At 35.3% G+C, this 264229-nt stretch overlaps 1 protein-coding gene across 1 annotated transcript; it reads left to right on the top strand.

Moving 5' to 3' along the window:
* The first annotated feature begins 28069 nt into the window (after positions 1-28069).
* Positions 28070-263055, top strand: LOC145682840 (uncharacterized). Its single transcript, XM_081754205.1, has 6 exons — positions 28070-28138; positions 28413-28428; positions 81657-81678; positions 171699-171720; positions 252411-252632; positions 263014-263055. Exons 1-6 carry the CDS (start codon positions 28070-28072, stop codon positions 263053-263055), a joined length of 393 nt encoding a protein of 130 aa, XP_081610331.1.
* Positions 263056-264229: the final 1174 nt, after the last annotated feature.

Raw genomic sequence — 264229 nt, 5'->3', positions numbered from 1 at the left:
ATACTTGGTACTTCCACTACAGCTTGTGGGTTGAAGTACGATCTGAGACAAATCATCCGATGTCTCGTAATACGAACTGAAAAACTCGTGCTCGATTAGTAGCAGTGGAATCTCTAATACGAAGTTTTGAATCATAAACATAGGACGTAACGAAATGATTTCGAAGTGATTATCCCTGAATTTAGATGTTAGTTATGCACTACCCTACCGATACTAGTACACCGGTAGTCTTGGGTTCGACCCCCGACTGGGTCCTCCTCTTATGCCTAAAGTCCAAGTTTAACTTTCACAATCGAGCAAGATAATTGTTAATTCTTTCTGTTCACGCAAAGTATTATTATTTTACGAAATCATTCGCACTGATTACAAACATCCATTACTAAGGATCGGTGAATGTTGTTTCCGGAGGTGCCTCCTTCGAGGCCTGAACAGACTACAATACGGTCGACCGTACACTCTGATAGTTGAAGTATGGCATCTTTATAAACACTGTTTCATTTCACTTCATGAAGGTTCTTAATTATGACGCCAAGGTGCCGTGAAGTCCGTCCTTCAGTGTGGGAAGAAGGAATCTACTGGTGTTCGAACCATGGTACCATTAGTTATGATTGATAATAATCACCCTCTTCCCTTCTTACAGAAGGCAAACCTAAACTACATCCACTGCATCTACAAACCGTACATTCTCTTCTTTTCTGGGTACTCACTAGAATGCAACCATTAGAATGCAAACCTTGAGTGGACTTTTTAGCACTCATACTGAGCCTTGTTAGTTTTCAACTGCATACAGACTTATAAGGGCATACAGACTTCTTCCGGTCGAATTTATTCGAAATAATTGGTGTAAACCACCACTCAATGAACATTACAATAAATACAAATAGTTCAACTACTTTGACATAAGGATAGGTGCACAACACCAATCACTTCCCGCCAGTACTACTAGTCCCTTCTTCGACTCCGGCCATAGGCCTAGATGAATTTTAGAAAAGTAATCATTCCGCACTTTATTTCTTTTCTTTGCCACATCATAGGGCACACACAAAAAACACCACAGTATCACGATTCACTGGTGAAATTGAAATTCAATTCACACGCCACTAGAAAACTTTGCCATGCCACGGCTCTGCACGACACAAAAGAATCATGGCCACGATAAAGAAAAATAGTAATACTCACCTCAACGCTTCTTCAGGTCTCCCCGCGCAGTAATGTAATACTTATAATTTCATAAAGAACTCAAAGAGACAATCTGGATATATCAATCGTCTCCAGCCAGTCGAACTCCGCCGAGAATTGAACCCAGCTCCCGCTGGGGAATCTGAAAAATATAATCACAGAGAATCAACGTCTAATATTGATAACACATCATGCAATCATTATGTCTTAATTTTCTAATCTGGTTAAGCCAGAAGACACTCAGTTATTTTTCACTAGCTCCTAACTAAATTGGTAATAAAGTAACTTTTCGATTGCTCTAACAAAATTGGCAATTTACAGTCATGAAACTTATAGGAACAAGAGTATGCAGAGCAAATCAAGAATCCAATAACAAACTCTAGTAGAATTCTACAACTCCTTTTAAAAACAAAAAAAAGGGTGACATTTTATAATGCTAATTGCACCTAATAATAATAATAAGATTAATAGCGCCTCGGTACCAAAGTATTCGGAACCTCAGATTCATACTATTTTAAATACTAATCATAGTACTTTAGGAATTGAATTAAATTAATCACCCCTAACAGATTTCGTAACGAGACAGATATAAAAACAGAGAAGTAAAGAAAACAAAAACTGGTTGCGATGGTAAGTATTCATCGATACTTTTGTACTAGACGTTATATGCAATTGCCTAGGAGTAAGTGTCTTTGCAGATTACCTACTTCACAGCAAGGACAGCGAGGTGAACCATATCGGAATAGGTTCTATAGATCTCAGATAAGGAAGCTCACCTAACTAATTACCGGAATTATGTAATAAGTATAACCTATTTATTTTCTTTTTCTCTATATAAATTAAGAAGAGAAAGGTACATGGATTATTAAAAATTAAATATTATTTTGTGGTAGAGATCAGGATTGCTAGATTGATAAATGATAGATTGATAAATGATAGAATGCCATGAATAAGGTACAACTTAATGTAGTTTGTTCTGCCTCTCCGGGCAACTTTTGCTCTACAACTATTAAGAAAAGTAATTTTTTTTGTATTTGACGTATAGTATGCTCATAAGATTATCTTAAATTACTGCTAGTTCATTTCTGTAATAGTAAATGTTCCTTCACAAGTACGATTGGTTTCATGCAGAAGTATATGTTCAGTATTGTGTTTCATTAAAAAAATAAATAAATAAAAAAGGATTAGAAACTTCAATAACCTAAAAGAAATTAGTCTAAGATCTAAGCATTAATAATAATAAAAAAAAGAGTAGTACTTAAATGATATTAATGTCACTGTAGCCCCGCGTTGACATGCAAATGAGGACGCTTACTTGCGAACCTTTGTTTTAACAAGCAGAAGGAACCGCCCCAGGAAGTTCCTAGACATTACCCCGTACCCCTCTGTGAAACCCAAACTAATCTTTCCACCACAGGAAATGTTAATGAGTAAAGGTGTTGTTACACACACAGACCAGATAAGCTCGCTGCTAGCTGCGTAAATCATTATTTTGCCATCCTTACGGAAGTAATACTTCTCAACTCGAGTTTGGAATTGTCTCTCAAACTGGGCCTCGCGATCTCAGTTAAATTAGCCGTGGAGAGTAATACTGGCTCACCTAAGTGAAGTAGGCTACATGAACAACTAATGCAATCATTATTCCATTTTCGTCACTTAATAAATGGGTTGCACATTTCGCCCCTCTCCCTCTTTGTGTTGTCCGACTCGATTTAAAGAATAAATAACCAAATACTTACCCTATCCGTTTCTTTATGGGAACAGCCAGCCTACATGGAAACTAGGCCGACCACCTAATTGAAACCATTTCCTTGACTGCCATGAACATCAAGTGAAGACAAAACGGTTTCCTCCCACATACCCATTTCATTGATCGAGAATTCCCATAGCTAGATGACTGAGAACTTACCGTTCTTCGTCTTCTCCTCTTCCTAAGATGAAGTTCGAAAGGAAAACACACAATAATCAGATCCTCACTAAACAGTGAGTGGTCAGCGCATCTTTTACCGGTAGGAATATAGAAAGTGATGCACTCCTTTCCTTCACATTTCTTAAAAGAGAACTAAAGTAACTCAAAATTTCATAAATTCGGTGCGGACAGCACACTTCTTTGAAATCGAACCAACCGAAAGCGGAAATTTTGCGTAGTAGGCCTTACTGTTCAAGATAGGTAAAATTGACATCCGTAAGACGATGTGTGGTTAGAACACCTTCCATCTGTCATTCCCGCCTCTTGCTAACATCGTTACGATTCAACATAAATGACTTCATTAAGAACCTCGCATTAATGTGTGGTATGCACACCTCTCTCTCGTACAATATTTAAGTCTCGGAAGCAGTTCTCGATTATATTTCCATTGATCAAACATACTGCACCTTTGATTACACATAATACTTCAATACTCGAAAAACACAGGCCTGCGGTGATACTATTCACACCGATGATGGTTAACTAAACCAAAACTTTTACACTGGGTATACTTCTACCCTAATAACCCTATAAGTTTTCACGCAAAGAAACCCAAGAATCATCCGATATAATATTGGTGGTAATAACCACAGTCATTAAAAAAAAGAGGAATTTAAAAAAATCAACCTAGTAAAAAAAATTGTGACCATCCCACGGGTCTTTTCATCTCTTCTCTACTGTACTCATTGTTGATGTCATATTAAAGTGCAATGACAGTACGCATGTTACAAGTTGCCTCGTTCCAGGAGACCATTTCATTGAGCTGTCCTGATTTCTTCCGTGTGACCCAAAAGGTACCAGGACCCGAGATGACCCGTTTAGCCTAAAGTCAAAGTCTAAGAAGCCGAGTGAGTTTCTACAACTGTTCCAGTGTAGCAGAGTAGAAAGGTTTATCACCGTCCAGCCTAGTCACATACCTGATTAGTGCACGCCAAATGCCTAACCATGGATGCAGATCCTTATTCATAAGAGACTATGACCATTCAACATGACGCTCCCACACTCAAACGTTAAACGGCATGAAATGTTAAGAAGTTTACCAGATGTTAGCTGAATCAGCGGCGATGAACTTTCATAAAGTTTACACAACTAATAACCCGTGACTCTAATCACTGTGTATCTTCGGTTAATAACTAAGGAACTCATAATAAAGGCAACAAGTAGCAGTGTCAACTCATCCCCGTGAAAAGTGAATAACATAATAGGACCCATAGTAACCAATCTCTGGAAATGAACATTTTCATTATCTTCAATCATATCATCTCTCTAAAAGAACTAGACAAGGACTATTTCTCTTCATCAGTGTTCTGCCATACGTAAAGGAACTGATATCTAGGAACTTTCAATAAAATCGTCCAATGCCCAAGTTGTTTAACAAAATATCACAGTTGTCTTTACTTCTACGGACTGTCAAACCCAGGAGAGAAACCCATCAGTGGAATCCTAAATGGTTGGACGGAAACTTATAACTACCTTTCCGCATCTTGTATAGCCTCGATGCTGAAGCAGAAGGACAATGAACTAAACCGAATATACATCAATATATTGTGCGCGCTTCATTAATCATGTAACTAAGTGAATTGTATATGTGTCATTACGTTTATATTGACTCGTTATCTACTGATATTATCGTATTTCTTTATAACCGTAAAACCATGTTAGACTATGAGGCTAACGTTTTAGAAATATTATAATGTATTTGTCTTTTTGTTTACATCACTGAGGCCTCATGCTATGTTCGTTGGGATTGAACCCGAAACTTCCTATATATGCATCACTAACCACTATATTACTATGCATAGAAATCAGGGATGATAACCGATGATTGTAGGTATCCGTTTTTGTTTCAAGCTAGTATTCTAAGAGATAAAAGAAGTAAATTTTAAATTATGATGTATATTGTATTTTTTAATATTACAATGTTAAAAAATAAGTATCTTAAAAAGGGCTATTTTGTCCACTTGTTGTGTAGCAGTCAGACAATGAAGCGGAAACACTACATCCTGTTTGTAACCACAATAACTTGTGTGCTAAGAACTGTTTCCGCAGAACAAAGATAGGTATTCCTTTAATAAAGCAACTTTCCTGCTAGCTTGCTTAAGCCACAAGAACAGAAATCTAGTCTTGTTTTAGATTCTTTTTTTTCTTCTTTTGATATACGAGAGAATCACCTTGGAACTGAACCCCGGACTTACAGGCGAACCCCTTCCCACAGTGCTGACCGATGAAAAACATAGTATATCAGTAATAATAGACACTAATCATAGACTGTGGCCGCCTAGTTATCAACAGTCTCGGGTACGGGTTCGATGCTGATTCACTCGTATGCACCATTTAGTATTACTCGGCCTTCATAAAAATAACAATACAGTGAGAACCTAATCATGCAGGTTGCTAAATAAATCCTAATCATCCTCATCTTGTTGGGTTCAGAGGAGGAATCCATTAACTCGTTAATCGATTCCATCTCACTACACCTATAAAGTGTTGATACATAAATTATTTCCACATAAAAATAACTAATAGATAAATGTAATCTTTAACCATTTCTCTCAAACATCGAACTCTTGTACAGCAACTTGAACTCAGTGTCGTTCAGGGTACTAACGAGGTTCGAAGTCGAACAATAAGATAAGTAAGGTTATATGATTATCTATGCGACTAGTGATTCAAAGCATGGAAATTTCCTGTGCGGCCACTGATCGCATGACTCACATAGCCTTGCTTGTGAAGGGCGTATCACAATATGGTACTTAATCCTATTCAACCTATGTAATACTTCAAAGTTAACTGTAAAGCGGATCACTCGCCTAATAGTATCATTCCTACCATGATTCATATATGACTCAGTTCCACAAGGTAGTATTGTGAAGTAAGATTATACCGCCCTTCACCAGTATGATGTACTGTAATTATCTTAAAATGCTTAACTAACTGTAAGCAGGTAATCCATAATCAAGCAGTGGCATTTCGATCCTTTAGGTTTGGTTCTTATGTATTACGACCTAATTATTAGCATGTAAGATTTTGTAAGTACAGAACCAAAAGAGGGTACATAAGTGCAAGGTCTATTATAACGATACTGATCATTAGATATTCTTGATGTGGAAATTGATCATACCTTCAATTGAGTACTTAAGTTTTATTTTTAAAAAAATGGACATAAGGGTATTGAAATGTCAACTGCTTGACGGGTTCAAATGGGTGATGAAAGGTCAACTAAAGGTAATTATAAGATAGAATAATGAGCAAGGAAATACATATCGATGTAGTTAGTTTCAAGCTATCCTCTCATGTTCAATTCTTATCACAAGGGTCATAGTATCACTTATTATCTCAGCCTAAATTATTGTATCACAAAGGTAACTAACCTTTTCTAATTGTCATTCTAAAGCCTTTGATTGTAACTAACGATGATGCACTTGGTTATGTTTCCAAGGTTTTATATAGGCTAGCGGCCACAATTTGAGTCAAAGAAAATTATGATGCAATAATGTACGACTTTCAATACATGTCCTACAGGTAATAAGTTTGTGTGTCTCGTTTCAAAAGTACATATTGTGTTTGATCTTTCATCGCCACGACTGCTCCGAGGTAGGAAACAAACGTGTACAAACCTCATAAGACAAACAGAAGTTGATATGTTCTAGTCTGGTGTCAAGTATAATTGCTTACCAAGTATTGATGTACTACATCAAAGAATTATGTAATTTCCTGAAGTAACACCAATTGTTAATTATTAACAACAATCATTCTCTTTGTAAAAGGTTTGGCACGTCGCTAATTAGAAATCCCGTTCATTTTCACTCATTCATTACTTTTCACTAAGTTGTTTTAGGAATTTTTATTTTGATTGAAGCTTGCCAACTAATTTAACTCTTTGACGCCGGATGGGCATGTTTTTTTTTTTTAAAAAAAACACAAAAATCTTTTAAACATACAACGTTAGACTTTTTTTCTTCTTTTTTTTTTGGAAGGCTGGGGCAGATGTTACCATCTAAAGTCGACGATAACCCTGATGGCCGGGTTTCGATTCTGTGGTTTGGAGTGGGAGCTAGTGGCGGTGACATAGTGACAGGAGACAGGGGAGAAAAATATTCTTCCGGGAATGATTTATTTAAATCTCTGCCTGGCTAAGCTGTGTTCCTGGCCCCTGTTGGCTGTAAGACCGCAGAGCAGCGAACAGAAATATAAAAGACAAAGCAAAGAAGGTCTTGTGCCATTCATGATGGCAGAACGAAATCCAGTTGTAAAGAAAGAACAAGGAAATCCTAAATATATAGATAGTAAAATAATAAATCTCAACAGAAATATGGTTTCGCCGCGAGGTGTATAGCCTAGCATGGGTTAGTACCATAGTTGGCCGCTAGGGCAACGGCAATGTTAGTTGTACTCTGCTTCCTGCCACGTGTCGACTCCTGCCCACGCGCTCCTCGAAAGGTGCTGAATTAACCTTGGCTATCGGCCTACACACTCCTTCAAGGTGAGATAGAGGTCGTAAAGACAATAGAAATAAGCTAGATTGGCCTTGACTATCCGCCCACATATGGTGCAATATGGTGCAATAAGGTGAAATACGGGAAGTGGTGCAATCGGATGAAACACGGTGAAATCTGATGCAATAGCCACCGCCCCGAGAGTATAAAAGAGGTGAGTTCGACCTTGCCGAGATCCTGTTTTAGACCGGCACTCAACCTGGGCTGGTCTCGTCTCCAATTTGCAGCAGTTGCGCTACTACTTCAGACTCAGGTATGCTGCCGAACCTAGAAATAATTTCTAAGTTCGCCATCAATATGATTTAACTTGAAATTTCTTAAGAAGCGATAACATACCAAGAAAAGCTAAAGGGTTACGCGAGTATTAACACCTTACTTACTGCTCGAGTAATGGTATTTCTTAAATCTCTTTTCTTTTTTTTTTCTTCTCTTCACATTTTTACAATATGTGGAAGTTTCGCCAACTGAGGAGCAGTCTGTAGGCTAGTAACATATATGTAAGATGGAGTAATGTCAGTTAAACTATAAATAGTCTGGTCACGCTTTATGTAACTCAATTGTACTTCTCCTCTTTTTGTGATTTCTTTTCTCCTCCTGTGATTTCTTTCGTAATAAATACTTTATTATGGAATTCTTATTTATTTATTTATTGGACTCACTTAATGACTTAGTTACAAGCCAAGAATCCTCACATTTGTACTGGGCGATTCAGGTACAGTCTTAAAATTAAGCCTCTGAGCTACGAACTTCGATGCTACTTCTCTTCCATTAAGGTACCAGTTACTTGATTCCAGACTAGCGACCGAAGAAAACGCTCAGTTCGAGGTTAATCGCGGATTAATACAAGATCCGTCAGCTAGGAGGAAGAATACGAGAGAGAGAACTATAGGTTCATTCCATCGAACCTGTCCTGTGCGTATGTTGCAGAGGTGGTGGAGCCCCCAAACCAAACTCACACACCAACTTACTAACAAATAATGTAACAATATATATACATATATATAAATGAAAAATATATATAAATGAAACTTACAATGTTTGTAACTTACTAGGTATTAACCACCAGACCGACCGACGAATTTTCAACCTAAATGAAATTCTGATCTGGGATGTTTTTTTTAATCATTTCACTTGGAGGGTGCAACTTGGGGAAGGGATATATATATATATATATATATATATATATATATATATATATATATATATATATATATATATATATATGTATATATATATATATATATATATATATATATATATATATATATATATATATATATATATATAATGATTGAAAATGGCCGATGTTAGTGTACACTTTCGATGCAGATTAAATTAAAATTTAGCCATGCAACTTCGGGTGGTTGCGATATATAGAAATGGTTGAAAGTGACCGATATTTGTGTCGAATCCATAGATTTTGGAGTCCGTAAGTTGATGGTGACAGTTTTGGTGCCCTTTATATCCAAAATGAAACGTATTCTCCCCGTATAAAATACGGGAATTCTAGCTAATTTATAAAAAAGAAAAGAACTGAATAAAATTATTTGTTTAAAAGATTGTGTATATATATGAGAATAAAAGTAAAAATACAGCAAAAAGTAATACGTAATGAAGACCTAAAGCACCTCCTCTCCCCTTGTCACGCTTCATAACGAGAGGCCGAACTCCTTCTTCCTTTTGCCGCGTTACGTAGTATGTGGATGGCACCTAAATGTGTGTTAATCACATAGAACAAATATAGACACAGAACGAATATAGACACTTTAGTTGTTGTCAGACAGTCAGTACACACCGTGGTTTTACTTGAATGACCCTTGTACGCATTTCGGTTGCACATAGAACAAATCCAAGGAAGTTTGCTGTCATCAATTCGAGGCACATCTCTTTCTTTTATCTGGAGAATCTGTTTGCGGATGGTCTTCATTGATGTTACCACTAGTTAATCGAAAAAATTACTGACGAAGCCTACGAGAAAGTGTCCCGCATTCGTCCCTTACTTTTAGGTGATCTTGGATGAGAGTCATCCCAATACTTCTCATGAAGTCTCGTCTCTGAAGAATTCTTGGTTCTTTGGAAACATGATAAAAAGACAAGGCTATTTAAGCATGAAACATCCAATATTCTGTAGAAAATTGCAAGAATCTCCGACACTCTGTAAGAAAACCACAGAAACAAATGTAATGCAGAAAACGTATAGTACGAGCACTATCCTGGGGAAAATTTCGTCCCCAGGGGTCCGAAACAATCGAAACAACTAAGCGCATGAGGACGAACACATAGTCGTTACGAGATCTCAAGATCAACTAAAAAATGCAATCATTAAGTTGTACGTCCCAGTAATATGCCGGCTAGGCTAAAGGAGAACGCTATTCGGATAAATGAATAAAATTGTGGAATAAAGAAAGTGGGAGGAAACGGGACAACCCCGGGAAAACCCAAGAAAACATTGTTTATCCAGCACAAAGTTTACTTTGCACGGGCTCGGATCAGACCGAGGAACCCATGCACAACAGTTTAACGCTGTACCACTGAGCCACCGCGGCCCCTAGCAAGGTAAAATGAGAATACACGACTGAAGCCTCAGTGAAATAATATATATATATATATATATATATATATATATATATATATATATATATATCGTCCACAGCTAGAAATGTGTTTGCTGAGGTCAAATTTGACTCCACGATAGTAGTTACGAGTTAAGTATGTAGTGGTAAATTAGGAAAAAGATAAGTTAAACCTTAGATTTCTTAATAAAATTAACTTTGTATACTGTTTATATATATATATATATATATATATATATATATATATATATATATATATATATATACCGTAAATACGCCCGTAATTTTCGCCCTCGCATAATTTTCTCATCCCAATTTTGAAGGGCATTTTCTGTATATTTTATTTTCGTAATTTGCGCACGCGGAAACTTTTTGTGAAACAGCATTTCTCCAGGAATCAATTACGGTAGCTAATGAACAATTGGCAACGCAGCAAAGCCATTGTTGTAAGGTAAGAAATCACACGATTTCTTAATCAATTTTTTAATGTTATTTTTCTAAAAATTTCGAATTAGTTGTTTGTTATCAATTCTTGCTACAAAGAAAATGTGTACCGGTATTTCCGTGTTATTTTGACTGACGAAATATATTGGATGATGTTCACTGATGTGGCTAATTATTTCCCCGCATAATTTACGCACCCTTGTTTCAAAACAACTTTTCTCGTCTAAAAAATTGCGAAAATTACTTGAGTAAATACGATATATATATATATATAACGCAGCAGCTGAAATGCGTAGAGCAAGGGGGTATGAACAAATCGATGCTCAATCGAATGAATCGATCCAAGGTACAGTAAAACTAGTTAGGCCACTGGGCATATGTTTTTCTTTCTCTTCTCTCTACATCATGCCTGGAGATGAATGTTCTGACAAATAGGCTACATCGGCGATTTTAAAAAGTAAGATAATATACATTATCAATGATAAATGTTATGACTATTAACTTAATATATATTCAGGCCAATAAATCAAGAATATCTATATCAATCCCCCCCCCCCTCGTTAGAAAGAATCATGCATTATATCGTGTATAGAAGGAATAAATAGTCCTGTGTTTTATACAATAATAAGAACATTGTTTATATTTATTATGGCCCTTGCGATACGACAGCGAATCATAATCATGTTCAGCGTATTCAGTTTCCATTCTCAAATAAGGTCGGTGAAACCAATGAAATGATTCACGCACACATTTCGGACTTAGAAAAGTTTCCTGCAAACAGGTCCTGAGGAGCGAAAAGCGCTAGTAGCACTTACTGGCTCAGTAGGTAGAGCCCTGATTTTCAAATTCAAAGTTTGTGAGTTCGAGTCTGTCAGGTAGAATAGAATTTTTTTCTGATTTAATTTTTAAAACGGAAATGTTTCTCTCTTCTTTTTATCTCGTAATCCTATATGGAGATGTTTGGATACTGACATAAATATACTAGAATATAAGGAAAGAAAGATAAATTACATGATTCTCTTTCCAATTTTTAACTACATTTCCACTTCTGTAGGACATTAATGAAAGTTCAGATTCCTAGATCTCACTGTCACTGTTGCGTGTGTTCAACTCAGATGTTCTAATTCCCATAGTCCGTTAGTGAATCATATAAATCTTATAGATGTGGCATCTCTTTGTTTCTCTTCTATCTTCATCATGGCTGGATATGAATGTTTTGACAAATAGGCTACAGAGGCAATTTTAAATAATAAGACGATGTACGCTATCAGTGATAAATTTTGTGGTGTTTAACTTAACATATAAGACATTAAGTCGAAAAACTGAGAACGCGAATCTTTTCAGAGATGATATTGCATTGATTCTTCAAATCTGCCCCTTTATTCCCTACACTTATGTTCCCTAGTCTAAACAAAAACTCTTCAAATGTAATTGCAAATTCATTTGCAAACATCAGACATTAATATGCTGGGATATGTATATGAACACCTTTCATATTAGCATATTTCACACTACGATTTAACAGAGGTTTCCAGGTCATTTCCTCAATACGTACGTAGTCAACAGTAGTGAACTAAATTGCATCGATTGCTTCACTGAGTCAGTAACTATTTCTTAATCATTGAAAAGCATTGGATACATTAGCACAGGAACTAACTTAAGCATTCTCAACATTGACGATGCCAGTTTTAAATAATTAGGTAGGAGTAAGGAGAAGAACAGGAAAAATAGAGAGACTGCAAAATTTTAATAAGAAAAAGGTAATTTTAAATTATTTCACCTATTTCATAATACAATTTATCTCCAAGGGGCAGGCATCGTCACATGGGACGGACGGTCGTCCTGGTATTCGCCTCTGGTGTTGTCACTGATTCTTAACTTTCACATAATGCGGGGTACAGCAACATGTTAGGACCTGAAAAGTGGAACTCCATCGCGAGCGAAACGTGTATAAAACTTCTACTAGGAGAACTTATAAGAGTGAGACTTAAAAGAAAGACAGGTAACGTAGTCTATATAATTAAGTTAGAAGTTCGTTTGATAGTAAGTTCAATAGTGAAATACAAAGTGTAAGTTTTGAATATATATAAACATAATACACATTAATTTCTCCATAATTTCTTACGAGAAGTTAAACCCCAAAACTTAACTAGCATAACTCCACAGTGTAAAGACAAAAAAGGTTGATTATAATGTGACAACTTTGTATATATAATTGCACATTATGTAATAATTACGAACATTCTTGTATGTGGATACTCTCAGGGTATTCCAATGCAAAGATATTTTCAGTCCTACACACAATTCGATTATGATGATTGGGCGCTGTTGAGTGTTGGTTACATAATTTACTTTTTATTGAGTTAAGCCACATTCTTACTAAAGCCTGCGATAATCACTGAATAAGTTTTTATCTTAACAATAACTGTTGGTCTAATTACGCGCACGAGCCTTTTCTGTATAAGAGCTCAGGTTCGAATTGCACTTTAAACTGTAGATCTACATCTCATTTAATAAGGGTTTTCAAGAAGAAAGCCAAAATTCCCATTTTGTTTGATTTGGTTTCTTCTATCTCCCAATCCCATAGGGATGATCTCAATTACCTTCAAGCAACATAAAAGTTAGCAGATTACTTCTTCTGAATCGAGACCAGAAACTCCTTTACAATACAAGAGGAAACGGGAAAAACCTTTTAGAAAATCGGGAGGAATCAGGAATAATCCTTCCAAAAACCAATACGAAACGAGAATTCTATAAAAAATGAAGACACTAAAATTTTTATTTCTCGTCTTTCTAGTGGGGAACACTGAATATTTGGAACTGAATTATGGTCCTCACATCAAACGAGAAGGCTGTCCTATTGAGCCTTCAAACTTCTCCCTGTTTAATGATACGGAAAACTTGATTTAGTTACCAGTATGTTTGCATAGTGTTGCTGACGAGACAAGACGAGAAATAAAGTTTTCTCCTGTCGTCTCTTAAGTGAATTGTCGGATTCTTGTCTCGTTTTGGTTCTCAAATAATTTTTAGTCTTCTCGTATTAAAAATTTATGCGTTGGCTTTCTTAATTCTATCTAGAAATTATGAGCATGCTTCCGAGTCATGGGAGGTCCACCAAGTTTGTAATATCCACATTTAAATCATATTTATTATTAATGTACATTATGTAATAACTTACGTATCTTAAATTGTTGATAAATGCTTATCATTGTCGTTGGTCTGGGTTTTCTCGGAGTTCTTCCCTTTCCTCTTCTTCTTAATTCCACCATTTCATTCAGTTCTCATCATCACCGTCTCCTGTAGCATAACCGGCATAAGCGTGACACATACAACTGAAAGATTTCAGTTTATTCTCCATTGTGTTCGTGCAACCACTGTAATAATATATGAACTTTTACTATGAATCATATAATACTAAAACTCTGGTGTTTAAGACTTCAGTGAATTGATGACTATGAGACTTGATAATTATCTTAACTCAAGAATTTTCGTTTTCCATCTCGTTTCTAACTTGGATATACATTTCTCATCATACTTCTTATTAGATCATACACTTTTCGTCTCTTCCAAAACGACACGAGAGAATTATGTATCCTGCGCATTACTTTTTCGCTTCTCCAAATACTAAACTTCCCAATCACATTTCATGCTACTTGTTTCCATTTCCTTGAGCTATGTTAAAGGTTAAGCTGAATTTAAATATTTCTATTTGAAGTATAATTTCTTACTAATTTGATAAAATGAAACGAAAGTTTTAAACGAAAAATTCCCTATGGTATCTAGCATGATACAAAAATTTTAGAAGAACCTGTAGTTTTAAATGCTACTTAACTATTATTCTCTTGAAATTTCTGTCAAAAATATAATTTTTAAGATGTTTTTGTACAATACATATGTTTATTGATATTATTCTCCAAACAATAACAGTTTTAATGTGATAGGATTTAGGTTCATTGTCCCTCTCCCTTCTTAGCACCCAGTGTGGATTGTTCGAGATTATGAAATTATGATATATATTTAAAAAATCATTTCTGTAATCATCTTATTTTTTCATCACCGACTACGGCTCAGCATACTGTGCTACTGCCTGTTACTACTGTGTGTGACATCACTCGCTGCGGAAGAAGACCTCTTCAGACAACCGTGCCTACCCGATGAAAGCAAACAATACTTTTGCAATCACAGCCAGGCCAGGGTAAGTCAGGGAGTGACACAGAACGCACACAGCTCGCTGTATAGCTCCAAGTATTTAGAGCTACGAGACCCAGTGTGGACACTGCTGGTACTCTTATACTGGACCTAGTAAATCTTTAGTGTTATAGTACGTTTACCAACAAATCTACTGTTTTTCCCTTCTGTTCTTTTCATTTCATTTGGGAAAGAAAAAGGAATCTCATCAACAGTTGGCAATGTACAAATTCACTGATAAGTGTGTTGGGAGGAAACAGATCCATTTCAATAGATTTTGTACTGTATCTTATAGTTCACTCTATATCTATCTTCTTGTGGATCCTTGTTTCCACTCTTGCTTTGATCTTAGGGTTTTTACCCACGGAAACTCGCTTAACAGGCCCTTTTGACTCAGGCCGTTTTGACTTCGGTCTTTTTGACGCAGTACTCTTTGAGGTATGCTCCTTTTAACACGGGGTCCTTTTGACTCGTCCCTTTATATTGCGGGGCTCTTTTAAAGCGTAGCCGTTATAACCTGTTTCATTTTGTGGTAGAAACATTTTGACCCGGGCTGCCTTCACGCAAGGTCGTTATAACTCGGGCCCTTTTTTCACAGGGCCTTTTGACGCTGGGCCATTTTCACTCGGGTTATTTTCTGGCGCAGAACTTTCGACTCGTTTTTTTTCTAGAAAAGCCGTTTTCACCCGTGCTCTTTTAACGCTGGGTTCTTTTGACCCGGACTCTTTTCACACAACGCTCTTTGGATGTGGAGAACTTTTGACCTTAGCAGTTTTGACATGCAATCGCTTTGACTGGGGACCTTTTGCCGCGGGGTCCTTTTCTCGTGGGGCCATTTTGACGCAGGACACTTTTGACTCAGACACTTTTGTCACGTTGACTTTATGACACGAATCCTTTTGTATCGGGGCTGTTGCGGCTCGGGATCTTTAGACGCGGACCGTTTTGACTTGGGTCATTTTGACGCAGGGAACTTTTATCGCGAAATCTTTTAACTCGGGCACATTTGAGACAGGTGTTTTCTTCCTCGGGCCCTTTGACTCGGACCTTTTTGTTGCGGGAGACAATTGTCCCTGGTCCTTTTAACACGAGGGCTTTGGAGGCAGTGCTCTTCAGCCGGCAATTTCGTCGCAAATGAAGTTTGGCCGCGGGTCTTTTTTATTCGAGCACTTTGTTTTGAAGCCCCTTTCAACCCGGGCCCTTTTGACGCGGAACATTTTGACGATGGCCCTTTTGGTGCCGTTTCGTTTCGGACCTTTTGGTGCAGTAACCTTTTGTCGTGGATACTTTTAGAATCGGAGTTTTTGAGTTGAGCACTTTGTTTCGGGGCCCCATTTGAATAGGGCCCATTAAACGCAGGTCCTTTTGACGCCGGATCTTTTGACGCTGTACCGTTTTGACTCAAACCATTTTGTCGCGGAAACTTTTCGAATCGGGCCCTTTTGACGCAAGTCCCTTTTCACGTTCTATCATTTGGAGCTGGCCCTTTTAACGCTATGCCCTTTTTACTTAGGCCCTCTTGTCCCGGGCACTTTCGACTGGAGTGCTTTTGATGCAGTGCTCTTTTGACTCGGGCACTTTTGTCGAAAAGACCTTTAACCGCGGGGCTTTTTGACTTTCTTTTGACTTACTTTCTTTTCGAGGCCTTTTCCCGTTGTAACGAGGGCCCTCTGTTACGGTTCCGTTTTGACTCTGGGTTTTGTGTCCCAGAGAACATTTTTCGCGGAGACCATTTTGACGAGAGCACTTTTCATGCGGGGCCGTTTGCAGTGGAGCCCTTTTAACGTAGCACTCTGTTGATTCCGACCCTTTTGTCACGGACGTCTTTCATCTGAATGAGGCCCTTTGTTTGTGGTACCATTTATCCCATGCCTATTACACGCATGACACAGGGACCTTTTCACCCGGAACGTTTTTTCGCAGTGACTTTATGACCCAAATCCTATTGAAACGGGGTTGTTGTGACTCGGGACAATTAGAAGCGAGGATGATTTGACTTGCGCCAATTTGACACAGGGACTTTTTCCGTTCAGGTCCTTTCAGTCCCAATCGTTTGAAGCGAGGCCCTTTTGCGACTGGTATATTCTTCTTATGACCCTTTTGAGCCGGGATTTTTTATTGCACTTTTGTCCAGGTCTGTTTTGTCTCGAGCGCCTTTGACGCAGTGCTTCTTTGAGTCCGTTTGGCGCACGGAACTTTCGACTCACGCACTTTTGTCGCAGTGATTTTATGACCCGAATCCTTTTGAAGCGGGGTTGTAGTGACTCGGGCTTTTTAGACGCGAGAAAAGTTTTGATTTGGGCCATTTTGACACATTGTTTTTTTTGAGTCGGAGCTTTGTCGAAAAGAACTTCGGCCGCGGGGCATTTTGACTCGAGCACATTGTTTTGGGGCCCCATTTAAGCCGTGCCGAATAGACCCGGACCTTTTATTGCGGGACCTTTTGACGTTTGCCCTTTTTACGCGGTGCCGTTTTGACTCAAGCCCTTTTGACGCAGGAATTTTGTCGAAAACCGTTTGGTCGTGAGGATTTTTGACTCGGTCACTGTTTCGAGGCACAATTTGACCCAGTACTATTTGACGCAGGGCCATTTAAATGCGGGACATTTTGTTGCTGGCTTTTTTGACACTATGCCTTTTTGAGTCTGGCCTTCTTGTCCCGGGTCCTTTTGACTCTAGTCATTTTAATGCAGTGCTCTTTTCATTTGGGCGCCATCATACAGTAGACCTTTGAACGCTGGGCAGTTTTACTCTAGCACTTTGTTTCGGGGGTCTCATTTAACCCGGGCACATTTAAGGCAAGCCCCATTTTGCGCTGGTCCTTTCTACGCTGTGCGGTTGTAACTCGGGCCCGTCTGACCCGGCACCGTTTTGATTGAGGCACTTTTTTCGCGGGGCCTTTTACTCGTCCTTTTTTGTTGCGGTTCTATTTAAAACGTGGCCTTAATGACCCGTGCCATTTTGAGGCAGGATTCTTTCGACCTGGTTCTCTTCGCACGGGGTCATTTGGTCTCGAGTCCTTTTTTCGCAGAGACCTTTTAACTCGAACCTTATCTAGCGGAGTGGCTTTGACCCGTGCTCTCTTGGGGCGGGATACTTCAAACCTAGCTCTTTTCACACATGACTCTTTTCTTATGGAGAATTTGCTGACTTTGGAACTTTTGACAATTAGTCTTTTTTACTCTGCCTCTTTTGTCGGGGTGACTTTATGACGCGAGTACTTTTGAAGCGGGGCTGTTGTGACTCGGGTCATTTAGACGCGGGGCAGTTTTGACGCAGGGACCTTTTGCCGCGGAGATCTTATCACTCGGTCCCTTTTGACGTGAGGCCGTTTTGAGTAGGGAATTGTTTCCTCTAGGGGTCCTTTTAACTTGCGACTTTTTGTTGCGGGACACTTTGCCCCCGGTCCTTTTCACTCGAGCACTTTGGACGCAGTGCTGTTTTGAGTCCGGGCTTTTGCCGAAAAGAAGTTTGGCCGAGGAGCTTTTTTACTCGAGTACTTTCTTTGGACCTCCATTATTCCGGGCCCATTAGACGCTGACCCTTTTGAAGTGGCACATTTTTTGACTCGGGACCTATTGAACCTTTAGTCGCTGAGAGCATTGACTCGGTTTTTTTGACTAGAGCACTGTTTTTAGGGCCCAAATTTGAATCGAGCTGATTTGACGCGGGATCTTTTGACGCTGGCCCTTTGTTTCGGGCCCCTTTTCACCCCGGGTTCATTTGACGCATAGCTCTTTTGACGCAGTCATTTTAACGCAGTTCCCTTTTGACTTTTGTCGTTTTGTCGCGTAGAACATTTTCAGCGCGTCTTTTGACGAGGGGCCGTTTTGGCTCGGACCTTTTTGTCGCGGGACTTTTCGACCGGAGGCGTTATGACCTCGCCTTTTTGTCCTTTCCTTCTGACATGGAACCAGCTATATATAACGCTGCGGCTGGAATGCCTGGGGCACGGGCGTGTATAAGGAAATCGATGATCCAGGTCACAGTAAAATTAGTTACACCCCTTTTCATATCTCAAGCTTGTTGAAAAATACTAAAATTTTAACTTTCAAAAATTCAATTTTTAATTATAAAAATAAAGTAATTATCGGATACTTGCGGAAATAGTCCGGTCAAAAACTAGAAGCCCGTGCACTGTTAAAGGGTACCTTTTTTATTGCTGAAATTGAAACGTGAGGTCCTTATTCGAGAATTTAGGCTAGGAGTACTTTTATTTTGGGGGCTTTTGGACGCCATCTTGGAACGGCAGCTACTTAAAAATGATATTATATAGTCCTGTTAGAAACAAGAGAGCGGTGAATAAGTAAAAGAGACCGTACCGTAGGTACCCTAGATGCGGGCTATTTGGACCCAATTTTGCAATAAATTCGTTCAGTCGGCCTGTTTTCATCCACGAAAACTCGAAAGTTATTGAGTGAAACTACAGGCTTTATTGTACATATCGAGGGCAGTTTTAGTTACATATATTGAAAACAAAGCACAGGCGATTATTGTAAAAAAATGGGTTCAAGTAAGACTCGCGCTCGGGCTACTTAAACCCACCCCCATATTTTCCTACAGAAAACCATTGAAATCTGCTCTGAGAGTAAGTAGGACGTAAGTGTTCCAAGAACAACACTTTTTATTTACTGCAAACCACAAAGAGAACATGTTAAGAGCTACTATCAAATATAATGACTGTAATATCTGATTACGTTTTCTTGTACAGCTGCACGAGCCCTATCTATATTACAGCGAATTTAGTCGTTGGCTGGAGGTGCAGTTTCTAAAATAACTTGTCATAATCTCGACTGGCAAGATTATCTTAGAAAGCAATGACACTTCTCCCATGCATGGCTAAATAGGACTTTACAATAAATCTGAAATCAAGTTAATTAACAAGGAATCCGAAATCACAAACTTTATCAAGATGACTAGCGAAGGCTAATTCTTCTTCTTCAGTGAACACTTTCAGATGGCCCGGATTCTGCCTTGACCTGTTCTTTAATCTTCTTTCTAAGGTGGAACGACTTATCTTGAAATGAATTTCTGTTTCTTTTGGCGACATTTTCTTCGACTGAATTGCTGGTAAACATTCTTCAAGCTGTTATGAAAAATCAGCATATTCTCGACCTGCAGGCAATCTTTTATATTGATGTACCATTTTGTACCGGTATCCTTAAGGAAACAATGAAAAGTTTTTACTTATGTGACACGTGACAACAAACCTTTATTTTTCACATATAAAGATAATAAAAGATGGGGTGGGATAAAGATAACAAAATATGTGATAGGACAAAATATCCATGTTTTCCAGGTCATATGTACACACTTCATAAATAATGCAATTACGCTCACAACTTATTGTATATGGGAAAGTTTACCATGTCAATTTCATTAACCTATATGTAACTACTTATGTGGTTACTTAGCATTGGTTCCACTTCCTTGCAAAAAGTGTCCACACATAAAAGTTTGGCGGTCAATAAATACACTGTTTTCGTCAACGACATTTCTCACCAATGCTGCTCAATCGTAGCCTACCACAGAACTAGTTTCAATGCGTGTACGCCTGCATTTTGATCCTATCTAACAGATCTAACTGTGAACTCACTTATTTCTGCACTGCATACGGGACTTTAAACGAGTTTTTGGTATTGGTCCAAGTAGCCCCTTATGGGTCTAAGTAGCCCGCAATTACGGTACTGAAATTGAATGTTTAGGTACTTATTAGAATATTCAGCTCGAAATTAATCTTATTATTGTTGAAATCTAACCACCATCTTGGAAAAATGGCGGCTACGTGGAAATTCTACTATTAGTCCATTCAAAAGCTATGGACCTGTACGTAATTCGGAGAGAGATTTCTTCACTTTATTACTAAAACGAAAAACTTAATTAGTTCAGTTTATTACTATAATGTTTCTCGATAAAATAACCTAGAAATTTTCGTTTCCGGAATTTTATATGCCATCTTGAAAAAATGGCTACTCTTTTATATTTTTTCTTTTAATTAAAATATCACACATATTATCCTGTCAACCTCCAGTATTTTCTTTAAATTTTCCTCATTTTTGTCGATATTTTCTATGAAATGATAGCAGTGAATTTGGAATTTACCAATGCATACACTTCTACTACTAAATCATTTTCATGTAGCAAATAACTCGATTTAATGATTTATTATACTTCTTAAACATTCCCTTTTCTCGATTTCAGTTTCTCTGGATACTTACTTTGGTGGATAACCTTTCCTGTTGTCCTTAATGTTTTGTTCTTAAGTTTTATTAGATGTTAATGGAATAATATAAACATCTAACATAATTTATTACGTAAATACAAGGTAAAAATAATAATTCTACCAGAAACAGCTTTTAAGAAAATTACAATTAAAGTCATCATCTGTCTCTTGTTTATCGGTTTCGTTTTTTTTTCTTCTGAGTTGCCATCAACTTGTACCTCTTCTGACTCATCTTTGTCATTCTCTTCGGGAACCTGAAACGGCACATTGGGTAATCCTTCTCTCCTGTGAGTGATTAGGACAAGCATGCTTTCTTCAAATTTCCAGTTTCTTTTAATTTTCTCCCTTTTCTTGCAGTTTTAGACTCAAATGTTTGTAAGTAAGCTCTTAAGCAAGGTGTTTTGAATGAGTCAGCAACTGGTGGTAATCTCACAGAATCACAGCAGTAATGTTCCGCAGTCTTTTGTATACTTCCTGGATCTATGATACCGGATGCTACAGCCAGTTCTTCAATCCCACATCCTGCATACCTTTTTCCCCATGCATACAAATATGACATTTAAGTATGAAAACCTTATATCACGGCAACAACTCTTCGAGCATCTGTATATTGGTTGGTCTGAAACTAACTGGATAAATGCCATATCCTTCACATCTGCAACTTTTTGACACCCATCTAGCATACCATTTACAACTTCTTCCGTGGGTGGTTGAGGATAACACGTGACGTTAAAAGTCTCCCATTTATCAATATTGTTATCAAGGAGCCATGTAGACCGATATGATTTTGATTTCTTATTGTTTATTTTTTCAGGCTGTGGTTGATTTGGTGTTGAGGTCTTCTTCCAGTTTCTCTTACAGATACACGTGTTGAATCTTTTCTTCTCATCCTTGTTTGGAATGTTCAGACGTCCACCTCCTGATGTTCCGTTCGAAGACTGGAGTGCTATAGGTTGAGCCATTAAAACGTTTGTGAAATGATTTGTTTCTGAGCCTGTTAAACCAACTTCTGTAAAATCGTCATTGTCAACAACCACAGTAGCTAGTACTCCTGATACGATTTAGAATGGACACAGTAATCCGTCATCATCAGATAATTCTTTCGATTTATCTGCTCGCTTATATTCTTCAAATGCCAAGACTGATGATTCATCTAATACTTCGTTGTATGAAATTCCAATTCGAAGTTTTTAAGGGTTTGGAGGATTTCTTTGCTTCCAGTAACATCGTGGGCAGCCATGGGTGACATTACTTGCCTTGGCTGTCGTTTGTTAGTTACGAGGTACTTAATTACTTGGCTCAGAAAACGAAGCTCAGGATCAAGTTTATCATAAACCACAGCTTTGCTTTCTCTAATTACTGGTTGTGAATTAGCTATCAATGTTAGAATGTTGCAAGCTTGATCAGGTATGCATTCACGCTTCAAGGACAACTCTTTGCAGTGTGGCTCTTTTCGTTGATGATTTTCGCAGTACTTAGAATCAAATCTAGGCTGTCGGTACCCTAGATATTCATGACACTTTCTACATACTATCCTCCATTCTTTTTAAGGAATACTATTGATGACTCATGTCTTCGGTATCATCTCTGAAAACCAATTTCCTCTCCAACGTGCTTGCTAAGATTGACACGTAAAATATGAAGGGCAGATCTGTCATCTCACGTGTCTCATATTTCAACATGAGTAAGCACTAACTTCTCGCTGTAACTGTTCATTGTAAGACAGTTGATCTCTCAGAGTATAAAATGTATCTTTATATCCGTGTACTCAGTAACAAAGTTGAGAGAAGGCCTCCATGTTCATTTCTTAAACCCATTTCTGCCTTTCTCTAATTCATTCTGATTTTCTGTCGATTGCTCGAACATTGTACACAGGCCGACAATATACTTTGTAGCAATATTTGTAATATCTAATGTCTAATGCAGCTATTTTAGATATTCCCCTTTCGTTGTTACAAACTGTCACTAATGCTTGCAGACGGTCCTTTGTGTTTTGGTCTTCAACAAAAGGTATTCCATGTACTCTCAGTCCCTATTCTGTTGTACGGAACTATCAGTGAACAGAAACCATTTAAATTTCTTTATTTAAACAATTATTTCTTTGAAAATATTTTCATGCCCCTTTTGGTTTTAACTATAACTTTAATATGGAGGCAATTTTTTTAAAATGTAATGTTGGCAACACTGGTTATTAAGGAGGTGTGTAAAATGTCAGTTAGGATAGAAAAAATAATTTTAGTTACCTTTCCAAACATCTTTTATTTGAAAATATTTCTCTGCCTATGTTCGTTTTCAAGTTAGATCTATTATTTCAATAAGGCAGCTATTTTTCAGAATGGCGTCCAAAAAACCACAATAAAAAAGGACTTCACCACTAAATTTCTTCTAAAGGGCATACCGATTAAGTTTCAATAATAAAAGAAGGTCCCGCATTACCTATTTACGGGTGTCAAGTTTCTGACTGGACTAACAATGTAAACTTTAAAATAGTTGATAGTAGTAGTAAAATTTTTCAAGACCACCAAACTTTTAAATAATTCAAAGTTGTATTAGTGAAAACACCCACCAAATATAAAACTTGTAGAAAGGAAGAAATGAAATAATGTAACATAAGTTCAAGAATATATAAAGTTTTACCTTGTAAAATACCAATGTTATATTTTTATTCAGGAAAAGTTTTTATTATTAAACAAAAATCAGAAATAAAGTTTCTTTATATATTTATTTGCATATAATAAAGAAAACAAGTATACAAAATATAAAATATATACAAGTATAGAAAATAATAATCAACGTAATATATACATATAAAGATAAAAATTGAAAAAAAAACATGATACTATTTACAGAAAAAATACACATTACAACTGTGACTTCGGTGTTTCTCCAGCAGTAAATTAATTAAATCTTTAACATATTCAGGATTTTCTAATAACTGTTCGTATTGTTTATCATACAACTGTTTACTTATTTCACTATAAAAATGTGATTTCACATAGATACCATACACTTCATTTCTTACATTGCTAATTGTCATAATGCACCAGGCTTCGGCCACAAGTGTTAATGTGCTCACGAAAAGTCAGATATGCACGAATTGATTAAAATAATCTAAGCTGCACCCTTGGCTAAGTAAAACACTCTTTGCTTTCCAGTTTAAAACACTGTCTTTAACGCACTTTCCATCTACAAAGTCACACTTACATTTGCACTTGCACTTTTTGCCTCTGCAACGCGCAGCGAAATCCAATGGACATATTTCGGGTGAAGTTAAAAAACCCAAAGGTGAAACAGCTGCTGGTGATTTGTTAGGTCTGCAATCATCTAGTTCATTGAAAAATTACGAATTTCTTGCTCAACTTCTTTATTAAATAAATTGGGGGAAGGTGATCTTTCTTCTTCAGCTAGGGTTCACTTTGTCGCTTCAACTTGAAAACTTTGTTGTGATGTTCCTGCTGCTGCTGCTGCAACTGCTGAATATGGTCGTGGTACTCTTGGGGATGTTATTGAACCAACAGGTGATGTTGGGAATAATACTGGTTCATCTTGTAAATCTATGATTTCGGTATCTATAATAACATCTGGTGATGCTAGTGAAAATCGTAAATTCTCCTTTAATAAAGTCTGGATAATCCCATGAAGCTCTAAATATTTCTTTGGAGATTCAACAAAATCAAACGGATAATCACAGTCGATTTCAGCGAAAAATGCGATCTCACTTTGTGTTTCATTGAAAGGGTTTGGGTACAAAACCTCGCGGCGACAACCTCGCGGAGTAAAACCTCGCCTGGCCAAAACCTCGCCCCCCAAACCTCGCGGCCCAAAATCTCGCCGGGTCGAAACATCGCCTGGCCAAAATCTCGCCTCACCAAAACCTCGTTGTAATGATCTCGCGACAAAGAATCACGTCTGGTCTAAATTAAGCGAGTCGTAGTGTCGCCTGGGAAGAAGTGTCGTCAGGATAAAACCTCTTCACGTCAATTTCCTCAATGTAGAATGTTCTATATATTACTAGATGTATATATTTAGTAATAACACATACTTACGTTAAAATAATGACAAGAAAAATTCAAATACATGTTTTGCAAATCTATATATACATATATATAAAATAAATGACTATGTTTGTTACATTATACCTCTTGAGCCATCCTACCAATCTCAATCAAATTTTGAACATAGATGAGGTTCGAGCCTAGGATGTCTTTTATAATTTTACTTTGTCGGCACAACAAAAGATAGGGGGAGTGGGATATACATACATACATACATACATATATATATATATATATATATATATATATATATATATATATATATATATATATATAGAGAGAGAGAGAGAGAGAGAGAGAGAGAGAGAGAGAGACGTAGCTGGACATTTCGGCGCCCCTACTCTCACCACACCAAGCTCTTCCTTCCTTTTTTCTTTTTTACTTATAAGAAAAGCAGCAGATATTGTTATACTACATTGAATGTTTATTAAGCTGCAGCCGAGATTTTGTCCCTCGAGGTTTTGGGCGGCGAGGTTTTGGTCTGGCGTAATTTTGGTCGGCGAGGTTTTTGACAAGCGAGGATTGGGCCGGCGAGATTTTGGGTGGCGATGTTTCGGCCGCGAGATTTTGTGCGTATCCTACTGAAAAACTCCATGATGATTCTATGCTCATCTTCTCTTCAAACCCCATATGTAAAGAAAATTTTACCAACAAGGTCACAGCAGGAGATACTTTGAAAATACATTTTTTTTTCAAATGGTTACCTATTCCTACATTTAAAACACATTTTCAAAAACAACTTTCACTTTCCCAATTCTCTATACAATTTTCATAACTATAGTTTATAAGTAAAATCATATTTCATGTCATCATATGTCATTCGTATCATATGATCATATGATCAATGACATTCACTTATTTTCTAAAAACATCAGCATAGCAAAGAAAGGATATTCAATTACCGCCATAGCTAAGCACTTACTGTGCCGGGATTTCACATAGGCGTCCTGGGAGAGCAGGGGCCATTTTCTTCCTGTTCTTCTACAGGGGGCTATTTTTACATTTGGAGACTCAGAAGGATCCTAAAAGCTGTGGGGGACAATTTCCGAAGACACGGACTCATTTTGTCCTTCTGTGGAGGCACAGAGGTTCCTAACACCATTGGAGGGAGCTCCAGGAGTATCATTCTTTATAGGGGATACAGTAATCAAGTTTTTATCAGTAGTTTTTATACACTACCTGGTGTCGAACCTGTAAACTCAGGGAACTAGTATGCTTTCGCATACGTTGCTTCAAAAGCTTCTGGGGGCCATTTTAAGAGGCCAGGGACTATAGGAACTTCGTGGGGACCGATGGGGGCATTCTCAAGCCAGTAACCATAGTCCTGCTTGGCAAGAGCTAGCATCAATGGTCAATAACATCCCAATGCCATTCACACCTTTTAGAAATCAAGACCTACTTTCTTCTCATGTACCACTTAACGTTACAGCATATTCCATAGATTGTTGACTCAAATTTACAAGAGGCGGTTTTGTTTGATGTTGACAAAGTAACATCTATCTTCTTCTCTGAGGCATGGAACTTAATTGACAAGTTGAAGTATGGTACCGGCAGTCAGGACATCAAATGTATTAGAAGGTGTCGCAGAGATTTTCACCGCAAGAAAGTATGAACTGATATCTTTTTTCAATCAGCAATTGTCTCACTATCAACCGAGAACTTCTACTAGTTCCTCTCATATTTCTTGGCAAAGTTATTTCTGAAGGTATCACATTCTACGCTCCTGGAGCCTACCACCGTGCACGATAGATGACGGAATTCGATTATTGCCTGAAGATCACAGTTTCACCTTATATCTCGTTAGCTCAATAGGCTTCGTGACTTCACCATATTAGTCATTGCAGTGTATTTGAAATTATGGTATCACTCTCCTCTTGCGCTCTCAGCTCCAGGGAATGACCTGAATTTCTTAAGAATGTTAATGCAAAAATTGCAGATACAGTAATGCACTGTTTCTCACAGCAATTGCAGTATTAGAGCTAACAACTTATTGATCTCAGTTTTTTTTGATTCTGAAGTCCCCGCAGCAGTGGCGATAGACGTTTTACAGCATTATTTAGAGATGGACATGAATAATCGTACGCTTAATATATGGGGATACCACTAAGGATAAAACCTTCAGTTACTTTGTTTCCAGGAACACCAGAAAGCTGTTTGAAGCACTGGAGACCTCCAATGATTTTTTTATTAGAACCCTGGACTATGGGAAACGAGCGATAGTTTCCTTCAGACGCGAGAGCGCGGAAAAGCTCTACAGGTTGTAAATGATATGTGAAAACGAGGAATTGCATTGTTTTAAAATTTCAATGGAAAACACCAATCACGGTGATCAGACCCGATTTCCTCTAAAAGTTGTTGACCAGCACAGAAACAAATTTCCTTACTCGAAGTAAATTAATATTCAACCAAAGCTTTTTTTTTGTTTTTTGTGTTGAATATACTTTTGCAAAGTTAAATACGGAAAATAGAGACCCATAAAACATAAAAATTGCTAGAAGATGTTACCAAATATATTTTTGAATTTCATAGTATTTATGTGAATTTTCACATTTTAGTGGTTTAGGTAAATTTAAAGAAGCGTTTAGGGACCATTAAATATTGAGTACCTGTTGCCAAATTTTTATGGTAATCATAGAACCATATTATCAATTATTAGAACAAAAATTAAATGAAATAAGATGTAAAAAATAAGCTTGCTTCCAAAAGAACTACTATTACGTTTCCACGTTACGTACCTTTTCGAAGTAACAAATGCTGTTATTAATTTGGAAGCAGATAGCTGTTTCTCATTGATTAGTTTGACCGAAATAATTTCTAAAAGAGTACCCAAAGAGTTTCCGGTTATTCGAGTCGAGTCTTCATTTTACAAACACTCTAGTCTAGATTCTAAAAGTTGAATCGACAAAGACTTTTGTCTAGACTTGCTTATAATTTAACAAATCATGCCCCGACTGGGGTCTCGTATCGTTTCCGAGTTGCATAGATTGCAGTTTCGAGACATATCTCAACTCGTGTGCATCAGTATTATTTTTATATAGAGCACGTGTTATTCTTCTAATTGTTTATAATTAATTATGCTCATTTTGTAAGATAAAAGATGTTCAATAAGCATATTATACATACGTAAACATTAATATTATTTGTATCATAATTGCATTTTGAACACATAAGGTGAAGTTCATAAAATAGATTATCACAGTTAATACATTGAGAAATTATACTTGTTTCCAGTAAAAATGATCAATCATTCAATCATTTTTAAATTCATATCCATATTTGTTGCAGCTAATCAATGTAAGAAGTGAGTATATCTTCTCGTTATTCATTTCAAAATAATATGATAAAAATAAAAGCACTTCAGAAATGACAACCTTGTTTACTAGTATGTCTAATACTGCTAATTTTACAAACAAAATACTATTTAGTTAGCAAGTGTTGGCATCAGTGACACATTTTTTTGTTTTTCCTTGAGCCGTTACAGTGTTAAATTGAATTAAAGTATGTAAAAGCTTAGCTCAAACAATAGTACATTTTATTTGAAAACTATCCACATGTAAAATGAAATTCGTGTATTTGTGTAAAGAAAGAAGTGATACTTTTAGTTGTCTGAAACTTGAACCTCGATTTTTAATTCACAAAATAAACTGAAATAATTTTCATTTTTTCTGTTCGACACATTAACAGTTATTAGTTTTTTAATATCGGAGTTCCGAAGAGAAAGTTAAGTTGAATTAATTGACAGCTCCTATACCGACAACTACCAGTCAGGACTTCTGTTCAGTTCAAAAGAAGAGAAGACTGAGATAGGGATATATGAAAATCAAGAAAGAGGTAGAAGAGGGAGAAATAGAAAAAGAAATGGGTACAGAAGGAAGAAAGAGGGTTAGAGAGGCCTTTGAAAAGAAATATAGTATATTGGAGGTAGGAAAAGAACACAAGTAAACCTTGCAGAAAAACGTCGTTGGAAAGTCTATTGTTAATACAAACGAAAGTAAAGAGGAAGAAAATAGAAATAAAGAAATACTGAATAATTGTAAAAATGTAGGAGGAAAGCTTAAATGGCTGCTAAATATTCTAATTTTATTGTTCGAGAATCAAATCTGAACTGTTACCGAGAAGACATATCTTCCCTCACACTGCTCTGACCAGGATCCATGTAAATGCACAAGTTGGAGCTACCCCGATCCAGTCCAGATGATAATTAGTACGAATTTAATCATTTATCTGCTATTTCTGAGTATTGAATACCTTTCATCGAGTAACTGATTTTACATACTTAAGGTCGAACACAATGTGAGTCAAGCTGACCCGCACAAATTGCAAATTCGAATGAAAACGGTATCAAAAATTTGTACCCAATATGTACCAATTTGTACCATCAAAATTAGAATTTGTACCCCTACCACTTTCGGAAAATTAATAGTTTTGATAGCGGGCCTGGAGGACCTTCAAAAATTATTTTCTTCCCATTCGAACAAAAACCCTACCAAAAATTTGTACTCAATATGTACCAATTTTTACCACCAAAATTAAAGTGTGTACCAATACTAATTTCGATAAATTTGAATGTTAATTTGCGGGTAAAGCTGGCCCGCACAACTTATTTTTCATTCCAATTCTAATCAAAATATTACGAAAATTTGTACCCAATATGCACCAATTTGTACAACGAAAATTAGAATGTGCACCTCCACCAATTTCCAGAAGTTTGATTTTGATTTTTTGTTGGTGGGTCAAGCTTGCCCGTCCATTTTTTTTCAAATTCGAATCAAAACGGTTTCTAAAATTTTTCTCAATATGTACTAATATGAACAACCAGAATTATAATTTGTACTCCACTGATTTGGACAAATTTGATTTTTTCGTGGTGGGTCAAGCTATCCCGCACAACTTATTTTTCATTCCAATTAGAATCAAAACATTACTAAAACTTTATACCCAATATGCACCAATTTTTTAAAGTCAAAATTAGAATTTGTACCTCCACTAATTTGGAGAAATTTGAATTTTTGATGGCGGGTCAAGCTTCCCTGTCCGTCGTATTTTTCTTTCCAATTCGAATCAAAATGTCATCATAATTTGTAACAAATATGTACCAATTTGTACCACCAAAATTAGAATTTGTAACGCAACCAGTGTCGAGAAATTTGAACATTTTATGGTGGATCAAGCTGGCTGACGATAGTATTCTTTCGAGAGTACTAGAAAGAATAAAGGAAACCATTATCACAAAACAATTAGTAGGGGAGGCGGTAGATTAAATAGATAGCCCGAGTTGGCCCGAGCAATAAAAACTCAAATTTCGCTAAATTGTTGTGGAGTATAAATTTCATTTTTGTGCTACAATTTGCTACATATCAGGTACAAATTTTTGGTAATTTTTTGATTCAAATTGAAAAGAAAAATAACGTGTGCTAACTAATTGACGACAAGCTAGCCCGCCATTAAAACTTCAGATTTCTCGAAATTTGTGGGGGCACAAATTAAACTTTCGTGGTATAAATTGGTATATAATGGGTACAAATTATTAGTAGTGCTTTGCCTCGAATTGGAAAGAATAATAAGTTGTGGGGGCCAGCTTAACGTCAATTTGGCCCCCTTCAAAAATTCAAATTTCTAGAAAATGGAGTGGCTCCAAATTCTAATTTTGCTGGTACAAATTGGTACATATTCAGTACTAATTGTTGATACCATTTTGATTCGAATTGGAAAGAATAATTTGTGCAGGTCAGCTTGATCCGACTTCAAATATTCAAATTTCTCGAAATTTGTGGGGTAGAAATTCTAATCTTATGGGAAAAATTGGTACATACTGGGTGCAAATTTTTGGTAGCCTTTGATTCGTAACGGAAATAAGAATAAGTTGCAGGGACCACCTTTACGTCGATTTGACCTAACATCAAAAATTCAAATTCCTGGAAACTGGTGGGGGGTAAAAATTCTAATTTTGATGGTACAAATTGGTACATTTTAGGTACAAATTTTTGATACCGTTTTTGTTTGACGGAACAGATGACGGATAGGGATATATACGCAACACTAATTTTCCTGGTAGATTATAGAGGTAAATGAAAAAGCAGGTCAAGGGTGAAATGACAGAATGTCTCTTAGGTCGAAATTTCCTCAACATCGACCAATACGATGATAGATTTTTCGAAACACGTAATTAGTTTCTCTAACGAGAAAGAAGTGGTTGTCGTTCCTATGCTCATTGAAAAATCAGGTAGTATAGAAAATAGTGGGTACCAATCTAAGAAGATTCTAAAATATGTTGATCGAATAAATAAACCTGTTAACACTGAATCTGGTATTTTTACCGAATGTAATAGCTTTTCAGATGAAAGTTCAGAGTTCGAATAAAAGCATGAGTATACATCTTTAGTGTGTCCCATAATTAACAGTTTGGTTTTAGAAAAAAATTAATTAGAACAAGAGTGGATCCGTATGAAGGACACCAACCATATTCCCAATTTATTAAATGCTCTAAAAATTTTAGAATGAAAGACTTAATTATAAATCAAGCTGTAGTTGAATATTTTTACTCGAGTATTACGGTTTAAAAATATCTGAAATTCATAATGAAATTCAAAATGATCATGATAATATCCAAAATAAACAGGAAGGTTGTGGGGATAAGGTATTAAAGAATGACATTGTTTTTGAAAATGTGTGTGCCATAGCAACAATAGATGAAATTATTGAAGAGGTGCATGAATGCGACCAATTAAGCAAGGAAGAGAAACAACACTTATTTGATTTCTGGTAAACCATCGTAATATACTTACTGATTATCCAGGTAGATGTTACCAATACGAATATTGTATAAATGTTGATATTACTGACCCTATTGTGAAAAGTCAATATACTTTATCCTACAATTTCAAAGAAAGTATTGATAAGCAGATTCACGAATGGTTAAAAGTAGGTGTTATTTAACCGGCAGTTTCGATACATAGTCATCCTATTTTCTGTGAACCAAAGAAAAATACAACTAAACCTAGGGTAGTAGTTGATTTGATTGGGTTAAATAGACATGTTAAATTAAAACAACATAAGGTAAATAGGATTAATGTTTTACTTTTAAAATTTCAAGATCCTTCTTACGTAGAAGTTATTCGTCAGTTACCTCGTCCTACCAATATGAAACATTTGCAAAAGCTATTAGGTCTTTTGAGTGGTGTTTGAAATTTGTGCATTGTTAAAAGTGGCATTAAATAAGATACTTTGTTGAATGAAACATTTGGTTGAATACGTTATGTCACTTAGCGTGTATTACTGTATTATCGCATGTTTAGTTGTTTATTAACATTATTCCCTTACAAATCAGTTTATGTGAGTTCTTTTCAATTCCAATTATTGGAACACTCTTATCAGTTTCTACAGGAACTGTATGTTAAACTTTCATGTTTACTGAATAATGTGTTCACCTTAAAAGATAATTAAAGAAGGTACAAACCAACAATAATAACAAAATGAGACTAAATGACAGTTACAAAAGGCCCACGCATACTCGTAAATGGCTACTCCTTCCATTGGTTATTATCTCGTGTGTTCAGGTGAATTTGTGAACTGTCGCCTTTAATGTGTTTATACGGCAAAAACCGTGCGACCAGCTCAAAGGTATTCAGATTCACCAAGATTTCAATTGACTGAACAATGTTAACTCTTAATGAACTGTTGTAGTGCTGTGATCGTGCTATTATGCTGTAGTGTAATCAGAAAGACTTAGATTCCAGGGTTCTTGCCCACTAATGTAATCCTCTTACTGGACATTCCGTTCTGCACCACTTATAACAAGATCATTATAACATGTTTTAAATCAACCCTCGTATTTCCCAACGTTAGTCCTTGGAAGCAATACGTAGACCCTTGACCTGCTTTTTCCGTTTACCTGAATAATCTACCAGGAAAATATGTGGTGCGGGTTTTAATTGCGGATGGAATATTATGGAAGAAATACGTTTCCACGACTCAAAACTAAGAAGGGATGCTGATGCACCTGTATCGCACAATGCTTTCAATTGAGTATTTAATATTTTAAAATCAATTTCGGCAGTACTAGTGTTATTACCCTTGTCTAAATTTTTAGCTATTTCAATTTCATCCTCAGAAACATCTAAGTCCCAATTAATAACGCTATTAATGTTTTTACTTAACGTTACATATTCTACAGGAAAAATTGGGGTGAGTGCGTCTTCATTAATAAAATTTTCAAGATTACTTAAATTTTCATTAGCTCTACCAGAAGCACTCTCTCGGCAGAGCATTTCTAGTTTAACGGCGTTTCCTTTTTATTACGATTTCCTGGTGAAGTAGGAGGAGGAAACGTACGAGGTTGACTAAAATTTTGAGTGAAAGGTATTTGGTTACCAGGAGGAAGAGTTGGAAATGGTTGGGTCGTGTGCCTACCACTAGCAACCTGCCTTTCATAAGTATACTGTATATCTTCCTGATTATCATACGTATTATGAATGCCTTCATTTTCAGAGTTTCGCTGAGAATATACATTTCTTGGTTTACCCTTATTCTTGGAATGTTGATTTTTACCTTTACCCTGTAATTGCCTTTTACCTTTGTTTTTAATTTGACATTGTGGTTCTTTAATCTTTTGTTCATTACCTTCATTCTTCTGAATATTAACTTGATTTACTCGCATTTGTTTCTTATAAAATGCATTATTCGTTTTAAATTGTCGTTATATTTTGACAGTGTTTCAAGGTTTTGAACACCATTTAACATAGTTTCTAAGTTCAAAGATGGTAAGAAAACTAATTGTTTCTGAACATAATTAGGTAGCAGCTATTGAATTTTGCTCAATATAAAAGCTTCGCTGGCATTTTCATTCAACTCTCAAATTCTATGATACCGATAAGTTGCAATTTGGTAAACTGTACCGTCAACTTTGGGATCATACCTTTTAGATTGCAATACGGACATTTCACCTGCTACGACTTCTGGAGATTCAAACTGTTGTTTGAAAACAGTAAAAACGTTATATGATCTAAAATCAGATTTACGAGTAACGAACCAAGATTTAGAGGATCCTTGCATCAAAACTATAAAATGGCTAAATATTGTGCTTCCGGAATTTGCTTTAATTTAACATTTTTCTCGAATAATTCCAAAAAGTTAGATGCAGTGATTTCACTTTCATGACCTAAAAACCTTTCGAAAGATTCGATGTCATTGCGCTTAATAGGCCTACCATTTTTAACCTGGACCGATTCTCTACAATGAGTACAACTACGGTCTTTACTTTTAGACTTTAATTTATTGTTAGTCTCATAACTTCTGTTAGTACTTTCACTACTACTATGACTTATAGAACCGCAAGTTAAGGAACTGTTAACTACACTATCGTATAATGAATTAGTCACGCTACGAGTGTTACTGACCCTACTAGGTCTGGATTCAACATGCAGATTCAAAATTTGCTTTTTTGTTAATGTTAGTTGAACCTGTAACATTTGTAATTCTTGCTTGAGGTTACCAATTTCATTTTTAACCTCCAAAATAGTAGTCTGAATGTGAATATATTGTTTCGATCCTTTTTATCTGTCATTTGCTAACTCTACAACAGTGCTATTAAAACGACCTACTGTGATTTTGAGAAAAGGCAAATCATTGATTAATACGGTCGATTTCCGTACCACAACTGTTTACTCTACTTTCGTTGAGATTTACATTTTGCATACACTAAAGTACCAGTTCTTGATGCGCTTGAATTCTACTTTTGATATGTAGTAGAAAGTTTTGATTGTAACGTACTTTCTCTTCCAGATCCAAGATTTTACGATCAAGCGTGTTAGAAATTTGTTGAAAATCGTGCTTTGAGTTAGAGAATTACTGCTTTGGGCTTGAACCTGCTGAATCGCTAGTGATAACTCATTTCGTGCTTCAATCAACTGATTGTTTGTTTGAATTTTCATTTCACTGAATCGATCATTTACTTCTATTTTGAATTCCCTAAATTCTCGTCTCAGACTTTCAATATCAACTTTAATTTCTGATTTAAAAAAGTTACACTCAGTTCGTAAGTTCTTGAATTGAAAGATCGTGCTTTTCACGTAATTCAGCTACTTCCGTTTTTAAACTGTCAACCTGTTTAATTAACTCATTGTGGTTACATTTTATCACTTAGTTAGTTTCGGCTAAGTCTGCGGACAACTTATTCACCCATTAGAGCAGTGTTTCCATTTCACAAGAGGGAGACATGATAAAATATTACACTACAAGACAATATATATATATATATATATATATATATATATATATATATATATATATATATATATATAAGGGAATGGCATTCAATACAAAGTAGTGCAGTTCAAACTCTTATCTTCTCCCTACTAAAGAATCTGTCGTTGTTCGGGCTGCCAATTTACAAGAACATTTGGTTAGAACCTTATTTGTCCCTGTAAAGGACAAGCCAATTTATAACGTTATTGTAGTTTTAAGACCGTATGTTTTGTTCGGGAACAGCCAATTTATGTTGGCACGGGGTTCGATCGTTACCTGTTCCAGTTCAGAAACCACATATAATATTATCGAGATGCGAACCTTGTATGCTACTGGAAGAGAAAACTAATTTATAACATTATTTAGTTCGAAAAGGTAGTAAAATTATTTACTGAAAGTCGATGGACTGAAATAATAGTAACAACGAAAGAAATCCACTCCTATGGTCTTTAGGTTCGGGCGTTAAAAAAGACTGGAAGTATACGCTGTGTACCCACCGTCACTGTCGTGTCATGCCTAGTGCAATCTTATCAACACCTGCAAAAGAGGACTCAAAGTGGGAACCATACGAATTATTAACGCCAGATCGTTGTTGAGGGATACAAATAAATATTTGTACTGCTCTACTTCTAACATACCTTACTTCGATTTAATCCTAAATTAAATTACGCACATATTTAAAATGGTACTTTTCCTTCACTGATAAAGAGACACAGTGAAGTTCAATTTAGGAGCACTTCATTTCTCTTGTAATGCGAAGAAGACTTTGTTTAGTATTTTCCAGTATCAGTATTCTAGTAACATAAATTTTGATTATACTTCTCATTTTAAACTTCAGTTGGTTGGATGATAAAGTTTGTTGAGAGTGCGTAGTCCTCACATGTTGACACGACCAGATTTTTAGAAGCACTCTGACGCTCCGTTTGTTAGCGTCACTTAATTTGCACTTCACTGTTTCACTACTAAGGAATAATGAATTAATTATCTTTCAATTGAAAACGCACTGAAAATATCGATGTACACATTAATGTAAAAATAAATGATAATTTTGGACAAAAGTCTATTCTGCGTGAGTGTCAGTGAGAAGACAAACAAATTCCTAGCCAAATAAGGCCTGACGGAAGACGCAGAGCTGTCTTGAAGAATGAGGCACCTTTTGGGTAAAAAATTCCAGTGCTTCGCTTCTCTACGAATTTTGGCTGGCTACGTATTGCTTCCAAGAACTGACGTTGTGAAATACGAGGGTTGACCTAAAACGTGTTATAACGATCTCGTTATACTACCCAAACGCAATAGCTCCTCCCTTTACAAGGATTGCTAATAAATTATATCTTAAATTTTCTTCCCTGTACCGTGTCACAAACATAAGATTTTTCTATTACAGAAGCTAGATTGTAATTGTCTGAGATTTAAATTTAAGCCCATCTCCCGCAGAAAACGAGCGCATGAACAAACTGTATAGCACAAAACACAAAAGGATAAAGGACAGCAAATTTTAATCGCTTACATTTAGCATGATTGAATTTCATTTAAATTTAATCATAATTTCACAGATAAGTAACGTGTTGAGCATCAGTTGTATCCAAATTTTTCTGTTCATATAATAAGTATTTTGAGCTACGACTTGTGGCACAGCACCGGCACAATACTCCAATTTATGAAAGAATCTTCTTTTTCTTGATCTTCGTAGAAAATCAAATAAGGTTATTACGAATGCAAACTCAGAAATGTATGCTAAAATATGTAGCCGCTATTTTCTAACAGACACGTTTTAATAGAGTGGGTTTCTCATAAGAAAAAATCAAAATGCTGCGTTTAATAAAACAATTAAATCTTTTCACATATAAGTAGGTATCCAAAAATGTCAGTCAAAAATTAAAATAAAGACACTAGAATTTATTTCTAAAAATCCAAAATGGCCACTATTTTCAAAATAACCTTCTTGAGACTTCCTTCACAGATTTTTTCATATAACCTAATTTACGTCAGAATTCTATAACGTTTCTATCTAAGTATTGGCAAAGAATAAAAAAAGGCTTTCCAACGACTTGAAACCTACGAATGTATAGCCGGCATTTCCTTATCTGAAGATTTAATATAGCGGCATTCTCAAATGAGAATGTTAAAATACAATACTTAATGAAGCAAATAAATCCTTTTGCACATAAGTAGGTATGCACATGCAGGTAAAAAAAAACTGATATGAAACCACTCCAATTTCTAAATAGAACTTAAATATTATCGCCATTTGCAAAATGGCCCTCGGAATAGGGTTTCTTTTTATTCTGCTTGAATTGGTTAAGAATAAAATAACGTTTCAAACGTAAACAAACCCCTATATATAAATACACATATCGTTAACAAATATGAGCACGATTTCTTAAAATGGCCGTTGTTGAAGTTCTTCTTTGCATAGGTTTCAGATTTTAATAATTCAATGTATATGGGAATTTTGTAGAATTTTATTTTCATCATTTATAAATTATCAAATAAACTTTTTAGCCAATCGAAGCGCTCAATAGTTCTGTTAATTTTACCTATATGGCCGTCATGTATTAAAATTGAGTCTTCATACAGCGCTTATCATTTTGTAAGACAATATATTATGTACTTCCACCCGCTTTACATTAATATAGGTCATTTCAGATTATTTTTACATGTCTCAGCATCCTTCTTGGTAACCGCGTCCTGCAGCCGAATGAGGTGAATTTAGAACTTTTGAGATCGAAAATAAACTAAATCTTTAAGTTATACGTCTCACAGATATGCCGGTAAGGTTTAAAAGAGACGGTGATGATGAGAGATGAAAATGTTGGAATGAAGAAAGTTGGAGAAAACGGGAGAACTCCGAGAAAACCCACTAGCATGGTGTTTGTCCACCATAGTCCACACGGCGCGAGGTGGGATCGAATCAGTTAACACAAACACCAGAGGTAAACGCTCTACCACTGAGCCACCGCGCCCCTTTTAATGCGATCGGAATATCTACATTGATCTCCGCGACAGCAAAAATTATGAGCTTGACACTAATACCGGTCATTCTTTAAAATTATTTCCACATATCTTATGATCCCTATATTATGACCCTTTTTCTTATCAGATGAGTGTTAAATATCAAAGTACACGAGATCTCAAGTTTCGCCATTCAGCTCAGCAACCACGAAAACTTTGTCTATTTTAGCGCGGAAGATGTCTTTCGTTAGCCTCCATTCTTCACGGTATGACGTCACGAATACCTATCAACCAACTACTTCCTATGGAATGAAGTCACACACACAGGCTAAGGCAGATGAAGAGAGAGAGAGTATCATAGATCATGTGTACCTGGGCAAGCTTTTTAATTAGCTCTTGATATTCCTTGCTATGAAATAATTAAAAGCTGTTTCAAGCAGCCGGGTAAGAGTACCAACAGTTGCATTGCATTGGTACCAACAGTACCGCTTCTACGATTCGCTGTCTGCCATATACGTATACAGTTTCCGATCGAAACACTACAGGAGGAATGTACTCGAAGTAAATGTTTATAGGTTATCATATTTCGTATGTTTTATTTTTACTTGTGCAATTTTTTCAACTGCTTTTTTGATAACTTGGCACACGAGGAGCATCAGGAACAGTATTTAAACTGACGGCCGTATAAGATCACTAGACAAGCGGTGGTTGCAGTCTAAAGGGTGAAGTGTAGGGAAAGCAATCATACATATTCCATATATATTCACCTAAATTTTGGAACATATGTCGTGAATTAAAAGAATAATATATTTATATTTTGCAAGATCATAACTCAATGAAAGAAAAGAAGAAACATCTTTAAATGATGATTTAAATTTTTCATATTTGAGGATTTTAAGTAAATTAACGAGTACTTTCTCGTAGTTAGCGATAAGCGTTAATATGACACTAAATATCAAAGCACCCATTTCTGGTGTCCAAACATTTCACACTTCTTTATTCCTCGTATACACACATAAAATTAGGTTACTAATCGAAACCGATACATATTGTGCATGTAGATATACTTAGGAGTACATTTTCCCACTTTTGTATAACAAGGACTCTACTGTCATAGCGACTATTTTACTTTTCTGATCTTTCCGTTTGATTAACTAGTTCCTTGACCAGGTTTACATCACTATCGCCTTATATCATTAAATAAGCACACTTGGTAAATTTGCACATCTCAAGGAAAGAAAGAAAAACTAGTAAATGAGAATTTCTCAAATACAGAAGGATCTTCGTCAGTAAGAGCACGATTTTAAAGGTAAAAACACTACTTGAGTTTTAGGATTTGTACAGGAGCGATGAAATCAAATGTAATATGAACAGTAGAATTTCAGTTTTCTGGCCTGATGATAGATTTAGTACTAATTAAAGTTACGCTGACCGGCCTTAAACCCATGCTACATGCGGTTCGTTTAGTAATAATAGTGTTCGCTCTTACATATGTTATTAGAGAATATCACATAAATTGTAAAGAATATACAACATGTGGCGGTATTTTTAACGTTTTCACTTCTGATTTATAGGATAGTTTGTGACCGTGGCAAGCAGGAATTATTCGGGATAAGGTACCAAGACCCCTTACACTTATATTCATTTACTCAATTCAATATTATACATTTTACTTCAATATTATATTCATATTCCACACATATTCATATCTCAACATATATCTATATGCATTAGTTATTAAATCTTTCAAACTATTAACGCCATCAAAGTGAATTTTGTCGTTGGAACACTTTACATCTAAATCCGATATAACCTATATATATACTGTGTATATACTGTATACATATATATATTCAACTAATTTCCCGCGCACAAAAATAAAATTCGTATTTCCAAATATTTTATTTAAATAGTAGACCTCCAATGTGCAAGGCAGGAACGTAAACACAAAACTATATTGATATAGATGAAGCTAAATATATCGATCTCTCTCTTAGGTGCAAACAACTACAACAACCTTCAAATTCAGAGTTCCCAGTGGAAACAATCGTAGGAATAGGTAATAACTTGACGAAAGATTCTAAGCGGATAATGATGGAAGGAAAGTAAAATTTAATCGTAGACCGGACTGTCGCTCGCTATCGCTGTTTGTCGATATTGTGGAAAACATTTACTTTATACTTCGCATCGATGAATTCCTCTACGAATCGTGTCCCGTAATGTCTCAGTTGATAATTCAGGTTCAAATGCTATATATTAAATGGTCGATAGTATTTGTAAAATTTAAAAGTTGGGGGACGATTAAAATTTAAAAAAAAACATCAAAACGAGAGTAGAAGAATATATAAGGAAGATATAGGGAAAAAGCAAAAGTGGCGCCAAAGGAATAAGCTAGGACACAAAAACTACAAAGGCAATTCGTCGAATATCAACAAACAAAAATCCACAGCCAAATATACTTTTATATGCCAAAAATGGTTTGCCTACTAAAATGAGTAGCATAAAAAATGTGTCTCAAAACCAACAGCAAATCCGTGTCCAAAGTGAGATTTCAATAAAATTACTGGCTTTATGGAAATCTCATTTTGCGCTGTATCCGGTTGAGACCATGGATAGTCCGGCACTACCGGGATTTCAATGTGATTTCTTAATTTTTTATTTCTAAATTAACAAAAATATCCGACCCCTCAGAAACTGAGGAGACTTTCGAGGAAAGTATGGGAAACTAAAGTAAAGTAGAGGAAACCCTAACAGCAACTTTACAAATAAAAAAATAAATAAAAATAGCTTTCCTAGTAGTAAGTTGTCTACCAAATCTTATTAGTGGCTACCAGTCCGCAAGATTACCAACTTTGAGGCGTCAACTAATTTCAAACACTATATACTAAAAATGAAAGAAGTGAAAATTCATGGACTATAGGGGTTTGGACGCCCTGACACTTTATTACTAGAATCTACTGTAATTTGATCCTCTCTACTTCGACAGCCCTACAAACAAAAAAAAATTTGTCTTAGTCCGGTGACATGAAAGAAAATACTGTCCTAGATGCAAGTCAAAAGCGTATATCTAAACGGTTCCAATTCTGCAGACGGTTATCCTGACATGCAGTTTTGAATTATTCTGGTGTCAAAGCAGTCATTTTGTACACCAAAATGGACTGTAATTACTGCACAACCAGGAAGCAAGTAATACTACGAATAAAAACTTATCCAAAATGAACTTAAACAATGTTGCCAATACAAGGTATCTGAAAAAATCTAAACAATTTTGCCAGTACAGTATACTGAGAGAAACTAAATTATATTCGGACAGTACAATAACTAATAATAATAATAATAATAATAATAATAATAATAATAATAATAATTTTCGCATTGTTTTGTGGATGTATTTTCATCATAAGTGCATTCAATATTGATTTTTCATTGAACTAATGGGCCTAAAGTGCTCCGAGGAACTTATGTGCTAGTTTTCCTATTGGGACGTAACAGGACGAAGATTTAAATCGAAATTTTTTACAAAACACATATTTGGTAAAATAACTAAAAGTCACGAAGCATGATGATCACAGCTCACATAGTGTCTGAGATAATCAAGTTGAAAAATCGCTTTGGGTCAAAATGGAACCAAGGGAAGTAAGAAGGTTAACAAAAGCACTGACAATCGAAGTCAAAGTTGAAATATTAAAACCCTTATAACTTGTAAACAAAGCAACGTATCAAGCTGGTGTCTCCACATTTCAGCTAATAGGTCATATACCACTACACATGCCGAAAGAACTGACCATCGAGTCAATGGTCAAAAATTTTAACCCCAACGACTTTTGAACTTAGCAAGGTATTAAGGTGCGGCTTGCACATTTAGTAATAGGTCATGAAGTACTACATGTCCCAAAAGCATTCATCATAGATTTCAAGATAAGAAATTTTAATAACTGGGAAACATAGCAACATATTAAGTTGGAGTTTCTACATTTAGTAATAGGTCATAAAGTATTACATGTCCTAAAAGAACTGACAATCTACGTCAAAGGTCAAATATTTAAAACCAATTGACTTGTGAACACAGAAACACATTGATGTGCTGCTTAAACATTTAGTAATAGCTCATCAAGTACTACATGTGTCATAAGAACTGATTGTGATTACTAAGGTAAAATATTTAATCGTTAATAACTAGCAAAAGCAAAACTGTATTGAGCTGTCGTTTCTCCTTATAGTAATGAGTCATCAAGTACCACATGTCACAAAACAATTTACCTTGGAAGTCAAGGTTCAAATGATTAAAACCAATTTGCTTGTAAACGTAGAAACGTATCGAGGTGATGTTTCAATATTTAGTAATGTCTTCGGGTACTACATGTACATAAAGAACTGACCATGGAGGACAAAGTTAAATATTATAACCATATTAAATTTTAAACGGAGCAACGTATTGATGTGATCCTTTTACATTAAGTAATAGGGAATCATTTAGTACATGCTAAAAATACTCACCATCGAGGTCAAAGGTAAAATATTAAAACTTTATTAACTTGTAAACGGAGGAACGTATTCAGGTTTCCCTTTCACGTTTAGTAATATCCTATCAAGTGCAACATGTCTTAAAAGTACCGATCATAGAGGTCAAAGGCCAAATATTTAAATGGAAAAATACTTGTAAACTGAGCAACATATTGAGGTGTTATTTCCGCATTTAGTAACATAACATCAAGTACTACATTTCCCAAGAGTACTGATCATCAACATCATTGGTCAAATATTTAAACCCTAATAATTTTTAAACGGAGCAAATCATTGAGGTGGTGCTTCGACATTTAGCAATAGGTTATCAAAAGCTATATGCGCAAAACGTACTGACCATCGAGGTCTAAGTTTAAATATTTAGACCCTAAAACTTGTAAAGGGAGCCACGTATTAAGGTGCAGTTTCCACGTTTAGTAATTGGTCATGAGGTACTACATATTTCAAAAGTATTGACCATCGAGGAGAAAGTGCAGTGATTTATACCAAAATAATTTGCAAATAGAGAAAAGTATTGAGGTGATGCTTTTACGTTTAATAATACGTCAGCAAGTCCTACGGTCATAGCAGATCTGACTATCGAGTTCAAAAGTCATATATCGAATTTTCGTAACTTGTAAATGGAGCAATGCACGAGGTGCTGCTTCAAACTTTAGTAATAGTTCATCAAGTATTACAAGTCAAAAATGGACTGATCCATAGACGTAAAATATTTAATATTTAAACCCGAATGAATTATGGAGCGAGGAACGTATCGAGGTGCCATTTCCACATTTAGTAATAGGTAATCAAATTATAAGTCTCAAACAGTCCATCGAGGTTAAAGTTTAAAGTTTTAAACCTTTATAACTTGTTAATAGAGCGACGTATTAAATTGCTGTTTCCACATTAAAAATAGGTCGTCAAGTACTACATGTCTCAAAGAATTGACCATGGATGTAAATGCTCAAATATTTTAACCCCAATGACTTCTGAGCGCAGCTTGGTTTGAGGTGTTGTTTTAACATTTAGTTATAGGTTATCAAGTACTAGATATCCATTAGGAACTGACCAGCGAGGTCAAAGGTCAAATATTTGAACCCTAATAATTAGTTGGCGGATCAGCATATTGAGATGCTCCTTCCACAGTTAGTAATACTTCGTCAAGTACTACATTTTTAAAGAGAATTGACCGTCGACGTTAAAGGTCAAATATTAATACCATATTAAGATGTAAATGGAGCAACGTATTAAGGCGGTGTTCCCACATTTAGTAATAGGTCATAAAATTCTACATGAGAAAAAAGAACTGACCATCGAGGTCAAGGGCCAAATATTTATACCGGAAAAGCATGTAAACAGAGCCACGTATTAAGGTGGCGTTTCCACATTTATCAAGAAGTTATCAAATACTATATGAAACAAAATACTGACCAACGAGTCAAAGTTCAAACATTTAAATCCAAATTAATTTTGAACTTATCAGCGTACAGATGTGCTGCCTCTAAAAAAAGTAATAGGTCTCAAGTACTAGATATCCCAGAACAACTGACCATCGAAGTCGAAGTACAAATATTTACTACTAAATTACTTGTTAGCTAAATATAGTACTAAGGTCTTCTTTCCACATTTAGTAATAGGTGATGAAGTACTACATGTCCTAAAAGAACTGACCATCGAGGTCAAAGGTGAAATTTTTAAATTTTAATAACTTGCAAACGGAGAAAAGAATTGAGATATTGTTTCTACACTTGCTAACAAGTCATCAAATACTGTACACATCAATACTACTCACGATTGAGTTCAAAGTTCAAATATATAATCTTAAAATAATTTGTGAAAGGAGAAACGTGTCGAGGAACTATTTACATATTTAGTAATACGAACCCAAAAGAAATTAACAGGGAGCTCAAAGGTAAAATATTTAACATTTAATAACTTGTAAACGGTTCAACATATTGTGGAGCTGTTACAACATTCAGTAATAGGTCCCCAAGTACTTCGTGCGACATAAGAATCAACCATCGAGTTCAAAGGTCAAATATTTAAAACCTAAAATCTTGTAAACACATCAAAGTATTGAGTTGCTGTTCCCACATTGAGTAATATCTGATCAAGCGCTACATGTCCTAAGAGAACTGACTTTCAGGTCCAAGGTCACATATTTAAAATTTAATAAGTTGTAAACAAAGCAACGTATTGAGGTATTGTTTCAACATTTAGTATTTATTCATCAAATTATACATGTCTCAAATAAACTGAACATGGAGTTCAAAGGTCAAATATTTAACTTTTGATAACTTGAAAACGGTGCAACATATTCTAGTGCCCTTACCACATCCAATAATAGGTAATCAAGTACTACGTGCCCCAATAAGAACTGAGTATCAAGGTAAAAGTTCAAATTTTAAACCATTATAACTTGTTAACAGAGCAACGTATTGAGCTGACGTTTGCACATTCACTAATAGGTCGTCCAGTACTACATGAACACTTAACAACTTACTGTCGAGTTCAAAGTTCAAATATTTAAACCATAAACATTTGTAAACGGAGCACGTATTTAGGTGCTGTTTCCACATTTAATAACTGTTAATCAAGTACTACAAGTCTCAAATGTACTTAGCATGGAGGTCAAAGGCCAAACATTTAAACAATATAAACTTGTAAAGGGAGCAATCTAGTAAGTTTGCTTCTTCCACATTTAGTAATAGGTCATGAAATAATACATGTCTCAATAGAAATATCAAGATAAAAGATCGAATATTTAAACCCAAATCACTTTGAAACGAAGCAACGTATTAAAGTGATTTTTCCACTTTCAGTAGAAGATAGTAAAGTACTACAGTCAGAAAAGTAATGACCATCGAGGTCAAAGGTCAAATATGTAAACAAAAGAATTTGCGAACAGAGCAAACTTTCGAGGTCCTCTTTGAATATTTAGTGATAGGTCATCAAGTTGTACATGTCCAAGAAAATTGACCATCAAGATCAAGGGTCAAATATTTAAACCCGGAGCAAAAACGGAGCAACTGGAAATGTTGTTTCCACGTTTAGTTATAAGTCATAAGGTACTACATGTGATAAAAGGACTAACAACGCTATCAAAGGTCAAATATTTAGACAGGAATATCTTGTGAACGAAGCAACGTTTTTCCACATTTAGTAACACGTCATCAAGTACTACATGTGCAAAAAAATAAAAATCGAGATCAATGTTAAATATATAAACCCAAACAACTTTTAAACGGAGTAACGTACTGAGGTCCTGTCTCTACATTTTTAATAGACCGTAAGTACTACATTGAAGTTGGCAAACCGCCCCTTACCACTAAACTATGGTACCCTTACCACTAAAAATTACATTCGTATTTTGAATATACCATAATAGCGTCCTAGTGTAACTCACTTAAATTTTAAATTTGTCACTACTTGGAAAAAATTTCTAGAAGAAAGCTTGTAGGAATTACGTTCAAGAAATGGGGGAAAATCTTTTTTCGATGTACTAATGTACATTGGACAAGGATGGAATACCTACATGGAAGAAAGAGAATGTGGTACTTTTGCGTACTCGTAGCTGCACGTACGTAGCTCATAATACTTTTACTAAGGGCATGATGCTTTGGTCGCACAGTACGGAAAAATACCGTCCCTTGTGTGCCAATTGCGAGTGGCTCGCAAAAGACTGTCTTGCAGTTTTGTTGTGGAATAGCATCAATTAGTGTGACTATGTTGTAGTAATCATCTACGCAACTTGCGGGTGATATACAGAGTCCGATGCTCTGGTGTTACGAATGGAAGTGCTGTATAACAGGATAAGAAGAGTAGCGTTGAACGGTAGAGGATTGTGTCGGTCACGTTTGTGTGAAAGTGTGGGCATCGGAGTTTAAGCTAAATTGATTCTGTTAATATGTATATGCCTGCGCAATGGCAGATTACCCTGCCCACGAGCTGGTCAATATGCACTTTATTTATGGAGAGACAAATGAAAATTGCCCATAGGCGACGCGTTTCTATCGTGACAGTAGCCCCCAAAGGAGAGTAACTTTCCCTGTATTTTTTCACGTCTCCAAAGGTATAGGATATTTTCAATTTCCCCTATGTTAAATCGGAGGAAATCGCACCATTTGGGCAGTTGATTTTGAATACAGGGTAATGGGAATGGTTACAGATGGGCCTGAAACTAGCAGTAGCTATGTGTTGGGCGTAAAAATCCACATGCCACTTTAATGAATGATCAGCAGCAGAGATTTAGTGTGATTTAGTGCACTTGCACATTTTGACAGGAATATGCAGACCTATCTAAAAGAAACAATCCTAGATCGTTGCTTTGGAAGAGAAGGACCTGTGTTATCTCCACTTCGTTCACCCTATCTCATGCCCCTCGTTTTCTGGGGGGATATGAAACACTTTTTCAGCTACGACAGCCAAAGAACTTGTTGCTCAAGTTAATATAGATGCGGCAGTCATTTGCGAAATTTCAGGTGTGCTTCTCCGCACGGGGAAAAATTTCCTTCCGCGATGTCATCTTTGCAAAGCGGTTAACGTCGACAGTATCAGACTGAGAACTGTTATTCTTTACAGCTGTCTCGTGTACATATACTATATAGCATAAATACTACAAGGTACTCAAAGGTACAATTGCACAAATGCTAGAAAATAAACCGGTAGTTTGAAACTGCATTTCTTTGCACCATTGTGCAACATGCGCAACAGCTGGTGTTTCGTCAAAGTTTCATTGCTTCTCTGCTCGAAAATATCTTCCACGGAATTACGTATTACTAGGGAGAAATCTTTTAATGCAGGTTAGTTTCGCCCAAACTGTATTCTCATAAATTTTGGGACTCAGTGTTGACACGTGAAGAATCCTTTGTACTCTCGTTCATCACTCATGGTATTTGCCGCCTGACTGTCTTACGCACAGTCGTTATAAACCTAATCTGGATCAAAGTTATTTTTTTCATTTTCACATTCTCCTAACTTGGAGAGGAAGCTGTTCATTTATCATCCGTTACTATTAGCCTAGAAGATATAACTGTGATGTGTTAAATACTTCATCACATTTAAATTCTTCTTCCGAGAGTTTATTCTCTGCTGAGACAAAATAGATTAATCACACATCAGTATCTTTCTTTCCTTTGAATTCTAAGTGTTCTAGGTTGAACGATGTACTATTATTTTTGATTTCTGAAATATTGTTTTTAATTATTGTTCATTTTCCTCATTCATCGTTTCATAAAATACTTGAAGAAATACTCCACTTTCTTTGGGAGTCATCCTTCCACCGCCTCCGTACTACATCCGGTTGTACAGGAATTCAGTATGCGACTAAAACTAAAGGACATTCATTTTGGCACGATTTCGATCCGACATTTTATTCTTTCTGTTTTTGCTTTCTCTTATTGTTTCATTCCGCTGTTTTTGCAACTTTTTCGAAAATTTTCTGATAGTCGTAGCTCTGAGGCATGACTAATATATTCTTGAACGTTATTCCTACAAGCTTTCTTCTTGAAAATTTCTCCAAGTAGTTACAAAATCAAAATTTAAGTGAGATACACTAGGACGCTATTATGGTATATTCAAAATAGGAATGTAATTGGTGCCTCTTGCCAACTACAAGGGAAGGGGAAAGCTCCTGGAAACTATTCCAGTATGAAGATTCACCTAACGGACAAATCAAGTACACTGTCCGAGCGCATTTCTTTGTATCATTATGCAATGCCTCAACATGAGTTTTGTCCATTTTGTTGTTTCTATGCAGAGAAGTACCATATTCCACGGAATTACATATTACAGGGAGAAAACCCTTTATTGCAGTTTGCTTTTGCCCAATATGTATTCACGCAATGTTTGGGAATCCCTGTGTCATATGGAGAATCCCTTGTAAATTCGTTCATCACATACGATTTTTGCATTCTTGCATACTGCATGTTATGTTTCTTTACTTGCCTCCTGACTGTCCAATGCACAGTCGTTTTGAACCTAATCTGGATCAGAGTTATTTTCGAATTTCCATACACTCGTAACTTGGACAGGAAATCGTTTCGTTTATCATCCATCATCCTTAGCCTGAAGATATAATTGTGATACGTTAAACTCTTCGTTACATTTAAATTCTTTCGAGGAGAGTTTATTCTGTACTGAGACAAAATAGATCACTGATACACGTGAATCTCCCTTTCGAATTATAAGTGGTTTTGTAACTTGAAAGATGTACTATTATCTTTGTTGAAATTTTACACTTGACTGTTGTTCATTTCCCTCATTCAAAGTTTGGTAAAATACTCAAAGGAATATTCCACTTTCTTTGGAAGTCATTCTTGCGCCACCCCTTCACTATATCCGATTGTGTACTTGTGGAATCTATGACTAAAAATTATGGATATTCTCTTTTACCAGACTTAGTTCCATGTTTCTTCTCAAGTTATGAATGTTTTTACATTTTCCCGATAATTTTTGTGTGGTCAAGGCACCGGATGGAGGCCTTTTGCAACCAGGTTGGTGTATGCTTTTCGTCTTTTCTCGGTGTCACGACGTTTGTTATATTAATTAAGTTACCCCCTGTATATACACGGGACCTATGTTATGTATTAAATAGCTGAACTGTGAAAACGTCTTTACTAGAGAAACATTATCTAGTTCGTGTAATATTTTTTTTTAAAAAAATGAAACTAAATATATACCAATAAATCAATATAGCTATATTTTAGAAATACAAAAGGCAATGATTATTTGACCAATACTTTTAAACACGCAGGAATAGTTAATTTGTAAATTAAATTTTTATATAAAAAAACTTGAATTGTTTAAACTACACTATATGGATTGCGCTTAAATCTGAACGTTTTTGGGCAATAAATAAGTAGCAACAGGAAAAAAACTCCTACATTGTCTTACCAAGTAGACCTACATGTTAATTGCTTTACTGGCTTGATACATATTTTTCAAAGAGTGATTGTATTCTTTACCTTTTCTTTTCCAATAGCTACTGCATGAATGTATAATACAAAACAGATATTCAGATGACTTTTTATAAATATTTATAATGTGATATTTCGCAGTCCGTCTTTCATAAGGGCGCACTTTAACCTTCACAGGTTCTTTAGCAATAGCCACTATACGAGTTTACTATACAAACCTAGTATATAGAACAACAAAAACTACTTATCAATAATGAAATTTTTGCAGGGCGCTCTAAGCGCAAGGGCACACTGTATTATGGTTTCTTTATCAACAGTAACAGTATTTATTTATTGAACAGAAGTGTGCTGTACAGAAGAATAAATAAAACCGTTTTTCTTTGATGTGGTTTTGCAAGGGCGCTTTACGTAAAGGGCGTACTGTACCCTTCACGGTTTCTTTACCAACACTAATACACTGTAGTACGTATTCACTGTATAGAAATGTGCTATATAGAAGAATAAATAAAACCGTTTATCTTTGATGTCGCTTTGCAAGGACCACTTACGTAAAAGGTGCACTGTACCCTCCACGGGTTCTTTAACAACAGAAATACGCTGTAGTATGAATTCATTATACAGAAAAACGTGCTATGACGAAGAATAAATAAAATCGTTTATCTTTGATGTGGTTTCGCAAGAGTGTCTTACGTAAACAGCGAACTGTACTTATCAACGGTTCTTTACCAGTAGCATTATTACATTTAGAAAATAGACTTGTATCATGTTGTTTAATAATGTGATGATTCGCAGAGTGTACCGGGACATTTCCCGGTGTCCCAGTAGACCAGCACGGGACTGACTATGTAGCACTTTATAACCTGTTACTAATGTGCAAACAGCACCTCAATACGTTGCTCCTTTCACGAGTTTTTCTCTCTATATATTTGAACTTAGACCTCGATTGTAACTACTTTTTGGACATGCAGTACTTGACGATCTATTATTAAAAGTGGAAACAACGCTTTAATATATTGCCCGTTTACAGAGGTCTAGGGTTTACATATTTGACGTTTGACCTTGGGCAGTTCTTTCGGGACATGTTGCACTTGATTACTTATTACTAAATATGGAAACTGGACCTCAAACCGTTCTGTATTCACAAGCCATTCGGGGTTTAATATTTGACCTTTGACATCGATAGTCAGTTCTTTTGAGATATTTAGAATTTGACCTCAATCTTATAACCTTGCTGTGTTACAAGTTTTCGTATTTAAATAAGCGTCCTTTGACCTAGATTGTCACTACTTTTGGTATTTGTAGCACTTATTAAAAGAATTGGAAACAACATCTTAATACATTGCTCCGTTTACAAGTTATTTGGGTCCAAGTATTTGACTTTTGACCTCCATAATCAGTTGATTTGGGACACGTATTATTTGATGACATTTTACTAAATATGGAAACAGGAATTCAATACTTTGTTCTCTTTACAAGATATTAAACATTATATATTTGAACTTTGATCTGATGGTCAGTTCTTATTGGGCGTGTAGTACTTGATGAACTATAACCAAAAGTTTAAACAGGACCTCAAACCTTCCTGTGTTCACAAATCATTTTTTTTTATATTTGATCTTTGACATGGATGGTTAGTTCTTTGAGTCAAGCAATACTTGACGACCTGTTACTAAATGTGGAAAAAGCATCTTAATTCGTCGCTTTGTTTAAAATTTATTACGGTTTAAATATATGACCTTTCAACCCGATGGTCAATACCTTGATATATGTAGTACTTGATGACTATTACTAAATGTGGGAAAAACACCTTAGTAAGTTGCCACGTTTAAAAGCAAGGATGATTAAAAACATTTCACCTTTGACCTCGATGATCAGTTCTTTTCAGACATTTATTATTTGATGACCTATTGCTGAATGTGGAAATGACACCTTAATAAATTGCTCCCTTCACAATTCATTCGAGTTTAATATTAGAAGTTTGACCTTGGTGGTCAATACTTTTGGGACTTGTACTTGATTACCTCTTACTATATTTGAAAACAGCACCTCATACGTTGCTGCGGTTACAAGCTATGAAAGTTAGATATTTAACTTTTGACATCGATAGTCAGATTTTCTATTTGGTGTAGGGCTTGGTAACGTATTACCATACGTAGAAGTAGCTCCTCAATACGTTTCTACATTTACAAATTATATTCGCTAAATTATTTGTTCTTGCTGCTCGATGATCAATACTTTTGAAACATGTAGTACCTCATGACCTATTACCAAATGTGAAGATAGCACCTCAATATGTTGCTCCGTTCTCAAGCCATTCGGGCTTAAATATTTGACGTTTGACGTCGATGGTCATTTTTTCGTTGCCTCTGCAACTTTATGACCTATTACAAAATGTGGAAACAGCAGCTCAATGTGTTCCTCCGTTCACAAACTATTCGGGTATAAATATTTTACAATTGATCTCGATGGTCAGCAGCTTTGAAACATGTACTATTTGATGACCTATTACTAAAGCTTGAAGTAGCACCTTAATATCCTTTCTCCGATTACAACTTGTTCGGATTTATACTTTTAACCTTTGACCTCGACGGTCAGCTTTCTGTAACTTGTAGTACTTGATGACGTATTACTAAATGTGGAAACGGCATTTGAATAAGTAGCTCCGTTTTCAAGTCTTAGGAGTTGATATATTTTACCTTTAAACTTCATGGTCAGTTCTCTTCAGGGATGTAGGACCTAATGACCTATTACTAAGTGTGGAAACAGCTCCTACATGTGTTGCTTGTTCACAGGCTATTTGGGTTAAAATATATCACCATTGACCATTATGATCAGTGCTTTTCTTGCATAAAGTATTGACGATCTCTCATTAAATGTGGAAACATTTTAGATGTCTTTCTGTTCCCCGAGGAGATGTTCTATGGTGATGTCATGTGTAAGGTGTTCGTGTCCTTATGGTATATAATATAGTTCGGATGTTCTGTTTGAGGTAGGAATTTGGCTGGAACTGTTTTTCCAGAGGGTCAGAGAGAATATCCGCTTGCGGCTGAGGATCTTGTATCAGTCCTTGAGGTCCTTGCTAGACTCCGGCTTTGGAGTGATTTGTGTAACTTTGAATCAATAATTTGCTTTAAGTCCACATTTTTCGGTGTTTTACTATGACATTTCGAAAAATGCCTTTCCTAGTAGTGTGATTTTGTTGCGTAGTCAGCATCTTAAGCAATGCACGCAGTTTTATGCACAGTCTATTTTGCGGGAATGTAAGCCCTTGAGGAATGGAAGAATAGATTTTATGTCCTGGCCCTCTTGTTGTTGAAGAGAAGCTGTTTTATTGATGGAAGAACTAGGAACTTAAGCGTCTTGACCATCCGTAGCCGCAGGTTGGATATTGACAATAGTGTAAATGGAAATTGTCTCTTCTGATGGATTGTGGAAAATTTTGTTGTTTTGTCTGGGCGTTTCTTCGGGTGCTGTATCGGCAATTTTAGAGCCTCGGAGTAAGACATAAATAATAGTCAACAACACTAGTGTCCGGGTGATCTCCCTGACAATTTGTATAAGTGGTGGGTGTGGATGTATCTGTTTTACTGCAAGACTATGTAAAATGCAGTTCCTCTGACTGACAGTTCGCTTGACAGGTATCTTTCTAATGCCGCAAGTGTTTGCATCTGTAACATTGCAGCAGTAAGAGAGGCTTGTAGGGTTCAAAGTCGACCTTGTAATGTAGCATGTTATTAATTGCATAAATTTCTTTAACAGCTACAGTTCTCTTCAAAGAAACAAGGACAGAGGGATCAGTATTTTCTTGTGTTACGTCTTATTTTTGATGGATGCTTTTCGGTTTGTAGGCCAGTCTTATAAGTTCTTCTTTCAGGTCATTAAATTCGATGGCAATAGGCAGTTAGACAACTACCTTAATGGGCCTTTCAGGCTTTTCCTACTGCTGTGGCATATTCAGTATTCGTTTGTTCACTATAAATCTTGCTAGAGATTTGATCGTTTTTCTTAGCCACTTGAAATAGAATATGTTCTCTGTTGGGTTGTGCTAAGGGAGGCTCCTTCAATGCTAATAAAAGGAACTTTATAAAGATATATGTTGGTAATTCCGTATATGAAAATTAGAGGCGGCTTCAAACTAGAGGGCTTGTTAGTCGGTGCAGGGTTATTGCTGGCGCTAGCATTATCTGTTTGTTCGGGTGAAAAACATCGGACTTCTTACTGGTGTTGAGCGGTGGATATTCTTGGGCGCTTTAATTTCTTTTATTTGCTTTCTTGAGCTTTCTCAAAGAAGAACTACGTTACTTTATTATTCCTACTACTGTGAAATCCGTATCTTCAGTGTTATTCGACGTTGATATCTGCCCACCACCTATCTGTTTAAGTGTAGGTGATTTCAATTTTAACTTCGCTGGAGCGGTCGTTTGCTAGTTTTCACCTACAGGCAGAAGAATGTCTTCTAGTTTATAGTGTGCTCTTATTATTTTGCTCCTAATACTAGGATTCTTGGATTATTTTTTATTTTTCTCAGATTTGACTGGTATCTTCTGAGTCATCTTTATGGTTAAAGTAGGAGATTTTGGCAGCTTAACACAAAGGATGGTAGGGACGGTCTCTGTATATGGTGTGTTCTTAGAGAGGAGTGTTGTTAATGTGGATACACCTTCAAAGAGGAAGCGCTGCTAATACTTAGCCGGTAGAGGTGCCAACGTCGTCAACTAGTTTTAGTTATCTCTGCCTCCGAAGATAAGATTATCAAAATAAATGGTTAAACCAAGAGAAATAGCATTTTCGTCAAGAGTTAAGATCAATTTGGTGTGTCAAACTCCGTGGAGTTTTAAAGACAACTCGAAGATTGTTTCTTTGAACCTCAAAGAATCCAGTAATCCGACCCAGTATAACATGTTTGCGGTTCAATTCAACCAACAGGCATGGAAATATAAGTAACTCCTGGCGCATATTTTTCTCCGCCAGCTACGGATACCCTGTTTTGAACCTAGTTAGATAGCCAGGTGAGAAGTTCGAACAAACGTGCGGTACTTCTTAGAAATGTCCAATATCCTCCTATATTAACTGAGAGAACTTGAAAATTTTACTTTTTATATAAAACACAGAAGAATCATTAAGCTTTAAACACAGCATTCAGATAAAGTTTAAACTGTAAGATAAACATTAAGTTCATATTATTTTATTCTGTAGCCTTTCGCGAAATAAGTAGTCGCAAATCTGAATTATCTAAGTTCACATTTATGCTGTATGCACGAAAACCACGATTTGTTATGCCTGATGGTTACCGAACTATGAGGAAATAAACAGTGACATTATAGGTACGTGGGACTAGAGTACTAGACGGCACAATTTCTTAAAAAGAAATATTGTTTCTTTTATTCAAGATTAATACCAAGAAAATGCTAAATACGCGAACACTACCTTGGCGCAGTAAGTTAAGAAAGAGGCGATTTTCGAGAACAACCGAAAACCGAACGCGCGCTAGCATTTTATTTCAATTTAAAGAAAAACGTCTCACAAATGAAGCTTGGATTCCCTGCACTACAGTTTGCTCTAAACAAAAATAAGGTCTTATGTATATTCGAAAGCAAAATAGAACAAAATTAAAGCGATAGGCAAGCATGACATAAGCACGCATGCTGACTGGGTAGTGCATTTTGAATCTGTGCACAAGTATATATGCTGCTCTTTCAAACGAAATATTTTTTTTCATATTTGGCAACACTGCTTCACCTGCGGCAACACTGTTTGTAGTTTTCGATAGGGCAATTAGTTTTCATTATACTGTGCAAATTTGAATTGATTCCTTTGTCTGTTTTCTAAGAGTTACTTTGAACGTACATAATTCCATGATATCATTTTTGGTTACTCGAAATTTGAAGTCCCATAGCTTGTATCGTTCTGTTCCATAGCACCTGAAAATTTGCTCATTTTCATTTTTCATTATGCTCCATCAGATCAGATGAAGCATTATTTTCAGAGGAAGAGTAGGTGCATTTTTCGACAAACATTTTTCCTCTACTGAAAAATGTTACATTCAGGTGTACTTTAGTATAATTTTGTCTGAAGAAAAGTGATTATGTACAATAAGTTTCTGTTTCTATTACATTGTTTAACTTTGATTAGCACCTACACAAGTTGAAACTCATTTTGTTGATATATATTAACTTCGTGTGAACATAGATATCAATAAATTTCAACATACTCTTCCAAATGTAATATGTCTTAATTCTGTCGAAGATCTTTAAAGCTTACAGCTAAAGTGTTGGGATTCACACTGTAAACTCACGATACTCGATTCTATCGAGTAAGATTTAATTAGGGGAATAGGTAAAATAATCACAGTCAAAATTTCCACTCGAAGAAAATGTCAAAATGCCCAAGCAATCAAAACTTAGTAAACAATATGTACCACTAACTGTAATTTGTTCGCTTTGTTTTCTTGAACACATTTTCCTCGGATGAACTTTGACACATTATATTATTATATGCTTAGGAGAGTGATCTATTTCATCTTATTTTCTCTAAAAATGGATCTTTGCCATTTGGTAGTACCTTCTTGAAATGTGGACCTTATACAGAAGAGGAAACGATGATTTGATCGTAAATCATTAGGATATTTTTAAATACTGATGGTATCATTCTCACATAAGAAAGAAATGTATTTTGATGACATGAGAACACCAAAACAATTCCATTAAACACGAATATCGATTTTAAATTGGAAAAGTTGATCTTGTCCAACGAAACCTTTTTATAGTGTATTTTGATTCAGCGTTTAAGAAAAGTAGTTGTTCTTGTCTTGAACGATTTCATTTTATCAGGTGTGATTACAACAATTTCATTATATCACGTGTGTTTAAAATGTAGATAAGTAGCCGTTATGATGTTGTAATGAATACTATCTCGAACGATCTTAAATATGAGTACGATATAAGCTGATGTCTTGCAATTCTGCAAAGCTAGAACCAACTTTTTCTGACATATACTATTGAATCGTGATAAAGCAATGTCGTCTGATCTTTCTGTTCTAAACAGTTCGTAATTTTTTTCGAAACGTTTTTATCAGTGAGTGTATACATTTTCATATTAAAATTTTTAAAACAAACATTGTAAAACTACAAAGTGAAAATTATATTTGTTTCAAACAAATATTCTAAACTAAACTTAAAATAAAATTTTTGAAGTAAAAAAACTAGATTTATAATTAGTTTCTAATTCTAATCATACATTTCACACTAGAGACTTACAAAATAAGAAAAAACAACTTAGAAAAGGCAAGGGACAAAGCTCCAACTATATAAATGGAAGAAAATTTTCAAACTTAAATGTATTTCAGTCAAAATTTTCAAAATAAAGTTTCAAGTACTTAAGAAGAGATCAAACATTTTAGAGCTTTTATACTAAAATTACAAATGGCCTTTATATATAAAATAATAAATGAAAGAAATTTCCTCTACTTACAGAACATGTTGGTTTCATCAGAAAGTGGCACAAGGGCATTACTATTCATCTCAACTACCCAGAAACTATGGATAACAGAATAAAACAAATTCTTTTACAATATTTTTACATGTCATTTCTCACAACATGCTTTAGAGTATTTAGTACACCTGTCGGTACAAGTTGTCAACAAGAGCCCAGCAGTTATTTTGTATTTCTATTAAATTGGTACTTAATCACTTTCATGCCAGGTGTGCTAGGACACGTCATTAGAAAGTGAAAGACTTATTACCCTGACCGTTAAGTGTTCAAACAAGTTCCTGGAAAAGGTTCACCGTTAGGAGGGATGGTGTGTACTTTCTAGAAATGTTGAATGACCTGTTTCAGGTGATTTTTTAAATATTTTTGGATCCTAGGCTATACATAATCTATAGAATATATATTAATTGTGATCATATTAAATATTTTAATTGGTTCGCATGCTAAAGCATACTCTGGAGAACAGCTATGATGTGATCAAGTTAATTATTTTATTTAATTGTATAATACTATTTTTCCCAAGTCGTATGTTATACATACTTCATAGAACAGCCATGACCTGATCGTATTAATTATTTTAGTTGGTTGGTTTTCATTAAAATCTTAGGAATTTTCTTCGGAGATATTAAAAAAAGTCGTCGAACAATCTTGATTGAGAACATATTAAAAATCGGGAGGGAATGAACTTTATTCATGCGGGACATATTTTTATTTTTAATTCGATAATTTGCTTAGCAAATTCAGAACACTCTTTGAGCGAGAGCGTACAAAAAGCTCGTGCGCGGAGTACGTATACAGAGCGTGCTTCTCGCATATATTTGCTGGTGACACAAGATAGAAAATGAACTTTTCCCGCGCTTTTTGGAAACTGGTTGGGCGGGATTGAAAGATGGCGTTTTCGGGTAAAGACGTTAAAGATATGCATTAAAACATGAAGAAAAATATATATGAAAAGCGACGCCGCGTCGGGTAGACATCGCTGAATGTCGACAGAGTAATAAAAACAAGTTTGGTGCTGCGGTATGTGAACACAAGACATTTTCGGCGGAGAATACAAAGAAGATAAAGGTTGCGATAGATAAACATCAGAGAATGCCAACAGAGTAATAAAAACACATGGTAGAATAAAAACAAGTAATATAAGGTGATAAAAATTTATTTCCAAATTACCGATATTGTATATTTTTACTTACAAATACGTTTGGGATTTTAAAATGTTAACGTTCCTTGAAATGTTGTGTAAAACAATCAATAAATATATCAGTACTTGTACAATTACATCTTATCAAATTTAGTGCTAAAAATCTTGTATCATTTGTTTTTGTTAATATACAAACTTTGCTTTTATTATTTTGTAATTGATTAAGAGAAGAGTTTTATTTTCCATTATTACTAGTTTACAAGTTTATAATGCTGAAAGTCTTTTATCATTTGTTGTTTTTAATATACACACTTTGTTTATATTATTTTGTAATTGAATAACAGAAGGGTTTTGTTTTCCATTATTACTAGTTTACAAGTTTAAAATTGCATATTGTGAATCTTTCTGTAAGAAAAACTTTGTATTTAACTGAATAGTGCTTTTGTTTAACAATACGAAATTTAATGAATATGTAAATGTCCAATCATCAATATTATTATGTGCTGACAAATTCTTCATAAAGTCATCAAAAGTTTGCACATTAACCATAGCATGCCATGTATTATAGGATATCATGTCATAGTCTAAAGTAATACACTCATGTTCATCTAACATACTGCCATTTTCAAAACAGTCGTAACACAAAAGTTTATGGTACGATCTCCATCGTGCAATACACAGTATTACAAATTGTTCATTCACGAAAAAAACATGATATTCGCAATGGTCACACATTTAGGGATACACATTGATAATTGTTGATACACATACTTATACCTTTCAAGATATGCTTCTCTTAAATCAGAAATATGATAATCATTAAATGAATCTCTTGATATGTATAGTTAAATTTTGTTTAAAAGATATGAAATAATGTTTGCATCTAAATATCTCACATGAATTATTAGATATTATTTTAATATTTCTTCACATGTTGATTTCATAATTAGGAAATTCCACACAATAGTATTTAATTCATCATCACTTTCACTTATACATTATTCCACAGTTACTTTCTCATTACAAGGTGCACAACTTTCACAAAGCAATAGTTCGTAAAGTTCATATTTGTGTAGTTTTTTATTAATTGTTTTATAAAAATGTCAATTACTTCATTAGGAGTACAAGCACACATCACATCATATAATGTCAGAATGTCATTCGAAATTGTATTTTTATCTACTACTACTTTCTCTTAAAAGGGTATTTCATTTGGGTTTCTGAAATCTCATATAACAAATTCATCACGTATTATATCCTGCGTAGGAAAAGTAAGCTTATGTGCTTCAGGAATGTCAGTATAATTTTGATGTACAATAGTAATTTTCTTTTATTTTTCAAGTTCAAAACGTTTTTCACGCAGTGAAATATATTTACAATTTACGTGTTAACTTGGCGATAAGGAAAGATTTGTTTCAATTTCACCTTTCCTTTTCTTGTTATGAAAAGAAGAATGATCTTACTTGTTTAACATTATGCAAGTTTTTATTTATTTTTCGCCTTGCAACCGCTGAAACATCTTTTGACTGTATATCTTAATACCGTATCACTCACTTTATTTGTGTTAGTACAAATACACGAATGCGCAGAATTTATATTCAAGGCTAGTACAGAGTTAGGGGCTGCTCTAAAACAAATGCGCAGAGAATAAGTATGAATATATTAAAAGTTCTTCCATTCAAACACTTGTTTATGGATTGAATTACATTTCATGTATTTTAAATAACAAAAATTTTTAATTCGATGCGTCAGAATAACTTCACTTTTATTTTTTATTCTGATTGAATATAATAATCTAAGAATCACATTAATTATATATATTATCATAAGTAAATATACTGTAGGAAAACATGATTTATTAGTACAATTGTAATTGGGTGACAAATCAGTATATGGACATTACAGCGCTATATCCATGAGTAATGTTTCATAACATAGTACATATACCCAAAGTAAAGAAAAGTACATATAACAGTAGAGATGTACGTGTTATGTTGTGCATGAAAGTAATGTTAACAAATACAGCCATTGTGATACCATCACTAACACTTACTGTATGCTAAAGCTTTATCGCATTCCCACATTAAACGATATATTAATAAATAATTTGAGTTATCAAAGAAAACGAAAATTTTAAAGATGGGAATTCGAGCTTGTAGGTTCGGAGAATTGTAATGCGTGCAGTTTGTTCCGTGACTACATGGATTCTTTTCTTCGAATGAAGCAGAAATCTTTAGAAGTTTCTGCATGGTGCAAAACTAAAGTCAAACAAATATTCATTAGAGTTCATACACATGAAGACATAAAATTGAATTACAATAACATTAAAACGAACCCACGGATAAAACATGTTGCAAAAATGATTCTAGAATTTAATGATATTAGGACGAAGCCTTGCGTGAAACATATTGCAAAAGACATTCTGCAATTTAATGTAGGGACAATGGACACAACATCGACAAGAAAAATAAGGCGATACGGTTTAAAAGGAAATGGTAAAGACATTGCTAATATTATATTTGTGCACGCACCATATTATATTTGTATAAGTGTAACTTATAATTGTGTTTTACTTGGGGGATCTAGCTAACTTGTGAAGTTGAGGTAGAGTGAAATGTTATCGTTTCACTACAAAGATATAATTTTGTTATTACCAGCGTTATGCATAGAATTGATCAAAGAACCTGATGAGCTTATTGGTTTGCTTCATCGACTTATCTATGATTCTCCAGATGTGGTATATTATACCTGGAGATACCCTGTGGATATTTATCATTCCAAGGGGATACGTGTATCTAACGAAAAATATCAACATTTGTTGATCGAAATATGGACACATTTTAAATGTGGACAGGATATTCCTATTATTGTTATTATTATAGCAGAATGGAAATTAGTATTTGATATCACTGATCTTCATTGTGATATTGGTAATCTTGTAAAAAGAAAAAGTTCAATCAATTGATTTGCTATGTAACATCTATGAACCTAACAATATCAGAACACATCAAATACAGTGTGCGGTATCATAATTTGAAATAGTAGAAGACAACATTTTGTATTCATACGTACACTGTGCTATAGGGAAAAGAAAAAGTATTTAGTATACAAGCGAACATGAAATGAAAAACCCTGAATCATATATCCAGACACTATTGGATTTTTGTAATATGATATTCGTTCATATCATTGATAAGAACACTGCTCTAGTAATAACAATTGAGAGATCAACTTCATACCTGAAAAACCCTCTATATGTTTCATGAAAGCGTAAAAAAGGAAATGAACTCCGTTGTATTGTTCCTTATCATCGAAAATGTCATAAAAACTAATGAACGTTTTCCTTTTGGTAAGAAGGTGGATTTTAAGATCCACATTGATAATACACTTAAGGGAAAGAATCCTACCCATTGATTGCTCAAGTATGAGGATGATGTTTCTCATTTGAAAAAGTATTCAAACCAAATGGAAAGAAATATCTATTCTCTCCCGAAGGTTATCATCTTCGATAAAGGTATGCCCGGTAAAAATTATAGAGAAGTATATAAGTTGAAAAATCACCCTGAGTGGTTGTGAAGCAGACCAAGGATTTGTGTGGTGATGCTAATGTTACATTGAACATCAAAATGGTTGTGCTATTGCTGATGCGAAAAAGGTACCAAAACTAACTAACCCCTGAGTATTAATTGTTAATTATCAGTAGAACAAAATGAGTCGGAAATATAATACATCGAGGAATTAAAGCTGGCAAACAAAATTTACATCTTGTATGAGGACAACTATCACCAATTGATAGCTAGTGTCCCTAAACTTTTGGGAACCGATGGTTTATTTGATCACTGTTTGTAGGAGAACAATAAATCTGAAATGTATTATTATTATTATCATTATTATTGGTGAACATCTAACTATCGCTCATTTAGTAAAATTGTTCTTTCATTCTTACATTATGAATCTTTTAAGACACGCTAACATCCCCTCAAGACTTATAAACACTTATTTGCTATAATAATAATAATTGTACCAATGTAGTATCTTTCAATATTTTAAATTGTTTTGTACGTAGCTTTAATTTTGTAATTGTGTTAATTAGTTCTTCTTTTGCAACATTTATCAATTCCTTCGCCTCATTATCAAAATATGTTTAAATTTTGTGCACTGCACTGCACTACACAGTGACTATTTTCAACTTTCTTAGACAATTACAATAGTAAGCTTCATTTGTTATCAGTTTTTACGTCCAGAGAAGAAACAATCAACTGATACCATCCCTTTTTTACACCTTGAAGTGTAATACACCTAAAGAACACTGACAAGGGTATTCAATGAAACATAGTTCTATCATTCACAAATAGAATTCAAAGTTTGTCTATTCACAAACAATGTTCTTATCTTAACATGTTTTTGCCAGAATATTTCTATCAATTGTTTAAGAAATGTTTCATTATGAATTGCTTCATCATATATATAAAGAAATGTTTTAATTTATGAAAAGTTCGATCATGCATCGTCTGAAACTGATGCACAATTACATATTGTATGTTTATATCCGTAATTATACTTATTACATTTGTCTTCAATATATTTTTATCTAACAGAATGCAGTCATGTTTTTTTTGCCCCCTTGTACATCCGCTGGAAAGATGCAAACTTCTTTTAGATTCCTTCATCTGAAACGTGTTTATTAAACACTGAATGCTTATGTGAATGTTATTGCAGTAACAGACGCACACGTCGTAACTACTGATTTCATTAGACATTTTGACTACTAATATATAACAGTGACAAAAAAGACTAAATAGAAGACCTCTTTATTCAAACACTTTTTGAAAATATTGTCTTTTTTGTAATACAGTACGAAAAGAGATGACAACATTGTGTGAAATACAGTCACACATCGATTTACTGACCTCATTGTAGAACTTTCATCGTATTCTTTATTGTTTTATTTGGAAGACCTGTTTAAAACAGGTTTGAACAAGTATGCCCCTGAAACTCCCAGTTCTTATTTTGTATTACTAATAGAATACACGGTATCGTGATTATATTTAGATTAAAACTACTATTCTGATTTCAATGAAACATTTTTGGAACACATGACTCCCAGTTTTGCTTTGACAGGTTTCAAAACTAATCACCATATTCACGTAATAATTTTTCAATTTTTATGTGCTCACAGGACGAATTTGCATTACATGGTGAACCAGTAATATACTTTAATTTGTTTTAGTTTGTTAAAGATTATCCCACATATAGTGTAATATAAAACATTTAAATGTTAAAGGAGATGTTTTAACATTGTCTGTCTACTAGATTCTTCTATATTTACTTCTTTCAATTTGTCATTTTCCCACTTTGATTATCCTAAGCTGCACCATTCATCATTTTCTTACTTTTCACCATCATTTGGTCTCTCTAATGCTGAGTTTCCTACTTTGTCCACAGTCATCCCATCCTAATAGTCATTTTTTCTACTTTGATCATCTTACATTTAAGCCTTAGACGTTCACTCCCTTTTCTGTTTGCGTTTGGCATTGCTTGCAATACAATATATATTCACACACTATTTCCTGCGTAAAATTCAGTAGAGTTGTCACCAGGAGGCAATAGCTTTTCTACTATCGCAGAAAAGTATGTACACAAATAACAAGAAACAATACCTGAAAATAATACTGTTCAAACGCAATAGGCACGAACAAATGGTAACAATAACTTGTTAAACGGTTAAAGAAAACGACAATGTTTTTCGACATTACATGGTGTAGTTTGAAAATATATGTTGCAGTTGTTGCCCAAACTAACAATTTCAAATTTGCTACAAACATGTACAAATTCTCATGTTCACATGATAAATCTCCGAATGCTAATACTGATTACAGAACATTATATTTTTATTGATAGATAAATACTGAGACCTTCATAGCTAACATGTCCTTAAATGCTGATAAGCTCAAATAAAAAAATCTAATTCCTAACAATATTTATAGCAAACTGCGCAAATTATAAAGGTTTCCAACATCACCCTCTATCCTCTTCCTTCTCACGTCCGAATATTTGTTTCATGAAATTGGAATTTATTGGAAAAAGTGTGGTATATCTCCTATAAATTGTGATATTTCTCAAACATATATGTTGTATATTTAAAGAACTTGTACTTATTCAATTCTGAATAAGGTACAAATCTCTGATGTTGTGGTGTCTGATTCGATCTCCAACACTGAAGTCTTCCTTCATTTTATTCAACCCACTTGTCTTAAGATGAGCTCTTTATACTTGTTAGAAACAAAGATTTCAGATCAAGTATGCTTTCTGAATTTAGGTTCTTGATACTATTTACCGTCTTGTTTTTTATACCTTTAGCTTATCTATGTACAATGTGTATCATGTGTAGCTTTTGGAGTGCTTACTTACCACTTATTTAGTGTTCAAAACAGAAAAGATTTGGAATTGATCCCAACAAAAATTTGGAATTGTTCCTAATAGTTTTCCAAAGAATTGTTGACAAATCTATCACCATGTTGGCCATATCCCCGTATTACTTTTGATGAATTCAATTCCAATTGAATCTCAAGACCAACATGTAGAGAAATACATAAATGATGTGAACTATTAAAATGTTGTAGAGAATGATAGGAACATATTTCGCAAAAAACTATGGAGTTTACTGAATTTAAACTTTTGTAGACTGCAATGTCTCAGTGGTAAAGTGTACAGCTCATGTGCATTTTGTTTTGTTTTCAATGGCATTCTTTGTCAGCATTACCCATTTGTCTTAACTTAAAAGAACATAAGGACTAGAACGTAAAACTGAATGACCAATGTAAGTTAAATGGTTAAGCAGTCAGGATATTTCCAAACACTGCCATATCCTGAATAAGGGTTTTCTCGATTTCACCGGTGAGATACCTTGGTTGGTACCTAACTTCTGGATCACAGACCGTTTCACTCTTCCGCGGATAGTGTGCTCACCAAGGACGTCATCCCACAAAACGTAATGGGTTCAATGCCCCAAAGTATAAAATAATAAATGTTATTCGCTCACAGAAACGTTCACAAAAACTCTTGCAGTTGTAAAAATTCTATATATCAATCTTAGTGAAAACTCTTACGATTCCCCCAATAACAAATAAATTTTTAATGGTATAAAAAAGAGGTCATACATTTTTTATTTAAAATGGTATAGTGTTCACTTTATATGTCTGGGGATCCGTAGTTCAATCCCGAGTCATGCCAACTCAATAAACACTATGTTTATGATTTCCTTACACTTTTATACTGTTACTGAATATATGAATTCCAAGCAAATTTTCAGGTAATGTTACTTAAAGTTATGATATGTTAGGTTACTTGAGTTTTGTTAGGGTAAGTCAATTTGGAAATACGAAAATTTTTTGTGTATTATAGGTTTGAGTTAATATTATTACGTGTCTTATACTTTGAGCTTTCTTACCCTTCGCTACTTTATAAATGAGACTAATTATTCATAGCTAAGTTATGCATATTTTCAATAGCTTTCGGAAAATGTAATGCAGTATATTTTACATCTTATTTTTACAGTACTTCCAATCACCTTCATATCATCACACTCACTGTACTCTACAATAAAACAATGCCTTATTGCACTCTATATATTAGAATCTGGACTTCGTCTTTCTTCCCTTTACACATGCTACTTTGTATACAGATATACATTTAACATATTTCCTTGTGTTTAAAATACTTTACCCAAATATACTTGATACAGGTGCTGCACATTTCTGTTATTTTCCTGTTCTTTTTGGTTATATTGAAACTCTTCCCATCTTCTAACACATCCAAATTTCTTTCGGTTAAATTCATGGTTTGGAAAAAGTTAACTTCATACAGTTTACTATTATGATATAGGGCGAGGTTTAAGTCTAATTGACCGACTACTCTCACTCTAGCCCCACGCCTAAGCGGGCCCTGCGTTCCGTGTAATTTACGTTCCAGTATAATATAAGCTCCAGTGCCTTTTTGTTTGATTCTTATGATTACATTTCGAACCTAATACATGTAATTGAGGAGTTTGGTGTAATAAAGGCGTAATGATGCTTTATGGCCTTTTTGCATCAAACTCATAAGTGGCTTTAACCGTGCCTGTTAAGCCTCATGTCAAAAGTGCATCTCAATATCGGAATAAAATGCTGCTTATTACGTTGTTTTATGTAAAAATACACTACTTAAATTTTCAACATCGTTTTTCTCCAAATGCATATTTGAAACTTTCGCCCTTATTGCATCAAATTCCTCAATTAATACATGCAATTCTGCTCACGAGGCCCCGCCAAGTGGCTATTTTACCGTTAAGGTAGCTCCGCTACTCTCGGTTGTCGAGTACACACAGCAAAATATTACAAAACAGGTACATGCATAGACTCCACAAGGAGGGTATGGTCTCGCCCAAACATGAAAATAAATAGATTGTGTCAAGTTACCAGTCATGAGCAAATATTTTCTGAATTTAATTCTGCAATAATTTCTTTATTTGTTTAAGTTTACATCTTTTGTTGTAAAGATAATATTTAGTCTGGCGAGTATCATGCACACCCCAGCACCCCTCCAAATTTCCTTGCACACACCCATGGTTCTAAAATGTTATTCCTTGAGTTCGTGTAAAAGTGTATATCGTTATTCTTTGTGTACATACTCTGTTATTTTGTAAACTCTAGTAAATAAAAGTTCTTGTCGTTCTTACAGATTATGCCATGTGATACTATCGTGAATACTGAGATAGTATCAAATAAGTCAGCCTCAGTGCGACTTCTTTCCATATTCTTTCTCTTATTACAGCTATGTTAATAATAAAAAATATACATAGGATAAAATTTGCCATGTCCTGCGAAAAATTCCGTGGATGTATTTCTTTAAATCAAGTTAGGAAAACAGAATCTATAATTGTCCATACTGAATAGGTGTCTGCGTACGAATGTTGCTTTGCTAACTCGAATAATCCAATGTCGTCGATATTCCATCAGTTCGTAAGGTTTTGATCTCATCACCATTTCATTTTGTTTGCAGTAGATAACGATTTCATTCTGATTATACCTTTCATAAGTAGCTATCTAAAATGTTCTCACTATCGTACATTAGGTTTTCTTGAATTGAATTAACAAAGAGATGGAGCCGTTGAGAAATCTTTCGATCAATGAATTATATCAATGTGCATTTCATTATGTCTTACAAATATAAATTTATTTAAGCACAGGCTTCACCATTGACCTTCGTGTATAATTCTAGCCGAATGTGATATTTTACATGACCCCCTTCCTATTTAAAAAAGTCGAGCGAGGTACAAGATGGCCGACTTCAAGATGGCAGCCATGATAAGCAAACCCAGAAATAGATGTGCACTTTCTCAAGGTATCGGTTAATGTGTTTTTGTTTTTCGTCCCTTCACCCGTTTTACAAATAAAATTAAATTTTAAAACTTTAATCACATTGTTAAGGTTTGTTCTGATCATTCAGGTTTTTGATCACTCCAACCGTCTTTATGGACGAAAGCACTTTAAATTTTGATTACCCTCGATTCTTGATATTCCACATCTCCCTGCCAAGTTTGATCAAGAAACTAGAATTCGACATCGATAGCTTTACTTGTAAGAAAAGAAAACTATGAAATACAGGTACATAAACTTCTTGAAAATTTGTAAAGGCTCAAGGGCAAAATATGTTTTGTAAAATTCATTCGCTATCTGCATTTCCATTTGAGTTATTTCTCTGAAAAATTAGCTGCTATAAGCAACGAAAAGGCTGAACTTTTTCAGCAGATGATTTCAGCTGAAGATGGAAAAGCGTTATAAATGGAAAATGGACTCGTGCATGATGATATATGACTGTGGTTCCTCCTGAAAGACAATTTCACAATATAAAAACGGGAAAATGTTACGAAGGTGTCTGACGTTAATCATTTTTCTTAATCAAGCTTATAAGTAAACGTGCAGAGTGTTCTAGGGAATTAAGTTACAGAAAAACTGATGATGTTAAAACAAGAAGAGATGCTGTATCGTTAATCAGTCAAATGAGAGATTACGAATTTCTGGTCTCACTCGTTTTCTGGTACACCTTACTATTTCAAGTAAACTAGGTAAGAAACTTCAGAGGGATACCATGGACGTTACTAATGTACTTCCATCATTCTAAAAGGTTTGTGACTGGCGAAAGAGAAATAGGAAGAAAGGCTTCGACGAAGCCTTGATTGTGATGGGAATCTGGCTCGAGACTATGTAAATCACAGAGCACGAGCTAGTCACTAGACCATCAAGGAGAGCACAACACATATATTGTTTCTGTAGATCTTCGTGCAAGTTAGTTATAAAACCTGTGGAACCGCACAATTGGACCCCGCACCACATAAGGCCGGCCCTGCTTTAATATGAAGATCAAAGACATTAGATACCTTTCTTACAACGTGGTTTTTAACGAGTTCTTTACGCATGTCTAAAATAAATATTTTTCATCGTTCACAGGATTAGTTGTTAATAAACAAGACATTTTAGCATCAGACATCATAAATATTAACCCTTAGAAGCCGGATCTCCTTTTGTGTCGCGAAAGCCGAGTGACGTAAATTTTGTTCCCCAACTAATTTTTACCATATTATTAGGGGAAAATAGTAAAATTATTATTTTGTTTACTTGCAGAGCTTTTATTGATAATAGTAATAAATTTAAACAATACGATTCCATATTTTGAAATGCAATAACAAGTACACTGCACGAAACAGAATTCGATTAGCATCTCACACACTTGTATGTGACATGCTTGGTAGAATGCTGTTTACATTATTAACGACCACATGTATCGCTTATTAAATCAGTTTTCTTCTCCATTATTCTTTCGCACAAGTAGCAACGTCCGCGCTTACTGCATCTATGTTTCTATCTTGGGCGTATATTATTTCCCTCAGAAATGAGGAAAAATTCATAGCCTTCTGCATTAGGAGAGAAAGTTGCGTATTACCAGCGTATCTTCTTTTTATGTATGGCTGCACTAATCTCATAGACAACTGGAGCAAAAATTCACTTCTCCTGTTTCGATATTCCGGTTTGACATGTGACCACAAGACGTGGGCACTAAGGGCAGCTGTATCTAGTATGTTGAAAAATAAGCGTAATGGCAATATCCCAGTCGACCTGCTGCACGTATATTTTCGGATCATTTGATCGATGACATCTACACCAGTTTTGTTTATTATAGTGATCAATAATTTCAGGTATTTTTTCTTGTAGTCCTTAAGAATAGTGGAATCGAGATGCTATGTACAAAGTAAAACAACACACGTTTTTGTCTTTGGCACGGAAGATGAAGGGGTCATGTCTTTTGTAAACGGAAATGTTGACGACTTCTCTTCTTTCTGTGGATCCACTAATTCTGCTTTAATAATTTTTTGTCTTGCCTTACAGTTCCAGTCAAAGTGAGATTATTTGACAAAAGATATTTGGCTAATTCAACGCTTGTGAAAAAGTTATCTTTGGTGATACCCCTACCAGTACCATTCAATGGCTCCAACAGTTGCTTCACTACACGACAACCTTGTCCTTTCTCAGGTTGGTGACCTACTTTCCCTTGGTAAACTTCGAAGTGGTATGTATAATGGTTAGTCACGTCTGCTGCTACCCAAACTTTGATGGCGTATTTTAACTGGTTTACTTTTCATATACCTTCTGAAGGGACAATCACCCCGAAAGGAAACCAACTGTTCGTCCACTGTGACGTAAGGACCCGGCTCAAAACACTTACGACAATTCCGGGCAAAATATTAGCAAATATTGTCAATTGCTGCAAGTTTGATATGTTTTCTTCGTTCGTCTCTTGTTCCTTTGTGATCGAAACGGATGATCGCGAGTAGTAGCCGAAATCTATCCCTAGACATTGTTGCAGGGTATGTTGCGTCTGCAACCTTCAACTGTTGCTCAAAGAGCACGTAAGTCTTCTGAATTTTCATGGTAAACCCCACATGAAAGTAGCAGTCCAAAGAATGCCTTTATCTCAACTGGGTCTGTAGAGCGGTAGGTCTTCTTTATATCCGGGTGATCACTATTCCACTTCTCAAAAACCCTTGTACCTTCTTCGTTAGTATGAAGGACTACTAGATGTATAATGTCATCGGACATCATAATGTTGAAACTGTCCTCAATAGTGGTTACGGATTGAGAGATTTGTGTCAAACCAGGTTTCCTGACTAAAACATTTTACTTAGAACGTCTCGATGGATGTGGAGTATTCCTGTGCCATACTGTATCACCTCTAGATTAAAAAGTATCAGCTGTATGACCTGTATCACTGTCACTTATACAAAACTCGTTCGGAACTTCATCTTCACTATATATATTGTTCGTTTCTTCCGCACTCTCAATAATCGCCTGTTTCTTTTAATGCCGCTTATCTCGTCCTATTTAAGGTATCTGCTGCCATTTTTATCACCACAGTTATAAATAAAACAGGCACCTAAATTCTTGATTTCAAATTGAACGCCAAATAACCAGAGAAGGGATATGAACGATAAGAAGAGGTTTTGTTGACTAAAAGCATGGACCTAGAAAAGTAAACTTTAAGAAGCGAAAAAGGCACTTACATTAAAATTTTATAGTTCTCAAATGTTTGCACTACTGATGAATAACATCTTACTTACTAATATCACAAAAATGAGAACCATCTGTTGTAAACATAAATAAACAAATTACAGGAATAATTACGTGGAAGCCCAGAGGAGAACATTTTGGATCCCAGCAATACAAGTTTCCAACTATTGCAAAACTGAAACACTTCCACAAGAGATTTCATGAGACAAATAGAGAAAGGACAAAAATATTCAGCTAGAAAATGAATGGCTAAAATCGCGGCAAAATACAGAAAGGGAAAGTAAAATTCAAAGTGTTGGGTACAAAATGTACGCCATTTGGCTTCCGAGGATTAATGGCGCCTATATTTAGTACATCGTGTAAGATAATTATGAGCAAACGTATAGTAATTCGTCGCATCATAATATCATTATTATTATATCAAGTATGTCTACTGCTCTGTTAGTTGCGTTGTAATTTAAAATAGCATATACACTTTTTCGCTTATAACCTGCAGAAATGCTATAATTGCGATGTACAGTAGAAAATAATATTACACAGTTTCCTATGCAGGATCGTAGGATATTGAATTAGTATCCTAACAAAACATGAATATATTAGACAATGCCTTCCTAGCCTTATTTGCTAAACATGAAGGTGTCATTTCTAACATAATTTTAAGCAAAGTATAGTATATTTCTGTAATATTGAAATGGCTAATAATAGTCTAATATAAATATCAACAGTTATGTCATAATCTTTTGATGGATATTCTATAACTGTGACAACAACATTACATCGTCAGTTTTTTTGAAGTTTCCTTTGTAAGTACTTTAGATTCATTTTCATATTGTGTACATACACAATATGATTACATTTGTCACGAAGCATACGTATTATGACACCAACTTATCGAGGTTTGCTATATATGTAAACCCTTAAGATACATTGGCCACAAAGCCTTCAGGCTCTTTGTCTACTGTTAAATAGAGCCTCTACTAGTATTGCCGTCAGTTTATGAATTTTACGTCTTTCAAATGGAGACGCACAATCACAAAACATCTCACAAATAAAAGTCTCATTTATATTGTTCTCAATCGTAATAATACATTCTTTTCCTAGTGTAAAAGTTGCTGGATTAGCCAGATTTAGTAGGTTTAGAACCCTATAGTTATTTTATGAAAATAATGTCCACCGCATTCGTATAATGTCCTCCAAGTGATTTCATGTCCTGAGTATGCAAGAACTTGCTTAGTGTATGAGTTAATTCTTTTAATTCTGGTGTTCTCTTAAGAATTGTTATTGGCGTATTGGGTAAGTTCATATTTTGCTTTAACGTATAATTAAAATTGAAGAATTAGAAAATCTGAATGGTAACGCTCTGAGCAAAAGATTTCTAGGCAAATTTCTCTTTTCTATTGGGTTGTAATGCTTATGAGATAAAGAAAACCCGACGACATCACATACTAGCTGAGCATAATCCAATATAATTTGTTTGTTTTCGAGATTTAAAATATTTAAAGTATTTTCGTACATTTTTTGAGTAGATGGTTGGGTATAATTTATGATTTATCAACGAATCATTCAACGTCAGGCAATATGGTTCAAATATTTAAAACGAATGAAGAAATATACTTTTACTGTATTAAAAGCTAAAAATGAGTCTTCATAAATTGAACGGTTGTTTATTTCAGATATATGTATTTTTTATTTATGCGAATGCAATAATGAAGATCTGCTCCTTTATAATAGGAGACAAATCTGTTGTCAAAGTTACTGAAGAATTAATTTTCTTCTGATATAATATCCCTACAAATAGTAGTAGGGTTCCGCGTATATTGCGTCGAGTCAGCAAAAATTTTTGTGACTCATAGGTCAAAGGTCAATGGCCTCGGGCCGAGGTCAATGCCCTAGGGGTACTTAGGACCACACCCTCTAAATTTCGGCAGGGGTACCTTGGCCCACCCCCTAAATTTTGGCAGGGGTACATAGGAAAACCCACCTTAAATTTTGGAAATTGCTAAATCTAAAAATTGGGTGTTGTAGCTTAGGACCATAGTATGTACCTCAATTAGTATTAGGGTCCATCTCGTTCCCTTTCATAGGTAAAAAATTGCAAAAAATTAAATTTCGGGGGAGTTTTGTACCTAATTTATCCCTCTTGATGAGGTGTTATTACCCGATATAGTTATATGGGCGTATACCATACCATTCCCCCGATTTCATTCCCTTTTATAAGATATGGGTATATTGATGCACCCCTTTGAATGTTTGAGAGGGGTACATTGGCCCACTCCTTAAGTTTTGGAAAATGTCAAATGTATACATTCGGTATTATAGTTCTGGGCCCTAATATATATTATGAGAAATTTTGGGTGGTCCACCTCGTTCCCTTTTAGGGGTTCAAAACTGCCAAAAATATAAACGTATGCAACACGTTGTGCAACGTGTTTTTTGCACATTTTATCCCCATTGGATGAGGTCCTATTGCCTTATATGGTTAGGACCCTAATATATATTACTCTAAATTTGGGTGGTCCATCTCGTTCCCTTTTAGGGGTACAAATTTGCCAAAATATAAACGTAAGCTATACGTAGTACCACGTGTTTGGTTTTGACCTAAATTATCCCCTTTCATGAGGTCCTATTACCGTATATGGTCATGTATAGGGGTCCATTTCCTATTATAAGAAATGGGTTTATTGGATTTGGCAGGAGCCTATCCATTCAATTTTGGAAATTTACGAATTTAATCATTTTACAGGACCTCAATGTGTATCATGATACATTTTGGTGGTCCTATTGCCAAATTTTTAGTACAACTACGTGTTCGGTTATTGACTCAATTTATCCTCTTTGATATGGTTATAAGTTACGAACGGGTATCTCAATTTGAGAGGACTCTAATGGTGTCAAATGCAAGTACGGTCACGTGATCGATGATTTGGTTTTGATGGGCGACGGGTCCCTGGTTAATGTTCTCTGGGAATTTGGTAGAGACTTTGAACAAGATTAATGGTATTTAGAACTTTCTTCAACTTTCAAACTAAAAAAATCAAACCAAAATTTTCAAACCAAAAAATTGAAACGAAAACTCTCAAACAAAAATTTTCAAAGGATTTTTGTTCAAAAATTTTGAAACGAAAAATTTTGAAAAAATACTAACAAAAATTTCAAACGAAAAATTTTCAAACAAAAATTTTGAAAGGAAAAATTTTCAAACAAGAATTTTCAAAGCAAAATTTTGAAGCAATATTTTTGAAACAAAAGAAATCAAACTAAAAATTTGAACAAATTTTCAAATGAAAAAATGTAACCAAAATTTTGAAACAAAAGATTTTCATCAAAAATTTCAAAACAAACACCAAACGAAAAATTTTTAAAGTTGAATTTAAAATCAAACAGTGATCAACTTTCACGGTTAACCTTCAAGTTAAACTTTATCCGGTTTTTAACTATTCGATTAACAAATAAACGGTTTTCAACTATTCGATAAACAGATAAAGGGTTTTCCGTTTCTCATGAATATTTGCCAGTGAGTGCAAGAATTTACGAACTAAAAGAAAAAAATTTGAAGTAACTTTAAATACGTATCATATCTGAAACAAAGTGTTAGTATTCATCATGGATACACAGTGTAAACATCCATTTACCTGTATTCTCGCAGGACCTGGTGGGTGTGGAAAAACGTACTCTTACTGTCACATCTCCCAACCATGATCAATGCGAAATTTGGTAAGATATACTGGTATTATGCAGAATGGCAAGACGTGTCTGCAATAATGCCGGTTCCAGTAGAATTTCAGGAAGGACTTCCACGAATGAAAGATTTTAAGCCCCAAGATGGACCACTTTTGATTATTATTGATGACCATATGCTAGAGGTGAATAGTGATATTGTTGATATGTTCACGAAAGGATCGCATCATCGAAATATTAGTGTGATTTTTATAACACAAAATGTATTTCAACAAAGTAAAGAAAATAGAAATATGAGTTTAAATTTTTTCGTATTTGGTGCTGTTTAAAAATCCGCGTGACAAGCCACAAATCAAGCATATGAGTTATCAAATCATGCCTGAGCATCCACTGTTTCTACAAGAAAGTTTTGCAGACGCAACAAGAAATCCACATGGCTATTTACTGATGGATCTTAAACAAGATACACCAGATGAAATGTGATTTCGTGCAAATATTTTTCCGACGATTTGCATCTTTACGTTTACGTACCAACAAGACATGTTTATATAATTGTGCATGTGAAAAGGATATCTTAGTTTGTGAGGATCTCTCCTACAGTGAAACACACTGATCTGCTACGTGCTCTGCACAAAGCTAAACCAAGATTGGGTGTAGCTATTATTGCCAATGCAGACGCTTCATTAATTCATAGAATTTCTAAATGTTGTTATAATGTCTTAAAAGGGAATGTTACACTGACAAGTTCGCAGAAGGCAAGATTAAAACGTTTCAAGAACACGCTCCGCTATCTCGTGGACAATACAAAATCCTCGAATAAAGAGAAGAAACATTTAGCCGTACAACAAGGAGAATTCTTACCTGCATTACTTGCACCTATTGTATAGGGTGTGTTACCCAGTATTTTGTTTAAACAACAAACATCATGGAACATAGCAAGAACATGGTTTTAGTGACACCAGAAATGCTTCAACGAATGCATGCATCATCAGCCTGTGTGAATGAAAATCGAGAATCTAATCTCGATCCTGAAGGGCAATCTATATTGAATATATCGTATCCAACTGATGAAGAAAAATGGAATCAGTACAATAGATTATTACAGAAATATCTTTACGTGATACGTAAACAAGAAGAACCAATACCACTTACAATTACATCAATGAAACCTGATAGTGACGTTCCGAATGTTGACGATAGCACGAAGCAAGAAATTTTAACCGCAATACCACAAATGTATTGTAAGAAAGCCGAACTACTATTCCGTCATTTAAAACAAGATGACGTCAATTACGTGGTATCATAAAGGAACAGTGTACATAAACGATAACAAACTACATGTATCTAATATTGTAGTTTTAATGTGCGATGTAACTCGACCGAGGAAACATTCTGATCCCCAAGGCTGGGAATTGTTTTGCAACTACCTTGCATCGTCAAACACACCTCAAGAATTGATTGGTAATCCACGAAGATTATATTGTCAAGCATAATAGTACAACAGCATCTGAAGGATCTGCACCGCCAACACCTGCACCTGAATTATTTTCTTCCGGAGAAGAAGAAGATGATGATGATGGTTTAGAAGTCCGATCAAAACGAGAACGTGCCATTCCACAATGGTCAACGTACAAAAAATGAGCAAAAAGTTGAAATCCATTTATTACAATCCAGCACATCCTGCATCGTTTTCTACTGCAAAGAAATTATGCCAAGGCACAGGAAAATCTATACCTCTAGCCAAAATATAACTTTGGTTAAACAAACAACCTACCTACACGTTACATCGTCCTGTACGTTGTCGTCTCCGTAGAGATTTTTATCTTGTCAACAATATTGATGATGAATGGGAATGTGATTTATATGATTTACAATCACTTCAAAACTATAATGACAATTACATTCTTCCACTGATTGATCTGTTTAGACGGTACGGGTGGAAATTTTTCGAACTAAAAAAATTAGGAAACTAAAATGTTTTTGAACTAAAAAAAATAAACAAAAAGTTTCAAACAAAAATTTTCAAACCAAAAAATTTAAACAGTTCTTCGAGCTAAAAATTTTGAAACTAAAAAAAATTCAAAAAAACCAAAACTTTTTCGAACGAAAAAATTGAAATAATCGAACAAAATTTTCAAATAAAAAAAATTTTGAACTACACTTAAAATTTTAGAACTAGAAAATTAAACCAAATTTTGAAATTTTAAACCAAGTTTTAGAAAACTAAAAGAAAAATCCTAGGAAATGTTTCTCCACGAATCGAAGTCAGGTCTTTCAAACCAAAGATGTGTATCCTAACCGCTTAGCTATGAATGATTTCGTTTGTAATCGTTCTTGGTGGGTTTCGTCCCAGAAATATTTTACGATGTGTAAAAGAAAATAATGTTTTCATTCGTGGATTAAAATTAAATGCTGATAGACTTCTGTGTGTTGACATAGAAGCACATATGATTGAAATGCAAAGTGGATATAATATCGTATTACTTTTGTTTTACTACAAATGTATCAGCATAATTCATGAAAAAGCAAACATTGACATTCTCTTATGGAATATGAAGAAATTGAAATGTCGTCACAGGTAGTGACATGATCCAAGCAGAAAGCATTTGGGATGATGTCGTGATCGGAATTGCGATACTAGATGTTGTAACTATTGAGAAACGTGAATGACGTCACGATCGATTGTCACACATCGTTTGGGTTCGTGATTCATGACGCAAGTTGCGTTTTTATTGGTTCATTGTGATGTTATTTTATAAATTTCCTCGTTTCTGATTGGTTGATGATGACATCGTTTTCATAGCGATCTAAATAAATATCTAAATTTCAGTTTTAAAATATTACACCGCTCTTAACTGTCAAGTGAAGAAGGTCTGCTTTTTAAAAGTGTATTCATTTTAAGCTTTACTGCACCGAATTTTTGTTCATCGAATTTGAAGTAAGTTCAGTGAGATTTTATTTTCACACAAGATTCGAAAATAATTTTTATTTAATATTTGTGGGAAATACACATGAACTACACATGAACATGAATACATTACGCTGTTTTACTTTTAGCACGAAATATGTAGACTATGAAGGAATTACTGGAATGGGAAAGTAATAGTACCCCGAATAAACTCACTAGATCAAATCAGAATACCCCCACACATTAAAATTAAGCACGAGAAATGATATGGTTTGTTAATTTTGGTTTAGAGTTTCTTCCGCTTCATGCTGAATCTGAGCGCCCATCGGGAATTGAATCATAGCCAGAAATGTGTATGCTTGGTTTTCAAAATAGAATGCATTACAAAATTTCAAAAACTACGCCTGAAAATAATATGGTTGTATTCCTTTTGAAAGCATTATTTTAGTTTAGCGCCCCTTCAGCTTAACGTGATATTCGAGCGACCACCCGGGATTGAACAAGGGCCAGAGGTGTGTACGTCAACCATTTAGCGTAGTTTTGAGAAAAAAGTATGATAACGCATGAGAATAATATTAAATTTCAGTAAAGGCTTGACAGCGATCCGACGTGGAAAGCAAACCCACCGAGGATTGAACCGGGGCCTTCCACGGTAGAAGCATGTACGCTAACTGAATAGCCACGATGATAGAAAGAGTGCATGAATATTTGGTTAACAGTTTTAAGGGTATACAGATTTTGTTTTGACAATTAATATATGTGTAGCGTTAATGTTTAATGGTTCTCTTCAACTTGTAAATGCATCATTTTAAAGTCGAGGAAAACAATGCGTACTTTTTCACATCTCAGCACTGTTGAGATTCATTCAATTCATGAATTCTTTTTATCACTACAGAACCTAGGTCAATTACATGCTGATGTAATGGTCTCGAGTTTGATTTCCGGTATGACAGCAATAAAACACACATTTCAGTAACATAATTATTTTTTTGAAAAAAACTTTGATTTCTAGTACTTGTGCTTTAATAATGGGATTCTGAACGACCCCTACAGGAATCAAACTCAGGACCTTTACATGAATTACTTAGTTAAGAATTTATCATAAACGTTATGATTTCCTGTTTATCAGGATTTGTCTTTCTCTTTTTTTGTAGTAAATTCACGCTGCTCAATTCCTTTTTTCTTCTTACATATTTTATCGTAATTGTACCTGTTTGTTTGTTTTCTCCTACTGTGAAGCAACCAAGTTCTACTGTGAAGCGTGCCATAAAAATACAGTGACCTTAACAGACATGTAAACAATTGTCCTGTAACGTGCTCCAAATGTTTACAGAGACCTCTATGCGACAAGAATCAAACGCTGGTGCTGTGCAACGACTGCAACCGTCAATTTTACGGCGAACAATGTTTTAACAATCATCGTAATATTGTATATCATCATGGGGAACCTGTATGTAAAATAGTGAAGCAATGTACTAAATGTTACAGAGCATATTCTTTTGTGCATACCGGACAACGCATTCATGGCTGTAACATTTAGTACATTGATCTTTTGTAATATATGTAAGAAGATTGTTCTGGGATCGCATCAATGTTTCATGCTTCCTGATCGACAATGCTTGAAACCTGGTGTTCCTTTCTTCATGCACGCAAAGAAAGCCTTATTGATTTTCTACGATATAGAATACATGCTTGACAAGAATATTGACGAAACTACACGTTTATACACGTTCCGAATTTATTGGTTGCACAACCCATAAAAGGGAACGAAAAGTAAAAAGCATTCGTAAACCTGTACTATTTCATAACGTAATAAATCATCAAGAGCATATTTTTAGTAAATTTAAAGAAACACCATAACATCTGATCCAAAACTTCAATTCGATGAAGTCATAGCCGGTCCAAGGTACCTCTGACTCATTCTTACCACCGCGCATGGCCCCTGAATAAGCATAAGCAAAATTTCAATAGGTGACGCAATCCCGGGCCAAAGCATCCCTGATTCATTCCCTATAGACCATGAGGCCCCAAATTGGATAATGAAAAGTTAGATCAAGTGCTGCGAGTACTACTACTCAAATACTATAGGATATCCTATATTTGTATATCCTCACTTTTCAAGAATATATATGCACATGCTCTTCTTCTTATTTGTGCCGATGAAAGACAATAAACCATCTAAAGCAGAATCATAACGTTAATAATAATAATAATAATAATAATAATGATAATAATGCATATTTTCTATTTGATTATTTGAATTCCTACCCTAGCAGGGTAGCTAAAATTGAATATAAAAATATCGTAATGTACAACAACATATAGTCATTGTAAAGGGAAAATTAATTACTTAATATGCTTTATTCGTAAAACTTATTTCGTCATCTGCTGCTTCAGAGCTGTTTACATCTTATCTCATTAGTATGAGTTGGTTTGTAATTTTTATTGTTCCTATTATACTCATAGGATTCCATTATAATTTCTGATACTAACAGAATGTGTTATATGAAATTTCATAGACCCCACATATTTGGTTAGTCATTTAAAATAGGTCATTTTGCATTGCCATAGTTTATTTCCTTAATTTCAAATCAATCTGCAGTGATAAATTATCTGCAATGCTCAATATTGTTCCGTACTCTACTCAGACAATTAGATAGCACCCCAATTTTAATGCATTCCTATTCTGCTTCAGCAGCTTTAATATAATTACGGGAGTTGTTTAATCAAATTAATTAATAGCAAACTTAAAATAACTTTCATTTGTAATTTATTTCTTTGCTCAAATCAATATTTGCAAGCAGATTTCTCAGACGGTATGTATATTCCTCAGACACATGTTTAAACTATACTATACGAATACTACCGATTGTTCTCATAACTTTTGTTTGTGTACAGAGAACATGATTTTCAGTTATGTTGATCGTTTTTCTTTAAATTGATTTATACTTGTTTCTATTTTAAATTGATTATTACAACCTATAAGCGTTTCTATGTAGTCGGTTACCAACCTGACAAACAATGAATTATTAAAATATGACACAATGTAGATTTGTATAGGATAACTTCTATATCATTATTAGCAATTAGCGATAAAATCAAGTACATATATTTCTGAACATATTAGAATATCGCTATGTAAACTGCTGCCCTCAATAAAACAGATTAGAGTGTTATTTTGAAATGATAGAATATTCGAATTAATATTTTTAAATTTAAATGTTATATTATTTTAAATCTAAATGTGCATAAATGCTACTAAATACATATGAATAAATTGAAAAAAAATAAATCAACAATAAATATTGTTGCTTTCTGAATTATCCCTACTTGTTTGATGCTCTATAAACACAGGTTTAACCCTCAGTCTCCCACGATATATTTTAACTTGGTTTTCCCAATAGGGGTACAAGTGTACCCCATTACAATTTTTTGCAATTAGAAACATTCTTATCAGTGCCATCGATAATATCGATATGCTAATTTATCTTGGGTTGTACTTTGTTACGTGTTGCTGTGTTACTTAGTATACGTAAACTTAATTTACGATAAGTTAGCGAAACAGAAATGTGTATATGTGTTATAAAACATTATTAATTTCGTAATTTTTTTCTGGGAGAGAAGGTTGTAATATCGGAATATGAGTGCAATATTGCACCGATATATTTCAGTAGGCTGACCTTTATTCCTGATCTTTATTCTATAATCCGTTGATCAAAAATCAAGCAATAAAATACTTGAAATATATATTGTAACATACATACCCAAGGGTGATACATATATACCCAAGTGTAGTTTTGGTAACATACGCAACCAGATAACATTACAATATAATGGTTTTTGAATAAATAAGTTCCCTTCCAGTCCACCCACAATGAAAATAACGCTAGTTATCGTCCGGTGTCAGTGACATAAAATATACAGTAAAACATATGCATGGGATATATTGGTAGCCCCTTGGATATCCGAATGTTAAACAGAGGATATTATATAATGACATTTTTAGAGTAAATAATATACTGTTAACAAAACAAACGATTTATGTTTTGAATAAGAATAATCAATTATATCCAAATTCTTGTTCTCACGTTGCAGGGGAATTGAAAAATGAAAATGAGTAAGTATATGACACTCTTTTCCATCAGTTACAATACTAACATAGGAACTTTTGAAAGGCTCACTTAGTTTAGTTGTGTATACAATAGTGCTATATAAACTGCATATAGATTATTACGAACAAAGTTCACATAATATTTCTTGTGTGTCAAATTCAAATTACGAAGGTCACTTCTCATGCTAGCAATCTAAGGTCGTCAATTTGTATGCAAACTATCTCTCCAGACTGTTTCAGAAACTAACAATACTCAATTAGTAGATAGATGCAGTATGATACAAGTGAACACTATTTCTCCCAACTTTCCAGCCGACAGTTGTAATAAAATATTTGCAGTCCATGCTGATTTATTGTCCAAAGCTGATTACCCGCAATAGTATGACATTACTTAGCAGAATTTACTTTTAAACTTTATTATAGTTGCTGAGCTAAATTTGTTTTGAATATATTGACTTGTCTATGTTCTTTTCTGAATTGAGTATTTCTATACTTGTTTAAAATAAAATGCGAAGCAGTGTTGGTGGATTTGAATGATAATAGTATCAAAATAAATTTCGTAAAAATATATTAATTTTGAAAGGAGATGCATAAGTGAAAAGTCTGATATCTTCCTGATTCAAACTGTAATAATCCAATCTAATACACGAGTGTATAGGTTTGTCAGCTTTATCTTTACAGTTGATTAGATTTTGAATGGTTGAAATTCATCATTGTTCTTATCGTTCTTGTCTCTGAATGACGAACATATGTATTGATCATTATATAACATAATCATATCAGAAATGTTTACTTCAACATATTGTCAGGGTTAACACAAAACTTAATTGTTGAGTTAATATGCTTTGTGAGACTACGGGAACATAAGAAACGCTATCTTATGTTTTTTTCTTAGACTTGTAGCTAGCACATTAAAAATAATGTCATAAAGTACAAATTGTTTTACCCCTACATCTGGTACGGGTAGAAGGGAAGGCTAAGGAAAACTTTGTCTCGAGCATTTGGATACCTTGAACCATCATGGGCCAAAATGTACGTCATAATAAACGAGAAAAAAACTTAATCGGCTTTGGTAAGGAAGGACGCACAAAAGTAAAAATTTGTTCGTAATACATTTTCAAGGGCTTGCACCAGGTAAGACAACACACCAATTTCTAAAGAGGCCAAAAAGTACGTCATAACGTACAACGAAACTTGTTTTGCAGTTTTGTTCCTTTCCGTGTACTAAATCATCAAAACACTTCCTAAGTTAAAATATTGGAGCAATTAAGAAAAATGTTTTAATGAGCTAAAATTAAGTCACAACGTACCAGCAAAAAATTAACGGTGTTTGGAAGACTAAGAACTGGTTTGCAAAACAAGATTTTCTCCCCGTGAGACAATACTCAACATTCGTGAAAGGTCTAAAATTTACGTCAGCAAGTAAAAAAAAATATTTCTTTCACCGTCTTGTTGATTTCCATGTGCCAATCACCAAAACACTTCGTAAGAGAGAACTATTGTTGGCCGAATTTCCTTAATACGATTAAAATACATGCTAAACATCACTTCATGAGGTACAAGAAAGAGCTTAAGGGGATTTGGTGTGTGTGTGTGGGGGGGGGTACGCTACATTAAAATTAGTCTCAAAGACAAACATTAAGTCATAAGACATATCAAAAAATTCAAAGGTGGTTTCTGTATACGAATCATGCCCACAACCATCAGAAAAAGTTTGGCATGCAAAGAAAATTCGGGGGTTCGTAAAACCCTAAATGCATGACTCAGAAGAATGGGTAGACCTATCATTGTTCTTAAACCTAGAACTAACAGATTAAAAATTGGTTGAGGGGTTTAATAAAGTCACCTGCATAAATTTATATTTTCTTAAGCTTTTTTTATATGTTCCAAGTTCCCTAATTGCTATTTAAGTTAGTGAAACAAGCTACTAATATTGGTTATAGCGCGAGGCACAACGTCGATGAAAGTGACTATATTTCGCAGGTACAAAAACGAGATGTACTGAGGTAAGTTAAGGTAGTTGTGGAACAAAGTATACTGCCTCTAGAAAGCAGGAAGCATTAAGACTATAGTACGATATTGAATTATTGGGTCGAAGTAGAATTCCGAACGATTCTTATATTTTATATTTTATTTTTGTGCTATTGTTCCGTTAATTCAAATACAAATACAGCTTCCAGGACATCTTCCTTCTCTCCAGCTATATCTCCATCGTCGAGATACCAAATGATTAACTCACTATTGATATTGCTGACAATAGATTGTAGTGTCAACGCAAATAAAACATGTCTTCGGGGGTCGCCTCGTTGAGCACCTCGCTGGGAGAGGATGATGTCTTCACCAAAGAATAGGTGACCAAGCTGTAAATACCATTGATGGATGAAAGCGTATATATAAGGGAAGTGCGTTTTTGCAGCTATAAGCGTAGAGTCTCTGTTGATTTCGTTGAATGCAATCCGGATATCAAGTTTCAAGATTTTTTTTTCTTGGTTGTGAGGATGACAATAATATAGTCGTGCTACATGGGCCGACCACTTCTGAGCAAAGTGGAATGAACACTCCCAACTGATGTGGTTATCAAAATGTAGATAACGGTTCCCTAATTCTTTGGTATAGGGAATCCAAACGTAGTAATCGTTCTAATTTTGTAAGAGACTCCCAACGGGAATCGAACGTGGGACACCGTGCACGAAAGATGCCCGTGCTAGCTACTAGAACAACAGAAAGGTGTCATCATTTTCGAGCCTCTTCAAAAGTAAGTTGTTTATATCCTACAAGTTGTGTGTACTTGCTATATAAGAAAAAAATTAAATTATAGGAAAATTTTAACAAAATCCTTATAAACGTTTAAGAACATGCTGAAAAGGCCAGAAATCTCTCCCTCTCTCTCCCTCCTATGTCGTGGTGCTATTTAAAAAATATACTTTAAAAATACTTTTAAAAACTCTAGAGTCGCACCTACAATTTTTGTTCTTAATGCATAAGTTTGCATTAATTAAACTCAAAAGTTGTATTCTAATACTTTTTTAAATTTTATCAAAAAAGACACTATCGTCTTAACATTAATGAAAACTATGGATTAACCTTTAGTATCCGTCATTTTCGATTACTTTTAAAATGTCACCCTTCTCCTATTCTTCATGGATGAACTTGAACGGCATGGAAACGGTCATTATCCATATCAGCGACTGACCCGAAAACTATGGATTCAACACGAATATCGATCATTCCAATTATTTTTAAAATGCCAGCTCCCCCATCCCCACTTCTTGGGATGCTAGGGGTTCCTTACCCTTCCGAGTATTTCTTCCCAGATTGTAAGACATATATGTATCAAGTTTAGTTGGAATTAAACCAGTGTTACTTAATTATGTAGCAAAAAAGTTTTAAAATTAATTTAGGTGAATCTTGAACTAGAAGTAGCAGAAATCAACGACTTACGATTTAAGATTGATCACTGTAGAGCAAGAGACGTTAGTAGAAAGCTAGAAGCGGTCTTTGAAAGTTGAATAAGCGTCTTGAGAATGCATATAATCTCTTTTCTTAACTTACATCTAAAACAGCAAATGGTAGCGATTAACTATTTCTGTTTTAACGTTGATTGCTGTGGGAGAAAAACTGTAATATATAACAAAACGCTGATTTCCGTAACCAATTAACCGTCCGAAGAATCCATGTTATCTCCATCCTTAGCCCTATACTAAAACCGGAAGTGGTAGACATCAACCATTTCCGGTTTTAACGTTGATCACTTCAGAGCAGAAACCGTAACTCGGTTTTCTACAATCAAGTAAGAATACATTTCATATTCAACCTTACCCTCTACTAAAACTGGAACTGGTAGACATCAACCTCTGTACGGAAATAGATAGCAAGACGCAGTTTTTTGCAATCCACTAAGCATCCCAAGAATATAATTGTGTCACTAATACCGGAAGTGGTATAAATCTACTATCACTTCCTATTTCATTATTAATTAAGAAAATATTGTGTGAGCCTCTTTAGTGTTTTTATCAGAGTTTATTTAATACACATCTTCGTCTGGCTAGAGGCTTTGCCCTCAGCCCTGCAATTTTTTTCGGTCTAACGCTTTTCTTCTGAAACCTGCAATCATCAGTGTTTGCTCGGCTTACGGGCTCGCACCTGACAAACCTGCAAGAATAATGAAATTTAGTTCAAATACCTCTGGGTTTTCCTCTCAGGTATTTGTTCGACCTATGGTCTTGCACTTTATATATTCGGAAACATACCAGTTTCAGTTCAAATACCACGTTTCATATCTTTAACTTTACGGGATCCAGAGATATAATAATCTCAGTATAATAATAATTGTAATATCCACGTCTATTCTCTTCCAAACCTTTTCTTTCCTTCTAGATCACAATCAAAAACGCTGAAATATGTATATAATTATTAGGATTACACAGTAAGATTTATGATAATATTGTACAGTTAGTATGTTGGTCCATTACTCCGCACGAAACTCTTGAACGAAACTGAATTTGACTTCTGTTTTTTGCAATTGATAGCTAGAATAATTATAACGAAAGATGTCGCTAATAGAGGTGGATGATAAAATAGAATTGGTAGAATTCAACCATTTTTGCTTTTAACGTTGATCCTGTAAACCAAAAAGGGTAATAGATGGCAAGAAAGATTTTCGGCTCTCGATTTAGCATCCCAAGAATACCTTTCATCACCATCCTCAATACTGTATTGAAATAGAAAGTGCTAGAAATAAACTAGTTCCCGCTTTAACATTGGACGGAAAAAAACGGTAATATATAGCGAGAAGCAGTTTTAGGAGACCGATTAATCATCCCAAAAACATCTTTCATTTCTATCCTGAACACATTGATAAAACTAGAAGCGGTAGAAATCAATCACTTTTGGTTAATTTTTCATTACTGTTGGGCAAAAGCTGTAATAGATATCGATAAGCTGTTTTCGACAATCGCCTGAGCATCTCAAGAATACATTTTGTCTATCCACTACACTATAATGAAATCAAAAATGACAGGGTTTCAACTAAAATTCCAAAACAAAATTTATGACCTTTTCTTTAGCAATCCATTAAATTTAGTAACATTCTCAAGAGCCAATTTGAGTGCGACTTGTGCCAAATTTTCATTCAGGCGATAAAAGCGTGCTTTTCTTGCGATTTCGTAGCGTCTAAAGACAACCATTAGTGGTGAATTTAGCCGAAACTTTGGTGGTGAATTTTGAAGTTTTATAGAACAACATTTTCTAGTCTGTACTTATATTTGTACAGATAAAATGAATCGTGACCCAAACGCAAAATTTCGTGCCTTTTTCTTGCTTCCATGTCCGTTTTCTGATTTCGTGACTTTTTCATCACTTTCGTGATTTTTGTGATCGATAGACACCCTGGTAATCCAGTATGACTTCCGATTACAATTTAATATACATAGAACATGACCTATAAGAGACAGCGAGAAGAGGTTTCTTTTAAAAAGGTGAGTTAGCGTTCTTAAAATAGGTACCATCTTTTTTTTACCCTGTAATCAAACGAAATTATTAGAAATCAACTCCTTTCGGGTTTAACGTTCATCGTTGTACAGTCTTGTTCAAGAAATCTTTACCACTCACCCTGCTATGAAAAATGATATTCTTACATCCACAATGGGAAATTACAATGCTGTGGCTCTAGATAAACGTCTTAATCGACGAAAGAAAATTCACATTTATTTGATTCAATTCTAACTGTAGGTAAGATTACATTCTTTTCAAAAAGAGGTGAGAGTCAAAGTTTTCTTGTGCAACACTGTATATGACAAACGGCATTAGACAGCGCGACACGGTTTCTGTATTCCATTAATCGTCCCTAGAATATATTCCATCTCCACTCTAATCGGACTATAACACTAAGTGATAGATATAGACTTTAGTTTCTGGTTTCAATTTTAGTTGAAAAATTGGGTGGTCATATTTACCTTCTTTAAGAGATTTTTTTTTCAATCCGAACTCCTTAAGCAAAACTTCATGTTTGTAACTTTCAGACATTCAGAGATACCGACATATTATTATATGATTAATAATTGATGTTTTCACCTTTTTCCTTCCCCTTTATTACTCTAATATAAAAAGAGAGCTCCTCCGTGGCTAAGCGGTTAGCGTACGCGCCTTTGGCGCGGGAGACCCGGGTTCGATTCCCGGCGGGAACTCATGTGGTTCGGATTCCACGTTAATCAGTAGGTCCACGTCTCATATAGCCTCGCTGCTGAACGGGACGATAAACTCAAAATCACCTCACCTCTAATATAAAAAGAATGCTGAAACACGTGTTAAATTATTTTAAATTGGAAATCCAAATACCAAATTTCATGTTCTCAGTTCTATACGTTTCAGAGATAATGGTATCTTATTAAAATAACTACCTCACTTCCTCCTCTTTTCGTGAATTATCTAAAAAAAAAACTTAGTGGTACCCGACATCACAAATCCTACGTAGGTGTAAATTCCAAGGTTCTAGCTAGTCCTAAGAGCAGTGGTTCCTAATCTCGGGGTGAGAGTATCTGACAGAACTAAATTCAAATTAACAAATATTACGAATGTTGTAACAAACATTAAATTAAATATCATTTAAACACGAAATAGCTATTGTGAAAGAACTATGGTTTCATTAAGGACAAAACTGGTAAAATATAATATTTTTCTGCTCTGCAATGCTATGCAGAAGTCTTGCTGGAAATAAATATAAATTTGTGAGAATATGGCTATTATTATTTACTATTATTATATGCAAGTCCGTTCTTCGTACGGGTAGAATAGATTTATGGGAAATATTTGAAAGATATATTTGATCACCATTTCCCCGCTATACAACTTATTTATTTATTTATTTATTTAACAATCATCAGATACAGCTCAGAGGCCATTTTACACTGGATATGCAACAACAACAATAATAATGGAAAGGATTTGGGCAGGTATCGGCCAGGGCCTGTTTTAGTAGGTACCATCCCGGCATTTGCCTGGTAGGACTGAGGGAAACCCTGGAAAACCTCAGTCAGGATGGTCGGCAGCGGGATTCGAACCCACGACCTCCCGAAAGCAAAGCCAACGCTCTACCACTTGAGCTACTTCGCTCGGTATTTGAACAAAAGTGAAATAAAACCCCTACCTCGACCACGTTCAAAAATGTATTTCATACGATGCAGTATTTATTCTTTCCAAGAAATCTAAATTCTCTTTTGTTTTTACGATCTTTTTTTTTTAAAGTGAGTTGATAAAATAGAAATGTCCCATGTGCTAAATATGTTTAAAAATTCATTTCAGACATTTCAAACAGTTTGTCATGTTGGTCATTTTATGAATACAAAACGGCAAGTTAAAAATTTTAGAAATGGCTCTGTAACCCCTTTTGGAAGCAGAATTTTTGAAAACGATGTGGCATGTCCACATGGCGATTGCGTTACGTAAAAAGTTTATATACTTTTTTCATCTCCTTGGTTTGGTTGATATTTAATTTCCGATATATATATTAATTTTTCCACCCTAGGATACGAATTTTAAATGAACCTGACATAGTTTAAATCCGAATTCAGCCAAGTGCTAACTATGAAATGAGACAGAAGTGGAATTTTCGAGAACACTGGGTGGCGTATATACTTGGACGCTGGGTGGCGTTCCCCTCTCTCTTAGGACACGCATTTCAGTTTAAATGACATGATGAAACCATGCTCTAGAATAGTTCTAAATATGTTCAGTAAATCTCCTCGAACAGATCAGACCTCGAACATTCTATGATAACGAGACATTGAACTCCGATTTGAACGTCGAGACATATGTAAATTAATCCCTCCCTTCTTCTACTTAAAAGGTGAATTTCGAAAACTCTGAAATGCGTATTCCTTTCTTTTTGTTCAGAGTTTGTATACCAAATTTCACATTTCGAATTTCAGCGAATTTCACACTTCATGACATTTTCTGAATAAATAGTGCTAAATTTTAATACTATAGAAATTGTCTCTTTTCTCCATCTTTAAGAGGGCAATTTCCGGAAACGTACGTTCAATTATTTTTACCTGAGAAATAAAAGCCAAATTTCACAACCCTAACGTAAGGAAATACAGAAATTTTAATACGTAGACACTATCACCCATCCTCCTCTTAAGACAGAACTGTCGGAAAAGCTGAACATGTATTAGTTTGTATTTAATTTAGTTTAATTTTGATATTTCACGTCTCCAATATGAAGAATTAATAATTTATTATTTCATTTATAATTTTCTAAAAATAAATAAAATAAAATACAGTTGAAAAATTAATGTTTTACGATTCACTCCTTTCTTGTTTAGGTACAGAATTTTCAGAAACTGTGAGAAACATGTTCAGTTAAATTTGATGGTTAGATTATATGCCTAGTTTCATCTTCCTTACTTCAGGGATTAGCTAGATACTCTATCCTTTAAAAACGCTATTTACCCCCCTAAATATACATATTTCCAAAATTCCTTCCTTATCTCTTGCTTTCGTCAAAAAGAGATTCTTGCTATTTATAGTATTACAGCTAGGTCGATAATGAGTAACTCACTTCTACTGTATAGATTATTAATATTATTGTTATTATTTTGTTAGTATTACTGATGATTTGAGAATAAAATGCTGCAACTAAAATTGGAAAATGGGCCAGACAGAGACACGCGCGAATGATGTCGGCGTGAAGTATGTATTGTTTAAGAATGGGGGCACTTGTAAAGAAGATTGGAACCATTGACCTCTAGAGGATCCGAAAACTTTAATAGAGAAAGCACACCATCTTGTATCATTTCCTACTTCATAACAATAGAACGCTTAATCTATAAGAGCATTGATTGTACTTCTGGTAAATTACCTCGCAGAAGGTAGTGAGTAATCACCGAAGGATATGAAATGGAGGCTCCACACAACTAGATACGTTTCTTCTTTAGTTAACTAAACATTAAACATAGTACCGAAGTACCATTATAGATAAAGTGAGACTGTAGAAAAATGAACCTTTCCTCTAGCTAAAAGAATAACTGATCCTGGGCGCAATACTACTTCTTCTACTACTACTACTACTACTACTACTACTACTACTACTACTACTACTACTACTACTACTAATAATAATAATAATAATAATAATAATAACAATAATAATAATAACAATAATAATAATTCAATTTCTTAAAATTAGTTTTCAAAAATAGATAGAGGAAACTGCAATCTGGTAATAATTATGAGAAACGAGATTAAAATGTATTAGTCACTTCACAACCCACTGAGGAAGAAAAAACTTGAAAGTGAGAGATGAAATGTAAGAGAGGAATAGTAAGAAGAAAAATGCAGTTGGTCAATGTTTTGAAAAATGGAATCAAATATTGGTAATTGAAAGAGGAAGCTGAAGGTCGAAGACGGTGAAAGAAGCAGTTTTAAACCAGAACCTAAGAAAATACACACTCACATGCATATCTCCCATTAGTCCCAGTGCCAGCCAACAAGTAGAATACTTAATAATAATAATAATAATAATAATAATAATAATAATAATAATAATAATAATAATAATAATAATAATAATAATAATAATAATAATAATATACCACGATAGCTGCTGCGACTAAGTTACTGCGCACGATAGCTCTTGAAACAAATCAATTTTTTAAATTCATTTATTTTGCAAGCTATGGGTAGAGTAATTATTTCGGAGGAGCTAGTTAATTGAAGTGATCCATAAACCGGAAGTAGTAGAAATCAACCATTTCGAAGTTTTAACGTTGACCACTATAAAACAAAGACGGTTTTCGGCAATCGATTAAGCATTCCAAGAATACCTTTCATCTCCTTTTGTTGCCAACCGAAAGTGGTAGAAATAAACCAATTCCGGTTTTACGCTGAACACTATACAGCAAAATCGATAATAGGAACGAGCGATTTTCTGTATTCGTAAATCCTTTAGATTCGATCTGGCAAGAGATTAGCCAGAAATGCGCACCACACGCAAATATATCACAAAACTTGGACGAGCTCGGCCAGCAAATGTAGCGATGTTAATTAGGTAGAGGGCTGCCGACCACCGAATTTTGTTCCGCTTCGGCCAATAGTTATATAGAAAATATTAAAATACAAGCCTAGCTCTCCCATCAAAGATAAAAATCATTATTTTTTTAAATGATGTGATACTCGATCACCAAATTTGGTTTAGATAACGCAGATAGTTGCCTACAAATAAAGTACCACATACAAGCCGAGCTGAGCCAAGCTGAGCCAGTAACTCTCCGTAGTGACCCACCAAGTTCAGCGATCCTTTTCGTTATGCTGCTGGCAAATTAAGTAGTTATCGGGAAAAAAGGTATGAATTGAAACCCGTATCCAGCCTGTTTTTGGCCGAGTTTGATCACAAAATATACCAGGACTTATTCCATTCTTAATGGGCTATTAGCTCACAAAATTGTATAATGATCCGACAAGTATTTAATTTAAAAATAAACTCTAGTAAAATCTGTAAAGGGGATGTTCTCAATTAATGCGGGAACCGGAATTTGTATCATATTTCTTTTATTTCTCGTTTGAACAGAGAGATTACTATCGAGATGGAATACACTCTTCGGGTACTTAATAAATTACGTAAAATCCCTTCCATCTCTCCAATCTATATCACTAAATTTATAACCGGAAGTGATTGATATCTGCCACTTCTGGTTTTACTATAAACGTTAGAGTTGAGATAGAACATATTCTTGGGACAATAAATGAGCATAGAAAACCGCTTCTCGCTATCTATTATCTTTTCTAATTTATTGCGAACCCGAAAGTGGTTGGGTTTTGCTACTTCCGTTTGGAGTTTAAAAGAGATAATAACTCACCTTTTCCCACAACGTTAAATTGATTCCATAAAACTGCTTCCCCCTATATCTTTATGCTCTACCTAAATGAAATTGAAACCGGAAGTTATAGGTAATTTCTATACTTCCTTTTCACTAAAGTTTAAGCATGAAAATGAAAGTTACTGATCTGAAAGGCTTTATCGATTGCCAAAAACTGCTTCTTACTATCTATTATCGTTTTCGCTCCATAGTGATCAACGTTAAAACCAGAAGTTGTTCATTTTTTACTACTTCTAGTTTTACAAGAGTGTTAGGTTGAAGATGAAGGTTGTCCTTGAACGCTATGAAAACTGCTTCTTACTACCAATTACCGTTTTTTCTGTATTGTGATCAACGTTGAAACCGAAATTTGCTAGCTTGTTAAAAGTCAAGAAGATTATCTTTGAAAACTTTAATTGATTGCCAAATACATCTTCTCGTTATCTATTTTCGTTTTTGCTCTATAATAATAAATGCTAAAACTGGAAATGACTCATTTCTCTCATTTTTAGTTCTACTAGAATGTTAAGAATAAGATGAGAGATTCCCTTGAAACGTATAATCGATTGCCGAGAACAGCCTTTCGCTATCTATTACTTTTTTCTTATATTGGTCAACATTAAACCTGAAATTACTCATTTGTATCATTTTGTTTGTCGAATCACGTCTATTAATGAACTCTCTCGAGAAAATCATACTATTGCAAAAAACGATTAGAAAATTCGCATCCTTTCAAATGTTATCGTTCGAAGTAACGGACGTATGTATGTACACCTTGTCTCAAAAAGGTTGAGCGCATTCTTTATTGGTGTTTTGAGGCAAAAATTTTCAAAGTCCAACTTCGGGTATCTTCGGGAAATAGTAAACCAGGTTCGAACCTCCAAGCCAGCCTTTGCAATCGGGAAAAAGTTTGCAGATGTGTTTTTCTTCTTTTAAATATAATAAGACTTGTTATGAAGTGTAGAAAAAAAGCAACATTGATTGAAATATTTAATGATACAATATTTCGAAACTTTGTATTAATGTCACCACATGTTTGTTTGTCATACGTAATGGAACATTTAGATACGTAAACGAATCTTTTCATATGCAAAAGAATGCTCAAAGTTAAGACAGAGAATATAATTATCACCTGAGTACTAAATTCAAAGTCAAAGTAGAACAGAAACAGCGTTTGTAGTGGATATGAATGTCATAATTATATTGAGAATATTTATACATCGCTAAAAAGACCTTAGCAGAAGTCCTTGTGGTAGCTCACTCGTAAGGTGTCGGACCTTAAATCATAAGGTTATGAGTTCGAATCCCATCTAGGTCAATGCTTCTTTAAAAATTATATTTTCCGCAATGCATGAAAAATTATATAAAATAATAATTAAAATACATCAGTTGTATATATATATATATATAACATAATCGTTGCAGAACATATTATTTCATATGTTTAAAATATAAAATCTGAGATAATTTTCACAGTAGGTCGGTATTATATATGAGAATGTTAAATGCAAGTTAGAAAAATCGTTTAATAGCAATAAATAAATTAGGTAGTGTATTTATTTGTAGCTATTTGTCATTCAGATGTATCTTCTCAATATTCTCAATACAGCATGTCATTTACATTCGTGAAATACAGTATATTCTTACGGATATAGAAAGTGTGTAAACAAAGTCGGATCCTGCTTCAAGACACATAACTTTTCCCGATCCCCTTAACGTCACGGGAAGAAACACAAATTCTCTTTAGAACGGAATATCGTTACTTAGAGTCTCATTCGAATACGTTGTATATGCTTTTGTATATTCATTTCTCTCTCTCTCTCTCTCTCTCTCTCTCTCTCTTTCGCTTTGTTTATGTGTTGCGGAAAATCCCAAGTTGAATACAACATTTGCAAAGTATATGACCATCAGTGTCATGGAATACCCGAAATTGAAAGTCGTGTTTCTTCTGGTTGGATTTGCGTGTTCATGTTAGCTCACTGGTAGAGTACGGGCTTGTTAATGAGGTCGTCTTGAGTTCAAAGCCTGCAGAGAATTATTATTATTATTATTATTATTATTATTATTTTGTAGAATTGCACAGAAATCGGATTCAAGGAGTGGTTTACTTCTAGAAATATTTTCAGAAGCGTTTAGGTAGCCCTGACAAGGACTGTTTTCGGGAGTTAAGGCGGGGACATTAATATTGTGTCCAATACCCTTCTGAATTTATTACACGCTCCATTCTTCTGGGCATGGAATCTATTAAATGGGTGACAAATTTATCTCCTTCCCCTACCTCCAGCTATGCTTCGGAAACAAGATGCCACAGGTCATCCTGGGTTCTTGGTGGATCTGCCTCAGGCCACAGTCCCTTAGAGTGCCCACACATTTCACTTCTGCCTTCACTTCTGCCCACATATTTTCCATGAGATTGAGGTCTGCTCCACGAGGCGGCCAGTCAATTAAATCAATCTCAGGCTGCCCTGCGAACCATTCCTGAACCACACGGGAAGTATGTATTGGCGACTGGTCTTGCTGGAACTGAATTACACCATCAGGCTGAAATACTCGTACAGATGGCACCATGATATTACTCATAATATCTAAGTACTGAGCACTGTCCAGGTGTCCCTCTATTCTGTGAAGCTGTTCTGCTCCGCGCCTGAAAATCCAACCCCAACATGAAATAGATACATGGCCACTGCGATTTCAAGCAGCAACACATCCAGGGTCATATCGGGTGCCTCTCGGGCGATACACAAAACGGCGTCCCTCATTTGATGTTGTGAATATGGATTCATCTGAGAAAACTACGTTTTCCCAATTGCGACCCACATTCGCCTGTGCAAACGCGAGACGGTAAATTTTGTGGTCGTCTGAGAGTTTTTCCTTCACGGCAGCAACACAGCCACGTAACTCAGCATGACGAAGCCTTCCCAGAGCTGTATGCTTACTACCAGGAAGAAGAGAAGCTTCCCTTAGCTGTCTAGACGTCCTTAGTGGGTCTAACCGGGCTTCGTTTACTAATCTCGCATCTTCGGCTTCGGTTGACACATGCGGACAACCAGAAGATCGTAAATTACCAGTTTGACGTGTAGGACCATATTTCCGAATCCATCGCCTTCCTGTAGAGGCCGGGACACCTACTCGCCTGCTAGCTGCAGTTGCATAATAGCCTTCCAACTCCCATAAAGTAATTACTGCTGTACATCTATCCATAGTTACCAATGTTCTGAGCTGTGAGCAGGAAGCAATAGGTAAAAGCTAGTACCTGACGTGTGGTTGGTCAATTGCACGACACGCCTATGGTGGGGAACGACTTGGTCAACGACTCGCGAAAGAAATCTGAAAATGGTGCGCCGTAATAATAATATTAAAAACAGTTTTTATAAAGGAGTATTAATACATACGAAAAGCTGTTTAAAGAATGAATTGTTATACTGACTTTACACGTATAAAAACATATACCATATACCAAACAGATTGAGCGATATGATGATAGCTGTATTGAGACGAACACTTTCGAAGTCCAACTTCGGGTATCTTCTGAAAACAGTAAACTAAAGCTGCTGGTTCGAACCTCCAAGCCAACCTTAGCAATCGGGAAAAAATGTACAGATATGTTTTTCCTTCTGTTAAATATAATAAGACATGTTGAAATGGTATTAAGTGTAGAAAAAAAGTAAACTTGATTGAAATAGTTAATGATACAATATTTCGAAACTATATATTCACACTCTCGTTTCGTCATTTTGATTTCCACACGAAAAAAATAATTTACGTATGAGCTGAGTTATATTTCAGAAGCAGCTTCCGAAAAGCGGTCATGTTAGCTCAGTAGTACACCCCCGAGCGTTTAAATCGTGAGTTCGATACCCGTTCAGGTGAGATTCTTTTATGATATTCTACTTTCCTCAATGCATGAAAATTATGTAAAATAGTTACATTACAATTCATCAGCTGTATATATCAGTTGAATATATATATTCATATCATCAGTTGTATATATCAGTTGAATATATATATTCATATCATTTCACGACGTAAGTAATTCTTATCTTTAAAATATAACATTTGAGGTATTGACAGAACGTCGGTATGTTATATGTGAATATTAAATACAAATTAAGAAAATCGTGTAATAGCAATAAATATTTTTTCTAAGTTATGTAATGTATTTATTTGCAGCTATTTTCATACGCAGGTAATTTCTCAATATTCGCATTACAGCATTTAGGTAGAGCATATCGAAAATCGGATCGTGGTTCAAGACAAAAAACTAGCTAGCCCCAAACTGTCACGTAAGAAATTCACGAATCGCAAAAGTAAAGAGAAGAGATTGAGAGCGGTAATACCTTAATCGTTCTCTCTCAACTCTCTCTTATCTGCATTTATACATATAAAAGTGTATGTATGTATGTTCCAACATAACTCATGTATGCCTAGAGCAGGGTTTCTCAACCTAGGAGTCGTGGCCCCTAGGGGGTCGCGAAGATAAGCGGAAGTGATAAATATAGTTAGAATCTAATACCGGAAATTATTTTGAATTTTGTTCTGAAAGGCATACTTTTATTTTTTATACATACTGTAAAGAACAATAAAAAATAAGTCTACTGAACATTTTCAAAGGGTGCAGAGTTGTTTAAAAATGAATTTAAATGAAAGACTTATGATATGATTGTAATGAGAATTGTATATAGGAATACTAGAAAAATACACATGGAACAAAACCTGCACATTGAAATACAATTAAAATTGAAACCTAATGAGATACCTAAGCATGGTGTAATTTCACTAGTGCAGCAATGCCCGGTTCAATCTTCGTGACGAACATTATGAAGCCATTTTCAACTGATAAGCGATTTCTTGTCTTTGTTTTAATGTTTACCATGAAAAAAAAAAACTTTCGCACAAGTACGATGTAGCAAATGGAATTATTACTTTTAAAGCAGCAGATACCAGACCAGGATATTCTTCTCTCCTCATCAGGCAGAACTTGTCCAAGTCTTCGTTACAGAAAACCAGTTGCAAAGACTTGTAGCATGATCATTCTATTATTTGGTCAAGAAGTTGTGGGCTTAGATCAGATACGTTAATGGCCTCTTCAATGAAGGAGTTTAACATCCATCTTGAACCAGCACCTTCGTCGTTGGGAATATAGATAGTACAGTTACTGTATCCACTGTCAATGCCGGGCGCCGAAAAAAGGGGGCACAAATTTCGGAGGAAGTGTGTTACTCATGTTAGGAAAGTAGAGATGCATGCGAGACAAGACGAGACGAGAAATAGAAAAGTCTCGTCTCGTCTCGCAACCTCAAACGTTGGTCTCGTCTCGTGTAAGGTCTCGTCTCGCAAATGTGAAGTATCGTCTCGCGTCTCGCATAAAATTTTGAGTCTCATCTCGCGTCTCGCGCGAGACTTTCTCGCATGGTCTCGCAGTCTCGCATATATTCTAGGTCAAAATTTTGCAATGTGTTATTCTATGGCTGTTAATGAATGATGATGTGATATTCTGTCCGAAGGCAGGTATTTGACCTAAAAGTCCCTTGGCAAGGTGAGTGGAGGTTTGCAATTGCTTTCCATGGGATGAATGTTCATAACATCCTAAGGAAACGGAACCTAGAGTTCAACATGGTATCCGAACTTGTGTCCCCTCCGCTCCAAATTAAAAGAAATGTTGTGCTGAAATTTGATCGCTGGACCATTAATTTTCGTCAAATTAATAGCATAATTTACAGCAAAATTAGCATAAATTGTTGCTGTATCCAACATTGTTTTCCAACTTAGAGGTGTCCAGCAATATTTGGCTCTTCTAAAATATCGTCGCCACTATCAACATTTACACGTTTTGGTCGTTTCCTTGAAGGGTGATTTTCCAGTATAAAGATGTTTTTATACCACCAAAAGCGCTTGTACGCAACAAAAGAACTCCTCACAACACAATACGACGCAATTCTTTTGGTTCGTTCGCGCTTGTAGCAATGTTGGATTATCGCATTTGATCAACTTTCGCTTTCAACTTATACTGCCAGATCTAGAAAATAAAATTACTGACAGATATAGGGCCATTCCTACCATCTCCCACGAAACCTATAGGGACATCCTGTCAAACCAGTATTTGAATTAAACTTCCGAACTAGAGTGGGATGTTTTTGATAAATATATAGAAAGAAAATACTTATTCCATGTAAAAATATCATGTTATTTCTGAGAGCCGGGCCGGGGATAAACTTTGGCGAGAGGGGATTTCCCCGCCATCCCCCAATATTAATCGTTAGTAGTAATGTGAAAAAGACAGAAACAACAGAAATATCATATTTCGCAGCAATAGGGAGTCTCATTCGCTTTTCAGACCAAAAATAGAAGTTCATGTATTCATGCGCGCCCGCGTGTATTTGTTTGTGTCGCAAAATAAAGTCCTAAGTCGATGCTGTAATAAATTTCAAATTTACAAAGCTTTTCTTTTTTAGAAACTAAAGAAGGCTTTAATTCTGAAAATTAACCTTGATTAATACTAAATCTCATAAAATGTCTATTGCCCCAATCACTTTTTTTGTTCCTGGAGGCATTAACGCTCAACTTAGAAAACTCAATAAATGTAAAATTACTAAATATACAATTAAATGTAATTCATAAATGTTGCGAGACTGCGAGAAGTCTCGCGATACTTCTCGTGTGAAACTTAACCGAGTCTCGTCTAGCGTCTCGTCTCGCATGGTTTACTCTCGTCTCGCGTCTTGCATAAAATTTTCACTATCGTCTCGTGTCTCGTATCACAAATGCGAAACGAGACGAGACTTCTCGCGTCTCGCGTGCATCCCTATAGGAAAGTGCATGTGCACATGTATAAAATAGAAGGAAAAACGTAATAAAATGTGCTCAAAATCAAGGAAAGGCAGGGTTTACTTTTGAAAATTTTATTGAGCTTCGTGCCAACCATGGTGGCGCTTCGCAGCTAGTCTGTCGACCTCACTCATATGTACGGAGACATCGACGTATACTTTCGCCCCGAGCGCAGATTTTCTATGCCACGGCACTGTTCACTATAAACAAGAAATGGATTCTACTATTATAGAAATAGGTATGTTAGAAATCCCACACAAGCTTATTATAAAACACAAATTATAAAAGGGTCACTGGCAAGAGGTTGTGATAAAAAGGGATTGTGATAGGAATTAGATTGAGAACCACTGGCCTAGAGTAATTTTAACCAAATTTCTTATAGTCTGAGAAAGAGTGCTGTCGGGTTAGCTATGGTGAATGAGAGGGGATATATATAAAAGATTGATAGAAAATGATCGGTATTAGTGTCGAATTCATAGTTTTCGGGGTCGCTTAGATAAATAGTGTAACTTTCGATTTCGCTTAACTCCGATTAAGCTCTCATTAGTAGGGATGGGCACGAGCGACTTTTGTTTGAAACTCGACTCGACTCGAAACAGACATCTTTGAGGTCTACTCTAGGACTCGACGCGAAAAATATCCTCCAACGCGACTCGGATGAGAGTCGAGTCAAACTAAAACGAGCCAAATCCTGTGTGTAGTCCTACCTAGACAATACATAGACAATATAATTATTCTATTATCAATTATACTACTATTACTACAAATAATAATAATAATAATAATAATAATAATAATAATAATAATAATAATTATTATTATTATTATTATTATTATTATTATTACAACACCGTGTATAAACATGAACGATAGATGATTAGTAAAGGAATACTAAAAGCTAGTTGACTGCCGACGTCGGTAGTCATGACGTCTACAAGGCAAAGACATCGTTCATTACCCTAAGCTGTAAGCGTCGGTGGACTACAGATGGTCAACTATTGACCTCTCGCCAAAAATTGGTGGCCTCGCAACGACAATCCGCGGTGGCCCCAGTTCCATTTTGAAAACTTTACTACCAGCGGCAGAGACGCGATGAAACGACAACGAACCACAAAATTACTCTCCCAAAATATGTTAAAATGTCTATATGTGTGATTTGTTTATATTTAGGTGAGTCAAAAAAAAACACAAAACAAATACCCCGGGGTGGACGCGAACTATCAATATTACGATTACTAGGCATGTGTTCTGACTTCCCCCACGGAAACGATCACAAAAAGCTTGCTTGTTGATGGATAAATCATTGACGTCTTAATTTAGCCAATCAGACAAATCCCTACATCTCGAGCTCTAGGAGGTGTTACCGTGAAGCGTTTCAGATTTATTGCTTTCTGGTGGGGTACTATCTATGTGCAAAATTTGAGCATAATAGCCGACATGCATCTTCGGTGCCTCTTATCTTTAGTACAATTTTAACCAGAGATGGTGTAGGTCAATGAAAATTTGATCCACGACCCACCATGATCCAGTATCACCCACCACCCAAAAGACCCATTGGCCCACTCTGACCCATCATCCATCGTGATCCACTCTGACCCACCACCAACTATGAACCACTCTGAACCATTGCGACCAACTCCGACCCACCAACACCCATCGACATCAACTCTGACCCATGATCCACGCCCTCTTCTCCGTTGACTAAAGAGGTTACACTTGTAATAAAACAAGACTGTGAAATTATCACTTATCGGAGTTTGAATTTCTACCGTCAATGGCCCAAGCACCTCTCTGTTACAATACTGGTGGATCTGACCTTTACGATATATAATGGCAGTGTTTCTCAACTTCCGAATTAAAATGGATTTAAATGTATCATATATAATTATTTCTTTGTTGCCTTACAGACACATTTCAGTAGAAAATAGAATGAAATTTGAAAGTCTCAAATCAAGGAAAAGTAAACCAACGTAAAAAAAGAAAGAAAAACTAATTTTCTATATCATTAAGCACCTGGAGTGCCACTCTTTATCTAATCCACCTCGAAAATTATGGATTCGACACTAATGTCGGTCTTTTACATATATATAATTTTGATGTCAGCCCCTTTCATTTCTCCTAGGAGAGCAAATGGATACTGCCACCGTTAGGACTAAATTTGGTCTTAAATGACATTAACATTTCTACCAATTAATTTAGCGACCAGTGTTGCATTTAAAAGCTCGGCGCCCCTACGCACTTTTGCTCTCGAAGCCCCCAATAACTACATATTTCTCCGCCCCTTCATCCCTAACTTAAAAATAAAACTTAATTTGAATATGCATTATTTTTTATTACATTTAAATACCACTCACTACATGCTACAGCTAGAACTACGTAACAAAAAATAACCAATGTGAAACGTGTTCTGAATTATTTTTAGATTTCTTACGCTATTATTATACATATTAGAACAGTAAAAGAGGATTGTTGATGAAATAGTATACTTGCTCTTGATTTTTAACTTTTTCATACGGAAAAAATTAAAATATTATTCAAGTTTTAAACTTTGCACTCTGCAAATATATTGCCCTCTAGGCAATGGGACTAATGTGAAATGTGGACTAATGTTGACTAATGTGAAATGCGGCACTGTTAGCGGCGCTGAAAACTTACGATTCGATTCTAATATCGGTTGATTTCGATATTTTTATGTCGCTACGTAACCACCCTGGGTGCTAATTGGAGCTTAATTGGACTTGAATTGGAAGTAGAACTATTCACCTAAGCGACCACGAAGCTATGGATTCGATACTAATATCGACCCGTTTCTAGCATTTTTGATATGTATCCCGACAGTACTCTTTTCCAGACTGTAAGAAATATAGTTATAATTGCGCTAGATATATCAGAATTATGTTGAAACACACACATACATCCACTTTTATATTCTGTATAAATAGAGAGTGAGCGAGCGAGCAAGAGAGAGCGACTAAAGGCATCAGCACTTCTACATTGCAAAAGCATATATCAGGAATTGAATTTAAAATCTATGTAAAAACTTTCTGCTGTGGCGTGCTTCATAAGGACAATTCCAGTCTGCTCACGTGACCTTTGGGGTTCATGAATTTCTTGCGAGCGTTGCGACTTTGGATTCTCTGTTTAAACCCTCGGTTTATGCATCGAATAAGTTTTCAAGAACATAAATGACATGCTGTATTATGAATGTTGAGAATTACCCTCTATAGGACAAATAGCTGCAAATAAATACACTACATGATTTATTTATTGCTAGTTTCTTAACTTGTATTTAACATTCTCATATATATAATACAGACCTACTGTGAACACCTACCTATTTCAGATGTTATATTTTAAACATAATAATTACTACATTCTGCAATGATTATGTTATATATATACAACTGATGTATTTAATGTCATTATTTTATATAGTTTTTCATGCATTGCGGAAAATATAATTTTTAAAAGAGCATTGACCCAGATGGATTCGAACTCACAACCTTATGATTTGAAATCCGACAGCTTACCAGTGAGCTAACACAAGAATTTCTGCTAAGGTACTTTTAGCGATGGATAACGGTTCTCAAGAAAATTATGACATTCATACCCACTAGAAACGCTGTTTTTGTTCTACTTTGACTATTATTTTAGTACTCAGGCGATAATTATGTTCTATGTCTTAACTTTGAGCACTCTTTTACATATGGAAAGATTCGTTTACATATCTAAATGTTCCATTACGTATGGAGAGCTAAATGACAAACAAACATGTGGTGACATTAATACAAAGTTTCGAAATATTGTGTCATTAAGTATTTCAATCAATGTTGCTTTTTTTCAACACTTCATAACAAGTCTTATTATATTTAAAAGAAGAAAAACACCTCTGCAAACTTTTTCCCGATTGCAAAGGCTGGCTTGGAGGTTCGAACCTGGTTTACTATTCCCGAAGATACCCGAAGTTGTACTTTGAAAATTTTTGCCTCAAAACACCAATAAAGAATGCGCTCAACCTTTTTGAGACAAGGTGTACGTACGTATTAACATTACGATATTACAAGTTCCACTACGAGATCCTAATAATAAAAGAAATATTGAAGAGTATCATGTTATATTTTCTGAAGTGGTTTGGGAACCAGAAGTTCTAGTATATTTATTTCAATTCCGATTTGAGTAGAGGGATTACTGCAGAGGTGGAATATACGCTTGGAGCACTTAATAAATTACCTAAAAATCCTTCTCGCTATCCATTCTATAACGATGAATGTTATACCGGAAGCGATTGATTTCTGCCACTTCAAGTTTAGTAGAAAGGTTATAGTCGAGATAAAACATATTCTTGGGACATTTAAAAGATTTCAGAAAATTTCTTCTCGTTATTTAGTATCGTTTTAATCTGTTGTGATCAACACTAAAATCAGAAGTAGTTGAGTTTTGCTACTTTCGATTTGATTAGAAGTTTAAGAGAGAAGACTATGTTTATTCCCACAATGACACATTCATTCCCAAAAGAAGCATATTCCTATTTCACTATGTAGATTAATTTGAAGCAAGAAGTCATAGTCAATTTCTATCTGTTGCGGTTTTACCGAAAGTTAGGGATGAAGTTGTTAAGATGTTAAGGATGAAGCTAAAAGTTATTCTTGACACCCTTTATCGATTGCCGAAAACTGCTTCTTATTGTATATTAGCATTTCCGCTCTATAGTGTTCAAGGTTAAAATCGGAAATGATTTATTTCTACCACTTCCAGTTGGCGAATCACCTCCATTAACGAACTCCTTCGCGATCCCAATAAATACTTCATACCCCCTGCCACACACACACACACACACACACTAGCACGTGAATACGTGGAAGTGTACCTGGTAGTATCCACACGCTTACGGCGGAAGCTAGAAACAAACACACAGACACACACACACACAGAGAGAGAGAGAGAGAGAGAGAGAGAGAGAGAGAGAGAGAAAGAGAATCTTATTGTGCTTGTATACTAAATGCACCATTACTCACAAAAGAAAAGAGAAAAAGTTGTAAATAAAACTTTCAAAGATTGGTACCACTGCTGCGTCTAATACAAGACTTGTTCCATAATGATTGATTTGTAATATGACGTATATGGGTTTCTTAATAGTAGTATAACGAAATGCCTTCAAATTGACCACAAAATAAAAAGGTGAAATTTATATCTCAAATTTTGTAAAATCAAAGTTGTTAGGCATTATGGGAACAGTCTACAATAAAAATATATGCAAATAAATATTAATATACTTCCCGCTTTCCAGTGTGTACAAGAACGTTTAGGTTAGTGTTTGGTTTAAAAATCATAAAACTATGTAAATATACATATATACTATTACAATTAATAAAATTTAATATAAGTTGAAATTAATATAAGTTATTATTAATTTTAACTGTTCCATTTCAATTATATAAACAAGCCTTATGCATTATTCGTGGTAATTCATTAATTATATAATACAAGTAAGTGAAAAATTTCTCGTACCGTCTGAAAATGAGACTTCGGTCACGATACTTCACTGTGACGAGGCATAATCTCGTGTAAGATATTCTTCTTTACGATGTTATTCTTTATAAATAAGTAAATTATTTCCTTATTTTATATATTTGTCTTGTCATTTCTAACTGGATATAAATCTTGTTCATGCATAATATAGCTTTTTCCAACTTTCAACCGACCAATGCAATTACATACAACAGAATTGACCTACATTATAATAGTCCGATTGTTCTGATCTGAGTATGTCAAAATACAATCTATTTAAAATTTTATTATTTTTCAATTTCTTATTGAATTATGAATATTTTTAGTGTACAATCAACCAAACAGTGTATGATTGACTTTTGGCTAATATTAGAAAAGCTGTTTGAACGCTATACGCTATTAATACTATATTTTACACAAGTATAAAGAAAAAGGTTTTTATACAAGAGAATATACAAGAGAATAATGAGAATATTATAAGAATTTTGAATTGCAATAAAATCATTTATTCTTTCTAAACTAATAATTGATAATTTATTGATACATATAGGTAACCACCAGAACATAGAAAATATCATCATGATGGTTGTGTTCATGCGTCTCAAACTACTTCTAACATATTGTGTTGGTAAAATATTTTAAGGGCTTTAAATTTTAGTGTTTTACTTTAGCCTTTTTATGACACTTTCAATTATTTTAAATTATTCTATTTAAAAACGTAAAATACATTATTCCTGGACACTTTATGATAATGATTCTAAAAATTAATTTACGGATAACAATGTACTAATCTTTGTGATTATCGTGCTTGCTTACTTTAGATAAATTGGGTCTTGCAAATAAAACTTCATCACACTCAGTCGCATCATCTCCCGCAAGAGACATTCCGTCTTTGTATCTCTCATGCTAGTGACTATATTTGAAATAGCAGTTCATACACAAATATGTTACTGTTTTAGGTAAATATCGGTTAAAAAATGAAAACAAAGTGCAACACTAAATAGGAAGAAATACTTTTTACCTCTTAACGAAATTCATTTCCTTGGTAACTGAACAGCCGGCATTTTCCGAAAGATGTAACTACTGCCAATTTAATCTGCAAAGCAAAACTAGTTGCCTGAGATATGCTTACATCTATATGTAGTAAAGAAAAGTAGGTTTCAGTATTGTCAACCACGTATAAAAAATCATGAAATAATATTTTAAAAATTCTTTGTCTTCTCCTGGAGATGTAAAAACTGAATAGGAAGAGTGTACATGTAGCATTTACGGAAAAGAAACGTGAATGAATATAAACAAAAAAGTATCAATTCTTAGTCAAATGTTCCAAACCAAACAATGTCTTTAAATCTTTCTCGGGTATCAAAAAATTTCATCCTGCGTTTCTACCGCCACCAAAGTCAGTTCTAAGCAATAAAGTACTGAGATAAAAACAACATTTACACAGTTTGGAAGAATGCACGTCATTGAAATTCTCTCAAATCAGTATACAGCGGGTGGAGCTCACTAAAAATCACTAATACACAAATGCAACGAAAAATGTATCTTCCTCAAAACCTAGAAAATATCAAGAGGAGATATTGGAGGACTCTTACAAGTCAGATGAAGAAGTAGTGTTCAGTTCAGATTCTGAGAAGGAATCAGAGGGAGAATAGATATAAACAAGAAGAGCAGTGAAGTGAAGCGAGCTTTTAGTTAACGCTCTTGATAATAAGATGGACTACCTTATCTTTGTTCAATGACAAAGAAAAGGACTAGGCTATTGTAACATTTACCATCTCCAATTTGAACAATATTTTTGAAATTATTATTTCCTTTCACTACTGCTTTTAAATAGTCGTACAGTAAAATACATTTAGTCCATCAAATATTAACTCTTAAATATCTTTCTCTACCAATTTTAATATTTAACTTTTCGGAAGGTAAAAGCAACATATTGATATATATATATATTAGGGTGGTCCAAACCAAGTGCAAAAAACTCAACTTGTTCAAAATAATCTCTCTCGAGCTATAAGCTACATAACCGCAAAATTTCAGCCCTATTGCTCAATATTTTCAGGTGGCTCCCTTTTAAACCTTTTTGTTCTTGTATTATTACCAATGATCTAATCCTAGAATTTTATGGAGGTATACACTGGACCGTTTTAAAAATATTGCTATTGTCTAGCTTAGTATATACTCATTCATTTGTAAATATAAAGCAAATATCTTCACTATAAAAATATAAGGTGGGTAATGGTTATACACCCCGTTACATTCCTGTATACTACATTATAAGTGTTAAGACTACAATGTAATTTAAAACAGTAGTTATGATAATAGCCGGATAGATATAAGTTCGTAGCTTTCGTTATGATCACTAGATGGCAATATAATACTTTTTCCACGAAGTTTTTGAATTATTAAACAAATTTTGTGGTGAATGATGCAGCTAAAGTGGTGTAAGTTTCATCCAAAAGTATAATTATGAATAGACAAAGGACGAGGAACAGAAGCAGTTTAGTTTTTCAGTGGAAGAATACCATGGTAAAAATGTTCCCGTTGCACTGAAGAAAGCGTTTTTGTAACTTGACGAAACTAATACTAACATTTTGTTCTGAAAGTTTTACAACAACTAACAAGAAAAGGCGAAATGGAGCGACCTGTAAATATGACTTAATTGTACTGAAATTTTGTTAGTTATTTTTAAACATCAATAGGAATAAAATAACCTTGTGGACACCCAACTACTGTTAGTTTGCTTTTTGGACTACCCTAATACCCAAATTTCCGTACAAAATTGTAACTGTATTTCTTTTGCTTGAGTAATTTGGATAATGTAAACGGATCTGAATTTACTCCTTCGACTGGAAGATAGTTTATGATTTACGAGGCAAGAACAAAACTCTATAAATGTACTTTCTGTATGAAATAACAAAAGATTTTTTTTCTAATTGTGAGTATTAGTTTGTTACTTTAATTTTCTGTGTAGTGAATTTTGCCAAAAAAAAATATGTATTGTTTTTAGATAGTCATATTACTTTATTGCAATATGCTTTGTCCTTACAAACATACAGTAAATACAATCATGGCAACGTTCTCTCTACACACACTATTTGTGCAATATCAGGGATTACTTACTGATCAGGTGGTAGTTTTAGAAGGACATCGTTTGCTAGGGAAAAATAAATTTACTTTGTTTAACATAGGGCCATATGATCACGCGAAATACGGAAGAAGATATGATGAATATGACTTCGCAACTAGTTATCAATTTGTGAGAAATGAATAAGATGAGAGTCTGACTGGTCTTGCACGCGTCCGCGTTTTCACTTTTCAAGAAAGTGTTGAGCCAGTAACATATGCAAGTACTTATCAAATATATTGCTAAACGGTAACTTAGGAATTGATTCATTATCAATTGTTGGATCCTTACACATTACCCTTCGTCGGCATTCTCGTCGGGAATAGGACAATCATCTTGTGTTTCCCATTCATTTGAGGTTTCCGAAAATTCAGAAAAGGAGATGGAGTAACCGGACTTGGTAATCTATACTCTGTGTTGGCGCTTCTTCTCTTGGCGATTCTGACATTGGAGCATGATTTACGTCTGACAAAATTAACTTGGGTATTTTCTTTTGAGCTTCATCTTGAGTACCACTAGATGGACTGGAGTTTGAAAGCTGAGAAGAAGCAGGAAGTTGCCCATCCTCACTTTATTGATCTCTTGTAGGATTCTTACCAGGAAATTGGTCTAATCTACCGTGAAGCAAACCTCCATGTTAATATTCTTCAGTTAAGAAAGACCCGAAGTCTATGAGATGGATAGAAACTTGTCTACTAGGGATGGTTATTGTTAGTTGGAGAAATTTACACTAATACCAGCTCTGATCCCGCGGGAGGATGTTTTATTCTATTTCCAGCGGGTTTCTTTGGAAATAGTTCAGGTATGTATAGTATAGTCAGTACCAACGGCCGCTGTAGGTCTGACACATGTGTGTCATCGGTGCCATCCTTGGCCAACCTGTTATGTTAGCAAGTTAGAACAAGGGAGTTGGGAAGGACAAGAGATAAACTACTATAGGAAAAGTGATACTTAGAGTTTTCTACATGACTCTACCAACTTCTAAGCCAGTGAGATCGTTAAGAGCTCCGCTCGAAGTTTGATCAACTCGGGAAAACTTGTTTCTGCACATAAGGTGACAAAGAAATGTAGGTAAGATATATTTACAATGTAAGGGATGTTGTAGGAGAGAGAAGTATGGTTTCAAATTTTTGGATTCTTACATACAGCGCACCAGGTGGAAGAGACGCTATATTTTGCGTAATAGGAGTATATAATTATGATTCTTTAGCAGCTGAAGTGTCTTCTGTTTCGGAAGGACAACTCGTAACGTCAGCGGTAGTACGACTAACTCATGGAAAACAAGCTCATTTCTTGTTGTTTGCATTGCGCCGTTTTCCTCTTAGACTTAATTTCGTAATATTTTCATTAATCAATAGAACGCAATTTTTAACAAATCTACCGGAATCTCTAGAAGCAAATAATTTTTTGTGTATGCTCACTGGGAACGTGAACACTTCGATTGAGAATTTCGGCATTTTCACCACTCAAACTCTCATGCCAGATATGGCTTCGCGAAAATCGGTCTAAATAGTAAGCAATTACTGTCTTTTCCTGTGATAATGTTTTGTAACTTATTAATTAATTTGATAGGTAAAACTTTGGTATAATCTAACACGATCTCGTAAAATTGCCAGTATATATAAACGTAAGAAATCGGTTACAACCATAACGTTGTAAGCACAATATCCTGACGAAGCTGCAGCAAAATCTATATTATGTTTTGTATTATTACCAAGAAGGTATCTGAAATAACAAGAAACTTTTACAATCCTTGTTGATTTACTTATCGACGTTGCAACTAAATTCTAACACATTCTTTAACAAATGAGGGTGGCAATTATTGTTATTCACATATTTTGAAATCAAGAGGTATACTGGAGGTCTGAAATCACATACAGTTGAGGTTCTGTGCAGTCCTACTCACACCTTAACACTATATAGAGGTTACATATATGTAACATTGGGATTTTACTTCTTTATATTGAATACAATGGTCTTTTGCTGCTAATACCCACTGTAATACACCTGTAACAGTACGCTCAACACTATCTAGTGGATTATTGCTGAACTTCTTGTCATTTTTTTTCTCCCAGAAGTACTTGAAGCAACGTGTTTGTACAAGACGGACGCCATGGCCGCAAAGGTATGTTGAATTGAGGTTTTAGACTGTAATTTGGAAGTAAGGTCACAATTTAGAATATTTTATTATTTTCAAGTATCAGGGAGAGTTTGTTGGCAGTAGAAATATAGAGTGGAGATGATTCAGTTATTGTGGGGGACTCTGAAATATGTGTTACACATGTGTAACATTGAGCTTTTAAGCTTACACAGAAATCTACACTCTGAAGAAATCCATAATAAGAAGTGTAGCAGTATCATTAATTATAAAAAGACTTTTTGTAGAGAAATTTCTCTATTATTGTTGAGAGTTTTGTGTATATTTATTATTAAAGCATTTGTAGTTAATTTGCGCCTAATTATTTGTTGCTATCCTTCATTTTTATGTACAATTTCTTTATACATTTCGTTTGATTTTGATACACACAAAAAGAGAGATACATACATACACACACATGTAAAACGCACAAGCAGATGCATTTATGTATGTGCATTAACTGAAAATTACTATTTAGTACTTATATGCGTTCTTTTCTGATTTCAGGTTAATGTACTGGATATCTTGGATGTGTTGGATGATCCCAATCTGTGCGATTTGTCTCTTCTAGGGGAAGATGAGAATAACGAGGAAACTCTGCTTTTTTGCAGCCCAGTTGATGTTGAGTCAGCTGCTTCTATTCCTGTCGACATAGATGTGAATGAACAAGTTCTTCGGCTTCAGTGGAAGAAAGGAAATTTCAGTCCACATATTCATACATTTATAGAAATCTCAGAAACGTCCCCAAGTGCGCCTTCTACCCGTTTGCAATATTTTAAGTGTTTTGTCACAAATCAAATGATGGAATTTATTGTTGACGAATTAAACATTTATAGTGAGCAAAAAGATGGTGTTTCTTTGAATACAAACATATCAGAACTGGAACAGGTAATAGGTATGTATCTAAGAATGGAACTTTGGCGAATGCCCAGCGTTCGCAGTTATTGGGAAGTGAACATGGCATACAGTCTGGTATCTGATGTTAAGGATCGCTACAGGTCTCAAAAGATTATTTCTTGCCTCCACTTCACCAGTAATTTGATGGCAACAGATAAGGACAAAGAGGACGAACTCTGGAAAATTAGGCCTTAGATGAATAAATTCCAGAAACAGTGCCTGGCTAATATTTCAGAAGAAAATCATGCCATAGATGAAATGATGATATCTTTCAAAGGTAGAAGCCATTTAGGGCAATATATGCAAAACAAGCCTACACGTTAGGGGTTCAAGATGTGGGGAAGAGCTGGAGCATCTGGGTTCTTGTACGATTTTGATATATATATCAGGGTGAATCAGCTGGTTCCACAAAACACAGGGGGGAAGTAGGAAAGGGGTTGGGTTATCAAGTGGTAAGGCAACTAACAGAAACTTTACTAGAAACCCACTACAAAGTTTTTGCAGACAATTTCTTCACTACTGATATTCTTGTTCAGTCCTTAATGAGCAGAGGATTTTATTTCATAGGCACCATTCGCCCAAATAGACTAATAAATTGTCCACTTCCAGATATGAACAAACAATCAAAAAAGAAGGAGGGAGTTCAGTGGCCAGTCTTGTTGATTCCGCTGATCAGTTTGTTCCGGTCAGTTGGTTCGACAATAAGGCAGTTAGTTTGTTGTCATCATTTGTAGGTGTTGAACTGCAAGACACAGTTCGTCGATGGGATAAGGCCAAAATGGAACATGTTGAAATTGGCCGACCAGCTATAATACATTCCTACAACAAGTTCATGGGAGGAATTGACCTATTAGATATGTTGTCAACACTCTACAAGTACCACATAAAATCTTGTCGTTGGTACCTTTATATATTTTGGCATCTGATCACAGTTGGAGTTATCAACGCCTGGATCAAGTACAGTACGGAATGTCACATGCTTGAACAGGAATCCATTCCACTACGGAAATTTTATGCTGAGGTTGCCAGCGGACTGGTTCTCGCAGACAAAGGAAAATCGAAAAGAGGACGACCAAGCAAAGGTTATATGTCAAAAACAAAGAAACGCGCAGCTGCTACTGTCATTCCTGTGCCAGATTGCCAGAAAGACAAATTTGATCACTGGCCAGTGTGGAAAGAAACACGAGGACGGTCTAAAATATGCATAAAGTTGAATTCATTTGTATGGTGTGAGAAGTGCCAGGTTATCTCTGTTTTAATAAGAATAAACTGCTTGCGATGATTCCATACATAACGTTACTTGAGTGAACGTTCAAAAACGATCCACAAATTCATGTTTTCTGTGTTGTTTTAGCAATTCCACACTTCTATTTTTATATATTCTGATTTTGCACATTAATACCCAATGTTACATATATGTAACACCCCATAAATTATGGGGAAAATGTAAGTTTGCAGAAAATTGTTATATAACAGATATAAAACATGCAAATAAACCAGTTTTTATGAAAAAAATATTTTTGCCTCTATGATATCACACTCTGGGTATTATAGGGTTAAACGCACAGAGGGTTTCAGCCCCTCTGCTGATTCCGCATACGTTAGTATATATTCTTGTAAGACATCTCCTCAGGCTTATTAGCTACTTAGTAAGAAGAGAGATGAAAGATACCGAAATAAGAGGAATGGTTAGCAACTTTAAGCGCTGGCCAGTCTAGCCTTTTGTGTTTCCACGTTACTCTCGGATTCTCTCTTACATAGATTCTTCGTTTAAAGGATTCATATATTTTAGGAAATTCCATACAATATCCTAAATAGCTAATATCATATACTTAGAGCATCATTTTATGTACTATGTTTGGTAAAGAACCAATTTTACCTTTAGTCAACAATTCAGTTTCATCAATGTGTCCACGTACATATTTTAATTCCTTTTTTTATGCTGTACTTCTTTAATTGGTTGGTTATAACCCGTTTTACAAATCTCACTCCAAGGTCGTGCGATATGTATTATTAGTTATTATTTTATGTAATGTATATTTTTACTCAGAATAATTAATTTAGACATATTAGCAACATCGATCAAGTACCTGTCGAATGTTTCACACTTTAGACAAATGAGTAGAAATTTTGCTAATTCTCTTTCAGATCAGTCGTAAATTCTACCTTCACGTAGGATTGCAAGACATTTTCCTCAGACTACTGTGTATTTCAGATGTAAAGCATCACGGGCAATAGCCAATGGTGCGCGATATTCCGCGCGGTGTTGCCGGATCATGGACTCCCCTTTCCCTTCTCGCTCTTCCTCCAGCTGAGATTATGACACATACATTTGCAACATTATTCGCAATGTAAATATACTATTCCAGCCAACTCAAGAATTTTGACTGTGCATCCTAGAAGTATAGATAGCAATGAAATTACTTACCTATTAACTTTTCCAGTGGATATGCTAAACACTCGTCTTCAACACTACTTTCACTATGTCAGTTAATATTTCGTCATTGTCTGAATCTGAGTCTTGTAAATTTATTATCATGGGCTAAAAAAATGTAAACACAAAAAAAATTCTTCGAGACTGATTTCGTAGCACTTTATTTTTTATTTTTAGTTATTTATTTTTTTTAAAGAAGGCTCAGCACTTGTACTCGGTTTGCTTAAAGACATTGTCAACTATAATTTTGGAGAAAAAACGAACTACAACGAAAGAAAGTAACCCAGACACTGCTGAATTCTGTTTATGCTAGAAGAGAACTTACGTTCCAACACAACTAACACCATTGTTTCCTTCTCAGTTTTCATAACAAATAACTTTCTTGGGCTAGGTCTAAGTCACACAAAAACAATCCGTCTGATTCCTTAATGATCGAGTTTGTTTTGGGTTACGATAATTTACGAGACCATTCAGACGCCTGGTGCTTTTGAATCCCTGCTGGAGGAGGAAAGAGGGAATAAGTGGTCGCATATATGTAAGGTAGTGAAACGTGAAGAAAAAAAACACACTGCGTTTTTTCTGTCGAGTAAGGAAAAATTTGTCCCGAAGTAAATTTCAAAACAATATTACGAACTTCCCATACTTTGTTCTTACGATGTTAGGCATATTATATATATATAAATGAATCAGATTCCAAAGGCGTGTAGCCACGGGGGAAAAGGGGGCTTTGTCTTTCCAAACTATTTCCAACTCCAAAATGAGGTTCGTGGTATGTGTTTAATAAACTTATTTAATAATTAATGCAAATGAGGGACGTTTATAATAAAATATGATTTTTAAAAAAAATCAAACATCATCAATGCGGTTTCTGTACCTAATTAAAACAACTAAAATTAACCATATGCTTTATATTCTCATTTCCCTAACTGAGAGCACACCGTATGAACTCTATTAGATTATTGCATAATAATATCTGAGTTGATATTTTTTCGAGTTTTTTTTTCCTTTACTGTTTTAACCCATATAAATACAAAGTCAGATAAACAGACTGCTATAAACAGCATTTGTTTTCTTATGAATAGGTTATTGATTCATCTACAATCTGGTTTTCAACTCAGTACTGTCAATATCCGTCTTTTGATAAGGTAGCATCGTGAAAATATAACATGTGTATAGTATGTATGGTGAGTTAAAATGCTTTCATATTCTGAAAGAGATTATTTTTTCTCTTTTAAATGTGTAAAAAGCTTTCCTCCCCCTCAAAGTAACGTTCCCCTAGAACAACCTGCTGGTTGCACCCATGATTATTCTGTAATAAAAGTTGAGTTCTATTTCCAAATTGAAAAAAATCCACTGGAAATTAGACGCGGGACTCATCGCTCGTTTTACTAATTGTTTTATATGGAAACCTTTAAAAGCGTGTATCATAACAACCAGTTGACATAAAAAGATGTAGTTTTCACGTATGTGTTCGTAATTCTTTTCTCTACTTCGTAAAGTGAGCAGTTGATGTGCTAATACAATATTTCGAATAAGCGCCGCTGGTATTGTCAAGATTCGCAGTAGCGCGAGAAGTCAGCGTGCGGACTACTTGTCGCGAATTGTCAACACCGTTCAAAGCCAATTGGACGCCGCGTGAAGCCAACTCAAGGCCATGCCGCTTATCATCTGAAATCTGTTATAATATATACCAGCTGAAAATGAAACAATCTTAACAGTTGGAAAAATAAAATTCCCTCGTTTGGGTAGTAATAACACTAATTTTATTGTCGCCCTCAGACGGAGGGATACGTTGATGACAAGTCATTTCTAAATTCGAAATTGAGGCGTTTTCTAGGATTAATTGCTTTATCGGATCAGTATAAAAACTAGGTTTAAATACCTGTTCAGATTTCACAATCAAACTAGAACAATGTTTATGAGCAGTTTCTCCTGGTGCTGAAACTGGTTCTTGTACACCGTAACTTCCACCTCTACTACGTGCATGTGCAAAGAGTTCATTTCTCATTACCATTGACTTGTCTGCAGACACCCGGGGTTTAACATGCGTTGGGGTAGACGTGTATATGACACTATTCATTTCTTCATGTTCTAGCTCCGTACACAGTTTTTGTCTAAGCTCAGAATCCTCTATCATGTCTCCTCCAGCATCAGTGGAGGAACCCACACTACTGAGTGGGGATAAAAGTTATTTCCGGTAGACCTTGCCTTCCCACATCTGGATACATTTTTCCTTAGTAGCTGGATAGTCAACATTGCTAGGTTTAGAACGAGTACTAACTTGTGAAGTAGAACTTCTAGAACCCATCTGTAAAGAAGATGGTACTGGTAAAGGTTCTTATTTCTCTCTCTATTAAAACCAGGATAGAAGCGTTGTACTCTACATTTCAAAAGTCTTCGAATAGTTTCATGATATCTTCTTTCGGGAACGAATTTCTATAATTTTCTTCTTCGTGTCCTTGCTCCTTACTTTCAGACTGATAGCAGGGTGGACAGAAGTGACCGTATTATCTTTCTTATCTTTGTGTAAAGATGGTCTCTTAGCTGAAACAGAGGTAATAGAATCATCATCTTTATTAGTATCTTGAAGTGGGAGGTGCTTGTCAGTTCGTCGGAAGGTAGACGCAATAGCAGGTTTCCAATGGAAGTAGCAGGTTTAAAATCTTTCCCTTTTGCTAAAAGATGGCGTAGAATTTAAGTCCAATTTGCTTCCATATAGACGTTTTATTTCGGGGAAGGTAACTTTTTCAGTTTGCTCTAGTTGTAATCTAAACAATCTAAACTATCCTACTAACCTCAGAATTTGACAACTACAAACTACTTAATTACGGTAATTATATTTTAAGTCTCATCCCGCCGTGTTAATTTTTGTACCGAAGTAATTATTTTATCGAACATAATAGGATTTGTCTTTGTACAAAACGTTGCCTTAAACTTTAATATCAATGTCACTTTCGATACACATCGTCTGTGGGAATCTATAAACGGTGTAGTCTTTGATTAGTAATTCATGAGTTTGTATGTCATTATAAAAGTTTCTTATGACATCACCGTACGAAATAGAGACTTTTGCGTGAAAAAATGTATGAATAATTTATCGGTTCCTTCATGCTGTCAACTGTAACTTGAGTTTTCTTATTTTTTAATTTGTATAACTAACAGTAGAACTAAGGTGTTTATTTCTGGTGTCAGATGAATTTGTAACGATTTCCTAATCTGGTCTATTTTATCATCCTTACTCTGCCTCGGGGAAGGCGAGTTATTTTGTTTACATTGAACCGACCTTCTATTTTTGAAATCTAGGTTTGATGTAGATGTTATAGTAAATAGGCCCAGCGCCTACGGTAGCGACTATGGACTCATCATTGATATCTTCATAAAGAGATTCTTTTTCGTACTGCTTTAACTCCGGCTGAAAGGGAACTCATACTTGATAGATAACTCATACTTAATAAAAAAATATATTGCTATTTGGCTTTCAGGTTCTTGTAAAGACTTAATTTCCTTTTCAACGCTACTCAGTTCTGTTCATATGACTTATTTTCTAAAACTTATAATTCTGTTTTACTTTTGGAGTCGTTACAGTATAGGGAACAACTTTCTAAGATGATTGTAACTAACAGATGCAGAAAGGAGTACCTGACCATCATTTATCTCACATTACCTTTGTTATTTCTAGTTCATAACGTAACTAAATGTCTTCCACGAAATATATTTTATCCAATCCTTATAGTTCTTCGCCCATTTTTGAATCAGCATAGTTTTGCGCAATGAGATAGGTTTTTTACTTTCACCAGCATTCTTCGTCGAAAAATTTAACACACATTGCATTTGGCGGGGCGAGGATAATGCTGTTGAATTTCAAATCGTCGCAGCGGGTGTTGGACTATAGACTTATGCCTCGAGGTTTCCAGGTAGTGTCTCTTATCCCTAAATCAATAAATTTGGGCACGGGATTGCATTTTCAGCGCCTGGGGATATATAGCCTTATAATCGCTGCCAGGTTATAGAAACATTTTTGTGGACGCCCTGTATATTTCGTAAAGACAGTGATCTTTATTTTCAATTTATACTTAATTCTGTAACGCACATAGGTTCTTTCTTTGGTGGGAATTGCTTCTTTCCCACACAATTGGACAAAGAAGTCTTTCATCGTTTTTTCATATATATATTTAAAACGTTGCTTTTAGTGAGAACATTTCAGCGAATGACTAACCATTTCAGTGTTTCTCCCTGACTCATTATATACACAGTATATATTCTATAGTTATTAGGAACGGAATTAAGTGCTTTCTTTAATCGCTTATGGAAACATTATAATAGATTAGAGAAATACGGGCTGACCAGATGTTCAGCAAGCAAAGTGGCGCCAACTGCGTTGTTTCGTAGTTCGTTATCTGTACTTTCTCACGACAAAGTTATCGCCGTGTCTAGTGCATTATAGGCAGTCGACTAAAAATTAACAAAAATTATTTTCCATATTCTGCTTGTATGTGCATACAGGTGAGTTAAGTGAGTGATTTTTGAAATGAACTGCCAACACTTTTCAGTTGATCATTGCAACCCGTAGCTTGAGCTTGGATGCTCAAAGAGTTTGACTCCAGGTCTGGAAGCCGTAACCACGCATCTCGCGTCGAGCTTCAAATGTGACTTTTTCTTAAGGGGCACAAGCTATTTAGCCGGTGAAGGACGTTTTCTTACGGCTAGCCCCAACTAGTAGTCCCAGGTCCGCAGACCTTGTGCGCTAAAAAGTTATATACGCGCCCTCCTACATCAGCATTCTACTTTGGAGAATTTCTTGTTTGATTTGCTGAAGATTCATCTTTATGCCGCAGGATTGTCGGCACAGCAATTGGATTCATCGTGGGACAATCCAGACAACTTTTCCCCAGTGCTAATCCCCCAAGTGTGTCAATGGCGTGAGAGAAGCATTTGTAGTGATATCTGAATTATAATCATATATATATATATATATATAATCGTTAAAATCGCAAGTAGGAAGTACCTGCTAGCTCACTGTTTCATGGTCATTCAGATTTGTAAGAATTTATGAAGAGTTGAGGTGGAAATTCACCATCCCTGGCAGGAAAGTGTCGACCTTGATAATGGTCGCTTCAGACACAGTTTAAACTATAGGCATGGGTAAGTCCTATGCCTATAGCCACTCCAGCCAGTCAGACAAATTATATTTGCTAAAAGTCCTGCCTCACAAGCTACAAAAATGGTCTCAGTATTTCACGAATATGAAACCAGGTTATATTTTGCTGCTATTACATTTAGTATCCACGAATTACTAAAGTACGCATTTCACTAAACCGCAAGGCAGATCAATAACACTCGGATGTGAAGTCATTGTGAAAAATATGTTTACCGAATGTACAGCTAAATGATATATATTGACACGTATGAAAGTCGTTACTTCAAGTATCTCCTCATACGGCCAAGGATTATTAAAAACGAAAATAATAGGCGGCTTTTACAAAAATCGATTGTGGTAAACATAAAAGCAAGTTAAGTTCCAGCTCCGTTTTAGAACAGAAAAATAGTAGTAAAAACTAATCAAAAGAAGGGAAGGAGGTTGCCGACAGTTATGTACTATCTCAGAGAGAAGTACAGGAGAGAAGAGGATCAAGGTTAGGTACCCAGGTATTATGTGACTGATCGTTCTGGGAATTAACTTGTAGCTAATTGAATATTGTGTTCTCCTCAAAACCGATCCAGAATAAGAGAAAATGAAAATGTAATCTTTGAGTTTTACGTCCAAGGATTATGCCGGTTAGGCTATATGTGACGGTGGTGATGAGGAATCAATGAAATGATGAAATGAAGAAGGTGGAAGTAAACGGGAGAAAACATACGAACACGGTGTTTGTTCAACACAAAGCTCAATTGGCGGGGCTAGGATCGGTCCCATTACCCCATGTATAGTGGAACGTTCTACCACTGAGCCACCGCATCCCCAGAAAAAACAGAGAATTGTGTCCATCACATTCTCATCATCGCTCCTGATTCAGTCACCGAGAGCGATGTTAGTTGATAACGTGGTTCGCGTCTCTCTCAAACCCTATCTGTGGAGTTTAACTTCCTACCACACGTTACGAATGAGCCAAAGAAAAGTAGGCGAAATACGTACTAACGAAAATGACGTAAGTGACGATAAACCTGTAGCGAAAAAATACCTGTACGTTACGGATAAAGACCAATGAATGAGTGAATGTGGTTGTATTTTTCGTATGTTTGTCTTTCTACATAATTATGGATATTTTTCAAATTCTTCATTGATTTGTTTCCTACTGTTTGGACCATTTCTATGAAAACTCATTGGTTATTTAATCGTTTGAGTAGTTGGCATTCCGGACACTAATGCTATATACGAGGTAGTGAGAAATGAGACATTTCCCTATGGGTGTCAAAGGTGTGATTCAGTGAAATTTGATAAACTAAAAAAGTCTTCGTTAGAACTTCATAGCAAGGTATATAATGGGGAACCTCTTAGTTTAAATCGAAATTAATCTCCGATGTCTTCATTCCCAAATGTAGAGGTGAATTCTCCACTCGTAGTTTAACCAGTTTCTACTTTTACTTTTATGTCTAAGGTAGAACAGGATACTAATGGGTATGAACCAGAATATAGAAATAGGTATGAACAACGTGAAGTAAAACTCACTCGGTTAGAGAATGATGTACAGCAAGTTTCTCGAAATCTTCTTGAAGTGAATCATTTGCAGGAAGAGTTGCAAATTAGACAAACAAATCTAGACACGCGAGTCGAAAAATGTCCATCTCAGGCGGTTGGTATTGAGAAAAGAGTTGATAATTTAGAGAAAAGGGGAATGTTTCTTCTGAAAAGTTATAACAACAAGTATAGACATTACAGAAAAATGCAGATGAAGGTCGCGAATCTGCGAACTCTGTTAGGACGAGTGTTGAACCTGAGCCCTTGGTGAAGGAGACGTTTACAAATGTTTATGAGTTTTTTAAGGATAACAAATATTCTCACTTATCCTCACACGATAACTGTATCCCTAATGAGTGGGATGATTACTCAAAAAGGCAGAAGTGAAATCGCCTGAGAATTTTCGAGATTGGTAGAGACCAAACGGTCCTAGTGTCAGTTAAATTTACTTTTACTCAATTGGAGACATTTCCTGTGTGGGGTAATACCTTCATGCGAAACGAGTGGAATATTTCCACTATTCCTAACGACTTTTCGGTTACTCTGAATGCATCAAATTGGCAAGCGTACCATCTTAAGTATAACAATTCTGGTATTCCTTCAGCCTTTCAAACCACTTTGAGACGTCCTGTCTTGTCTTACATGAATCCCATTAATAATGTTCCTAATTCTCTTGGTGATAGATGGATTCCGTTTAGCCGGAATACTGCATTGCTTGATCATGTACCTGTGACTTCGTCAGCTATGTATCAAAATCAGGGATATTTTCCTCAAAGGTGAACACATTAGATCCGTATTCTCCTGGTAGGAAACACAATCTTTTTCCATATAAAAATCTCAAACGTATCATTACCCCCAGTGATCTTAAAGGCTTACCAGCCTTTGATGGTGTTGGTCAAATAGACACTGCTCGAGGTTTTCTAAATGAACTTGACAATTGTTTTGACATGATGCTAGCATCTGATGTACATAAATTAATGACAGTTAGGCATTTATTAACTCACTCAGCAGCTGCATGATTGATTTAAGTCTCGAATGATATATTGCTACGAAAATTTTGTCCGATTACACTAGTTAACAAAGGTTTTGTTACATAAAAGGAAATACCTGTTCTTAAAGGAACTTTTTGCGCTGAATTCGAATATGCACTCGGTTTTTCTCCATCACGTACGATTTTCCCGTAACAGAGGAATTTTCGGAAAAATCCCTTAAAAATTTCCCTTATCGTTTATTTTACACCCCAAGATCTTGTTCCCCTGCATATACTAACATAAAAACTATACCTAAGTATACTTTGATTCATATTTAACAAACCCTCCAAGTTTCGTTATAATCGCTTTATTCTTTCTAGAGAAATAAATGTTTGTATGTATACTGTGTGTACTGTTTATTGCACCTTATAGTAATGCTTTCAGATCTCTTAAGTTGAGGTAAAACGTTTTGCTTTATTACCACAAACACATATATAAAATATAATACAATATAATTTACAAGTGTGACAATTTACAATAAACAATAATACAAATGTACCAAAATGTCATGAAAAGACAATCAAAACTATCACAATATATGAAACTTCCATTGGGTTACAAAAACGTACACTACTTCCTTGTTTTGTAAGAAATGTTGCATTCTCTAACAAGATCCCAACAATAGTCCCCCATCATTGAAGGATCCCATCGTCCCTGATACCTTTTCTCCATTGCCATTATATCTTGGTGGAATCTTTCCCCCTGTTCGTCGCTGAGAGCACCTAGGTTAGCAGGAAACAAGCTGAGATGGGAGTGCAAAAAGTGGATTTTTAAAGACATCCTACAACCCAACTCTTTGTATTTCTGTATCATGTCCTGTACGATTTCTGTGTAACTCTCAGCTTTGTTATTGCCCAGAAAGTTGCGCACAACACACTTAAATGCTGTCCAGGCAGCTAGCTCAGCACTGTTTAACTTGCTGTCAAAGCTATCATCAAGCATTAATTTCCTAATTTGGGGACCAATAAACACTCCCGCTGAAATCTTAGCATCACTCAGGTTAGGGAACTTATCTCGCAAATACTTGAAACCTTCACCAGATGTGTCCATGGCTTTGACAAAGTTTTTCATAAGTCCTAACTTGATATGAAGTGGCGGTAGTAATATCTTATTAGGATCTACCAAAGGAGCGTATTTGACGTTGCATTCTCCAGGTACGTAATTCACTCTAGGTTCCCATTCCTTCACTTCATAATGTTTGTCATCAGCTCGGCTATCCCATAAACATAAAAAACATTGGTACTTCGTGTAACCGCACTGCATTCCTAATAAAATACCAACTACCTTGAGATCACAACATATTTGCCAACAATGGTCCTTGTAATTTATAAGATTTAGCAAAGTTGACATGGTGTCATAGGATTCCTTAATCTTCACTGAGTGCGCAAGTGGTATAGAAGGTTTTTTATTTCCATTATGTAAAAGGACAGCTTTAAGGCTGACCTTTGACGCGTCGATAAATAACTCCATTCTTCTGGAACGTAAGGAATTCCTAGCTTCGCCATCAACCCAATTATATCCGTACATACGCACACATGATCTTGCATTGAGAAATAGCTTGAAAGTTGAACATGCCTTTTCCTGTACACTGATATGTTCGTTTCTGCATCCAATAAGTTCCACTGCTGGAGCCTTGATCCCAGAAATTCCGCCTCTTGTTTTGTCAGGTGCAAATCACGGACTAGGTCATTAAGTTCACATTGCCGGATGAAATGTGGCTCGCGAACACAGTCAGGGATGAACGTTGGATCCTTGGATGGACATGTTGATGTCGATGGTTCATCAAGGTCATGATCATCATCAGAGTCTTTTGCCATATCTCTTCCCAGTTGGTAGGGGGCTCGGGAAGTGGAAGTTCATCCCCGTGCGGAATAGGTCTAATTGCGGATTTAACGTTGGGATAACTTATTGTGTATTTGCTTTTTTTAGAATGTCCCTTAACAACTGTGAGACAAAAATAACAATCATTTAGATGGTTGGTGGGTTCTCTCCACACCATTGGTACAGCAAATTTCAGGAACCTCCGTTTCCCTTTGGCCCATGCGAGTAAAGTAACGCAGCACGACGCACAAATTATGTTGGGTGCCTAAGTTTTGTCCTGATCTCCCACACGACATCCGAAATATTTATAATATGCTAGTTTTATCGATGGCGTAATGGATCTACACTGTCCTTTAACTACAAACTGGCCACACACATAACAAAAACTATTTGGTGAGTTAACACACGAACGCCGTCCTCTTGACGCCATTGTACTGATCACAAACTAAACTTCTGGTCTTAGTTGGGTATAATGCCATTAAGATCAAACATGAAAGCACTCTTAGCAGCAAAGACAACTTTGAAAGTGAAGGAGTGTTAAACCACACGTCAATATAAAAATGTACAAAAAGTTCCCTCACCAGGTGTCAAGAACACAAGAAAGAAAGAAATAAGCGGGGTGAGGGGGGAAACGATACTGTAGTGGAAAATTCAGACTGCATTAGTTCATTGTTGTCAACAATGAGTCTGTATTCCATTCTTTCTTTCTTTTGCATTCCATTACATTTGATAACAAATATTGATAACCATTTCATGAACAAAACGAAAAAACTTGGAGAATTGTATATATATGTATTAAGATATACCTATACTGTACGTTTAAAAAAATATACGTTGGAAGTATTTACAGAGAGCAATACAAGTGTGTTGTTGACTATTGTAAATATTCATTTTTATGTCTGTGTTTGTAGTAATAAAGCAAATCGTTTTTACCCCAACTCAGGAGATCTGAAAGCATTACTATCAGGTGCAATAAACAGTGCACACAGTATACATACAAATATATTTATTTCTCTAGAAAGAACAAAGCGATTTTTACGAAACTTTTAGGGGTTATTAAATATAAATCAAGGTATACTTAGGTATAATTTCTATGTTACTATATGTAAGAGGACAGGAGCTAGGGGAATAAAATATCTGAAAAAGGGAAATTTTTGAGGGAATTTCCCGAACATCCCTCTGTTACGGGAAAACTGTAAGTGATGGAGAGAAACCGAGTGCATATTCTAATTCAGCGCTAAAAGTTCCTTTAAGATCAGGTGATTTTTCTCATGTAACAAACAAAAAGTTTAAATTTGTTAACTAGTGTTATTCAAACAGCATTATTGTTCTCTTCATTCTGAGAGAATTCAGAAACGTCACTTACAAAACTGGAAATATAATCGTAAAAAATTCTCTTATTGTTGAGTTTCATTTCGAAACTAGTTAATAATTATTTTAACATTGTAGAATATCCACACGAATAACTTATGGACTTAATTCTAGGCTCAATGCCTATTGAAGAAACAAAACTTCTCTTATTGAATTTTCCGAATGATCTTACTGACATTTTAAATAACGTACCTGCACTTTATGGTTGTATATCTTCCTCTTCGACAGAAGTACATTTTAATACTCGTCGAGGACAAAAACATCCTTCTGCTCGTCAAGCGAAGGTTATTAAGATACCAAATGTACAAGTGGAAAGTAGTTGTCAAACAGATTCTTGTGGTAATCAGCTTAACACGTATCATAATCGTATTTCCCAAAATAATAAGAATTATAGTCAAAACTATAATTCTAATAATCACCTTTGGAATAACCGAAATGTGAATTATTGTCTTAGACGTTTTCTAAGACAACGAGGAAGAGGCAACCAAAATAATGGTTATTCTCAAGATCGTTCTCGTCGAGAGAATGATAATACTGATCAGGATGATCGAAATAAATGCAATGAGAATAGTACTCGACAAGAATAAGATTATCGTCTAATACCGCAGTCAAGAAGAAGTGATGGTCATTCTAATTCCCAGACTGGAAACCCCATCAGCTGTCGCCTTTAGAAATGGGAGAAGGTTGCTGTGAAATGGTTAAAACCCCATTTTGTCAAATTCAAGGTTAGTTAATTCTAGTACAATATGTCCACAGACTTAATCTGTTTAACATGTTAGTTTTATTGTGGAGGATGAACCAAAGTCTACGACTTTAAAATTATTTTTCATGGGCTCCAGTGATCAAAGGCAATATCGCTGGGATTTAACTTCAATGTATAATTGATTCTGGAAGTGACGTAAACCTGATGTCTTGAGAGATTTAGAAGAAATTAAAAGAGAAATTTCTTGCAGCTAAACTTCATCCTAGTTCTAAGTTAAATCTCGGTGCATTCAGGGGGAAGGAATGCTCTCCAGTTCGAGGCTACAAAGTATTTAATCTTGGTGTACAGAATCATATTTTCGAAGTTCTTTGTTTGTACTCAAGTATCTATCATCTGACCTAATATTAGGATGCCCATTTCTTGACAATTATCAAGGAATTTTTGATCGAAGAAATCAGATAGTTCATCTTCTGGGTAATCATGGAAATCTAGTAATTTTTTCCACAGCTCAACCTCTAACTTCGTCGGTTTCTGTTTCTTCTCAGTTAATTGAGATCATTGGATATGAATCGTCATTCTATGTCGCCATTCCATTTCAAATAGTCAGTGTTATGCTTCACCTACTGATTCTAAATGTGTGTCAAAATAAGAAGTGTAGTCTCTAAAGGAACCTTGTTTAGAGGCACAACCTTCTGTTGATCCTGAACCGAACATTACGAAAAAAGATATAGAGACGTACATTCTTTCACATATTCATCGCGACTCTGCTACTGAAGTTCGACTTCCAACTCTTCTCATCAAATATCGATTTTTATTTTCAAACTATCCCCGTAGGGTACACACTCCTTTGTACAATATACAGCTTACATATGATATTCCAGTCGTTGGTCCTTATTATTCTATACCTCAAGCGATGCAAAGTGCTTTTGATTATGAAAACCAGACTTGGGTTAAATTAGATCTACCTCGTGAACAGTCCTCACCTTACAGGAACCCGATTAATTCCGTGAAGAATTCGTCAGGGGGTGTACGCCCTGTGTTGTACCAGAGATTGTTTAACCTTAAAATTATCTCACCTAAAATTCAAGTAGAGCCTGTAAATGATATTTTAAATCGAGTATCTCAAGCAGAATACTTTAGTACTTTCGACTGTTCAGCTGGATATTATCGTGTCGGCTTGGATATCTACTTATCCATGTACTAGCATTTTATACATGGAACAGTTTGTTATGTGTGTTCTTCCAATGGAAATCAAATTTGCTCCTGCAGTCTTCCAGAGTGTTATGTTAAGCTTCTTCGCCGAGTCTAGCAAGTCTTTTGTTACAGTGTATTTAGACGATGTATTAACATCATCGTGTAACTTTGAATAACATTTCCGACATCTTGAAATTATTTTTAGTATCTTTAGTAGTATTTTTAGTAGCCAAGGCAAACTTTTCTCTAAATTTACATAAATTGTATTTTATCCGGAAGGAAATACATTTCCTCGGCCATATTATTAGTGGTACGCAAGTTAAACCAGATCCTCGCCATAACCAAATCATTAGGAATTTTACTATACCACAGAAAAATACATCTTCCAGCCTAACTAGCTCTAGTAAATTGGCGTAGCCGGTTTATACCAAATTTTTCTTTTCTCACTTCTCCCTTGTAACCTTCTCAAAAAGGTTCGAAAATTTAAGATGACTACTGAAGCTTTGGAAATTTTTTATATCCTTCGTGAAATTTTGAGCCAACTTCCGCCTCGAAGTCAGCCCGATGCGGCAGCAGGGAACATTGCTGAATATCTTGCAAAAACACCCTAATGAGGAAGACATTTCTGTCATCTTGTATGCTAGTCGACCTGTAAAGCCTCCTGAATTGAAGCTAACTAGCTTTCCGCTAGAATTGCTAGCGATTTTATTTCTCTGTAAGCATTTTTCTAAGTACGTTTTCCGTCTGTCTACCAAAGTCAGCTGTGACAATGTTGCTGCTACCCACGTTTTAGACTATGTAACTTGGATGCTAGGAAGCAATATTGGTGAGCTGAAGCAATATTTTGTAAACTACTTGTTAGTAGATGACTCGTCTCATTTTGAATTTCAAGAATTCCAAGAAGCCAAGAAACGTGATCCATTGTTTAATCAAATACCTACAAGGTTGTTGAATACGTCAGAATCTTCAAAGTTCTTAGAACATCAAGGTCTTCTGTGTACGCAAAATTCTCGACCTAAAACCACGTTGCTCGTCATTCTTCAAGCATTAATTTTGAAGGTTGTTGAATTTATTCATTCTAAATATGACTTTGGTATTAGGACATGTTTGGCGATGTGTAAATCTTTATTTTGTTGGCGAAGGAGACATTTATAAAGAGTATTCAATGATTTCCCCGATGTGCCGAAAAAAGTACTCGAATTGACTTATAGCAATTAAGGCTCACATTGAGGCTCAAGCTAACGATAAAAAGTTTTTCATAGAACTTGTTAGAAAGCTACTGTATAGTAAGGGTTATTATTATGTTATAGATATTTTGTCACGAATCCTCAGTTATTTTCCCCTTCAGACGGCTCATGTCCAGGAAACTGTAACTGTTCTACAACACAGGTATTTATTCTCAATATATCCTCAATTTATCATCTCCGATCGTGGGCCATAGTTTCTGTCTAACGTCTGTAAGGAGTATTGTTAAGCATGGTATTCAACATTATTTTACGGCTAGCTATTCTCCTAATTCAAATGAGATAAAAGAGAGATCTCGGATGGAGATAAATTCTTTTGTTTTTCTCAAGAGCACTCACCAACAATCCAATTGGAGTCAGGTAATTAAAAATGAACAAGTTGTTCTAAACTATTTATATTGTTCAAGTATACAGGAAACGCTCTTCTCGTATTCATCTATAGAAGCTCTTAAATGATGTTTTCCTTGGTTCTCTAGCCTTAATTCCTTGGACATCCATTACGTCTTATCTATCTGAATTTACATCATCTTCCCCGAAGAGACAATAAGAAGGGTAAACCTCTAATAGGAATTAGCTTATAATTCCACTTTGTAATGTCCATGTCTCAAAATTCATCCTCAGCTTTCCGTAAGGAAACTGCGAAATATTTTATGTGTTATTTGGGTTCTTCCCTAATTGTTCGTCTCCTAAGAAATAGTGCTGTCCTACATAATTTAGAAATAAAGGAGATTGCAATATACAATTTTCAAAAGTTAAAAATTTTCAATTCCTTTTAGGAAAAGGAAAAGGACCTTAGAGTGCGTCATCTTCAATCATAAACTCTTTATAATTTACTCATTATAATTAATGAATTCTTTCTTGTTGTTTTACATTACCTAGTTACAATTGCTCTACTCCAAACAAACTAGCAAAAGATAATTAACGTATTGTCGTGGAGTGCGAATTGAGACAGGCTTAGCTGCCCCTTAAATTATTTAGCTCTTCTTAATAAACTTTCAATATTTAGTTGTATTTTCTTTATAAATATTCTTTATAAATTATTTTTTATATTTGCAATTTTGTCTAAAATCATAGTAGTGTATGCGATTTTGTACAAACATGTTTTACGTTTCGTTATCCCAAAGGTATCGTTCCTCTTCCTTTTATGTAAACTTTTTATGATTTGTTTGAAATAGTCTTTGAATTAGTAGAAATTCAACAAGCGGGGTACAAGAAGTACTATAACCCAAATAAGGTTTTAGATTGTCCTACTTTTAAGTAATTTATGTTCTCCTATTAAGATTTTTAATATGAAAAACATTTAGTTATTGGAATTATTGCTAATATAGTTATTAATAACTTTATATATATATATATATATATATATATATATATATATATCGTTTTGCTACTATTCTGCGTCCATACATTAAAAATAATGCATCAAATGTGGCGTCCACCTACATTCGCCGTCCGTATACCCGACGCCAAATGAGAATTCTCAACATTTTTCTTCCTGTGTGTGTTTCATAGAACGTGATGGTTTTTCAGAATATTATTTGGAATAAATATATTTTATTTACCGAAAATGTTCACCCACGAGTGATAATTTCCATATTTAAAGTTCGTAGGACGTTTAATGGATAGCGTATTGGAAACCTATATTCCGCTTATTTCGGGCGTACACCGCCTTGGCACTCGAGTAACAAAGCCTGTATATTTTGTTTGTATACTTACTTTGGAATTTCTGACTATATGGTGTCTGAAGTGTGTCAACAGCCCTTACGCTTGTATCTCCTGCGTTTACATGCATTCCTTAGTAACGCTTTGGGGGCTTGGGAGTGGAAGTGACGATTTAAAAGTCGGTTAGCAGTGTGGACAGCTGTATTGAGTAGGTATTTATATTCTTTCTTTGAATTGCACTAAAAAAAACTTAATTTTTTTCATAAATAGATAGTGCTTTGACAATTTCTGATATAAAAAATGTAACAAGATTATGATTTCACAGTACATGACTCGTGTTTGTTATTTGGTCCCCCACGTTTTTCCCTTATACTTTTAAAGCGATTTTGGTATGTCAGGTCAGATAGATAGATAGATATAGGCTTGCTTCTCGTTTTGTATTTTTTAATTTTCAGTTTCTGAATTCAAAGTGACGACCTCAAAATTTACTAACACACAGATTCCTTTCTCTTCGAGTAAAGTCTTTGCATCTCACTCCACTTTATCGAACTTGCACGATAGACGGATATATTAAAATCCTTTTGTGGGAATGTGATCCCATTAACATGATTTTGAAACAGAATCCCAAATGTCCTGCAGAAACTAATATCCCTACAGGACTAATCTCGTACTAAAACAAACCTTTCATATTATATGTAAATCTATACTTCTCATAAATTCTCAACGTTTGTTTGAAATTTAAATGGCAGTCGTGTTGTTCACTATTTTGGTTCAAAATCGTGAGTAGCATTTTCTGTCATAATTCAGGTCTACTGTGCGAATTGAATGAAATTTTCCGAATATGTACATAACTTTAGAAAATAACGTAATATGCACAGATACATAACGAAAGTTTCACTAGGCTGGGGCAACCGGGGTAGTGTCCCGGGGATCACTGGTTGAATACCGGATAAACGCAAATCATAATTATATAATCTACAGTTTAATTAGTTTTGCGGCAAAGTTCAACTTCTGCTCGGTTCGTTGCTTTTCCCAGTTATGCCATTGTGACAATTATCATTCCCTATGGGTTCTTAAACCAAAATGGTGGGCATCATAATGTCATAAATATTCATTGTTATATATCCCGTAACTCGGATAATAATTTATATATGAAAAGCAAATTGGAAAATATATACAGGTAGATAAAATAATCTATTGTAATATCAGTGCTGTTCGTCATTTTGATAAAAAATGGTAAACATTATTTTCTGTCATAATTGACTAGTAATTACGATCCAATTGAAATAAACTTTTTAGAACATCTGCCTCATGTCATTTTAAGTTTTATATGTATTGATACGCAGAAGTCGAGACATGTCTTGAATCTCGACTCAACTTGACTCGTATTCGAGTCGAGATTAGAGTCGAGCCACACTTTGTCAAATTCGAGACGAGTCGATATAAATTTATTTCTCGACTCGAATTTCGAGTAGAGACTGATCGTAAAAATCTTGACTCGACTGAATGTCTCGAAAATCTTTCTATGTTTTTATATGATCTTAAAGAAAGTATATACATGCAATTAAATCTTCTTAAATAAATGCAACTATATAGTATCTGAAACGGCTTTAGTTGAATTGAATGAAAAAGTGAACATGTATTCGAACTGGGCCATGTATTGTTAATATTATCGTGAATTGGAAAGAAAATAGAAAAGGAAATGGAAGCGTGACTGAATACCACCAAACAAGGCATGAAATATTTGTTCACGCCTAAGCCACACATCTCAGAAACCTTGCCTCAACAACTTTTCTTCTCTTGTCCAAGTCAGTTGCTTGTTCCCATAACTTGTAAAATTTCCTTCAAGTTAGTCAGGATGCTGATAATTTATTATATTTTAAATTTATTTTTTATACACCAGCCGGAAAATCATGACCAACTAACTACTATCGATATAAACACGTCCATGCAATAGCTGCGTCACCTGTCAAGGAATACCTGCTAGTCAGACACACGTACGGTTCATGCAATATCAATGAGAATGCTAGCCGTGTGTAGAGTGGGAAAGGCGCGCAATCCGAGACTAGGTTATAGTGGCCCGTAGACTCGCCACGAGTATATTAGTATTATTCAGGATTTGTCGGGTGTGCGAGGAGTGCCGTGGTGAGTGCTTTCAGCAAGTGGCGATACAAAGGGGAAACAACGCCCAAACGTCGAGGAGTTGGTAGATTCCACATCAATACAGATGTCTCACGTCGTAGGTTGTGCAGTCTGGTAAAAACAGACAGGCAGCGAGCTGTGGAGGAACTAACATCAGAGTTTAATGCTGGCCAAAGTAAAAGTGTGTCTGAACACACAGTGCACCGAACACTCCTAATGATGGGCCTCCGCAGCTGAAGACACATCATGTGCAAATGTCAACACCACGCATTGGCAATTACGTCTGAAATGAACAAGCTACCATCGCGATCGGATCTTTGCGCAGGGGCGTATATTCTGATGACCCCGATACCTTCTTCATCATGAAGATGGAAAGATGAGAATCCACCGTGTTTCAAGGGAACTATGTCAGAAGGCTAGGAGTATGACGGAGTGGCTCGCGGACCACCAGAACACCGGTGAACCACTGCCAAAGACTTTTCAATTTTATAGGCATCCTTACGAAAGAGGGGTCAGGAACAATTACAGCATAAGTAACATAAGTTTGACAATCCAAATGTCTTTCCTGTGTTTCAGGTGGAATAATTGATAGGCACTCTTCCTATTTCAATCAGTATAAAGACAAAAAAGTGAATGGACAAACTCCGTGGAAAGAAAAAATAGCACATTAAATAGCGCGTGGAGCGAAAACAGCCCATTAAAAAAAAACAGATGAACATTTTGTACTAGGCTCGGTCGCGCTCGAGCTCACTTTTTTCAACTGGGCTCACACTTACATGGGGTCGAGATCACGTACCTCAATTGGGCTCGCGCTTTCCTTTAGTGTTTTCACAGTCGCTCGTGCTCGCGGTTAATGCGGCTCGTGCTCACCTCTCTTGACTGAGCTCGTACTTACTCGGACTTGCACTCACACGAGCGAGTCAAGATAATAATTAGGTTTAGAACCACTGCTACAGACTGTTTACAATTTTTATAGACATTATTAGCAAGAAAAGTCAGGAACAATTACAGCAGAAAAAGAAATACAGGACCGCGGTTGGCTCATCGGCTCACCTCTAGTGCTTCGGGTCCCTGGTTCGACACCAGCTCAGGCAAAATTAACTTTGTGATGGACAGAAACCGTGTGCGTGGAATTTCTCTTTTTCTCTCGTTTCTTCGCACTTTCTTCATTCCACCATTTCATTCATTTCTCCCTATCACTTCTCCTTTAGCCTAGCCGACATAACCTGGGACGTAAAACTTACTATTTTCATTTCCAGAGGTTTCATAATTCTTTGAAAAGTTCAATCAGTGCTAAGTTCTGATTTTGTACCTTTCAAAATATAAATAAAACAATCTCCTTTTTGAAATAAATGTTTAAAAATATGTATGCGTTCACTGAACATGTTTTTAGGGATGAAAAAATACATGGGATAGATAGGGATAATTCTGATTCCATCTGTTTATACAGGCTCTCACGTTTCACACAGCTTCAGATTGTACTAGCACTCTTTAAATAGTGTATGTTTTATACTTGGACATCTATCACTGATTAGAATTACATGGCACTTTATTGTTACAAAAACAAAATCATTTCTGATAACATCGGACGTACGTTTGATTGATTGACAAGAGTAACAAATAGAATGTTGAATAGTAAGAACAGTAGCAACTTGTGGGGACACCTTATCACCAAATTAACACACAGGTTACCAATTACAAGATTTATGAGGTTACAATAAACGCATAGAAATCAAACTTTACGTGTCCTTCAAGGAGTGTTGAAAGATAAACATGCATGTCCTTTGAGGTTATATTTTCAAATCAATGCAACTGGAGTGGCTTTAGACATTAAAAGGACCAACTAAAGTGGCTACACTAAAGGACGAACCCTGGCTTTAGATAACGAAAGGACCGTCGCTGGCCACAGCTTTATGTTCAGCACATCGGCTCACTTCATACTATTTATTGTGCTCTGTTGATCAGAGTTGCAAAGTATTTGTAGAACAATGTTCAATAATAATTATACTAACAACAACAATTCTGATTTTCCTTTCAAGAAGAAACATTAAGGTCCCGCTGGTAATAGCTAGCACCACAGGTAAGCTTACAGTATGACCTATTTCAGTAAATTATCTGACATTGACACGGGTGCTTTTCCAGGAGGTCAGAAATAAACATTTTTTACTTTTCCACCCTTCAACCTTACTCAAATATCTCCTGTTCAAATATCTCCTGAGAAGCGAGATGTTTAATAAAATGTTTAAATTTAAATAAAAGTTTGTTCTAAGTTGGGCTAGCCAAAATTAGTCATTTCATCTACCTTCGTAACCATTCGAGAGGATGTAGATGAGGGAAAGTTATAACTGCCAGAGATGAAAATATTCTTCTGCAGGGAGATATATTTCCTAAAGGGGGTAATTTCTAGCATCTCAATAAAATTGCACAGTGAGGGTGACTTTGAAAAGTCAGAATTAAGTCGATGCCTTATTATCAAAACTATTCTCAGGAACGAGGAAAACGCATTTGCTAATGACTATCTTTAGACGTTTATTGAAAATAAATAAAAACAGCGATTCGTGTTTATTAACAGTGCATATATCGAAGTAACACTTAGAGTAAAAGTGGGTCCATAGCCTAAACGCTACGGATAACTTGTGTTCATGTTATTCATAGTGTATTAGTGTAGAAACGATATTATTATGAAATACGATTTTCATTAATGTGCCACGCAGAAACTGAAACATCTGAGATGCTTCGAACAATTAGCTCAGATTTTTTTTCGATTTTTAAGAAACTGCAAATTGATTATGACATTAATCTGTAATTCTAACAGCGAATGTAAACAGTTGCTGCCGGTGAAAGAAAAAAGCGTCTGGAACCGTCATGAAAGGAAAGAAAAAATAGCAGAACAGTCAAGTTAGCACTATAAATCCGATTAAACACACGAATTCTTTTAAAACCAGAGGAATTTCGTTCCCAGAATAGCGGCACCTCTGAAATCATCACTGAGCCGAAGAAAAGGGGTAAATTCAACCTCAGGTTTGTTAATTTACGCATATAAGGTGGGAACAGGTCATTATTCTAATCACTTTGTTATTTTTTAAACTTTTATGTAACATATTCTTTGAGGTTTACCTACCATCTTCATTGCTTCAAGCTGATTAATGATGAGCGGGATAATTTTCCATGTTTATTTTAACCCTTATCATACCAAGGTGGAGTCCCTTAAGGACCCCAGACTGTTTTTTAAGTGGCAAATGAAAAGTATGGCAGAAAAATCCCTCGTTATTTTTCTGTGTTCATTTTTCAGAGTAAGACATAAAAACGTAAAAAGAAACTAAATCGTTAAGCAGTTGGATTTTAAAAATATGAATAACTGATCTGGGGTTCTCCGAGTACCCCTCATGGTATTTTATGTTCTTTTTCAATATGGTGATAATTCAAATGTCTCCGCTAGATGACACCACGTTCTGTTTGTCCTATGTGATTTTGGACAATAGAATATGTTTTATATACACACCTAACTAGTTCTCAGATTTTTCTGTTAATTTGTTAACAACTAAGACAGGTAATTTGCATAAAATGTGTTGGTTGTGGCATAAGTGCGTTCTCAAAAACGTGCAGGCATTCGGAAGCAAAAGCGGTCTAAATTTGATATACTCTAATTACTACAGTTTGTGGATAAACGTTCGACAGCTGTGTAAGGGCAATATGGCAAAGAGAACATTTGTGAAAGATGATGAAATCTCTGTGTTGTTAGATAACCTTGAAATTAGTGGTGCAGAGGATACTTTGAGTGATTCAGATGATGAGTTTATACCTTGTGGACAGAATGACTGAGAACCTAAGGACAATTTAGAAGTACATACAGAAGAAGATATTGATATGGGTGGTGACAAAACAATTCCAGATATTGATGAGAAATTTGTAGCAAAATCTGGGAGAGGTTGGGAAACTTCAGCTCCACATGTGACCCGTCGTCGAAGATGTAATATAGTGAAAGGGGCCCCAGGGCCTACAAGAGTCATTTAGAATACAAATAACATTCTTGATGTGTTTAATCTCTTCGTTGATGATGAAATGATAGATATCATTTGTAAGTACACGAATGAGGAAGCCGTCCGAACAATCAACGAATTTAACAAAACGTGTATTCTAGGGAATGCTAAGGTTTGGAAAAATGTAGATCCAGTTGAACTTCGAGCTTCCTTTGGTGTTTTACTGACAACAGGAGCTCTGCGCTGCAGAGAAGAAGACATTTCCCATTGTGGAGCACAGACGAAAGCATTCGACATGAAGTTTTCACAGCAACCATGTCAAGTGCTAGATTTGCTCATATCAGTCAATTCATATGATTTGATGATAGAACTACATGTTCTCATCGAAAAATGAATGACAAGCTTAAAGCTATCAGGGGGGTATTTTACCACTTCGTTGAAAATTGCAAGAAATGCTATGAACCGTTCGATACGTTGAAAGTAGATGATCAACTTGTGGCGTTTCGTGGACGTTGTCCCTTCAAACAGTACATGAAGTCAAAGCCAGCGAAGTATGGCATCAAAATCTGGGCTGCAGCTGATGTAAAGACATCGTAAAGTTTTAAGCAGCAGGTGTGTTTTTTGAGATAGGTTTTAACACACCCTGTATATACGTACTTATTCACTTTTTACGTATCATAAAAGTAACAGGCTAAACTAAGTGTTGATGTAGAAAAATTTACAAATGGTGATCGATATTGATACAATACTATAGACGTTCTTGTTTAATTATTAGGGATGCACCTTTTTGACACACACTGTATATATACATTTTTTATAAAATTATAAAAGTGAAGATATTACGAAGCCTAAGATTGAGAAATGTTTAAAACAGCATCAAAATAACACCAATGAAACAAATGTAGAGTAAAAAAATCATGGGGTCCCTTGGTTAAGAACGTTGATCAACTTACCTTGGTATGAGAAGGGTTAAATATTCTTTGTCATACAGTATTGCATTTCGCAGACAAGTTCACAGTATACTCAGACCTATATGTTACAAATCGTGTCCTTATAATTGTGCATTTTTTAAACTTATGTCGACAAATCTTGCTGAAATTAAATTTATTAACATATCATCAACCTGTATCTGTGTATGGGAGAAGATCGTAAAAATCTATCTCAAAATACTCTTTCAGTTTTAGGTCCCAATTTCAGTTTATGTCCTGTAAGTTAAAGGAGATGGATGAAACGAATGATTGCGTAAGAATTAATGGAATTGCGATATTGGAGAAAGAGCAAGATCCGTGATAAAATCCACAAAAACTTTTGTCCTCCATAAATTCACATAAACTGAGATCCAACTAGGAGGGACCCTCATATGAACACCCTATCTCTGAGCCACCGTATCCTCAATACTCAGTCATTCCTACAACCAACTGTTGCTAATAGAGGAGTTCAATGCAAAGCTCCCTCATGGGTATATGGTTAGCATTGAGACCAGGGTTCGATTTTCGCTGATTGTACATGTAATTCGGATCACATCGTAAGCTGCAGGTCTAAATCTTATATAGCTCCGGTGCTGAAAGGAACACTCAAGTCCAAAGAAACGAATGCCAATCTTAGCTTGACATTACACACGAAACTATATGAGATTTGATTCTAAATATAGATGTGAAATCATGATCTTATTACCTCTAACGAAAGACAAGAATACATGTCAGTTAACCACAATGGAAAGAAAATTAAATGAAATCTTTGAGTTTTACGTCCCACGTTTATGTCGGTTACACTAAAGGAGACGGTGATTAAGGGAAATGAATGAAATGGTAAAATGAAGTGAGTGGGAGGAAACGGGAGAAGAACGAGAAAATAAACGCACACGGAGTTTGTCCACCACAAAGTTCACTTGGCGGGAACAGGGTTTGAACCCAGAACCCCAAGCACCAGAGGTGAACGCTCTACCACTGAGCCACTAGTTTTATTGTTCATATGCTTGTCTTTATACAAAAAGTGTACAAGAACCAGACTGACTCCTAGGGTACTACAATACAATATGTCTTACATACAAGAAAAGGAAAATGTAAGTATAACAATAACCACGAAAAAAAATAGAAACGAAAAGATAAACCTACATCCTGAGTTGTAGCTTTTTTTTTTACGAGAAGGAAGGAGATTACTGCAACACCACTTCTAAAAACCTACTAAAATACTGCCTGTCCAACTCGGGGGAAAAGAGCTTTCGGCGAGTGCGTTTTAAAAAATCCAAGTAGGTGCGAGCATCCAGCAAAGGCACATGGCGATGGATATACACAATTGTACAAGCCAGTATAAAAAGCACAGCGTGGTGTTTGGTCTGTGGAAAATAACGAAAATCCGGAAACAAAACATAGGATACTGTGAACTGGTGTGGAGGTCGACGACAAATTCGTCCTAAGAAGGACGTGAGACAGTTCCAGATAGCTGGAGCACCCACACACTGATCGTACCGGTGGGATAGAGTATCTTCTTTGGCGCATCGAGAACACAGTGGGTCAGGAACACGTTTCAGCTCAAATAAACGAGAGCGCGTAGGCACCAAGTGATGCACCACTTGAAACCATTCAACCTGTAGGTATGAAGGTAATACCGGGGCAAAGATATTAGCCCATACCTGTGACCACGTAGTCTGAGGATATCGGTGAGGAATTCGGAGAATAATCTGATCGTTAGGCAACGAGAGAAGGAAGTTATACAAAGTGCGAGAATTGTATCCTGTAGGGCAGAGAACCACACCACTGTATGTCCAATAACGTATTAGTGAAGTAATGTACGTCGGACAACAATCAGCAAAGTTAATAAACGGGGGGCTCACAGGGTATTCATAACTAGGCCAAAAACATCGTATCCATTGCTGTGTGAAGGATTCGTTAATAGCAACTGCCGCGTAGAAATCGAGCATAAACAGAGTTTGACATTTCAATCTGAGATGTACTAGACCCAACCCTCCCTGTGAACGGGGAAGATAGAGTCCTGCACGTGGAATACGAAAATAGAAGCCACGCCATATATTCCATAGGAATAAGGAGTCAAACCGCTTAGCGAACAATTCCGGTAAGGGGAAAATTCGAGCCCGGTACCACAGCTTGGGTGCAATGTAAATATTGATAAAGTGAATACGATGAATTAAATGAAGGCGACGGAAACGCTGTGAAAACAAAAGCTGCCGAATTTTTAACAACAACGGGGACCAAAACTCCTCGAAAAGGGGAGTAGGTTGTGACGTAAACGGGATACCTAAGATCTTCAAGGAAGTGACGTGAGGTACACACGGCACCCCGGGCTCGTTAGCAGGTAAATGGAAACCATTGAACTGTAATAGGTTAGTTTTCTGTACATTATACCGTAATCCGGAACAAAGTGCAAAACGTTGCAACACTGCAAAAACCCGCGCCATAAGAACAGGATCCACTCCGGTGATGGTGACGTCATCCGCATACCCGAATATATTTTGACTCAAAAAACGGGAGGGTCCAGGGGGGTGCAGGGTGGCCAACTGTCGAAGTAAAGGATCTAATGCAAGTGCAAAAAGTATCGTTGACAAAGAACATCCTTGCCTTAATCCACGTTTCAGCGGAATAAGAGGGGACAGGTGTCCGTTAATCTGTATACGGAAATTGGCCGTGGTATATAAATTATTAATGACTGTGCGGAAGGCTAAAGGAAACCTCCAGGCTTCCAGCACCTGCAACAAAAAACTGTGATCCAAACTGTCGTAGGCTTTTTCTAAATCTACAGCTAATGCACCCGCAGGCACCTGCCGAAAATGAAAATAAGCAAAAATATCGCGCAAAGAACGAAGAGTATATGACAGGTTATGCGTACCATGGAGTGCTGCCTGATAAGGACTAATGTAGTGACGGATGATTGGTCGAAGTCTGGCTGTAAGCACTTTAGTGAACAACTTAAGATCGACGGGGAATAAAGAAATAGGTCGATAGTCCTGAACATAATGCGCTGTGCGGGATTTCGGAATGAGGACTAAGATAGCGGTATTACGACCCACTGCTTCGCCTTGTAACCAAGCATTGAATAAAGCGGTAATAGAGGGACTGAGGTGAGACCAATACTGTTTATAAAACTGGATATTTAATCCGTCTTCTCCGGGGGCACTACTGCCCTTTGTCCGCCTGAGGACTGCGAAAATTTCCTCCGCACTAATGGGATTGATCAATGTCTGACACTCGTCATCCGTGAGATGGTGAGATAACGTGGACAAAAACTCCGGGGCATATGAGTAGTCTATGGGACGCGCACGTGCAAAGTCTGTATAGTAGCGCGTGAACTCGTGTAAAATCTGCGAACAATTAGTAGTAGTAGTGCCATCTCCCAGAATGAGAGAATGAATGGCGGTGGAACGCCGTTGTCGCAAAATCCTATCAACATGATAAATAGTTATAGTCTCCTCCGGAAAGCGATGATAAAAGTCTTCCGACAAATACGCACTAATCGACGTGTGGGAGTAAATAGTTTTCAATCGGTGTTTGATACCGTTAATACAAGCCAGGTTCTCCAGAGAAGGCGGAGCATTCCAAAATTCACAGAGAGCTTGATATAAAAATTCATGTAAATGGTGGTCGTCTTCCCTCGCGACCCGCCCTTGCCATTGAAAAAAACTGCGTAATTTAGGTTTACAATATAAATTCCACCAAGAAATAACAGAGGGGTAGTACTGCTGCATGCTGCACCAATAAGGTAAGCGACGCGAGAATTCCTCTACAACCTGCGGGCGAGACATGATGTCATTATTAATCTTCCAATAGAAAGGGCCCCGGGCCGGTGGTAGCAAGAAAGGCATTTTAAAGGCTACTTCAATCGAGGCATGATCGGACAGCGCCACAGGAATTGTATTTTGTTGTATCACCGCAGTGCATAAACTCTCTGAAATGTAAGCGCGGTCGATTCTACTCTTCGTCGTAGTAGTGCAGTGGGTGAATACATGCTTAGAGTTTGACACAACTAAAGCGTCTTTTAACTTTAGGACACGAATAAGCTCTGACAAAGTAGGACAAGGCGTGGTAGGCGTCAGAGAATCTCGGGGATCTACAATTGCATTGAAATCTCCGGCAATTATACAATGAGGAATTCCCGGAGGAAGTAAAGAAGGAATGGTAGTTGCATAAAACTCGTTCCTCTCTTTTGTACGTGTAAAGCCAGAATGACCATATAATTCTATAAAACAAATGTTCTGAATATAACAACGTATAGCCCTTCCATCGGGGGCTAACACAAAACGATCATAACTCAGACCCTTTCGCACCAAAATTGCAACCCCAGTCTCTTGGTCGCGGTTAATAATAACTTGATAATTGGTAAGAAAATCCAAAGATGTAAGCAGAGAACTTATTTCTTGTAGAAAACACACGTCTGGTCGGCGGCTTTCGATGAACTGTTTTAGAAGGGCCTTATTATGATCGGAACTGATTCTATGAATATTGAGTGATATTAACTTAAATGAATTTACTGGTAACATTATAAAAGCACTCAAAAAGAAAACTTTAACAAAAAGAAAAAAGTACTTACAAAGGTGAAAGGAATTCTTTCCCATGAACACTAGTAAAGTGACGCATTTTGAGACGAATAGAAAACAAACCGAGTGAACTTTTTTGTACGAACACAAAAACTAACACTGCCATATACCTCATAACAGACAATGCGGACGAAGCCCTGGAAAGCAGGTGTGAAGGTCAATAGCGAAGAGTAAACACACCACGCCTCAGGGCAATTCTGAGTCAGATATTGCCCGATGTTGTGATCGTAATTCGCGTGGCTCAGCTTGGTCTATCCCTCGTGTAACATCAAGGGCACACTGTTCCTTCTTTCGTGTAGACGTTCGAGTAACTTTCCTTCTTTTTTGTTGTGAAGAAAAATCAGCTTGCACAGAAGTAACAGTATGTTCAGCTGAAGACGGGACATTATTGTCTTGCACTTCAGACGAAGAACCAGACTGAACTGTTAACACTTCCTGCTCCGACGGACGAGTCGAGTCAAGTTCCATGACATCCACAGGCGTATTCTGTAAAGGCGGGGGTCGCAGTTTCACTTCAGAATCTTCCATAACTAGAACATTATTTGTTAGAGATGAATTCACTTCGGTGGTTCGTACTAACACTGGAAACTCGGTGGTATCAGTCAATGAAGGCAAGCCTGAGGAACTCTGAGCAGGGTCCCGGGGGCAGGGACAGAGAGCGAAGGCGGGCCAGAAGAGGGAAAAGAGCGATGCACTTTGCCAATCACCGTCATGTGTAAAGACGTCTGTTCAGGGGCGGCCGTAGTTGGTTTTGCGTTCTTCAAATGGCACGTGGCTATCGTATGAAAATTGCTCTGACATCTGAAACAAGTAATAGGCTGCCCTTCATAAGACACACTCACCTTACAACCGTGCACTATGATACGGGATGGTATATGCTTATGTATTTCCATATGAACAATACGTACGCCACTGTCTATGCCAGGGGGAAAAGGGGCACTCCATAATTGTGGTTCCACTTTGCGCACTTTACCATAACTTTTGAAATGATCTTCTAGGAATGATAACGGTAATTCAAGAGGAAAGTCATATATACGCACCAACCGAATGGGGTCATCAGCGGGGACTATCCTTACTGTGCTTGTTTCCCCAGACACATGCGTGAATTCTACAGACGAAGAAGCTGTTGCTGCGAAATGTTCATAGGCTTGTAAAACTTTAAACTTAATATATATGCAATATGATTCCGCATGTAACTGGAGCGCACAAATGTTGTCGAAGATACGAGGAAACTTATTTTCCAACCACTGATATACTTGACTAGCATTAGGTTTTACATTTCTATATCTTCGGTCAAATATTAATTGAAATTGTAAGTCCTTCCTATATTCCATACTACTACAAGCTATTACACTGCAAAACACTGTACACACAGGGTGAGAATTCACCGAGCACACTAAAGCACAAACTTGTGGAAAAAGCACGAGTCTTTTCAACTAACGTATGAGTAGCGATATCAGGCACTCTAATGGGACCAACACTACTCACGATGTGAACAGCTCGAGGGAGCCACCGCGGTCCTAACCACAATGCACGTCTAGTTAGTATTTCTTAGTATTGGTTTTAGTATTCTATTTATTCTATCTTAGAAAATTTCATGTATTTTTTAAATGTAATAATAATAATAATAATATGTTTCATTACAGATAATTGTAGATTTCCAAACTTGAAAATTTCATTTTATGCAATTTAATATCAACTTGAAGTAGCACATCTACTGGTTGTTTACTTATACATTATTTATACATATTTCTGGGTATTTCCGGTATCTATGGCCTTATAATCGTCACTTAGGAGGAATGACGATCATCGGCGAGCACATTATCGGGGAAAGCACAAAAATGTCCTGGGATCTGTATATTAGGTACTATCTCGCTATTTGCTTGGTAGGAATGAGGAAAGCCCAGGGAAAACCTCACTTAGGATGGCTAGTGAGAAACCATTTCGACCGAAATCTCCGGTATGAAACAAACTCGAGACCGCTCGCCCCAAAATACCAATATTAAGTTGACTGCTACCCTACGCAAGGCAATGTGCTTCTGATTGTAATAGGGGAATGCGTTCAAAAGTAGAATTTGTTCTTCGAACTCTGAATCTATATGGGAAGGCTATTACCCGGTATCTCTTAGTATTTTTGCTCTTTGAAAATCAACATTACAACCAGAAGTGTTCATTGATGTTTAACGCTTTCGGTGTGTGAGATATGTATATGCAATCAGAAACAATATTAAGTATAGGTTGGAGGTATAAGAAATGATAGCTCCAATCTATGCCTAATATTATTTTTGATTTTACAACGTAAGTCATGAAAATAAGTGCTATAGGAGCAAAGTTTTTATAAAAATGGTTAAAAAGAACAAATCGTGTTTAGACTCCAGAGCCGTAAGGTTTAAACACTCCTGGACAGGGGCGTCATTTCGGTGGAAGAGAGGCATTTGCATTCTTCTGAGTTTCAAAAAAAAACATATATTTTAATCAATCCGACAAGGATGTCGCGTGAATTTTAAAATTTACCGGGTTTACGTGCTATAGCCACCTGGGCATAATGTTAGTGTTTTAATGGCTGTGTAGTTCCAAGGAAACTATTTTATTTAATTTATTCAGCTCATTTACAATTTTATGGGCTTGTTTTATTTAGTTGATAAACCTTAAATTATATTTTCTTATCATGTAATGTTTAATTATATTTCTTCCTTAAAGACCTATACACGTAGCTGTGTTTTGTTTGTTATATACTGCATATTGCATGGGCGCATACGGAATTATTTTTAGGAAAAGTCCAGTTTTCTCTGGGGTTCCAATACGTTTATGTAATATTAAACCTGTGTTTTTCTGCACTCGAAAAAATGATAAGTAATTGTTATTTTTGCAATCCATATTTACAGAAAATCTGATAGGTTAAAATAATTTTAGGAGGAAAGGAAGAGTGCTGATGAGGAGAATAACCAAGTAATGTCTCTGTTAATATATATATCCTCACGGCATTGTCAAGGCTCTATATTTGTCTTTTACATTTATTACTGCAACCGGGTGTTCCTGGCTGCCGTATACGGTCGCCCGATCATCAAACTTGTTCTTCGCGACCACAGTCATGGGAAGACGTAAAATCGTACTCTGTAAACAATCGGTTTATACTTCTGCTACTTCTGCTTGTCAAGGTCAAAAAGTGGGAGAAAAAGCATGTGTAGAATGTAAAGAGGGTGCAACAGTGACTGATACTTGTAAGAAACATATTCATTTGTAATTCGTTTACATTCCGCCTGTAGAGCTACTATGGCACAACGTATATTGTAACTGTATAACTCTTGTTCAACACTTTAGGTCTATCGGCGTAAGTGACTACCGAAACTATGTTGTCAGCACTGACTGCGATAAGGCACTGCTGAGCTGCTTTTGCTTTTCTTTTTCTCCTTTGTTGTTCCTTTCTTGTTTCTCCTTTTTTTTCTCTATTTTGTTCCCCTTTATTGAGCAACTCAGTGAAGAAGATAAAGCCTTCCTCATCGAAAGAATTCGCCTTCTGTGCATCGCACTACTGTATAACAGGAGAGTCGCCGCAGAAACGCCACAGTAGCCAACATCCCGGGACTGACCATTAACATGCCTCCCCAGCCCTTTCGTTCCACCACGACGTCCAAACCATCGTTGAAGAGAAAGGCATCTGCTCCAGCCAAGTTCTAGAAGTGACCCGGATTACACCACAGTTGACTCCTCTTCAAGCGGAAGGTGCCCCTTTGAACCCTTTAGATGATTCTCCGGACCAAGAATGGCAACTAGACGATCCCCTAGCTCAACTTATTGTGGACTTGGATCTTCAGCCTGAAGATGTTCTTTGGCCCCCAGAAGATCCCAGAGTGCTTTTTCTCCACATAGCCAGGGAGAGAAACACTGACGCTGTCAACCAAATTGCTATTAGAAAACCATAGTTTTATCTTCCGGAAGATTGGGATTTCTGTCGGGATCTCATTGAGCAATTCAGCGGCATGCCTCGTCAGGAGACCCCTTTCTCATCTGATGACGAAGATGACGAGGATGGCACCGCAGAAGACCAGGATGACCCACAAGAATATCAAGAAGAAGATGCTAGTGATAAAGTGCCTGATTCAGAATCCAATATCGCTTTTTTGCCCCGTCTCGTGTGTTTTCTTCTACAGTGCAATTTTCACCACTGGTACATTCTGTTTTGTGCCGGAAGTGACACACATACCTCCGAGTGAAGCTCCGTGTACTATTCGCCGCACCAAATTCAAATACCTCCCTGTGTTACAACAAATGGAAAGTGCCTCAATTATTGAAGAATCTTATAGTGAATACATTCCCAATTTTTTGTATCCCAAAAAGTGACACAGTGCGCGTCATATATGAATGATCCAAATGGACCTCATTTTATAAGTCTGTTTCTCACGTTACATTACCAACTGTTTATGACATTGTCAAGTTGGCTTCCCCAACTTCCTAATGGTTAAGCTAGATCTCACTCAAGGGTTTTACCACGTGTGTCTCAGTATGTATACACAACATTTTTTTGGAATTAAGTGTGGCGAACATACATATCGTTTTACACGCTTACCAATAGGTTGGGCTTTAAGCCCATTAATTATGCAGCATTTCGTGATTATGGAATTGCAACATCATGTTGCGCACTTGGTTACTTCCTCGGCTATTATGATGATATTTTGTTTTTTGGCCTTCTTCCATAGTAGACTAGCACCAACAGTAGAAATTGGATCCTTCTGGCTTCCGGCACTAATCGTACCATTTAATCGAATGCACATCCCCTTTCTCAGTACTATAATTTTACTAGCCTCAGGAGTCAATGTAACATGAGCTCATCACAGATTAATAGAAGGTAACCACACTCAAGCCTCACAGGCCTACTACTCAAAATCTTCCTACGTCTATACTTCACTGCCCTACAAGCATATGAATATTATGAAACCCCATTCACCATCGCAGATGCCATTTATGGTTCAACAGTTTTTATAGCAACAGGCTTTCGTGGTCTTCACGTTATTATTGGTTAAAAATTTCTAGCCACTTGTTTATTACGTCATCTTGTATCACATTTTTCTCCTACTCGCCACTTTGGATTTGAGGCCGCCGCCTGATATTGACACTTTGTAGATGTAGTATGATTATTCCTTTATATTTCTATTTATTGGTGAGGATGCTAGCCTTTTTAATATATATAGTATATTTGACTTCCAATCAAAAAGATCACTTAAATGAAATGGGCAATTAATACAATTTTAACAACTGGTCCCTTAACTATTATTATTTGCTTAATCGTTATAGCTATTTCAACTCTTCTTTCCAAGAAAGTTATTAATGATTGAGAAAAGAATTCCCTCTTTGAGTGTGGGTTCGATCCTAAATCATCAGCCCGAATTCCATTTTCCCTACGATTCTTCCTCATTGCAGTAATTTTCCTCATCTTCGATGTAGAAATTGCCCTTCTACTCCCGATAACAATCACAATTAACAACACTAATACACTATCCTGATCTCTCGTCAGACTAACATCTTAGTAATCCTCCTAATGGGTCTTTATCATGAATGAAATCAAGGATCTCTAACAAGAGCCGACTAAACAATGAAATGGTATAATAGTTAAATATAATATTTGGGTTGCATCCAAAAGGTGTTGTGGCAACTTATCCCACAAGTAGGAAGCAAACAATTGCACTCAGTTTCGACCTGAACTTCTGGTCCTTCTTGACCCCTGGTTGCTTAGGTGAAGCCAAAAAGAGGCATTTCACTGTTAATGATACTATTGAGATTCTATGCCCCAAGTAAGGAGTAAATAATCAAAAAGAAGCTGCTAACTTTTATCTTTAGCGGATTAGATCGTTAACATCTCTTAATATAAAATGATTAAAACTCCTTTAGTATAACTATTACATTACCTTTTCGAGGTAAAAAAGAGAGTGCTCTTCTCAGTGAGTATTATTTAGGGAGTATAACCTCTTTTTAGTATCTTCAATACTATGCTTTCAATATAAGCTACCTAAATACGCAAATATAAAGAAACAAAGGAAAATTGTAAAAATTTAAAAAAAAATAAGTACATTTTAAATAAATTGTCCTGTGATTGCTGGATTAATATTGAACCATCCTTAAAACTATTATACATGCCCTAGGCACCAAGACATTCTTTCACCCTTGATCAATATTATTATAATATACTCCTCCTACATATAAAGGTAATTTAATAATATAATTTGTTGATAAATAAGGGAAAAATAATATACTTACTATTATTGTAGAGCTGAGGTAAAACTTCACACACATTAAACACTGTCCAATAATATAACTTGATAATAAAATACCAACTCACAAACCTGCCGCACTTACAAACAGAGCACCTATTTTTAAGTATAAAGGTGAAACAACACAATTAACAGTAGGAAAAATCAATCAACTCAATGTTGCACCTCCTAAAATTGCCATCACTACTACTTCTAATATTTCCTTACATATGGTCCAACCTTCATTATCACTAATAGAATGAATATTAGTACCCCCAAAGCCTTTGCGTGTTAAATAAAATCTTAATCGTACCGAATAACATACAGTTAGGCCTGTAGAAAAAAAAAAACAATAAGAAAAGCTAACTACATTAATTAAAGATAAGGAAGAAATTTCCAAAATTAAGTCCTTAGAATAAAACCCAGCTAAAAACGGTATTCCACATAAAGCCAAGTTAGCTACATTTTAACAAGACAAAGTAAGAGGTATTTGACTTACAAGCGTCCCTATTCTACGAATATCTTGTGTGCATCCCACACCGTGAATAATTGCTCCCGCACATAAAAAAAAGTAGTGCTTTAAATAAAGCATGTGTCAATAGGTGAAAAAAGCCAATACGGGGAATCCTATAGACAAAAGTATTATTATAAGACCAAGCTGAACTTAATGTATATAGAACAATAATCTTCTTTAAATCATATTCATAATTAGCACCAATACCCGCCATAAATATTGTCAAACCTGACAATGAAAGTAACACATCTCGCGCATAAACACTTAATAAAACGTCTCTAAAACGAATTAACAAGTAAACTTCGGAAGTCACAAGTGTAGAAGAATGAACTAATGCTGATACTGGTGTAGGAATCAGCTATTGCTGCTGGCAATCATGCAGAAAAAGGAATTTATGCACTTTTTGTTATTACCACCAAATAATCAAACTAGAAATAATTGCTATCTCATCATTATTTTAAATTCTATGCAAATAAAAGACATAATTTCAACCTCCATAATTCAATGTTCAATGGCCAACAAAATTGCTACGTCTGCAATACGATTAGAAAGGGCAGTTAACATGCCAGCATTATAAGACCGCACATTTTCATAGTAAATAACTAAACAATATGACACTAATCCTAATCCGTCCAACCCAAGAAGTATTCTAATTAAATTAGGGAAACAATCAACAAATTATTGAAAGAACAAATATTAATACAAGTATAATAAACCGATTAAAATATCGTTCAGATCCTCTATATTGTTCACTGTAATAAATTAGTATTCTAGAAATATAAAGCACAAATCTTACAAATATAAACGATATTCAATCAAATAGAAGAATATTCAATCTATTAAAAGAAATAACTTCTCACTCAATAAATACACTATATCTATTAATTAAAAAACTCAAGCCTATTATAAATAAAAAACACTCATTCTATTTAAAAAGACAAATCTAGTCACACAAATTGAAAAGGTCAAACCATGGCCTGAGGGCAATTAAACCTTCCTTATTTCCGCAAACTAAAATTTTATTCTAAACTACTCAAACAACTACAATCACAGAAATCTCGGCCCCGCAAAAAAGATTAATAAATTTAAGGGCAATCAGTGTAATGTTAATAATAAATATTCTCGCACACTTCCTTCTCAACAAGAATATAAATTAGATTAAGGTATTCCATGTTGGTTATATGAATATAAATATAAGCAGCTCTAAAAAAAGAAAGCAAAGCTAAACCTAATATACTCAACCAAGATCAACCAACAATTCTATTTAACAGACTAATTTCTCCTAATAAATTTAATGTTGGTGGTGCAGCTATATTGGCAATTCTTAGTAAAAGTCATCACAGCTCGGCATAAAAGATAATATTCCTCGATTAATTAACAATCTTCTACTTCCTAAACGTTCATAAGAAATATTTGCAAGGCAAAATAATCCCGAACAACATAGACCGTGGGCAATTATTAATGTAAGAGCACCTCTAAATCCTAATAATCCCATCGTTATTAGTCCTATCAACACTAAACCTATATGAGCAACACAAGAGTAAGCAATTAAATACTTCACATCAACCTGTCGTACGCATACTAATCTAACCGATCAAATACCTACAACTCTAATACCAAATCAAATTACATTTATATTTATAGCTACATTTTCTATAATATATATAATACGTAGTAGTCCATACTCTCCTAATATCAATAAAACTCCCGCCAAAATTATTGAACCACTTACGGGCGTGTCAACGTGTGCCTCAGGTAGCCAAAGATGAACTAAAAACATAGGCATTTCAATTAAAAAAGCAACAACTAAAGCAAAATATCATATATAATATGTAATTCCCAAATCTATTACACTTCTCATATTAACCATCAATAAGCTGCCCTTAATATATTCCAAATAAAAAATACCAATCAAAAGTGGTAATGAAGCAAACAAAGTATAAAACAATAAGTATATCCCTGCCTGCACTCGTTCGGGCTGATACCCTCAACCCAAAATTAAAAATAGTGTAGGAATTAATGAACCCTCAAAGAAATATAAACAATCTAGAAGAAGAAAATCTCAAGTAAAGTAATACAAGTAATAATAAAACTAAAATAATAAAACTCGTACTATAAAATGAACTTATCAACACACCTTCTCTGGCCATAATTATAAGAATAACAATTCAAATACTCAACAAAATCAATGAATATCTCAACCTATCTCTACATAAATAATAGTTCACCTCCCAAGGAATTAGTCCTATACTATTACCTATTATAAATAAATAAAAAACTCTAATAAGACAAAACTGAACAACTCACCATAATTTAAAGTTAAAACCTAAAGGTATTAAAAGCAATATAAATATTAAATATTTAAGCACCGTAATACAACTAAAGAATTCAAGTAATCACTTCCGTGGGTTCGAACAATAAACACTAAAATTGACAAGCCTAAGCTACCCTCACAAACACTAAAAGTTAAAAATAAAAAACAAAAATAATTTTCAACATACAAACTACCTAAGGAATAAGATTATCAACAAAATAAATTCAAGTCTTAATAAAACCACCAGTAAATGCTTACGTTGAATAACAAAACAAGCTATTCCTAAAATAACTAGAAAACAAGAAAACAAAACAAATAATATTTTCATAAGCTTTTTTAGTTTAATTAAAACGTTGGTCTTGTAAACCATTAATGAATAATATTCTAAAAGCATCAAGAGAAAGTATGAACTTATCTTTAGTCCCCAAAACTAGTATTTTAATAAACTACCTCTTGAAATTAAAATAACCTGAATATTACTTATAATTTTAGTAGTTTTAAGATTCATTCTAATTCAAATATCCCACCTCCAATCAATAGGACTAATACTTATTGTCAAAACTATTACTACCTGTTTAACTATTTCAACTATAAGAGAATCGCCGTGATTTTCTTATATTCTCTTTTTAGTTTTCCTAGGAGGTATATTAGTTTTATTTACTAGCATCAAATGAAATATTTATTTAACTTTTAACCTTTTCTTACTAACTTTCCTCGTTCCACTGCTATTAATTATCATAATAATTATTGACCCCCTTCTACTCCCAAACGCAATTTCACAACCAGATCCTCATCAGTATATAACAATCTACCAAGAAATCCCCGGTATAAAATTTTATATAACATCAATCTTAATAAATACTATTATATTAGCGACATACTTATTTATTACATTAATTGCAGTAGTAAAAATTACCTCATTATACCAAGGCCCTCTTCGGCCTTCCAAGACATATGTCAACACCAATTCGCCTACATCATCCCCTTTCTAAAATTGCTAATAATGCCTTGGGAAATGTCATAGGTAAATTTACCAAAAAGGAAAAAAGAGAATTTTTCGATGAAACGTGAAAAATTCAGAGGAATTCTCTAGTTGACTGATTAACGAATATCACTACTTAAATTGTTCTTTGTTATTCAGAAATAAACCAATACAATTGCAATAGTTTGTGTGTGCTGCAAATAGCATAATTTGCACCCATTGTTAGCTGGTGGGGTACACGGTGGCTCAGTGAGGAGCGATTACCTTAGGTGCATGGTTTCCTTGATACGATTTTCACCCAAGCAACCTTGTGATAAACAACATTGTGTATCATGGATTTTCTCGAGGCTCCCGTTTCCTCCTACTTTCTCATTCTTCCATCATCATTCACTTGCTTTAATCATCGTCTCCCTTAACCTAAAGGCATAAGCATGGGATGTTAAACTGAAAGATTTCACTATATTTCATTTTGTTGGCTGAGTATATACTTTTGTAAAAACAAAAAAAAGTAAACGTAAGAATAGAAGGAAAAAGCAAATGAATAAAACAAATGTGGTTGGTAGCAGAAGCGTCATTTCAGATTTTGCTTGTGGGAGGGCAACACCCCTTGATTTAAGTCAAATTTTGCGTTTTTCACTGACTAGTATTCTTTTCAAAAAATCTATATAAATCTCAATCTCAGGGGGTGCAATTGCCCCTTCCTGCCCTCTAAATGACGCCACTGGTGGTAGTTCAATTAATATAGCTAAATTAAAAATATTACATAAATTCTGTCATAGGTATTGGACACTCAACAAAGAACGGAAAATTTGATAAAGTGAAAAGTTTGTGTCAGTCGAGGGAAATTTTCTTAAAGAAACCTACGAACAGTGCCACCAGGTTCGTCCTCCACTGACTCGGTTAGATAGCATTCATGCTTTTATTGCCACATAGCACAAGTTCGTTCGTGTTTATGCCATACGTTCACACTGTATTTACATTGAGCCCGTCTGAAGTTGATCTGTACTGGAGCTTCTGATTTAGTGCTGCTAAAAAAACTTTAACCCAACCTGAGACTGTAAGAAATGTGTCAAAACTTGATAGAACAGTCTGCTCGAGTAATGCCTGTGTTTTTTACATTGTAACTTTTATGCAACAGATACGGAATCCGTATTTATATGCCAAGCGTAAAGGAATTGTAATTTTTCAACTAATACTTCTGATGGTCCCTTGGAATTTTATCTGTGCAAGTGAGCAGGCCGGTAGCCAGCCCAAAAATGTAGGGGGGGGGGAATCCAACCATATTATAGTTCATTTGCAAGACTACCCTGAACATTTTAGGCAGACAGTAAAAATTTAGGAGCCCGACCCTCTAGACACCCCACCGCGTTTATACGGGCCTGCAAGTGAGTTATTTTCATGTCACCCACCACAACGCTCTTAGGGGACAATATGAAGGAAATTCTTAAAAGAATTGTATTTTTCCAGCAGTTATTTAGAGTGCTGCGCTAAAAGTAAACCTTAAAAAAAAACAATTTACTGAATATATTGGAAAGTCGCATATCATTAAAACAACAACTTTGTCAAAGATATAGAATGCCCAGAAGCATAGAGTGAGGCTTCTGGGTATTCTATCTGGGAACCATGCCTAGAAGCATTACTCATGATTTTCGAAGGAAAATAATGCATTGTCGTGATTAACCGTCAATCGATTACAATGATCGCACACAAGCAATGTTGCATTCACACTTAAACCTAAATTCATGTTGCTAGCAGTACTTACCTGCGAAATCCTCTATGATGTTAGTAAACAACACTTGTCGACCATGTTGCCTTCTAACTTTCTCTTTATCCATCCGCTAAGTAGTTCCCCTATCAGCCAGAATGAGAACATATAGTTCAGGATTATAAAGGAATTTTGTGCTCTTATGTTAGCTTGTTCGTACTTGTTTTCCGTAGTCTTGCATTTGCAAACTGTATTTTATATCTCACAATATTCAATGATATATCTATGTCATAAAACAATATTTTTTAAGACTACATTACTACTCGTTTTTGAGAACCAGTCTCTGACTCAAATATGCAACTAAATTTCCTCATTCTCATTTTTTGAGTTATTTTCTCCTCAAAATTGAGACAAATTTACTCAATTTTTTTAGTAGTAAAATGTATTCATTTTTGAATAAATCATTTTTAACAGTGAAGTGAGTGTTAGTGTTTCCGGTTTCAAACTGATAACAGTAACGTGAGCGAACAAAGGATCAATTTGAATATTTGTTTTAAAGTTGGCAAGACACTGAAAGATGGCCATGATATGCTTTTACAGGTTGCGGAAGGCCGTCAAACTTTGCACAGGCAAAATTATTGAAAAGGTGAGGACATTAATCACGAACGATCGCCGATTAACAGTGCAAATGTTAGCTGAGAAATTGAACATTACCAGTGAATCTACTAGACATCCTCACCAACGACTTACGGAAAACGAAAACGTCTTCCTGACTAGTGCCACATGATGAAAAGAAGCACGCAAGTGTTCTTGCCTCACAAGATTTTTATTGCAATGGCAAATGAAAATCCAAATTTCTTAAACTATATTGATGCTGAGGATGGATCCTGATGTGTGAGGTACGATCTAAAGCAAAACGCCAAAGCACAGAATGGATCAAACTGACCCTAATCAACTTTCTTGACAGCAATGGCATAATTTACAAGGAATTTCTACCTGAGGGAACATCATTGAATGCTGATACGTACATTGAAAGTTTGAGACATTTTATGAAACGTGTACAAAGGGTACGACCCCAGTACTAAAAACAAGGTTCATGGTTGCTGGTTTACGACAATGCTCGTTTTCACAGAGCCAATATCGTCAGGCAATTCATGGTCAATGAGGGTGTGATGCAACTTGACCATCCACCATTCTTACCAGATGTGAATCCTTCCGAATTCTTCCTGTTCCCATGGCTGAAACTTATGTTGAAAGGAAAGATATTTGACAATATTCCTCGATTATTCCTCGATGGTACATCGGATTTTTAATTTCGACCTATGTTGTCACTCAGCACGACATACTCTATCAGCGTGCTAAGTTTGGTTGAGATCGGCCAAACGGTCCAGGAGGAAGCGTTTTTCGGTGATTATTCCTCGATGGTACATCGGATTTTTGATTTCGACCTATGTTGTCACTCAGCACGACACACTCTATCAGCGTGCTAAGTTTGGTTGAGATCGGCCAAACGGTCTAGGAGGAGTTCGCGGACAACCAAACGGCTAACCCGAGTATAAGAGCTTTGCTTCGCTCAGCTCAATGATGTGTATTTAACTTAACCCTCATTCGACTCCCTCAAACGCACACTAACTTTCCATCATCCTCAATCGACTCCTTCACACTCACTCGCTCTCGCACACAATCAACTCCCTAACGCTCACACACACATACGCCCTCACACTGAAATTATTGTTGATGCCCTCACCCACACTCACTGCCAATCAACTCCGTCGCACTTACTCTCACTTGCCCTCACTTTCGCTACCAAAATTACAGGGAGTGAAGGTGAGTATGGCCCCTTGAGAACAAAAATAAGTTTTCAATCTGTAGTTAGGAGTGCTAAGTATTTATATTTTCACTCGATCTCAAAATCATATATTAGCTTTAGATAGAAGAGTATTGTGTAAAGTGTAATGATAATAACTTATATGCTCGCTTTTACATTAGTTGTGCCGAACTTAATTCCCAATAGAAGCTTATTGTCCAGGATATCAAAGCCTACATAAGAAAACAAAATTTTTCTCTAAACACTATATTTCCTCTGTTATTATCTCTTTTGAATAGGCTTCATAGTTCACCTGTACTTAGCTGACTTATTAATTGAAGTATAAAATATTTCAGTTTCATAGTCATTTGGAGGACTCATGGTATCATGTGCGCAGTGGCGTATTGAAGGGAACTTCCAAACTTGAGTTACCCCGAAATCTTACTATAGTAAAGTAAATGGAAAAGGCAAAATTTTCTTATTTCAAGGCAAAGCCCCTCGAAATTTAACAAAGCCACCCGAAACAAAATCGTATATACGCCAGTACATGTGCGTATAATTGCATTACTTCTGAGATCTGAAATGCAGGATATTTTCTCCAATATTCTAGATGCAACTATTATTCATTATTAAAATCGTATCTCCCGTTTCAAACTCTGTACACGCTTTCTTATTATATTGTGCCAAAAAACAATTTCTGTGTTAAACGAAGATTTCCATTAGCAGTTCGGCTATAGTAGCTTCGTTGACAGATATAATGGCAGATATGTATGTAACTCTCACTGCGATTATTATGTATGTAACTCCTCCTTGCATTTTCTATCAACCGTCATTTATTCTCTTTCTTTACTTAACTACATTTTTCTTTGGGAGCGTTCGGCAAAATTGAGGGCCCGCATGAGATCTTTTGAACTTGATTTTATATAGTTTAAAGACGGTTTGAGTTTAACATCAATATACTAATGACATTAAAGTAACTTTCAGCAACTTTTGTGATCATTCCACTGGCTATAGATGCAGTAATTCATGTGTAGAACAAGAGAAAGTCTTAGTGTTCCTGCTTCTCATAGTGAAGAAGAATCAGGTGAATAAGAAAATGCTGAACCATCATATCGCTGTCACAAAATTGAGTAAAGCACAGAACTTTTACTTTCAAATTGCAGTTTCAATTAAGATATTAAGTACTTTTTAAGGAATTGAAGATTTGATAGTTTCTTTAATTTTCAAGTGTCCTTTTCTATTATAGATGTGAATATTCATTGATTATTTTCAGAATAAATAGAACGGTAAATATAATTTCTTAGATGGTTTCCGATCTACATATAATAATAAATGTTGTTGTTTATTGTTGACACCGGTGTGCAATCCAAAAGTGATCTCTGTGTGGTTTCTGTCCTAAAATGAGGAAATATTTTCGATTGACGAGTTTGAGTCGTATATGAATGTGCATGATGTCTCCGAGGTGACAGTGGCGAAATCCGTATTAAAATTGGTTTTGTGGTTATTTTATTATAAAGAAACAAAAAATAGGCATAATGGACGTTAAAATTCCGTAATCTTTAACAATGAAATCTAGTGCAACGGAAAAACGAAAAGTGCATTTTTATTAGTTACTATTCGTTAAAAGTGTATGTTTGAAATTTTTTTCAACAATAACAATGAGTGAAACAAAACAATTTTAATAACGTATAACCATAATATGGATACATCAAAGATTTCAAACGATGTGCAATGTGCTCATTGTAATAACATTTTCTTAGCCAAAGAGGCTTATCCATTCACACAGGGAAATGTCATCACGGGACACGCAAGAGTAAGGGCAGTAACGTGAAAATTCAACAGCCTACCAACTATATTTCGGATTTATTACCCTTAGATTTCAATGACAATTCTTCTGAACTTTTAACCAAAATGAATGATCTTATGTCTCATTTGAAGGCTAATGTTCCGGTTCATCGTCGTGTCCCGCGCGGTGGTCGTTCATCGGTAGCTGATTCCCTATGTGATATTATTCGTAATATCAACAACACCAATAATGTTGATTCTTGGATCGACCTTTTAGTTTTCCCTTACGCAGTGCTTTCAATTCCACCGCGTTCTGAGAAAGTAAGTAATCTCACCACTTGGATGAAGCTAAGAGTCAGAAACTGGAGGGAACATCAGCGTGAAGTATTAACGAAGCAGCATCGAGGGACCAACGAACCTCGCCAATCACAAAAATCCGGTTCAATCAATACCAAGAGCATCGAACAAAAACTAGCAGATGGTGATATACGATATCCGATGACACTGTGGCTACGCCAGATACGTCAGAACTACATGCTCTCAGAGAAAAAAATCCAGCCCACGTTCATCAATCCCGAACCACCTGAGGACTCGACTACAGTAACTAAAGTCTCTTCCATCGAATTATTAAAGGCTATAAAATCCTTCCCCTCTGGTTCGGCAGGCGGAATGGATAATCTCCGTCCCTCAATCTTAAAAGATCTATTTATAAATCAAGACTTTGATTCAAGGGAACGGTTAACCACATCCATTTGTGAATTTATGCACTTAATTATATCTGGGAAAGTGCCGAACATTTTACGACCAATTTTTTTTTTTTTTTGGTGCTTCACTTATAGCACTGAAGAAGAAAAGCGGTGGAATCCGCCCAATAGCTGTTGTTAATGTTTGGAGACGCTTATCAGCAAAAATTAACTGCTTCCGGATACGAGATTCATTAATTAATATACTGTCACCACACCAACTAGGGGTCTGTATACCATTCGGAGCAGAATCAGCCGTACATGCTGCAAGAATGTACTACTCATATTCCCATACTGAAGTGAAAGCATTTTTGAAAATTGACTTCCGCAACGCCTTTAATGAACTCAACCGCGACTCAATGTTACAATCTGTTAAAACTAACTTTCCAACTTACTATCCATACATCTACCAATGCTACTCCGAACCAAGCAATTTTTTTAAGGGATAACTTCATTCACTCACAACGTGGAGTACAGCAAGGCGACCCACTTGGACCAGCACTGTTCGCCCTAACAATCCATCACATTATTAAGGATATTAACACAGATTTAAATATCTGGTACTTAGATGACGGTACCATAGCTGGAAATATCGACGTAGTACTACGCGCTTTTAATAAAATTCGTCTAGAAGCCTCATCTATTGGATTGTTTCTTAACTCTGCCAAATGTGAAGTGAGTTTTCTGAGCGCCAGAGTTGATGAAGTCCATGACCTTTATGAAAAGTTTAACGAAGTAGCACCTGGTATCAATCTCTTATCACCTAGGAATGCGGAACTTTTAGGGACTGCCATCTCTACCGAATCAAGGAGCAAAATTTTATTGGACAATATATCAAAATTAGAATTCTTCTTTTCTCAATTATCAAAACTTTCTGCACACTCCGCTTATTATTTACTACGAGCTTCACTCTCACTTCCAAGATTACTGTATTTCCTCCGTTGCTCCCCTTCTTGGCAGGATGATAAATTACTTGTCAAAATCGACCACACTCTTAGAACAGGACTGGATTCCATTCTAAACGGTTCTTTGAAAGACAGTTCATGGTTACAAGCTTCCTTACCAGTTGAGAATGGAGGCCTTGGGATTCGTCGAGCCATGGATATCGCCATACCTTCTTTCCTTGCATCATTCTATGGCTCACGAGAACTAATTGGATCTCTTCTTCAACAGGAGGTTGACTTAGACTCGATTCGAGATGTACAAGAATGCACCGATAACTGGACTAGTCTGGTTGGAATGGATCCCCCACCTATCGACAAAAGACATGTTCAGTCTGTTTGGGATGAACCTATAGTCAAGCTTCGTTTCTCTTCACTCCTATCATCAACTAATAACCCAGATGACAAAGCCAGGCTGTTAGCTGTCTCCTACTCCAAAAACGGAGCATGGCTTCAAGCCCTACATTCTCACACACTCGGCCTATACCGTTCTAATGAGAGCTTTCGTATTGCTACAGCTCTGCTCTTAGGTGCTAATATTTGTGAGCCTCACTTTTGTCCTGCTTGCAACGCGTAAGTTGATAATAAAGGATTACATGGTCTTTCATGTAAAAAAAAGTGCGGGAAGACAATCTCGACATCATATTGTAAACGACATTATTTGTAGAGCCCTCGTTTCAGCGGGAGTTCCTTCAATAAAAGAACCAAATGGTTGTTGCCGCTCTGATGGTAAAAGGCCTGATGGCATGACCTTGGTACCGTGGAAAAATGGAAAAGCACTAGCCTGGGATTTCACATGTTCCGATACGTTTGGTCCTTCCAACTTACCCCATTCTTCAATTCAGGCAGGTCTCGTCGCCGCTCACAGAGAATCAGACAAAAGGCTAAAATACTCAAAGCTATTGGACAAATATTGGTTTGTAACAGTAGCAATAGAAACCAGTGGGTCTTGGGGTCACGAAGGATCTAATTTCATTAATGAAGTTGGTCATCGAATAGCAATCAAAACTGGTGACCCCCGAGCTATTGCATTCCTTGTCCAACGTATCAGCATCGCCATCCAGCGCGGGAATGTGTCATCGATCTTAGGCACATTACCTCCTGGTAAAGAACTGGACGAGATTATTCTTCTATAACACACAATAAGACGGAAGGAGACAGACAACCACTTTGACTATGTTCATGAAGAATGTTTTGAATCCAGTTTGGATAAATATAAATTCTTGGAAGTCATGGCTAATACCGGTAAATTTGGGAGTGGTAGCAACATTATCTACAGAGTTTACTTTGTTACTCAAAATCGTTAAAGACCCGAATGATATTGTTGTCAAGCTGTCCGATGTTTATTTTGGAACAAATATGATAGCTACAGATAATCTATGTATTCTTAGATGTGCTTATAAGGAAGAAATCAAAATTTTAATGTTTATATTTCATTTTGTATAGAAATTTTGTTTAGTTTTCATAACTTCCTGATTGTACAGTACAATATTTACTAGTGCTGTTCACATACATATGTAGATCTAAAATAAATATAAGTAAGTGGTAAATATGTTAGAAAACAGTGTCACCTGTGCTGTTCTATGGCATTAATAATAAATATCAGATTATATGTTGAGGAATAATCATATATCATGTAAGACACTTACCTATTAACACTTCATAATCGGTGAATCATCAGTTTTAATATTTCATAAGAATAAAGAGGAGCCTCATGAAGCCTTAATTTTCACTGTGGATAATTTAATAGATTTAATGATATGAACTAGTTTGATATTGTTGCTAAGTCACACTTTGTAACAATCTTGGTGAAAAGAATAAATTTCTTACTGATGTGAAAATGTTTAAAAGAAACGCCTACCCGAAAAGATGGACGTTTTCATTAATGTATTCTTACTGTAACAGAACTACAGATATCTCATGTATAGTAGAACTGACTATCCAGTACATTGCTGTAAAATTCCTTGTAATTTCTAAATTACTAAAGGGATTACTCTATCATTAACGATATCAAAAATATGCATCATATCTACCATTACATAACATCTATTATCTAAATAAGTTGAAAAGACACATGTCTAATACATTCTTCATTAGAAAGTTTTTAAGTATCCAACAATGATTGTTTGGAATTGTTGGTATTCATAACGCTTACGAAGATATTTAACCTTAAGCATGAAAAATATACTTGGAAATCACCTATTTTCTCATTTCCTTGCACAGTAAAAATGATGGCAACATATATAACCAGTTTATCCTAGAAAGTAATTTCTAATATGTTCATTTAAAAGCGACACAAGATTATAGTCGTCATTTTAAAATATATTATACTTATAACAATTTCAAATTTAAGAAAGGAGTTCCTCTGGCAGCCATATTGATGCGGCATATCTGTTTCGCCAAGTGGGATTCCTTGTGACTTTTATTATGATTTTTCAGAAGTATATTGGAATTGTTAATGCAAACTTCAGTTTTTTATTCCAAATTTCCACATTTAATCAAGTGTGATCTAATTCTACTGGACTAATACATGGATAATACCACTGGCTGCTCAAGTATTCTCGGCCAGGAAACACATAATTCATGATTGTGCACCCCGCCCTAAATCATCATCTCCTTTGTTGCCGTAATCTATGTTGTACAGCTTGGGGTCTTTGCGAAATACTACAATTTATATAAAAAATAATAAAATAACAGACAACTTCTGACCAAAGCATATATTAACTAATAAATAATAGCGTTACTGTTTCGGCAAATTAACATTGCCTTCATCAGACACATTATGAAATACAATTCCTAAGATTACAGCTTATATACTTCTTAAAATGAGAGGAGGTATCCCATGAACAAATCATATTCGTCCTTTCCTTTAACAATTTTTAATTAATACAAACGCAACTTTTAACGATCAACTTTCACTTAAGAGCTAAACTTTTAATTGGCACACCTGTGTATGAATAACTTTAACTTTTGAAAAACATTAACTTTTAATTAACTATCCGTTGTTCAATACACCTGTTTTTACCTCTTCTTTCTACTCTGTTTTATCCAATATCTTTCTCCATACATCATGTATATTTAGTCCGCTATTCCAATTCATAAGTTTCTCGCCTCCTTCCCTTTTTATCCATTCCGCCTCTTTCCATTTTCTTATAATGCTTCTTTTCTCCTTTTCCAGCCCCTCTACGCCTTCCCAGTCTATTTCATGTCCTGTCTCCCTTACATGTTTATATATAGCGTTACTATCTCTCTTCAATCGAACGTCGTCCCTATGCTGTTTAATCCTTTCTTGTAACCTCTTTCCTGTTTCCCCTATATAACTCATATCACATTGTTTGCATTTAATTCTATATACAACCCCTTCATCACTTATTTGAATCTCTGTTACCTTCCTTTTCCTCGTTCGCAACGCATCTAACATTCTTCTGCTACCTTTTCTGTACGTTCTTACTCCTCCTCTTCTCAATAAGTTTTTTAACACTTCCGTTTTTTCTCCTATGCTCTCTATCCCGAACCATCTTTTCTTTTATTCTTCTCTATCTTCTCTCACTTCCTTCTGCCTTCTGCCCTCTTCTTTCTTGCTATTCTTCATCAATCTATCTTCACTATATCCATTCTGCATTAATAAGCTGTTAAATTTATCTATGTCTTCTTTTCTCTTCTCGTCATCACTGTCTATCATTCTTATCCTTCTCTCCATGTTTCTAATGAAGTGCCTTTTAGTTCCTTCATCTACATCACTTCTTCTATGGCAATAAACACCTGCTGAACATTGTTTTCTATACCATGTTGTTTCGAATTTCCCTCCTACTTTCCTTATTGTCATATCTAAAAAGTTTATTTTCCCCTCTTCCTCTAATTCTACCTCCAGGCTTATTCCTTTTCCTTTATCTTCTATCCTTCCCACAAATTGCTCGAATTGTCTCTTCGTTCCTTTCCAAATACCTAAGCAATCATCCACATACCTGCAAAACATAATCAGCCTTTCGCCTCCTTCCTCCTTAACTTTCTGTTCCCATTTATTCATCACAATTTCTGATAACACTGGGCTTAGTTTCGATCCTATACTTAGTCCTTCCTTTATTTTCACTAATTTTTCTCCTATCGTACACACACTGTTCTCCCATATCAGTTTCAATGCTTTAATCACTTTCTCTTTCTTCCATTTCCTTATTGTTCTATTCTCCATTTCTTCTTCCAATACCTACAAAATATAATCCCTCCTTAAGCTGGGAAACATTGCTTTGACATCTACGCTAAATATCAGTGTTCTCTAATTTCTTCTTCCTACTTTCTCTATCATCCTCTTGACTTCTTCTGTATTCTTAACTCTGATATAAACAGTTCTTAAGATATAAACAGTTAGTGAAGAAAGCAGAGGAGCAACTTGTATGGGATTTAATTAGAGAGAAGACAAGGGGAGTTCAAAAGAGTGAAATAGTGACAAAGAAGATAAAGGAGGAAATTGAAGATGCATTGTTACTGTTTGTGAGAGAAGAAGTATTGAAAAGCCTAAGTGAATGGGAAATTAGGTTTGAAGAGAAAGAGTGGCAAAGATTGGAAAAAAAGGGAAGAATTTAGGATGGAGAGAAAGAGAAAAGGGAAAAGCAAATAGAGTGGGAAGATAGGAAACGTAATACTAAAGGAAGAAGAAGAAAAGTGCCTTGATTTGGGATACAAGTTCAAAGTGAAGGAAGAAAAGACGAATACAAGACAATTAGTTTTTTCAGTGGAACAAGCAATTATGGACATAAAAGAAGAGGAAGAAAGGAACCCGATAAGAAGAAAAGCTGCTGCTATAGTGAGGCAGAATATGAACAAGCAAATAGGGAATCTTAAAAAAGAAGAGAAAGAAGGATTGAAGAGCTTGAGACGAAGGAAAGACATTGTTATACAACAAGCCGATAAAGGAGGAGCAGTAGTGGTAATGGAAGAAAAATGGTACAAAGAGAAACTAGATGGATTATGCGACGAGACATATGAGGTAATAGGTGAGAGAAAGATGAAAGAAGAAGTAAAAGAGGAGATAATAAAGAATGCGAAGAAGGCAGGCTTTACAAAGTTATTAGACGAAAAAGGAAGAATTCCGGATATGAAAGGATTCCCGAAGATACACAAAAAAGAGGTAAAGTTGAGACCAGTAATGGATTGCAGAAAGAATATCTTTCAACCATTAGAAGAGGAAATAAAATAATAGCAGAGGAAATAAGGGGGGAACAAGTAAGTAATAGAGTTAAGAATACAGAAGAAGTCAAGAGGATGATAGAGAAAGTAGGAAGAAGAAATTAGAGAACACTGATGTTTAGCGTAGATGTCAAAGCAATGTTTCCCAGCTTAAGAAGAGATTATATTTTGAAGGTATTGGAAGAAGAAATGGAGAATAGAACAATAAGGAAATGGAAGAAAGAGAAAGTGATTAAAGCATTGAAACTGATATGGGAGAACAGTGTGTGTACGATAGGAGAAAAATTAGTGAAAATAAAGGAAGGACTAAGTATAGGATCGAAACTAAGCCCAGTGTTATCAGAAATTGTGATGAATAAATGGGAACAGAAAGTTAAGGAGGAAGGAGGCGAAAGGCTGATTATGTTTTGCAGGTATGTGGATGATTGCTTAGGTATTTGGAAAGGAACGAAGAGACAATTCGAGCAATTTGTGGGAAGGATAGAAGATAAAGAAAAAGGAATAAGCCTGGAGGTAGAATTAGAGGAAGAGGGGGAAATAAACTTTTTAGATATGACAATAAGGAAAGTAGGAGGGAAATTCGAAACAACATGGTATAGAAAACAATGTTCAGCAGGTGTTTATTGCCATAGAAGAAGGTGATGTAGATGAAGGAACTAAAAGGAACTTCATTAGAAACTTGGAGAGAAGGATAAGAATGATAGACAGTGATGAGGAGAAGAGAAAAGAAGACATAGATAAATTTCACAGTTTATTAATGCAGAATGGATATAGTGAGGATAGATTGAAGAAGAATAGCAAGAAAGAAGAGGGCAGAAGGCAAAACGAAGTGAGAGAAGATAGAGAAGAAGAAAAGAAAAGATGAAATGAAATGAAATCTTTAAGTTTTACGTCCTACGGTTATGCCGGTTAGGCTAAAGGAGACGGTGATGATGAGTGATGAATGAAATGGTGGAATGAAGAAAGTGGGAGGAAACGGGAGAACCCCGAGAAAACCCACGCACACGGTGTTTGTCCACCACAAAGTTCACTTGGCGGGGGCTGGGATCGAACCCGGGACCCCAAGCACCAGAGGTGAACGCTCTACCACTGAGCCACCGCGGCCCAAAAGAAAAGATGGTTCGGGATAGAGAGCATAGGAGAAAAAACGGAAGTGTTAAAAAACTTATTGAGAAAAGGAGGAGTAAGAACGTACAGAAAAGGTAGCAGAAGAATGTTAGATGCGTTGCGAACGAGGAAAAGGAAGGTAACAGAGATTCAAATAAGTGATGAAGGGGTTGTATATGGAATTAAATGCAAAGAATGTGATATGAGTTATATAGGGGAAACAGGAAAGAGGTTACAAGAAAGGATTAAACAGCATAGGGACGACGTTCGATTGAAGAGAGATAGTAACGCTATATATAAACATGTAAGGGAGACAGGACATGAAATAGACTGGGAAGGCGTAGAGGGGCTGGAAAAGGAGAAAAGAAGCATTATAAGAAAATGGAAAGAGGCAGAATGGATAAAAAAAGGAAGGAAGCGAGAAACTTATGAATTGGAATAGCGGACTAAATATACATGATGTATGGAGAAAGATATTGGATAAAACAGAGTAGAAAGAAGAGGTAAAAACAGGTGTATTGAACAACGGATAGTTAATTAAAAGTTAATGTTTTTCAAAAGTTAAGTTATTCATACACAGGTGTGCCAATTAAAAGTTTAGCTCTTAAGTGAAAGTTGATCATTAAAAGTTGCGTTTGTATTAATTAAAAATTGTTAAAGGAAAGGACGAATATGATTGGTTCATGGGATACCTCCTCTCATTTTAAGAAGTATATAAGCTGTAATCATAGGAATTGTATTTCATAATGTGTCTGATGAAGGCAAAGTTAATTAGCCAAACCTGTAACGCTATTATTTATTAGTTAATATATGCTTTGGTCAGAAGTTGTCTGTTATTTTATACAAGAAGTTCCAAGGGTAGAATGAGTGGTATTCAGAAAAAATAATAATATGTAAATTTTAAGAGATAGAACAAGCCTACAAACAAAAATTTGAATATTGTTCTTAGCTCTACAATTAAAATTATATTTCCCTACTTGATCAAGATAAAAAATTTTGCTATACTTAGATATTTATTTTATTTAGTCCCTCAAATTTCGAACATTTTTACGATTTCTGGTTATAATTGGAAAGCAAATTCTGAATGTAATTTAATTACTTGGCAAATGAACGAACAAACACTCGTTAGTATTTAGTGTAAAGGGCAGGCCACCTCTAAGCTTCGGTAACATCCACAGTCACCTGCGACTAGGAAATTCTTTTAGTGATGTGAACAAAGGCCATAACATTTATATATATTTTTCACAACAAATCCAAAAAACAAAACATAATGACAAATGTAGTACCTGAGACAGAAAGATATATCTCTTCTCCCTCCTATAAATGCTCCAAGTGTTCAGTAGGTATGGACAAATATGGAGGAAATACACTCAGTTCACTGTCACTTATAAACGGACGTAAACAAAAACATTTGTAGCCTTCCGTTACAAATAAACCTGATTTGTTCCAATATAATCACGTTCAGGGAGTCTGGACAATAACATGTGCTTTATTGACTTGAAATGTATTCCACGCTCAGACACGTTATGCCCATGCTCTACGTGCGTTAAAATAACAATAATTATCCAATTAAACTATTATTAGGCATCATATTAGTATTCGAGATATGTAGCTGTGATCATTGGATGTTTTTCCTTTAGAGAATTATTCGCTAATTACTGAAATTAATATTTCTAGCAAGGAATTACTTTACAGAAGCCCATAGAACGAAGTAGACTAAGAAGCAATGGAAATGTTATAGCTCACCTGCTTTTGTTTTCGTCCTTTTAGAGGTGAAAGTGAACAGGAAATAGGATAGTATAAACTTCTATATTCTGAAAAATTAGCACCGTTTTGGGAAGATTCGCAGATTGTAAGATTTTGAACTTTTGCCCTTGATTCAACACCTTTGGAACCCCCAGTGATAACTATACTTTAAAATAGATATATATAATATCATGTTATAAAAATCATTTATTTACAATAAAATGTTACCTGGTACTCACAATATCTATTTCTAGATAATTTTGTGATGTATCATTTAGCAGTAAACACATTCTTTCTGTTACTCAGCAACCGCAATAGTGTTTCAATTGGTATTCTACCTTTAGGCTAATTTGAAACTGTTCACAAGTGTGGGGGGCGCGGTGGCTCAGTGGTAGAGCGTTCACCTCTGGTGCTTGGGGTCCCGGGTTCGATCCCAGCCCCCGCCAAGTGAACTTTGTGGTGGACAAACACCGTGCTCGTGGGTTTTCTCGGGGTTCTCCCGTTTCCTCAAACTTTCTTAATTGCACAATTTCACTCATTTCTCATCACCGTCTCATTTAGCCTAACCGGCATAAACGTGGGACGTAAAACTCAAAGATTTCATTTTTTGTTCAAAAGTGAAACTACAGTTTAAAATTAATAAACATTAAGAATTCCTTAAACGTGAACCCGAGACCACGCTTGCGAAAAACGAAGCGAACTTACTAACCAGTAGGGTAAGCGTGAACCTTGGACGTATTTGTGCACTGCATTCCCTAATGACACAAATTCTAAAGTGGGCGTCATAAATATCCCCAACATAGTCTTCCCAAAACCATAGTTTGGGTGGTATTTTGATCACAGAGCGGAAACCCACACACTTGGAAACAAATTTAACACAACACTCACAAAATGATCCTGTCTTCTGAGTTATTGTCGTCCGCCCCCCCTCCAACAAAACAACTCCGTTCCCAAGAAGGCACTGCACAACACTATTGCAGGACGCCACGAGCAAAGTCGGGTGAGTCCATTCTGCCCGGTAGTGCAGAATGGACTCTGCCAAACGTAGGCTGAACAACCTCTGCCTATATATTTGTTGGACCAATATGAATGTTTTAGTAATTGAGCAAAAAATAATTCAGTTGTTGTTCCGGAAGTGTGCGAGACGAGGCGCGAAGAAGTGCAGAAGAAGAACATGGGAAACGAGCTGAACAAAATGGTAACCAGATAACGCTGCTGTAGCAGTTATTTCAGCATAAATTTAGTTACTGTTCTAATGCTAATTGACGGCCAAGATGAAGCATAGATAATATAAATTAACCCTTATAGAGTGACCGTTAAATCCAGAGTTGATTATTTCAGTCTTGAGATGTTACATAAGAACTTGGATTCGTCAGCTGTCATAAGGTAGAATCCGGCCTTGGTTTCATCCACGTTTGAGATGTGCAGTTAAAAATTGTAATGTCAGGAAATAGTAAGCCTGTTATGAGTTGCATGATAAATATTAGACTTCTGGTTTAGTGATACTTAAGCAGGAAGAATGCAAATTTCGGCAGAAAGGGTAGAGTGCCGCAGAAAGAGAAGAGTGCGGTGCTTACGTTACAGTGCAAATTTGATAAGATGAAACTTCCATAATATACAGGCCTGATTGTTTTTATAACAGAAAATATGATTTTCTTGTATTGTCACGTTCGCTCTGTACAGGGGCAGTTTGGGAAATTAAAAATATGGGTTCAGTTCACGGCTCCGGGTTCACGAATAATGCAACTTTGGTTTACTCGCTTGCTCTTCTTTGCTCTCCATCATACCAACACTAATACAATATTCATACGTCTTGTCATGTATGACAATTAAATAGATTGACGTATTATAATTATATTTTTCAAGTCAACCTTATTACATTATAATAGTCATGTTTCAAAGTTATTTTCACCACTTTTGTCGTTACTACTAATTCATATATTTACATACTCAAGATATAAACTTACGTTATGTCGCGGTTACTTCTGACTTATCGTCCCTTCCAGTGTAATTAAATATAAGAGCTTCGAAGGTCGTTATATCTGATATCCATGTAAATACTTGGTCACATGGATACTGGCATAGCTATACGTATGGAAGGAATTAATAACATATTTTTCTATGTCCCTTTCCTTAAGTTGTCCTATATATACATGTTATACCTCAACAAGGGGAATATTCTCATGTAGCAGCCTCACCAGGCAGAATTATCCCTAATTTAATGGTCTTTCTTTGGCTCTCGTTTTGAAAAGTAGTAGCTTTTTCTTGTTTCTTACGTTAAAGTAACTTAGTACCGCTTCCTCCGTAGCCAGTGTTGGCAGTCTCGCTGTCCATACTAATCTGTAATATACTTCTTGATGTGGAACTAAAAAATGTTACTAGGGTGAAGGTTGAAATAAAAGCAGTTCAATGTAGAACTACCTATCATAGGTTGTTTATATATCCTGGTCTAACTTAACCAGTACGAAGAGAGAAAATTATAGTTATATTTTTCCGTAGTGTTGTTATATAAGTAAATGTGTGAATCGAAGTATATGTATTGATTGAGATAAAGATAGGAATGTTGAGAATAAAAGTGTAAAGAGAATTATTCACCTATTATATTTCGACCAGTATTTGATCAGTCCTATTTTGTAAACTGACCCCTCAATTGTTGCACTTGCCACTATTGAAGTGTTGTGAATATTTGTACTTCTACTAAACACAATTTTATAGTTTCTACTTCCATTGATTAATAAGGCTTGAAGTGTATGAGTTAATAGTTACGGGACGAAAGCTAAGATAAAACAACAAGCAAAATATCAGAAGTTATCTTCTGTTTCAGTGTGAATTTTAGTATTCTTAGTGTTCATTTAACCTCATTATTCTATAGTGATGTGTGCCTAAAATTTAACTGGCCATATTTGGAAGTGCTATGATATATTCAACAATGTGAAGAAAATTTAAACATAATATATATCGTGGATTGTTATCTTTAACTAGATCTTTCTTGTTCAGTTGGTATTTCTGTTGCGCACTGGTCTGGCAACTAAGTAATCAACCAGTCAATCAAATATTATTGGAAGGAAGTCCCTTCTCGTTACTAAAATATTTTTTCTTTCTTTTGTGGTCTATTAGGGCTACCACTCGGGTCATCAAACTTACCCTTGGTGGTCCGAGATCAAATATTTGGGGCAATGCAGACCAGAGACAATGCCATTCAGTACAAAGTAGTGGCTGCAAAAGGAAGTAAATTATTGTTTATCAGAAGTGAAGGTAAGCTCAAGCCACGCTAAGCCATTATTAGCGTACGGCTACAGACTTATAGGATCGGGGTTATTCATATGCATAATGTAAGAAATCCCACACTATAGCTGAGGTACTGAGTTTGACGGCAGTATGGTCTCTATTATGCTTGGCGAATCTGCTGCTATGTAACTTAAAATTGTACCTTTGTCTGACAGCACAAGTATTCGTCTAATAATGGTCTTCCCGACGATATAGATGAAGAATTATTCCAAGAACTAAAGTGGGCAGGAACTTGCGATTGAAATCGATGAGGCAACTTATAGTAACAGCGTTGAGATCTTCTCTTGCTATGTGAGATTCATAGCCAAAAATCATAAATTCTTGGAAGATCTTTTGTTTTGTGAAAATATCGCACTTGGAACAACAGCAAATGAATAGTTAAACGTTTTGGACAAGTTCATCGAAAGAATTAAACTGAACTCGATAAAATTGTCGGAATATGCACAAATAGTGTTCGCTCCATGTCAGAACGTTATCAAGGATTACAAGCTCCCATAGTAAGAAAGCCGCTAATGCACTCTGGACTCTGCATTATACACAGGGAATCCCTTGCTTCCAAGAATCTAACTAAACCTAAGATGACCTAAACGACATACTGTCGTTAGTAATAGAATTTTTGAACTACGTCAAACGTCATCCGAAAGAAACTAGATCTTTCTTTTTTCACAAATGTGTGCTGATATGTGAGCTGAGCGTACATTGTACTGTTCCAACTCACTTTGGTTGTCCTAGTGTAAAATTCCGTGTTTTAGAACTGAAACAGAAATTTTACTAGTATTTTGTGGATGAATATCATCCCATTTCTGAACAATTATTGATTCTACCTTTCTTCAGAAACTGGCATACCTTTGTGATACTTTTTGAGGAACTACATCTTTTAAATGTGTCTTTACAAGGAATGTTATATACATTTTGCAATTGTCAGACAAAGTGTCAGTCTTGTAAAGGAAGTTGATGCTTTCTAGAGGAGCATTGAAGATGGGAACATTTGTGATTGCTTTTCTATACTAAAAAATTTGTTAGAAGAAACCGGGGACGAACTAAATGAAGAAACCAAATCAGTGTATGGGGAATACTTAACACAATTTATGTCTAATTTGCGAAGTACCTTCCAGAGGACACACATCATAACTGGGTCGTGTATCCATTCAACGCAGAGAATCCAACCAAATATCTCCACACGAGAAGAGGAAAAGCTTATCGGCCTAACTTCAGACTACACATTAAAGTTTATCTCAGCAATATTGCCTGAATTTTTGAGCTCAGTGAAGAATGGCTACCGGGAATTAAGTAACAATGTTTTGCGAGTCTCCTTCTTTTTGTAACTTCCTATTTGCGAAACCCAATTTTCTATTATGGTTATGATCAAATTCAAATATAGGTCAAAAATAAATCTGCAGACAGAGATGTGACTTGCCATTTCAAAACATGTGCCGAGATGTAATAAATTATGTGACTCAAAAAAAGCTCATATATATCGTTGACTTTGCTCAACATTTAAATGTGCCGGTTTTTATTATTTAAGTTCCCTCTCTGCTAGTAAATTTCAACTTTAATATAAATTAAAGTTGACTTATCACAATTCATTTTTATTAACACTAAAAGGCTAATGAGATTAAAAGGTGTAGTCACTCTGCACAACGTAGACCATCTGTGTTATAAGATATCAACATTAATGATTAATAAATAAGACATAGATTATCATAGTCATAGTTTTAGTTATGGGCACATGTATTTGGGTTTGTTAACACATTTCACTTTTTGACAGGCGAGGCGTGTTCAATGCTTGTTCGTTGAGGGAAGCCTCAACCGCAAAAAGTTCGTAAACCCCTGCACAAGTCTTTGAAATTCAAGTGGACTAATGCTACATATTTGTTTTCGTAACTTTTCTTAGTTCACAGAAGACATTACTTTACATTAAATTTATCGTTTCTACCCTAAGTTGATTATACCTGGTTATAATTGCTTTTATTTTTTTATTCCTACAATATATAACCGTTCCTACTTAGTAAGATACAAATATGAGAGTCAATGTATTATATGTCAAACAGAATTAGTATTGTGTATACCTTCAGCCATTTTGAAAGTATAGAGCATTATTTGGAATTATATCTAAAATTGAGTAGAAATATTTGTGAATGGATTTGAGCGTCATTATATGGACTGTTGCTCCCTGATATAAGTATAATTTTACTGATGTTGTGAGATAATACAGTATTTGAATTAATATTTTTACATGTAAATATTGCATTATTTGTTAATCTAAAAATAAATGTATTCGTTATTCCTAATAATTGTGCTCGTCTAAACTGCAAAATAAATTAAAACCAATAAGACTGTTACTATAAAAATTACCCCTACTTATTTTTGATTCCGCAAACACAATTTAAAATAGAGGGTAAAATTTTGATTTAATGTCTTAGGACTATAATTATCCAGTTAACGGAAAAAACGTTACATGTTTGGAGTAACAATATTAACTTATTTTTAAATATATGTTCTTACGTTTCAGAAGTGGTACACATATCAAGGGAGTAAGTATAAGACAGTTTTCTTCAATCAGTATACTACCATAAGAACTCTTGAAAAGTTCAGTTTAGATGTGTATAACAATAATGCTATATATTAAGTACAAATAGATAATTAATAACAAATTGCGACATCACCCATATATTTGCTTTGGTTTGATACTCAGATCTTATAAGAGTTCTTATTTGATGCAAGCATGCAGAATTACATTTTCGAAGATCACATTTAATGCTAGCTATCGCAGGTCTTTAACTCGTATGCATGCAGTCTCTGCAAAGTTCTTCATAAAATATATAAGTAACCAAGAAAGTACTGTCGCTTTTTGTATAAGTCTCTGTTCAATTGGGCATCACACCGAGAGTTGAATACGAATGGAGATAAAGGCGAAGGTCAGTTGTAGTTGTCAGAAAAATCCAACATGTTGCCTGGTTGTGACAGTTTAGTTTTACCGTGAATGTGCGTAAGAGCAGAGTGAACGTTTGAACTCCACACAGCGTCATAAGGGCGTGTATGTTGTACGAGTTCAAACTGGAGTCAAACGCCGCTGCAGTGGGGTGGAAGGTGTCGTGACTATGCGGACAGTGGAGCAGTGGTTTAACAAGATTAAGAATGATGACGAAACAATTGAAGACGCACCAGGTGCCGGTAGAACAACACAGGTAAAAAAATGAAGTTCTTCAGGCAGCACTTAATGGCCAGGCATGTGAGGATTTGTGACTAGAATTCAGTGTGAAAAGAAAATCGGCAGCACCTCAATCAATTTGGGAGGTACTACAAGTTTGGACGATGAGCTTCACATGATTTGTCCCTGGTCAGAAGTCAACGCAAGGAGACACCGTTTTTTTTTCCTATCTCGTCTGAGTAAGGAGCCATTTCTGGACAAAGAGTTGATATGTAATGAGAAGTGGGTTCTGTACGAAACTCCATTGTACCATTATCTTTGGTTAGCATCCAATGAACCGGTTCCGAAACAGCCGAAACCAGCACTGAACCAGATGAAAATTCTCCTGTGCGTTTGGTGGACTGATCCCCGCATCGTGCATAGGGGACCTGCTACCGGCTGTAGAGCATCAATGCAACTCTGTGCTGTTAGCAGCTGAGCCGTGTTCAAGAAAACTCAAAATTTGGAACCAGCACTTCTGAATCGCAGAGAATCCTCGTGTTACAGGACAACTCTAATCCGAAGGTGGCTATGATGACGCTGGACACTATTCAATGGCTTGGATGGTAATCATTATTGTATCCGCCATACTGCCCGGATTTTGCACCACCCGATTATCACATGCTCAATTCCTTGGATAACCACCTTAGAGGGCTCCAATTCAAATCCCTCGTTGAGGTTCAAGATACACTTGATACCTTCTTCGCTTCACGGCTCACCAAGTTCTACCGCAATGGAATACATGACCTTCGTTGGTAGAAGGTCGACGATGCTGATGCGGAATATTTTTGACGCACCACGTATGTCTTATGTGGCATATTGATGTTCGAAGTTGGTGGGCGAAAAAGCGACAAAACGTTTTGCTTACTTTTATATGAATGCTTATAGATATATGCTGTAAGATACAAACCAGCAAGTACTATTTGTCACAACTTTCCAGTCGGCCGTTGGAATCGGGCGAATTATTGTCGAGAACGGTATTACATTTTCTAGCGGGATTTACTTTTAAACTTTTATTAGATATGCTGAGCTAAATTAGTTTTATATTTATTGACTTCTTGATGTTCTTTTCTGAACTGAGTATCTCTATGTTTATAAGAAAATGCCTAATGAGTGTTGGCTAATTTGGAAGAATGTGCTAGCCTGATAAAATTCGGGAGAAAATACAAATTTTAAGAAGAGATTCGTAGATAATTGGTATGATTTTTTGCACATTCAAACTATAATAATAAAATGTAATAGGTGTGTGTGAATTGGTCTGCGTTATCTGTACATTGAATTAAATCGAAAGATGGTAAAAATCATAAATGTTCTTATCGTCTTTGTACGTGAATGACGAATATAGACATTGATTGTTTCAGAACGTAATCATATCTGAAATATTTTACACATTTCGTTATAAAAATGAAATTAAATCTTTAAGTTTTATGTACCATGGTTATGCTGGTCAGGCTAAAGGAGACGGTGATGATGAGAGATGAGTGAAATGGTGGAATGAAGAAAGTGAAAGGAAACGGGAAAACCCCGAGAAAACCCACAAGCACGGTGTTTGTCCAGCACAAAGTGAACACGGCACGAGCTGGGATCGAACCAATGACCCCAAACACCAGAGGTCAACTCTCTACCACGTTGAGTTATCATAATACTTAATGTACTACTGAATACCTTCTGTGGATCTAAAAGGAGCTGCCACTTATGTGTTTCTGTAATATCCATTGTATTACATCTAGTAACAATCATTCTTCTAATATTAGTCATGTTGCTGTCCAAAATTTTTAAAACAAGATTATTGTTAACATCTACTAGCTACTCATTTATCCGTTATCGATAATAATCTATTACAAATACATACATATACATACACACGCACACACAAAATGTGTGAAGCTAATAAGTAAAACGAACATATAGTAAGGAAATAGAAAGATAATTTCTGAATATTGTTCGTTAACATAAAAAAAACTGAACTTGAAAGTGTCATAACATAATCAAAATTAATAAACTCTGTTTCAATACAGATATTGCAAAATGAATGAAGCCAAAACTGTCACTAACTTTGTTGTCTCTTACGTTTTAAAACCGAAGTTACCTCCTCGTGATATCAATTATTTAATAGAACATTATGTGTTCTCAATTAAAATATATTGTAAAATAGGAATATATTTATTTCATGTATTAATCAAGAATTGAAGTGAAAACTGTTGTAAGCAAAGCTGAACCTTTTGCGTCTTATTCCCATTCGAAGAGCTTTCTGTTTTTCTTCCTTCAACATTACTAGTCTTTCTTAAACTAGACTATAAGGAATACAAAATTAGCCCCAATGATCAAAATTGATATAATATTTGCGGTTATTTATGGCTGTTTGCGACACAAGGAGAAGAACAACAGGTTGGCTCCAGCAAAACAATTCGATTCCGAAAATTGATTCTTTGAGTATCAAAGAATTGGTTCAGAGTATCAGTTTTTAGGAACGAGCGCCATAAACTCGGAAACCATTAGATTACAGTATAAAGTTTATTACTGGAGTGTTTATATTAATTACATGTTATAATTAAAACTTTCACGTATATAAATATTGTGTATATAAATATATTAAAACTTTGCGCTCGGAGAGATAGATTTTCTAAAATGTTGCATCGGTACTTTACATAACATAACGTCTTAATAGTACTTCAGGTTGACGAATCATGTAAATGACGGACTTTTAAATAGATTTTATGTTACTAAATGAGCATTAAGACTTATTAATGAATATTATGTAAAATTATTATTTCAAATCCTGCGTTTTAGTGGGAGGAAATATATGTTTGTTCAGGTTATGTAGTTTTCTATGTCCCACTGCCTGCCTCATGAATGTTCCATTTTCACATAGACAAAGAATGCGTATCAATACACTTCTTGTTAAGAAAATACTTTTAAAAAACGTAAATTTTTTATTCAACCAGTTCTTTCATAGGAGTTAAAATATTGCAGTGTTAGTAGTATAATGATTACACCTGCACAGAGAGCAAAATGAATAATGACTATTTATCGCAAAGTATGTATATTATAAAATATAGTTCACTGCTTCGCACTTTAGCTTGTACGGACGTGCGTAATTAGACACGCTGCAAGTTTTTTAACCATAGTAGGCTATGTGAGCGACGAACACATACACATATATAAACACTTGTTGGATAGGGCTTTTAAGAAATTTATTAGTATATATGAGGTTCTTTTAACCCTAGAAAGGTAGCGTTCTCAATATGTACGTTAAAGGTACAAATTGACGTGTAGGTCATAACGCTGGACAAAAGGGTGATGTTTAATGTATACATTTGTTTAATTTATCATTTCCTTTTTATTAAAATATTTTATTTTTATTTATCTTAAAACAGACACTTTCTGCTATTACAAGAATAGTGTTGTTTCCACAAATGACTATCTAAGAAGTAGGCCTATCTATTTCACCGTATTTAAAAGAAATTACAAATGTGCTTTTCAAAAAAACATACCGTACTATGTATACATTTTACATTTATAAAAATCTACTCCTTGGATATAATGTTGAATAAGTATAATGAAAACAAGGACAGCAATGTAACACATTGGCATTTATATGCAATCAGGGCAATTTTTTTTCTGGTGCTCCCCACATATCGCTTTTCCACATTCGCAGTAAGTATTCGTCATTCTTATTTTTCTTACATCACAAAAAGACACAGTACTTTCTTGCTCCTCTTTGGTCAGTTGTTGGTTGCGATTTCTGTAAGTTCCTATAGTCCACAACAATCTTCTCAATTGTCATCATAAAGTCTCAACTCAGTGTCCTTTCCCTCAGTCGTTCCTCTTGCTATGGTCTTGTTAACTGTTTGTGCAGGTCTATACAGAAGTCCTGCCTTGACATTGGTTTGGAATTCGCTCCACTCCTTCTGAAATAGTTGTGAAGATAAATTACATATCCATTTATCAGACAGATGTTTATCATATTATAGAAGAAACAGAGAGGCCACCTTTGTGTCTTATGACACAGTTTATGTTTTGACACATTTAGTCCATGATGTCAACCGCGCCTTTTGTTGCATTATATGTCATTACGATGTCTGTCTTTCCTGCGCGATCGTTCAGAGTGGCTTCATCATGCATTGTGCTAAGTAAGCACATCATCTTCTTCGAGTTTGGTTTATAGGAGACTGCTGTTACATCTTCATCAAATAGAACCATTCAAGATCCTTCTTGCCTATTCTGAAATTTTTTGTCTGTGAATTCTTCTGGTAATTCTGGTTTGTTTCTCTTCACAGTTGCAACTACAGTCAATTTCTTTTGGAGAAGTTATTTGAGCAGTAGGATGCTAGAGAACCAGTTGTCCATTGTGATGTTTCTGTTTGAATTTTGAATGGTTTTCACCAAGTCATTCACAAAATACTTTGCAGCAGGAGATTTTGGCAGCACTGTCTCTTTTCTCAAATACACTTTTGCATCAACCATATATTTGGTTGCCTTGTCACACATAGCAACGATTCTAATACCATAGTTGTTGGGCTTTGAAGGAATGTACATTCGAAAAGGGCATTTCCCACGAAATCCAAGTTGCTCGTCAATGGCCAGGTATGATCCAGCCTTGTAATTATCTCGACATCTTTGCAAAAAAACATATTCCAAATATCAGATATGGCGGCCAGTCTATCTTCCTTTTTGCTTAATTCTCTCGTTTCTTTATTATCAAATCTGAGACAGTTTATCAAGAACTTAAATCTCCTTTCCGACATGGTTGCCTTGTAGCGATCTCCACATAGGGTCGTTTCAAACATCTTTTCAGTGGGCAGATGATTGTCTTTCAGGGCAGCAGATAAAATCAATATCCCCAACAGTTCTCGAAGCTTTTCCATACAAACATGCCTCACGCTTCCTTCTGGTCTTTTGTACTTCTTCCGCTGTTGCTCAATTTCTTCATTGGTGTATTGGAGAATAGTCGCAAGAATTTCGTCGAAGATGTGGCTTGACGGGAATTGTTTGATGCTGTGGGTCCTGGCCGTATATGAATAACATTTTTGGACGGTGTCTTCCCCTTGTTCTTTAGGCATGATGTGTTCCAAACAAACCCATTCTTGCTTTTCAATGTTTCTTCTTGTACTTAGATAACACTTCCAGCAGATCTTCCCTCAACATTGTTGGAACATTCGTCTTTGTTTCTTTTACTTTCGTTCAGAACATTGTGTATTTTCTTTTTCCGAGGCTGAGTTGGAGCAGTAGAAATTTCAATGTTGTTCACTGTTTCTACACAATCTAAGTCGTCTTCTTCGGGTGTGTATTCGGGGTGAGCATCACTATCGTAACAGTTTTCATCAGAATCCGAATGGACTTCAACTTCTAAATTATATTCTTCCAAATCTTCGGAAATTTCTTTTTAATCTTCGAGAGCAGCCAATATTGCATCTTCATTGTCCAAAACGTTTGTCATTTTTCTCGTCCTTAAAGTGTCTGCCATCTCCCAGAAAACGATCGAAAGTGAACCAAAGCATTCAACAAAACACCCGTTAAAGGTAGCAACGCGTCAGATGTAGGTGTACGAAAAAGGCGGTTAATGGTAGCTACGCGTCAAACTGACGTGTAGGTTTTAGGGAAGGGAAGTCACCCAGATCCCACGGGCGGAGACCACTTACACCCGACGCCAACTAGTCGGCAAGTAACACAAGTAAGCACTGCTGGCGTTAGGAGGTCTGGAAGCGAGGGGAGGGGAAAGGATAGGCTATTATTCTCTACCTACACGTAAATTTTACGTACGCTACCTTTCCCGGGTTAAAAAGTTTATAACGATAGCGTTATACCAATCCTAGAATCGAAGGTAAAATGTACATTTGATCGGCCGCCGTTTACACAGGATAAGTTTTAGAGAGTTGAGACTTGTTCCGTCCTCTTTCATTCCCAACAGCTTTCCAACAATATGCTCCTTTATCTCCTTTAAAAATTGAAAATTTTCAATAGGGCCTCGTCTTGGACCCTGTGGTGGACCCTGGAACAAATATTGTTACTTTCTGTTATTGCACGTTTGAAAACATGGCACCCACTTTTTCCTATTTTGACATATGTTTCATCGTTTTAGGTTTCTTTGGGTTGGCCATAGACTTTGCAATTACGCTTTTGCTGACATGTTGGCGGACCGCCATTTTGAACACGGTAATTTTAGAGGAAAGGGACTTGTTCCATCTTCTTTAATTTCCCAACAGGTTTCCAACATTATGCTACTTGGTTTTAAAACGTTTTAGTACGACACCGTCTGGGACTCTGTGGAGCACACTAAGACCAATATTATTACTTCAAAACATTGTACTTAAGGAAAGATGTAACTAAATTGTCGTGCTTGCCATAATTCTATTAACAGTAGTTAGAAAGATTTAATTTTTTACACACATATTATTTATGAATTCTTCCATTGGTCAGATGATAGTAGTACAATGAATGTCGTAAGAAAGAATGATTACTTCTGAAATATTCCTTGCTAGTCATTCACGTGAATTAGATCTAGATATATTATACAAATACAAAAAAATATATCAATATTTAATTAGTGCTTATTTGTGCTTAAGTCCTTAGAATTAGTGGTGAAATTATTCTCGAGACATAATTATTGCTAAGATAATTGTGTCAATTTCACGCTGTATAAAAGTAGTTTTGGAATCAAAATTACCTATACAGGGATTTACTGATCAATTACTGCCTTTCATCCCACGTGAGCCTTGCGTTAGTGCTCAATAAATAAGGACATACGTTGCATATGTATGTCAGTGGTATATGTTAAGTTAGCCGAAGATGATAGACGAAAATGAAACTTCTTCACATCATGAATTAGCGCTTTCAATACCTCATAACCCAAGAATTAGTGCTTAGTGAAGGAGGGCGTCCGGGGCGATTTATGTTGGAGTAAATGTGAAATTGGCCTAAACACATAAGAAAATGAAAATTTTTACGTTATCAGTTAGTGCTTTTATTCCAATATGATCCCATCATTAGTTCTCATAATGTAATATACTTGACATATACTTGCAACATATGTGGAATCTCCTCAGCAGTTTTTTGAAAAATGATTAGTTTGTGCATTTTTTCCGAAACCCAATGATTCAGGCCAAACTGAATAGGTAAGACTGAAAAGATGAATAATATAATCTTTGATTGTTATTGTTACTTTTTAGGATGATGTTGTGTACATTTATTATGAGAAATAAATAGGGTATCGAGAGAAATAGATTTCAATTATTTGAAAGTCATTGTTATGTGAAGGTCCCTCCTATTTTACCCACCAGTATACTTCAGTTCTAGTTCTCTTTTTCCTTTCTGAAAAGTTTATCACTTCGTCTGTTCGCCCCACGCTTCGTCTTTTCTTGGATCTCTTTTCCTCCGTTCGGACTCACCTTTCATGTTATTGTCTAACTATGCCCGAGACCTACTAATTATTTCTACATACATCGTCTATAGGCCTATAAAATATACTTGATATTTGTATCATTTGCAATTCCACAATTAATGTTAAAGTTTCACAGTCATGCAATATACCAGGAAAATTATTTGTTATGTAGATACGTTCCAGAAACATTGTTAAGTTACATTAGATATGTAATTACAATTCAGTATTCGGAAATGGCATACAAACATATATTTATACCTATATACGAAGTATTTCTAGATAAATACACAAACTATTATGTATAGATAGTTAGGCACAATGAGAGATTATAGATGAGTGTTCAGTCAGTAAGAATTAAACATGTGTTTTCTGAAATGAAAAAGGTTTATTCATTTTATTTTCAAAACTAGATAGTAATATTGTAATGTAATATCTTTAAGCAAATATGTTCATTATTTCTCTTAGAGTATTGGAAAGGAAAAGCAAAAGGTTTGGTTGAGAGAAAGATAAAAATAATTCACTTTCAATGATGTGAAAAACAGGATATGGAAGTGAAACCATGAAAATATAGAAATAAAAATAGGTAAATATACAAGTGAAACGACAAAACTAGAAAGTATATAAAATGACAAAGATATAAACAATGGCAGACTGGATCAATCTTCGGATACAACAAGTCTCTTTAATTCAATAAATACAAATTTGGGGTCATGGTTACCATCGTACGAACTTTTTCATATCTTGTGCTGTAAGTTAAACATTTATTTATCAGTTATGTGATAAAGACATTAAACAAGAAGTTATGCTTGACTTGTTTACTTGACATGCTTGTTTTATTAAAATTCCAAATTCAATTTGTAATTTACGTTTATTCAATGTAAGGTTTCGTAATTAGTAGTGTAAATAGAAATATGTTTCTTAATCTAAACTCTTTTCAATTACTACCACTATTCCAATAAGGTGCTAAACTTATAAGGGAACATTCCGATTTGGTGAATTCAAGCGCTGAAAATGATTACTAGCAATGGATTCAGCACCAAAACAAAGTGAGTAAAATCTAGGGTGTTTAGTGGCAGATAAGTATACGTATTCGGGGTTTGAGATAGGTCAGAGCAAAGTTCGAAGATAGAACGTAGAAGATGTCTAGAAATGACATATTAATTTAGAAACGACTAGAGAGATCGAAACCAAATGTTGGATATGGGGAACGCAGGTGGAGGTGCACTGAATATACGTAATGTGAGACTTGGGGACAATCTTAAAAGCCGCCGTGTTGGAATTAGCTTAAGAAGAATATGCAGGAAAGGGGTCACGTGGCATATGGCTTGACGCCGTCTATTGAAATCTATAGTGGCCAATATAGTTTGAGACCGTGTAAGAGCAGGCGTTCCAAGCTATGGTAATGAACCAACACTGTCGTAAAGGTAACGTGAATGAGGAACTATCACAAATAGGAATGAGCCCACTTTCAAGTCAACAAAAGTCCCAATGCACCCAATATTTGTCCATATGCTAACAAGAGTGGAAACATGACCAAGGGCAACCTGAAAGATTTCATGAATGACGCTTCCTGGCCTTCAACATTTCAGATAAAACTGTTGCTCCTAGTTATTCATGGAGAACAAATAAATATCTACAATTGGTGCAGAAACCAGACAATGTTGAACTTCCCCGACTCCTTATCCGAGATTCTTGCACGTGACTCATACACCATTGGATGTGCTCTTCCGTCAGTATAGACATTTCGTAAAATTTATAATATACATCGTTTCCCTGTCATCGTGCTTCAAAACATGACAAAGGGACAAATTCATTAACTTGTAGTCACTCACTAGTCAGCCACTTCCAGTTTACAACTCCAAGGCTTCAACCTTTCTACAAAAACAAAAAAAACTTCTTTTCGTTTCATGTCGTTTCTAGACATTTTCTACGTTCTATCTTCGGAATTTACCCTCACTTATTTCCCCACGATATACGGTCTTCCACTCAACACCCTTTTTTCTCTGTTTCTCTTAGTGCTGAATCTAGTGCTAACAATCCTTTTCAGTAATTAAATTCTTTTCAGTAATTTCAGTAAAGTATTCGTTTTAAATACAAACATGACAATGTACGTATTACCGTAATGATTAATAAGAATAACAATCATAAATGATATAAAATGGCAACCAGTGATAAAAGAAACTGACAGATAGTGGCCACCCACACATTGTTCACGAATTACGGACCAAACTTGGTAACTCAACATAAATTTTGACATTTTCTATTGGTCTACGTGGTTTCGCCTTTTTCACATATATCCCAAATATATGCTGCGTATGCTTTTATTAGATTCAGGGAGCACATGGGATGGAGAGCACTAAATCCCCGTATAGTTTAATTTTGATTTAGAAACAACTTTTAGAAAGCTCGAAGTTGGAGAAACATTTTAGAAATCACGTATCTCCGGAACAATTTCAGCAGTAATTGCACAGACTTGGGCACTGATAAGCAATAGCTAAGATCTAAATATTAACATAACTTTCTTTGTATTTCTATAATCTAGTTGGCTCAACTTCAAATATATCCCAAACATAAACTTAGCGAGTATTCCCCTATTTATTTTGCATTAATTGTGAGACAATGTGGGATTGAAAACATCATGAGAAAAATCATTTTTTGAGGTAGGTAGGCCAAAGTCACATACATCAAAATATAAATATGTCCTGTATGCCCTGATTTATTGAGCACTAATTTTCGGACCCATGTAAGATTAAAAGCACTAATTAGGCCCTAACTTCTGTCATGATTTTTTATTTTTATAAGTGGTTCGGCTAGTTACATATATATCTCAAACACATAAATGGTCCGTATACTCTTATTTGTTGGGTACGAATTCTCACACCGTTTGGGTTTGAGAGCAATAATAAGGAATTAACTCCTGACATGAAAAAACGTTTTAATTTTTTCTATGTGATAGGTCCAACTACACATATATACCAAAGATAAATATGATCCGTATGCCCTTACTTATTAAGCACTAACGATGGGGCCATGTGGGATGAAGAGCACTAATTAAGCACTAAATCTGGCTATATTTTAATTTGATTCATAAACCACTTTAAGAAAGCGTGAAGTTGGCCCAATCATTTTAGTGACGAATGTATCTCGAGAACAATTTGATCAATAAGTCTACGGACTTCCGCATTAAGCACTAGATATTGACAAATTCCTTTTGTATTTCTATCATGTGCTTAGTGCAACTTGACATTACAACAAATAAAATTATGCCTTTTATGCCCTTATTTATTGCGCACTAATTACTGGACCATGTGGCTTTGGGAGGAATAATAAGCCACTAACTCCTAACTGAAAATTTTATTTTTTCTACATGGTTTTGCATCACATATAATCCAAATATAAATAGTTCTGCATGAACTTACTTATTGAACATTAACTCTGTTACCCTGTGGTGAGAAGAGCACTAATTGAGAACCAGTCCACTGTATAGTTTAATTTTGATCTATAGACCACTTTTAGGAAGCGTAAATTTATCCTAATTTTTTTAGTGATGAAGGTGTTTCGAGATCAATTTAAGCAGTAATTGTACGGGCCTTAGCACTGATAAGTATTATTTAAAAACTATATATTGACATTTTTTGTGTTTATATAATATGACTGTACAACAGTATGTTGTATATTTTACTTGTTATTTTACTTGTAAATCCTTATTTACTTGTAATTTTGGGCCATAATGCAATTTAAATATGTACTAGTCTGATTCTGCTATTAGAAGAAGAGAAAGTAAAAGAAATAATGTAGTTATAATGTTAATATATAAAGAAATTCAAAATGTTTTTATGTAGTCTAATCTTGATGTTGTCGTCACGACAACTTAAAATAAAATATAATTGTTTAGTTGACTATGTAGACATCTTGAAAAAGTGTGTAGAAATAATGTACAATTCTCTTACATAATTATTAAACTAAGTGTGCAAAAAGTTAAATTGATATATTTTAATGGCTCAGTAATTAAGGAATTTCGTTATAAATTGGTGCCAAAACGCCGAGAGTGAAAAAAAGAAGTTGCATCGTTTAGAAGAATAGTAAAACAATCAACATAGAGCCCAACTTCAATTTCACCATTTTGAGAAGTGGCAAAATAATAAACAGGAATATCATGAGTGCTATGGACAGTGAAGCGACTGTTAATCAAACTATTCGGACTGAAAGGAATTCTGTAGATAACCTGATAGACGTCTTAAGATTCCCAAGAGATATCACAACAAATTAAGGCCCAAGCTCGAGATCAAGCTCGAAGAAATCATGAACAGTTTGAAAAGGTAGATCAAAACATAAATCTACAAGCACAGAAGTTAGACCAAAAAATGAATCTACGAGCACAAAATTATGATGTAAAGCTAGAGCAATTGCAGCAATTTAACGACGGCAAATGGGACCAAATACAACAACAATTAAATCAGGTGAACCAGCAAATTGCAGCCAAATTTGGACGCTGTGATGAATATTTGGAAAAGATAGTAAAGAGATGCACCGAGGTTCAGACATCTGTAGATTATAGATTCTGCGGTAAATGAACAAGCCAATCAAACTCAGCAGTTGCAGGATGAAGTGAACTTCATTAAAGAAAAGTGTATTCACGAGAATGCTGTGCGAAATGATGGGCACACGAATACTGTACACCCTACATCCATCGGTTGGGAATCTACACGTTATCTCAGAGCAACTTTTGAATGTAATGAATCTTCAAGCTGTAATGAAGATAGTACCGAAGGAGAAAGGAGAACGAGGCACTCATCCAGGCAGAAACGTAATCACTACAGGGACATGAAGGCCAATACAGGTGAACCATTACGGTTAAGTGAAGTAAAAGCACTTACTAAATTTAGTGGTGTACCGGAAGATATACCGGCGAGAGGGTTTCTTGACAAATTTGAGGATGATTGCGAACTAATAGGCGTAGACGAGTCTCAATTTTTAAAGTTGTTACTACATATACTATTCCCACCTTGTTTAACATGGTTTAGGGCCATTAAGATAAGTTTTCATACATATTCTGATTTTAAGAATGAATTACTATCCAACTATGAGAAAGATTTTATAATTGCAAATAGAGATGCTTTAGTGAGAACGAAGCCATTTAATACTAAGGTCCATAGAAGCATTATTGAAATTTTGGTTTCTACCTATAATGAATTATCATTAAATCCGAGTCATCCAGAGTCTCGAATCATTGCTTCCATCCGAATTCTATTGCCTTTTAGGTTACAACAGTTATTAATGTCTGCACAGTGTATCAACTTCAATCATTTAATTATGCTTATTCAAAATTATGAGAGTCAATCTGCAGTACAAAATGGTAATATAGGGAAGGATAGAGGTTAAGGTAATTTTGGTCGTAACCATATGCAATATGCTCCTGTTCGCAACTTAAATGTACAACCTGAAAATACTTCTAACTCATATCGTTTTAACAATAGAGTAAATAGTCACAATGTTATCAGTAAGCAAACGCAACGTAATCGTAGAAATGGAAATAGGAATTTTAGAAATAGTAATCGGAATTTCAATAGGAACAATAATCACCGCCTGTTCACACAAAATCGATTCACAGATGGCAAAAATTCTCAAAATAGAAAACAAGGAACTGTAGATGTAAATAACGTGCAAGACTGTATTCCGGTTTATAACTTTCAATGCAGCTTAAACTAATTCATTGGTCATGTAACTTAACCTAATGTAGGGGCGTCCGAAAGGATATATTCAATTGATTCTTATTTTATTTTACTGTAAATATATTTATGATTTCGTTTGTTATTTATGATTCGATTTGAATTCTATGAAGATAATATAAATAATCGTTAAACAGTTTAGTATAAACAAATTAATCCTGAAGTATTTGAAGTTATGGATATAAGAACTGGGGAAATTTTTGGATTACAACATGTTGATGAAATTAAGTTATGGCAGCCTACCAAAAACAGCAGAAAACGGTTCCTCCTGAAGTTATAACGACAGCTAATGTAAAGGAAACTTAACAAAGGGAACTTAGTATTCAAAAGAGAAAAACGAAATATTTTATGGATATGTGAGTTGGTTTAATGTATTTTACTTAGTGTTATCCAAACTGCGTAGGATCAAAAACTTCAGCTCAAAACGCCTTGGATCCTACGCAGTGTGGATTCTATGCAGTTTGGATCCTACACAGTTTTGATCCTACGCCGTTGCCCTGAAATAATTTAAGTTTTAATCATGCGCTCAAAAAATATATTTTTATCATCTATTTCATTTGTTTAACCTGTGAAACTATCAATTAGGGTTATATTCATGGACTCCGCACGACCTAAACCGCGTAGAATCCAAACTGCGTAGGATCCAAACTGCGTAGAATCCACATTGCGTACGATCCAAACTGCGTACGATCCACACTGCGTACGATCCAAATTGCGTACTATCCAAACTGCGTACTATCTTAACTGCGTAGGATCCACACTTTGTATTATCCACACTGCATAAGACCAGGGACGTCGCTAAGGGTTGAAAGGGGGGAACAAGTCACCGACTTCTGATCGAGTACGGATTTGGTAGTTAGCACAATTGAAGATTTATGTAATTAGTCTAGGTTTTTGGCTACGTGGTTCTTCTTCCCTAGTTTAACAACTTCTGAACAAGAAGGAAAATTAAAATTACCTAGTTTTCAGTTATTTCTTAGAAGACTGTCGTCACGTTCAATCAGAGCAGCAGATAGAGGAGTCCAGCGGGAGGCTGGTCCCGAGGGCTGATAGCAAGGGGTGCCGAACAAGCAAGAAGAAAGGAAAAGTGTAGAAAATGAATAAACGACGCGGTATGGGACGTCACCTGTGTAGACACATTTGCACCTTCCCATTTAGCTTCACCGTGTAAAGAGGTCGGAAATGCTGCTGAGACTGCCTGTAAGCGGAAACATACGAAATGTTCCATATTAAAAAAAGATCATATGTTTATTGCCTTTGTTACGGAAACCATGGGAGCTTTTAGCCAGGAAGATAGGGAATTTCTAAATAAAATTGGATTGAAACTAAATCTCAAGACAGGAGATCCAACAAGTGCAGAATGTTTATTTCAACGCATTAGTCTAGCAATTCAGCGAGGTAATGCAGTTAGCATTTTAAGTTCCCTTCTAAAATGGAAGAAATATTTTATTTGAAATGAAGCAGAAATTATGAACATTTTGGACTGAAAATTTTGTAAACTATATAAGTTTTGTTAATACCATGATATTTGTCATGCTACTTCCAAAGATGAGGAAGATGTACTAATTCGCTGTTCTCAATTACGAATAGCCTAGTTCCTAGATTTTACATTTCAAACAAAAGAATTAGTGTAATGTATCTTCTGTCCATAATTATGTTTATTACAACCATTTGTTTCTGTGGCAATGAGTTTTCAATATTCTTAAGTTTTTTATTTTCCATTGATGTTCATTATTCAGATGTCTCATTGAATCATTTTCAATTAAAAATTTTGTACCTCCAGAAACTCATTTCTTACATAGAGAAATAAAAGTTAAAGTTTTGTTGCACGAAGTAATTCTTCATAGAACTTTTTTAAAGATTGATACTGTAAATTGTATTCATACACAAGAAAAAAATATAATCATTGAAAATATGTGAGTTTGTTATTGTATTGGGGTCGATAATTGTATTTTAAAATATGTGGCTGTAATTATATCGAACCTCGGATCAACAAATAATGCTAATTCCGACTATTTTATTATTTATAAATGAATAACTGTGTTTGAATTAACTGACCAGATGAATATTTAAATATGGAGAAACTATTGCAAACTTCGTTTCAAAGAATGGACAGATTACAGGCATGTGGATTGAGAATCAATCATGATTTCTATGTAGAATCAATTATGATATGTAAGTAGAGTTGGGTCACTTGGGGGATTTTTTTCCTACTGCGCATGCGCAAACCCTTGAAGCTGATTGGCTGGAGCGGCTCACGTGACCCCCGCCCCCTGCCCCGCCCATTCACGCTGATTGGCTGGCGCCAGACCCTTGACCCTGCCCAGGCCACGCCCACGGCCCCGCCCACCTTGAACCGTCCACCCACGGTCTTTTACGACCTCCATTTTAGGAGTGTATTTGTTCCCTTTTATGACCTACTGCGCACCTCGGGTCATAAAAGGGACCCCCCTGCCCACTGGACTCACGTACTGCGCACCTCAGGATATGCGGGTTTTCGAACATGCCCACGCTGATTTTGAAACACTATCACTCGTCAACGAAGCCGCACATTGAGGTGCCGTTTCCACACAAGAGACTGCGAACACATACCATAGCAGATAATAAATAAGATTCGTTCCCTTTTATGAGCACTTTTAACATAGCAGGAAATTACACAGAGACTATGAACATAGCAGATCGATAGCAAAGCTAATAAAATAGCATGGCTTATAATCAACCCCTATTCTAACATTGCAGTGGAGACTACGAACACATAGTAGAGCAGATAATCTTTAAGGGGTGTACTCGATCCCTTTTATGAGCACTTTTAACATAGCAGATCGATAACACATTCTCCATCCACCTATTTAACATAGCGGAGCTACTAAAAGAGTATGGCTTATTTTTCAACCCCTGTTTGCGCAAAGCAAAAATATAAGAGCTTGTATTCGTTTCCTCTTATCAACCCCTGTGTAACATAGCATTCGTCAATTACTGCATGTCCTGAAAGTACTGACCATCGCGGTAAACGAAGCCACATATTGAGGTACTTTTTCCGCCCTCGGAGCAGACTACGTGCAACGAGTAGGTCGTAAAAGACTATGACCTATTTTTCATCCCATAAATAACATAGTATACACACTTGTTACCCCCCACTTCCGGTTGGGATTAAACACACACACACACACACACACTTGGTTCCCAATTCCAAATCCGGTTTAGTAGAAATAGCAAGCATGCGAAGAAACTTTTCCGATTCCGTTTACTTTTCCGATTCCGGTCCTTTGAACCGATTTGGATGAAACTCGGCATAGGGGGGTTTTTGACCATGCTGATTACGAATGCCACACTTATTTTTACCTGGGTCTTATAGTTTATGTGGGATACGCCCTTCCTATGACAGTTTTAACCGATTTAGATCAAACTCCGTATATGGTTGTTTTCGGACATGCTGATTACGAATATCATATTTATTTCTACCGGGTCTTATAGTTTATGTGGGATACGCCCTTTCTATGATACTTAAAACCCAATAACTCGTAAACGAAGCATCATATTGAGGTGCCGTTTCCAGAATTAGTGGCAAGCCATCAACTACTATATGCCCCAAAAAGGTCAAATATTTAAACCAGAATAACTGGTAAACGGAGTGACGGAGAAATTTTTAAAAGCAGAAAAACTGAAGGAGGAGCAAATTTGAGTGGCCTATTGAATTTTGTACCAACGAGAAATCTCATTTGTAACTAGCTCAGAATTTCTGTACTTGTTTGGGTTATTCAAAATAAAAAAAAATAATTTGGATGGACTAACGGAAAAGAAACCAAAGATATGACATTTTAGCTAGCTGAGAATTTAAAGAAACAAAGGGAACCTACTCAATTTTCTACCAACGAGAAATGCCATTTCAACTAGCTCAGAATTGATGTGCCTTTTTGTGCTAAGGTCTGTTGTAACTCTTCTTGTATTAATTAAATATATTTGCGTAGTCTATTAAATTTTGTGCCGATGAGAAACGCCATTTTTAACTTGTCTAGATTTTCTAGACCACGTTCTAATATTTAAACAAATCAAGGGGTGAATTTGAGTGAACTATTCAATTTTGCACGAACGAGAAATGTCATTATAACTAACTGCGCATTTTAAGCCATTTTGTACTACCCAAATAAAGAAACAATCGGATAAATTTGTACTAATCAGAAAGGACCACTTAACTGGCTCGGAAGTTCAATACTATTTTAGTAGTATTTAAACAAACGAAGGTCTCTTGAGTGAGCTTTCCAATTTTGTAGCAAAAAAAGCGAAGAAGGACTATTTTCTAACATACAAAGAATTTCATTTCATTTTCTAATACTCAAATTAGGATTGATTTATACAAAGGTATAAATCTGTGACCCATTCAGTTTTGTACTAAGCTGAAAATTTGTTAGCTTTTTTAGAAAGACCATTTAATCCTTTGTATTACTCAAATAAAGAAACCTATTCAGATTTTCCAGCTTATAGAAAAGCGAATAAATTTCTATGTTCTACTTCTTGCGCTAATCAGAACCATTTTTTGTGCTCTACAAATAAACGAAGGAAAACAAAGAGAGACCATTTTAACTAGCTTAGAATTTATGTGCCTTTTATAACGAAGGAACAAATTTGAGTGGTCTATTTGTGTATCAATCAGAAGGATGTTCATTTTAACTAATCCTACTGCGAGTAGATCAATTAGTACATAGATTAACGTAAAACGAAAGAAACGAATTGCGACTTTCATTTTCGAATACATACGGATTTAACCACTATGGCAAAAAATACTAATCTCTCCTTATGCTTATTTGGAGCAGACTTAAGAGGACGAAGCATTATTTTAAACTCGTATTCTAGCCAACAATAAGAAACCCGCTAGTAGGCCGATTCAGTAAACCCGTTATGCTTTAGAAAACAAAATTCATATTGAAGTATACCTTTTATACAACAAACAAGCTTCTTAGCCCCAATACTTTCTTCTACGGTCTTCGGCCTGCTTTTTTGACCAAGAGCAGCAAGATTAATATTTGTATTTCCCTGCTTTAAATAACGCTTCTGCTTTATAGAAATTCGCTTCTCTCGATCTTCTGTTTTATCCGGCAACCGAAATAAGCATCTGTTAACTTTATAAACATATGTAAAATATTCTTTGATGTGTAAAATTAGTTCCCAATACTCTTGTATTGGATCCACTCATCAGAATATTAGTTAAAGATAATTGCTTCCAATCTCGTAATACCCTGTAAAGGCTTGTCTGAACAATGAACAAAATCAATTAGATAGTTGCAAATTTTAATGGAAGATTTACCTCTATTCCAGCTAAGACAATCTGCACCCACGGAATCATCGTTGTTACAAATACTGTTAATAGGCTTGCCCTTCAATTTCAAAATTAAAATACCTGCAAAATTTTGTGTAATATTCTGTTTGTAGATGTTCTGACATTTTTCAATTGGCACATCCTAGTACTTCTTAGTTATATCCCCCAAATACTGTACACCTCTTTCCCATTTACGTTAACCTTAAACTGAGAAATTGGATCGTATAAATGTCTTAGCAACATAATTCCCAAGTACATTGTCGCAGAATGGTTGTGTAATTGGTTCGCGATAAATATCTACCTGCGATAAATGCTCAACAAATTCTACCATATACCATTTGTTATAGCGACTATTAAACAAATATCTATCCATCAAATAATTGTCTACCACATCGTTATAGTGAGCATTATGCTTAACAAAACATGGCTGTATACCATTATCCAACCGAAAATATCTAACTGTAGACATAGAATAAGCGAGGCGACCATTACGTTGTACCACAGGGAAATGGAAAAATTCCGCCATTCTAAAATAATACAAAACAATTTGTACTTATACACTAAAATTCAAAACAGTAATGTACACAACCAAGTATGTGTTAAAGTTTTTAGTCGTTAATACAAAAGTAAAGAAGGCAACAAATTTCTGCTTGGTACAAAACTAAATATTCTATACTTTCATTTATTTGAATGTTTTTTTTCTCGGTGGTACTAAATAGTACAAAATACTCAGTTTGTTAGAATGGTACAAACCTAAATTCATTCACATTTCCCAGCTGGTACAAAAGAAAATATTCCATTCAAATTTTATTAATCCTTCACATTTTTTTTGTGGTACAAAACTAAATTCCTTCGTTTATTTCAGTAGTGCATTTCTCCTTGGTACACAATTTTTCCCTACATTTGTTTAACCAGCACACGGTAATATAATAATAAAAAAGTTTATTAAAATGGCATATTTTGTTCGTACATATGACACTTAAATTCATTTATTCTTCCCTTAGACCTCTAAAATAATAATAATAATGATTTAAAATTTAATAATCCAATTTTCACACACTCTCTCTTTATCTCTACTTAATTAAAAACTATCGTATCTTCTAATACTGTATTTACCCATATGGAACTGTCTCAAAATTATGTATTCGTTTTCCTTTACATGATGTAACCTGATAAATTCTAAGATGTGGATAAAGTTAAGAGGTGCTTATTAGGGTAGCCGGATAAAACAGAAGATCGAGAGAATAGAATTTCTATCCAGCAGAAGTGTTATTAATCTTGCTGCTCTTGGTCTAAAATACTAGCCGAAGACCGTAAAAAAAAGAATTTGTTTTCTAATTTCTGGAATGGGGCTAAGAAGGATTATTTTCTAAAGCATAACGGGTTTACTGAATCGACGCCCTACTAGCGGGTTTCTAATTGTTGGCTAGAATACGAGTCTAAAATAATGCTTGGTCCTCTTAAGTCTGCTCCAAATAAGCATAAGGAGAGATTAATATTTTTTGCCATAGTGGTTAAATCCGAATGTATTCGAAAATGAAAGTCGCAATTCGTTTCTTTCGTTTTACGTTAATCTATGTACTAATTGATCTACTCGCAGTGGGATTAGTTAAAATGAACCTCCTTCTGATTGATACACAAATAGACTACTCAAATTTGTTCCTTCGTTTCAAAAGGCGCATAAATTCTAAGCTAGTTAAAATGGTCTCTCTTTGTTTTTCCTTCGTTTATCTGTAGAGCTCAAAAAATGGTTCTGATTAGCGCAAAAATAGAAAATAGAAATTTATTTGATTTTCAATAAGCCGGAAAATCTGAACAGGTTTCTTTATTTGAGTAATAGAAAAGATAAAATGATATTTCTAAAAAAGCCAACAAATTTTCTGCTTATTACAAAACTGAATGGGTTACACAGATTTATACTTTTGTATATTTGAGTACTAAATATTAAATAAAATGGCCCTTCTCCGTTTTCTTCTGTAGAACATCCAAATTTATTCCTTCGTTTATTTTAGTAGTACAAAATGTACATAAATACTGAATTATTTAAATTTTACCTTCTTGGCTTTTTAGTGCAAATTTTTTTCATTCTTCAATTTTTTCCTGGTTATTACAAAACTTAAAGGAGCAGTTCGACTTAGAAATGCATTTTTTACAATTTATTTCCATTTGTAGAGTTGAAAATTCTAAAAGAAATGGTGTTTGTTTGATCGCGATACGTTCAGTCGTTAGCGAGTAACAGAGGAAGAAAGATTTTGTGATGACGTCATAGGTGGGCAAAGAGCGAGAGCAGGCGGTGTCAAGCATTTAGTTTGTGAGAGGTGCGGTGGCACGTTCTAAGTGCGGTTTCCTTTTCCAGGACTGATTGCAAAGAGTTACAAATATCATCTGCATGTAGAAAATGATATCTGATGGTGGGCTGTACAATATTATAAAACGTATCCTATAAAGCATGAGTTGAGCGTTAAAAGAAAGAAAGAAAAAAATCGAAACCAATATGTGAATAGATAGCGGACGAGATTGCTGCATCACCTAAGTACCTTTTCTTTAATCATTCTTCCGATTCCCAAACATAAGTATGTTCATTTTCACGTTTTGTTGCAATTTTTAACGCTGACCCTATAATTTTGTGCTTCAAGGTATGTACAGAAGCGTAACATATGAGGCAAAAATGAAATAACATCTGTAAAGTTTGCCAGAATACGAAAAACACTTCACCGGTTAAATTTCTTTTATTCTCATAGCTGTCCGCGGAACAACTCTCATCACCCGTTTCATCATCATTGTCACATGATACAGAGAAATTAAACGATTGATCAATGTCTTGAGGAACAGTCATCGTCACTGATTCCTTCTACAAGCCGGTATATTTCACTCCCTAATTCACATTGTATAGCTTATTTCTAAAGCAGTAACTTCAGAATCATGAGTGACATTGTCTCTATAACCCTCTAATGCCTGGTCTTGACTACAACCATCAATTGCCTCTTGTACGATATTTGTACGTTGGTAACTGGACACAGATCGGTGCTTGTTCAATGGCTCGGATTTTAAACCTTTCAATAATATACTTGGAACAGCATTCTTTCTCAGTTTGCGTGTAAATAATTCTCCTGGCATTAGCCAGAAGTGGATCTAGACGGTAAAAACTCAGGGGAGGGAGTCAGAACCCCGACTATGATATGTATATCATGTTTACTAAAAACTTTCAAAAATATCTAAATAATAGCTTAAATCAATTTTGTCACTCAAAAACTGGGGGACCTAAGCCCGCGGCCCCAGCCTAGATCCGCCACTGGCATTAACTTTTCTTTCAGTAAACTTGACTTCTCGAAGGCAGGCTCTTCAAGATGTTTGGAACACGAGTGATTTTATTTGGTACATTTTTTTTCCCATTGATTTTCTTGAGCCATAATTTATGTCGATCTGGTGATTTCTCACGACTTAGAAACGTAAGAAAAAATACTTTACGTCCTCAGCTTCAATTACACAAGAATTACAACCGAAAACACAGCAGGTGTTAAGCATTTCTACTTCACTTCACAGACAAAGCACGCGCTGTACTAACACGTGTTTTCTACTTCACACTAGTGTTTCTTTCAGAAAAAAAACGGGGGGGGGGGGAAAGAGACACTTAGTATTCGGAGAGGCACATTATTTTTACACAGTACTATTATATTTATTACATTATAGACGTATGATTTTGGTCTCCTCCGGGGTAATCTCTAAGAGCTCCTGGAGACAGTGCCACCCTAAAAACATGTCTGGAAGAAACACTGTTTCGCACAACAAACGTAATTACTGCTCTTTCTCTCTCTACTCTTTTTTATACTAATGCTATAGGAAAAACAACTAACAAAAACTTCCCTCAAGAATTCAACACAGAGCAAGACAAATCCAAAACACAATCTATTAAATCCAATGCACTATTAAAGGTTTATCAGCTGCGTACAAGGGAGTGGTAGCTGACTCACATTGAGTTTCTCGCGTATCCCACCCATGACGTCACAATTTACGATTCATCAAAAACAAATGCCTGTAGAAGCTGAACGAGACGGCCTACCAAGATATAATGAAATACGGGTCCCTTATTTTTTGTTTCTCTTTCTATTGCACCAAACTTGTTTTTAACTCGAACTGCTCCTTTAATAGGTCACCCATATTTATTCCTCCCTCGGTTTCTTTTTTGTCGTTGGTACAAAAGTATGTACGCCAGTCAAATTTGCTCCATTTATTGTTTGTAATAAAGAAAATAGTCCATCCAAATTTTATTCGTTTTCACTTCTTTTTCTTATTTTGCTAGGTACAAAACTAAATATTCTGCCCAAATTTATTCCTTCATTTATTTGATTGGTACAAAATGTTATTTCTTTACTTTTTCTGCTTGCTTCAAAACTAAATAGGCCAATGTCTTCGTTTGTTTAAATAGTACAACATGCTCTCAAAATTCTGAGATACTCAGAAATGGTCTTTCTTCGCTTTTCCTGGTTAGTACAAATTGATTGCTTTGTTTATTTTTGTAGCTTTTTTTTTCTGTTTGCTACAAATATTACAAAAATGTATAAAATTCTAAACCAGTTAAAAATGGTCTCGTTGGTACAAAAGGAAATAGAACACCTCCAATAAATGGCAAAACAAGCATAGAATGCTGAGCCTTCTTTGCTTTTCTGGTCTGTACAAATTTATTTCTTTGTTACTTTTTTCTGCTTGGTAGAAAACTAAATAATCCATCCAAATTTGAGTATTACAAAATGATATAAAATTCTGAGTACATGTTTGCTTTCTCAAATTTAGCACTTCGTTTGTTTAAATAGTAAAACATGGCCTGAAAAAGAAATTTCTCGTTGGTACAAAATTCAATAGGCCACTCAAATGTATTTGAGTAGCTCAAATGGTATATCAAGCTGAGCTCCGCTTTTTGTGGTTATTACAAATTTATTCCTTTCTTTATTGGTGTAGCTTTTTTCTGTTTGATACAAATATTACAAAAAAAGGCATAAAAATCTAAGCCTGTTATAAATGGTTCTCGTTGGTACAAAAGGAAATAGGACACCCATATTTAAATGCCAAAAAGGTATAAAACGGTTCTTCTTTGATTTTGTTCAAATGAGTACAAAAATAAAACAGACCACCCAAATTTATTCCCTCGATTATTTAATAGCACCAGAAGGTATAAAATGAACCTTCTTCGCCTTTGCTGGTAAGTAAAAATTTATCCCTTCGTTTATTTGAATAATATAGAAGCTAGAATGGTCCATCGCTTTTTCCAGTTGGTACATAAGGAAATAATCCACTCAAATTTCTCTGGTTCGTACAAAATTAACACTCCATCCAAAATTGAGTATTAAAAAATGAAATGAAATTCTGAGTTAGTTAGAAAATAGTCCTTTGCTTTTTTCTTGCTACAAAATTGGAAAGCCTACCCAAGGGGCCTTCGTTTGTTTAAATAGTACAAAATAGTATTAAACTTATGAGCCAGTTAAATGGTCCTTTCTAGTTAGTACAAATTCATCCGATTGTTCATTTAAATAGTACAAAATGGTTTAAAATACGCAGTTAGTTATAATGACATTTCTCGTTCGTGCAAAATTGATTAGGTAACTCAAATTCACCCCTTCGTTTGTTTAAATATTAGAACATGGTCTAGAAAATCTAGACAAGTTAAAAATGGCAGTTCTCATTGGCACAAGATTGAATAGACGACCCAAATATATTGAATTAGTACAAGAAGAGTTACAACAGACCTAAGCACAAAAAGGCATATAAATTCTGAGCTAGTTAAAATTGTATTTCTTGTTGGTAAAAAATTGAGTAGGTTCCCTTTGTTTCTTTAAAGTCTCAGCTAGGTAAAATGTCATATCTTTGGTTTCTTTTTCATTAGTTCATCCAAATTAATTTTTTCGTTTATTTTGAATAACCCAAACAAGTACAGACATTCTGAGCTAGTTACCAATGAGATTTCTCGTTGGTACAAAATTCAATAGGCCACTAAAATTTGCTCCTCCTTCAGTTTTTCTGCTTGGTACAAAATTTCTCCGTCGCTCCGTTTACCAGTTATTCTGGTTTAAATATTTGACCTTTAGGGCATATAGTAGTTGATTGCTTGTTATTATTTGTGGAAACATCGCCTCAATATGTTGCTTCGTTTACGAATTTTGATTTTTAACCTCCATTGGAAGTACTTTTAGGACATATAGTAGTTGATGACCTGTCACTAAAATGTTGAAACCGCCCCTCAATATGTTGCTTCTTTACGAGTTTGACCTTTGTCCTCGATGGTTAGTATATTTGGAACATGTAGTTGCTGGTGTCCAATTACTAAATGTGGAAAATCCACGTCAATATGTTGTTTCGTTTAGGAGTGATTGGTTTTAAGTGTCATAGATAGTTCGTGTCCCACATAAACTATAAGACCTAGGGAGAAATAAATATGATATTCGTATTCAGCATGTCCGAGAACACCCATATACGGAGCTTCATCCAAACCGGTTAAAATTGTCAAAAAGTGAGTATCCCACATAAACTATAAGACCCAAGTAAAAATAAATATAATATTCGTAATCAGCATGGTTGAAAACCCCCATATACCGAGTATCATCCAACTCGGTCATAAATGTCATAGAAAGGTCATATCCCACATAAACTATAAGACCGAGGTAAAAAATAAATATGATATTCGTGTTAAGTATGTCTGAAAACCTCCATATACCGAGTTTCATCCAAATCGGTTAAAATTGTCATAGAAAGGGCGTATCCCACATAAACTACAATACCCAGTTAGAAATAAATATAATATTCGTAATCAGCATGGTTGAAAACCCCCATATACCGAGTATCATCCAACTGGGTCATAAATGTTATAGAAAGGTCATATCCCACATAAACTATAAGACCGAGGTAAAAAAAATAAATATGATATTCGTAATCAGCATGTCCGAAAACAACCATATACGGAGTTTCATTCAAATCGGTTATAAATGTCATAGAAAGGGCGTATCCTACATAAACTATAACACCCAGGTAAAAATAAGTGTGGTATTCGTAATCAGCATGGTCGAAAATCCCCATATGCCGAGTTTAATTCAAATCGGTTCAAAGGGCGTATCGAATCGGAAAAGTAAACATTTCTGGGCGTGTGTGTTATTTCTACTAAATACTCAACCAAGTGTGTGTTTGTGTGTGTGTGTGTGTTTTTAATTACAACCGGAAGTGCGGGTAACAAGTGTGTATACTATGTTATTTAGGGGATGAAAAGAAGGTCATAGTCTTATACGACCTACTCGTTGTACGCAGTCTGCTCCGAGGGTGGAAATAGTACCTCAATATGTGGCTTCGTTTAGCACGATGGTCAGTACTTTTGGGACAGGCAGTAATTGACGAATGCTATGTTACACAGGGGTTGATAAGAGGAAACGAGTACACACTCTTATATTTTTGCTTTGCGCAAACAGGGGTTGAAAAATAAGCCATACTCTTTTAGTAGCTCCGCTATGTTAAATAGGTGGATGGAGAATGTGTTATCGATCTGCTATGTTCATAATCTCCACTGCCATGTTAAAAGTGCTCATAAAAGGGAACGAATCTTATGTATTATCTGCTATGGTATGTGTTCGTAGTCTCCACTTGATAATAAGCCATGCTCTTTTATTAGCTTTGCTGTGTTATATGTGCTATGTTAAATAGGTGGATGGAAAATGTGTTATCGATCTGCTATGTTCATAATTTCCACTGCCATGTTAAAAGTGCTCATAAAAGGGAACGAGTACACCCCTTAAAGATTATCTGCTCTACTATGTGTTCGTAGTCTCTACTTTATAATAAGCCATGCTATGTTTATAGTCTCTGTGTAATTTTCTGCTATGTTAAAAATGAACATAAAAGGGAACGAATCTTATGTATTATCTGCTATGGTATGTGTTCGTAGTCTCTTGTATGGAAACGGCACCTCAATGTGCGGCTTCGTTGACGATTGATAGGGTTTTAAAATCAGCGTGGGCATGTTCGAAAACCCCCATATCCCGAGATTCCAGTGGGCAGGGGGAGGCGCCGGCCAGTCTGCGCTGCATGACCCGAGGTGCGCAGTAGGTCATAAAAGGAAAAAAAAGCATTCCTAAAATGGAGGTCGTAAAAGACCGTGGGTGGACGGTTCAAGGTGGGCGGGGCCGTGGGCGGGTCCAAAGTGGGCGGGGCCGGGGGCGGGGACACGGATCCGTCGCATGCCAATCAAGTGAAAGGGCGCGGTCGGGTCCGGCACCAGCCAATTAGCGTCTAGGGTTTGCGCATGCGCAGTAGGAAAAACTCCCCCAAGTGACCCCACTCTACTTATGTAATGATGAATATATCAGAAGTGTAATACTAACTTGAAACAGCTTCGACGGAATATAATGTAAAATAGTTAATCTTATGTAATATGAAGAATATGATGTATGATGAATATTGAAGAATTAATTTAATAAGAATGTTTAACGAATATTTCGAATATAAATATATTATTTAGTAAAGGCTGTCAGAAACTTAGAAGAAACAAAATAAAAGTCAGATAAACATTCATATGCTGTTCTGAGTAATATGAATGAAAATTTATATGATTTTGTGTGCATCCTAACGACCTAATCACCAGTTATTCATATGTATGTCAACAACGTTACAACATTGTACTTCGCTTTGGAAGTTTCTCATTTGTACACCGAACCTCAAATCGATTTATAATTGGAACACGTACCCGTGGGAGTAGAAGTATTTCAATGTATTCACTTAAATTTCACAACAATATATTTTGCCGTTAAGGATTCGAAATTAAACTACTATTCAAATATATAATAAAATTACGAAAGTTGACAATTATTACTGGAAGTCAATATTGTCACGCATTTTAAAACATTTTAAAAGAACATAGTTTCTAATGTATTGAAATTTCATTTCCTATGAATAGTTTGAAACGTTGTAAATAGGTGTAAAGATCCTGGACAAAATTCCATCAAAATCCTCCTACAATGGGGAAGCCGTGTTAGACATGGAGTTAGTGAATGCGGATGGTGGCATTGGAAAAGTTCTGTTCTCCCGACCACAGTGGTGATATCATAAACAGGGCCTCAGCCATGAGGCTAGAGAAAAATGGGGTTCAGAAGTTTTGGGCGCGGGTTCTTTTTATACGCCTATTAAACATGGAATTGTACTTGGGTCGTGTCGTCTGAGCAGAGTGGTAACGTCAGAAATCAAGCCCTTGTCTCAAAGGATCAAAAATGGTTCCCGAAATTCTGAGCTTGGCTTCATTCTATTTTTCTTTTAAGCATGGAATTATTGGGTACAGATTGTGGTGTTGGAAAGCTCTTGGACCTGAGACACCATAAATGAGGTCCCAAAAGTTTGGGTTCGAGTCTCGTTTTATGCCTATTTAACATGGTGTTGTACTATAGTGTTAGCGTTTGAAAGGACGGGGTCGATAAACGAAAGCGGTAATGTCTGAAATTGGGCCCTGGTCTCGAAGATCCAAAAAATGGGGTTCCCAAATGTTGGGCTCCAGTCCACTTTAAGCTTGGAGTTTTTGCATACATATGTTGACGTTGCAAAGATCCGATTTCGCTCAGCACAGTTACCATAAAACATATATTTGCATGTGTAATGACTGAAACGTTTTATACTTTGCTTCACTCCCAAATAAATAAATAAATAAATAAATAAACGATTACAGTCAATAAGCGTAGATCTGTCAGAACCTATTTTCCGAAATCTAAAACAAATCACGCAGATTGTTTATTGCTTGTTCGAGATTGTCCACATTAAATTTTCGTTCGCGATTGCCCACATTACATTTTCGGTTTTTCATTGTTTTTAATTAATTTATACCATAGCAGCAATTCCCGCTACGAACAAATTACACGTATACTCCTATGTGTCTCGTCTCGGAGACTTCTGGGCCGCGGTGGCTTAGTTGCAGAGCGTTCACACATGATGCGTGGGCCCTGGTTCTATACAAACTTGCGCCAAATAGGATTTGTGGTGAACAAACACCGTGTGTGAGGGTTTTCTCGGAGTTTCCCTTTTCCACAACTTTTTAATTTCACCATTCCATTTATTCTCATCATCTCCGTCTCCTTTAGCCTACTCGGGATGACAGTCGGACCCATTATATTGATAAACCTAATGATTTCATTTTCATATTTGGAGACTCTATATCTGTTGCTTGATTGCCCCAAATGCTTAATAATAATGAGCTGGAAGGCCCATGGAGTGTACTACCTGGAACACCCATTATCTCAACTTGCCCAAAACGTTAAGAACTCACGTAAAGTTAGCGTAGCAAATCTTTGGTTTTCACACCTTATTAAAAATATAGGCCCAAAAGATGAATTTTTTTGCCCGTCGATCTTTTTCTCGACTAGCAAAGAAAGCTGGGAGGCTCTTTTGAAGGTAGCCCCTAAATTTTCGGCGCCCATATCTCATTAATTATGGGAGAACGAAAGCTGAGATTTGGTAGCCCATAGTAGGTGGTTGTAGCCCGGTAGCTGAAAAAACGCCTTTTTTTCCAGGGTCTCCTGAGAGCAAGGACTCAATTTTCCACTGTCTCACGATACGCTATAACCCACGCAAAGTCAACCCACGATCTTTTACGACCTCCATGTTAGGGGTGTATTCATTCTCTTTTATGAGCACTTTTAAGGAAGTGTACTCGTTCCCTTTTATGAGCACTTTTAAGGGGTGAACTCGTTCCCTTTTATGAGCATATTTTCCACCCCCTATTTTAACACATAAGATTACGAACACATAGCAAAGCAGATAACACATAAGAGTACGTAACATAACAAGGGTGTACTCGTTCTCTTTTATGAGCATATTTTTTCAACCCCTATTTTAACATAGGAGATAACACATAAGATTACGAACACATAGCAAAGCAGATAACACACAAGACTACGTAACACACAGCAGAGCAGATAACAAATAAGAGTACGTAACATAACAAGGGTGTACTCGTTCTCTTTTATGAGCATGTTTTTCAACCCCTATTTTAACATAAGATTACGAACACATAGAAGAGCACATAAGAGTACGTAACATAGCAAGGGTGTATTCGTTCTCTTTTATGAGCATATTTTCCAACCCTTATTTTAACATAGCATAAGACTACGAACACATAGAAGAGCTAATACAAGAGTATGGCATATTTTCCAACCCCTATTTTAACATAGCAGAAATTACACTGAGACTATGAATACATAGCAGAGCATAAAATACGTAACAAACAACAACCTCCATTTTAGGGGTGAACTCGTTCTCTTTTATGAGCATATTTTCCAACCCTTATTTTAACATAGCATACGACTACGAACACATAGCAGAGCTGTATTCGTTTTCAACCCCTTTGCATAAGACTATGTAACATAGCAGTTACGAACACATAGCAGAGCAGATAACACATAAGAGTACCTAACATAACAAGGGTGTATTCATTCCCTTTTATGAGCATATTTTCCAACCCCTATTATAACATAGCACAGATTATATAGCAGATGTAATACGGCTTATTTTCCAACCCCTAATTGAACATAGCAGAAATTACACTGACACTACGAACACACAGCAGACCACAGAATACATAAGATTCATTCACTTTTATGAGTACATTTTAAGGGGTGTACTCGTTTACTTTTCCAACCTCTATTTTACCATAGCAGAAATTACATAAGATTTTTTTTCAACCCCTATTTTAAGACAATGAATACCTATGTAACATAGCGATTCGATACGCTCTTTGAACCGATTTGGATGAAACTCCGAAAATGGGGGTTTTCGACCATGCTGAATACGAATATTATACTTCTTTTTACCTGGGTCCTACAGTTTTTGTGGCATACGCCCTTTCTATGACAATTTTAACCGATTTGGGTAAAACTCAGTATATAGGGGTTTTCGGACATGCTGATTACAAATATCATATTTATTTTTATCTGGGTCTGATAGTTTATGTGGGATACGCCCTTTGTATGACACTTAAAGCCCAATCACTCGTAAACGAAGCAACATATTGAGGTGGTGGTTCCACATTTAGCAATTGGTCATCAACTGCTACAAGTTCCAAAAATAATTACCATCGAGGTCAAAGGTCAAAATACTTAAAACCTAATAACTCGAAAACGGATCCTCATATTGAGGTGCTGTTTCCAAATCTAGTAATTGGTCATCAACTGCTGCAAGTTCCAAAAAAATGATCATTAATGTCAAAGGTCAAAATACTTAAAACCTAATAACTCGAAAACGGATCCTCATATTGAAGTGCTGTTTCCAAATCTAGTAACTGGGCATCAACTACTACAAGTTCCAAAATACTGATCATCGAGGTCAAAGGTCAACATACTTAAAACCTAATAACTCGTAAACGGAGTCACATATTGAGGTCGTGTTTCCAAATCTAGTAATTGGTCATCAACTACTACAAGTTCCTAAATAATGATCATCGAGGTCAAAGGTCAACATACTTAAAACCTAATAACTCGAAAACGGAGCCACATATTGAGATGACGTTTCCTCATTTAGTAATTGGTCATCAACCACTGCAAGTTCCAAAATAATGACCATCGAGGTCAAGGGTCAAAATACTTAAAACCTAATAACTCGTAAACGGAGCCACATATTGAGGTCGTGTTTCCAAATGTAGTAATTGGTCATCAGGTACTACATGTTCCAAAATAATGACCATCGAGGTCAAAGGTCAACATACTTAAAACCTAATAACTCGTTAACGGAGCCACATATTGAGGTCGTGTTTCCAAATCTAGTAATTGGTCATTAACTACTACAAGTTCCAAAATAATGATCATCGAGGTCAAAGGTCAACATACTTAAAACCTAATAACTCGTAAACTGAGCCTCAGATTGAGGTCGTGTTTCTAAATCTAGTAATTGGTCATCAGGTACTACACGTTTCAAAATAATGACCATCGAGTTCAAAGGTCAAAAATTAAAACCTAATAAGTCGAAAATGGATCCACATATTCAGGTGCTGTTGCCACATTTAGTAATTGGTCATCAGGTACTACAAGTTTCAAAATAATGACCATCGAGTTCCAAGGTCAAAATTTAAAACCTAATAAGTCGAAAATGGATCCACATATTGAGGTCCTGTTGCCACATTTAGTAGTTGGTCATCAACCACTGCAAGTTCCCAAAATAATGACCATCGAGGTCAAAAATTTAAAAACGCGAATAACTCTTAAACAGAGCAACGTATTGAGGTGCTGTTTCCAAATCTAGTAATACGTCATCAACTATTACATGTTGCAAAAGTACTGACTATCAAGTTCAATGGTCAAATATTTAAGCCTTAATAACTTTAAACAAAACCTGTGTGACCTATTCAATTTTGTATCAAGCAGAGAAAAGTGAAGAATGAATAAATATGACTGGCTTACTTCGAGAAAGAAAGCAAAGATATTTCATTTTAACTAGCTGAGGATTTCAAATCGTCTTGTATTATTTAAACAATCGAAAGGATAAATTTTATACCAACGAGAAATGCCATTTTATACCATTTTGTATTACTCCAATAAACGAAGGAATACCCAAAAAATAAGTGAAGAATGAATAAAATTTAGGTGGATAATTTTCTTTTGTACCAACTGAAAAAGAGAAGAAGAGCTACTTTAACTAGCTCATTATGTACTGTTTAAACAAACGAAAATTGACCATTATGTAACTTTTGAACTACTGAAATTTTCTAATTTTGTATCAATCAGAAACACCCGAAGAAGGATCATTTTAACAAGTTCATAATTTCGATGTTCTACTTTTATACCAACGAGAAAAAAATGAACTACCTGAATATACGAAATAATAAATTTAAGTTACCTATTCAATTTTGTACCAATGAGAAATGGCATTTTAACTGGCTCAGAATTTTACTACTCAAAAAAACAATGAAGTATTTACTTTTGTACCGCCGAGAATAAAAAGAAATTGCACCATTTTGGAGTATTCAAATAAACAAAGGAATTGTAACTTGTGTCAACTCTAAAATCAATTAAACGAAGTAATGCATTTGAGTGAGCTATTTAATTTGAAAAACCGAAGTTGAGTATTTTATACCATTTTGTATTATTTCAAGAAACAGAGGAATAAGCAAAAAAGGATCATTTTATGTCATTTTAAACTAGTCTAATAAACGAAGGCATAAATATGAGTGAGCTATTTAATTTTGTAGCAACGAAAGGATAATTTTAACTAGCTGAGTATTTTCATAAAAAAACAAAATTGTACTAATCAGAAAAAGGGAAGAAGACCCATTTTAACTAACTGAGAATTTCCATACCTTTTTGTACTGTTTAAACAAACGATGAGATAAATTTGAGTGGCCTGTTTTTTGTACTAACCTGAAAAATCGAAGAAGGTCCAATTTAGCTAACTCAGAATTTATGTACCTTTGCACTAGCCCAATGAACGAAAGAGCAAATTTGAGTGTTCTAGAAGATCCATTTTGTACTACTCAAATAAATGAAAGAAGAAACGAAAAACACCAATTTAACTAGCTCAGAATTTATATACGTTTTGTTTAGGTGTCCTACTTTTTGTACCAGCGTGAAATGCCATTTTAACCAGCTCAGTAGTATTCAAATAAACAAAAAACGAAGAAGGATCATTTTAACTAGCTCAGAATTTCTGTACTTTTGTGCCATTCAAACAAATGAAAAAACTAAATTTGGATGGAGTATTATTTTTGTGCCAAGCAGAAAAAGGAAAGAATTTGTACTGACCAGAAAAGGCGAATAAGGATCATTTTATACCTTTATGTGCTATTTAAATAAACGAAGGAATAAATTTGAGTGATCTATTCAATTTTATACCAATCAGAAGAAAAGCAAAGGAGGGCCATTTTAACTAGCTGAGTATTTTTGTGCTACACAAATCAACAAATAAATAAATTTGAGTGACCTATTCAATTTGGTATCAACAAGAAATACCATTTTAAATAACTCAGCATCTTATACCTTTTTGTGCTATTTAAATAAACGAAGAAAGCGAAGGAGGTCCAATTTAGCTAACTCAGAATTTTATACCATTTTGTAATAATCAAATAAACGAGGGAATAAATTTTTGTGACCTATTCAGTTTTGAAAACAAGAAGGAAAAGAAAAGAATTAACATTTTGTAATAATCAAATAAACCAAGGAATAAATTTAGATGGCCTATTTAGTTTTGTATCAACCACGAAAAAAAAAACGAAGAAGTTCCATTTTAACTAGCTCAATATTTCTGTACCATATTAACTAACTCAAAGAAACGAAAGAGTAAATTTTGAATGGCTTAAGCAAAGAAGGCCAATTTGTACCTTTTGTGCTATTAAAACTGAGTTACCTATTCAATTTTATACCAAATAGAAAAAAAATTGTTTGCAATTAAAAAAAACGGAGAAGGTCTATTTTTTGTACATTCTGTACTACTCAAATTCTACTTTCTGTACCAACCAGAGAAAAACAAAGAAATACCATATTCTGCTACTCAAACAAACGACGGAATAAGCTCAGAATTTCTATACCTTTTTGTGTTACTCAAATGAACGAAGGAATAAATTTGTGTGACCTGTTCACTTTTATAGCATGCCCCTTTTAGTTTTATACCAACCATGAATTTCCATTATAACAAGCTCGGTATTATTAAACCATTTTGTATTACTCTATTTCATTTTTGTAACAATCAGAAGAAAACAGCTCAGAAGTTTATACCTTTGTGGTGTTACACTGAAGTCTCAATTTTCCGGTCATTAACTACATATTCGAACGTAAGATTTAACCAACCAGATTTGCGTTATACATTGAATTTTAACTTAATTCTGTAGAACAGACTACATAGATATTAGCGTTCTAAAGAAAACTTTGAAAAGATGAATGACGACAAATCATAACAGCATACTTGTCCATTTTGAATCACAGGAGAAGAAGAGATTATATCAAAGTAAGAGAAGTTTTCAAAGTTCCATGTTCCATACCATCTATAAAGAGTGCTGCAGATATTTAAACAACGTTACGATTGCGTTACCTAACAGTTCTATTGCTAGTATAGTGTGGGTCCTACGGTACTGCCTATTGCTCAACGATTCAATTATTTTTTTAGACTTTCCTTCCTCGTCTAAGTTCAAAAAGACAAATATATATTTTTGCATTTATGTATTTTATTATAATGGAATATCAGTTTATGGAGTATATTTCGAAAATAATAGAACATACATCATGATGTTATATTACCTTGAAAACATATTATTAAACACGGAGAATGCATAGAATGTTTTTATTGTAGATATATAAAATTATTTATTTAATTGGTTTTTGCTGAAGAGCAGAAAAATGACTAGCATAGAAATTGTTTATGTTTCACCTAGAGAAAAAGAAATTCAGGTTGAAAACGAAAAACCTATACTGTTAATTCACCCGTCTGACCCCGATTTGCCAGATGAATTACTTGATAAAATTGAGAATCATATATCCAACACAGGAAATAGAAGATGTGTATTATTTTAGACGCTATAATAGATATAATGATAATATACTCCCGGAAAGTGATGATGACAGTGTTTCAAATATTACCTGTTTTGAACTGGAAGCTAATGAGTGCGAGTGTACTAGTGAAAGTATTAGTGATACACGTGTTATTCAATTATTTAATGAGTATACACCAAATTCAGTATTATTATGTGAAGCATGTTCTAAACATAATGAAAAAGAAAAAGATCACAACTGTTTGCTGCAGTATGATTACACATTATTGCAAAAGGTGTGGACAATCTTAATTAAACGTGAAATGAGAGAGAAAATCTATAAACTTTATATAAAGAAGCATTTTAAAGGTTGCAATATTAAGAACACTTATACTTTGGAGAAAAAATTTAATCTGGTATATGAATACATTACAGAGTGTGATTATTATATCAACAAAATAGTAGAATTGTTTTTAGAGAAAGATAAACAATTATTTAATTCTGTAAGTGAACACTGAGCCCACTGTAGCATATGCATTTGATTGTGTAAGAATAGAAGAACTTGAACTGTTAACTGGATCAAATTGTAGTACTGTAATATTAAGAATTTATAGGTAACTAACATTGGACTCTGGCAACTGAATTGTGAGTGACCATCGAGGTCAAAGGTCAAATATTTAAAGCGAATAACTCTTAAACAGAGCAACGTATTGAGGTGCTGTTTCCAAATCTAGTAATACGTCATCAACTACTACATGTTCCAAAAGTACTAACGATCGAGGACAAAGGTTAAATATTTAAGCCTTAATAACTTTAAACAAAGCTTGTGTGTGACCTATTCAGTTTTGTACCAAGCAGAGAGAAGTGAAGCATGAATAAATATGACTGGCTTACTTTGCCATTTTATCTATTTAAACAAACGAAAAGATAAATTTGAATGATCTATTCAACAAAAAAAATCTTTGTACCATTTTGTACTATTCCAATAAACGAAGGAATACTAAAAAAAGGAGTGAAGAATGAATAAAATTTAGGTGGATTATTTTCTTTTGTACCAAATGGAAAAGAGAAGAAGAGCTATTTTAACTACCTCATTATGTACTGTTTAAACAAACGCAAATCGAGCATTATGTAGCTACTACTCAAATAAACAATGGAGAATTTAGTTTTGTACCACCGAGAAAAACAAAGAAATTCCACCATTTTGGAGTATTCAAATAAACAAAGCAATAAATTTGAGTGACTTATAATTTGGGTCAACTCTAAAAAGGATCAATATAACTCGCTCAGAATTTATATACGTTTTGTAATACTCCAATAAACGAAGGAATAGAGTATTTAGTTTTGTACCAAGCAAAATAAGAAAAAGAAATGAAGAAGGAATAAAATTTGGATGGATTATTTTCTTATGTACCAACCAAATTGGAGCATTTTTGAGTGGCATACATACTTTTGTACAAACGACAAAAAAAGAAACCGAAGGAGGAATAAATTTGGGTGACCTATAAGCAGAAAAAATGTACACTAAAAAGCGAAGAAGGTAAAATTTAAATAGCTCAGTATTTATGTAAATTTTGTACTATTAAAATAAACGAAGGAATAAAATTGGATGTTCTACAGAAGAAAACGGAGAAGGGTCATTTTATTTAATTTTGTAGTACTCAAATATACAAAGGTATAAATCTGTGTGACCATTCAGTTTTGTACTAAGCAGAAAATTTTGTTGGCTCAAATAAAGAAACGTATTCAGATTTGCCGGCTTATTAAAAAGCGAATAAATTTCTATGTTCTACTTTTGTGCTCTACAAATAAACGAAGGAAAAGCAAAGAGAGACCATTTTTAACTAGCTTAGAATTTATGTGCCTTTTGTAACGAAGGAACAAATTTGAGTGGTCTATTTGTGTATCAATCAGAAGGAGGTTCATTTTAACTAATCCTGCTGCGAGTAGATAAATTACTGTGTATTTCAGATGTAAAGCATCACGAGCAATAGCCAATGGTTCGTGATATTCCGCGCGGTGTTGCCGGATCATGGACTCCCCTTTCCCTTCTCGCTCTTCCTCCAGTTGAGGTTATGACACATACATTTGCAACATTATTCGCAATAAATATACTATCCCAGCAAACTCCTAGAAGTATATATAGCAATTAAATTATTACCTATTAACTTTTCCAGTTGATATCCTAAACACTCGTCTTCAACACTACTTTCACTATGTCAGTTAATATTTCGTCATTGTCTGAATCTGAGTCTTGTAAATTTATTATCATGTGCTAAAAAAATGTATACTCAAAAAATAATTCTTCGAGACTGATTTCGTAGCACTTTATTTTTTAATTTTATTTATTTATTTTTTTAAAGAAGGCTCAGCACTTTTACTCGGTTTGCTTAAAGACATTGTCAACTATAATTTTGGAGAAGAAACGAACTACAACGAAAGAAAGTAACTCAGACACTGATGAATTATGTTTATGCTAGAAAAGAACTTACGTTCCAACACAACTAACACCATTGTTTCCTTCTCAGTTTTCATAACAAATAACATTCTTGGGCTTGGTCTACGTCACACAAAAACAATCCGTCTTATTCCTTAATGATCGAGTTTGTTTTGGGTTACGATAATTAACGAGACCATTCAGACGCCTGGTGCTTTTGAATTCCTGCTGGAGGAGGAAAGAGGGAATAAGTGGTCGCATATATGTAAGGTAGTGAAACGTGAAGAAAAAAAATACTGCGTTTTTTCTGTCGAGTAAGGAAAAATTTATCCCGAAGTAAATTTCAAAACAATATTACGAACTTCCCATACTTTGTTCTTACGATGTTAGTCATATTATATATATATATAAATGAATCAGATTCCAAAGCCGGGTAGCCACGGAAGAAAAGGGGGCCCTGTCTTTCCAAACTATTTCCAAATCCAAAATGAGGTTCGTGGTATGTGTTTAATAAACTTATTTAATAGTTAAAGCAAATGAGGGACGTTTATAATAAAATATGATTTTTTTAAAAAAAAATCAAACATCATCAATGCGGTTTCTGTACCTAATTAAAACAACTAACATTAACCATATGCTTTATATTCTCGTTTCCCTAACTGAGAGCACACCGTATGAACTCTCTCTTAGATTATTGCATAATAATATCTGAGTTGATATGTTTTCGAGTTTTTTTTCCTTTAGTGTTTTAACCCATATAAATACAAAGTCAGATAAACAGACTGCTATAAATAGCATTTGTTTTCTTATGAATAGGTTATTGGTTCATCTACAATCCGGTTTTCAACTCAGTACTGTCAGCATCCGTCTTTAGATAAGGATTCATCGTGAAAATATAACATGTGTATAGTATGAATGGTGAGTTAAAATGCTTTCATATTCTGAAAGAGATCATTTGTTCTCTTTTAAATGTGTAAAAAGCTTTCCTCCCCCTGAAAGTATTGTTCCCCTAGAACAACCTGCTGGTTACACCCATGATTATTCTGTAATAAAAGTTGAGTTCTATTTCCAAATTGAAGAAAAATCCACTGGAAATTAGACGCGGGACTCATCGCTCGTTTTACTAGTTGTTTTATATTGAAACCTTTAAAAGCGTGTATCATAACAACCAGTTGACATAAAAAGATGTAGTTTTCACGTATGTGTTCGTAATTCTTTTCTCTACTTCGTAAAGTGAACAGTTGATGTGCTAATACAATATTTCTAATAAGCGCCTCTGGTATTGTCAAGATTCGCAGTAGCGCGAGAAGTCAGCGTGCGGACTGCTTGTCGCGAGTAGTCAACACCGCTCAAAGCCAATTGGACGCCGCGTGAAGCCAACTCAAAGCCGTGCCGCTTATCATCTGAAATTTGTTATAGTACTTAGATTAACGTAAAACGAATTCCGACTTTCATTTTCGAATACATACGGATTAGAGCAGACTTAAGAGGACTAAGCATTATTTCGTATTCTAGCCAACAATTAGAAATCTACTAGTAGGGCGTCGATTTATCGTTTGCCGTATGCTTTAGAAAACAAAATCTTTCTTCTACGGTCTTCGGCATGCATTTTAGACCAAGAGCAGCAAGATTAATATTTGTATTCCCCTGCTGGATAGAAATTCGATTCTCTCGATCTTCTGTTTTATCCGTGTGCTGTTTAAACAAATATAATGAAATGCACTACTCTAATAAACGAAGGAATTTAGTTTTGTGCCGGGCAAAAAAGGAGTGAAGAATTAATAAAATTTGGATGAAATATTTTCTTTTGTACCAGCTGGGAAAAGTGAAGAAGAGCCACTTTAAATAGCTTAGGATTTTAAACAAACGAAAATGTACCTTTTGTGCTACTCAAATAAACAAAAGGGCAAATTTTGATTTTCTGTTTTTTTTTCTGTATCAAGCAGAAGAAGGTCAATTTTAGTGCCCTATTTCCTTTTCTACCAAGCAGCAAAAAGGATGGAGAATGAATAAATTTCTCTGGTTTCTTTTCATTTCTCTAAGAAAGTCCATTTTAATTAGCTCAGAATTTGTATACCGTTTGTATTACTATTGTATGACTTTTGTATATAAAATAAATGCAGGAATAAAGCAAAGAAAGACCATTTTAGCTAACTCAGAATTTCATAGCATCTTGTACTACTCAAATAAACCATTGTAACAAACTGAGTATCTTACACGATTTTGTACTATTTAGTACCACCGAGAACAAACATTCAAATGAATGAAGGTATAGATTATTTAGTTTCGTACCAATCAGAAATTTGTTGGCTTCTTTACTTTTGTATTAACGACTAAAAATTTTAACACATACTTGGTTGTGTACATTACCGTTTTCAAATATTTTGCTTTCCTATGTGTTTTACAATGGTCGAAGTTTTTCATTTCCCTGTCGTACAACGTAATGGTCGCCCCGCTTATTCTAGGTCTACAGTTAGATATTTTCGGTTGGATAATGGTATACAGCCATGTTTTGTTGAGCACAATGCTCACTATAACGATGTGGTAAACAATTGTTTGAAGGATAGATATTTGTTTAATAGTCGCTATAACAAATGGTATATGGTAGAATTTGTTAAGCATTTATCACAGATATATATTAAGATAATTTCTTGTCGTTGGTTACCCGTTTAACTGCACACAGTTCTCTTTTCCAATCAGCTACCTTTTTTGCCATGAAAACTAAGGGTAATAGTTATACTGTGACAACTTTCTTTCACTATGGGGTAACACAGAACACTGTGGATGGGCTACTACAGTTTTGGAATCATGGGTGCGAGTTCAGGCCAACTATCCAGATTGTAGATTTACTTGGTTGCTTTACACGATGTGGTAAAACTATCCTTTTTCCGGTATCTCCTGATACCTATCTGCCGGACCTCGCAGTATTTGGAAACTTGGTGAAAAAGAATAACAAATGTTTTTTCTCACAATAAAGCTATACATACAAAATAATCCATTATGTCAAAAAAATACTACTTTCTCCTTATGCTTAGTTGGAATAGAATATCTACTTCGATAACAATAATTCTATTTTACAAAAACGATAAATTGTGTAAGAATTTCCAATTAATAGCGGTGTTGCACTGTACTTATAATAGTCTGTAATAGTGCAGTTTATTTTCCGAATGAGAGTATTGTAGCGCACATTTTCTAGTCTACCAGCAATAATGATCTCTGAAGGATTTCGTTTTCTAAAGCATACGGCAAACGATAAATCGATGCCCTACTAGTAGGTTTCTAATTGTTGGCTAGAATACCAGTTTAAAATAATGCTTGGTCCTCTTAAGTCTACTCTAATCCGTATGTATTCGAAAATGAAAGTCGCAATTCGTTTTACGTTAATCTATGTACTAATTGATCTACTCGCAGCAGGATTAGTTAAAATGAACCTCCTTCTGATTGATACACAAAGAGACCACTCAAATTTGTTCCTTCGTTACAAAAGGCACATAAATTCTAAGCTAGTTAAAAATGGTCTCTCTTTGCTTTTCCTTCGTTTATTTGTAGAGCACAAAAAGTAGAACATAGAAATTTATTCGCTTTTTAATAAGCCGGCAAATCTGAATACGTTTCTTTATTTGAGCCAACAAAATTTTCTGCTTAGTACAAAACTGAATGGGTCACACAGATTTATACCTTTGTATATTTGAGTACTACAAAATTAAATAAAATGACCCTTCTCCGTTTTCTTCTGTAGAACATCCAATTTTATTCCTTCGTTTATTTTAATAGTACAAAATTTACATAAATACTGAGCTATTTAAATTTTACCTTCTTCGCTTTTTAGTGCACATTTTTTCTGCTTATAGGTCACCCAAATTTATTCCTCCTTCGGTTTCCTTTTTGTCGTTGGTGCTCCATTTTCGTTGGTATATAAGAAAATAGTCCATCCAAATGTTATTCCTTCTTCATTTCTTTTTCTTATTTTGCTTGGTACAAAACTAAATACTCTATTCCTTCGTTTATTGGACTAGTACAAAACGTATATAAATTCTGAGCTAGTTAAATTGGTCTTTTTTTGCTTTTTCTTACTTTTATTTGTATTATCTGCTATGTTAAAATAGGGGTTGAAAAAGTGATCATAAAAGGGAACGAGTTTACCCTCTAAAATGTACTCACAAAAGAGAACGAGTACACCCCTTAAAATAGACTATGTTTAATCTTCGCTATGTTTCGTTGTGTTAAAATAAGGGTTGAAAAATGTGCCATACTCTTTTATTAGCTGTGCTATGTTCAAATAGGGGTGGAACGAGTCTTATGTATCTGCTGTGTGTTCGTAATGTGCTCATAAAAGAGAACCAATACACCCTTGCTATGTTACGTACTCTTATGTGCTCTTCTATGTGTTCGTAATCTTATGTTAAAATAGAGGTTGAAAAATATGCTCATCAAAGGGAACGAGTACACCCCCTTAAAAGTGCTCATAAAAGAAAATGAATACACCCCTAACATGGAGGTCGTAAAAGATCGTGGGTTGACGGTGCGTGGGTCATAGCGTATCGTGAGACAGTGGAAAATTGAGTCCTTGCTCTCAGGAGACCCTGGAAAAAAAGGCGTTTTTTCAGCTACCGGGTGTCAGGTGACAACCACCTACTCCCATCCAGCACGTATGAGGAACGTGGCTGTAGGATGAGGAAATTTTGTATCTGGCGACAAATTCTTACCTACTTTAAACTAGATTAATTTTATAAACATTCAACTGTGCCAATTGCCAATTCATAAAGAAATTGAATATCACAGCAACTTGGTAAGAAAGAAAATGTTAATCCAAATGTCAATTGAAAGCAACGCCAGTCTTTTAAGTAAATATTGTCAACAACGCATTTTAATTTTCCAACCTGGTCAGAAGTTAGCAGGGTTTTAAAAATGGTTTAAAAAAAACAAAGAACAAAACACGTGTTTAAAACGTGAAAAAGGCGCTTGAAATGTTTTAAAGATGTTTTAAAACACATGAAAAAATACATGTTTTAAACATTTTGAATAGTTTAAAACATGATCTTAAACATATTTCAAAATCGTGTAATCACGTATTTATTAAGACTTTTTTGCTCTTGGACCGATCTTTTCGTTTATTTTATTCTCTTTAAGACTACACTTTGTTGCGTACAGAATATTTCCGTTTAGATTAGAAATTCTGAACTTATTTCATATACACCCTTTTATTACACCCTCTTGCAATTGACTGTTATAAGTATTGAGAGAGAATGATGAACTTGGAAGTGGTCTGAAACATCAGATAGTGCTATCAAGCATCATGGCGAACATCTTAGTATTGGAAATTTCAAATGATGTCATGTTACATGAAGGCTAGAATTTTACCAGAAATGCTGTATTGCGGTTATTTTAACCCTGAAGAAAATATTTTCGAGTTACCGCTTCTGAAAGTTTTGTAGTTATGCCTTTAGGGCTAAGCTAGCGTTTCGTGGAGGTGGGTAAGATTTTTGGTGCAAAATTTGATTACTATTTCATAACACTGATGCTAATAAAATTATTATATAATAATAGGGCTAGGTTTCCGAAAAGTATTGCTTGAAGCACACTTTATGTTGTGCTAACTGTACATTTTCTGGAATTCTATATAATTGGTTCGTTTTTGAGTCAAGAATTTATTGACGAAAGGTAATATTTGGGGCGTTCAGAACAAAATAGATCCAAAGTTCATTTTCAATAAATTTCAGTTTTCCGCAGCAAATGAATTCTATTTCAAAACGTAATACTTCGCAGTCAAGAATTCAAAACAAATGTAACAAAAAACATGCGAAAAAGCGTGGAATAGTTTCATATGACAACCGCTAGTAGGGGCGTCAATGGAACAGGAGGGCAACCGCCCCAATCAGCACCCTGAATTTCAGATTTTGGAAACAGTAAGACAGTTTTAGAAATCTTTTGATAAGCAAAGTTAAACAGAATAAGCTTGAGGTCCTTACACCGAATAAATAAGAAGAACATACAGATGATTAAAACTGGGAAGTTGCTTAGGTCCAATTTCCTGAATTTTAAGCAGGCCCGAAACTCGAAAGTAGAGCCACCTTTGAAATCCTCGGGTAAAAAAATACAGAAGAGAGCAATATAGGCCTATAGCTCCTTACGGCCAATGGAAATGGATTATAACAAAATCCGTATTTATTCGGTGTAAGGACTACAATAGTAAGGACTCTGAAATTCAGGGTAGAAGACGGATGACTTTTAAACGAACGCCCCTGTCTAACGGTAATCATAGAAAATTCTAGATTCCTTTTTTTCATGTTGTTTATCTTTCTTTCATCTCGGATTCGTGGTTGTGAAACTATGACATTTTACGTTGATGTATTCTTTTGGACACATTCTACATTTATGTAACGTAATTATGCATCATTGAGTATGACATTCGGAGCTTAACTTCTTAATCATTTCCACGCTGCAGCATACACAATACAAGTATAATGTTAATATCTTAAATTTATGAGGAAGGAGGGGGAATTAGCCCTCCTCCCCATTCCGTCAACGCCCTTGCCTAGCGGTCGTCCTATGAAACTCTAGTCCACACGCTTTCACGTGGTTTTGTTTAATTTATTACATACCCTATGCTACGAAGATACTACGTTTGCTGAGCAAAAGTGAACCTTTCTGAAAATGGACTTGGATCCCTTTGCTCTAAATCTTGAGTTGAAGCAAAATTTATCCTGCAACCCAAGTTTGTTCGAAACACATTAAATTAGTTTGTTTAGTTTGATTGATAACATCCTGTATCAGTAGCAAGGCTATATAAGACAGGGCTTTTTGTTTAAAGTGGGATCCGAAACTCTAATTTTGAAATTTTACGTGGGGTCGCAGTCAAAATCTATGCAGCAAATTCCTATGTCTCGTGTCTCTATCCTCAAAATTTAATGTTAAAAGACTGAATATTGCACCCTGTAGCGTGGTACATATACATACAGACGAACAAATTTAGGTTAAATTGTCCCAGACCTTGACATTCAGCACTAACGTTATAATAAGCAACACTCTTTAATGGTTAGTTACACAAGCGACTGTCATACCTTGCGTTTCTTGCCTGGTCTCTTCATACAAGCTAAAATTTAGAACTGTTGTGGGGAAGAGGTACGAAATAAAATTTTCATAATATAATGAAAAAGATATTGTTGATACAAAATTAACTGTTACCTGAAGTTTGCAGTTGCATCTCAGCCACATCACTGATGTTAGATTCATCAGAAGCAATTTTCGGATCAACATTTTTACCATTTGTTTGGGTTTCCATTTTATACCAAGCATTGCATTTTTCATAATGATTTTCGTTCTTTGAACTAAACCACCCATTTCTTTCTTACACATTTTGCAACAAGCTCCTATGATCATTTACTTATCTAATGGAGTTTGAGTTACTCTAACAAATTTGCACCAAATCATGTCTTTTTTTTCTTCCCGTATAACTCATGTTAAATGATTCTATGTTGTACGGAGACTGAGAACCAACATGTACTGTACAAACGAATGCTTGCGATATTTTAATTTCAGAACCTCAACTTAGCAAATAATCTGTTGTTTGTGTTCTGAATACAACACAAAAATTTGTTTCCGTGATAATTATTTTATTTATTTTTTAATATCAGTTCTACAAGTAGTCCAACCTTCGAACACGACACTTTCTCGTAAGTTAACTGAAAAAATTTAAACAATACAATATACGTTAAAAAAGGGGGAAAAGAGACAAAATAAATTGTAGAACACCACATTGACCTGCTGTAGCCGCGAGAAATTAAAACATTCACATGGGAAGAAAATAGTCTTCTGATTAGGGAGCACTTTCGGACGGTTCTCTTGCTCTCGAAGATTTTTTTATAAAAAATAAAATAAAATGCAATTAAACATAAGTATGCAAATAAAATGCATATAAACATCAATATATGCAAATAAACAAGGCTTCAAAATACACATGTTTAAAAGAAAATGTTTAAAACGAAAACAAAATTTATTTTAAACAAAATCAATTGATCAAAACAAGTTTTAATCATTTGTTGTAAATATTTTGTTTTAAACGAAACAACCCTGGAAGTTAGTAAATTTGGGACGAAGCCCAAACTAGAAAAAACTTAATCTAATTAAATGAACCTCCAATTGTGCACCTGCAATGTCTATAAAAGAAGTGACAATTCAAAGTAACTAGGTAACTAAGAAAATGTTAAGCTAAGTCAATTGAACGTAACGACAATCTTCTGAACAAGGCATTTGCCAACTTGATCAGAAGTTGGGGACTTTGGTGGGAGGCTTCTCCTTTCTCCCCCTTTCTCACTGCTGAGACAAGATTTAGCTTTTTTCGGCCCTCCTGAATAAGTCATAGTTTCCCAAGAAAAACTTCCTGGGTACACCTCTGTGTGATTTTTTAATTATAGTAGTCAATATTTTATTTTCGTTTCTATGCAGTGTTGATCGTACGCAGTGTGGATCCTACGCAGTATGGATCCTATGCAGTTTTGTTCCTACACAGTTTCGGTCGTATACAGTTTTGATCCTACTCCGGTTTTTTCCTATATAACTTGAAAAATATTACTTAATATTCAGTGATTATTAAATAATTGTTTTCTTTTATTGTTCGATCATATGATCTCACTTGTTTTGGATCCTACGCCGGTTTCAGTTTGGATCGTACGCAGTTAGATTCTACGCAGTGTGGATTCTACGCAGTGTGGATGCTACGCAGTGTGGATCCTACGCATGTAATCCTCTATGTGCAACATGTCTTAATGTTATGTGTTTTATTTTTTCGATCACATTATTCGTATTTCATGTTATAGAGTATATTCGAAAAGCAATTTTGTAATGTGAGAATATATATGGAATTTAATACTTTGTTCTCTCTAAGGAATTTGCATTTAGGCAATGTTGCTTTTGTGTTCTTGTACTAATTGAATTTTATACAAATAATAAATATTAAAGAATAGAAGAGGATATTTTTAATGGAAATGTATGAAAGTAATGACATTTATGTAAAATTGATGTCACGTATTTTATGGAACAATTACGAGTAATGAAAATCAAATTTATATGTTTTTCAAAGAACTTTGAAATTAAATGTTATTACGGATTAAGTCTTAATTTATATTTTCTTTCATATGTTCTTGTTATAATTACTTCGGCCTAAAATAATGAAATTTTATACATTTAAATTTATCTGATTACTTTCACCTAGAATACATGTATATTAACATCTTCGGTTATTATGCCCAAAATTAATAATTTAAATTTTGTTAATACCTGATCTCTTTATGGCCCATAATGGACTTGAATTAAGATGTTGACCGTATTTTTTTGTGTCTTATAATCGAAGATTATGAAGAAATATAATTAATAATAATATTTGTTGTGTAAAAATAATCAAATATATGTGTACTGTGATATGAGATATATATTGTATATACGAGGGACACTCAAAAAGTATTTAAAGATTAACGGTCCAAAGTTCTTTTTCTTTTTATTGGATGATTAAATAAAAAGAAAAGGTCGTCGAGCGCCATAATATAGAACAGTATGGTGTATATTTTACTCGTTATTTTACTTGTAGATCATTATGTACTTGTAATTTTGGGCCATAATGCATTTTAAATATGTACTAGGCTGATTCTACTATTAGAAGAAGAGAAAGAAAAGAAATAATATAGTTATAATGTTAATATATAAAGAAATTCAAAATGTTTTTATGTAATCTAATCTTGATGTTGTCGTCATGACAACATAAAATAGAATTATTCAGTTGAATATGTAGACATCTTGAAAAAGTGTGTAGAAGTAAAATGTACAATTCTCTTATATAATTATTAAACTAAGTGTACAAAAAGTTAAATTGATGTATTTTAATGGCTCAGTAATTAAGAAATTTTAAAGAACCGTTATAACTGGGCCAACTTCATATATTATAAGAACACTCACATGCCCCGGATCTACATATTTATTGAGCAGTAATACTGTGACCATTTAGGTTTGGGAACACTAATTATTGATCTGTCGGGAAAATATTAACTCCTGTCGTGATTTTTTTATTTTTTCTACGTTTTTGAGCCAACTTTATGAATATCCCAAAAAAATATAATCTTTATGCCGTTATAAATTGACGACTGATTCTGAGACCATGTGAGATGAAGAGCAGTATTTAAGCACTCAGTCCTTGTATAATATAATTTTGATTTTGAAACCACTTTGAGAAAGCATGAAGTTTCCCACTATCTTAATAATCAATATATCTCCAGAACAATTTGAGCAGTAATTCTTATGAGCAAAAACTACCACTAATTTAACACCATATGTTCTCATATTATTTTTGTATTTCTATAATGTGATTGGGCTAATTTCATACGTACCCCAACCATAAATATGGTCCGTCAGGACTTAAACTTTAGGAAAAAATTCTGTAAGTATGTTATATGAACGAGGGATAATTAAGCAATAAATCATTGCATAGTTTAATTTTGATTTTTGGAATATTTTTATAAAGTGTCAATTTGGTCCAATCATCTTAGTTTTCAATTTGTGTTAAAAAAATTCATTGTACTAATTCTGCGGATTTGGTCATTAACGAGTACTAACTAAGCATTACAATTTGACGTTCTTTTTGTATATCTATAATGTCGTTGGTCCCTTTTCACGTGAGTCTAGGACTCGTATGTAGAATATTCCAATCTTTCCAAATATTCATGTCTTCATATGGCACAAATATTACTACGTTGATGAAAGTGATTTTGAATTGATGTTCTTAAGTGACAGTGATGACTCATTTAACTAGATACAAAAATGTATATAAAGCTAGCCAAATGTCAAGTAAATTATGTTTTCGAAACGTTTAAGGTGTAAGTGAGAAGATTAGCATTTCTTATCATTTCTATATAGCTTTATCTAGAATTCAATCTTATTAATATTCTTATGGTAATAACATTCAAAATATATTTAAAGGAAATAGTAAATCACTGAATATAAAGTGGCTAATAACTAAAACTTCTGTCCAATAATTTTACTTAATCGTTGAGTTAATATCAAAATTCTATTTTAAACATGCTAGTTATCCTATGAGATTTGTAACCCAATAGTTTATACACTATACATCCAGGTAATCAAATAAAAAAATTATTCCTGTAATAGAAACTTGTTTATAAATATTTTACATTTTTCAAGTTGGAAATTGTCTTAAGTAGCCAGCAACTGTATGATTTGCCCCATGGATCAAATATTAACAACTATTCAGCATAAGAGTGACATAGTATGTGAAACTTATTTTCGTCCTTAAAATTTGAATCCTATTTATTATTAGCACTTCCTTTTTTGTCAAGTATATTGTGAGAACAAAAATAATTATATAATATACATAATTAATATTTGATATTAAATTATATTTAATATTTATTCGTAGTCACTTGTATTCACAAATTTCATGTAATGTTTATAATATTATGGATTGGGCTACGATATGTCATTCACTCCAAGTCGTTTTTATTATATTTCATTTTATTATATTTCGTTTTTTTATTATGCTTCATTTTATTATATTTCGTTTTTATTATATAACAGTTTACGTGTTCAACATTTTTCAATTTTTTTGTGAATAGCTATACGGTCTCTCCTATGGTGTGCGATTAAGAATTTACCAAAAGATATAATATTCATATCTTCTCTTTGATTATAAATGAAGTTTCTACGGTTTGAATTCGTGTATTGTGCATGAGGAACTACTTTTCCATTGAGAGGGAGAAATAGTATAATCATAAATTGGCGAACATGGGACAACCTAAAATTGCAGATCCATGTGTCATGCCCTCCCCCTCCGATTAACTTAGTATAAGTCAATTTTAAACGTGAGTTTAATAATAGCGTCTTATACTCCTTAAAATAAAATATCGCCTCCTGAATTCCTGTGCTTTTTGACTTATACTGTTTCTCCAGCTTAGTATAGATTTATAAATACACTCAGTGTAAAGCATGTCACACTGATTATATTTTCACATTTCAATACGGTTCACCAGCGCCAAACAATATACACGCATAAATATAATATATGTTGAATATCATATGTTGAATGTAATATCATTTGTAAGACAGGTGAAGAGGCACTCATATTTATCTCAGCACATATCGTGTTTTTCTATTGAAAATATAGTAATTATGAATAATTTTTAATATTATGATAAAAAGGCCTTGTGTACATCTAAAACACAAACTAAACATAACTTTCTTACAAGGCTGTCTCTAATTTTTATCGTAAATTAACTAGAAATGTTACAGTTTCGGAAGTATGTCATTTCCTTCTTCAGGCTACTTCTCCAACTGAAATCATAAATAACATTACATCATTTGTTATTGATGATTTCAGTTTGAGTAGTAGTCTGAAGTAGGAAGTGATATACTTCCGAAACTGTAACATTTCTATTTAATTTATAATAAAGAATTTATGATATTTATGATAAAGAAGCAGCCTTGTAAGAAAGTTATGTTTAGTTTGTGAATAATTCTTCTACGAGAGTTTGTATTTCATAAAGAAGAGAGTGTATTATAAGGAAAAGTTTGAGCGATAACTAAACTGCATAATATATTAACGACTCTTACTCAGACGATTACAAATTGCATAGTGAGAACACAACACATATTATTCTCTGTACAGCGAGGTGTTCGGGGGTGAAGAAGACAGTAATTTTGTTTCTTGTGAACGTCAGAAGATATTATGTCTTTCCTATTTAATATAGATTTTGATGGAGCTGCAGTGACAAAATTCAAGTAACTAGAAAGCCTTCAGTGTTTAATTGTGCTCTGAAAATTAATGAAATGTGTTCAACATAGTGGACTGATCTCCATACATAGTGTACTACATATGTGCTTGAGTTATTTTCTTACCAGGCAAATTTTAGACACAATCGAAAAATTAACCCGAGATTACTAATCATTCGTGTACCAGACTACGTGAGGTTGAAACACTGCACATTTTTATCACTTGCCGCTAGGTATCGTTGTTGGTTTACCTTGTTACCTTAATTTGTTTCGAGGACGATTTGTTTGCAACGGTCAGTGTCTGTAACTGGTCATTCAGTAGTGAGCTACAAATATTTCGTAGTCTGGTAGACGAATGTTTAGTTTTAACGTTACAACAGGAACACATTTTATAAACCGTATACTTTCATTATCTTCAAAAGATCAGAGTATAATTCTGTTTGTGAGTGTCCATATCGTTTAAAATACAGTAAATTGCCTTCCTAATAGCAACAACATGAACTCTAATTTAGGAGAGAAAAAAGAAGAAATTTTGAAGATATTGCTCGAAAACGATAGTGGTGATGGCCAAATGTTGGATGAGAATGTTAGTGAAACGGGAGACAACTTGGAAGGTGATGATAGTAAAGGATAGTGATGAACCAGATTGGGCTGATTGGCCATCAGAAGATAGTCGAAAACGAGAAAGGGATAGTTCGGAAGATTAAACAAGTGGATCAGACAACGCGGAAGTGGACGAAATACAGTCTAAACCTTATATCCTGATTCCACAACATAAGACATTAAGGAGTAAAAATAATCAGGTGTGATCTTCTCAGCCATCCATCACACGAAACACACGTACTTTAGCAAGAAATATATTGCATATTGTAAAAGGGCCCACAGGTGTGGCAAGAGAGGCAAGTTCTGTGCTAGGTGTATTTAAGGTTCTTTTCCCTAAGAAAATCCGGGAAAACATCGTTCAGCTTACAAATGAAGAAATAGTCCTTAGACGAAAATGCATCCCAAAAAGTCTTCAACTCTCGGAGATAAAAACTTGAATGAATTAAACTTACTTCTTGGAATTCTCATCATCTCGGCTGCTATGAAAAATAATCACCTACCGTCAAAAGACCTGTTCGACAATTCTTTGTGTGGTGAGCGTTACCGAGCTATTATTACTTTAGAGCGATTTAATTTTCTTATAAACTGCTTAAGGTTCTACGACAAGGGAACCCGTAAAGAAAGAAGGAAAAATCTATATTTGCGCCAATTGTTAATATATGGAAGAAATTTATTTCCCGCTGCAGAAATGCCTATAAGCCGGGATTTTATACTACAATAGATAAACAACTATTAGCCTTTTGGGGTCGTTGGCCATTTAAAATGTGCATTCCAAATAATCCCAGCAAGTATGGGATAAAATTGTAGTTATATGCGTTGTTACAACCAAGTATATGTTTGCCGCACAACCATACCTTGGAAAACATACTGGGACGAACGATTTTCCATTAGCGTAGTATTTTGTGAAGATACTAACCAAACGTATCCATGGATCAAACAGGAACGTGGCTTTGCATATCTGGTTCATATCCCTACCTACATCTTAAGAACTTTTAGATTAACCGTATAAATTGACCGTAATGGGCACAATAGGAACAAATAAGCGGAACTACTGATACCACCGGAACTACTGAACACACACACACACAAAAAATAGAAAAACAGCAACATCTTTGTTCTGTTTTAATGGGAAGAAAACTCTGGTATCATATAAGATAATAATTCAACAAGGTTGTGATACTGTTGTCCATAACACACGAGCAACCAACAGTCGACAAAACATAAAAGAAACTAGACATAATTGAGTTCTATAATTCAACGAAAGTTGCTGTTGATTCATTTGATGAAATGTCATGTAGCAGGAAGACCCGGAGGTGAGTAGAGTGTGGTACTTAGTGCTGTATTTTAAAATACTGCGCATGCGCAAACTTTTCCCGTACCTGTTCCGGTTCCGATTCCTGTTCAAGTACCTGTTCCAGTTCCTCAGGGGCAGATTACACGGAACGAATAGCCTTTTACGACTATGAGCACCACACAGGAGCACGCATGCACAAATCAGCAAGATTATAAATGACCATAACACTGCCGGTAGTGTTTATTCACCTATTATATAAAATCAGGGGTGTACTCGTTCTCTTTCACAAGCATTATTCAATGGCAACATAATAGAGCAGAGATTAAAAAAACATCACACACACACACATACTTGATTGCTCATGTGCAGTTTCAATTTAGTAGAAATTACACGCATTCGCTGAAACATTACGCACAACAGCAAGACTATGAATATGTCACGTTGGAGTATACTCGTTCTCTTTTACGACCACTTTTTTCAAAGGCAACATAGTACAGCAGATATTAAAAATAACAACATTTAACAAGTCTGGCTATTCACACACACACACACACACTCACATACACAAACACACACACACAGACACACACATGGTTTACGGAGAACATAATCTCGCTCCAGTGCCCATTATAATTTCAGAATGAATAAAGCAAAATATCATTGCATCAACGGTGGAAGTTGAGAATTTATTTAAGAAATGCTGTAATCAATAACCAGACGCACGACATGCTAAATACAGATAACAGCAATGTCTACAAAATTGTGATAAATCACCTTGAATGCAATTATTGTTCCATGTATAAAATAAGCGGTTACGTTTTATAAACACTATATGATGCGATATATACGGTGGAAGACCGTAACTATCGAAATATTCATAAACCCCTAATTTTGAAGGATAAATGAACACCCAGCTTTCACCTGGTTTATCACTAGAATTAGTGATTATAATTATCGCAGCAGAAAAAGTTTGAATAAAACGTGGTAATTGTTCTGCAGCGTATACACCGATAAAATTATCGTTAGACAGATTTTGTTGTATGCCTCAAAAGTTGAGGTGTATTTAACATGTTAGTCAATATATATTTTACTTTGGAAATCAATTTCTAGTTCTGACGGAAACTTGCCGTAAATAATTGTTGTTACGGGAGATGTCAATGCTTAGTTAAAATGAACCTCTAACCCTACACTTCTGGACTAGTATGAAATGCCGAACTAGCACTAGAATCAGGAGCTAAATGGCATATAGGTAAAGTATAACCATTAGGATATTCGGCATGCGAAATATCATTACCTTGATTAGAATAATAAATGCCAGATCCTGTAAATACGTAGAATTTACTTGTATGTATAGGTTATTATCAAAATCTGGCTGTAACGGTTTGGATGGAACAGGTGTTCCGTCAACATGCAATGTAAAGAAGTTCATACTGGTATGCTTGAAATTAAAATTAGTTCTCCTATAGGTACCACTAAAATCAGCATTAGTAACAAAACCAAAAATAATACGCTTAGGCACTATTCCCTAAACAGATCTGGAAGTGCGCTATCTATAATACCCTGTGATAAAGTTTCTGTTTTTACCTGCATCTTTGTTATAAGATATTTCACTCTAAATTTAGGATTCTCTAATACTTTATTTTGTGCTATTTTTAAAGCTGGGGATACATCAAGCCTTTTACCTGCAGTGTTGCATCTGTAATTTTAACTTTTCCCTCAGCACCAGTTTCGCCCATTACACAAAAGACACTATGGCAGGAATTAGCTTAATACGCAGTTGTACATCATTCAATAGAAATTTTTCTTGATTGAACATATCACCGTGAATATAACCCAGTAGTTCAAATGGTTGATTTAACTCAGTGAGAAGATGGCTCTGTTTAAATCCCACATTACTATCTGCCACACTATCCATATGACCTGAAGTAATATTAAACCACATAGCAGTCTGAAGATGTTTTTCCATTGGCATTATATTTTAATAGTTTTTCTATAAAGGATCGATATGAATATGTACGCAAGGAGTAGGATATAAGTTGACTATTAAGATATATTTGTACCTCATTGAACACTGCACAGAGAAAATCATTTACAGGGCCAATTATCTTATCGGTTAAAGTTAAATTAAAATCACCAGCTTTAGTGATTTTACCTTTAATAAGTAACATAGTGTGTAGCAAATCAATATAATCATCACAATGATCGGGAACTACAAACTCGATTGGAGCATTATCAGATAATGACGCCACCGGTTTATATGGCACTATTTTATAATCTATAAATTGTTTGAGCGTGCAAACCCACAAAAGATCTAATTTTAATTTCGTACACTCACACTTCATTTTTATTATTAATATTTTTATTGGCTTATTTTTAAATACCTTATTATCATTCGAAAATGTAATTCGAAGACGTCGAAAATGTAATTTTACACACACACAAACACCACTATATTGGAAGGGAAGTGGATTAACTGTACTATCTGTTAAATGAATAACAATTTGATCAAACTGTTTACGCTGCACAGTGATGTAGTGAAGATTATCAAAGATATGCACATTACTGGCAAAGTACTCTTTAAAATTTGTAGATATAATATGTAATAGTGGAGCAACAGTATCGCCCACCAATTGAGGCTCTACAATATCGCTAAAATACACATGTTTGCGGGTAGTGATTTTTGAAAATTAGGCGGGTAAGGCGCGCGATAGACAAGTGTAATATGTTCTTTGTAAACATGATCAAAATTTAGTATTTCGGTTAATTTGTGAGATAGCCGCACTTCTATATTCTCACCCAAACCTCTTCTCATTCTGGTAACCAAAATTCGTTTTACCCATATTTTAACTTTCAAATGAAAGTTTAATATATCGATTTTATGATTAATTTGCGAAAGAATGTAATCTACCTGATAATAATGACCTGGCAAAATTGTAGTTATGCGGCAGTCTTCTTTATCAGTTAAAGGATAATAAATGTTATTAGTATACTTGGGAAAATTCTGAAATGAAGCTACATAATGTACTTCAACAACTGGTGTCTCCCATACACGTTTCTCCGGTACTGGAGGATGATATAATTTGGTCGTATAACATGACAATGTATTTAGTGGAAAGTATTCCATAGAAATGTTACTGGGGAGGGTGAGGTAAAAACTACATTGTTCCATAGTTATTCAAAAATATTTGCTTTTCTTTTCATCTTTCTCCTGCTCTTACCACCTGTCTGAGCAAACTTAATTTTTCTTTTTCTTTTACTTGTTCCCTCTAATACCTGATTTGATTTATTTTGAGCTTTTGTTTTTAAATTACTTTTTGCTTCCTCCCATCGTGACTGTAAAGCCTTGTCAATAGGTATATTATCACCCAGTACATCTCCGGCTTGTACGTAACAGTTCTTTACCAACAGTTTTGCACCTTATTTTATTAATGGAAATACACTACGAAATAAACCACCTAGAAAACTACAAATACCATACCCCTCTTGGAAGCGTACACCACGATATTCATTATAACCACTACCACCCTCTTGAGAATAATATTGAAAATAAGGGTTGTTCATTTTACTGTATACTCAAATATATTACCATCATATAATATAGTACTGTTGTTGTTACTAAACACTCTTTAAGTATGATACGGGGATCCATGAATTTAATGATGCAGGGTACTTGTGCCAACGAAAAAACACACGTTACCTTTAAAATTTAATCTATTTCATAAGCACTGCGTAACCGTACCTGTTGTAATTCCTCTTCGTAAAATGTACCGTCAATCACCTCTACATTTAAATCCTGCAAAACATAAACTACATTTTCTCCTTATATTGCACGTGTTTTATTTTAAATATTTCCATGGTCCAATTTTTTATTTCAACTTTTTTCAAAATGACGCTTTGTTTTACTAATGCGTACAGTATCCACGTCTTTATATTTTGCAGGTTTAACTACACTAGCATGCGGCAATATTAATTTATTCCACACTTCTTGAAACGTATCCTGGTTTACAACGGCTCTTGGTAACTCATGGGCTGTATGGGGCCTAGAATTATATGCCTGAGCCAACGTGGGCATCGTGTCTATGTAAGGGTACGTCTTCGCAGTAAAATATTTCAATATTCGCTGCTTAAGAAAGCTATTAAAGCGTTCCACTATACTTGCTTTAATATCTCTTTTTTGTTGTGAGAAACTGAATATTTTGCTTTCTCAAATGCACGCGATTTACGCCGGGTAGATGCAAATATTTTCTTAAATGTGTTTTTAATATCTACTCCTGTTTTAGTACGCACAGTCACGGCCCACGCATACAGGCTAAATATATCTATGACTGTTAAAATATACCTGTTTGTAGATCGTATCTTTGCATATCGTTTAAAGCAGCTTGGCACTGATCTTTAATATTAAACACAAGGTAGGAATTACCTGGAAATTGTTTTCGTGCAGGTTTGTGTAGTGTATATGTCGGTTGTTCCTTTAACCATTGTTCCACACGGTGAAATGGTACTCGTTAAATGGTGTAACGGTAATTTCTTTACGGCTTTCCATAATGCCGATGCAGATGAAATGAAGCAACGTGTGAGGGGTTATAATAAACGGCATCTAGTATCTTCATATTTTATAGACATAGCATTTACATATACGTGTTTGCACCTCCTAGTCCTCCTCTTCCTCCTCCGTTTCTTAGTCTTCTTTCCCTATTGTAAGCTTACGAATATATGTTATACGATGATGGTTAACTCTATACACTAAGGGGATATTAAATTTTGCTAATAGTATAGCAAAGGGTTTCCTGCTGCCGGTTGCAATACTCTTCTTACGACATCTAACAAAATCCGATATTAAATCTACTATATTAGCATCTTTAATTAATTTACTATGAATATTAACATTACCATTATCATTCCACTGAAAATTGGTATTCTGATTTGGTTTACGTACTAGTCTTGCTTTACACAACATTCAGGGAGTGTAGATAGTATTTCCTAATCCTCTACCTCTCCCTTCTAATTCTCTCTTTTTAGCCCTCTCAACATTAGATGATATTGTTTTAGTTTTCTATACAATATTTAAATATTTTTGGAGTACATTTTTATAACGTACCCATCTTTCTTCAACACTTTTTATCTTATTATTTAAAATATTTTTCATTTAGTCATCTACATTAGATATTGTCTGATAGGGATGCAATTTTTCTGGTGCAATTAAAACAAGTTTTTTCGCTAGTTGCATAGTTATTTAATTAAAGTTGATAATAAACCTCCTGCAATAGGTTCAAGCAATCAAGAGAGAAAACCACCGTTTTGTACAATAAGTAGTTTTTTTCTTTTGTTTCAATGGTGGGTCATTTTCCACTAAATACCTAAGATCCTTTTTATACCTTCTTAATCTACTTTTCCCTTCTTTATTTAACGGAAAGTTTCCCTGCAATATGTTATATGAACATTTGCAAATGGAGCGAATTAAATCGGGGTCTGTATTCTGTAATATGGCTTTACGTACTTTAGGTTTTGCCCTAGCTAAGAGCTTCAGAAAATGTAAAACATCTTTACTAATGATTGTTACGGTCTATAATAGTAAAATTGATATTATTAAATATATACAGTATTGAGAATTATGTTTTACTGGTACTATCTGTCAGGAAAGTAAATGTAGTCTGGTATTCCTGCTCTCCATCCGTGGAGAGTATGAGATTAAAATCAATGAAATGTTTACTGAGGGGCAAAAATAAAAGTTTAATCAGAATAAGACATTGCAGAGGGACACAAGCTGTGAATACGAATAGTGCATGGTGTAAATAAAGCACGACACCGAAAGAGAAAGCCAAAAACAGCTGCTAAACTTAGAAAAAAGAGTAAAAGTTCTCGAAGTGGGAACATAAAACACAAATACAACAAATACGCCGAAAACTGAACGTTCATCATGCCATGATCTTGGTGTAGTGGTTAAGGTGCTGGCTTACAAATGCAAAGGTCGCCAGTTTGGATCTTCGGTGAGGAAATTTTTAAAACGTTTTGTTTATAATACATGCAGCTCATGAGATATGGTAAAAGGGAACGTATTTAGTCTTTCGTAGCAATTATTATTGGTAAGTTTTAGCACTGATAATACTTTGGACTATGCTAATTTTGAAAGAGAAGAATATCCGAACAAATGCCACCAAAATTCCTCATATTTTGAATGTAAACGCCATTTGCAATTAGTAAAGAATAAAAATTGAACGCTCCGATGTAGCTGCAAAAAGTAAAAAAGAAAAACATGGAAGTAGACCATACTCATGGTTATTAAAAATACAATTTCTACATGTATTACACCTCCCGACCACGTTTCTACGTTAGCAAGTAAGAGGATTGTGTTTAGGTCAGGCTGGTCAATATGTTTTGCAAAGGGGCCCGGTTTAGCTCTGACGCACCACAGGTACGAGAAAGGAGAAAAACACTTTTTCTCTCTCCCTCTGTGTGTCTGTTTATCTATCTATCTGTATATATATAATGCTATTTGTGAATGTCATAAACACCCTAATTTTCAGCGGATTGAGATGAAACTTAGCACAAACATTAATTGTTGAAATATCTTGATGAATTCGTTAACCAGAATAATCAGACGAAAATGTTAAAAATGGCCGCCCTTTAAACTCTTATAAACTTCCAAGAGAACCAAATATCGCCCATAAATGGATATTCAGAAAGTTTGAATAGCTTTTCCTCTTTTACTGAAATATTTGTGTGAAGAGACTTATTGAAATATTGGACCCAATTAATCGCATAAACAATGTTCAGGCCCTTTCGCTACGGTCAGGCTTTTTTCTGCCTTTTCTTCTTTTCTGGTGGGAGGGGGTTATTTTCGTATCGGAACAAGATCATTGCTAGTGATGATATGAAATTACACATTGAAAGTGAAGTAACATGTGAAACGTGTTATTTGAAAGAATAATATAATAAATGTGCTTTCCTCTAACACAGAGAACTGTAAATCATGTATTTCGAGTTCGGGAGCGTGGTGGCGAGGAGTGTTATTTGATTTGTTTTTTAGTAACACATTGCATTGCAAATAAAGGTAGGCAACATTAGTGGTAAGTAAAACAATAATAATAATAATAATAATAATAATAATAATAATAATAATAATAATAATAATAATAATAATAGATGTTGTTTGTAACAAGGCAATATCTTCCTCAATTCTCCTTCAAACGTAATGATTGTAACGCCATATCTCCCTTACAAACAAAATATTAGCAATTTATATCGTGAGAACGGGAAACTGTTGAGTGATGGGAGCAACGTTGGAAAGTATGCACTAATAGTACTCAGAAAAATAAGCGATTTCAATGAAAAATGAAAGAGTCATTGCCGTGGGTAGTCATGGAGCCAAGCAGAGCCCTCTTTAGGCAAAATGTCGGTAACTTATATCGAAAGAACAGGAGGTGATAGTGAGATGGGGCCAACGTTGGATACCGTGGACCCATAAGGCGCGTGGAAAAAATTAAGGGGGCGGGCGATAACCAGCCATACTTATTTCCACATAATAATATAAAATTATATTGCCGAAATACACACACGAGTTAGCTAGTAATATTTCATATTATTATTATTATTTTATTATTATTATTATTATTATTATTATTATTATTATTATTATTATTATTATTATTATTATTATCGAAAACGTCTTTTCATTGCGTGTGCATGTTTGGCATGAAGCCAAAGAGAAGATCCATCATTCGTAGAAAGAATAAGAATAGCCAGTTACTTTAGTTCTGAACGACGGCGAAAAATACGAAAAGAGTGACAACCTTAGCAAAAAGAAAAAATACTTTCTCTCAAATGGATAAAAAATCAAGCCGAGATAGATTCGAACTCGCATGGACGGCGCCAACAGCCAGTTCATTGCCCACTTTTTATTTAACTGACTCATCGAACGTGTTTTAGTAACTTCCTTATTGCTAATTTTACTTGCTTCACTCGTTTAACTTGCTTTTTCTAATAACTTATAACGACAGGGACACGAACAAAAAAACATCGAGGTCAGTTAAAAATCATAGATGCTCTCCCGCCGGGAATCGAACCCGGGACACCCATACACAAAAGGCGCACGTGCTAGCCATTAGAGCAGCGGGCAGGGCACTGTTCACTCTCTGTGTCGTTAGGCATTACGACCACTGTATTTGCAGCTATCACTTCTGTGGGTTGTATACTATGATCACATGTTTCCTCTTTGCTGGAAGGGTTAAACCTACATTCTATGTAATACATGAGGTATTTAGACCTACATGCTCTTCATATAATGTAATAAAAGTGTCATGCTGGGAATAAGAAAAAGAACATACCTTGGACCAAACGGAAACGGCATCAGAAATATTTATCTACGAGGCATGCGCAGTAGTATATTTCAGAATAGTTACTGTTTAGTTCAGTAAACGAAGAAAGGGGTATAAAAAACCTAATATACCAGAGTTAACAGAGGCGGAAGCAGATGTGTAGTAATACAACAACTTCGTTAAATTGATAATTGGTTCTTTATTCTGTAGTGGATCGTAACACAACTTTACGGGAGAGCAGAGAAAGATTTACTAACGCTGTCATATAGTAAGTTTTAGAAACACGATCATAAAGACACAAATGGATGTAACTGTGAGTACTACAACTTGGATTTAACGAAAGCCGTTTAGATATTCAGTGGTTTGCAGGGTTGTATAAGACACAAAATCTTAAGACACATTACAATTCTTCATACCTCAGTTTCCAGTAAGTAGATACATGCAATTTCTGGATATATACTGAAACTGCTGTCGGATTTTAATACAAGACGTATTGCAGGATACAAAATGTTTTGCATTACTTGTTTGTTTGTAGACAGTTACTAGCTTAGTGTTCTGAAAGGTTGTGTATAAACTAGGGATAGCCAATTCCGGAATTATTACTTTCCGGACTCCCGAAGGTAAAACCGGACAAATTCCGCAATTCGGAAAATTCCGATTTTGGAATAATTCCGGAATTCGGTAAAATCCGGAATATAGAAATTTCTGATTTCGTTTACATTCCGGTATTCGGAAAAATCCGGATTTTTTCGAAATCCGGATTTTTCTAAATTCCGAATTCTTCCCGAGTTCCGGAATTCTTCTGAATTATGGAGTTTAACTGAATTCCATAATTTTCCGAAATCCGGAAAGTGAAAGTTCCGGTTCAAAAAAATGAATTTATTTTGGTTAATATGAATCGTGGTGGAAATAAGTCTTTGACCAGGTAATGCCGACTGCTTGGAAAGAAATAGAGAGTATGAGAATTCAATCTGTCATATTTGTAGTTTCGTGTGGAGGAAATACCAACGTGTGTACCAACGGTTTAAGGAAAACTCAAGTTATTAATGTAAAGTTTTCGGACATCATAAAAGAAATACGAAAGACATTTTGTATCGAAGAAATATAACATACAAGTTTGCAAACGAAGACAAAGAAACCTAACGTAACCAGACTAAAGACAAAACGTTTACCGCGTAGCGATCAAGGTCAAGCTGTTTTCCAGGGTGAGTTTCGAGTTGAGTCAAGTTTGATAATGGCTCGCTCGCTCGTTTAGCTCGTTTTAACTCTTTTTGAAATGGCCTGATTAGACTGGAAAGTGAAAGCCATGAGAAATGTAAGCACTAATGTGGAATACTTTTTAGTGCTGCTCACGACAGGGGTGCGTCTCGTCTCGTAATTATAGTGCATCTCGTGGGGCAATTTTGTGTATCTCGTCTCGTCTAGATAACGAGAAGACAAGGGTTTTTTATTATTACGATGTCGTAGTCACCAATATAAGTATATACTGTTGTTCTTAAAATCCAGGCTGAGACCTGCACTGTCGAATTTTTGAGCCCAAGCAGAAGACCAAATCGGGTAGCGATATCAACCGGCTCTGCTTGTATCAACTGAGCGAACAGCTCGAGTCGGCTCGGTTGGGATGAGCCGATGACCCGAGCCGGCTCAGTTGGAACGTGCCATCGACTCAGCTCAATTGAGCCGATGGCTCGAGCTTTCTCGGTTGGGATGTGTCCCATACTCGGCTCATGTGAACCGGTTCAAGCCAGCTAAGTTGAAATTAGTCCATCGGCACGTTTCGATTCAGCTCAACTAAGCCGATGGCTCAGATCGGCTCGGTTGGATGAGCTGTTGGCACGCCTCACTTCTTGGTTCGTTTCGATTGTGAATGAGCTGTAAGCCAAGCCGCTAGAGCCGTTGAGAACCCTAAACCCGGTCCCAGCTGTTTTGAACATGTTTTGCTGAAGCCTATAACTTTTAACAATTTTTGGCTCGAGCCCGAAAACTTGCCCCTTCGGAACTCAAACCCAGAGCGTGACCGATGTCCTTCCCTCCTGAAGACTTCTCGACGATCGAGATCGACAGTCAATTAGCTTTTACTATTCAGATACAAACCGTATATCTTTCAAAGATTATACACGGTGTTGATATAATAATAATAATAATAATAATAATAATAATAATAATAATAATAATAATAATAAAAATTTTAAACTTGCCGTTGAAATTTGGCAAAACTTACTTACATGTACACACCTCTGCAACTGACAATATTTTAAACTACAACGTTCCATTGAAGTTTCATGTAGAAAGTATTCTGCTGTATGTTTTAAGGAAAATAACTGTAATAAATATAACTGAATATCACGCAACAGTAAGACATATAATAAACTAATTTTTAGGATATGCACAGGTAAATATAAAGCTTTGCTACAAAGTACCTACACAGAGCATAATTCAATGAGCTCTGAAATATAATGTAACGAAATAGCCTATGAGATTCAGTCTACAGAGCAATTGTTACTTAAAGAAAGGACATACACTATTTGGAGAATCGAGACAAGACGGGAAATGTTTACGATACTTTTCGTCTCACTTGGATTCTCATCTCCAAAGAGAGACGAAAATTTTCAGTTAGTCTTGACCCGTCTCGAATGTAAAATGTTAATTCTCATGTTATTTTATTTGTTTTAGAAACGAGATGAGAAAGTCCTCTTCTCGTGAGCAACATTAAACCAAACCGAAATATTCTTTCCAAATGTCACGTTTCTGCTTGTAATGGTATGACCTGAGCGACAATATGCCCCCAGCTTTTAATCTTCTACGGGATAATAATAATTATTATTAGTTTATTATTATTATTATTCCTGAAGATTTGATAGTTCAAATATTGAAACATCCGAGCATTCAAATATCTGAATATAATAAAACATATGTTATCGCTGAACAATCGCCATCAAAAATCCTAAAGTAAAAAAAAACCATTACAATGTGCATTCGCACAAGCACCTTGACCACTGAACCGCGATCGCTATGGGGTAAAAGATTCGTTTTTAGTCTGGTTACGTTAGGCTTCTTTGCCTCCGCTTGCAAACTTGTATGTTATATTTCTTCGATTCAAAATGTTTTTCGTATTTCTTTTATGAAGTCGGAAAAGTTTACCTTAATAACTTGAGTTGTTCTTAAACCGCTGGTTCACAAGTTTGTTTGCTTCTCCACACGAAACTACAAATATGCCAGATTGAATTCTCATACACCCCATTTCTTTCAAAGCAGTCGCCATTACCTGGTCAAAGACTTATTTCCGCAACGATTCGTATTAACCAAAATAAATTCATTTTTCGGAAGCGGAACTTTCACTTTCCGGATTTCGGGAAATTATCAAATTCAGTAAAACTCCGGAATAGAGAATAATTTCGGAACTCGGAAACAATTCGGAATTTAGAAAATTCCGGAATTGAGAAAAACTCCGGATTTCGAAAAAAATCGGATTTTTCCGTATACCGGAATGTTAAAGAAATCAGAAATTTCTAAATTCCGGATTTTTCCGAATTCCGACATTATTCCAAAATCGGAATTTTCCGAATTGCGAAATTTGTCCGGTTTTACTTTCGGGAGTCCGAAAAGTAATAATTCCGGAATTGGATATCTCTAGTTTATACACAACCTTTCAGAACACTAAGCTAGTAGCTGTCTATAAACAAACAAGTAATGCAAAGCATTTTGTATCCTGCAATACGTCATGTAGTAAAATGCGACAGCAGTTTCAGTATCTATCCAGAAATTGCATGTATCTACTTACTGGAAGCTGAGGTATGAGGAATTGTATTGTGTCTTAAGTTTTTGTATCTTATACAACCCTGCAAACCACTGAATATCTAAACGGCTTTCGTTAAATCCAAGTTTTAGCACTCACAGTTACATCTATTTGTGTCTGTATGATCGTGATACTATAGCTTACTATATGACAGTGTTAGTAAGTCTTTCTCTGCTCTCCCACAAAGTTGTGGTACGATCTACTACAGAATAAAGAACCAATTATCAATTTAACGAAGTTGTTGTATTACTACACATCTGCTTCCGCCTCTGTCAACTCTGGTCGATCTCGTTGACTCGACATATTAGCTTTTTTATGCCCCTTTCTTCGTTTACTAAACTAAACAGTAACTATTCTGAAATATACTACTGCGCTTGCCTCGTAGATAAATATTTCTTTTGCCAATAGTTCCGATTTGTCCGAGACATGTTCTTTTTCTTATTCCCAGCATGACACTTTTATTACATTATATGAAGAGCATGTAGGTCTAAACACCTCATGTACTATATTGAATGTAGGTTTAACTCTTCCAGCAAAGAAGAAACATGTGATGATAGTATACAACCCACAGAAGATATAGCTGGCAATACAGTGGTCTTAATGCCTAACGACACAGAGAGTGAACAGTGCCCTGCCCGCTGCTCTAGTGGCTAGCACGTGCGCCCTTTGTGTATGGTGTCCCGGGATCGATTCCCGGCGGGAGAGCATCTATGATTTTTAACTGTCCTCGATGTTTCTGTGTTCGTGTCCCTGTCGTTACAAGTTATTAGAAAAAGCAAGTTAAACGAGTGAAGCAAGTAAAATTAGCAATAAAGAAGTTACTAAAACACGTTCGGTGAGTCAGTTAAAAAAAGTGGGCAATGAACTGGTTGTTCGCGCCGTCCATGAGAGTTCGAATCTATCTCGGCTTGATTTTTTATCCATTTGAGAGAAAATATTTTTTCTTTTCGCTACAGGCAGGGGCGGATCCAGGATCGACTTCTGGGGGGAGCAGTGGGTTGTCATACTGTTACTTTTAAGGCCTCCAAACTTTGAGATGTGTTTTATTTATATACATAAAATGAAAAAAGTTCCCTCTTCTGTGGGGGGGGGGGGGCGCTCGCCCCAATCGCCTCCCCGCGGATACGCCCCTGGATACATGTAATCACTCTTTTCTTATTTTTCGCTGTAGTTCACAGTTAAAGTAACTGACTACTCTTATTCTTTCTACGAATGAACACCTATTATTATTATTATTATTATTATTATTATTATTATTATTATTATTATTATTATTATTATTATTATTATTAGTATTATTAGTATTATTTTACTTACCACTAATGTTGCCTACATTTATTTGCAATGCAATGTGTTACTAAAAAACAAATCAAATAACACTCCTCGCTATACAAGCTCCCGAACTCGAAATACATGATTTACAGTTCTCTGTGTTAGAGGAAAGCACATTTATTAAATTATTCTTTCAAATAAAACGTTTCACAAATTACTTCACTTTCAATGTGTAATTTCATATCATCACTAACAATCAACTTGTTCCGATACGAAAATAACCCCGTATTGCAAAAAAAAAAAAAAAAAGAAAAAAGAAAAAAAGAAAGGGCGTGAACCTTCTTTATGCGATTAACCGGGTCCAATATTTCAATAAGTCTCTGCAGAGAAATATTTTTTAGTAAAAGAGGAAAAGTTATTCAAACTTTCTAAATACCTATTTATGAGCGAAATTTGGTTTCCTTGGAAATTTTTGAGAGTTTGAAGGGCCGCCATTTTGAACATTTTCATCTGATTATTCTTGTTAACGAACTCATCAAGATATTTCGACAATTAATGTTTGAGCCAAGTTTCATCTCAATCCGCTGAAAATTAGGGTGGTTATGGCATTCACAAATAGCGTTATGTATATACAGATAGATAGATAAATAGACACACAGAGGGAGAGAGAAAAAATGTTTTGTTCCCTTCTCGCACCTGTGGTGCGTCAGAGCTAAACCGGGCCCCTTTGCAAAACGTATTGACAAGCCTGATCTAAACACAATCCTCTTACTTGCTAACGTAGAATCGTGGTCGGGAGGTGTAATACATGTAGAAATTGTATTTTTTATAACCATGAGTATGGTCTACTTCCATGTTTTTCTTTTTACTTTTTGCAGCTACATAGGAACGTTCAATTTTCATTCTTTACTAATTGCAAATGCCGTTTACTTTCAAAATATGAGGAATTTTGGTGGCATTTGTTCGGATATTCTTCTCTTTTGAAATGAAGAAAATAATGAAAGCAATACGCAAAGACAAAAATATTATCAGTACCATACATTACCAATAATAATTGGTACGAAAGACTAAATACGACCACTTTTACCATCTCTCATGAGCTGTATGTATTATTAAAAAATCTTTTTAAAAATGTCCTTGACGGTGACTCGAACTGGCGTCCATTTTGTTTGTAAGCCAGCACCTTAACCACTGCACCAAGATCATGGCGTGGTGAATATTTAGTTGTCTGCCTTTTTTTTGTATTTGTGTTTTATGTTCCCACTTCGACAATTTTTACTCTTTTTTCTAAGTTTATCAGCTGTTTCTGGCTTTCTCTTTCGGTGTCGTCCTTTATTCACACGATGCACTATTCGTATTCACAGCTTGTGTCCCTCTGCAATGTCTTATTCAGATTAAACTTTTGTTTTTGCCCCTCAGTAAACATTTGATGGATTTAATTCTCATACTCTCCACGGATGAAGAGCAGGAATGCCAGACTCGAAAAGCAGGTGTACATTTACTTTCCGAAAAGATAATACATAAACATAATTGTAAGAATCTATGGGAAAAAATATTTGTTCGAACACGATGTTCATCGGAGGTATTGTGTTTTATGTCGAAAAGTAAGTAATCTCCTGCAAACATTTTGTGTTAACTGGATACAATTGACGTGCTAGGTAATTTACTTGAGCCTGATCCGGTAGAGTTTCAAAACATACCAAATAATGACTCTTTAACGATATACCACGCATACCTGATGGGAAATATTTTGCGTTATAAAAATGACACTCAAATTTCGGTGGTGGCTACCTTTAGTAAAACTGTCTACAACCTGATTATTACACTGACGCATTAAGTCGTCAATTATAAAAAGATGAGGAACTTCTTCCGCTGAAAATTCATCTAGTTTTGGCAGTCCTTCTCTAAATGTACAACCTGAGGAGAGAGTTTCATACAGAGGTAGCCACTCACCATAACTCCATACTACACTTCTGTATATTTTTCCATTTTTCAACACAGTGTTTTAAAAACTTTTTTACAAAATATGATTTACCACATCCGGTGGGAACGGCTATAACGTATGTAAATGGGTGTTTAAACTCCATATTCTAATACATGACAAAATAATTAAGAATATAATCAAATATTTTGATTATTACGATTAAATAATGTGAATATTTCCAGGGCAATTCGTTCAGATGATAGTAGTAGTAGAAGTAGTAGTAAATTCTGTAATGGTAGTGGTACTAAGCTGCTTTAGACATGTTTGAGCATACTTCGTTAAGTTTTTACATAACTGAGAGCTGGTAAATATGGCCTGCTGAATGCATGGCAAATAAAGATGAAGTTTTCTCTATGTACAAACAGAAGAATTTACCTGTCGATTACTATCTTCATGTGACGATAAAAAAACAGTCAAATACCTTGAACAGTATCTCACAATAATACCTCACAATTATCGCCAACGTAAAATTCTGTAGGCAATACAGGATCTGTGATAGCATTAAAGTAGTTCTCAAAATATTGATAATATGATAGAAAAATATACCACTATTCAAGTGAAAGACGAATACGATCATAGTAATTATGTAAAGTGAAAACAACAGAAAATTCTCCCCCATCATCGTCGTATGCTAGACACACATATCTCGATTTCATTACAATAATAATAATTATTTAAAAGTTGATTATCCATTTTTCCCTAACTCTCTACTTAATTAGAAACTATTATTTCTACTAATACAGTAGTTACCCTACACGCTTCCTTTTATACCCGTACGGAAGTGTATGACAATTGTGTACACATTTTCTTTTACTAACGGTAACCTGAGAGATTTATGCGCCTCTGTCTTAGTAATCAATTTATGATCTTTAGGGCGTACAATTTGTCGGCCGAGAGGATCGCTAATAGATGATGAATTATTTAAATTATATTTTGCAGCTGTCCAAATTTAACATATTTTAATGTTTTATTATTCAGTGTGATTCTCTTGATTTTACATATTTTCTTTGTTTTACCAGTAAGAGTTTTGACAACGATGAAGCCGTAACATTACGGCCCACCAGCAAAAAACTCTTCGACTAATGCATCCACACCATATTCTGCTAACTCATTCTTCCAATCTTCTAAATAAAATCCTATATTGAACTGAGATTCGCCAGGAGATTTTCTGTAAATAATAGTGTCGGTATATAATACAGGCTCGCCATGTAATTCCAAGTAACGCAAGAATTGCGGCGAGAGTGTGTCGTGATGTATGCGGCCATTACCACAATGATATTTTTACCTGGAGCAATCGCTATGTCTAACACTCCAGTTGAGTAATCGGATTTTATCGCTTATCGGAATACAAGATTTAACCTCAATATTCGGATTTGTTAATTTATCCTAATACTCCTCGGGATTTTTAATGATAGCGATTTGCTCCATTTTCCTCTGAACGAACTTACACCACAGGTAGTTTACACCCAGCTTTGAACTATGTGTCTTACGTTTGTTTCGCATAATCTTTTCTCGGTCTAAGTGGATGTTCCCTCTTTCTCAAAATACTCGTATATGAACTGTTCTTTCTGTTGTTCTGTGGTGCATCCTGCGGACTAACAGTTACATTCAGTCTTGATCTGCATAAACTGGTTAATGTAGTCCGTGAAAAAACAGCCCTCTTTCTTTTCAGCATCATACATTACGACGTCATACATTACCTTGTGTTTTTCTATCTCTCTGTATCCTTTCTCAACAGCCGCCCGCACCTTATCTACAACCCATACACCAGTCGCAGTTCTCTCATCCGAATTTATGCTTTCTTTTTCATTCAGAGTGTCCGAACATGTTCGGCATATGGGGAATAATAACTTTCAACTACTCCGATAGGACAGCACGGGTTGGTAGAGATTTTGTGGCTCTATTACGGTGCACTTTATTATTCCCTTTAATTCCGAAGTATCAGGAATCTCGCCATCTCAAACATAAATTTTCGGATGACCCACCGGATATTTTTTCACCTTACAACAATAAGGATAAAGTTAGATTATGTCAGTATTCATGATACGTTCTTCGTCTTTCACCTTTTTGTAGAGTTTCATTGCGCCGATCCTTCCACCATACAGCGCATCCTGCGGATGAATTGGCATTTCTTAGTCATATTGTGTGTTTTACAAATTTATGTACCATCGGAGGTTTTTTCGAGAAACTCTCGCCCGTGGCACTCAAACATTTTATGCGCTATATACCCCGATTCCTTTAATCTCTTAAATTTGTTTATAGTATTCTCATAGCACATATTAAAAGTAGTGTATGTGTCGTTTTATATGGTGTTATCACAACCTGTGGGAAACAGATGGTACCCATGAAGTAATCACCCTTAGTACTCAAAAAATGTTCTGCGCCGTTATAGCCCGCACAAAAATCCACTTTATAGCTACTACACACCACAACCTCTCGTCTGTTACCAGAATGTTGAATTTGTGGTTTTAATTGGTCCGCCTCTACACGAGCCACGGAATGGCGCCGATGGATTGGTCCGGCGTCGCGTGTGCCAACTATGTGGGATAATACAAATGGTGACTAATTGCTAGAACATTTTCCTATGCATTAAATTACGCGCGCTAGCAATGCTTATAGTCTCTAGAAAGGATTTTGACGCACGATATAAGCTCAAATTCATTCATAAATTTTATGCACGCATTACGCAGCATGTTCACGTCATTTGCACAGTATTTAATTTATTGTTTGTTTCAAATAAAACCCGTTTTCCTTAGTCTTTCCTTTTCTTTCATTGTACCACTTGACAAATTTCTCTTTCTGTTTCTTTTTAAGTTGCCCACATCATAATCAAGGCCGGGTAAAGCACCACGATACTCTTGATTGGCTTTCATTTAAATAAATGGGGGAAATCTAAGGCATTGCTTAATTTTTCCAAAGGCATTGCTAGGAATTTTAAGCAATCAATAAATTTTAATATAGGTATTCAATGGCTAAATTTTTACACCCACGAATGTTTATTCGAGAAGTCCACTCCCTCTCAATCATCATTGTGCGTAAAACAAAATGAGCGTCATAGCCTTTACGTTGTGAGCAATGGCACTATTTTGATAATATTGGAACGCCTTTATGCCAAATAATATGGGAACTCTACAATACATTTGTCTCCATTAAATATACGTTCTCTAATACCGCATACAGCACAATGTTCTCACATATTGTTTTTAAAGTTGTAGCATATCTGCTTGCTTACTAACAGTTTATTCTCATGCTTCTGAAATATTACCGGCTATTTCCTTATCTTGTCGGCAGTCAATGTCATAAGACACTAATAACCATTTTTGTGGAGTACGGATTCTGCATGGCTGAATGTAACACAAGTGCCCTGATCTCATCATATTATTACACTGCGTGCAGAATACTTCCCCACAGACATGCTAATTCCGCCCTTTTTTCACCACGTATGTTTAAGACATTAAGGGAACACTTTCAAAATATCGCATAATGAAGACTTATGATTATTGTAGCATAGAGTTCCGTAAAAGTATCTATTACATTTCTTACAATATATTACAGTTTCTGTAACGGTGCATGATGGATTATTCTGGTATTTATTACACAAGGTTTTACATTTCCCCACATGCCTCTCTTTAATGTGAAATTTTTATGGCATTCTTCGCAATAGTAAGAGCACGAAGATGATGCAGTTAAATTAGTGATCACATTGTAATGGTTGTTAATATACAGTAAACACGCTTGTCCTCACCGTGCCCCTCGAAAAATATTTTTCCCCAGACAACCCGTCATACACAGTAATTTTTATGCTATTAAATAAGCCAGTATTCTTTTTAAATTCTAGTATTTCACCACCGTCCTCTAAACTAACACCAGCATTTTCATATAACTCAGAGACGTTATTAAACATATTTCTTGAGTATTGATGCAAGTATCTATGTCCCCCTTTTCTCTTATCCTTATTTTCCATAAGGCATATAGAAACTACCAGAACTTAGCACAAACAATAACAATCGGAAGTTTTAATAACAACAATACCTCTGTTTTGTTTTATATACTCATTTATATTAGTGAAATTGTGTTTCACCTGTCCCATAGTAATAGCAGTTCAACGTGGTGAAAACAGACAACGAAACGGTCCTGATGTAGGAAAGATGTGTTTGGTTGTATTGCCATTTCTAAAGCAGTTCATTCATTATCTGCATTCACATTACTACCAACTCTAAAAGACAAATAAAATGGTTTATCTAGGTGAATTTGGTTAATGAACACCAGCCCTTCAAGGTGATGAGGGAGAACACCTCTCATCACATACTCTACCAAATCACTTAAACTATTTCTAGCAAAGCAAGGGGATTTTCTCCCTCTTGGGGTGGAGTTAATTCGACCGTCATAAATTACCATTATCTATAAATTGTCGTTATTATTTGCTGTTTTACAATAATTGGGTCTCTTCTCACTATAGAATACCAAGTAGTGCTTTTCTGTAATAGTTTATTATCGTTAATGTTTGCTGTTCTACAACATCAATAATCATTCACTGTAGATCAAAAAGAAGCATTTTAAGTAATAGTGTATTATCGTTAATGTATGATGCTTTACAATAATTGGGTCTCTTCTCACTATAGAACACCAAGTAGTGTCTTCTCTAATAACGTATTATTAATACGTATCACTCCTTTCACTCTATATTGAAAACAACGATAATAGCATTCCTACTGAATCGAAACAGAAGTCGGGATCGGAATTGAACCGGAGCAGGAATCGGAACAGTTGCTAGCACTGAAACATGAACCGGATTCTTGTGCTGCTGTGTAAAAACTCTACAGTTTATGCCTAAATAAAGAGGTTACTCTTTGTCCCAACAGTGAAAACAACGCTAATATCATTCTACTGAATCGAAACAAGCCGGAAACGAAATAAAAGCAGAGCAGGAATCGAAACTGATGCTGTCACTGGAACACGAACCGGTACTCTTTTATGATTGTGTTACCGCTCTACAGTTTATGCCTAAATTGAGGGGTTATCATGGGTCACAACATAAGACAAATTCCTTTTAGACACAAAATAACCCTTGGATACCGGGACCCAATAGGTCTTCCTCCCCAGCACCCTGAGGATATCTTCCCCCGCGGAGTTGTTCCGCGGAGGAAGGGGAATAGGCCTGAATGTCGGCCCGTCCCAGAGTGAAGAGCTGCCTATGGATGCATCTCTCTTATATACTCTCCCCGTGACCTCATTTCGCCCTGCACATGCCAGTACTTTAAAACGAAACAAGATATTTTAAAGTAATAACAAACTATTCCCCATTATAAAACTTATTGTAAATTTGGAGAATGATTCATTGGCCTACGACAACAGCAGAATCGCGAATATTTCGACACTGCCAAATTTGACATTGCCGCGACACGCGGGGTATAATCTTAGAGAGTCTCATTGTTCTATGAACAGGGGGTGGACCATTCTCTTCGCCAATTTCTCTAGAACGGCTATAGTTAGAGGCACACGGTTTTCAAATTTTACATTGTCGTGACCACTCGCATACCATTTTACGAATATGGGTGGACCATTCTTTTGCCAAACTTTCAATAAATCGTAAATTCCTCGAGAACGGCTAGAGCTAAAAGCACACGGTTTTCAAGTTTGGCTATGATCAGGGGTGGGCCAGTGTTGCCAAAATTTCAGATAATCGTAATTCTCTCGAGAGCGGTTTGAGCTAGGGGCACAATGTTTTCAAATCTGACATTGTCGTGACAAGTCGCGTACCACTCATTATCCTATGACCAGCAGTAGGCCATTGCTGCCAATATTTTAGATAATTATAATTTTCTCGGGAACGGTTGGAGCTAGAGGCACGCAGTTTTCAAATTTCCTATGATTAGTTGTGGGCCATTGTTGCCAAAATTGCAAGAAGCCAAAGAGTCGATCTTGAAATGAAATGAAATCTGTAAGTTTTACGTCCCACGGTTATGCCGGTTAGGCTAAAGGAGACGGTGATAATGAGAGATGAGTGAAAATGGTGGAATGAAGAAAGTGGGAGGAAACGGGAAAACCCCGAGAAAACCCACGAGCACGGTGTTTGTCCACCACAAAGTTCACTTGGCGGGGGCTGGGATCGAACCCTGGACCCCAAGCACCAGAGGTGAACGCTCTACCACTGAGCCACCGCGCCCCCCTAAGAGTCGATCTTGTCCATAAAGTGCAGGGCCCCAGTACTTTGACCCGAAAATTTTCACAATTTAGAAAAAATATTCCTTTTTATGTATCTTGGAGCACTGATCACGAATTTGAATCTGCAGAATCGCTACAAGGTCACGTTGACCCACAATCCGCAATTCTGGTAACAATTTTTTGAAATTTCGAAATCAGCACTACCTGATTAATAATGTCATATAAGTTAATAACGAATCTGAAACCGCCAAGTCGCTACAAGGTCATTTTGAACCAAATAGGTGCACTTCCTATCACGATTTTTAGGATCGAGAATTCGGCACCACCTAAATAATAATGTCATATACGCTCATCAAGAATTTGAGGGTCCCAGATTTTGTCACTCGTTGCCAAATAGGACTTTGACTCATCAATCCGTACTTCCGGTCACGTTTTATTTAGATTTCGAATTCAACACCACTAGACTAATATTGATGTCATGTACGCTGATCAAGAATTTGGGATTCCCAGATCTATCACTCGTTACGAAAGAGAACTTTGACCAATAGATCCGCACTTCCAGTCACGATTTTTAAAATTTCAAATTCGGCAATACCACGTTAATATTGTCATATACGCTGATCACGAATCTTAAATCACCGAGTCGCTGGGAAGTCCTCTTGATCCATAAAACAGCTATCCACTCAGTGTTTTTGAGGTTTAGAATTCGACACCACCAAATTAATACCGATGTCAAATACGTTGATCACGAATTTCATGGTCCCGGATTTGTCACTCTTTGCCAAATAGGAATTTGACCCTTAAATTTTGACTGTCGTCAAATAGAAAAATACATCCCTGCTATGTTACATAGGGTTAGAATATATCCGATGTTCAAGCTCTGTTGTTAAATAGGGCTAAGTAGTCTAATGCTGCTGCTGCTGTGTTAAAACGGAACCGAAAGTGGAAGTTGAAACTACATTTTTTCTCCACATTAGTGCAATTTCTACTAAATTAGAATTGCGCATGCTGCACCTAGTGTGTGTGTGTGTGTGTGCGTGAATAAGCAGACTTGTAAAGTCCGGTTGTTATTTTTAATCTCTGCTTTACTATGTTACCATTGAAAAAAGTGCTCCTAAAAGAGAACGAGTACATCCCTGGTGTTATATACTAGTTGCGAAAATATTACCGACAGTGTTACGGTCGTTTATAGTATTGCTGATGTGCGCATGCGTGTTCCTGTGTGGCGTTCATAGTCATATTGGACTACCTGTTGCTCCGGAGGAATGGGAACAGGTACTAGAACAGGAATTCTAATAGGAATCAAACCGTAAGAGGAATCGGAACTGGAATAGGATTCGAATTCGGAACCGGAACCGAAACAGTTTGCGCATGCGCAGTAGGTAAAAAACAGCACCAAGTGTCACCACTCTACTGCGTTATTGCCTGCGTTTTTGTGGAATGCTGAACATGATTCTGGTGAATGCATACGTTTTGTATTGCCATAAGACCACATCAAAGAACGAGAAAGCAACGTCACGAAGGGAATATGCAAGGAATCTAAGTGAAGATCTTATGAAACTGTGGCTCTCTCAATGCCTTCAAGTTCCAACACTTAGTCGATCTCTGAAAACCATGATACGAAATGTTATGACAGAAGATAACACTGCAGTTTGTTCTCAAGTTCCGAAGGAAGGAGAACGGATAATCTGTGCATCTTATCCATCGAAACAACAATGTATGACAAGATTTTAGTGAAGGTACTGTTCTTGTGCCATGTGTGGGGAACACAACGGGAAATGTTGTGTAGATTGTGAAGCCCAAGTCTAATACTTCACACAATTGTTGTTGAAGTGCGTAGAAAAATAATCATTTTTATCTGAAATGTAAATTAAGAGTGGCAGTAGAACTCGTACGGTGCAATAACTTTTCTTACTATGTGTGTGAAAGTGAAATAGGATGAGTGTATTATTTTAATGTGTAAAGTGACATACGTCGAACAATGTAAATTTACAAGTTAAAATGGTACCCGGTTCGCAGGGATATAATTTGGTGCCCAAGTAATGAAACCCGTTCGCAGTTTGCCTTCATATGATAAATATAACAGTCTTCTAAAATAAATGTATTATATAATAAAATAAAGTAATTGTATAATAAATATATAATAAAGTAAATATATAATCAGTAATCCACGAAACTACTGATTAGTAACAATGTCTCTTGTACCGTAGTTTAGTAGTCTAGGGTTAACTTATAGATGGACAAAACGGTAATTAACCAAAACAAACAATTTCTTTTCTAAGTGAATTCTCGTTATTTGAATTTAATGTGAGCAATGATCTTAAACAATTATTAAAGTGTGTTCTACGCAAGGAATCTTTACTGAATTACTTTTTTTTAACAAATGAAGGTTCATAACCAAACTACACAACAGGTATTCATATGTCAAGGGATAGTGTTGTTTTTCGAAATTTTGTACGTTTCATTTCAATGTCTAACTTTCTTGTTCAAGACAATCAGATTGATTCTATGCACAACTTAACACAATTTGAGACGAATGTGTTTTAATAGCTTGTGGATTTCGGAGGATGATATGTTACATCCATTTGACAGGAAATCCCCCAAAATCTGATTCTCTGTAATTTGTGTGTGAGTACTCTGAAAGATACATTATGGTGTCACATAGCGCAATTCAATAATGAATGTTGTGGATACTTTTCGAAGACTGCACATAACAAAAGTATACAGCCTATATTCATTAATGGTTCTTTTGTATCATTCTTCGTCATTATCTTGTTGGGAATAAGATTGGGCTGAAACTGCACACACATATGAGAATGTCCTGAACGTAATTAGGAAAGTAGTATGTGTAAACAAGATATAGATTATGATAACATAATTATGATGGATGTTTCAAGTTGAGCGTATTATATGAGTTATAAGATATTGAAATATGAAGTATGTGATCTAGCAGTGGAAATATAATGAACATTAGTGATAGTTAAAGAGTGCATTGTGCGCATATTAAGAATAGAGTTTTATTGGAAACGCAAGAATTAGATTTTGATTAGCAGAGTATTTTACAATTCGGTAAGATATAATTTAAAGGAAAAGTAAGTTTGCTCTCACGATGGCTTGTTACGAGATTTTCTTCCTTTTAATTGTAAAAAAAAATCAAATTGAAAGTTGATTGAAATCTGAGAACATTTGTGTTGCCACGCAGATTCCCGAGAATTGTAAAATATCTACCTTAATAACTATCATGGGGCTGATATATATAAAGTGGTTTTCTATTTCTTGGCATTCATCTCTTGCAAGAAAGTCTTATGAAGAGATAATGGGAGCGTTGAGAATATATTGTGCAGCCTAGGTTAATGTGATTAGAGATACATTTTCATTCTCTAAAGCAAAAGCAATACAAGAATATCACAAATTTTCTCATACAATTGAAACGGAGTCTACCTTTTCCGATTATTCATAATGCTTAGAAGACACTTTACGTGATCTTTCTTTTTATTGAGAACGTGGCACTAAGGCGCAAACTAAAACTAAATACCGAGGTTTCAAATTTTGAAGTTGCTATTGACATTGTCTTATCAATGGAAAATAATGAACAACAGTTACGTTTAAGTCACATTCAGGCAATGAGGTTAGTTTAATTTATCCTTAGAAAGAGGGAAAGCTTTTAAAAGTTCTGATCAACACTCGTACAGTTCTTCATCTGCACGTTCTTCGTCAAAGTCTATCACGAGTTGTAAATTGTGTAAGCTAAAACATATGTTGTATGTCCGGGATGAGGTCAAACATGATTTAAATGTAGTAGATTGATCCATTTCGTCTTAGCTTGTCGATTTAGATCATTTTGTGGAAATAGCTCAAGATATGATTCACCTGGGCACAATGAATAGCCTTTTGTTACAGTAGAAACACCGTGAGAACAGGACGAAATTGTACATTTTGGAAATATTATGACATTGGTTCTGTTAAAGAGGACGAGTTCTCCAGTACTAAGTCAGAACCAAACATATCAAGTACTTATTAGATCAATTTTGTTCCGAAGCAATATCTTCGGAAGAGGTTAAAGAACATGGATCGAAATATCAACATGCTGAAAGAAGGGTAAGCAGCACGTCATATCGGAATTCAGAGGGAGTGAGCGTAAAGCAATTCACAAAGGAAGGTTGAAAAATGTTGAACACTGGAATAGTTATACTCTTTTCTTATAATGGATAAATTGACAACAAAATTTAGAAGAAATGGAAAGTGAATATATCTCAGCCTACATATATAACCAATCACAGTGGAAGGAGCTAAAAAATAATGTAGAAATTGGAATCACAAATAAAGGGATTGTGATAAAATAGAAGGGAAATTTCTGATGGTATTAAAACGAAGAAATTGGACCATTATTTTGAATGAAAATGTTAAGATGTGTGATCCTAGCACAACTATCTAACTGATCACAATAGAAATATTTGGAAAAAATTGAGCCTAAATTTTTGTTGATAAATAAGCATGAAAAGAATTTTTGTTCCATTATTACAATGTAAGAACAGGTGCACTAATATAAAATGTGATAACCTACACCTTCTCAAGTTAAATAGCTCAGCTAATTAGAATAATGTCAAGAATTAGATCTATTGTTGCAGTAATCAATAATCAGAAAATGAAAATATTACAATGAAGAAATCGTCTTGAAAATTCTAAGGCAGTAAATTTTGTTTGATTTGGCTCAGCGGCTCCTTCAGCAACAATGTTATATGAAATGTGGATCTACAACTAAACGCGGAATCCTAAGAACATGACCTTACGTCTGTTATCGAGTCTCTTGAGCCTTTGTCGTATGATATCTACACAGCAAACAGTGATCTCTGTGAGATATACGAATCGACGATCTGACATAAGAACGAAATCGAAAATAAGTCTTCAATAAAACATTCCTCAAAGTGTGACCGATGGCAAATGAATTACATAAAACCATCAATGATTGCCAATCATATTGAACACAAAAGAAACGTGAAGATTGTAATCAGAATTCATGTTCGTTATCAACTATTTCAAAGAATTTAAGCATATTTCAAGAAAAAATCCTGTTTTATTTCTATGTGGTGTCACCAGCACTAACTTTTGACATAGTGTACAAAACTGGTGTGAGGACATCGTGTAGAATTTTTGCCCTGTGATAAGAGCAATGCTTTACTTTCTGTGTGGTGTCGTTAGCTTTAATTTCAGGCTAAATTGTGTGGGAGTTTCATCATAATCGACCATATGTGTTTCTCTTACGTCTGTGAAATATCTAATTGATTTTAAATTTGTATTTCGTCAGCACTAATTGGACACTAATTTTTGACTTATATATTAAAATTATTACGTGTGTGGGTGAGCTTTGTTCAAGTGAAGATCACCTGGTTTTAATAATGTAGCACTAATTGTCTAAACTAGGACTAAAATTAATGTTGACGGTATTGAATAAAAAATATTGTCTTCATTTGTAATCATTAAAATGTGGGATCGATTGTTTCGGATCATGGCGTAGTTAACGTTCTACGTGTATCTTAGGGGTTTCTTACAAGAGAATTTATTTTATTTGTAAGTAATATTGTTAGCACTAATTTAGAACTAAATTTGTGTAAGCGTTTTATTTCAATTTCGTTGAGTGTGTTGAGCTAGTCTGAAACTAATAAAACTCGGATTATTTCTTTGTTTTGACTTTTGTATAACAACATGTTTTAACATTATCGATCGTCAGCACTTATTGGTTATATTTTTTGACATGAGTTTTAAATCACTGCTAGTACAGGTGGATAATTTTTGCGTGAAGAAAACCCACCAACTTTTAATTACAGAGCACAAATTTTGTAAACTATACTAAAATTCGTAAAAAAAATACTTGTGAAAACCACATAGAAAGAAACTTCGTGTTATTTATCTTATCATAAAAAATATAAACCGGTTGTTTTATTTGATGTTACCGATATTAAATATTATGGAATTTATTTTGCACTTCTGATAAAAACACTAATGTTCTTCCTGTGTAGTATTCAAGTTCTAATTTAACACAATGTTTCTATGGATTCCATCTGAATCGTTTTATTGGGTGTAGTTATCGCAAAATTTGCAACCTCCAGGTCATATATTAGTTTATTATCGTTAGTGTAACAACATCAATTTTGAAGTTTAAACATCATTAACACTAATTTAAGAATGCAATTCTGGCGTTCAGGCTAACGAACATGTTTGATAAAACAAGTAAGAGAAATCATTGAATGAAAAATCTAGCTATCCCAAACCATAACCAAAATGAAATTTTAAATTCTGAAACGAAAACAAACACCAGCGTTAAGGCAATCAAACGATATACTAACCACCTTAGTTAAAGTCAGCATTTATTTTAATTAAATTGATAATTTATAATATATTTGGACAATTATTAGTTAGATAGAGATATAAGATTATTTTAATGGTTCTTTAAATCTAAGAAGTTTGTTAACACTATGTAGTTGAAAACTAATATGTCATTTTGTTCTCATTACAGTCTTCCGAGGGTGAAAAGTGCATATATCTTGAATCGGAATTAACGACGCCTCGCTATGTAATAATGTTAACTCACTATAAGGTTGAAATGTCAAGTAACGATATAATTTTTAAAACCATGTCTACAAGCAGAAATAAATTTACACAGCAATACCTTGATTGTTTTTCTCTACACCATCTTACCTATATTTTTATTGAACCTTCAAAATATGAGACATACCTAGTGCGTAAAGGAAACTAATTCTAACCTTAACCCTCAAGTACGCCTAAGGTTGAATGTCATCTTTGTATTTCCTTTACATTACAAGGGGAAAATTTCAAATGTACAACACGTTTTTCTTGTCTAGAGTGCGATAATCCTAGAATCCAACGTGCATTAAATTGTAGAATTACATTGACACTACTCCGTAAGAGAAATTTATTTCTAGCCTTTTATCTTCAACCCTATACGAAAACTACAGTACTCCTCACTGTATATGTATGTGTATGACTACTAAATTTTTGAGATATAGCAGGCCTAGCAAGTACGGATATGCCAAGTAAAGAATTAAAACTACCCTTTAATTTTAAGTGTGTACCAAAGTGTAGCAGCTCCAAAAGTTTGACTTATTCGAATTCATTTGAAAATGAATGCAGGTAAGCGAGTAAGGTTCAAAAGCCTGAGGTAGGAGTGCTGTTACCTTTGCTTTGTTGGTAGTCGCAAGTTTTAAAGCTTAGTCGATTGGGCGCAATTTTAATTGTATGACTACCAGTAAGGCTGAAAGTGATGACACTCTGACATTAGGATTAGGATAGCTTCATTCCATTTACCTGCATTCACATTCGAATAGTTGATAATGAGGCAAAAATACCCACAATTACAATTATTATAGCCCCGTATAATGCAATACACATTTAACTATGGCTCACACAAAATGATAATAATTAAGTGACATTAATAAATAGATTTTCTAAACATCGGGAAACCAATGAAATCAGCCTTCAATATGTCACACTTATATGATATAACAGATTGTTGAAGACTTCAAATTATGTATGTTTTATGTCGTCTACCATGTCTAACACTAACGCTGAATATCTGATGATTCATTACTGAATCATCTGCGAATAGTCAAGGCTAAAATCATAGACGAAGAAGAGGGCAAAAAATTTTAGATAGAAACTTATGATGATGTTCAGAACAGAGCAAATCTCTTTAGTATGTCGTCAAACTTGTGGTACCCCATGTTCCAGACAAACAAATTGAAATGAAAAATCTCATCCTCAACTTGACAACACCAATTTTATTTTTATTTTAATTTATAATTTCACGCTGATTTAGAACTTCGTCTAAACCTTTCACGGTTATCCCTTTAGTAGGCATTCGTTGATGACATTAACATAAAATCATTTAGTTTGCGTTTGTGGTTGAACCACGTCTTCATGATCATAGTTTGATAATTTTTAAAGTACTTTTGAACTTTGGTTACAAAATAAATGTTGTTTATTTCAAAGCAACATTGCCAAAAAATAGGTCTTATACGTAGCTACTGAGCAGCATTGCAGATAAATAACAAATAAAAATAAAAAATAAACAAAATATTTTATCGGAACATAGAAGACTAAATTTGACCATTCCCTGTTGACGAAGATTAGAAGTATCTAAAGACGTGACCCACAATTCATGTATATAAATATGGTGTAAAAGCAATAATGCTAATTAAATGATCACTGAATTTATAATTCGCGCGGATAACACAATAAAATTCGATGTTGCTTGAGAGCAACACTGTCCACTAAACGGTTAAAAGACTTTGGTCATAGGCCGAAACATATTCGGGGAATCGAAAACGTAGTGTAGCAGTCACGATATTCAGGTAATATCTGTCAGGAAAGTAAATGTACACCTACTTTTCGAGTCTGGCATTCCTGCGCTCCATCCGTGGAGAGTATGAGAATTAAATCAATCAAATGTTTACTGGGCGGCAAAAAGAAAAGTTTAATCTGAATAAGACTTTGCAGAGGGGCACAAGCTGTGAATACGAATAGTGCATAGTGTAAATAAAGGACGACACCGAAAGAGAAAGCCAGAAACAGGTGTTAAACTTAGAAAAAAAAAGTAAAAATTGTCGAAGTGGGAACATAAAACACAAATACAACAAACACGTCGTCAACTAAACGTTCATCATGCCATGATCTTGGTGTAGTGGTTAAGGTGCTCGCTTACACATGAAAAGGACGCGAGTACGAATCCCCGTCAAGGACGTTTTTAAAAATTTTTGTTAATAATACATACAGCTCATGCGAGATGGTAAAAGAGGTCGTATTTAGTCTTTCGTAGCAATTATTATTGGTAATATTTAGTACTGATAATACCTTTTGTCTTTGCGTATTGATTTTATTCTCTTCTTAATTTTGAAAGAGAAGAATATCCGAACAAACGCCACCAAAATTCCTCATACTTTGAATGTAAATGCCATTTGCAATTAGTAAAGAATACAAATTGAACTTTCCGATGTAGCTGCAAAAAGGAAAATAGAAAAACATGGAAATGGACCATACTCATTTTAATTAAAAATACAATTACTACATGCCTTACACTTCCCTACCACGTTTCTACGTTAGCAAGAAAGAGGTTTGTGTTTAGGTTAGGCTGGTCAATACGTTTTGCAAAGGTTTAGCTCTGACGCACCACAGGTGCGAGCAGGGAGCAAAACACTTTTTCTCTCTCCCTCTGTGTGTCTATTTATCTATCTATCTGTGTATATATAACGCTATTTGTGAATGCCATAACCACCCTAATTTTCAGCGGATTTAGACAAAACTTGGCACAAACATTAATTGTTGAAATATCTTGATGAGTTCATTAACCAGAATAATCAGATGAAAATGTTCAAAATGGCGGCCCTTCAAACTTTTAAAATCTTCAAAGGAAACCAAATTTCACCCGTAAATAGGTACTCAGAAAGTTTGAATAACTTTTATTCTTTTACTGAGATATTAGTGTGCAGGGACTTATTGAAATATTGGACCCAATTAATTGGATAAAGAAGGTTCACGCCCTTTAACTACGGTCAGGCTTTTTTTTTTGCAAGAGGGGGTTATTTTCGGATCAAGTTGATTGTTAGTGATGATATGAAATTACAAACTGAAAGTGAAGAAAGTTGTGAAACGTGTTATTTGAAAGAATAATATAATAAATGTGCTTTCCCCTAACAAAGAGAACTGCAAGTCATTTATTTCGAGTTCGGGAGCATGGATAGCGAGGAGTGTTATTTGATTTGCTTTTTAGTAACACATTGCATTGCAAATAAAGGTTGGCAACATTAGTGGTAAGTTAAACAACAACAACAACAACAATAATAATAATAATAATAATAATAATAATAATAATAATAATAATAATAATAATAATAATAATAATAATAGTGTTTTTGTGGCAAGGAAATATCTTCCTCAATTCTTCTTCAAACGTAATAATTGTAATGCCTTATCTCCCTTACAAACAAAATATTAGCAATTTATATCGAGAGAACGGGAATTTGTAGAGTGATGGGAGCAACGTTGGACAGTATGCACTCATAGTAATCAGAAAAATAAGAGATTTCAATGCAAAATGAACGAAGAGTCATTGTCATGGGTAGTCATGGAGCAAAGGCACAGCCCTCTTTAGGCAAATTGTCGATAACTTTTATCGAGAGAACAGGAGGTGATAGTGAGACGGGACCAACGCTGGACACCGTGGACCCATAAGGCGCATCGAAAAAATTAGGGGGGCGGGCGCCAGCCAGCCTTACTTATTCCCACATAATACTATAAAATTATATTGTCGAAAAACACACACGTGTTAGCTAGTAATATTTGATATTATTATTATTATTATTATTATTATTATTATTATTATTATTATTATTATTATTATGGAAAGCGTCTTTTTATTACATGTGCATGTTTGACATCAAGCCAAAGAGAAGATCCATCATTCGTAGAAAGAATAAGAATAATCAGTTACTTTAACTGTGAACGACAGCGAAAAAAACGAGAAGAGTGATTACCTGTAGCGAAAAGAAAAAATAAAAGAAAAAATGCTGGGAATAAGAAAAAGAACATTCCTTGGACAAAACGGAATCTATTAGCATCATAAATACTTATCTACGAGACATGCGCAGTAGTATATTTCAGAATAGTTACTGTTTAGTTCAGTAAACGAAGAAAGGGGTATAAAAAAGAAAACATGTCGCGTCAACGAGATCGACCAGAGTTGACAGAGGCGGAAGCAGATGTGTAGTAATACAACTTGGTAAAATTGATAATTGGTTCTTTATTCTGTAGTAGATCGTATCACAACTTTACGGGGAGCAGAGAAAGACTTACTAACGCTGTCATATAGTAACACGATCATACAGACACAAATGGATGTAACTGTGAGTACTACAACTTGGATTTAACGAAAGCCGTTTAGATATTCAGTGGTTTTCAGGGTTGTATAAGACACAAAAAGATAAGACACAATACAATTATTCATACCTCAGCTTCCAGTAACTAGATACATGCAATGTCTGGTTAGATACTGTAACTGCTGTCGGACTTTAATACATGACGTATTGCAGGATACAAAATGCGTTGCATGAATTGTTTGTTTGTAGACAGCTACCAGCTTAGTGTTCTGAAAGGTTGTGTATAAACTAGAGATATCCAATTCCGGAAATATTACTATCCGGACTCCCGAAAGTAAAATTTTACAAATTCCGGAATTCGGATAATTCCCATTTTGGAAAAGTTCCGGAATTCGGAAAAATCCGGAATTTAGAAATTTCTGATTTCGTTAACATTCCGGAATTCGTTAAAATCCTATTTTTTTCGAAATCCTGAGTTTTTCTCAATTCTTCTGAATTTCGGAGTTAAACTGAATTCCATAATTTTCCGAAATCCGGAAAGTGAAAGTTCCGCTTCCGAAAGATGAATTTATTTTGGTTAATATGAATCGTGGCGGAAATAAGTCTTTGAGCAGGTAATGGCGACTACTTTGAAAGAAATGGGGTGTATGAGAATTCAATCTACCATATTTGTAGTTTCGTGTGGAGAAAAAAAATGTGAACCAGCGGTTTAAGAACAACTCAAGTTATTAATGTAAACTTTTCCGACTTCATAAAAGAAATACGAAAGACATTTTGAATCCAAGAAATATAACATACAAGTTTGCAAGCGGAGACCAAGAAACCTAACGTAACCAGACTAAAAACAAATCTTTTACCGCGTAACGATCGCGGTTCAGTGGTGAAGGTGCTTGTGCGAATGCACATTGTATTTTTTTTTTACTTTAGGATTTTTGATGGCGATTGATCGGCGATAACATACGTTTTATTATATTCAGATATTTGAATACTCGGATGTTTCAATACTTGAACTATCAAATCTTCAGGAATAATAATAGTATAATAATAAACTAATAATAGTTATTATTATCTCATAGAAGATTAAAAGCTAGGAGCTAATTATCGCTCAGGTCATGCCATTACACGCAGAAACGGGACATTTGGAAAGAATATTTCGGTTTGGTTTAATGTTACTCAAGAGGAGAGGATTTTCTCATCTCGTTTCTAAAACAAAAAAATAACATGCGAATTAACATTTTACATTCGAGACGGGTCAAGGGTAACTCAAAATTTTCGTCTCTCTTTGGAGATTGAGAATCGAGACGAGACGAAAAGTATGGTAAACATTTCCTATTTTGTCTCGATTCTCGAAATAGTGTATGTCCTTTCTTTAAGTAACAATTGCTCTGTAGACTGAATCTCATAGGCTATTTCGTTACATTATATTTCAGAGCTCATCGAATTATTCTCTGTGTAGGTATTTTGTAGCAAAGCTTTTATATTTACCTGTGCATATCCTAAAAATTAGTTTATTATATGTCTTACTGTTGCGTGATATTCAGTTATATTTATTACAGTTATTTTCCTTAAAACATACAGCAAAATACTTTCTAGATGAAACTTCAATGGAACGTTGTAGTTTAAAATGTTGGCAGTTGCAGACGTGTGTACATGTAAGTAAGTTTTGCCATATTTCAACGGCAAGTTTAAAATTTTTATTATTATTATTATTATTATTATTATTATTATTATTATTATTATTATTATTATTATTATTATTATTATTACATCAACACCGTGTATAATCTTTAAAAGATATACGGTTTGTATCTGAATAGTAAAAGCTAATTGACTGTCGATCTCGGTCGTCGAGAAGTCTTCAGGAGGGAAGGACATACGTCACGTTCTGGGTTTGAGTTCCGAAGGGACAAGTATTCGGGCTCGAGCCAAAAATTGTTAAAAGTTATAGGCTTCAGCCAAACATGTTCAAAACAGCTGGGACCGGGTTTAGGCTTCTCAACGGCTCGAGCGGCACGGCTTACAGCTTATTCACTTTCGAACCGAACCGAGAAGTGAGCCGAGACAACAGCTCACCCAACCGAGCCGATTTCAGCCATCGGCTTAGTTGAGCCGAATCGAAACGTGCCGATGGACTAGTTTCAACTTAGCTGGCTTGAACCGGTTCACATGAGCTGAATAGGGGACCCATCCCAACCGAGAATGCTTGAGCCATCAGCTCAATTGAGCTGAATCGATGGCTCGTTCTAACTGAGCCGGCTCGGGTCATCGGCTATTCCCAACCGAGCCGACACGAGCTGTTCGATCAGTTGATACGAGCCGAGCCAGTTGATATCACTATCCGAGTTGGTCTTCTGCTTGGGCTCAAGAATTCGACAGTGCAGGTCTCAGCCTTGATTTTAAGAACTACAGTATATACTTATATTGGGGATTACAACATTTGGTTCTGTCTTGTAATAATAATAAAAAAAACTCTTGTCTTCTCGTTATCTAGACGACACGAGATACACTAAAATTGCCCCACGAGATGCAAGAAAATTACGAGACGAGATGCACCCCTGTCGTGAGCAACACTAAAAGTATTCCAGATTGCTGCTTACATTTCTCATTGCTTTCGCTTTCCAGTCTAATCAGGCCATTATTTCAAAACGAGTTAAACGAACTGAACGAACGAGCGAGCCATTATCAAGCTCGACTCAACTCGAAACTTGCCCTCGAAAACAGCTTGACGTTGATCACTACGCGGTAAACTATTCGTCTTTAATCTGGTTACGTTAGGTTTCTTTGTATCCTCTTGCAAACTTGTATGTTATATTTCTTCCATTCAAAATGTCTTTCGTATTTCCTTTATGATGTCGGCAAAGTTTACATTAATAACTTGAGTTGTTCTTAAACTATTGGTTCACAACTTTGTTTTTTTCTCCTAACGAAACTACAAATATGACAGATTGAATTCTCGTACTCTCTATTTCTTTCAATGCAGTCGCCATTACCTGGTCAGGGACTTATTTCCGCCACGATTCATATTAACCAAAATAAATTCATTTTTCGGAAGCGGAACTTTCACTTACCGGATTTCGGAAAATTATGGAATTCAATTAAACTCCCTAATTCGAAGAATTCCGGAACTAGGGAAGAATCCGGAATTTAGCAAATTCCGGAATTGAGAAAACTCCGAATTTCGAAAAAAAGTCCGGATTGTTAAAAATTCCGGAAAGTTAACGAAATCAGAAATTTCTAAATTCCGGATTTTTCCAAAGTCCGGAATTATTCCAAAATGGGAATTTTCCAAATTCTGGAATTTGTGTGGTTTTACATTCGGGAGTCCGGATTGTAATAATTCCGGGATTGGATATCTCTAGTCTTTCAGAACACAACCTTTCAGAACACTAAGCTAGTAGCTGCCTACAAACAAACAAGTAATGCAAAGCATTTTGTATCCTGGAATACGTCATGTATTAAAATCCAACAGCAGTTACACTATCTAACCAGACATTGCATGTATCTAGTTACTGGAAGCTGAAGTATGAAGAATTGTATTGTGTCTTAACTTGTTGTGCCTTATACAACCCTGAAAACCACTGAATATCTAAACGGCTTTCGTTAAATCCAAGTTGTAGTACTCACAGTTACATCCATTTGTGTCTGTATGATCGTGTTACTATATGACAGCGTTAGTAAGTCTTTCTCTGCTCTCCCGTAAAGTTGTGATACGATCTACTACAGAATAAAGAACCAATTATCAATTTTACCAAGTTGTATTACTACACATCTGCTTCCGCCTCTGTCAACTCTGGTCGATCTCGTTGACGCGACATGTTTTCTTTTTTATACCCCTTTCTTCGTTTACTGAACTAAACAGTAACTATTCTGAAATATACTACTGCGCATGTCTCGTAGATAAGTATTTATGATGCTAATAGATTCCGTTTTGTCCAAGGAATGTTCTTTTTCTTATTCCCAGCATTTTTTCTTTTATTTTTTCTTTTCGCTACAGGTAATCACTCTTCTCGTTTTTTTCGCTGTCGTTCACAGTTAAAGTAACTGATTATTCTTATTCTTTCTACGAATGATGGATCTTCTCTTTGGCTTGATGTCAAACATGTACACGTATTCAAAAGACTCTCTCGATAATAAAAATAATAATATGAAATAATACTAGCTAACTCGTGTGTGTATTTCGACAATATAATTTTATATTATTATGTGGGAATAAGTAAGGCTGGCTGGCGCCCGCCCCCCTAATTTTTTCTATGCGCCTTATAGGTCCACGGTGTCCAGCGTTGGTCTTATCTCACTATCACATCCTGTTCTCTCGATACAAGTTATCAACATTTCGCCTAAAGAGGGTTCTGCCGTCGCTCCATGACTACCCATGACAATGACTCTTCGTTCATTTTGCATTGAAATCGCTTATTTTTCTGAGTACTATTAGTGCATACTGTCCAACGTTGTTCCCATCACTCAACAGTTTCCCGTTCTTTCGATATAAATTGCTAATATATTGTTTTAAAGGGAGATATGGCGTTACAATCATTACGTTTGAAGAAGAATCGAGGAAGATATTGCCTTGGCACAAAAACACCTTTTATTATTATTATTATTATTATTATTATTGTTATTATTATTATTATTATTTTTGTTGTTGTTGTTGTTGTTGTTGTTTTACTTACCACTAATGTTGCCTACCTTTGTTTTCAATGCAATGTTTTACTAAAAAGCAAATCAAATAACACTCCTCGCTATTCACGCTCCCGAACTCGAAATAAATTACAGTTCTCCGTGTTAGAGAAGGCACATTTATTATATTATTCTTTCAAATAACACGTTTCACAAGTTACTTCACTTTCAATGTGCAATTTCATATCATCACTAACAATCATCTTGTTCCGATACGAAAATAAACCCCTCCTGCAAAAATAGAAAAAAGCCTGACCGTAGCGAAAGGGCGTGAACCTTCTTTATGCGATTAATCGAGTCCAATATTTCAATATGTCTCTGCACACAAATATTTCAGTAAAAGAGGAAAAGTTATTCAAACTTTCTGAATACCTATTTATGTTCGAAATGTGTTTCCCTTGGAAGTTTCTAGGAGTTTGAAGGGTCGCCATTTTGAACATTTTCGTCTGATAATTCTGGTTAATGAACTCAAGATATTTCAACAATTAATGTTTGTGCCAAGTTTCGTCTCAATAAGCTGAAAAAGAGTGTGCTTATGGCATTCACAAATAGCGTTATATATATACAGATAGATAGATAAATAGACACAGAGAGTTAAAGAGAAAAAGTGTTTTACTCCCTGCTCGCACCTGTGGTGCGTCAGAGCTAAACCTTTGCAAAACGTATTGACCAGCCTAATCTAAACACAAACCTCTTACTTGCTAACGTAGAAACGTGGTCGGGAAGTGTAAGGCATGTAGAAATTGTATTTTTAATAAAAATGAGTATGGTCCACTTCCATGTTTTTCTTTTTTCCTTTTTGCAGGAGAAAATCCTTTTTCAAAATATGAGGAATTTTGGTGGCATTTGTTCGGATATTCTTCTCTTTCAAAATTAAGAAGAGAATAAAAGCAATACGCAAAGACAAAAAGTATTATCAGTACTAAATATTACCAATAATAATTGCTACGAAAGACTAAATACGACCTCTTTTACCATCTCTCATGAGCTGTATGTATTATTAACAAAAAAATTTAAAAACGTCCTTGACGGGGAATCGTACTCGCGTCCTTTTCATTTGTAAGCGAGCACCTTAACCACTATGCCAAGATCATGGCGTGGTGAACGTTTAGTTGTCGGCGTATTTGTTTTATTTGTGCTTTATGTTCCCACTTCGACAATTTTTACTCTTTTTTCTAAGTTTAACAGCTTTTTCTGGCTTTCTCTTTCGGTGTCGTTCTTTATTTACACTATGCACTATTCGTATTCACAGCTTGTGCCCCTCTGCAATGTCTTATTCAGATTAAACTTTTCTTTTTGCCGCCCAGTAAACATTTGATTGATTTAATTCTCATACTCTCCACGGATGGAGCGCAGGAATGCCAGACTCGAAAAATAGGTGTACATTTACTTTCCTGACAGATAATACATAACATCATGGTGGAACTGAGAATAATCGGTGAATATGGCCGTTTTTGAGTTCAAATTCTGAATTCTCAAAAGAAAAACTAATGCATTACCAATTGAGCTGAGTATGGTTAATGTAATTATTCTTTTATTCGCATATTACAGAGACAAGTGCACGTCTACGAAGAAAAAGAGAAGAACAAATAAAATAATAAGTTGTAACAATATGGATAGACATGAACTTTTAAATCAACCCTCGTATTCCTCAACTCCGATTCTGAGAAATGAAACGTAACCAGCCAACATTTGGAGGAGAACAATGCTCAGGAGTTTGTCACCCAAAAGGTGCCTCACTTTTCCAGACAGTCTTGCTTCCTCCCGTCAGCCAATATTAGGTGAGGAATTTCGCTAGTCAGATGCTCTACACCCACGCAACAAAGACTCATGTGGTGACGACAGATTTTACGTGATAATGTAAATATTAGTTGTAATCATTAATTTCCTATTTTATTAGAATTACCGGTACATTTATAGTGCTTTCAATTAACCTATGGATTATCCATTATACGTTATTAATAAAACAATGAAGCCAAAACTTAATGTTTTCTATGAACTATATTTTCATTTGCTAGTGTATTCTTACGCTACTTAGCTGGCAACGATGTGACGCCTCAAACCATGCGTCAGAGCATTTTAAAACTTCTCAAAGCGAAAACGTAAAGAAGTCTTGCTCTCGCAACAGAAAAATGCACCAGAGAACACAAAATGAAAATATTTGTAAAATTAGTTTAAATTCAACTAATTATTTTTTCAAACAGTGCAACGAGAAATTTGTATATTTTTAATAGTTGTGATATTGTGACATAAACAACGTATTTTCATCGTATACTCGTAGTTAACATCTTTTAAATTTAAAGTGAATGAAGAAGCTTATAGAAGAGATCTACTGTACCCCAAAAATGATCTACTTTACCTAAGGCTTTAACAAAATCTATTATAGAATAAACCAGCCTTGCCAGGATCACATTGTGGTATTAATAAATGTATAGGAAAAGTGTGTTCTAGATTCACCTGGGAGAGTGTTATACCTGAGATTAAGGAATACGTGAGATCTTGTAGAGAATGTCAACTGGCAAAAAGTAATAATAGAAAGAAGATGGGTCAATTGGTATCAGAATTAATTCGAGTAGTTAATTCTAGGATATATATAGATGTAATAGGACCTGTTACAAGTTCGAGATTTGGTATATACTGTTTGATAATAGTAGAAGCTTTTTCAAAATACGTGTTTTTGGAACCTTTATTTAATTTGAATATTATTGTTAATAAACTTTTCAAATTAATGTGCCGAAGAGGGTTCGTGGCAAGTATAGCACAAGAT

The sequence above is a fragment of the Thermobia domestica genome, chromosome 4 (genome assembly GCF_964235325.1).
Source record: "Thermobia domestica chromosome 4, izTheDome1.hap1.1, whole genome shotgun sequence".
NCBI lineage: Eukaryota > Metazoa > Arthropoda > Insecta > Zygentoma > Lepismatidae > Thermobia > Thermobia domestica.
This window is presented reverse-complemented; position numbering and strand designations above follow the sequence as displayed.

Bases quoted from the DNA above. Each gene is read 5' to 3' on its own strand.
- LOC145682840 (XM_081754205.1), top strand. From the start codon at position 28,070: ATGCCCCGACTGGGGTCTCGTATCGTTTCCGAGTTGCATAGATTGCAG. The intron at 171,721-252,410 runs GTAAGTATAAGA...TTCTCATTACAG, and splicing joins GTGGTACACATATCAAGGGA to TCTTCCGAGGGTGAAAAGTG. The intron at 252,633-263,013 runs GTGCGTAAAGGA...CGCATATTACAG, and splicing joins CAAAATATGAGACATACCTA to AGACAAGTGCACGTCTACGA.